The following is a 288,358-nucleotide window of genomic DNA, read 5'->3' on the forward strand; positions in this document are numbered from 1 at the left end:
AATTATGTGATGAAAAATAATAAAATACAAAGGCAAAAACAGCATATGTTTGCCTATGATTTTGATAATACAGTGAAGGAGAAGGTGGGAATTCCCTGATTTCATTCACTTGAGGAAATAAATACACATCCCACATCTCCTCTCCCAGACTCGAGTGACTCTGGATTCACTCCTACATGAGTGAGTCAGTGTGTGCCTTGCTGTACTGAAGTCTTGCCTGAAGATTGTACAATCCACAAAGCACAGCAGCCCCCAGTGATGACTCCATGGAATTCAATTAAGCAGGAGGGAGGATAGCTCCACTCGTTTCCCCCACACCTGCAACACCACGATTTACAACTCCTAACACCCCATCAATAAAACCTGCTGTTTCTGAGTGGCTCTTAGGAGTGTTTTCCGTGTGTATGTCCAGTGAAATATCCTCCTTATTTTAAGGACAAGGTATTTACTGGTCAGTGTGTTTCCTTTGCTTTCTGGGCAGAGGGGAAAATCAGTTCTCCTTGATTTTGTCTGCCATTCACTCCTGGACTTCAGAGTCTTTGTTCCACCTTTTAGAGAGATAGATAGATAGATAGACAGATGATAGATATAAATCCCGAGGCCCTGCTAGCCAGGTCAGCAACACTGCAGGGGTTGGAGTGTCCTTTTTCAATGAGGTCACACATCTCTGCTCCCCACTGCCCAGCACAGTCTCAGACCTTCACAGCTCAGGGCAGTGCATGTTGGTCATTGCTGTAGGGCTCCTGATCAATACCTCTCAGCCAGGGAGTGCTGCCCAGCCCAGCCCTGGGCTTGCTGCTGCAGTTTGGGAGCTCAGCACACCCCTGCCAGCCCCATGGGGCTGTGTGGGCAGCTCTGCTCTGCTGCAGTGATGGGGCAGGAGAAACCAGGGAGGAGGACAGCTAAGCTGAGTGGAAAAAAAATCGTGTCTTTTCACCTAGGATGGGGAAAAAGAGAGAAAGCAATGGTGTGTGGATGCAAAAAAGGTCTGCAGCTGCTAGTGAATCACTCCATGGTGGTGCCTGCAGCAGGGCATCCCCTGCCTCGTTGTGCTGGAGATGTGTAGCAGGCACAGTGCCTGGAGTGCTGCACAAAGCACAAGTGCTTCCAAACCCACATGCAGCCAGCAAGAGCTGCCTGCACCCCTTGCCCAGCAGCTGCTGCAGAGCTGCTGGGATGTTCCATGCAGTCACTTTTGCTCCAGGGTGCCCTGAGTGAAGGACAGCTACCAGCTTAGTTCAGGGTGGAGCTGAAGCATTGACTCCCTGCTGGATGGGATCCTCAGCAGGACCCAGCTGGGCTCAGCCCAGGCACCTTGGGCACTTCACTGCTGTGACCCATTTTGGCTGCCCCTGGGCACACGTGTGCAGTCAGGCTGAAAACCAATAAATCTTCCTCTTCTTGACTCAGGCTCACCGGGAATTTGTTTCGGCTCTGAGCAAGCGTATCAACTTGCTAGAAAGTGCCATAAATCTGTGCAAGAAAAATGGGCCTGCTGAGACCAACTAAGGTGTAACATTTCCATACATGAGCCCCATAAGCTGATAATGCTGCTCACCAGCTGAGGAATATGACTGCAGCAAATAAGTGGTTGCTCACAGTGCCAAAAACTTGGTATAAAATCACCTGTGGTTAAGGGAAGGATGAAAGTTAAGGAAATCTTGGGAGTTACAGAAGTGAACAGTGGGACTTATGAGGTGCTCTTTCAGCCTAACACCTAAACCCCTACTTCTTGCCAACTCACGGCTCATATTAGTCAGCTTGGCAATTGTTTAGCAGGTGTAAAGACTTCCTTTTGTTGTTATCTGAGCATTACAATGGATATGCCATTTATTTAATAGCTGGCACATGCTTTTAAAAAGCTGAGTCCAAGCAAGCTCTCTGTATTTGCTGACATAAGCAACACATGGCTTGTAATACTTTCCTCTCTCACACTCTCTCTCTCACAGCCCTCTATACACATGTACACAGATACAGGGAAAGAAAAAACAACAGAACAGTATTTTATTGTCTTTCATGCTGAATGGAAGAAGTGGTTTTTTCCTCAAAAAGGTCTCCAGGAATAACAGCATCCTCACACTAACCCATTGGTTTGTCTAAATTTGCAGCAAGTATTAAAAAAATAAAGAGAGAATTATGTACATATATTGCTATAACAGGAAACCAAGACATTATTTTAATTCACTTGGCATTCCTGTATTTGTTTCCTTCACACATGCTCTACTTGATGACCCAAAGCAACAACACAGAGTGCCGTTTTTCAGGCATAATCTCTTTCAGACCATTAACAACCATACTAAATAAAATGAGGGTCTTTAAGAACACATTATTATATAAAGGACAAGTTTAGCAAATCCATCAGTTAGACCTCCATGAGGCTGTGAAGGTGGTTTGGTCCCTGACACACATGAACTTCCCACTTCTTCATGCCTGTGTGCTGTAAAGCTGCTGCCAGCATTCCCAGCCACTTTCCCAGCCACTGCAGCTCACTGCCACCACTCTGCTGTGTGCAAGGGAGAGAGAGCCATGGCCCTGCTCACCCCCAAAGCTGTGCTTTCACCTCAGCAAGGTGAAAGTCCTTCTCTTCAGGCTTGGAGGCACCAGCAAACTGCTGAGCAGCTGACCTGGGAGGCAGTGTAGTCCAGCTGGGGAGCACAGCAGTCAGGGACCACAGCTGGAGCACAGCAGGTCAGGCCTTGTGTGGTCATTCAGGGACAAAAGAGGCAGAGTGGAACCCCAAAGTGTTTGGGGGAACAGAATTCAAGTGTCATCTGTGTAGAGAGATTTACACAAGGGTGTTTTTATGCACTGGGGGTGTAGTGACATAGTGTGAGGTTAGAGCAATTTCAGACCAGGTACCTTGTCCCAAAATAAGACTGAAACTGCTCAATTAAAGCTGTTCAAACTCCTTGAAGTTCAGTTTGAACTAAAAATGCCCTTCCTGATAGCCTATGGCGGGCTAGTACTCAATCAAAAATACCATCATGAGAGGATTTTTGTTTCTGCATCAGGGTAATTTTTAGTTGTGCCTCATTCACCAGACAAATGGGTTTATTCTAACACTGATGTAGGAGATGCTTCTTTTTGCACAGAAGATTAATGGCAGTTGCCAACATAATTCCCTGCTGCATCCCACAGTGAATGTTTAGATAAAGGCTGCAACCAGCTGCAGATGATAAGACATGAAACTACTGGGGTTTTTCCTACCAACCACTAATATGTGATTAGAAATTAGAAAATATTAGGCATGTTAGAATAAATGCTGGGTACATGAATACATACCAGGATGCACACAGACAGAGGCATGAAACACAAGACTTCCTCATGTGTGTGTGTGAACATTCATGCTCTCATTCACATCCCCAGACATGCTCACACAAGCCCTTTGCTGTGCTGAGCCTGTGAACCATTCCATTACAAAAAAGAACCAGAATCAGTTGTGTCCAAATAGATAAAGCTTGACAATGTGCATTAATTCAGCTTTATGTTAAATTATAACAGCCTGTGTTTTGCAGCAGCAGAGCAGTATTTTATGAAGCAGTTGCTGAAGTTTCTTCAGGAATTTTGATTCCTAAGGAAGTGGCTGTAAGCACATTGGCTCAATCTTAACGTCTGCTTTTGTTTTTCTTCTGAAACACCTGGCAGAGCTGGCATGGCCTTCCAGCCTTGGCAGAAGATAATAAAGGCATCAAGCCTATAACTTAGCTTCTTTCATCTTTTCTCCCCCCACTTTTTTTTTTAACCTCACTGATAAGCTCAAAGCCTTTCTTCAGCAAGACCTTGCAGGCAGACAAACACTGCTAAGTCTTTCAATTAATTACGTGAATGTGTTTTTTCTACCTGTTTTTGTCAGCTTCCTCTCCTACATAAGGAAAAATTGTAAGTCAAAACAGCAAATGGAGGGAAAAGACCATTTGCATCTCTAGGTCTTTTAGCTGCAGGTACTCACATGGCACCCCAGAGCTTCCTATTTTCCTACTGCAAACCTGCAGTACTGTAGGCTTTTATCAGATGCTGTGAGCATGGTACATGGGGGTCTGTACCCCCCGCTTTTTTCAGTATATAAGGATTCCTTATAAAGTTTTCTAATCCTTAGGATACTCTATCTCTCCCAACAAAAATATGTTGACTTTATTTTGCAGTTACCCATTTGTTGCTTCTGATGTTGTGCCCTGGTGGCCCAAATCCCCTGCAGTGCTGGACAGCTGAAGGCAGCCCTGGCTGTACAGCTGCAGTCAGGCCCTTCCCTCTCCCACCCAGGCTGCCTGTCCTTGTCCCCATCCTCACTTCCATCCCCGTCCCACACTGTCCTCATGTGCAGCAGGATGGAATGCTGCCCCAGACCTCTCCCTGGCCCACAGCACCAACCCCACCTCCCACCAGCCTCACCCCTCGGTGACAAGGATGTCCCATTCCCACCCTGCTCTGGCACAGGCTGCTGCCAAAATCCCCCACAAATGAAGCCACCCCGAGCTCTCCAGCACGTGGCCAACACTGCAGGGCTTTGCATTCCACAGCCTCATTACCCCCTCTCCCTCGTGTTTTTAACAAACCCCATGAACAACATCTCACCACAAACCTGATCCAGGGATCCCTTCCAGTGCAATTCATTTGCTTAACACTCCGTGTTGCCTTTCCTCCTGCTGAGGTTTTTATTCCCCTCCACTAATTTCCCTACTGAGTCTCATTTTTTCGTGCTTCATTAACATTTTCCTTTGTGCCACTTCTAATACATAGCTTTACTTACAGAGCAGGCTCTGCCCCTCTGGCCCCCATCTCCATTCCTGCTGGGCTCTCCACTTGCTCTCCATACACTCAGGAACACACAGGCCTGGGGTCCTATTCCTCCCTCATAACCTTGGACTTGATTTTCTGTCTTGTCTTAATCTTAGTGTCTCTAACATTGAAGACTTTCAGTGAGACATTCCTTTTTTTTTTAAATGTACAGATGCAGGTGAATACAGTCTCTGTTGGAAGCTATGCTGTTTGATTGTTTAGGTGGTTTTTTTTCCTTTTTTTGTTTCTTTGAAGAGTTTGGGGGATTTATTTACTTTTTTTTTTTTATTTTTGAAGGACAGGGGTTGTCACCTTGCTTGCTTCTGGAATTTGTGTTGTCCCACACAGACAATAAGGCTGCATAACCCCCTGTGAACCGTGACTGCCAAAGGCAGCCCAAAGGACTCTGCCTCCAAAGGGGGCTGCAAACTGCATGGCTCGTGTCCTGTGAAGGCAATCCACTCAAGTGGCCTGCTTTATTTTTAAAGAGATAAACACACAAAGCCATTATCCAGTGTGCCTGTGGATATCTGCACCTCCCAGAACAGCTCGCTGCAGATCTAGCAGCCAAACCTGAAGTATGTTACTGAGGAAATCAGGCATTTTGCATTTTGCTGCTTACCCACACCCACCCCTCAGCACTGAGGGGCTTGGGGAGGTGTGGTCCCCAGCAGGCAGAGCTGGTGACAAGCCCAGCTGGATAAATGTCAGGTATCAGCAGCTCTCCACACTCAGGGTCCTGGGGATGGCAGTGGCTGCTGCTACAGGCACCAGAGCAGGCAATGATGATAATGCCAAGGCAGACTGAGGGGGAAAGGGCAACACAGGATATCTCCATCTCAATTCGAGTATGGCTCCAAATTAACTGCAGTGAGTAATTACCTGTGAAAAAGTAATAGCGATGGTTCTGTAGTTTAGAAGAAAACTGCTGTAGCAGTGGGCAGCAAGAGACACCTCTGATTTCTCCTGCCATAAAAGGGCATTTTTTTGCTTTTGTATGAGAAAAGAAATCACAGCCATGAAGTAGCTCACCTCAGTTATTGCTACGGCAGCTGTTTCATTATGGCATGCACTACTGGGTGTTGTATTTTCCAGACTGTTGACTGTTGTGCTCAGGTGGCCTTCCCACCCTTTCTCCCAGCCCCAACGGAAGGATCCCATTTCCATGGAAAAGGCGACATTTTCTCTGCTCCCTTGCACAGTTTTTCTCCAGCTAGGCTCTGTGTATGATCCCAGAACTTTGATCCTTGCCTAGCACCTGCAGAATAACTTTCCTGACTTCCATCGAATTTATACAAATTATTGGACCTTTTTCCTTTTGCCTTCAGTCACAAAGCTCTTTCTGGCAGAGCCAGCTGAGTGTGGCACAGCCTTCCAGCATCCACCAGAAGGAACAGAGCATTGGGATGCCTGTTGAGGCAGGGTTTTTACTGACAAAGACACTCATTGCCCTACAGCTTCCTGGCTGCCAAGACCAGGTGATAGGATTGCTGGTTGGGATCTTGCCTTTACTTCCCTTTCCTGCAGCTCCTTCTCTTGCCTGGGAGTTACCACTGTGACCTGGCTGCAGCTGCCACTCCCACAGTAAGGGCCATGCTTGTGCTTCACCCTCAGGAACCTCCATGACAGAATAGCCTTTTTGTTGGGTCAGAGCTGGCCAGGAGCCACCTCCTTCTTCCTCACCCTCTTTGCACTGATTTGAGTTATTTAAGAAAAGAGCAGCACAGAAGTGAGTCACCCCACAAGACCCTGTGGCCCAGTCGAGGCTCAGTGGAAAGGCCCTCACTTCCCTCGTTGTTCCCATATCATATCCCAGAGCCAAGATTTTGTACCTGCCCAGGGCTCTCCTGCCCTTTCCTGTAACATTATAAAGATGAGTCTGTGTGAGTTGATGGTGGGACCTTTACCCTCTGTGCAGTGTGAGGCTTCTGGCACTCAAAAACCTCACCCTTTCCTTCTGGGGAAGGAGTTTTAACCTAAGTTAATGATGCCACCTAAATGTGGCATTTCCAAAGTCTGGGCACCTCATTGTCTCACCTACAAAAGGAAGCCTATTGAAGTTAGTGTTCCTGGTCTTACTCCTTTCCCTTTTCCCTTCCCTGTTGCCTCCTCTGCCTTCACTCTGGAGCTGTGGGAACAGTGGTCCTGAGCTGGCAGCAGCAGCATCACCCACACCCCTGGCCCACACTGGCTTTCTTGGCACTGTCACAAGTGCATGACACCAAATCAGCTCAGCTCCATGAATTTCTTCTGCGAGGCACAAAGTGTCACCGTGATCAAGCTGTGCCTGTGCCAGGTCCCAGATGATGTCCCCAGAGCACACAGGCAGGCACAGGCTCCAGTCCAGTGCAGAGGAGTGGTGTCTGTACATCTGTCCTGGTGTCCTGCAGCTCCCATTTGCGATTCCATGTGGCTCTGACGAGCACTTTATGGACTGTCTGGGTGTAACAAACACTGAGCAAAGTGCTCAGTGCTGTGAACTGGCTGGTCACTTAAGAAGCCGTAAGATCTAGAGAGACAGAAAGCTGCATGCACTTTTTTGTGTCATTACTGCATAAGAAACTGAGAAATCCTGCGGGTTGGATCCATTATGTGCAGCACGTTATCCTGTGACATGGAGAATAGACACGGGATCATTCCCAAAATATCCTTCCCCACTGATAAATTGCAGCAAGCAGGTTGGAAGCGGTGCAGCGTGAAGGATAACCTACTTAGGATGAACACGTGCACGATGCTATCAGAAATATTGATGCAGTTACAGCCCTCATGACAGGTTTGAGGAAGGGGTTATATCAAATCACAATTTGCAGAAGCTCAAGGGAGACAGCAGCCTCGAAGCAAAGCCACCTCACATTTCCCCCAGGCTGGGGTTTCCCCTCAGCACCAGGATATTTGCTCACTGCAGTCTCCATCCTCCCATGTAGTGTGAATTAAGTATAGGAAAGAGAAAATAGGTGAATACCATTGTGTTCCAGCAGGTGCTGGAGGGGTGTGCCTGTGTGCCAGCACATTCTTAACTTTGGGAAGCCTCCTGCAGAGGTGCCTCCAAATTATCAGACATACCTCAGGGAGATGGCACAGAAGGGCTGGGGCCACTTCCTGAGAGGGATGAGAATTTGGGAATCCCTGGAGCCAGCTCAGGCATTTGCACTGAGGAATCTAAATCCATTCTCCCTGATGGTGGAAGTGGGGGATGAGGAGGACACACAGGGGCAGCAAAGTGACGAGAGGGCAACCCATCAGTTGAGGTGTTTTGGCTTACACGTGGCTCCAGGTGTTTCAGAAGACAATTCCGAGGTGGCACAGGCTGTGGGACACCTTGTTCAGCTGTGTACTTGCAGCAGAGGCCTCTTTAAGGCAGAAATAGTTTAATTTATGAAAGGCTCATGTGGAGCTTTCCTGGCTGAGGCAGGAGCACAAGGCAACTGATGTTTTCCAAGGCAGTCATCCATTAACAGGCGATTTCCCCATCCTTCCCTGAACTCTACAGCCCTCTGCTAAGCTCTGGTGCACATCATTTCTGTAAGCACAAACCAGCATTTTAATTTTAAGCACTTGACAGTGTCATGGGTTTCACTTCAGTTGTTCTTACAGGCGGCAAGACCCCAGGTTTTCTGCTGCACTCAGTAAAGGCAGCAAATAGCAACACAAGGAGCAAACTACTTGGAGCTTGACATTTCTCCTGTAATCTAAAGAAAAGAAGGAGAGAAAAGGAGAAAAGGGGTGGGGGGGGAGAGAGAGGGAGAAAGAGAGAAACTCTAAAACTGTAGGAGCTACCAAAATAGCCATAAAATATTTCTGTTCCCCCCAGTTAATATTTAATATGATGTGTAGGTAGGATGCTGTACCAGTCTGAAGTGTGAGTCCCTGACTGAGCACACTAAATTCAACTTTACCTGGCTAAATGCAGCCATAGATGACAATCAAACCTGCCTGCACACAGGGAATATTCTCTCTAGTCACAGCTAAGTAAACAACAAATCTTTCTCTCTTCTGCAGCCAGCCCAGTGCCTTTGCTCCCCTTTGGTGATTGCACTGCAGTCTGCAAAGCAGCTGGGGGCACAGATGTGTCTGCAAGCAGCAGGGGTTATATAGAAATACATATATCTAATCAAACTTTTATTAACCCATGGCCTTCCAGCCCAGAAAAGGCACGGTCGAAGCAGCCATGATTTGTAATGGCTTCAGTCTCCTGACTGAGTGGAAAATCATCTGCAAACTACTTCTGATTTTCTGTGAAGGGCTTCATTATGTGCCTGCCTTTTCCAGGAGCCCTTGGGCAGCTCTGAGGGCTGCTCATGGTTTGCTGACCTGCAGGGATGCCCAGGAGTGGCACTGAGACTGAGTGCCCAGGGCTGTGCAGCACCTTCACTGCCCACACATGGGCCCTCCAGCAGGGGAGGACAGTGCCACTCAGAGAGGGGTGACAAGAGGATGCTCCGGCTGGGAAGTCTTCATTTTGGGTTGTTTGTGTGGCTTTTTGTGCCGTTTCAGCTCAGCGAGGTGTCCAGCCATGGGGAGGGCAGCCCCTGACACCTTGCAGCCTGTGGCACCCTCACACCTTGTAATGGGAGTGTCCTCTCCCTGTCCTGTAATCAGGGCTTATTGCTCCTGCTGCCAGACTATGGAGAAAACTGAAATGGAGAAGCCTTTTCTTTCTTAAACAAGCAAGTAACAAGCAACTCTTTGCCCCAAATATTAGCCAGCTGGTCAAAAATCCTGAGACTTTCAGATTTCCAAAAAGTTTCTGTTCTTTATTCTTTAGTATTTCCCATAGGATCACCTAAAGCTGCCCCAACTGCTCCAACTCGTTTGCAAACTATTCCTCACTCACCCCATCCCAGCCTAGTCCCACCTGCTCTAGGGAATTCTTCTTATCCACCCCACAGATCCCTCTCTCTATCCTGGGGGTGTCCTTGCTCCAGACTTTCGTTCCCCTCTCCCAGCACCACAAGGTGCCATTGAGGTGCCACGGGGAGGGCAGGAGCCTCCTCAGCCTCTCCTGAGGGGCACAGCATGACATGGTAGCTCTGCTGCCAAAGGGATGGTGGCTTCCCTGCAGACAGCAGGGACAGGGGCAGATGGGAGCCACCATGGCCATGGCAGTAGGGGATAAAGGAAATGAGAACCGAAAGGACCACAGGAAGGTTTATTCCAGTGGGGCAGAAGTGGAGGGAAGGGCCAAGCACCTGGAGGCAGGAAAACATTCTCAGCCATCCTGCTCAGAGCAGTGAGAGCCTTGTCTGTGAGGCAGCAAAACCAGGATGAAGGGGTGGGAGAGAAAATGAAAGCTTAATTCAATTTCAGCCCTGCATAGAGGTGAGCTTGTGGCAGCTTATGGCACACTATTCCCTCAGGAGTGGTGGCACACAGAGGAGCAGAAACATTTCTGCCATGGTCTTTGCTCCAGCCTGGCACTCCCAGTCACTACTGCTTGCTGCCCGTTGTGCCACGCTCCTCCTGGCTGCCTGTCTTTTCCAGGTTTTTACCCTGCTCTCCCTCTCTGTGTGCCTTATCCCCCCTCCATCTATTTTGTCAGCAAAACTTCTGTTTCTTGGTCTCCATAAAGGTGCTGGGGGCTCTGTCCTCTCCCCTGCCACCTCCTCCTGTCCCCACACTCTTTCCTGGCACACTCTGTACCTGGAGAACAGCAATCCACCCACCGAGCCCTGCCAGCTCTCAGCCACGCTGTCCCCAACACCTACAGCTCTCAAGCCATGGGAAAGCAGCTCCTCCTCTGCTTTCCACCCCAGAAGCCCAACACAATGAGAGCTGCCACCCTGACCCAGGGGGTGGTGATGAGGCACCACTGGCACAGTGGGAAGGGATGGTGGGATGAGGGACTCTCTGGGCTGCTGGCCATGGGCTTTGAGGGCAGTGCAAGGTCCCACTGCCTCACGGGTCCTGGTGCAGCTCTTTCCCAGCAAGTGGTCCCTCTGGACCCACACAGGGTTGGATGAGCTGATCACAGCCTGTGCAGCTGCAAAAAGGAAGGGGCAGAAATGCCAGCCAGCATTTGCCTTCTCCAGGCAGGCAGGCAGAGCCCGGGTTGTTGGTGCACAGCAGGGGGATGTATCAAACACAAACGCTGTTCTATTACCGCTGGGGGAAGGTAAGCGCAAACAATCAGATGTCCTTTCCTATTTTCTGTGTCTCCCTCTGCGATGCTGATAGAGGGACTCCAAATGTTTCCAAGCAGGCAGTGCCTATCTGCAGCAGGCAGACAATTTCCAAATGTATTAGCGGCACAGAGTCAATAGAGAAATAGCAGTCCAGCATATCATCCAATTTTCAAATGTAAATAACTAGACCACTGTTAATTTGAGGGACTACAGCAGGGAATAAAATGAGCCCTGGAAAACACACACAGCAATGACCGCTGGTCGTAATCCATTACCTTCAGCCGTGCCTGTTATTTTTCCCCGCTGGCTGCTGTGCTGCAGGGCAGAGGAAAAGCAGTGGTCTGACATGTGAAGGGTGGGATGAGCCCCAACAGCCCCACCAGGAGACAGGGAGGGAGGGCAGGGTGCCAGCCATGCACAGAGCACTGCAGAGGGTCACTGGCAGAGCAGAGGGTCACTGGCAGCAAGGCTTGGCCCCTCTCTGGACACCCTTTGCCTCCCCTCCTCTGGCCTCACAAGCAGCAGCAGAGCACCACAGTGTCCCATCCCAAAAGCAGCACTGATAAGGCATTCTCTGCCAGAGAAAGGCATGAGATGAAGCATCTGCCTCCCTCCCCAGTGACTGCAAGGGGAAGGGAAAGAGCAAGGAGCCTTGAGGGGATCTTGGGAAGGAGGGAGAGGAGGGGGAGGAAAGATGCTTTTAGCAAAAAGCCTCTTGGGGTTTGCCAGTGTAACTGAGAGTAAAATTGTCCCCTTGTCTACACCACTATTCTATGACTGCTGAAGGGAGGCCCCTTAAATCCATCTCTGGTGGCACACACCAGCTTACAGTGAGCCCCCAGAGGAAGGAGTGTGCTTAGTGCAGCCAGGATGCAGTGCAGAGCTGGCTGGTGAAGCTGTCCTTGCCCTTGCTGGAATGCTGGGGGCCAAGAAAATGGTTCTGACACAAAGAGAGGCAGAGACAAAATGGGTCTGTTCAAAGGAGGAGACCAGTCAGACAGATGGTGTCTTGTGTAAATCTGCTGGTCTCCACTGAACACAGCAGGAATGGGCAGGTTTAGCTCAGTCCAGCAAGTTCATCCCAGGGCTCCCCGTCCTACTTTGTGCATTCCTTGCTCCCTTTCTGAACCAGCAGTGGACATTTCCATGGTGCCCACAGCAAGAGGGGCACTGGAGGTGCTGAACATCAGGTAGCCAGACTGGAAAGGTCACCATCTCACCTCTCACCATTAATAGGAAAACACTGAAAATTAAAGATGAACATCTGTTTCAAATGCCACTGCTCCCCAAGGCTCAGTGGAGGGATAGGACATTGCTGGGAAGGAGATGCTGGTTTGGGAGTCCAGTGGCAATGCCAGGAGGGCTGGCTGAGACCCTCCCAACATGACCCTCTGCAGCTGGGCTGTTGGGAAGGCTGGGTTTGCTTTTCTGCAAGAGCTGTGTCACAGCAGGTAGCACGGAGCCAGGGAGGGCCCAGGGCTCACAGGGCAATGCAGCAGCCTGCAGTGGTGAGACAACCTGTGGTGTGACAGGAGTGATGTAGCCAAGGTGATTCGATGTGAGTGGAGCAAGATTTGCAATCTCTCTCATTGCAGCAGCTGATCTGGTTGGAAACAACAGAGATTTCAGGCACACAGGACTTCTAGGCTTGTTTGCCTAAAAGCTAGTCTGTGCCATTGCATTGTTTATTTTTTCCACAGACCCATGAAAAATACACAGGAAACAAAAAGCAAAACATTGGACAGAAAGGATGGCTGCCCTGAGATTTCCCATAGGCTGAATGCTGGTGTGGAAGGGAGGTCTCATGTGCTCATGAGGTTTTGATGCTGAGCCCCCAAAATGCTGCTTCAGCCACTCCAGGGCTCTTCAGCAGCCTCAGCTGCTGCAGGGGTGCAAAACCATCAAGAAGCTGCAGACCTGGTGCAGAATGGCAGGAAAGCTGGGGAGGGGGATGGACCCCAGCCTGCTGCTCACTCAGAGAACAGATCTTTCTGAAGGGAAAAAAATTAAAACCAAACAAACAAAACAAAAAGAAGATCTGTGCCCAGACCTGGTAACTGTTAGGAGACTGCTTTTTTCCCAGATTTTAATGTCCTGTCTGGATCAGCTGGCGTTTGGCCCCGTGTGGCTCGACGTGAGTCAGGATGCTCTTTGCTGAGGGCCAGGCAAGACTGGCTGCTTTCTACAGTGCTGCACTACCTTGCAGCTACTGATTCACTGCAGTAGAAATGATAGATTGTTCTACCGGAGGAAGAGAAGGGGGAAAAAATTATGAAACCCACCGGTACTTAAAACAGTGGATGTGCTCCACCTGCTGTCCATTAACAACAGAGAGAGCAGGGATAAAAGGAGGTATCCTCACTGAGAGCTTCGTGCTGCTTTCCTCTCGACTTTTTACATTTGGAGGGGAGCCAGGGGAAAGAAGAAAGGAAAAATGGATGTGAAGAAGAAAGGAGAGTGAGAGAAGATGAGGGCTGCATGGCAGGAGAAAAAAAAAAATAAAAGAAGACAGAGCTCTTTGGATTTAAAAAGGAGATGCTTCAAGCATATGTAAGCTTGCAGCAAGCTTGGCCATGTAAAGTCATTTTGATTTATTTCAAAGCTCCCGAAGGAGGAGAGTTCTATGAATGCTACATCCTGCCCTGATTGATGACAGCGGGGTTTATACCTAAGACAGCCAAGGTCAGGTTCCCTTTGGCTGCTGCCACCTTCATCTCCAAGCCTTTGGGGCCAGGCAGGGCAGAGGGACAAAATTCCTGTGGCTCCTGCCTCCCTCTGTGTCCTCTGCACTCCCTCTCCCAATAACCAGAGCTGCCACTACTGCCACTGCTATGTGGAATGGAGATGTGCCTCTTGCTACTGGTCTTTTATGGGCAACTAAACCTTGCTTTTATTAATCACCTTTTCCATTCAGGTAACGGAAGCCTGTGAGCAGCTGCTGTCTACCCAGGATGTATCTCATTCCATAGGATCTTCAATCCTGACAATGTCTCCTGAGCAAGAGGGGAAGCAGGGACACAAAGCAAATTGAAGGCAACACATTCAGGAGTGTTCAGAGTCACCATGATGACTTAAAAGTAGATATGATGTAGACATTTAAGTGTCATTAAGCTGATTGAAAATTCAATTCTCAGCATGATCTTCTGGGGATTTCTTCAGTGTGAGAGCCTGGCCTGGGGTGTTTTGTCAAGTCCAGGGTGGAACTGCTGCTCAGACAGGGACAGGGAGGCAGGCCACTGCTTGTGCCTCCATCAGCCAAAGGGTTCATGCATAGGACAGAGTCAGGGGAGGAGAGGAAAAAGTAAACTGCAAACATCACTCAAAATTCAAAAGAAAAAAAAGTATTTGCAAAATAGGACTTCTGCAGTGCTCTGAGGTGTGAAAGAGATAATTTACTTACTGCTTGTTTTCTCATAAGAAAAAAAAAGCCACACTGAACCTTTGGAAGGTCTGTCATGAAGCAGAATTCTTTTGTGTGTGTCAAAATTTATATATCTTTACATATACACAGTACATATATACATGCATATACTCATATATATATACATATATAAATATAATGATGTCCCCACACAGGGGTCAGGGAGATAATTTCTGCCAAGATCTATTTTTTAAAGTGTTTAAGCACACAGCTGCAACACACATGGTCAGGTAGTCCTGCCCTTACACTGTCCAGTTGCATATTTCCTCTGCTATAGCATCATACAAATGAGAATATATGGCCCTGAGCTGGCTCTTTCTCTGCCCAAACAACTCTGAACATGGCTGGAGTAAGCACAAGTCTGTCTACATCCAGCCATATAGACCTGTCTGAAGCTGTGCCGATCCCTGCTGCCCTTGAAAGCCTTGTGCAAAAAACCTGCCCAAGACTGTGCAGGGTGTTTGTGACAGAGCAGTAACTAACCATAGGTTAATGCAATAACACTATCATTTAATATCTCTCAGGACACCATCTGAGTATATTTCAGACCTGTCCTGAATACAGATATTACCAGTGGGTTGTAATTTGTCTGTGCTTTGGCCTGAAGCTGCTTCTCTCTATTATTCTGGAAAATATTGCAGAAATTCATAAAAGCCACAGAAGAGTGGTAGGCTTATGAAGTGCACTCCTGTTACCATTTCCTTGTCCTCATTATTAAGCCACTCTACTTTTTCATCATTCTGTATCAGGTCTGTCTCCTGAAAAAAAGATGCTTCCTTTTTCACTTTGCAATGATATGAGCCTTTAATTCAACCCTGTCTGCTGGCTTTGACAGAGCTGCACTAATTTGTAATCAGATTGAGGCTGTGACACTGCTCAAGTGCACACAAAATATGAAGGATACAGGAGAAAGAAGGAGAAGCAGAGAGGGGGAGAGAGAGAGAGAGAAAGGGAAAGATTATGTGTGCAAAGTTGCTTTCTGATGTGACATTCAGCTCCATGCACAAAGGGACACAGAGGGGACCAGGGAAAGAGACTTGCTTGGGAAGTCACTGCTTCCAGCCAAAAAACTGCTCTGTTATACCTCAGCCTATTACCAAAAAAGGAGGTAGGGAGGCGAAACTGATGACAAGGTCAGCCAGGGAGGGGCACAGAGCTACCAGGGTCCAAGGGCACTGCTGAGGGCAGAGAGACGATGGAGAGGCAAGTGATGAAGCAAAGGAGGGATGTAAAACAATAATGTGGGGAAAAGAATGAAAACATCAAGGCAATGAAAAAGTACGGGAAGAAAAGAACAAGAATAGCACAGAGAAAGGAAGAGAAGGTGTCCTGACACCCTGTGGCACACCTGTGACAAGCAGGCAGGCAGGAGCAAGTGGCTGGAGGGACTCACTATGCCTGACGGAGCATGTGTGGGGCCAGGAGCTCCTGAAAATGAAGCTGCCACAGCCCAAGTTCATCCTTTTCCCTGTAATCTGTCAGGGCCCAAATAAAATTAGATACAGTTTCTGCTTTTGCTCCAGCACATTGTTCAGTTATAGCTTTCCCATCCCTCTTTATGGAGGCCAGGGATATCCCAGTCCCTGTGCTCCCCTAGGAGTCAGGAAGGTAGGAAGCCTAATAGGTGGCTATTCCAACCACTTCCAGCATGCCTGTTACTTCAGAGGGATTATCCTAAGTGCATTTAGCTTTATTCTCTCCTCACTTTACTGAAGGTGCACACTCTGGTGGCTTTTTTGCGGGACAAATCTCCAGGGCCTCTGGATGTCTATTTTCTTTCAACTGCTTTGAGGAGAAATACCTCCCTGTTCTGCCACACATGTGGGATGGCTGATTATATGGGAGTTACTATGCTCAGCAACCACACATGCTGTATTAAAATTGTAATCCAAGGGCACAGAGATTGAGTATTATGAACTATTAATGCCTCTTCCTCAAGGTTTTGGTCCAAAACTGTGATTTTAGTTATTTGTCACTTAAAGGACCTAAGCAGAAATAGAATTCAAAGCTATTGATTGCAAACACTTTTATCTACAAAGCCAATACAAAACACTGAGAAACAGTGGCCTGACTTGTGTTACAGCTTCTTCTCTTTTTATTCCTTCGTGAAGAGGTTTCCCCAGGGATTACACCTTTACGGTGCAGAACTCTGTTTTCCAGGTGAGCTAAAGCAGGAGGGATTTGAGGTTTGACAGTCTGTATCAAAGTCTTCCTCCAGTTTAGACAGCATGAGCAGAGCTTTGAAGGCTGTCAGCATCAGCCCAGCTCTGCTCCCATCACACCAGCAGATGCTCAGAGGGGATAGTCTTTCAGGAGGCACATGTGTACATGCATGTACAAACACACATGTGTACATGCATGTACAAACACACATGGGACCTCAGGGCACCTTCAGGCCCTACACTCTCCCCAGTTCTTGGCCTGAACCTCCTGGTCCCTCCATGAGGCAGATCCCCTGGTCTCTCCCTGGCTCCCAGAGCACTTGATTTACTCCTGGGCAGTCCAGGCTGTTGCTCACTGGTGACACAGGCTGACACATAAACACCTTCACACTCCCCTCTGGGTCCCACTCCAGCTGCTGCCACTGAGACATGCACATGCACAGGAAAATGGGCAGAAATGGTTTTTAATGAGAAAACAAGGGCAGACTGTGCTGGCCAGAGGTAGAGCAGAGCCAGACAAGTGCAGTGACCAGCAACTAATGTACACAACCACCCTCTTTTAACCTCTATTCCTCTTGTTTTCAAAAAAATGTCTTGATCCCTCCCCTTTACCATTTTGTGTTCCTTCCCCACTCTGAAACAGCCTGTAAGTCACACATAGTCCTAAACTGCTCTAGCCTGCACTCCATGAAATCCCATCCCCATGGAGGCTGTGATGGGGGGGAAAATCAAAGGCATCAGAGTACCTTTTGCTGACCCCATTACAATTCCCCCCTGACCGTGGGGCTGGTCACCTCCAGGGTCAGTCCTGGGAGGGGCAGGAGCAGGGCCATGTCCATTCCCCCAGCCTTGTGCCTCTGCTTCTCTTCCCTGGGTGGGAACACCAGGCCTTCCAACACCACCACACTGCTGTCCTTCATTCAGCATAACTCACCATTACCCAGCTGCTCTGAAGCTCATAGGAGATTTTGGAAATGCCATAAGCAATAAACATAATGGTGCTCTAATGGAAAGGAGGGTGATATGTGGAGGTGAAATGCCACCACCTTCAGCTTGTCAGGAAAATTAATCCACAAACACCAGAGGTTTATGTCCAAAAAGCAGACAGAAGAGTCCTGCAATGTCCTGCAGGCAGGCACACACACACCTGGGATGAGGGCAAGTATGGATTTCCAAAGCGAAAGAGAAGGGATGAAAGAGTTCTGAGGAGAGAGAATATAAGCAGAAGGCAGAGACAAGCTGGGAGATAAGCTGGCCTCGACCTGCTGCTCGCAGAAAGGAGGCAGAGGATGAGGACAGGGCAGAGAAAGGATGGTGGAACACTGAAGGAGCAGAACAAATCTTCTGACAAGGAGAACGACGTGGTCTGCAAGGCTAATTTCTCATCTGCAAATACATGGATACACGCAGTGAAGGAGAATGTGGAAAATAAGAAAGTGGAGAAAGAAATACATTTTAAATGAGTCAGTGCATTCAAACGTGAAAATGAGCCAGTGCAGAACTGAGAGGACCCGTGTCAAATAATCTGATTACACCAAAGTAAATTTTCCAGGATTCAGAGACAACTATAACTGTACCTTAAGAGGCATAACTTATGAAAACCTCAGTGTGACTCTGCTTGGCTAAGTGTGAAGTGAAAAGTAACCTTATTTTTGTAAGTCATTGTCTTGGTTCCAGCCAGGACAGGGTAGTTTTTGCAGTAGGCAGGAGGGGCAAGGCTGGATATAACAGAGGTTATTCTATATCACCTCATGTAATTTCAGGGAGAAAGGGAAGGGCATCTCTTTCGGGAAGAAGGGGTTCCTTCTGGTTGAGTAAGTGTGGTGGAGGGAGCTGTCAGGTAATGCCAGTCCTGAGCAACCATGTGTGAATTATTTGTCTATCTTGTGCACTTTGTTTTTAACATCATTGTTCTTACTGTTCTCTTTCTCATCCCATCACTGTTTTCAGTAAATTGTTCTTACCTCAACCCATGATTTTCACCATTTGTGCCTCCAGTTCTCCTCTCCAGCCCACCACAAAAGGAGGAGGGGGACTGAGGGAGTGGCACATGGCTTGGAGAGTCTCAGTGGATACCCTAAATTCAGGAGTACCATTCCTAAACCACAACAGTCATGTCGTTGGAAAATTCTCTGCAAGAGGTACAATATGACATCCACACTGCAGGGTTTGGTAGGAATAGCTGTAGAAATGCTCTGCCACAGCATCATCATTGAGGTGCTGAGATAATTTTAATTAGCAGCATGAAATACATTCGCGAGAGTCCTGCAATCGTGGAGTCACAGGATGGTTTGGGTCAGAAACCTTCAAAAAACCAGCTAGTTCCAACCCCTCTGCCATGGGCAGGGATGTCCTCAACCACATGAGATTGCTCAAAGCCCAATCTAACCTGGCCTCAAACACTTCCAGGGATTGGGGCATTGCTCTTTCTGCTCTGAAACCTCGCTTTGTTACCCACTTTAATCTTTGGCAGCTATTAAAATGAAGAGCTGGTAAATAACCATTCTCTGCACTTCATAGCCTCAGTTCCAGCATTTAGGCTTTTTAATCAGTAACATGAATTTTTTTAGCTCTTTGCATTTGTTTTCATTCTTCCAGCTGTACTCTTGAAAATAATTCTCTCTCATCTTACCCTTCAGATCTCACTAAAAAAAGGAGAGAAGCTCAACCTACGACTGAATAATTTTCATAATAAACAGACTTTGAGAGGTAAAAAGAAAAGCATGATAGACTAGAAGATGACTCTCCTGCTGAGAGAGAATTTAAGAGACCTATTAGAGAAATACTAACAGTTGTGTTACAAGAATACTACATTTTTAGGATAGACATTAAGAAGAGAACTAGACGCTAAAGGATCTGCATTAGAAATTTAGAGGAGTGCAAAAGAGCTTACATTCATAGAGAGAGATGTCAATAATTACAAGACTGATTTGTGTTAATTTCACCCCGAGAAGTGTAGGAAGAAAAATTAGATGCTAGTGTTTATAGTCTGCAAAAAGTGTCTGTGACTAGGCAAAACTGTCTGAAGCGACTAAGATTACACTAAAGGTTAATGGAAGAATAAAAAAATTTTAAAAGTAAGCAAAGAACCGCATTGCAATTTATCCTTAAAAACACTTCAGGAAAGGCTCTCGTAATGGTTCCAATTCCCACACTTCATTTCTCCTGGTGAGCTGTTTGGAGCCACAGCCTCACTCAGCATGATGTAAAGCCTCTCTCTGCATTCCACACTCAGCTCTGCCTGTGCCTGGCTCTTGGCACCACGACTCCTCCCCAAGCCTGTCCCAAGCTGGAGCTGCACTCACTGTTTCTCTAATCCATGCATTTACCTGCTGCTTCTTGCATCTTTGGAGATTTTCCAGTGTCTTTAGGTCTTTTTCTTTGACTGGCTTTGTCATAAAACCTGTTGTTAGGGTTTGCCCTGGAATGAGCCCATCAGTTTATCTGCAGTCTGAAAAAAGCATTGTCTTTTTGTCTTTGGCAAGTGCCACCCTAATTACCTGACACAGCTGACTCCTTTGGGTGCTTCTGGGAGTTCTAGAAATCACCTATGTATTTTGTCTTAATAATATTGTCCCAGCAATAAGTCCAGAACTCTTGAAAATTAATGAAAGGTTTAGAGAAGGATCATGGTCACTGCCTTCATGGTTCCACACCTGCAAACACAGAAATACCCCTGGTAACAGAGTGAAAATATGAGAGGCAGATGGGGTGACACTGGAAGGGTGTTAAGAGGTCTGGAGGGATGAAGCAGCTTATGGAAGAAGTGGGGTTTAGAATTAAATTGGAGAGGCTTTTTAAATAAAAATGGTGCTTGAGGAAAGGTTAGGCCTTACTGGAGAAGATTTCTGAGGTGAGAATATAGCAGAATAATTAGGCTCAAGTGAAGGGGAACATAATGAGAGTGGATGGTGAGAAGTGCCGTTTTGTGGCTGTGACTGAAGGAGTTAGTGTTACAGGAGGCTTTTGGCTATGGAAAAACCAGTCTCACAGATAAATTACACCCCCCTCCCCAGCACAGAGATGTGCTAATATGATTTTGTGGTTCAATAGTGTTCTCATACGGGCTGTAAAGCAATTGGTTCATAAATTAAGAAAAAATCACAAATTAAGAAAATGCAATTCACAAACAGTTTTTCTGAAGACAGGTGTCACTGACGCTTGATTTAGCTCTTTTGAACTGTATGTCCTCGAGCATCCTGAGCAGCCACCACCCCCACTGCCCCAGCAGGGCATTTTTTTCCATCCATAAAGGTTCAAAAGGCTCATTGGGGCAATCATTCAGGATTTCAGGGCATCTGAGGGCTCACCTGGGGCAGTGGCTCTGGCCTGAGACCTGGCAGAGCCTGAGCCAGAGTTCACAGGCTGTGCAGTGAAGGTGCACTGACTCCTGTGTGCCAAGCATCAGACTGGGCTCAGTGTGCTGAGTAGCATTTCAGGAAGCTCAGCAAAGCCCTGGTGTCCAGACCACACTGGATTTTACTGTGTATGCACTGTATAAGTATACACACAGAAGTTTTCTAGGATTTGCCTGTGGAAAATATAGAAATCCTCCTGCTGAAAGTAATTTTTTCTTGCACAAGCTGTTATGGTCTGGTTTTCTGTATATTAATTACATTTTAAGTGCATTTGCTGGAGCCTTGTTTCGCTGGGCTTACTAGGTTATTGCCAGGAAGATGCTTGTTACAGGCAATGGAATGTAAAAATTACTGAGGTCCAGAATATGGTTTTATTCATTTTTAGCATATGTATTGGCTAGATAATACAAAACCCCAGGGTTTAAGCAATTGCAGAGCTAATGTTTCTCAGGAATGGCCAAATCTCTTTGTGAAACTGCTGCAGATATGGAACTGTGCCGTTTGCCTTTGCCATTTTAGTACCTTCAGAACACAGAGACGTTTTCTGATTTCCCTTGTGTGCTTAGCTGATCCTCACCTGGGCTGGTGCTCACATGGTGACTGGGAGCAGATCCTTAGCCCTGCCAGAGCTGCAATGACACAGCTGCTGTGGGCCAGGCCACCCCTGCCAGCTGCTCTGCATTCTCTGGTAAACACCCAGCCAGGAGAAAAGGGCACTGCTGGAGAAGGTTGGAGGTACAGAGCTCCTTTTGAGACCTCACCCACATCAGCTGATGAAACACAGACAGAACTAAGTGGAGCCTTCTTACTGGGACATGTCATGGTGAAGACTAACAGTGGCTAATTGCATTTTCTAGTACTTTCTTGATGTATGTCAGATGTAGAGACAGAGATTGGTGTCATGCATTTGCTTGGAGAAAAATACTACATGACACTAAAGCAACATCATTTTCCAGTTCCCACTACTCAAGCTCACTGTTTCCTTCTACCGTTAGAACATAAGAGACACATGGTGTCTGCAGCACTGATTCTCCACATGTCCCTTCCAGAGGACACAGGACACAGCAAACCAGGTTCCCAAGCATGTAGGTTTAAAATCCAATAAGCTGAACCCAAAAAGGAAAAATATTGTTCATTCTGCCACACATTTCTACACATCTCTGTAAGCTGTTGCCCATATACATATATATTTTGGTGATGTCTGGTAGCTCTCAGAGGTTCCTAAGCAAGAACAGACAGTGCCATTTTTCTACTGGCAAATAATATGGCAGTTAATACCTAATGTTAATATGACAACTAATACTGGAGCAGGACTTTACTGCACACTGCTTGCTGAAAAATTTTGCTCAAGTAAGGAAAATAGTGACCGCAGGTTCAGACACACAAGAGGCAAACATTTACCCAGTTATGATACTGGTTTGACTTTTGTATCTCCTCCAGCTTTTGCTTTCTGTTGGCATCTCTGTTTGGGACTAAATGCCACTTACCCAAATCTGCAGAATGCTGCTCTGCTGACCTGTTATATGTGTTGTTATGTCACCACCTCTCTGTCGCTGTTGAGCAGCTAGCAGAGTAATGAATGCATCGGTTCTCAGTGGCAAGAAGGAATGACCTTTATTGTTTTGATTTCATCACATTTATAGAGTTCTCAAAAGTCACCCAGATTGGTCAGTCAGAAGCCTTCCCCCAGGCCTGATTGGCCAGGCCTGCACTGCCCAAGTTCTGGGACACTGTTCCAAAACATCCAAACTTTATCTTTATTTACAAAACACAAGAAAACCTCTCATGGGAAAAACTGTGCTAGCCACACCTCTCCATTTGCATTGCCCTTGTAACACTTCTAAAATGGTAATTTAATAAAAGAAGGTGATATGAATCATCAAGAAATAATTTGAATTATCATCTGTAGATAATTCATTATGCACACATTTCTTGTGAGATCCTTAAATCAGCAGGGTTTCTTAATCAGAGAGTTAAAAATTTTGTCCGTAACAGCTAGAGACTTGACCCATAAATCAGCAGCCAGGCCAACAGGTCCAATTCATGCTTCACATATTTTTCCCTGTGAGAAAGAGACACTTAATTACCACCAAGGTCACAGAAAAGGGGAAAAGCCCTGTAACACAGAGTTGGTTTTGACAGCACCAGTGCTGGCAGCATTTTCTGAGAGCAGAGTGATTTGCAAGCAGAAGACGAAAGCATGGCCAGCAACACTGCTGCAGTCCTGCTGTCCTGACAGGGAGCTCCAAACGAGTGCTGGTGCCACTGGAGTTAGCTCAATTCATCTTCCTCTGTCAGAGGTGGATAATATTTGCTCAAGAGAGACAGTCACGCTCCTTGTCCGATTTTACTAGCAAAAATAATTAGTTATTCTGACACAGCCTCCTTTTCTATTCTTCAGTGAAGAAAACACATGGTTTGCATCCTTCTCTTTGTGGGAGAGGAAGTGTTTATGCAGTTTATGGGAGGGATCAGGTCATGGCTTGACCATGGCACCCAGCTGTGATGCAGAGTGCCCCGGGGCTGGGCAGGAGCTCTGCAGGGACATGCTGCAGCCAGCCAGCACTGCTGAGGAAGGAGGATGGGATGGGAGAGCCTCAGCAGGACCCACAGCCCTTCTTGAAATGAATTCACCAAGGGGTGAAGCAGTCACCAGCAGGTCTATACACCTCTGCCAGTGCAGATGTCTTCTTCTGCCCCATTGAGATAGATGGGCCATGCAGAGGGGGGACCAGGACTGGCACAGCCAGGAGAAAATGCATTGAGCAAGGCTCTCTAAACTGCATTAGCCTATACTTTGATTTCATTCTCTTATTTTCATGAAATGGCATTGATTTAGCTAGCACATGAACCCCTGAAAATTTGAAAAGGAAGTCTAGGTTTGTAAATCCACACTTACCCAGCCAAATAACCACCCCGAGTCTCAGAAGTGCCAAGTTGCTGCCAGATTCCCCTGAGGTGAACAGCACTGAATATCTGGTGCCTCTGAATGCCAGGTGATAAATTTCAGAGTTTTGCAAACTCTGGGCCAAGGGTTTTGCTGATCAATAGTCATTGTTCACATATAATGATCTGTCTAAGAGCACCTGGTCTGGATGATGGATGCTTGTCTGATCCTGAAACATGTTTATTGGATTGGATTCAGCAAATCAAACCCAACTAATTAGTCCCATTAATACTTATTTGAACGAGATTTAGGGGTTAGGGCAGGGTTGCTTTTCACTTGCTTTTCTGTTTGCTCATTCTGGCAGTGCAGGTGATGAAGTTCATTAGGGTTGGGAAGTGCCTGAATTCTGGTCTAGCTTTAGTTAGCCAGTGCCTGAGCAAAGCAGACCCCTGAGGAGAGAGGAGGGAATCAGCCCTGCACTCCAGGAAAAGGGGATTTCTATAAAGAGTGATCCCGCTGAGATACCTTGGCAACTGCTGCATGCACTAGGAATCTCTGTGTCCAAAATTTTCAAGGGTGCAGCAGATTTGAGTGCTCTTGAACTGGAGGAGATGGTGTCTCCTTTCATGTTTTACACAATAAAGAAAATACTTTTGTTTGTCCACGAGGAACAATTATTATTATTTGTATTTATAGGAATCATAAAGTAAGCTCAGCTTGAAAATATGGCTGGTTTTTAAGCATGATCAGTTAAATACATTTTCACTGGTGACAAAGCTGTCATTAAAAATATTTGGGCTGTAGCACATGTGTAAAATCAGCCTATCCATGTAATTAACTACTCTTTTGTCTACAACTTGGGAGCCTGTTACAGGTGGTTTTCCAAGGTACCCTTGGATAACAGATTTTTTATAAAAGAGAGGGTGCAGCAGAGAAAAGGAGACAGCAAACTGGCTTTGCTCCAGCATCAGAATGAGGCAGGACCATGTTGCTATTTTAGTTTCTTCTTGGTTGCTATATGGTAATTTGATTGTGTTATTTAACTCCAGCATGCGATTTTGTCTATTCTTCCCAAATTCCAACATGGAAGACATAAAGAGGTGAGAGATTTATTTCAGGACTCAGTCAGTTTTGAACATGATGTATTCAGTAAATGAGTATATTCTTGGCCAGAAAGCAGCAATCACGTCAGCAGGTAAGATTCATCGCACTGTCAGATGATGGAGGGAAGATGTTTGATGTTTTTTAACGTGGGGACAAGTGGCTCCAGCATTCAGAGTGACAGAAGAAGGCATAAAGTTGTCAAGTTATCTTCCTTCCCGCTCTGGCTGCGGTCAGCGAGAAGCCTCCTGTCCAGAAGCGAGGGTTTGAAAGATTACATGCAGCACTGCAAACTGATGATGCCTGAATCTGAGCTCTTCCAGCTGAAGCAGCCACTTTGTACTAGCAAAGATGCATTTCTCGAAAAGACGCTGCTGTATTTCCTTTCCTTAGCTGGGAGACCGTATTAAATGTGCTATGGAGTGTCTTGCATTAGGTGAAATAGTAAAACATTTTTCTGCTCAAGTATTATCGTAGAATGGCTTGGGTTGGAAGGGACTTTAAATATCATCTAATTCCAACCAGATTGCTCAGAGCCCCATCCAACCCGGCCTTGAACACTCCCAGGGATGGGTCATCCACATCATGTTGATTCAAGTAATTCTTTCTAGGTCTGTTTGAATGGTAAAACCAGGTTAGCTTCGTTTGTTTGTGTTATTACTACGGATATATGTTTCCCTTCCGGCAAGACGCTGGAAATGCAGACAGCACTCCCTTACCTGCAAACTGCGGTACAACAGGGCAGCAGTGAAGCCCCAAAGCCCCAGTGTGAGAGAGGCTTTGCCTGAAGCAGTGGCGTCTCTCACTCACTCGGGAAGGGGTGATAATCGGCTGCTTGTCTGCCACAGGGAACATTTTCCACGCTCCTCCTTCTCTGGCCTTTTGCAGTAAATCTGTACATTTCCCGGTCCTGCCGAATGTGAACACTTCATCTAAACGCCCCAGGGGCATCGGCGAGCGCTGGGTACCCGGGTGCAGAAAGAGACAAATTCCACTGCCTTCGCTTATTTCGACTTGTTCCGGGCTGTCTGCAGTCCCAGAGAGGTGTGATGGTAAGCAGACCACAAAGTCAGCTGGTTTTTTTATGCAGCTTTTCAAACTAACATTTGAAGAAAAAGCAACACGAAATGCAATTTTAAGGGTAGAAATCAGATGCTTTTCCGACTGCTTAACTTATCTGAAGCAGAGGACTGTGAAATGAACAGCCGCAGGCGGGTTTGACCAAGAGGGCTCGGGAGCAGGAATGGGACTGTGTGACTGATTCCAGGAGAGAGGGACTCCCTCTCCCCTGCTGCCTTGTGTAAACCTGGAATTACTCCTTCTGCTCTCTAAAAGAACTGCCTTTCGGGAGTAAATAGCATTTGTCATTACCAGGAAGGGATGCTGACACTCCTTTTTTCTTAAGGCTGGCATCATTCATGTATGTGCAGCCGGGCTATCAGACCGAGCAGGCAGGCTAGCTTACAGAAGTAGAATCAGCACATTTGACTCAATAACATTTTTTATCATTAAATAAATAAGTCTGCTAAAAATTCCCACTTCAGCCATCAGCAAAATATTTTACCTACTAACAAACATCCACATCTCACTGCTGTGCAGCATTCAGAAAGCATTAAGTCGGGCTATTAGAATTCATTAAATTGACTCAAAAAGCACAATGGGCACATTATCACATAGGCACACGCACTTACACACGCGCATTGTTCTCTGCCCAGGGAACACTCCCTGTCACCTTTCTCAGCAGTCACGCACACCAGGAGCTCCTTTGATTTTAATGAACTCAAGATTTTCCCGTAACTACCCGTCTCCAGGGCTCTGAGAAAACAAATACCCAGGAACGTGGCTCATTTGGCTGCGTTGTCAGAGCCTGTATTGGCTATTTCACTCTCCCACAATACGCACTTAATAGCGTTGGAGAGCCTCTCCGCTATGTCGTGCACAGATCAAAAGAAGTTCAAAAGCCTTCCACAAGTTTCGAGGCTTATTCCTGCTGGTAATAACATCAATGATGAAATTGCAATTGTATTTGATGGGAACGACAGCAGGCACCTTGGGTCTCATCCTGGGAAGTACTGGGCTGCTGCAGCCCCCAGTAAATCCAAGGAGAGTAGTTCAGCAAAAACACATCTTATTTATTGTCAATATATTTACCAGGTAGTCCAATTAAACTTGACAGCCTGTTTATAGAGGTTTTCTGCCCAGTAGCAGCTGTACAGGTATGAGCCAACCAACTGTAACAGAGCAGCAAACTGAGCAAAAGGTGCTGGTGCTGCTCTCTTCATTTGAGCTGTGCATCGTTCACAAACATTGATACGAGTCAAATAAAGGTCACAGCACGTCTATGTCTAGCTTTAGGTGAAGGAACACCAAAGCCTTTTAATGCTGACAATGCTTCCCAAAATTTATTGTGACCTTCAATAACCTGAAAATATTCTGCACCATCATCATCTCAGGGTCAGCATATATTCATTATTCATTAGAAAAAGAAACTGCTGGGGTGACAGAAATCTGTGGTATAGATTAGCTGCTGAGATTTTTGATTTCCCAAATCATCTAACAGGAATGCAGCCAGGGATAAGGAGAGGATGGGGCAGAGAGCTTTGGCAATTATCTTGTCTGAGTTAATTATTCCTCAGCTTACAGTACACATGTGGCCATGAGTACTTCAATAACCAGTTGGCTCTCATTTTATGTATTCTCTCCTCCCCAGCACCTTGTCTTTGAGACCATGACCTGATCAGACAAGCTGTTCTGTCTCACCTCCTTGGATCATTCATTACTTCACTTAAGCCTTTAATTCTGACACCTCTTTGATACCTGAAAGCCCCCGAATGAGGTTTGTACCTGGCAAAGTGTCGAGTGGCTCTGGCACGGTGCTCAGCAAAGAGAGAAAGAAGGTTCCCCATGTAGAGGGGACTCCACACATCTCAGAGATGTGACCCAGAATGTGACCATTTCAATCCGTTCCTTTCTAATCCTTTTTTGTGCCTTCACCCAGCAAACAGTACCATGTTCTTGTTTCCATCACTTTCCTCTCTGTCATTTCCCCAGCATGTTTTATGTCTAGCCATTTGATTTTTAAATTCAGCAACTTGCCAATTACAGTGTCTGCTTGGTAAGATTTAGGTCTTGCCTACTTCATTATCTCACCAAAGCTGGGGCTCCTGGCAATGAATGTTAATTATACCAAAAGCAGTTGTTCATACTTACATACAATGTTCCTAGCTGCTTGATTGGGAGGTGGGACTATTTTTACTGTACATTTAAAATACATGCTTATGCTAAATCTATTTAAATCAAGCAGATCCTGATGTGAGATAAATTTTGAGGGTTCTGGGCTTAACCAGAGTGATCAGGGATCGTGTTGCTTCTGGAATGGCACAAAAACACATTTGAAATGTCCCGTTCAGTGTATTTTTTGTGGAACTTTTATTCTATTAACTTTGAAGTCTTCTTAGTTTGTGCCTTTGTGCTGGAGAATTAGTTAAATGCATCTCTCAATCGAGCTTTTTGGTTTCAAGCCCAATAAAGCCTATCTGCTTATTTGTTTATACAAATCACATTATGGATAATAAACATAAGAAAAAAAATACCAGCCAAGGGTGTACAGTGGGTATAAACAGTTAAATCACATCACTGGAAAGGTACACTGAGACAAATACAGAAAAGAGAGGAGTGAGAAGAGTGCAGCAGCATATTTTAAGAGAGGTAGCATGTAACTAGCAAATTAATGAACTCCAATTATATTCCACTTTCTTTACTTTCTGTGCTATATATTTTCTTGTTTAGCTCATTGCATAGTTCATACTGCACCACTGTTTTTTAATGAGTTGAGTGCCTTTTCAAAACACTTCTTTTCACTAGATTTGCTTTCTGGAGTAATTACTTAGCTGTCTGTTATTGTCCATGAATTCTGAAGTTATTTTGTCTTGGAATCAGTAAAATACAAAAGGAATTTACACTGCTGGAGTAAGCAGGTTAAGGAGAAGAACATAATCTTTTGATATATTTTACTGCAATGTAAAGATGGGTTCTTGAATATAAAACTAAATTTAACTCATAAAAACTGCAAAATAAGGTCTCATTAGAATTGAGTTCACCATAAACACAGTTTTAAGAGCATTCTTAAATGCTCTTAAAACTGAGACTTCAATTTCAAGAAGTCTGTGGATGCAATTTATCCAGCTCAGCCCTGTAATCAACCCCTCAGTAGAAACCAGGAACTGCAGGTGAAAGCCTTAAGATGTTGCATGGAGCCCAGCTGAAGTGCCCTGGAGGCAGACAGGGGAGGATGGACCTTGCCAGCTCTCAAACACACAGTGGCCTCTCCTGCCATCCCGAAGGAAAGCCTGGATCTCCTCTTGCTGTCACTGGCCTGATCCCCACTCAGGTGAATGCCCACTGCTGGTGACAGGCACTGCCACTGCTTCCCATGCCAGGAGTATGTCCTGCTGGGCATCAATGGACCCAGGGAAAAGTGAATCGAGTCATCCTCTGCAACAACACCTGCTTGCAGCTGCATTTTCAAATATGCTCAGGAATAGCCAGTAAGCAAAAGTAAACACACAGTACCTGGATGATTTCTAACAAATAAATGAGCTGCTTGAACATGTTTGAACACATAAGGGACTAATGAATCAGGTATCTGAAGTTCATGAGAGGGCTGACAGCACCTGCACAGGAGCACTCTGGTGGTGTGTGGTGCAGACACAGCCCAGGACTTTCCAAATGTGGAACTCCAGGCACAGCACACCCTGCACAGGGCTGACACATGCAGAGAGCCTCAGCTTGTCCAACAGGACACCAGGCTGCTGGATCCCAAGTGTGCCATTTGACCACCACCTCCTACATCCCGCTTATGAAGAGGTGTCTCCAGCAGAAAGCCAAGCTCTGTGCCCAAGGCTGAACAAAATGGAGCTGGGCTGTGAAGTGCTGGGATGAGAGACAAACCAGAGCAGTTGGGTGAAGCCAGCAGGGAGCAACCTCATCCTGCAGTGCCAATGCTGGATCAGAGTCCCTTGACTACCCTGAATGATCACTGCTGTCACTGCTCTGCCAGCACCCTTTGATGAGTGCAGCCACTGGGAGAGGCAAGTCCTGGAAGAGGACACCAAGATGACCTGCCCTTGGAAAAACTGAATTGAATGGAAGTTTTGCTCAGAAGCAAGGATCAAACTTACCTGGGCCAATGACCAGCTTTTGCTAGTGGTCCTTTGAAGATCTGTGAATTCAAAACAACAAGCAAAGCAGCTGATGAACATTCTGGACATGATTTTGACTTTACCCACACTATTTTCTATCCTGGCATATTTCTAACTCATATTACATTAAAGCTGTTTAGAGTTACGTTCATTATAGCGTCTTTCATTAGAATTTCTCTCTTGGGTATGGAGAGATAATCCACATGAATATTTTTTTCCCATTATGGGCCACATTATTAAGTCCATTATTGTATTTTAATTGGCGTTATTATAGCACATTAAGTACTTTGACATGGGTTAGAGATAGTTTGTTAATAACACTATTACTAAAATACTAAAAGCTGTGTTTCTATTCCGGTTGATGTTGAAGCTTTCAAAATTGTACTCATTCTGTCACATAACTTGGGAACACAAATCTGGCATTATCCTACTGTCCTTTATAGTGCTTCTAACTTCCCTAATAATCTGCTGTTTCAACAATGCCCCCATATATCACTGAACCAGCAGTGACACAGAGCAATATATCACGTCTGGTTACAGTCATTGGCTGTGTCAAACAAAGTTTTATCCTACCTAAAAAGTCTGAATTACTTCAGCTTTGCTATTTAAATGAATAATGATAGAGTAACTGTCAGGATATTTTTAGAATTTACTCTTGGCAAATTTTGGGGCTTACTTACAGTCTGTTGTGGTGTTTCTTTCCAGTATTTGTTTCTGATGCCTTTGTGGCTCCTACATCCTCTGCAGAACCATAAACACTTTTATCATCACCAAATCCTTTCCAGCAACACCCTACGTGACTTAACAGATTGAATTTGTCAGCTGCACTATTTCTGTTTCTATTAATCATGGACAAATTTGCAGTTTTCTGTGCCAGGATCCAGGTTAAACAGAATTAAAGAATAGCAAAAAGCACAAGCACCTCCCTTTTTAAAAAAAAAAAAACCCTGACAACTAAAGAAGCTGGTCTACAGTGAGACACAGTAAATGGGGAGCTTCTGAAGCTTCTGATTAATGTGTGGGCTGAGTGTTTTTCAGCATAAGATCTTACTTCAAAATACTTTGATGAAACATCTAGTAAGAAAAGTATAAAGTAAAAAAAGGTAATGAATTAAACTTCTATTAAATATTTATGCTGGGTCTCAAGCAGGCAGAGATTATATCTTTACTATCTGACACGGTAAGACATTCCCAGGCATTGCAACTTGAGCAGGTAGGCTTTTAAACTATGACAATGGCCTCTGGGACAATTTTGGTCTTGGGTAACCTGTACTCTCCATACTCCATATCCTCATGGCACAGCTCATATGTGACCACCCTGCTTTGGAGGCTAAGTCCAGCAGTGTGGGTGTAGCACTGTCAAATCACTGTGGTTCTCAGCACAATAAATTTATTTACAGGGATGTAGCCAGCTAGTCCCATTGAAATGATGGTCACTTTTGCTGGTCACTCTTCCAATGTTTTCTACAGAAGCCCAGAGACAACCTATTTTCCATCCAGAATGTGGAAAGACCATTCCCATCAGCTTCAGAGATTAATCAGGTCTTGTAGGCAGAAAGCTGCAGATAAGTAAAGCAACAAGGAATACCAATCTTTTTTCTCTATGAGACTACCAATCCAACAGTTCTATTCATGAAACACACACAGATCCCATAAGCTGCCAAAAGGTTGGAGAGGGCTGTCTGAACTGGATTACACCCCTCACCCAAAATGCTGCAAACCAGAGTGATGCAGCTCATTCTCAGCTCTGGAGTCAGTCAGGTCAAACAGAGCCCCTATAGCCAGGGACTGTTTTGTGACTACTCCTGGGGTAGGGTGGACATTGGGACTGCCCTTGCCTTGGGAGAAAGATAGCAAGCCAGTGGTGAAGGTTCATTTCATCATGGTATCCTGGGAATCTGCTGGGATTCTAGTTAGACAAGAAGAAAGTCTAATTCACACTGCTCTGGAAGCTTTCCTTCACTTCTTAAGGTATGTAGTGAATTTTCACTGTTTTTTGCTACATGGCAAGTTTGATATGCAATGACCACAGTGTATGTAAGCCATTAACTATGTGAAATAGATTAATTAAACTTGACATTTGTAGATGAAGCACATCAACAGCCACTTGGTTGAACAGTTTTATGGACTCTCTGTCACACACTTTTTCTAGGCATAGGTATTTCATCTAAATCTGTAAGGTAAATATCACTCTCTTGGGCCTTTTTTTTTTTTTTTTTGCCAGATGAGCATTTGTCCTGTTTTCCCATGTGAATTTTTTTCTTTTTTCTTATAATTTACTCTGTCAAGGGAAGACTGAGGGGTATGAAGGTAGCAGCCACTGTGATTACTGATGCCAGTTGGTTTGATTGCTTGGTTGTCTTTTTAACAAAAATAAAACTGACTTATAAACAACTCTCAAAAATCTTTTCTTGGCAATATGGTGTACAGTACTCAACAGCCCACAACTGCATTGTTGGCACCCACAGGCATTTATGGCAAGCAAGAAGCAGTCCTTCCTTCTTTACCCAGGTTTCATATTTTTGTGTGTGGAGGACAACTCCTTTTGACTTCTGGATAAATTCTGCATTCTGTATGCAGATATTTTGCTAATCCAGCTGCTTTCACTGCCCTGCAGAGAAATTTTTTTTTTGGATCATCATGATGACCTTCCCAACACCTTCAGAGCTTTTTTTTCCTACATTGCAGCACTGGACTCCAAAAGCTTCTCAGTTTTAATCCTTGTTCTGCTACAGGGGTCTTCTTAACTATCAGGAGGTCAATTAATACTCCAATGCTCCATTTCCCCACAAACATCAAGGGATATTGTGGCAATAATTGGAAGTTTTTGATAGAGCTCTCATTAGCAGCAGCTTCATTAAAATGTTATTTAAAAAAACCTCTCCAGCTGATATTAGCAAAAAGTATTTTATGCAGAGGAGACAACAGTTCTGAAAGAAAAAAAATCCAAATGTGCTAGGTGCAACTTCCACTCTCCTCTACGTGTAAAAGGCTGCTGTCTCTGTTTCAGTGCTCTGCTGACTTCCAAAAACTTTTTCTGTGACCCAAGGAAGCACCTGCTACTTTGTTGTAACAGTCATTGGGTTCTCCATTTTTTTAAAATATATTTTCACATATAAAATCCCCAGTCCCTGTTGCAATATGCATCCCTCCCCTGCTCCCTTCCTTTATCCACAGAGGGTGAATAACTATAATAAATACAGCCCTCCAGGACCTCTGGGATGCCTGCTGTGCTGGGAGAGACACGTGTGAGACACAGGGATCTCTGCTTCTTGCACAGCAGCTCAACACCAAGCTCTCAATGGATCTAACACAGGACACAGCAGTTAGAGGGACAGATTGCTAATGTCCCCTACAGCATGCACTGACTGCAAAACAGATACAGTGGTTGCAGAGAGCTGAAAGGAACTGAGGAAGGAAAGTATTGAAATCAGAAGAACTCTGCTTTTTCCAGTCTTTTCCATCGACTTGAGTAGTGCCATGTATAGCAATAGTACATAGTAAATCCCGGGGCAGAAATTTCAATGGCTGATGGAATCCTTGTCACGTCTGTGATGATCTTTAATACCCAAATTAATAGTTGGGAAGCATATTTTGGTCGACAGATACTTAAAAGCTGTCTCTCCCCAAAGAGGCATCCTGCCTCCTCTATGAGCTGATCCATTCCTGCTAATGGATTTGGCAAATGAGCCTTTATTTGCACCCCAAAAGGGCACTTTCACGGTCCTTCTAAAGACCCTGAAACTTGGTGCAACTTGCACATACTCATTTGTATTCCAAGTTTTTGGGATTAAGATCTCCACACCAGACCCATAGTATGAAAGGAGGCTGGCTTAAGGGATCATGAGCCAAAGAAAATGTTAAAAACAAACTGCTGCTTGTGTTGTTGTTTTGTGTGGGCTTCCTAAGGGTCACAGATGAAGGGGAGGATTAATTGTTAATTAATGCCCCTAATTGTGGAACTCTGGCACATTTGTACATTTAGTGTGATTTTGGGGTGTTCCATTCCAGTGTGCCTGAAGCTTCAATGCAAGATCCTCTCACTTTCACCATTCAAGGACTGCAATATTAGGTTATGACCTTATCAGCTTCAGGTTCATCATCCTCTTGAGAAAGGCAAAGAGCAATTCTATCACAAAGAATTGCTGAAAGAAACAAGAGGATCGCTGTGTGGAGCAGCGTGGGGCTGCCTGCACCCCAAGCAGTTCAGTGAGAGTTTTTAGGAGATGGCTGGGAGCTGGGGAAGAGAAGGCTCCAGAGAGTTCTCACAGTGGCCTTCCAGTACTTGAAAGGGGCTTATAAAAAATGGAGAGTGACTTTTTACATGGGTAGATAGTGATAGGACAAGGGGGAATGCTTTTAAACTAAAGGAGGAGAGATTTAGATTAGATGTTAGGAAGAAATTCTTTACTCAAAGAATTACCTTTACTCAAAGGGTAGTGAAGGATTGGAACTTCTCAGGTTGCCCAGAAAAGCTGTGGATGCCCCATCCCTGTAAGTGCTTAAGGCCAGGCTGGATGGGTCTCTGAGCAATCTGGTCAGTGGAAGGCCCATGGCAGGTGGCTTGGAATTGGATGATCTTTCAGGTCTCTTCCAACTCAAACCATGATTCTGTGGTTCTCTGATTCTCTTTTCTCTCCCCCCCAGTTGTTTATTATTCTCCCTGTTTCTGTGTTGGTGTGTCACACTGCCCTCCCAAGCAGTGTCAAGCTGGCCCACAAGTGTGACAGAGTGAAGGAGGAACAAGGAGCTGCAGCTGCACCAAAGGCAGCCCCACCACTGCCCCTTTTCACACTCAGTACAGAGCTCTTTTAATTGGAAAAGAAGACCTGAATGGACCTGATAACCTGCTTAGAGCCTACTTGTGAAAGGTACTGAGAGCTGACTCAAGACCCTCAAATATCTTCTTGTTCCCTGGGTTTTGACTGAGGCAGACTTTTAGGTACAATGTCCTGACAGAAGTCCGTCAGGCAGCCAAGGAACAAGAGGCACAAATATTATTTTCAGGTTGCAATCAGCTGCTAAATTTTGCCTCTGATAGCCAGGGGTTATCAGGGATATTGTTTTGAGCATTTTAAAGTGTTACCCATACCCCTTGCTGAACAGCTCACTCTTCTGCAGCACTGGACATGCATTGGAGCATCTATGGAGAAAAATCTGTGCTTTTTCTGCACAGCAGGAGAATATATTGGACTGTGAGGTGGTAGAATTAGATGAATGAAAGAAGAATAAAGTTTCCTAGATATTATATTTTAATATGTTTAAAAGTATTCTTAACCTGACAGTTCACAGTGTGCACAGAAGCAGCAGGAATAAATCCTAATATTTCTGATTTCTGTGCTGGTCAGGTTTCATGTTCATCAGCAGACAAGCTTTCCAGGCATTAGATCACCTGATCAGGATGGATCTTTACTAACCCTCCTGTTTATAAAGGGATCCTCCTTTCCTGACCTTCTGCTCTCTTCCCATGCAGAAATTAATTTAAAAGGCAAAATGGCCAGAATGCCCTTTTACTGTAACTGAATATGAACTTTCTTCAGACCACTTCCTTCAAAACTTCTTTAAAATCCTCTTATTCAGAGGAACCAATTTCTGAGGTCACATTGCCCTGACTTGTTTTGCTGTCCTGACCCAACCAAAGGGAGGATAAAATGAATTCCAGTATATTTATAGTACCTGTAGCAAATCTCACAGAACAACAACAAAAAAATTCTGACAAATATACATGCCATTCTGTCTTCTTGCTATGTTGAAATATGTAATGACAGCTGAAAGATATTCTCTGGCTGCTGCTCTGCTGAGCCTCTTGGCAGCTGGGGGTGGGAGGCACCAATAACAATCAGCACCTGATCACATGCAGCAGGACAGACCCAGCTCCCAATCACATGTGCCACTTTAACAGAGCAGTAAAAGACAGAAGCTCTAATCAGCTGGATTGGTGTATCTAGGCAGTCTTTTGAGGGATGCCAGAGGCTGATGGTGAGATCAGACAGCACTAATATCTGCACAGATGCCTGCAATTTCTGACAATACAGGCTCTGAAGGCATTGCTTTGGGACATCAGCATGAATGAATCTTGTGGGTAAGCAGGAAAATACAACAAGATGTTTAAGAGCCTCTTTTCCTGGAGATATGCAGCAGCCTCCCTTAGAGTAATCACTTTCCAAAATCAACTGGTAATAGCAGTTATTACATTTAGCTTTTGCTTTGTTTAAACCTCATCCTGGGAAAGAGTAAGAGGATTTGGATAAAATCCTAAACCTAATTAATCTCTCAGGTTTTTAATGTTTCCTAAATTTGACTTTATTTTTAGTGTATTTTACAGATGAGATTCTTTTATCTAGGGAAGCCAAGTTTACATTATTTTGCTATCCTAGTTGTATGGATTGCCAAGGCTGAATGAGGCAGTCCACAGGTCTGTAATGCCATTCAGTGGTTGCAGGTTTTACAGCTTTTACCCTGAAGCACATGTTAGTCATGGCATTTTACTACTCTAAAGAATCACACTTGGAATTGCCCAAAAGAGAGCACTTCTGACTTTAAGAAAAGGCTCTATAGCTATTCTCTCTGCCTTGGCTGTTTGCTGAATGGGTTCTTTTCTTACACACACAGTGAAGACAATGTTCAGCAGTTGGAGTAACTCACCATGCACCACATTTGGAGGTAATATTCACTAAATCCTGAAGTGAACAAATTCCCAGGTAAGGAATAGAGCATTTCTTAAACACCTACGTACACAAGGGTACTGATACTTTTTCAAAGATCTAAAACCAAGCCAAGACATAACAAGAAGGCAGCAAAACCATGGCAAAACACTTAAAATGCAGCAGCAAGAGCTCATGGCCCTGCTGACATCCCTATCTGTGTTGGTGACTGGTAATGCCAGTGAACATGTGGCTGCCTGACCTCCAGCAGGTTCATTAGCATATGCACATTCACACGTCTCATAACATTTTATCCTATTTAGTACAAATTGTCCTTCTGTTCCCTTGCACCCTTGTGTGCACAGAGGCATCACTGCAGAGCAGGCGAGAGGCAGGTCCAGAGCCTGTGCCAGCCATTTCTCTGCTGCTGGTGAGGAACAGGTAGAAAAAAATTGTAATATGCTGAAGGAAAGGAATAACTACGAGTACATGCACCATCACATTTTCTAGTAGCAAGAAGCCAATTGTTTTTCAGTTCATTTTCTAGTTGCTTACAGCAAACACAGCATCACGTGCACCCTCTTCTCCTCTGCTGCTAGTTAGAGCAGTGGAAGCCTTCAGGTGCTCTGCAGCGCCTTGCACTTGTCTTGATTAAGGGTTTACTCTCTCCATAGAGGGCCCATCACTAGCTCATTCAAAACAAGTTGTCTCAGACTTTAATTAATTTAATTGAATATATTTAATTTTACTGCCTCCTGTGATTCTTCAATCAAAAGATAGCTTTTCTGCTTTCTGAGGTGGTGAATAACTTTAAAATTATGGTTTAGGAAAAAAACCCATTAAACTTTCGTATTGCTTCATTGTGTTTTACTGAAAATCATAGAGATATGTTTCAGTCCTTCTAAGCTGGCCAGCTGCTGAACCAGTTCTGCAGACATTACATGTCTGTGCATACACTATCACAAGAATACATCAGCTGACACAGTTTTCATTAAGAAGTTTGAAAAGCTGTTGTTTTTTCTCTCTGCTTCCAAGAGAACTCAGATGAGCAGAAGCCAAGCAGTAAATCTCAAATAGGGCTTTGTCTAAAGAATCACAGTAACCTCTGTGCTAACAGCAGATACCTGATGGAGGTAGTTAATCCCCAGATGAGCCCAAATCAATAAGTCAAGGATGAGGCTTGTGAGCATCAACAGTCTCCTTCCACCAGTGGCTGCAGGACAGGAGGTAAGCTCCAAGCAGGGCTGGTCTGGAATGTGCTTCTTAAATCTCATCCTTATCTGTGCCTCTCTGCAGCAGGAACACTCGTGGCACCGACCAGTTAAAACAGAAAGCACAGAGAACAGAGTCTTTCCCAAAGCAATGGGTCTGCATCCTCCCTCACCAGCCCATGGCTATGGAAATTGTGGGAACTGTGACAATGTTTTTTCAGAAATGTTTTCCTACAGAACCAACACCAAATAAAAAATGTGTGCAATACTGTTTCCCACAAAACTTCCTTTGATTTCAATGGCCCCGGTTTGATGAGGTGCCTACCTATGCCCTTAATTTTGGCCTATTCTGTACCCTAGTAAAACAAATGGGAAGGGAATATTTCAGCCCCACAGAAATCAAACCTTTCCTAACCTTGCTCTGCAGATGATTGTGTTTGTGGGCAGTTTGAGTGGCCAGAGTCTGAGCACAAGGAAAGCACAGAGCACTTTCAGCTGGAGGCAACAGCTGAACAACACAGGGGCAGATGATGGGGTGCTGAATAATGTATGCTGAAAGAAGAATGGAAGTGAAATACTGGATGCTCAGCATTTATTTAAATGTTAACAAATCGTATTAAAAAGCATGCAAAGGATGTGGAAAAGATACGGAGAAAATATGAGTACACATTTTTATGTCCACATTACTGGCAACATTTCTTAGGCTATTTATACTGATGTTTAAGACTAAAACTCCTTGACATTACTTCAAACAAGCAGGCAGGCTAATCAAACTGACAACGGAGCTATAGCAGCAGTTTGCTAGGAAAAACCCCACTCATTATAGGTCTTTGTACAAACACAATCCAGTTATATGAACTTAATACAGGGAGAAAATCTTTAGAAAGAAACCATTTTAATCTGAAAAGCAATTGTGTCATGTAAGCCCCACTTACAAATGACTCTAAGTGCCCTTCTGTCAAGATTTATGTTTTCAAAGATTTTTAGTACTGTTAGATTTATTCTTCATACATGAGAGGGCACAAGCAGAAATCAGCCAAAGATCTTGCTGGTTGAAAAGGACAGCAGTTTTGATAAGGTTCAGTACAACTATAGCTGACACTGTTTTTCTGATAAGGCTTCTGTATGTGACCACTGTGAGCAGAACGAGGGGCTCAGCACCAGGCATTTAAAGGTTGCCATTCACCTGATGCTCACATGCACCAATCTGAGCATTGCTTTGCTGCCTCCCTTTCTGCAAGTATGTGATGATACACTAATTGGGGGAGGGATAACATCAAAATATGTGAGCTGCACATAAGAACTTGATGGTTAAAGCAACAAAATAGTGGTTTCCCTTTCCAACAGAGACACAAAAGTGCTTCTGTTGAACCACTGCAATATTGGAGGAGGTAAGAGCATGGCAGAGGTTCCATCCTTTTCCACATGGCAGCTCTGCAGCTGGTCTACTCAGCTGCTTTGAAATTAAGAAGGAACTTGTGGAAGGAGAATTGAGGGGGCACTGCAGTCACTTAGATTTAATCTGACTCTTGGTATGCAACAGGAGGATGTCAAGACAATAGATTTTTCTTTTTTTTTTTTTTCTAAAATTCGGGAAAACTGCCTTGGTTTCACATTTTTTCTTCTTCAGCCAAGCTCTTTACTGTGAGGTAAGAAGTCTACTTGACTCTGTGAATTGAAGGCTGGAATTTCTTTTTCTTTCTCAGTGCATGTCTCACCAGTTGCAAAGCCATGTGAAACCCCTTGCAGCCCCCCCAGGACTGACAGCAGGACTGACAGCAGCACGAGGAGTGCAGCACTGAACTCACAGGTGACTCTAAACTGTGACACACACAGCTGCCCAAGCAGCAGAACTATTGACATTGACAGGGAAACCTGTCAATAAAAATTCTTGGCAATTACGAATCTTGTGAATCTAGGCCCTGCTTACTCAACTTGTCCTTAAATCAAGTTTCAGATTGGAAAAAAGTGCCAAATGCTGTTACTTTTGTCATTTAACACATTGTGACTTAAGAACGTTGAAAAATCCCCAAGGCACATGTCATGCCAATTAGCTTGCTTTCAGTAGTTGAATACATCTGAATAATAAATTCAGTTACAACCTCTGTGTGTGTGTTGTGGAAATGGGATGACATGAGGCCATACTGATGTTTATTTATCTGAGGATATACACTTAATGTGAGTTTAAAAAAACCTTTTTCCACAGTGAAGGCCAGACGTATCCACTTCTTGCAGTGGCCTGAAGGAACTGGAAGTCTTTTACAGAGCTTAATTGGTTTGTGATAAACCCTTGTTCAAAACTCTGAGGTAGAAAAAACAGATGTGTTGTGCATTATAACATCTTCTTTCTAATTTGAATTAAACTCTGTTCCTTTATATTTTTTAGCTTCTACTTTTTTTTTGCTTTCACTGAAAAGCCATAGGAAAATCAAAAGAACCAGTCTTTAAAGAAGCTTATTCTTTATACTATTTATATTTGTTTATATTTATATTTAATTTATATTTATGTTTATACTACATGATACTCCTATACTATACAAATATATATATAAATATTTATATAACATTATATATTTATACTAATGTTAGTTGAAATCATTTTCTCTGCAGATAAATGAGTCCAACAACTGTATTCTCAGCTCAGGACAGAAAACAAATTCATTACATATGTCTACACAGTGAAAAGAAGAAATTTCTCCTGCTTTGTTTCCCCAATATTTGATTATTCTGAAGGCATGAAAATAAAACTTTGAGCACTGGACTCACAGACTAAGTAAACAAAGCATAGGGAAATCTTGAGTCGCTTACAGTTGTTGTGTTATAACCCCTCCTGACTGACCTGATCACTCTTTGTCATAACCTTATATTTAATTATGAGCCAAAATAATTATTTTGCACTAAGCATTGCATAAACTTCGTATTAATCAATTGAGGGCACTAGAAGCGATTCCTGTTGAATCCCTATTTATCAAGGTTACCGTAAATAAAAAGCAGGACACTTTAAAACGCTGGCTGAAATTAAGGCAGCCTGGAGGCAGCGCTGCTCTGCAGCTGTCCGTGCAGCCCTGCTGGTTTATGCCAGCTCTGAGGTGTCCCCTGGTGGTTATAACAGCAGCAGGAGCAGCCACTAACTGGCCAAATCTTCCCTGAGAGATTCGATCAAATGCCCCAAAATGCAGAAAACGGATCAGTTTAGATGTAGGTAAAACATAAGAGATTTTAATTAAACAACACCACCACCACCAAAAAAGCTTTGATATGATGAGGTTTTTTTCTTTCTTTGTTGCATGGGGAGTTGCTCACCCCTGTGGGTTTTCTGTGTCATCTAACACATCCCTTGCTATGTCAGGGACCTCGTGTGATAACCTCCTCTTTTTCTGAGCCACATTACACCTGCTTTGGTTAATTATGCTTCAATATAGCAACTACTGGCAAGTGCTGTGTGCCCTGCAGTGTTTAGGTGTTTGCAAACCCCATTCACATTACACAGTGAGCAGCCCCTGGAATGCTTTGCAGAGGTCATGATACTCCCTTCTGAATCTGCGTTCCTCAAAATATTTCCTTGTGAAAGATAAACTTTATGGTCTTGCCTTTAGGCACATCCTGTGCTTGTTCAAACATATACTTTTTACTACACTATTGATACTCAAAACAGTAAGAGCAAACATAATATAACCCGTAGTGTAGCAGAGAAATTGCAGGTCAGAGATGTGAAGCCCAGTCTCACTGATACTTATTACAGAGAAAATCTCTGTAGGGTGAACATTGTCCGGGCAGAAATAGGCAGAAAAGGAATATGGACAGAAGGATAGAATAAACCAGCATCTTAGGAATACTTGACAACGTGACCCTTGCTCTGTCTATTCTATTGACACTTGGTTCCTCACCTCTAAAGGAATATATGTATCCAAGGCTTGAGGGGATCATAGGATATAAAGTTTTGATTTGAGCTCACATGGTATGGCATGCAAGAGAAATAGAGCACTCAGGTCATCCATCTCAGATCAGTGCCAATAAAACTTTTATGTACTTTCTCTGAGGCTTACATGATGCTCTCATCTCAGTGCTGGTGGAGAACCATGTAGCATCAAGTGCCTACATCACACTGCCATGATTCTGTCTGTTTCAGTTGTTTTGGGTACTACTGCCCTGGAAGCCACAAAAAAGAGGTACCAAATCAAAATGCATGGAGCTATGAATGCTTTAAAGTTATTATTGAAGCAGTTTTTTTATCTCTCTGCCTAAAACCCAAATATTTTTATTTGTCCCAGCCATGCAAAATGCCAAAGTAGGGTCTCCAATAAAGGAAATCTCAGTAGTGGAAAGCAAAACATGCAGTGGTGCTTTGCTATCCTCTTGTGGGTGGCACTGGGACAGACTGACATTGAGGTGCAACCTTACCTCAGCCCACCTGCCAACCCATGGCACCAGCTCTGCCCTGCTGGTCACAGATGCCTGACCAGGAGCAAGGAGTCTGGGGAGGTCACAGACAGCAGTGTCCCTCTGATACCCTTGATTGTCAGGGCATAATCCTAACCACCCTTTACTAGCCTTAAAGGGATGGAAACAGTTTTTTTTGAGCATGAGAATGTACTGACTTTAACAGCTACACAGACATTTTTAGAATTAGAAATAAATGCTACATATTACATACAGAAACTGAAAATCTCTCTGTCCTGGTAGTTGGACTTCAAACCTTGTGCATTTTTAAACTTTTGAATAGTGCTTTTTTGAAATGTAGGGAAGGAAATTGATATGAGAGAAGAAAAAAAATGTAAAATCAGTAATGAAAAGAGGCTGTTTCAATGTGCTGAGTCCTTGAAAATTAGAGTTAATCCCAGAGAAAAGGAGTCACAGGTAAAGGGCAGATGTATAAATCATTAGCACATTAATCTATGCAATAACTTCATATTTACTGTAGCTGTCTGAGCAAGCTTAATTTATTCTCCTTGTGCTCACAGAATAACAACAGTTTTGGTCAGAGGTCTTTCTAATCAGTAATCTGCATTTGGTTTAACTCACTTATCCATAAAAACAATCCCTGACACAAAATGGCCAACCCCATTTCTCCTCCATTTTTAATACATTTTTTTCAAAGGAAACTTGTGTCTGAAAAGATCACCCAGCATGGATCCAAAAAATGGTAAATATTACTGAGTTGTCAGGCTTAACACCCTCATTTAGTCTTTCCCATTTCATTCTGCCCCACCTGTTTTCACTAGTGGTGTGATGAATAGGCCAACTGATTTTGGTTTTAGTACAAGTTCCTTGCAACTGCTGCTTTTAAGTATGAATTGGTCACCGAAACCCAAGGTCATCACTGTGCCTAGCAGTCCTTCCTCTAGCTAATGCTGCCAGACTTAAATGTCTTGTTTTCAGATGCATGTAGTAAGGTTTAGCATTTGCACCAAAAATTTCCAGACTCGAGGCTTGCTTTGAGTTGTCCTTATTGTTGATTTTAAGCTTAAGTCACTGTGATCCAGCTGTTTCAGGGAATTAAGGGAAAGTGTTGGTTGTAAAAAAATATGAGGTATGACAGAAAGGGTCATGCTGATGTCTGCAGCGTGTCCTGATCACTGTCGGGAAAATCTACCCACTCAAGTGTCGTAAGTGGTGAGCATTAAAAAAGCAGAGTTTGTTTATAGTTGATAAAGACTCATTAGGGGGATAACAGTGAATTTCCCAAACATGATTTAAACATTTCTGACCAGTCCATGACAGCACCTAATTAAACTTTTAAGAAGAGGAAGAAAGGAAGAAGGAAAGATAGGAAAACAGAGGCAGGGAAAAAAGATCTGGGTCACCACCCAGGGTTCCAGTGCCATCTCTTGTCCAGTTCCTCTGGATGGTACACACATAGCCCCCTTAGTTGTGATATTTATAGAACAGTCCTGCACATTTTGTTATTCTTGAACTTCCCAGAGGGGGATTTGGTGAATGGCACCTCAAACTACTGGACTATCCACTGATTCTAATGTCTTTCAGTTCATGACTCCTTTCACAAGAATGAACTTTCTAAAGACAGGGTGAGGATATTCTTTTTCAAGACCTGACATTTACTTTTCTCCTCTTCCAACACACTGAAGTAATCCCTCAGTGAAGATCACAACAATACACTACATGAAAACCCAGCACTTCCTGCCTCCTTCTTCATTTTCTAATTTGTTTTTGCACACACCAGAACTCAAAAAGGTCAGCTCATGAACACTGCACACTCCTTTTGCTGTTCAAAGCTAGGTGGGTTTGGAGTGCCGAGCACAGGCTGAAAATGGGTGAATGAGAGCAGCACTGCAGCAGTGACACCACTGCTGCATAGGGCATCTGGGAATTTGTCCCCTCTGGTGTCACCACAGCCCCACAGAGGCAGCCCATGCAGCCAGCTGGGGCTTTGGATGGAATTCAGATAGAGCTCATGTAGAACCAGAGAGTTTATGACCTTTGGAAGAAGGGACACTTGGGAAGACTACACAGCCTTTGTGGTGCTGGGCAGAGAGAAAATCAGAAGGGCCAATGGCTGACTGGAAGTTAATTTGGCCAATGCCCTGAAAAGACCATAAAAAGTTATGTTTCCATAACTACATTAGCAACAAAATGAGGCCTCAGGAGAACCTCCAGCCTTTACTGGATGGGGGAAAAGGGACAGTGACAAAGGAGGAAGAGGAAGACACTGAGGTACTTAATGTAAGGCCTGTTACACTACCCTGATTTCCCCCCAGGACAACATGACCCACTCAGCAGCTCAGAGAAAGGCTGAGAGCCTTGATTTCCTGGCATTTAGAAAAGTCTTTGACACTACTTCTCACAGCAACTTCCTGGAGAAACGGACTGCTCATGGTGTGTTCTTTGCAGGCTAAAAATCTGGCTGTGGGGCCAGGCCCAGGGAGTGGTGGGGAATGGAGTCACGTCGAGCTGGGGACAGGCACCAGGGATGTTCCCCAGGGCTCAGCACTGGGGCTAGTCCTGCTTTATAAGGAGCAACTGCGGGAGCATGAGGTATTTAATTTGGAGAGCAAGCTCAGGGGTGATCTCACTGCTCTGTACATCTTGCTGAGGAGGTGAGGTGGAGAGGGAGGTGCTGATTTTATTTCCTGCTAGGACCCAGTGATAGGATGCGTGGGAAACTCTACCAGTTCCTCTCAGCTGCTCCGTCCTTGTCACATTTGTCCCCTGCTCTGGCATGGGGTCCCTTCCAAGGGCTGTAGTGCTTCAGGACAAACCTGCTGCCACAGGGGCACTGCACAGGCCACACAGTCTTCAGGAAACATCCACGTGCTCCAGCATGTGAGCTCTGTGACAGCAGTGTGGATCCCTGCTCTGGTGCCTGGAGCACCTCCTTTTCCTCCTCCTCCTGTTCCCCATCATCCTCCTCCTGCTCTCAGGCAGCTCTTCGCCAGGGCTGTTCCTCACACTTTTTCCTTCCTCCCCTGTGCTGCATTTTCCCCCTTCTCACACAGACCTCCTCTGCAGCCCCACCGCTGCCAGGCCTGGACACCTGAGCCAAAGACACAGCTCTGCCTGTGCCAAGAGTGACTCCTCAGCTGCCTGGGAGACACAGGCAACACTCCCACTCTGCAAGAGGAGTGAAGGGAGAAAAGCAGGAGCTCTGTGTATGCAAGGCCATCTCCCAGTACCCATCAGACTGTGTCAAGAGGTGGCTGAGCCTCCAGCTGTGGGTCAGAAATAGGTGATGGGATGTTGTCCATAGACCTTCAGGAGTTCACTTTATATGACCACCCTCCTAAAAGGGACAGCCTGAAGGGAAACAGGAGAACCCATGATAGAACTGCTTTTTTCAGCAGCACCTGCTGGAGCATGTCCAGAGAAGGGCAACCAGGCTGGTGAAGGGTTTAGAACACAAGTCCTATGAGGAGCAGCTGAGGGAGCTGGGGTTGTTTAGCCTGGAGAAAAGGAGACTTAGGAGAGAACTTACCCACAACTCCCCGAAAGGAGGTTGTAGCCAAGTGGGAGTTGGTCTCTTCCCCCATGCAATCAGCGACAGGACAAGAGGACATATTCCTAAGCTGTGCCAGGGGAGGTTTAGGCTGGACATTAGGAGGAAGCTCTTCACAGAAAGAACTTCATTGGGCATTGGCATGGACTTCCCAGGGAGGATGTGGGGTCACCATCCCTGGAGGTGTTTAAGAAAAAACTGGATGTGGCATTTAGTGCTATGGTCTAGTCAAGAAGGTGGTATTGGTTGGACAACCTATGTCTTTGACTTCTGCTCTGTCAACAAGGAGTTAATTCTCTGCTATGTCTTAAGGAAAAACAGACAAATTAGAACGGAAGGTGGCTGGAAAGGGGAGCTCTGTAGAGATAGGGCAGTATTTTTCTCTGAGGCCAGGAAAGAAAGGGAAGCAGCAAAATAATTACTGTTATTGAAGAAGGTGCAGAAATGGTTACAGGAAGCAAAGGAGAAAAAAACAAAAATTGGAAGAAAAGGTAGAGATGATTCTTAAGCAGGCTGCTAATCCCCCAGCATTGTATAGATTAGAAAACTAATTACACCTCCTGAAGGAAATGGAAATACAGGGAGTGATCCTTATGATAAGGAACTAGGGGAAAATGATCCTTTATCTCTTTCAAATCCCCCCTGCCATGTGCATGAAGCCAGATCCACTACAAAATCTTGGGGTGGATGAGGACACCACACCCAGAAAATTACCCAATTTGATCAAATTCAGGTGGCTGATTTGCAAGAGCCCTAAGTCAGGCAGGACTGAAATCCAACAGATGGAATCCTACCAGTGCAGACATAATAATGGCCCATTCATTCAGATTCCAGTTGGTTCTTGTCAACAATTAATAAAATTTCTAACAGATACAGGAGAACAACATTCAATATTAATACAGCAGAATGTCAAGAAGTTGAATTTACAACCTGGATGGCAAAGAGTTAAAACCACTGGAGTAAATGGAGCAAATGTTACCTCCTGAACTTCGAGCTTATGGCTCCTGGGTGAGGGCAGATGTTGGCCACTCACTTTGCAATTAAAGATGACAGTGAAAACATTTTGGGTTTGGATGTTCTGAGGTTTGGAACCTGGTGTCTGCTGGACAGCAGCGTGTGGCCCTTCAGTTTGGTGTTAAGCCTAACCTGACCAGAAATCCAGAGGCTGCAGTGCACTTGCTCCATGCGGCGCCTGCACTCCCTGGTTCAAGGATTGCTGGTGTATCACAGTGCTGGATTTTGCTGTGCTGCAAGATAAAATTTCTGAAGCTGATTTGGCCCCACTGACAGCTGCAGTACCAACACAGCAAACCTAACAGCCACAACACGAGCAGCAGCATGCTGGGGCACAATTGGGGTGGTACCACACTGCAATACAAAATGTAAAAAATGCCCTGTCTCTGAGAATTCCACGTTAAATCTGAGATGGGAGACAGAAACAGTCACTAGAGGGAGACAGTGCAATTTCATAGAACAACAACTCCAGAAAACTTCAGTTGGAAAATTAATAAAAAGCCAGAAAATCTGTGCCTGTGGGTCTCATGGGTTAATTTGCTGGTATTACCTTGCCCAGTGAACTCAGAACTACAGGATCAACAGCAATATTTGCCAATGTTGGAAGAAGGTAGTAGATATTACAGAATAAAAAGAACTAGCCTGTCCATTTTTCTGTCATATGCAGTATTCACTTTTAAAATGCTTTTTCTGAGAAAAAAAGACTGTCATAGCCTTTGCACCTTTGTCTATCAGGTACAGTAGATACACAGATCATGTATCTATTGCATGACTAAAACCCCTTCCACCTCAAGTTTATTTTGCATTTTTAGCCTCTGAATGAATTACTTTTCATTTAACCATGAAGAAATTAAAGGGTGTGGTACACATTTTCCTAACCTCTACTGACTTCTGATCTACTTAGTAAATCACTAAGTACTTAGTGATTTACAAATTTATTTGAAAGTGACAGAGAAGCTTCTTCAGGAACAAAGCTTTGTGACCTATGAGGAATTACGGAAACATGACGAGGCAGTGATAGAAATACATTTATTATGGATTGGATTTAAAATACATTCAATTTTAAGTTTTAAGGTCAAAGCAGGAAAGTGTACAAATTCACAAACTGCAGTTGTTCCTTCTCTTCATTCTCACTTCTTCCCTGTAGTTCTGTGTTTCATCCCTTTTCCCATTCTTCTTTGCCCTGTGTTGCCTTGTTAGCATCATCAACGACCCAAGGTTTAGCTTTCTGCATGTGTCCAATTGGAGACTGATCAGATGATCTAATGAAAGATGGTAACAGAGGGGCAGCAAAAATTATGACCATTTCACAAATAGCTTCATTAACACTAAGACCTGGATAAAGCAAACTGCATGCTGGATTCTTTGCCAGGAGTACCTGGGTCAGTGAAGTCAACAGGTTTAACAGTAAACTCAGGAAATGCTGACAAAACACTGAGTGAGGATTGGCAGTAAAATACCAGTCCCTGATAGGGAGTGTAAAAGGATTGAAGATACTGCTGCCTCAGGGACCTCCTCACACTTCCCAAAGGTTTTTCCAATACAGAAAAGTCTTATTAGTTTAGCTGTGCTGAGTTAGCAATATTCTTCCAAGAGAGAATTGTTTATGCTAATCTAATCACCATTATTCATTCACAGCAGTATTTACACCAGGGGCCACCTAGCATGGCTATTTCAGTTTTTATAAAAATAATAGCTAAAAAGATACAAATCTGATTTTAGATGGTCCTAGAAGCATGCAAAATCAGCACTGGATGCAAAAGGTGCTAATTCAATGTAAGATACTTGTAAGATGTTTTACCAATATCTATCATGAGTGTCAGCAGTTATGGAGCAAATGCTGCCACCCAAGGCCTCCTTTCTATTTATCTTTCAGACCCTTTTGAGAAAAAACTAATGCATAATCAGCTTTGAACTAATTTGTGTTCTGTGACTTCAGGGGAAAAAATAATTCTATATGCTTCTCCTTCTGCCACTCATGACAGCACTGAGAATATCCTCCTTGCTAGCTCTACTTGCAGCTTCCAAGAGCTGCCCTCGAGTGTGACAAAGAATGTTTGTTGTTTTCTTTTACTAAAATCACAGGTTTACTTTTTTTGTTAAAACTAAGAAAAAAACCCCCAAAACTCTAATCCTCTCTTCAATCCTTGTATCTGCTTAAATCTTACTCAAATGACAAAGGTAATTACATAGATTACAGAGAGTGAAAACCGGTGTATTCATTTACTCGGGGCTGAAAATGAAGGGAATGAATATTCAAAGCAGTGTGATGTACCACTGTGTGAGAGAAAAACATATCAGCAAACTGAATTAACTGTTTATTGGCAGTATCTTTGAATTGGATCTGGTTTTTATGACTAATAATGTCACTTGTCACCTAGTTCTCAGTGATGTCAGCAATGAGATGGAAGAGTGAACTGCCAGCTCCTGCATTTCACAAGAAGCAAAATCCCACACAGAGCAGTCTCCCTCCTTCTAAATTCACAGGATCTGGACAGCTTCTGTAAGAACGAACAGTATTTCTTGTGGAAAACCCAGTTTCTGCGAAATTTGGTTTAGATGCACTTCTGCCTCACCCCAATCCTTAGACATTCTCAATATATTTTTAAAAAACCAAAGAAAAAACACAATTCAGAAACCCTAGAGTTGGCATGCCTTAGTGGATTTTTTTTTTCCTCCAAATCCTTGCCCCTTGTCACAATATTACACATTTTTCTTAGTTTGGGAGATTGCTGTGGTGCTGCCTTGGATGGAGAGGTGAATTCACCTGCCTGATCCAACACAAAGGGCATGAAGGCTCTATGATGATGGATGTGATTTTTAAAAGAAACAAGGTCAGCTAAGCCATGAGGGAGCTGTACACTCCTGAAGCAGTATGGATTGGAAAGCCTCTGCAAACAGATCTTTCTTGTCTCAGAGGAAGGATCTCTTGCTTTTTTTCTCCTTAAGCTCTGATTTGTGGTTTTGCTTGAGGGAAGAAGTGTAGAGCAGGCTGCTTGAATAATTTCAGCTAACTGGTTTCCATGTCTTTAGAGCTGTCTGAACAGGCTTCTGTGCCATTAACAGGACTCTGCCTGTATACGTTACACACCAAAAATTCTCCAAATGGGAAAGCAGATCAGATCTGGGTGAGAATTTGCATGAATTTCCTAAAGCAGATGAACTAGCTGTCCAGATTAGTGTGCAACCCACAGATTATTCCAGAAGCTGGACTCAGCTCCTATTTCCATCCCTTTAAAACCACTCTCTGAACGGGTCCTTCTCTGGTACAGAAATAAAATTTTACTCACAGAAATACTTTCAATGTTAATTTCAGAGTAACCTTGCTGGGTTTATGTACTTCTGACAGTTACATCAGACACTTCAAAATACTCAGGTAAGTTAATAAGTCAGATAAGTAGCGAGAAAAATGCATCATTTATTTATATTCACTTGCTACTCCCAACTTAATTCAAGGTTTCATCTACAGATAAAAACTACTGACCCTAATTTCATACCTTCTGTATGACACAGTAGATATTTGGAGAGATCATTAGGCTAACAATCTCTGTATCCCATGTTAATTCTATCTTTTTATTGTTTCTGAATGTCATTCATTTATTACTGTGGATACAATTTCTGAAAATGCATTAGTGTTGGAAACTCCTAGATTGCTGTAAATTAGGGAATAACCCTTTTATTTTCCAACAGATGTTATTTGAATGTCACTACAAACCTCTACATCCCTGTTGCAAACAGCAACATATATTTCTCCTTGTTATTTGAAGGCATTCATCCAAAATTCCTTGCCACCAAACATCAATTTGGTAAAAAAAAACTCCTGGTTTTCTTCTACCACAATGTTTTTTTCAGTCATTGTAATGGCTATTCATTTCCTTGCCATAATTAGCATTACATTAACATGGCCTCATATCCTCACTGCTAGTGCTCCAACTACCACATGCAGAATAGCTGCGCGCACCAACACTGCTTTGTTGGAAATTGTTGTGCTCGGAATTGCACTAGACCACTTCAAAGCTATTAAAATTAGGCATCAATCTAGCTTTTACCAGAAGTGTTTCTGAAGTGTTTCTTTTCCTAAAGTGTTTATTTTCTTTTCTCGTTCTTCCTGAAATTTAAAGCAATGAAGCAGCATCTGTGGCCATTTCTGCAGTTTCTGCTGCCCTCTGATGGGTGCAATGTTAGAGCAACTTTGGGAACTCACTGATTTTACTGTGTTGTGTTTGTTCAACGTGAGGGATTTAAACCTCTCTTTCTGCTCCTCAGGTGAATACTAAGCAAACACAAGAAAATACATGAGTTGCTGTTTCTGCCCTCTCTTTCTCAGGTGGTCATTTGTATTTGTGTAAAGGAAAGGAAAAAAAATTACAGCTACTTGTATCTTTAAGAGGAAAAAAAAGAAAAAATAAGGGATTTTAGGTTTCAGCTTTGGCATGGTTCTTATTCACACTTCAGATTGTGTGGCCTCTCTGAAATGAGTCTAAACATGGTGTACCATGAGATTAAACACTGTATGCTTGCTCTCCACTTGATCATAGAACAATTTACCAGTTTCAAGCTGTCCTCACTTGGTTTGAAGCCTCCCAAAGACACTCTTCTTGCCAGACCTTGTCAGATGGGTCTTGCTGCTGCTTTAAAGTCCTTGCTCCTCCTAACTGCATGTGTGTAGGAGCCAAACTCCTGTCTGCAATACCAGCCTTGCACCAAGTGTTGATCCACTGAAAGTACCTACTCCTGCCCAAATCTTCCCCTCTCCCTGAAAGGGCTGAGAACTCCACTCATGCCCCCTCCCACACCATGCTGGTAGTTAATGCTGGTAAAAACACACTTTTTTTTTTTTTTTAAAGGTACAGCCATTATGCTGCATCCTTGATCAAGTCATGTATGTAAACTTCATGAAGAGGCTGGGCTCCAAAACCAAAAAAAAGCTGTAACACTAGTGGCAAATTTCAAAAGCATCAGCAAAGACAACAGTACTTTAAACATGATCTTAATTTGTGACATGCCTTTGAAGCTATGCTACATGCTGAGAATGCTGACACCATATACGTGGCATGTTCTATGCCCTCATCTGCACTGCTCTGCATACAACATGAGCAGGCAATCTCACTCAAAACTGAAAGAATCCAAGCCAAAACCAAGTCAAATATATGTATTTACTCATATTGCTGATGGAAGTTATCAGGGTAAGAGAGTTTAGAACACCAAGATGTTTTCCTTCAAAATAAAAAAAACAAATTCCATTGGTTTATTTTTAATGTATTTTTGTTCTCTTGAAGGACTTCTAATAAGAATTTCCAGTGAAATCTCCTGTTTACTTGCATGTCACACATACAAAATTAAGTCAAAACTTCTCTCTGTGACTCATTACTGTAGCCAAGCCTTGGTTCTAATTCTGACAGGTACAGTACTTGCTACTGATAGCTCTTTTAGCCTATTTGGACTTTTGTTAAAGCCATTGGCAAGGATGCTATTTATTTAATTAATTTTCTAGAGACCACTTATATCTGCACAATTGTAATTACTCCAGTCTGGACAGAGCCTTTACCTGCAGAATGTACTAAAATTTTATTTCTGTCTGATAACTTTTCCTCATCCCAATCAGCTTCAGCTGGTAATCTGTATATAGCTCTTTACTGTGCTGATATTTCTTTTGGCTTTTTAAGTTCCATTGCTATGCTTGGGATGTGTTGAACGCTTCAAAATAAAATGGTCTGGTCACTAATGAACTACTTTAGAACTCAATGGATATATAAAGAGAAGACAGGATACAATTAAAGTCAGACAGGTATTAGTAAAAGTTTTTTGTTTTTCTTTAATTTCTACCCCTGAAAAATAGAATCTAGTCAAGAATATTTGTATAGCCCATGCAATCCCCTATGTTGCCCACACTTTGATGACAAAAAGAATCTCTATGTTCACAAAAGTGAAAAAAAACCCCAGATGAAGGCTTTTTGATTTGCAGTTAGAAACCTTACACTGTGAAGAGGTAAATGAAAAATGAAGTGAGCTACTTTCTATGTAGGAAGAAGATGAGATGGTGCCAGATGTGGAAAAATTATAGCAGAGTCCAGGTTTAACACCAGCAGGGCCAAATAAAGCAACTAAAAGCAACACCTTCATGACTTCTAGAAAACTTTAGAAATCAAAACCATACTAACCAGGTGAAGATCCTTCATAGCCTTCTGAAAATGGAGCAGCTACTGAAGGGCACAGTTACACAAACATAATCCTCTTTAAAAAGGCCTGGGGTGGAGCTATGAAATTATAGACCAGTTTGACCTTGATGGTAGGCAAGATCCTAAAGATATTAATAAGAGATGAGATCACAAGGAACACAGACCGGGAAAAGTGATTAATGGACATAATCTACTTGGATTTCAAAAAAGTATTTGACATAAAACTATGAAGTAGATTAATGTACAGTGGTAGCAATTATAACATAGGAGATGTCATCCTTGAGTGACTAACGAGAAGCACAGGTACTCCCATACCATCTGCAAATGCACTCTTGGAGGAACTGTGATAAAATGCCAGATTCATTTAACATACAGACCGCAGACTGAGGCTAATTTGCTGTTCTAAAGCTGCTGGTCTCTTAAAGATACAGAGGACACATTTTGCTCTCAGTTCCACTAGTGAAGTCAGCAGAATTGGTCTAGCTGGACAGTGACTGGAATCTACCCTCAGTCACTTCCCTTTGCTTCACAGGTGTGTTTCCTGTATTCTTTGGTCAGAACCACGTCTTGGTTTTTCCCCTGTCCTCCAGTATATTGAACACCTGTTTTGCTTGTAGTGTCTCATGAATACTAGTGTTTGCTAGCACAGATCTACCACAGTGGGTGCTGAAGGCTGTAGATATTCGGAAACTAGGTATCATAGTTTCCTGTCAAACTAAATTATTTTGATTTGTTGGTACTAGTTTGGGTTTACTGTAGTAAAGTATTTAGCTCCTCTTCCATAGCATTGAGCTCTTTGATGGTCACTTTTAGGAACCTGATTCGGTATCCTTTATTTACATAAATATAAATCCTGGGCAAACCAGAGAAAGCTGTTCCACTAAAATGAATAAAAAAACCTAGCACTGAAAGCTACTGAAAGTGTACTTTGGGCCAGGTTGTCTGAAAAGTCAATTGCATCAATTACAAGACAGAAATTGGCTTATGTAGCTTCTTTACTGCTGATCCCTTGTAATGCCAAAAGGAAGTTCCAACCATTTACAAGCTGACGTATATAAAATGTGAATCCACTGGGACGCTCTAAGTCTCCTTTGGAAATCCTGTCCCCATCAACAGCTCAGGCTAATATCAGCAGCTGCTGTGAGAGCTGCTCAGAACAGTCATTCCTTTTCCAAAGTGTAAAGTTGAAATGGCAAGATAAAGTTGCTGCTTACACTCGTGTTGTTGCTTCAGCCAGTTATATTTATCCCATTACTACTGGAGAGCTTGGCAGGTCGCTAAAGCATCGTGATAAACCAAAGTAAATGATAGCAGGGGAGCCAGCTCTGTTCCAGATTTGTCATGTGGATGTGATGCCATGTGCCGTGGACTGCAGTATCAATGAAAGGATCGGAAAGGAGTCAGCTGATCACTACAGATTCAGTCCCTAAAGTCCACTCCACATCCACAACTTCTCCCTAGGGCAAGAGGCAATCCTACTGTGTACTTCTGGAACTAGGAGGGACTGCTGGCAGGAACAGGCCCTGTTCAGAAGGGTGTGTGCCAAAGTGGCCACGGATCTCTAAGTTCAGCTGGGTAACTGAGAATGAAATTTGACTCAAATCTGCTGATAGCCATTCGTGTGCAAGTCACAGTGCCACTCAGATGCATTCTCTTGGAAATTTGGGTTATTTTGGTGGCAGTGATGTTGCATCAGAACATGGTCTGAATTTGGTATTGGACTCTTTTAGAAGTATTATCAGCACTTGAAAGTAAAAAAGTTCCAATACTCTCTCTACATCATAAATGTCACACAAACCATCCTATGATTTAGCAAAGTTGCACAGCCTGCGTTGGGAAATGAAGGCTTCAGCTATTTACATTTACCTTTTTGCTAATGATGCACTGTAAAAGAGCACTTTATATTTTTTTCTTTTCTATGTCTTCAGTCTCTATCAGAATAGCCATGAGCCATTATAAATCAAAAGAAGACAATCTAGTTGCCAAGAGACTTTTGGATATGACAAATTTAAAAAAAACCCAATCCTTGCTCCCTGCAAACATTTAAAATCTCTAAGAGAAGTGTCTCTCTCTCTATACTGGAGGTTGGTATTTCAGTCTTCCTTTTCAGTGGAAGCCTGGATAGTTTCTTGGTTACTGCTCCTCTCAATCCTCCTCAACATCTCCTTCATTGATACTTCAAGCTTTGGTCATTCTGATAAGGTGGATTAGAACTAAGATGGAAAGAAACACATGTGTGTAGGAACTAATGTGACAAAGGAACTTCGAAAATATATAATTATGATACTTCAGAAGGATCCATATGCTTCACTACATGATCTAAGGGAAGAGAAAACCAAATTCCTGTATTTTCTAATGCACAGACAAAATGATCACTGGACAACAAGATGGCACAACACTTATCAACTATGATACATCCCAGTACAGAAAAATCAAATAAAGCCAGAAGGAATAAGGTTTACTGAAATGATTCAGGAGTATCAAAGGCCTGGGGAATGCAGGAGCTGGCACAAAATATAAGACGTTTCTGGAGACTCATGGCTGAAACAAATTTGTTTTCCCATGCATTAATGGATTTTTGTTCTCTTTGGGCAACATAGTTCATCACAATGAGTTATCAAAAGTATAATCAAAAGCGATTTTTGACCCCATGACAAAAGCATTGTTCATTAGTGCCAAGCTCTGCTAAGCTTTATTTTTCTTACATGGATTCTGAATTTTATACTGTTATGACTTTAGACCCTTGAGGTTTGTGGCCTAGAGCAAGCAGACCCAATCTAGTCCAGAATTCAGGCAGCACAGCGACAACATGAAAATACTTCTGTCCAACTTATTCTCTGCTGGAGCCTCATGTCAGGCTAAATACAGAACATGCCTCATTGTTCTATATGACTTGAATTAGAATTGTTAACAAAACTGACATTCACTTAGGAAATATGTTCTTACTAAGAGTATTTTTGTTAAAACATTTAGACAGCAACAACATAGATACATTAGCATGAAATGCTTCTCACATGCATTCACCTTACAGTTTTATCAGAAAAAGGGTGCTAATCTCTAAACAGCTTACTGATAAAAGTTCTTTATTAAATAAAAGTTATCAAACTGAATCTTTTCATGTAACGCATTAGAATATAATGGTGCTCGTTACTTATAAGTTAATTCTGCTGAGCCAAACCTGCGCAGTTTCAGATTCATGCAGCACCCTGGCCATAAAATTACCTCAGCTTACCAGGGGTAGTGAGATGCTGAGCTTTTTCAGAGAACACAAAGAAGCCCTTCATGGGGAAACAGGAATGTCAATATCCTGAGCTTTCTGTAAAGCTGCGGAAAAAGGCACACATGGCTAACAGATCCCTCCATCTTCACGGATGCTTGCCTCCTTTTGCTAGGAAGTAATGACCATGGAATTGCTCCCTTTTGGTGTGCTATCTATAAATTGAGGGTTGTGTTGCTGCACTGGAGGTTTAGCCCTAAGGATAGTGTGTTTTCTAAGTCCTATGAGGGACTTCAGTGAGCAAAGGGTACTCCAAGCTGTGGTCTGCCTGAATCCGTCTGTTCAGCCTTGTGACTAATTGAGCATCTCACAAAATGAAGGAAACCAAGGGAAAGCGGTACCAACCAGGCATGCAAATTAAATTGTTACAAAGATATGTGTTGAACAACTTTAGATAAAATGAATTACATTACTATGAAAAATTACAGGCTGTACAATTACGGAGACTGAAGATACTTCTAATTACCCAGTGTTAATTATCTATTTAAAATACTTTGGGAAGGATGAATAAGAGATCTGTTCGGAAGTATATTTCTGCTGTTTATTGTTTAGGAAGCAATCACAGTATATGAGCTAAACTGTCTGCTTTAAATGAACACTTGGAGAACAAAAAAAAAAAGTTATTTTGGAAAGCAAATGTCTCAATAAAACTATTTAACTTTACTAGAAAAATCACAAGCAAGAAAAAAAATTAAACTTCCTCACAATTACTAAGCCAATTTCAGAATCTGGTGACATGTATTACAAATGCTCTGGTGTGGCTGATGCAGGTACTTTTCACCCTATTAAAGGAAAAACCACCCTGTGTATTCTTTTCTGCCAGCATTAAATGGCTATAAAATTCTTCTATTCCAACCCAGAGTTGGTTTTCCATACACACTTTGACCCTGCTCTTCCCTGTTACAAATGAGACGTGGTTCAAGGTAAAAAGTGCTGACATGCAATCTCATGTCAGTGCAGGGACATTTCTACAGCTGGAAGACAACAACGTGAACAAACCATAACATTTTTCTTAGGAATAACTGCAGAACAAGCAGAACTGGGATCTAACAAAACTTAGTGAGATGCTAAGGCCTCACAGAAACAAGCAGGAACAACAGTTTGTACAAGAGAGGGGATTTCTACACCATGGCAGTAGCTGTAACATAGAAAATGGTCCAAGATGAGAGATGAAGACGTAGCTCAGGCAAAGTCTACATTTTGGTGAAATTTAAATATATATACAAAAGGAATTAGACTAGACCTACCATCTCAATTTTAATTACAAAGCCCACCCTCTAAACACTGACCAAAACTGAGCTGAGAAAACCTTTATTTCAGTTACGACTCCAGGTTTCCACACTGTACACACAATGGCAAAAGAACTAGGATCCAAACAGAACTAATTATAGACTTTTCCTGTTCTCAGGCTATATGGAACCAAACTTCAAACAATTTAGCCTCTGGTAACCTTTACCTGGGAAGCAACTGCTGTTTTGGTCTATTAACAATCTTTAATGAGTGTATTGATCAGATTCTGGGTGGTCACTTGGGTTCAGGGGTATTAGACTGCCATAAGTAAAATCTAAGTAGGACTCTCAACTTACACTGACAACTGAGAGGGCTGAAATGGAAATACAAATTGACAGTACAAGTTTCTCTGATGTCTGCAGATCCTGTCATTAACAACCAAAACTCACACAGCAGTGAAAATTTGCACATGGTCATAACTCATGGCCAAAACAGCCCAGAAAAAAAAATACCTTCAGGAAGAAAGAAAACACGTGTTTAACTCTCTTTCAACTGAGTATGTCTTCCTCTTGATTCTCTTCTCAGATATTAAGGTTCTGAGTCTATGCACACCAGCTCAGTGGAAAATTTTCCAGCTGTGTTGGGTTTAAATGTGCTTCTTAAAAATCTAAAAATAAAACCAGCTGTGATGGTTTTAAGAGTTAATTTCTCTTAAATTACAATATTTTTTCTATAGTACACAATATAGAAATCCACAGTTACTTGAAAAATAACCAATGCTGGTCCAATTTGAATATTGTCCTAAAGCCTGCCTCATCCTTACACAAAACCAAACCAAAGAACAAAACACACAGCTTTTGCAAGTCCTTGCAAGCTTACTGACTTCAGTAACATTTTTATCTGAGTGAAGCTGCAGTGTTGACAGAATTCAATAGCACAGACTCACTCCTGGAACTACACCAGCTCCCTCTACGTACACCTTGGCAGACACATCCTCTGGCTGAAAGACTGCAATGAGATAGGAAATAGAAGCGGTACAACTCAGCCTCAGCCCCCCCTATGCTGATGGGATCCAGAAGATTTATGGTGTTGCTAAGAAAGGCGCAGGGCCAGGAGTCCTGCAAGCCCTCGCTCCGGGGATACTCGCGCAGTTTTGTCTGCGCTGCGGGTCTGGCTGCCTTCCCATGCAAACGATGATGAGGATTAGCTTCTGTGCCAAAGGAAGCACAGATAATTTTGCCTTGCCTTGAATGTTAACAAGTAGCAGACCCTGTGTGAGGGAGGTTTGAAAGGTAATTTTAAAAAGCAGCTGTTTCTTTGAACTTCTCTGTACTTTCTAATTACTGTAAAACGGAATGGCTTTCACTTGAAACCAGATGCAATACAAGCCTGGTGACTTTGGGTAACAGTTTTGGAGTGGAATCCTTGAGTCCAAGGATGAATAATACCATTCCAGCTATTATATTGCTGAAGGTACATTTTCAAAGGCATATGCAGACTCTGAAACAAAACATTTCCTTGGGGACAAGACAAACAAAAAAGTAACTTTTCAAACCTGCAGACCATTTAAAGCACAGTCTGCAATAGTAGTGCTGTCAGCTGCTGTCTGATGTGAAAAATGTCAAGAACATGCTTTGTGTTTTACTGCAATAAAGGATTGTGTGGCAACATAAATTAAACATACATGGTTATCTGTCTTTGGAAATGAGTAGCTACCTTGCTTCACATAAAATTGGAAGTGTGTGTGAAGAAAACAATTCTCGCTGAGGTTGAAAAGTACAATTTTTTTTTAGTCACACTATCATTAGTGAAAAGGGAAATATTTACCCTAATTTGTTTACTGCTTCACTTAGTTGCCTGATATTATTTGACTGAAATATGGAGTATTCACTTTCTTTTCTCCATTGATTTCATTGTAATAATGAAAATTTTCATGCTTTTTAACTTGCATTTACTGTGTTTACTATTGTGTTGGCACAGGTTTGACACAAAGGAAAATACATTGCTTGGAAAAGATGTTCCATCTCTGCGGTGGAAAGCTGCATGTCAGATTAAAGGCTTATTTAAAAGGTGTTACTTCCCTGAGGTATGTCTCTCTGAAAGGCAGCATTCATATTGTCTTTTTTCTTTTTTTTCTGGTTTTTTTTGTTGTTTCTGTTTTTATTTTTTTGTTTTTTGTTAGGTTTTTTTTGCCTCCCCCCTGTGAACTTTGGCTATCTTTTCAAACTACTAGCCTGAAGGAAACCACCCACCCTGATTTTGTCTGGTCATATAACTCAGGACAATTGCTGGAATTTTCTGTCCTTTCTTTTGCTTGCTCTTAATCCTGCAGTACCTGACAGAAGGTTAATCAGAACTCATTTTCATGCTCTGATAACCTGCGTAGAGAAAAATACACAAGGTTGTATTATAAGAGCCTTGAGTAGTACAGAACAAATGCATCAAAGCTATGCATTTTACAATAGTTGCCCAATTTTATAAAATTTTAAGTCTTCCACACAAAACCAGCAGCAGGAAATTCTTCCTTGTCTTCAGAAAATTTACTTCTATTCACTAAGGAGAAAATGGTGGAATAAATTTCAGGAGTGTATATTTTCAAAGAGAGCAGAAGGTGTTGAATCTTTATTATTAGTGTGTCAGGGAAAACCTTTCCGTAGACCATCTGGAATTTCCTAAAAAGGAAACATTAATCTAATTCTACCTGATGACAGCGGGATTTGTTTTTTTTTTTCATATGCTTTATATTAGGTCCTGTAACTGGAGAAAAAAAAAAAATCCGTTGATCACAAGAGAATCATAGGTACTTGATACTGTGCCTTAATACTTTAATGATTTTAAAGTTATTACCAAGGAATCCATTGGAGCTAGCAAAAGGACCTCAGCAAAAAGACAGCTGTAGCAAGATTTATTTTTTCTATCAGTTGTCTTCACATCCCACTTCAGTTAGGGTAAACCACACCAGAAGTGTTGGAAGTGCCTCCTACTGTTGACCCCAGCATCAGACAGAAAGAAGGGACAGTGCTTTTCAGCTGGCTGGAGACAAGAGAAGTCCCTTGCTTGGAAACTGGTGCACTCAGCGAGCAAGTTAACTAACAGCGCAAATGCCAATATGACCTGGTGTCACTTTGGAAATAGAAGCTGTGTGTCCCCAACTCTCCCATGAGAAATGTCTGCAAGTGACTCTGCAAAATCTTGTTGCTGCATGCACCAGTCTGTGGTGCCTGAGTTGCAGAATCACTGAGGGCATGTTGTGCACAGTCCTCCTGCACCACCAACACTGTCTGGTGCTCTGCCCTGGCTTTACATTATCCTCACACCTGTAAAATACTCACATATGGCTCAGGCTGCTGGGAGTTCAGCACTCTACTGGCTATTGTCCTGGGGTGAATTTGGAACAGGGAGTCACAGATGACTTCAGGGTTAAGTGTTAGCTTCTCAAGAATTAAGAGGAACTGTTTCAATAAAGTGTTGAAGCACAAGCAGTGTTTTAAAAAATGTCTTGGCCTCAATTCTCCCTGAAGTACCAGTGTTCTTCAACCACCTCACTCTTCTTCCAAAAGTGGTGCTGCTGAGCCACAGAGCTGCTCTGGATGTAAGGTGTTCTGCAGTACTGCAAGATGTCATGAGCTGCAGATCAACAGTCGAGACACTTTAAAATATTTAATTATAGGGCTCTACCTTAACACTTCCTTTTTAAGGTCCAAGAAGTTATGCTTTGCCCAGTGACTTGAGACAAAATTCTCCATTACTACTTGCCAACACATGTAGGTCATAAATTACATTAATCTCTGGCTACTCAGCCAGTCTGTACTATGATACCACTGCAGCCTCTATGCAGAAGCTTCTGCCACAAGAGCTGGCTCTGGTGTAGTGGGCACACTCACATTTACTTTTATCGAGCTAGAAAATGGAGTAATACAGACTCAACAGCACACACTTCATCACTGACTGTACAAACCTGCAGAAAACCACACATATATGCACATATTTTATATATATATATAAAATTTGTGAGCCTTCACTAGAACCTACAGTGCTATATTTATATGATTTTCATATTGCATGCTAGCTGGATTAAACTTGGTTTGGTTATGCCCCATCATTACTGAGTAAAGATATAGCAAGTCCTGGCTCAATAGACTGATGCTAAAAGTGTTTTCCACAACTTATGCTCTTACTGCTGCCCCAAAATATTTTAGAATGGCTGAAACTAAACTTTCCGTACCAAGCTATAAAATACAATCAAAAAAAATCACAGAATGAAATCTGTTGTATTTTATATAATAAATAGGAACCTTGCCCAAACCTCATGTAAGTACTTGGTTTTCATTCTTATCCTGCAGCACAGTTGCACCTTTGTGTGGTATTACAGAGTGTGGTTTGAAAATAATTTTCTATTATGCTTGTGCATCTTTCCAGGAATATAACAACAGAGAATAAAAGTAAGTATTTCCTTCACAGTCAAAACACACTGTTCCTTCCCTCTGGAACAACTCACAGGGCTGTAACACCCATTGTGTCTCTCTTGCTCAACAGATGAGTAGGAAAGCAAGAAAGAGTATAAAGATCACTTGATCCTTATGCAGTAATGCTTTCTCTACATTGCACAGAACTCTCCTGCATTCCCATAAGGATGAGTATTCAGTTTCTACAAACCAGGTTTTTCTGACCCAATCATTCTGATTGCTTTCACAAGCAACCATATCTGATGTGATGTGGTGATCTGCTCTCTGCCCCTATTCCTGTTCACAGGATTAGCTGGCACTGAGCAATGGCTGGGCCACTGACAGGATGTGATGATGAGTTTGGACAAGCAGTCAGTACAACTCAAAAGCACTACCTCCTTTTCAAATGTCACATTTCAGTGAAAAATCTGGGAAGTGGAAAAAACAGCCTGATGCTACTAGATCTCATTACAGGAATTGAGGCAAAAATGTTACTCTCGTCCTGAGGGAACTGCAAACCACCAAATCATCCTAAGTTAAGGAAATCACATGCAATCATGTATTATGATAATTTACAGAAGTATTTCTTTTATTCTCAAATATTTAAAAATCCTTAAAAGCAATTTTACAGATCACAGGCTCCCCAGTCTAGGTGCAGCCATGTAACAGAAATGGCACAAGGGACTCAAAGCAGGGGCATTGTGTGCACTGTGGAAGGACAGCCACACCTCAGATAAAAACAGGAGCTCGTTTTATGGAATACATTAGTCCCACACAATAGCACTGGCACAGGAGGAGCAAATGACATCATTCATTTAAATTCCTGCTACCACAGGGGAACCCTAGGTATTCAGAAACTACTTCTGACCAGAGTACCAAAACGAACAGGAATGAAAAACACCCCCAAGGGAATCAATTATATTTATATATATCATCCAAAAGAGAAACACAGTTTTCATGTCACTTCAGGAAAAAACAACAAATCACAAATTCCATTTGAATTATTATTAAAGCCTTTGAACCCTAACAACAGAAATGCATCCTCATAAAAAGCATACACACAAGGATGCCTTTTCACTTTGCTCACACTAGATATCCCATTCAAACATTGAGAAAACACTTATGCCACAATCCTTTATATGTTATGACTGATTTAATTCATCAGTCTTTCAGCACCAACTGAACAGCTCCAATGACAAGAACTATGCCAGGACTGCAGCTGTTTAGAAGCATATGCAAAGGAACATTTGAAACTTTTCATAAGTTTTTAAGCATGCTTATGAAGAACCTGCATTTCTGTAGAATTCTTCCAAGTCACAGACTAATCTGTAAAGCAGCAAACTTAATTACAGAAATTGCAAAATGAAAATAGGGACTGCAAGCCAATGGGAGCAGCTCTACTGCTCTTCCCAGTGTCTGCCTTGTTCTCCAGGTCAGACCATTCCCAAAGAGTAGCAGAGCTCTGTCCTGGCCTACTGGAGTCACTCACAGAACTTCAGAGCACAAAGGCACACTTTGAAAATGTTCTGGTACATAAACAGGTGTGACCACTTGTATGTCTGAAATGGAGAATAAGGGAGAAAGAGAAAAGAGAATAGTGAGAGATAATACCTTATCCTTTCTGGGACACACATGCACACTTAAACACACACCAACAGGAACCCCAAACTGTCAGGAGGCCCTTCTGTGGGTCCAACAATTCACAGTTTTAGATCTGCATTTCATAAGGCAGCAAAGATACCACCTTAAGATACAGCAATAATATTTTTGACTGCTCTTTGGAATATTTTCCATTTTCTCACAGGTTTATTTTGACTTCTCAGCTTCAGTATTGCTGTGTTTAGTAGTAAGTTCTAAGATATCTTCATTTTGAACTCAACTTCTTGATCCGTAATCCCTGTTAAAACAAACTTTTTATACTGCTCTCTCAGTGACACGGCTGACACCAAACTGAAATGGAAAAATAACCAGGGTATCTAGCAGAGTCCAATCAGCTTTGACAACAGCTTTGGAGACAGCTATAGCAAAAGGAAAAGTACAAAAGGTGATGTGTAATTCCAAAAAGTTTTGATTAAATTTGGAATCTAGTAGATGAAGTGTTCTCTAGAAATTGTTTTTTGGGCATAGAATTCACCTCAAGCTGAGGATAGGCCAAGGATACATTCTTTAAATGTAATGAAACACAGAGAAGTAAGGTGGACTTACAAACTAATGGCACAGAACTGGTTAAAGAATATGCAGGCAGAATTAAAATTATCATAGAAAGGATATGCTTCACTGTGAGCTCCAGTTCCAGAGGCTTCAACTTAAATAATCCTGTTTAGACCCTGAATTCTGCAACTTCTTGAACACAAGTAAACCACCACAGGGGTCAGCAGGATCTGACACTAACACAAAGTACTATCACAGACCTAGACATGACTGCTTAGGCTTTACCAAGGTAATTTCTTTCCATAAGGAAAATAGTATGAAAAAATGGTACCTTCTTACTCTAGGCACACATACTTGGTTTGTTTTTTGTTGTTATTGTTGTTTTGGGTTTTTTTGTTTGTTTGTTTTTGTTGTTGTTGTTGTTTTGGTTGTTTGGTTATTTTTGTTTGGTTTGGTTTTTTATAATAAAGTTAAATACTTGAAGTACTTTAGGACCAAAAAATATAACTTATTTTTTTGACTAGAACTGCCAAAGGGATGGATTCCATTCCCACGCAGTGGAACTGAATTCCCCTTTAGGCACCATCAAATAACTTTGTGTATTTCAGTGACAAAACACTGACCATGGAGTAACAGGGGGAAAGAACTCAGTCTGGCTTTTTAGATTCAAGATTCGGTTTCCGGTGCTCACATTGGAAAATTATGCTTTTGATTTGTAAATGGAACTAAGTGAGGATAGGAACTATTCAGACAGAAAACCTATGGAAGGGCCACTTCTTCAAGATGCTTTTCTGACTGCAATTCCTAGGCACAAACATGCATAAAATTTCTTTCTTCCAAAATAGGAAAATGGATCTTTTGGATTGTTGCTCATAAAGAGAAAAGGGGAGCAGAAATAACTACATTTTCGTTCTGCTTAAAAATTAATGTAGCACGGAATTTAAATCCAAACCTGAGGCCTGTCAAAGATGGGTAGTAGTACCACATGCATTAAATTTAAAAAAAATCACACAGAACCCAGGGGCATTTTCATCTAGAAGTTATTACAGAACTGGATTTAACAATGAATTCCATTTGACTTCAAATTCACTGTCTGAGCTGCAAGTATTGAGCTCTAGCTTTCAAATTCTTCACTGCATTTATTGCATTTTTTAAAATACAGGAAAAAATGGTGATGCATTTCAGAGTCCTGATACTCTGCTTCCCCCACAGCTGTCTAAGAACTGCCCTGATTACTCAGTGCCAGCTCTCCTTGTTTCCAGCTGCTAAATCCCATTAGAAGCAGCTAAAAATGCATTAAGTACTTTCCTAACATTACTTTTCTGTATAATCAATTTTTGTAGTTGTCATATGGGTAAGAGACAGAAAAGCTGGATCAGCAATAAAATTAACTGCATTCAGAGATGCGTTCAGCAAATCTTTGACTTCTGGGGTAATCAGGCACCTAATACCCATAAGGATTTTTTTTCTTAAATTCATGAGCACAGCCCTGGCTGTGCTATGATTAATTGTGAAGTTTCAAGACCGATTAATTTCCCAGTCTCACAATCCAGCTCTCAAGACTACAACTAGCTAAGGGTAGATGAAAAATCCTGAGTCTTTGCAATTTCTGTTAGAACAGTCCTGCTTTGAAATGGGATAAAAGTCAGGCAGCTGTTGGATTATAGTCCTCCATGACAGTCCATTGCAGAGGATTGTGGAGGAAAAGCATCATTTCCAAACAAAAACAAAGCACTGGCTGCTGCTGAAGTGAAATGCAGCCATAAAGCCCACTTGTATGAAGCTATAGTGGTTTGCCAGGACACACTGCAGCTGTAGTGCAAGGAGTTTACAGAGAGGCAGTGACAAAGTGACTCAGATGTTGATTTGAAAAATCTGGAAGGAACAATGACAGGATGAATTAAGACAGTAGCTGGCCAACACAAAAAATGCTGAAGAGGTCAGGGCCAGCATGTGTAAGCCAGGGCACAAAGACTCTCATGTGCATAACACCAAGAGCTGTAATAAGGGCTGTTTCTTACACTTTAAGTGACACTAGGTACAGCTATGGGAACTATTCATTGGCATCAACAGCACACACTCATATTTGGAAATTATGGATTTTTGCTGAGGAATATGCACTTTAGCATCTTGATAATAGTTCCAGGATAAGAATCAATCTCTTTTAGATGAAAGTATTGTTGCACCAGGATCCTGTTTACTTCCAGTTTTGCATCTTGCCTCTCCAGAAATGTTAGTCAGGCTTGGCGTCTTTCCGACGTAGGGATTAGAATACAGGAATTCCTTAATTAACTTCACACAACCTCTGACACAGGAGCCAAGACCTCTGCACATGGAAGATGACGTGGAGAGTCAGTAATGGCAATACAAGATGCACATCCCCCATGCACTTCCAGTTCTCTACCAGAGAGAGACAGAAGGTGGTTACAGAGCTCTGCATCTGCTCTCATTGCTACCAATGCAATGGTGTTTCTGTGGCTCTAAAACTGAGACAAGAAAGAAAAAAATTCCACACAAGACAGATGCTGCCTAAACAAAGAAAAAAAATCTAAACACATACACACAAAAATCCTGAAAAACACAAACTGTGGTCTTTATCATTTGGGAAAAGATGCTTTAGACCAGTTTACAGTGGCACACAAACCAAATGTAATCTCAAGGCCCAGTCTGTGGATGAAAAAGCAATGTACACCCACTAAACCATCTGCAAGGCTATGCCTCAACAGGAAGATTTCAGCCCCCATAGATGTCAATTAAAAGTTCACATTGGATCAATCCATATTAATCATAACAGCCCCAAGTCTGTCCTGAAAGCAGAGGAACAAAAATATTACTTGGACTGACACAGGATCACAAGACTTTTGGGTAGAAGCACAGCACATGGGCATTTTTGTGCTGATAGCTATCCTGTGCCATGTAAGAACACACACTGGAACAGACTGTCCAGAGAGGGCAGAGGGAGATACTCCAGGATTATTTGGACACAGTCCTGTGCCATGTGCTCTGGGTTGGCCCTGCATGGGCACAGAGCCTGGGCCAGACGACCCACTGTGGTTGCTTCCAACCGGACCCATCCTGTGATTCCGTGAACTGGGCCGCAACCATCGTGTCCACACACTTCATTGCTACTGCCAGTAGTCAGAAAACAACACCCTAGTTGCAGTCACCGCCCAACCACCCTCAGGCTTCCCTGGAGGGGGAAACCCGGGCCGAGGGTCGATAGCTCCCAAACGCCTCTGGCACCCAGCGCTGTGCCCCGCCCCGGCTCCGGGGAAGCTTCATTGAAAGGCGCTCAGTGACCCCCGCGGTGACAGGGCGGAGGAAGGACAGCAGGGAACCCCCGGCCCTGAGCCACCCACACGGACCCGAGCCACCCACACGGACCCCGAGCCACCCACACGGACCCTCAGCCACCCACACGGACCCTCAGCCACCCACACGGACCCCGAGCCGCCCCCTCACACTGGCCAGGCCCCGCCCCTCGCCCCGCCCGGCTCTGGCTCCGCCCCGTCCCGGCTGGCCACGCCCATGGACACGCCCCCGCCACGCCTTCCCCCCTCGTTGCCGCGCGCCTTCGAACCCCCCTCTTCCCCCCACTGCAGCCGCCGCCGCCAAGTCTCGCGAGAGCGGCGCGGTCCGGCGCGCGGGCCGCGCCATGTCGGATGCCGTTGGGCGCAGCCGGGGCCCCGCCCCGCCCGGCGGCCCCAGCGCCCCGCACTGAGCCCGGAAGCGCTTCCCGGCCGCGCTCCGGACCGCGTCCCGCTCCAGCCCGCGCTCCCCGCGCCCGGCCCGCCGGGACACGCGCCTCTCCGTGCCCCTGCCTCAGGAGGAGCGGGGGGGCCCCCGCAGCGGGGCCCGGGGCAGAGCCGAGGGGTGGGAATGCAGCCGCCGGAGCCGCAGCCGCAGCCGGAGCCGAGCCCCCAGCGCAGCACGGTGAGGGGGGGCGGCGCCGAGGGAGAGGCGCGGGGGGTGAATTGGGGGCGGGCAGGGCCGCCCCGCTGCCGGGGGTCGGTGAGGGAGGCTGGAGGGACACCCCCGGCTCCCCCCGTCCCGCCGGGCTGTGGGTGTCTCCTGCTCCCGGTGGGAGCGGGCTCAGCCGTCCCGGGGGACACAGCCGGGCTGCCCCGCGGAGCAGGGGCTGTCCTGCCCTGCGTGGGCCCGGGTGTGGTGCCGGGAGGCGGCTCGTGTTGATCCTGGCTCCTGTTTTGCTGCCGCACTCCCACGCACCGAGCAGGGAAAACTTTGGTCTTTGTTTTTGAAGCCCTTTGCGGAGCGGGGCGGGCGGGCTGCCCGGGGATCCCGTGCGGCTGTCCCCTCAGCGGGGGCTGTGCTGTCTGCTGGGCCACTGATGCTGCTCTCGCTGCGTAAGAATAAATTAATAAATTAGTAAAAAGCAAATGGATTCACAGGTAAACGCTGCCACTGGCCCTTGGACGTGACTGCAGCGCGATGCTGCTGCTACTGCTGCTGTGCCTTGGCGATAGAAATAGAAGGCCCCCAAAGGTAGCAAGGCCTTGGCTATGCTCTGTCCAGAATCTTGGCTTCAGGTCGGATTTGCGATCTTATCGACTGTATTGGCCCTGAGGAAGATTATCTCGAGTTTCATTTTAGTTGGGTTTTTTTAATATAGGTGGATATGGTGGATGGATGCAGCTCTTATTTATGGCTTGATACTGTTCAGTGTTACTGTAGGACTGTGCAGTCGCTGTGCTTTTCTCCCCTTGTTCAGACATAACTTGTAACATGATATTGGCCGTTGTTTCCCTGGCTTTGGCAAGGAGAAAACAAGGAGACGAAATGCAATTGCTTAGACGGTTTGGGAGTATCTGTACTTCAGGGTTTGGTTGAGATTCCCTGTATCCAAAAAAATGGAATGTCTCAGATATGCCACACTTGGAAAGCAATAGAAAAAGTTAAAGTAAGACACTGTGTTCAGGTAAACATGCATAAAACTGTCATGGAGGGTCTCAGTGCTAACTAGTTTGAAGATGCTATTCTTCTTCCATTCTAAATAAATATTTAGAGTGGTCGGGTTAACCTATCCAGCTGATGTGTCAATATGTGTTTTTTAATTTTAGTGCTGGCCTTTACTGTGACAAAATTTAGTAGTGTTTATGGGCTTTTGTTCTGTAGCAGGTCCACCTGACCACTAATGTTTCCAGAAGACTTAGTATAACAGAACTCCTAAAACTTACAGGTAAAGCTTGCATGGTCAAATGGCAGTTACTGTTCTGGTAACTTTAATTTTGTTTTCTGGATCTGTGAGAAAAGCAATACTTTCTTCTGCCCCTCCTTAAGTATATTTGCAGTTAACATATTTCATGTAAAAAGAAGAAATGTTAAATTCATTTCCTCTTTGTAGAGAGAGAGGAACAGGATTCTTAAAAATAAAGTGTTTCACAATATTTGTTAAAGCTTGCCCTTTGTCCTGCCTTGTGAATGGTGTGTGTTGATAGCAGCAATCTGAAGAGTGCCATAACAGTCTGTATTAATGTATATGTAGACTGTTTCAGTTCCATCCATTCAATCCATGAAATTGCCAACATACCAAATTTGGCACACATTAGTGAAGAATAATAAAGTTGGCATTTAAGCCTGCCTTTAACCTTGAATCATTTGGTTCAAAGACAGGTAGCTGGATAAGTGTGATGTATTCTTACTATGAATTTATACTTTTATGATGTAATTTTTTTCGGCTTGGGTCATAACCTTTACAGTCAGTGATTGTAGGTAAACGTAAAGAGGGTATTGTCAGATCTGTGTCTGTTCTTGTTTCCTGGATCTATTTGAGGCTCCTTTTTCTTTCCAAGAGTTTTCATCTTGAGGAAAACTTGATAAGTTGAATAGGTATTGTGAAAACATTATACTTTCAACCAGCTTTGGTGATGTCTGTGCTGGTGTCTCTCTGTTGAGTTGCAGAGTAAAAGGTAATCCTAATGAAGAAAGACTCCTTTTAAGTGATCCAAGAGAATACATTAATGTGATTCTATGGGTTATCTGGTAATAACTCACTTCTGTCCCTTCACAAGAATTAGTAGTGCTTAAATTAAGTTTTTGGTTGCACTGGTCTATAGACGCTTTCTCCTGACTTCAAACCTGTGATGATTCATTTTGTGTGTATTTGTAAGCAGCATAAGTAGCCTCAAAGTATGACCTGCCAAAAGTATTCTTGGTTAGGGCAAGAGTTGTGTGGGCATGTGCTGCAGTACATAATAAATAGGAAACCTAAGATGTTTTACTGAATTATTTTTCAAAGAGCTGTGTCTTCAGCTGGGAGGACTTTCAAATCCCTACTTTCACAGCTGCAATGTTTCAGCAAAATCACTAACACAAGCAAAAGCCTTTGATTTACTTTTTTGACACCAAAGGTATTTTAGTGATGATCAAGTCATTGAGTAAAAGATCAAATCTAGTAAGTTTTGGATAATGTCAAGTGTATCGTGTGTGCTTAGTCATCCAACTCAACTATGGTATGACACATTCTGCTCTGGGAGCATCTGTGATGCTGCTGTTCCCAGTGCTGAGAGCTGAAGTGGGTGCAGTGCCTGGTGTGTTTGTACCTGCATGTGCACACATAAGTGCAAGTAAAGTGTAACTACAGGTGTTTGAGGTGGAAGTTATTTCTCTTACCCTGGTATGGTTAAAAGGCAGGTGACAAATGGAGTGTTAAACTAAGAGAGGGTTCATACAGAGCCTGAAACATTATCATAAGCACCTTTTGGACTGCTTTTGACAGCAAGTGTTTTAGGGTACATGGTAGAAATATGTGTCTGTGACCTGTGGTTTTGCAGTATCTTTTCCTGTCCCTGTTACTGTCTTTACTCAAACAGAAAAATAAAGCTGAACTGAAAATTTTTGGTGTTACCTAGTGCAGTAAACTAGTATTAGGGATTTACTTTCAAATGCTTGCCAGTTTTCTATTATTGTTGGTTTTTTTTTCAAGTTGGAACTCTTTCCGTTTTCTATATGGTACAGATTTTCTGCAGACTTATTTCTCTATGGGCATAGTAGACTAAAATACTGTCTGGAGGGCAATATTGACTGTCTTGTTCTTGTGAGGGATTGAGAACAGTTTTGCAGAGGTTGAATGTGTGATGATGTCACGGTGCCAGTTCTCACGGGTGAAGCTCTCGCCGTAAATGGAAAGATGAGTTTGGAAATACTTGTTTAGACTTGCGTGTGCAAATGTTCGAGGTGTTGGTTGAAAACACTGCTGCAAAAGGTTCTTGTAGTCCACCAGACCTGCAAGTGTCAGTCAAAGTTGTCCTTTGAAAGGCTTTCAAATTGGGAATGTGCACAAAACACTTAGCAAATTGCTCTCTCCAGCTCCAGACAAATGGTGATATTATAGGTGGGTCTGTGGTACTGAATATCCATCCTAAGCATCTCCTATTCTGTGTGAGGAGGATGATTGGTCAGCAACTTCTGTGCTCTGTCAGTCAGTGTTTGAGGTGGCACTGTGGTATTGGTATCCAGGAGACTCACATGCACAACTTTAGAAAAAAACATCACTGAGGCATTTTTATTGACCTGGGAATCTGAAATACACATCACAAAATTCAGTATCTACTAAGGTGAGACAGTGCTACTGTATTACTGATACAGTTCAAGTTGTGTAGTAAGTTCTTATTGTTTGGTATTCTTCTTGTCCTTTTTTTCTTTTTGAAGATTAATTATGCTCAATAGATCACACTGTCTGTCTCAGCTGAATGTCAGAGAGGAAGTAACATTTACAGTATTCTTACACCGCATTGATTACTGTGTTGAATGTTTCTCCCTTTTCAAGGATTGTTTCACAGTAGCCAGCATAGCACTACAGTATAAAAGTGAAAAATGCCATCTCTGTTGAGGTTATATGCAGCTTTGTGTTTTCAAGAAGCCTTAGTTACTCAGTTCCTGGTGGGCTTTATTTTATTAATGGCCTGAATTCAAAGTGGTGGTATTTTAAAAGCATTGAATTACAGGTTTTGTCCCTATCTAGCTCTATTGCAAGGAAAATTACTTCTCCTTTTGCTCTTTTCAGAGAGTTGTATAAACTAGGGGGCTTTTAAAGCAAATAGCAAAGTCACAAATGAGAGAGAGAGACAGAGGTCATTCTGCTAGAGTCGTGTTGAGCAGCCTGGCTGTCACAGCTCAAGCACAGATGTTTTCCTACCTGCATGTGGGCTTGCTGGTGGATCATTAGGAGTGTTTTCTTGAGAATACCTTTTAGCAGATTCTGTTCAATCAGTCTTGTCCCACACTCACAATGAAATACTTTCTTTCAAATGAAATTGCATATCCATTAAAGTGTATATTAATTTGAAAAGTGGATCAATTTCTGTGAAATCATGTTTGATCTAGGGACAAATGGAGAGTTTTTAGAAAAAAAAAAACCGCTGTTATTATCAGTATTTGTCTTGGATGTTGTGGCAGGAAAAATCCTGAATGATTTAATAAACTGCATTCAGTATTGACTGTTTCTTACCAGATTTGGTAAAAAGATCTACAGCGGTGCTGGTGTTTTAATTGTTGCAGCTTTAAGCTTACATTTTTCCATTCCTTGGTTATATTCTAAGGTGATTTGCCCTCAAGTTTCATCTGTTTGAACAATTCTTCCTGGTTTACAGTATCACAGCTGCATTAGAAAATGGCTGGCAAAAGGCTGGGCTTGTTCTCTGTATGTTATTTGTCACATTGGTATAAATCCTTGAGTGTAATTCTTTGTGTTCAGTGGGGAGTTTGTATACTTTGGCTTGACTCAAGATGTGGGCATTTCTTCCTAGCACTTGAAAGAGCTACTGATTTGTTTTGTTCTTTCACGTTGGGCATAGCATCAATAATAGTTGATAAATAGGAGGTGGTTGGGTTTTGTTGGCTTTTTTTTTTTTTTTTACCTAGATGTTGTGCAAGTTAGGAAAGAAATACAGAACTTGGCTTTCATGTGTATGTTCTTGAACTTCAGCTTGCAGAAATAGTAAGCCAGGCACTAGGCTTTTGCAGAGCATTGCATTAAAGTGTATCTGCCTTTTTTTTCCTGAAGTTCTTAGGATTATCTTGAAGGAGTAGTAATTCTCACTGCCATCGTGCTAATGTTGGATCAGAAATGTGTTAATTTGGTACAATTTCACCCTATTGCATCATAAGTGCTCAAAAAAGTATGAACTGGTTAAATTTCTACTAGCAAGCACTACATCAAGTATCATCCTTGTTCTCACTGCTGATTGAATGTGTTAAAAACTTATTTTCTGGACATGCTACTGAAAAGTCACTGTATGTTCTTTCCTGGTAAAAATCAAGTTTTAGCTGCTGGGTGATGTGGTAGTATGCAAATGTGACTTTAGAAATTGCAGAGTAAGTGTTGTAGCTGAACTTTGAACACTTATAAAATTATATTTTAAAAATTACATCTCTCAGTACTTTTATTAAACCCGCATTAGAGTGCGTTTTTCAACTCATTAGTAAGTTTCAAATGGACAGCACAGGGGAACAGCTATTGTAGTCTTTTATCAGTGCTTTGTTTCCCGCTGTTTGGGCAGCATCCTGAAAATGTGGTTATAAAAGTTTGCCTGCTGTTCCAATTTCATGAGCATCAATGTTTTATACAGGTGTTTCACAACAAATCTCATTGTTGGTCTGAAAATGCTTCATGCATTTTGAGTTTAATAGCTTTTTGAATAATTGCTCAGGAATATGTTTGCAGTCTTGTACTTTTTCTTGCTCTTACACTGAAGCTGCTAGTCTTCAATGTGTACTGGTTTCAGTAGCTGGCAATGACAGTGAGATAATCATTCCTGTTCACATCTACTCCCTTCTGTGTTGGTTTGAGTTTATTGACACTTTCTGCAACAAGCATTTTTAAGTTACTGTTTTCTTGGAATATCCAGTTTAAAGGAAGAGAGGTCAGACAGGGTGAAGAGTTTCTACCACATCTGTTACAGCTGAATTAAGTTTATAAATGGCAGAATGTAGATCCTCTTAAATGAAACCTGCCTCTTTGCTTTTGAAGCCCAGCCTCTAGATGCAATAAATGCTTCTTTTGCTTTAAAGAAAGTTCCAAGTCAAGTAAATGTTCTACCTGCCAATCCTTTTCAAGATTTGGGAGTTGAGGTAAATGAGGCTGAAGGTAGCCTTAGGCCTAAGAGAGACCTGAGTAAGATCAGCTATTTTGGTCTGTCTTTAAAAATTAAGTTCTACTGTATTAAAGAAAAAGAGTCAAAAAAATCACCTTCATCTAGGACTAGGGGGTCTGTAAGAGGGACATGGCTTCTGTAGATGACAGCTTGAAGTTTTCCAAAGAGAGGAGAGAATCCTCTCAGCAGCTCTCTACAGCAGGTCTTGATGTTCTCAGTTCCATCAGCTGGGTGACACCTTTCAGTAGTAATGTGGACACTGAGGCATCTTCAGTGATCTCTGTTGTTGTTACTCATGGAGGCACTAGTACCAACAACACAGACGTTTCTGGTACTGTGATAAACAGTACTTCTATTTCTGGAGGAACACCCAGTCACATAAAAGCTGCTTTTCCTTAGCTGAGACATTTACTGTAAAAGTTGTAGCAAAAATTTATGGCGCTTCTCCTAAGAGCATATGTTACCCAAGATGTGATCAGGGCATGGAGGCTTGTGCTGTTTGGTTCTTATCTGTATCGTTCAGTTCTTGGGTTTTGTCTTCAGAAATCTTCAGAAGTCCCAGTGCAGTTTGTTCTCATGTCCATCTGTTACTGAGAGGTTGAAACACAGCATTAGTGGACTGCTGTCTCCAGTCTGATGGAGGATTCCCCTCCTGGAAACGCAGAGATTGAGGAAGAGCTCCTACTTCTCTTACCTTTCAAGAAATCCGTATCTTCTGAAAGAGGGATTCTGCTCACTTTGGTGGTTGGATGAGGCAGAGGAAACGTTTTATTGTTGTTCAGCGCTCACTGAAGCCACCATCCCTGTGAAATTGCAGTTCATGGACTTGATGGCTTGGAGAGCTAGCTGAAGGGGGACTGGTGTTGGGGAGCTGACAGGAAAAGATCAAAAGAAGTTTGACTCTCTTCTGTGAATTAAGTTTTAGAAAGACCCCACAAAAGCAAGCAATCCTTATGAGCTTTCCCCACCACCACAGAATCCTGTTAAAATCTGTACCATAGATCATTGTTTCATCCAGCTTCCTGTAAAGAAGTCTAAAGAATGACATTCTAAAGTCTCTAAATGTCTCTTGTTTTTTGAGAGTCTTGAAAGATAAGGCTTTTGTGAATACTTAGGGCTCTAGAAGAAGAGGGAAGAAAAAGGTTTAAGTGGTTTTCTGTGATTCATATGAGAAGAAAGTACTTATGACATTGACATTTTGGTATCTTTTGTTCCTATGTTTTGATTATGTGCTAGAACACAGATTCCAGAAAGAACAGAATGTGTCTTATGGGAGAAGTTGTGTCCTCATGATGGTAGCAAATTTCTGCTTTGGGGCTACTCAGAACAACTTTTCCTGATCATAATCATTGGATTACTCTATCCACTTGTCCATTCATGGAATATTGGAGTTTAAGCTTTGTTAATAGCCTCAGTCAGCCTTGGAGTAAGGACTATGGATATTTTGAATTAGTTCCTAAGTGCTGCTTTCTGAACTGAGCATGTTTGTATACTTTTTGCCACTGTTGTAGTGCCATCAGGAAAAATGGTTGATGGCCACATGCTTATGTAAGCTGCACTCATTTTTTAAGTGGAACTATTTATGGTACAGGCTGTTTAGTTGGTTCAGAAAATGAAAACTCTACATGCTTAAGGGGAATGCATTTAGACTTGCTTAGGGCTTTCTTTTGTCTGCTTTTCTGAGTTTGGTTTTGTTTTTTTGTTTTTTTCCACAATTGGTTTTATAGGGGAATGAGGGTGATGTTTGTTTTGTTTTCCCAGCAAGTATATGGTATACTTAGAGTTGTAGGGCAAGTTATTTCTGTATATATAGTAGAATTTATGAATTATGTAAGCATGTTACATAATAATAAATAATTTTTATTATACTATAATGAATGTCAATCAAGCAGAAAAACTTTGTCTGGGATTATTTGTTCAGGACTAGTGATGATCCCATATTATGTACCATGGGCATTTTAGTTGTTTGGTTACCTGATAGTATGTACAATATGACAGAATGCTACTAGAAGACTATCCAGTAGACAAGTACTCTACCAAAAAATTGGGGTTTTGTTGGTTTTTTGTTGGTTTTTTTTTAATATTCAGAAAGTATTGTGATTATTTCAATCATGCATTCTTAAAAAGCAGTAAAATAGCTGTATTGCATTGGTGTTCTTTAACAGTTAATGGTTTCACTAGCTATGGAAAAAAAAAGATTGCTTAAACATTAAATGAGTCTACTAAGGTGCAAACCTCAAGGTTGAATTATAGCAGGTTTTTATTACTCGTATGTTCAAGTACATCACATTTGTATTAGTTTTTTGAAATAGTCAAAGATGAGTAACTTCTGAGTATATTACTGTGATTGTAAATTTTTCTGCAGAATAACTTTCCATGAGGGATCTGTGAGGATTGCAAACTTGTCTTTAGATGTATGTTTTAATTCTTACATGACACTGGATTAAACTCATATCAGTTCTGTGTATCTCAAAATACTAACATTTTTCAATCACAATGTAAGTATTTTGTATAGTTTGCCCTGCTTTTTGGATTAGTTTGTCTGTTCTGTGGTTCGTTTTTGCTAATCCCTGAAATTCATAACTAATCTGGTTTGATGGCTGTGTTTTTCCTGTGGTCAAGGCTAAGAACTTTTCCCAATTCTTCCAAATCAAAAAGAAAATGAAGATTCAGGAAGGCAGATTTTCAGGAAGTTGAGAACAATCAACGCTTTTCCAAGGTTTAGTTTTCTGGCTTGCTTGAATATAGATCATTCAGATTTCACAGAGGTCCTGATTGTTCTGTCATTTAACCTGCAAAATAAGACTTCTGGAAATATTACATGTTTTCCTTCGCTGTCTAAATCCCTGGGTAAAGTGTGACCAGCTAGATATATTGGTTTCGACCAGAACTGTTGGTTGTGTAGTTCCTTGCAACTATGAGATTGCTGTGAGTATCAGAAGCAAATAATGCTAAATGGAATAAAAGAACTAAGACTTGGACTGGTTTCATAATGGAAAAGTCTAATTTTTAATACGTTTTTCTGCCTCACCTGAAGGGAGAGTCTGCTGTGAGATCCCATGGTGACATTTGGTCTCTCTCTCTGAGTTTTGTGTCTCACTATGACACAAATTATTGTGGGGTTTTGAGGTGAATCCACACGGAGTATTAGTATTTAGTGTTTATAAATCACAGTTTAGCTTTAGTAATGTCCACTTTGCCATTTGGTCTCTGGATTTGTGGTGGTGTGTTGGGAGGAGCAAGCATTCAAAGGAAAGGAGAAGCAACTTCTTTCTTCAGAATTGTTGTGTTTTCACTGGTTTAAAGTGATTATGAAACAGTCAGAAGAGACTTCCTTTGTGACAATTTTCTCTTGTGGAAGCACCTAGAGTGTGTACTATCACATGGCATTTTATGATGGTAAATACTTCCCTAGACAAAGATTTTGTTTATTCGCCCCCCAAACTTATTTCCTAAAGGGTTTTTAAATTTTTTTTTCAGAATTCAGCAACAATATCAAAACCAGCTCTCTTTTTCTGGGATTGCTGTTTCCTTGGTGTTTTCAGTTGTGACACTGTGTGCTGGACAAAAAAATGGATGGATTTGGATGTTCAGTATTGCTTTTCCCATGTAACTGTATTTCTGTGTCTCCACATAGAAGGGAGTTAGATTGCCCTGTGTTCTCAGTTCCAGTTTGTAAGAAGCTTGATACTTGGGTGAAGTATGTTTGTAATTTTTCATGTGTTTTTTTCCTTCTGTTAAATATTTTACACTTTGATGTTTTAAGATTTTTTTTTTTTCTGGAAATAGCATTCAATAGCATCTTAATCAACAGTTCTAATATTCCAGAATTCACTACTAAGTTGGCTTTCTACTGATTCCCAGACCAGTCTAGGGTGTATTTATTATATAGTCTTCACTAGAGAGATATGTTTGTTAATGCTGGTAATTTAAGAACTGACTTTAAAGTGTAAAATACATTTGGCAGTTCAGTTTTATTTAGGTAAAAGCAGTTGTATGAAAAATTTTGTAAATTAGGAACATTTTGGCTTCTAGTAATGAGATTTCATTTAAATATTTGGCTCTTATTTGAAAATAATAACTTGAATTTTTAAAGTTGCTTTTTGTAATAAATCGGGTTGAGAATTTTTAATAAAATTTAAGCGTGCTTATGATTCTTTCATGATATTGTTACTGAAAATTTACTTAGTGAATAATAAGTAGAAAGTCAATACTACAGTGTTTGAACCTGTGGCTTAGTTGTGTACCTGTTCTGGTTTTGGGTTTTTATATGTGTAGTTTCTATTTATTCTGGACTTGATTCAGTTGAAGTGAGCATGGATAACTACAGAAACAATGTCTTCACTCTCACACATACTTGGAAATGTGTTATTATAAAGGCAGTTTCTCATTAGACTGTTTTGTCTATGGACTGTGGTCACTTCATTACTTTTCAACTGTGTAGAATATTGCTCTTCACATCAAAGTGAATGATTGGGTGTGGAGATCTGACAAATAATCAAAGTAATAGAGATCGTGTATTTGAGGAAGTATGTAGAGAGTTAAATGTACATTTTCTTCTGCAAATGTTTAAATTTGTGTGAAACCTATTTTTAATCCATTTAAAAATTAGACAAAATATGTAATAAGATAATTGAATTAAGAGTAACTCCATAGGTAAAACTGTATAGGCAGTGATGGAGAATTAGTTTGTGTCAAGTATCCAAGGTCTTGTGTATTCCCTGAGTGGAGCCCAGTAACCCTTTTTGGCAGAAGCTGGCTAAAACAGAGAATCAGTAAGGCTCAAGAAGGGGTAGTTCTTTTGATTGTGGTTCTCAGGTAAATAGTGTTTTTTAAAAAAAGATTCTGTTGTTTTTTCAGCCAAGAAAATCCCCAAACTTTAAACAGTACTGAGTTTGGTTCACTGTAATGGAACTCTGGTGGTGTGAAATAGTGAAAATAAGCATCAATTATTTTTGTATTATCTGGGTTTTTTAAAAATGTGAATTACCTTTGCTTTTTTAAAGCTGATGCTGACTCAAAGAACAAGCTTCTCAGAGGTATCTAATTACTTAATTTGCATATTTCTCCAGCAGTTGGAAGGAACAGAGAGTCTGCATATGATTTATAGTCAGCCTTAACAGGTTTGTTATGCTATTGCTCAGCTCATCTGGCCATTCATGTGCTGAATGTGTAGCATTGCTTTCCATCCTAGGGGAGGAGTGACACAGAACTAAATAGAATAAGGTTTGTGCTTAAACAGCACAAAAAATGTCAAAGGTTTTCATCTCCTTCCTTCTCCTGCCTCTCCTTTAAAAGCAGAGGGAACCCAAAGCTTACACTTGAGTGTTGGTTGTGTAAATGCTTAGAGCTGTGAGTTTGTTTGCAGTAATGTTGTGAGAATTCTGAAGGAGTCACTGGGCTGTTTGGTGAAGCAGAGGGTGTGACTAGTTGTGCTATGATTTCGGAATCAAGGCATCAGATTACAATGTCATTATATATTTCTGCTTTCAACTTTTTTTTTCTAGTTCAGAAATGTACAGATCTCTCACTTTGTGCTCCTTTTTCCAGGGCAGGCACTGTGTGTCACTTACTGACCTCAGGAGAATACTCTGGTGGCAGTTGTGCTTCGCTGGCCAGAGGGAGACATCAAGTTATCTTAAACTTTAGATTTTTCTATGGTCTAACCTGCTGTTGTATATAAGACTGCATTGGATTTGTGGGAAGATATGACCTTGATTTCCCCCCACCCCGTGTTCTTAGTAAATGATGCCCTTCTATGACTCGAGAGAGTTAAACCAAAAGACTGGTTTGAAAAGGTTGAAATTTTTAGTTACTAAATTTAGAGCTGGGCATGCTCCATATTGTTGCTTTCTACAGAACATATGGACATTGCCACTACTTAACAGTAAAGAAATTGGGAGATTGGTTAAAGAACTGACTTTATACTACACCTCTTCCTTTGCTGCAGTATCTAAGCAAAGGAAACCACTGTGACAGGTGAAAGGCTTTTGCATTCTTGTAGTGTGTCTGAGACACTCAGATTGTTGGGTGGGTGTCAGTTCCAATCTTCTGTTCTGGTGGAGGTGAAGAGCCCTGAGCACAGCACAAATACCAGAGCAAGTTCAGTGCAGTGTAGAGAATGTTTCAACAGTTCTTTTGCTATTGCTTTACTGAGTTATCCACAAAACTCCATAAATCCTGTAAGAAGAGGTCTATTAAAGCAAAGAAGGACACAGATTTTGGAGGCTGCACCTACCTTGAGTTGTTGGACAATATCTTTTTGTTTTTGAGAAGTGAAACAATCCAAACCTCTTTTAGAGTAGAATGGGTTAGTAACTATTTTAAATTGAAGCTGCCTTTGAGCCCTAGTGGGTTTTTTTCTTCTTCTTCTAAAGCAGGATTATGAGGATAGCTTCCTAAAAGGGAAATGAAATCAGTGCAGTTTATCCTACCAATCTTAATGGAGTACAGTAAGGCAGATCAGTGAGGAAATGATTTGGCTTTAGAGAGATGCTGATTGCTTGAAGTGTTTAACATGCATATGTAACTTACATTTGGAAGGATATTTGTCACGTAGAATAAAAATAAGGTATTGTAAAAAGCTAAAATTGTGAATGGGGACTTCTGTGTGAAATGCTTTGAAAAGTCAAATACTACTTATTCCTGAAAGTTTCAGAAAATATGCCTCTTTTATTTTGTCTCATATTCAGATTTATACCATTCTTTTCTGTACCTGTACCTGATGAAAGCGACATTTACTTGTAACTTCACCATCAGCCAGCCATGCAGTGTCAGCTGTGGAAAGACTGCCTAGTAGTCAAGGACCTCTTTACTTTGTATACAAGGCTGATTCTATAAAGCCACACAGTTGATTAACATGTTTTTGCCAAAGCTTTGCAGTCACAGGCTCTGTGAAAGAGGCATCCAGCTCCATCATCACAAAATCAGTATTTTTATGCTCAGCTGTATGTAAAAAGTTACACGTGCTCCAGCCAAGAATTGCGTTAATCTCATCACTTGGATTTGAAATTTTCTGGCCTGGTGTCAGACCAACAAAAATAAACAAGTGTTATGACTGATGACCTGAATACTGCCAACCTGCCTTTGCAGACAGTGTCATTGCGTTGAGTAACTAAGGTGTCCAGAATGCAAACACAGCTTTGGTTAACCTATCAAAGTCATGACTTTAAGCCTTGGAGAGAGAGCTGAAGTGTGGTTTTTAGGAGGAGTTTGTACTGTAATGTAGCTATGGCTGACTTATGAGTGATTGTAGTTCATTAGCGTACCAATTTAATTTTAAATTGTTAGAAAAAATCAGTTTAAAATTGTCATCTGCCCAGAATGCACTGAAGAGCATGAAAGTTATCTGATAATATGAAGACTGCTGCATTATTAGAATAGAATATTCATTAGCTGTAAGTATTCATTTTTCAAATGTACAAACTTTGAATACTACATTGAGTTGGCAACAGAAGAATTTCCTGAGTAGCTATTAGGTTTTTAATTTAGGGAAAGCAATAGATACAAGAAATATAAATAATAAATAAAAATATGTTAACAGACATATATACCTATATGTATATACACATTAAATACAAATCTAGTGAAAGGTGTTCCTGCCTGTGGTGGTGTGTTTGGAATTAGGTGATCTTTAAAATCCCATGCCACCCAGCCCATTCTGTGGCTCTAAGCAGAAATTCATTTTGTTCATGAGAAGGTTTTGTGTAGATGGCTGCAATTTTCCTGCTGTTACCTGTAGTTTCTCGGGTGTTGAACCCAACTGGTTTGGAGCTCTCTGTGGGAAGAGGATACTCTAAAGCTTTTATTGAGTAAAGATATTGGATACTCTTCAAGGCCTTTGAAGCTGTACAAGAATTTTGGCAGGAATGCATCAATGCATTTTAGAACAAACAATTGTATTCATATTGTTGTCTTTCCATTATCTCTTTTGGCTTATCCTATTTCTGCCCCAAGATTATGGAACAAGTGAATCTGAAATACCGAGACTTCCATATAGAAATCTAATAGAGAATTGCTATTTAGGCAATTCCACAGACAGGATAGCGAAAGGTTTATCTGAGTGTTGATTGTTTAAACATTGCCTTACCTAGCAATGTTTCTTGCTGCACCAGTTGTGACATATGGAAAGAGAGGAAGCTCACGGCTTTCCTTTCACCAGACCTTTTTTTTTGTATCCCATTAGTATTTTTAAATAGAGAATGCTGAAGTCAATGTGGAATGAAAACATTTCAAAATGTGTGCATTGCGTAGTATCTAAGGCACATCTCTGCACAAAGTCAGATTGAGGCTGAGACAAAATAGTGTTAACAGAAGATTATTGTGGTCTTAAAAGAAAACAAATCATGTTACAGAAACAAAAATCTGATTTTAAGGCATTCTTCTCTCTCTGCCCCAAAAAGCAAAAGAATGTAAAAAGCATAATCTGTGTAAATACATATATATCTACATACACGTACATGTTTGTATGTATTTATGTTGTTGGCAGATATTTTTCTATTTTAAGTGTCTTCTGCTTTGCAAGGAAATTGGGCAGAGCAGTTCCTTAACTATGGCACATGGTCAAGCATCTGTAGATGTACACATGTGGTTATGGATAACCTCAATGTGTCAGTGTTATATTGTAATAAACATAAATAAATGTTAATATAATATGATGTGTAACCCCTTGATGTCTTGCAACACTCCCATGAGTGAGTATTCATGCACAGACTTGTCAGAAGATACCACAGAATCAGCAAGACCCATGTTACATTTCCTTAAGTTAACAAATTCTTCTGGAATGGTAGAAAAGACAGGCACTCTGCATAACTTGTTCATCTATTATAGCAATTATTCATGTCAAAGAAATTTACACAGGCAGGCCACCAAAGCTTAATTCAAAATTTTAAAAATGGAAGTTGATGTTTTCTGCAGTACTGAGTATGGTGCATATTTTTCTGTAATGTTGTTCTGTATTGACTCTTGTCTGTTCCTTGGGTTTTTTCTCTATCAGCTTTCTCCCTTTTTATGTTTCATTTTTTGTTCCTGTTTATATGTGCCTGTCCACTTCCCTCCTCAGTTTCATGTGTGAAGAATCATATCCTCCATCAATTTGTGGGGATCCTGAAAGGTGGTTCTGTCATCCCCTCACTCCACTTCTTAATCTAGGGTTTTTCTTTAGGTTTCAGATGGCTAAAGTGAGGAGAGGCTGGTGGTCATTAGGCCAGAGAGTGTTAAATGTTGTGCTTCCCAGTATCATTTTCTCCTTTCTCAAGTGGTTGTATTGGGTGTAAAAGATGTAGGGAATAAACTACAGTCTGCAACTGACGTTGCTTTTTGCAGAGCTGTCACTTCTATGGGCTGCTAATAAACTTACCCAGGTCACTTAACTTGAAACTAGTGGTAATTGCAGTCTCTTTTGTCTCTGCAGGAAAAGGAATACTTCTATGGATGTAAATATACTTTGTGGTCATTTTCTCAATGCCGAATAATGTGAATGTTTAAGACAAGATGTGTCACAGAAATTGTCTGCATCGTGTAAAGCTCTTCCAAATATGCATTTATCAACAAAATAGAAATCTGATTCAATCAGTGTATTGAATAGAGAGTATTTTCAAGGTTTCTCATTAAAAAAACTCATCAGACTTAACAAAGAAATTGTACTGGTCTGTTTATTTTAAACTGTTTGCAACACTGCTATGGTAAGCCATCACAGAAGTCTTATGGGTATGTCAGAAGCAGGAAACCTGATACTTAAACAGTTCATTTAGAACTTCTTTTTCTCTTCTCTCTGTCATAAGTATTAGAATTAAGCAACTATTCAAGTTTTAATTCAAATAGATGAAATTTTCCTTGGTAGCATAAACAATTAATTACGTTTTTTTTAAATTTCATGTTATTATAGCTCATCTTATTGCTGATTCACAGCTTGATTGACAAAAATAAGTGAATTTAAATGTTGTAGTTATTGCACAGCTTCAGCTCACTCTGAGAGGATGGCTGAGCTCTATTTGTAAATTTGTTCCATCCAAGTGAAAAACTGGTTAAAAATTCAAGTGGTGTAGCCCTGAATTTGTGAAGTACGGTAGTGTGCCTTTTATAGAAGTATCCACAGGCTCAGACAACTAATGTGATTGTGTAGCTTTTACTCTGTAAATGGAGCCTCTTTCAGATTTATTGATAGCAATTAATTTGTTTAGAGCAGACATTTGTAATAGGGAGAAGCCCAAGTCAAAGTGAAAAGGTAAAGAAAAGTGAGGGACACATTTAGGCTAATTTTGTGGCTAGCCTTTAGAATGTGTAACAGCTGATTTATGAGTGTAGGTAACACTGAAATTTTACAAGTTCTGTGTGAGTAATCCAACTTTGGTAGGTTGGTTGTTAATTTTTTATTTAAATTATTACTTCTGTCTTGAGACTTCCTGCAACTTCCGGCTTTAGTGAATTTTTACTGATCTGAACTCCTGCAAAAGTACATGCAGTATTTCACTTTGTAGAAGCGTCTTGTGGAAAGACTTGTCTTTTGACTGTTGTAAATATATCTTAGAACAAAGCCTGTTCTGAATGTTTTACAGGTGAATTCACTGCGTAGCAATGAATTTGTCATGTAGGAGTTGGAGTTAATGCTGAGAATCACTTACCTTGTGTAGGAGCTATCAAACATCTCAGGCTGGAACACTATTAAATTCCTGTTGAGCTGGCCAAGATTCAGACTGGTGCTCTGCAGATGACTCACTGTCTGTAGCAATATTTGGAGACATTGCTTCTTTGAGAAGTGTTAATTTCAAACTTCTGAGAAAGAAGCTCACTTTCTCAAACAAATTGTGTATGGAATGATAGTCTAGTATTTTTGTATTTTGTTAACACAGTTTCCCTCTAGGATAAACCTCAGCTTCTAGTAGTTGCTAAACTTGGAATTATGACTAGCAGACTGTACTTCAATGTAAAGATAAAGCTGAAGTTTACGATCCATGAATTTGCAGTAGACCTCTAGTGCTTTATAGTGTATAGACAGTGTCACATTTCCTTGTGTCCTTTCTGGTTCATTTTGATTCCCAAAATATCACAACCAAAAACTTTTTGCATCATCATAAAATTGCTTTTAGCAGGACCAGCTCAGAAGTTGATGAATTAGGAAATCTGACAGTGTATTGCTCCCTGCAGGATTTTTCCCAGCTTTATTTCACAAACGTTCAGTCAGAAATCATAGATCATGTGTCCTGTTAAGAAAGCCAGTTCATTGTTCTTGTAGCTTTGGGTACTATCATGATACATGGAGGTGGTAACCTCAGGATTATCTGTGAGCTCTACAAACTCGCATTTCCAGCTTCTAATTGTGCCTGGTGTTCTCCAGAGCCCTTCCGGAAGCTGCTACTCATGGCATAGTAGCATCACTCCTGAACTATCCCCCTGCCTTGGAAATGTACTCTTTTGTAACTTTGCTCTGTAGTAAGAGCTGCTTCTACTTGCTGACTGAAGTGAGAGAACCATAAATTCCTTCTGAACTATTTACTACTGTGTGATGCAGCCTCTCAGTGTATGAGAGACTTGGAGACTTCTTACTGTTTGTCATGACAGGGTGAGGAGCAATGGTTTTAAACTGAAAGACAGTAGGTTTAAATTGGACATAAGGAAGAAATTTCTGATGATGAGGGTGGTGAAATGCTGGAACAGTCTGCTCAGACAAGTGATGCCCCATCATTAGCAGTTGTTCTGGATCAGGCTGGACAGGGCTCTGAGCAACCTGTTCTAGTGCCACCTCAGCAGGGCTTTGGAGCTGGGATGATCTTTGAAGGTCCAGTCCCACCCAGACAGACCATGCTGTGACTTACTTGGTAGCGGAATTACTGGCCAGGAACCTCACAGCTACTTGCTAAAATGAGTATCATTGTTCCAGTTAAGTGGTCTTCTCATTATCATTCAGTTTTTACTATTTCCTGGTGCAATGTAGGTATTAAAGTAAATTCTACTTTGAGGAGATTTGACTTGTATACAGGGTAGAAATGAGTTTCACTCCTTTTGCTTCCAAAGCAATGGAATAAATAATGTATCTTATGTTTAGTTTGGAAAGAACTAGTTTTGGGTTCCTCATTGCGAGGACCTTGAGCTGCTGGAGCATGTCCAGAGAAGGGCAGTGGAGATGGTGAAGGGTCTGGAACACCCTGAGGAGCAGCTATGGGAGCCACGTTTAGCCTGGAGAAAAGGAGGCCCCAGGGGTGACCTTATTGCTCACTTCACCTACCTGAAGGGAGGTTGTAGCCAGGCGGTGTCAGTCTGTTCTCCCAGATAACTAGAGGTAGAACGAAGGGAAATGGCCTTGGGTTGTGCCAGGGGAGATTCAAGCTAAGTATTAGGAAAAGTTCTTCACTGAAAGAGTAATTGAACATTGAAACAGGTTGCCCAGGGAAAGGTGTAGTCACCATCCGTGAAAGTGTTCAGAAAATGAACAGACGTGGCTCTTGGTGATCTGGTTTAGTGGGCATGGTGGTATTCAGTCAGAGGTTGAGCTTGATCTTGGAGGTGTTTTCCAGCCTTAATGATTCTGTGATGTAGATGGAAGATGGAAAACAGTAAATGAATAACAGTAAACACTAGTTCATTTAGATGTTGATGGCTCCTAAGAATGGCAGTGTGTAATTAAAGGGAGAAAAGCAAAGCACACCCAAACCACACCAAACAACACAAAATGTGTGCCTAAGAGGGAATTGTGATTATGATTTTTAAAAAATTTTTGTAATGACCTGTGTAATTAACATGCTTGTTCACAGATTACAGATGAAACCTTGCCGTGCTTGAGTCGTGTTTCTAGGCAGTATCACTGTTCTGCCAAAAGTGGATTTCCTCTGTCCAGGTTTCTGTTAACTCACACTTGCATATTGCTTTTGTGTGATAAAGACATGCCACACCGTATCGCAATAATCCTTATTTATAGAATCTGTGGAAAGAGTTTCAAACATGGATAAAACTCATCACTGCTTAAATTGAAGCTACTGGTGGAAAAAAAAAACAAGTGAAGGAATGATTTTTGTTGCTCTACATTCCTTTTTCATCTGAGATGGTAGTATCCTAATGAAGCTGTCTTTAATGATTTACATTCCATTTCAGTACTCTGAGCTGTTCCAGGCCATCACATGACACATTTGGGTAACTGTTGTATGGATAAATGGACAGGGATATGGAGTTGTCAGGAGAGCTTGTGTAACTTTACTGTAAGAGATCAATTGGTCAACAGTGATAGCTTGTCAGCTTATCTTTAGTTTCACTCTGCTGTATACCGCTTTATTGTGCTTCTCATGGCCGTCCTACCATCCAGGGGGTTTATGAATCTGTTGATCTTTTACACAAGTGAATGACTGTTCATCAGTAGACAGCTTGCCAAGCCATGAAGCTGTGGTTTTACTGACATAGCCAGTCATTGAGAACAGTGGCAGCAGCATGCTGAGCTCAGCTTTAAACATTGACTGTTTTTATTTTGTTTTCTGGAACTTTATAAGTCTGTGTGAACTGAGAAAATGTCTTTAAGTTCCATTGTATCTTTCCTACTATGTGAAGCAATACAGTCCCAAAGCTGTGGGATGTCTCACCCTGTAAATAAAGAAAACATCTCCAACAAATGGGCATTCTGATTTCTGAGGTGGGAAAGTTGTGCTTAGCTATATGTAATACTAAATATTATTTTAGCTGGACTGTTGCAGGGAAAAAACAATCCTTGGGTTTTGTCATATTGTGTTTATACAGTGAGTGTGTGACTGAAGATGGTTGTGAGGAAAAATTGCTCTTGGCTCTAACAGTTTAGTTTCTCATATTTCTGAGATTTTAAGGTCTTCCAGCCAGCAAGTCTTTATGAAGGTGTCACATTACCATAAAATCATTTGCCTGCCTTTGCTGCAAGAGCAATGCAAAGTTTTAGCTGTATTGATGTGAGTATTTTGATATTTGCGGGATGAGTTAATTGTTTTTATTTATTTGAATGGTTAAGTAAATGCAAACTTAGTGTACAAATCTGTTCTCTTTCTTTTCAGGATTAAAATTAATAGATTGTGATGAGTCTAAACAATTACAGCCAGTGTAATGTTCTACTGCAGGCAGGCACCTTTGAATTTAAGGTAACAGTGATTCTAGAGGCTGCACAAGGATTAGAGGTGGGATTACATGATTGCATCTGCAGCCAGGTCATATGCTGGGCATGTTTACAAGGCTTTAATTGATGCCTATTAAATAATAGGTATGCGTGGGATGGGATGTTAAAAACAACATTTTTGCATAGTTAATCCTTTGTGTGAAGCGACTCAGTTTGAATCTTCATCTTCAAATGTCATGGTTCTATACAAACTTAGTTACAAAAATGTTGCTCTTCAACAGCTTTTCTGCTGTGTGTTTGCAGTCATTGTAGGAAGTACCACAATAATTATTCACCTTAACATCTACTTGAGTACTGAAATACTGAAGTGGAATTGGGGTGTGATGATGCAGTGATGTAGACTTTGGCTGAAATCATGTTTAATTGTTAAAACCACAGTGTTACCTAAAATGCCAAAGAGAGTCTAACAAAGTGCTTTCTAAATATGCCGGCTGAGCTAATTAGTCTTTTGTCTTCTCATGTGTTACTGTTGGCAAGCAGTGTATGGATGGTATCCTGGCCTTTGGAAACATGTAACCAATGTGTCAACGGAAATGTAGGGGATATAGTCATGCCAGTGATAAAGAGCTGCTGCCTGTAATCAGGTGGTGCCTCATAGTTTCCAGGAAGAGTTTTTGCGGAGAATAGTGTTAGTGTTGCATGGATGGTGGGCAACTGATGTGGAGTTTGAAGTGCAGTTTCAGTTCCAGCATGGCAGTAACTTCAGCTGACAGGCAGCTTTCCTGCAGTACCACAGCATGGTTTCTGTTTAACTCCAGTATTGATATCACTTGGTAAAATCCCCATCCTGATTTAGTGCTGTTTATACAAGAGCTGCTTTGGCTTTTGTTCCAAGTCTGCTTCAGATGAAGGTGTCTTTTTGCTATGGCTTTAATGGATCAGATAACTGACATGTGCTGAAAAGAGGGAGGTGGTCTTGGTCCGCTGTCCCTTTCCCCTTTTTACCCTTTCTTCTTCCTTTACACAGTGGTGTGATGTTCAGTGAATATGCACTGTGCAGAGAAGGCTTGTTAAACTAGTGAAAAGTGGTTTTGTTTTTAAATTGTTCTAATTGGTTGGGTTAGTATAGCTGACTTGACTGGGGTGGGAAGAAGGGTGGAGAAAGCTGTTCAGTTGTATGTGAGTTGTAACTACCAAGAAGGCCATGAGGGTGGTGAAGAATCTGGAGGAGTGGCTGAGGGCACTTGGCTTGCTTAGCTTGGAGGAGACTGAGGGGAGACCTCATTGTAGTTAAACGTCCTCTTGAGAGAAAGAGGAGGAGCAGACACTGATCTCTTCCCTGTGGTGACAGTGATAGGATCCAAGGGAATGGCCTGAAGCTGTGTCAGGAGAGGTTTACTGCTCAAGAAGTGTTTGGACAACCCTCTCAAGCACATGGTGTGGTTCTTGGGGCTGTCCTGTGCAGGGCAAGGAGCTGGACTTTGATACTCCTTGTGGGTTCTTTCTGACTCTAATATATTTATGATTCTGTAAGCTGATTTTTTTATTACTGTGTTCTGCCTCTTGGTTTTTTCCTCTTACACTGCAATGCCCAACTGTTATAAAGCTCTAAACAATTAACTTTAAATTGTTAAAGCCTAAGAAAGTGTCTTCCAGGTAACCTGTTTTCTGGAAATTCACTCAGGAATTATTTAATTGTTCCAAACATTATAATTGAATAAGTGCACATCAGTACATAATTTATACATTTTCAGTGAGTATTTATTGACATAATTTAGTTTTCAATCGGGTCTTATTCCTAATGATTTACATATCTTCATTTTAGTTGATGTAGTACTTAAAAAATGACAGTGGTAGAATAGAGTTCCTTCTGTACATATTTGAACACATCTATAGGGAGGATTAAGACTATAGTAATTCTGTTCCTTTGATTATTCTTTCAGTTCAATGATGGAACTGTTGGTTGTTTTCTTAACTTGTAAGATACACAAATGGCTTAAGGAAAAGATTAAATTTAAAGGTACTGTTTTCATGTACATATCATTTTGAGCACGTAAAAGGTGTGAAAAACAGATTATTGTACTTGTTTAAGACTTGAGTCATGGTTTGCATAATCCCTGAGATTCACTGAGTGGTTCCCGAGGTCGGCTCTTTGCATTAACACAGCAGGACCAATTCTGTGACAATATGCTGTGATTTTGCCATTAGAGCTATAGTTTGTGTTAATTTATTCCATCTTCATGAGATACTTTTCATCTAGAGTTTGGGTACCCTCAACTCGTTTCTGGAAGCTATAGATGAAGTGTCTTGTTTTCATTTTGACTTTGGGTTGGTTTTTGATGCATTGAACTTTTCAGTAATTACAAGGCTGGTCATGTAATGTTCCTCAGTGTGTCCCTTAGCCTGTGAATGCTGTGGAAGAAAGTCTTTGAAGGATTGCTTTCCTAGCCTGTTGTGGCTCAGCAGGAGTTCTTGTCTAAGCATCTTAGCTGTGTAGCCTTTGCTGTAAGCCCTTGGCTCTCTGAATAACTTGCTTCTCTGCCTGCCTTGTGCTGTGGAGCAACATGGGAAATGGGTATTGTATTCCAGCCAGTTCGTGCCTGCTTAGAGTGGAAAGTGTGCTGTCGGTTGTAGGCAGGTCAAGCAGAATAAGCAGAACAAAATGCTGGACAATAGGTAGGAAAAAAGGCTGGGCTCATAGATAATGACAATAGTGGATTTTGTGGTATTGGCTGGGGTAGCAAAACCCAGCAAATTTGCACAGTAGCTTAGCCATGTCATCCAAGGACTTCAGAATGATTGTGCATTTATTCATGGCTCCCAACAGTTATTTTGGGTTTCTTATAGACTTTTTAAGGCTATCTGTGTAACTGTAAAGGCTGGATGCTTCAACTCCTCAAAATGAAAATGGACATTTGTTACCCATTGTGTTTAGAAGTCCGATAAAATCATAATTGGCTAATTACTGCCTATTACTTTGTGTTACACCTCCACTCACCACACATATTCAGGAAGTGTTAGAAAACAACAAAAAATACCAAACTTATATTATTTTAAAACTGTTGTAAAAACACATTGCATGTATTGATGATGGATCTTTAGTCCATGTTACATTTACACAGCCAACTATGTTACATTTAAATTTTTATTTGGAGAGGGAAGTGATGCAAAGGCTCTTGCCTGTGCAAATGAAATTCTTATAATTATTAACTTCTGTTTCAGATGCTGTCATTTGTTACTCCTCAGAGTTTTTAACTACAGCTTATTCTGGTAGGGTACTCCTTCATTACTGCATTTCAGCCTCTGCCCCCTGGGAAAAGGAGAGTTGTCTAGAAACACACAGAGCTTGATTGCTGTCAGGTTTTCTATGAGTATTCTTGTGATGCTCTGCCTTTCAGAGTATGAAGTTTGTTCGTCATTTACAAAAAAAAAAGTTTTATAAAAGACCCCCAACCATGAGTCTTGATGGGAATTTTCAGCTGGCTCTTGCAGCTGGTGAAAGCTCCACTTCCTTTTAAAATGAAGCATTACTGCAGTGGACAGAAATGAATTGTCCACTGTATACAATGTAAGTTTATTGTGGTATTTCTTTAGTCAGAGCAAGATAATTCACATATCTCACTTTCTTTAAACTTGTCTCATTTATCTTAGAAAAGTGTGTGATGTGGCAGATGTCATACTGGAATATATGAGATGGGACAGAGAGGGATCCTTTCTGTGAGCACATGTGGCATTCAGTGAATGCTGATGGCAGCTGGGAGCTGTCCACATACAAAACCACCAGTTTGTGGTCTGGACTTGACTCCTGCTTTTTCTACCCCTAAAGCTTTTACCAAAGGGTTTTTTTTTCGTTGTTTGTTTTTTGTTTGGTTGGTTTTTTTTTACCCTAAACCTGACACTTTACTTTTCTTTGAAGATGTATTTTCTGCTTTCTTGCCTATGAGAACGAGACTTTTAGAGGCAAAAAATAGGGAACTTGGAATTTTGGTGCCTAGAGGTATATGTGTGTTTTCTGGTCTGTTGTGCTGCTGGAGACTGCTGCTGGAAGTTGAGCTAACAAATGAAAAGCTGACTGGAATACCTGGGCCATGTGCCACCCACAGTTGCACTGAGATTCAGATAAGCATGATTTAAACTTGGGACTTTGGGTAGCTAATACATTATTAAACAGCAGCTCTGTTGGTATCTGATTTGAGTTTCCTTTTTGAACACAGCACTGCATTCTCTGCAGTTAAGAATTCCACTGAGCAGTATTGTTGGAAAGGCTTTTGAAGCTTAACAGTGATAGATGTGTAATAGGGCTGTGTCATGCACCACCTCATGCAAAGTTTTTGTGAATCTTTACTTAGTGCTCAGCTGCCTTTTGGTTACTGCTGTGATCATGAGCCACCAGTGAAAAAAGTATTTGTTGACTCAGACAGTATCTGCCTTCCAGTAGTCTTTGGGTATTGAAGTTCAGGTAGAATCTTTTTGTTGTTGCATACAAGAATCCTGAAATGGAAAGAGATGGGGGGAGGTGTTTGTTTGGTTTGTTTTTTTGTCGCTCATCATGTTAGTATGAATATAACAGGTGCTTTACAAAAATCTTAAACAGGTTCTTATCATAATCCTGAAAAGAGCTTCTTAAATTCTGTTTAATTAATTTCTGTTTAATTTTTGCTCGATTTCACAAAAATTGCGTCTGACTTCTTGGATTTGTAGTGATGGGAAGACAAAAGGGTTTGAACCATATTAATAGAAGAGTATTTTTGGATAACTGTGCTACTTAGTTTTCCAGCCTGTTATTTCTAGCATGTTGTAAATAAGACATCTGTACTTTGCAATAACTTCAGACCTTCCTGCAAACTGTGCAGAATTTCACTGAGTAAATACGTAACTGTTCCATTTTATGCAGGTCACACTAATTAAAGTTATACCTACATGGTACCACAATGGGACTGAGTAAAGACCTGAGCTAGCACATTCCAGTGCAATGCCATATAGATATACCTGTGATATATTAAGTTTTTTGATATTATTTGAGACATGATTATTCCCACCCTTGTGTTTAAGCTATTGTCTCTCTTGATAGATAAAATGCAATACACTAGTTTTTATACACAAACAGCTTGGGAAGGATGAAAAGTTGTGATGGCTTAAAAGATAATTGTGTTTTCTTTCTTACAGAAGATGCCAGAAGCCTCAGAAGACCACAATCATTGGAAGGCCTGTTGACTTCCGTTTTCTGGTAATCTGGAACATCATCCATCTGGCATGGCGCAGGGCAGCCAACAGCTTGACGTGCAGGTACTCCATGATCTCCGGCAGCGTTTCCCTGAGATACCTGAAGGGGTGGTATCTCAGTGTATGCTTCAGGTATGGTAAAGAGTCTGTGTATTTTATTTTAGTATGAAATACAAGTTCAGTGTGAAACTCTTTTTAGTGGTACATGTGGAGCATAGATTTTCATGCTCCTGGTTTGATTTCAAAAAGTTGGAAAACTTCTCTACTTGCATTTCTGTCTTGTCTTTTAGGTACAGAAGTTTAGTCATTCTTCCCTTGGGTTTGTGGGGTTTTTTTGCACTGATGTTTTTTCACTGTCTGTGTGACCTGTGACTGTAGGCATAAGGGGACTAAAGAAAGTGGCTAATGGGATGTTAATTGATGATGGCTACATAAATAACATGCATGTACTGGAGGAGGTTTTCGTAAAAAGTTACTCATCCTTCCAAGATAAGGAGCTGGAGCTAGGAATCTGACAGTTTTCCGTATTCTTGGCATCTTTTTCCCGTGGCTTTCCAGAGGTTTAGTTTTACTTCTCTGTTTCCAGGTCAGGTGGTGGTTCTTCCCCCCACACTCCTTTTCCTTTCCATTTCATCCTTCCACCTTCATCTAAAATCAGAAATTGGAAGTGATAATAAGTTACCACATGTAATAAGTAGTGGTCATCTGGGAATACCTTCAGTTAATGGGAAGATTCAGGAATGGAATAGAAATATGCAAAGTCTGGTTTGGCCTTGTGTGGCCATGGCTGAGGCTGGAATGCTGTATTTGCATCCTGCCTGTCCCTGGCAGATGAGTAGGTTTACTTAGAATAGGGGTTGTAATTTCCACATTTTCTCTTCTAAACCACACAAATAAAAATTAATTGCTTTCAGACAAGTGTAAAGCAGGGGAAACCCTGCAATTTGAAGCTTTACTTGTCCTGATAGTCATCTCTTCTGTACTGCTAAGTTCATGATCCTTTTGATGACCTGTGTTTGTCATAAGACATTTTTAAACTGATAAAATGAAAGAATCCCTAATGCTGCAGAAGCATATGGTGTTCTGTATCTGTAATATGACATTCTGGATAGATAGTTAACTTCACGTAGGAAATACTTGTTATGTTTTTAAATGTAGATTTTGTTTCCAAACCCACTTTATAGTTAAAGATATGTGAGCTGGTTTTCAGTAACATTTTGCAATAAATACTTTAGATTGAAATCAGTTTGGAGTTTTATACCTGTCGAAAATTTGAAATGCCAAATATATTCCATACCCTGATAAAATCAGAACAGTGCCTGTCCTATATACATTCTCTTTACCTGCACATTGACCAAGTGACCTAAGGAAGCTGAAGTACTTTATGCAGTCCTGTTTAGATGGCAAGATGCTGATGGTAGTGGTTCACTTTTTTGAGATGGCTTGGCAGTGTAGTGTAATAACAACACTGGTTGTTATTACAAGGTCTGGATCCCACATGTTCTGGTCTTAAATTTTTAGTGATATGTCTGGATATTCCTACTGACCATTGAGGTCTAGAAGGTGAGCTCAGCATGAAGAGAGGTTGTCAGGGAGAAATATCCATAGAGTGAGAGCTGTTCCTATTTAAGAGCTGGACTCTTCTCTCATGATTAGTAGTGAGTCTTCATATGAGAAGATGCTGAATATGTGTGTACACATGATAGTGAAATCATATTAAATTTTGGGAAAGTCATCTTCCCTGTGGTATTAAGGCTGACTGGGTATTGGTCCATGAGAAAAGAAATGTAAAATGACTTTTCAGCCAATGGATAAGCTGTTCAAAATTGTATTGCAAGGCAATGTGTGTATTAATGTGCATACAAATTTATATAGTGATAGTGTTTAAAATAGATGGGCTGTCATTATTAATGTATATTCCTTAATGGTAATTTTAGCACACTGAGGAAGGCAGGGGTGTATGTGTATATATAAATATGTACACTAGTATTCTGGAAGGAGGTGTTCTCTGTCACAGAATGTACCAGTCTTGGGTCATATATAACAAGGTTAGGGTGCTAAGGGTCAGATTTAGTTGAACTTTAGGTGAAATTTGTTTTTTTTCAACTATTTTTTATATTAAAATCTGAACCACAGCTGATAAAGTGGGGTGAAAAGAAAAATCTACCATCTGGAATGCTTTCTAGTGATTTTACTCATTTGGAAAAGCTATCATTTGTGTTTTCTTTTAACAAGACTACATTAAGCTAAAATGAGTGGAGAGGGCAAGAAGGGAAAAGGAATTCCCCATTATATTTCTCATTTGATTCATAATTTATTGTCTGTATAGTTTCAGCTGCTAGCACCACAGAACAAATCAAACATTTAAAAGGGTTATTTGGTTTCTCACAGATGTATGAATAAACCTTTTTTAGCCTTAAGCTTGAAATTCTTAAAGGCAGTTAAAATTTTGTTGGAATTGTAACGTTCTTTATGGAATCCTCAGTACTTCTGGCAATACTTTGACTTAATTTTTAAGGTATTAAATACTGTTCTACCAATAAAAGCTTGTTTAAAATGTTAGGTTTTTAAACTTCCAGGTAAGGAGAAATACTCAGGTAGACAGTAAACTGAAAATGAAAGCACTCAGATAAACATTAAAATGTTATCTGCATTTTTGTTTTGCTTTTCCAGAGTTTGCAATTTTTGTCTTGTTTAATATGATTTGTTGTTGCTAGAAATGGTTAATAGTACAGACCTGTTCCTTGAAGAACATGTGAAGAGTTCTAACCATTGCTTTCCTAAAACTGGACTTGGGTTGTTTTTTTTTTTTTTTTTGTATGTCATAGTGTAACTAGTGTTACCCAGAGCATTTTGCCAGATGTGGTGTGAGCTATGTATTACTTACATAAAAGCAAGTAGCAAGTATTATCTTTATGTCAAAATACCTGTGTATGAAATGTTACCCCTCGTTGTGTCCAGGCTAGGCTTGGTTGTGGCCTCAGTTGATCGTTGAACACAAAGTGGTGGCTCTTTGCTGTGCTCTGTGGCAGTAATAGGTGTCTGTTTTACTCCTAGAACAACAACAACCTCGATGCCTGTTGTCGAGCCCTTGCACAGGAGAGCAACAAGTATTTGTATATGGAGTACCACAGCCCTGATGACACCAGAATGAATAGAAATAGCCTTTTGCACATTAATCTGGGTATTCATCCTCATACCAGCTATCATGCAGGGGATGGAGCTCAACTTAATGGTGGTCGTACACTGGTACACAGCTCAAGCGATGGACACATTGACCCGCAGCGCACGGCAGGTAAACAGCTGATTTGCTTAGTTCAAGAACCACATTCTGCTCCTGCCGTTGTGGCAGCTTCTCCTAGTTACAATCCATTTTTCATGAATGACCAGAATAGAAATGCAGCTACTCCTCCTCCACAGCCACCTCCACAGCCATCTTCCATACAACCAGGAATGAACACGTCTGCTATGCAAGGCCCTCCTCCCACGTATATGCACATACCTCGGTACAGTACAAATCCCATTACTGTTACAGTATCACAAAACCTCCCCTCTGGACAGAGTGTACCCAGAGCTCTACAAATTCTTCCACAGATTCCAAGCAATCTTTATGGGACTCCTGGCTCTATTTATATTAGGCAAACATCTCAAAGTTCTTCAGGACGACAGACTCCTCAGAATACACAGTGGCATTCATCGCCACAGGGCCCAGTTCCACATTATACTCCTCGTCCTTTACCTGTATATCCACATCAACAGAACTACCAACCTTCTCAGTATTCTCCAAAACAGCCCCAGATCCCTCAGTCGGCTTTTCGATCACCACCGGCGTCCCAGTGTCCCTCTCCCTTTGGCTCTCCTCAGCACCAAGTTCAACCTCCTCAGCTGAGTCATCAGAGTTCACATGTTTTCATGCCTCCTAGCCCTTCAACTGTCCCACCCCATCCATATCAGCAAGCATCCCAGACTTTTCAAAAGCAAGGTGGTCACTCTGTATCGTACCTTCCTCCTTTTGCTGGACCTAGTTTATCCAAAGGTTCCATGAATAAAATAGAAATTACAGTTGAGCCACCGCAGAGACCTGGGACTGCAATGAACAGAAGCCCTTCACCAATAAGTAATCAACCATCTCAACGAAACCAGCACCCGCTGTATGCACCCACTACTCCTCCTTCAAGCTCTCCATCCAGAGGTATGTCGGGACAACCCAAACCTCCATTTAGTGTTAATCCAGTATATATTACCTACACTCAACCAACTGGACCTGCAGGTGCACCAACACAGTCTCCTCGGGTAATGGTATCTCAGCCAAACCCAACCATTTTTAAAATCACAGTAGGTCGAGCACCGACTGAGAATCTTTTAAATTTAGTGGACCAAGAAGAGCGTTCTGCAGCACCAGAACCTATTCAGCCTATTTCTGTAATCCCAGGATCTGGAGGAGAAAAAGGAAGCCATAAGTATCAGAGAAGTTCTAGTTCTGGATCAGACGACTATGCTTACACTCAAGGTAAATGTTTCACCCTGCAAATTGTGGTGTAAGATGCATTTTCAGCTTGATTTTGATACTAAGTAAGTGAGAATTTTTGAACCTGTACAGAGAAAAATATAAACTGTGTCAAAAACCATATCAGATTTTTTTCTGGGTTTTTTGGTGGTTTTTTTTTTTTAATACTGCCAAATTTCAGTCTAATTACATAAAGAATTTCTGAGGGTCTTAACGTTTCTATGCTTTTGATGTTAGGGTACATCCTTGAAATACTGAGGTTAATAATAATAAGTAATTTGTTCATACACTGAGTGTCAGTTTTGTAAATTCTGCATTGAAGAACTGGGTCATAAATTTACATGTGGATTTTTATAATTTTTTTGTATTTGTTCTGTGTTCAAGTGTTTTAGAACACCTGAAGCACTGGCTTCTGCGTTTGGATTAGATTGAAGAACATTAGGTGAAAGAGGAGAGAAAGATGAGAATGCAGTTTAAAAAGCTATGTTAATATAAATGTTTTTTAAAGATAATAGTTATTTTGAAGAACTGCTTTTCTTGGAGTCATCTGCTGACTCCATGTTCATAGATTTGAAACATTTAAAATTGAGCAAGTGAATCAGTCTGCAAGCATTCAAACCAGTCATTTGAATAGTGACGGAATGATAACCTGCAACAGGTATTTTCTGGATTTGTGTTTGGAAAAAAGAATCTATTCCTCTGTTCCTTCTAGCCTTTTTTTAACTTCAGAGAGCTGAAGTGAGAGCTTATAACGCTTCCCTGTAGCTCTTGATTTCTTATGTCAATTACTGCCTTTTGAGCTTTTCTGGCTCACCAACAAAGCTGGTTTGTATCTGGTGGACCCAATCAGAAATTCTGTGGACCCAATTCTTTGGTAAGAATGAATGCCAGCAGGTCTGTAACTCTGAGACCTTGTGCTTTGTTAGGTAGTGTAACTATTACAGCTTCAGTAAAGATTGTAATTTTTGTGAAAAAAATACAAGTAGCTTCACATAGCCGTGAAAAACATACTCTGAAATGTAAAACCTAGTTTTGCCTTTGTGTCTTCCCCTAGATTTGTGTATCTGAAAAGCAAACCAAATGGAACTAATTAGTATATGCTTTTTGGGGTTTTTGCATTTGTAGCAATACCTACCAGACATTTTTTATTGCTGCACTCTGAACTCTTGATAGAAATAAATTGTAGAACAAACATTTTATTCTTTACTACCACAAAGGAGTCCTAGAAAAGAGCATACTTAACAGTTTAATTTAGGGAATAAGTTTATATAATTTTCTCTTGAATGTGAACCGTTGTAAAAAGTTTTGCCAGAAATTCATTCTGATGTCTGTACTTTGACTGCTTCTTTGAAATATGAGTCATGTTTGATAAGTTGTACCAGAGTACAATGTGAAGCTATGAAATGTAGTCACACCGTGTTAAGTTGGAGGAATCACACAAAGACAAGGTTTGGTAACAATAGTGGAAAATCATTCAGTCTGGTATCTGTACTTTTTTTCTTAATTCTGCTTGCATGACTTATGCTACTTGAAAAAGTACAGAACAGTTTTGTTCAATAATACTGGTGCCTGTAGTATAAAAACACCTGATGTTATTCTTGGCTAGGCTTTTTTGGTGTTTATTCTTTGGCCATGAATTGGTGAATCCATACAAAATCCAAATTACAGTGCTACGTTTTTGTGCAGAATACTGATATCTGCTTCTGACAGGTTGGGATGTTTTTGTGCTTTTACAGTAAGTTGTCATGTTGTTGGTTATTTTTCTAACCCTTCCTAGCTCATTGTGAATATTCTTGGATATTATGTGCTTTTCTTTTGCCTTTGCTGGATGGGGTGAAGTAAAGGGCAAGAGTTCTGGCTGGGGCTTTTCATGAAGTACCATTTTGAATGTTCTACAGTGTCCTTATTTTGAACAGTTTGCTGCAACATTGTTCTGTGAGCAGCATGTTTATCTGTATACCCACATCAAACGTCTTATTTTTCTGTCCTAGCAGACTTCAGTCAGGTAAAACCAGCCTGATCAGAAAGGATTAAGCATCACACTGACTTGGCCAGTTTTGCATCATGATGAAATACTGAGAAATTATCTTCTTGAGGAAACTGAATATTATCTTGTGGGTAGTCAAAATACTTATCCTTAGTTTTCTGGGAGCACAACATCAGCTTGTGACTGAGAGTCATAAATTTCAGTACCATGATGAAAATGAGGAAATGACTAGCAGCAGAGAGAGGTGGGAGAAATTGATCTGTCTTAGAATTAAGAGTCTGAAGCACCTGAGCTGACCTGCCTTTTTATTTTCTGGATTCTCTGGTTTATTTAGGTGAAGTTCTGTAGTTTTGCCTTTGAACACTGGGGAATTTACAGTATTGAGGATTACAGTATTCCCAGAAAAGCTAAGACTACTTAAAAGTTATACCACAATTTGTAATAGTCGTGAAAAAAACTCAGGATTGACATTTGGCTAATGGCTCAAGGCTGGTGTATCAGCTTCTGTTGAGCAGCAGGTATATGAAGTGTGTATTACCTTCCAATCTTAGCTCTGGTATTTTTTTTCTGTCAGTAGGGTATTAGTATAACTAGGTTGCTGTTTCATCCTGAGAAGCTGTCTCCTTGTACAGGTGCCTTTGTATTTTTGAGACGAGAAAGACCAAATGCAAAAAAAGAAGCATTGACCAAAATGGTGATAACAACTTCAAGTTACTGTCTAAAAATGTGGTTTTATTCTGGAAGAACTTTGTTCTAAATTGTAGTTCATTTGGCATGGAAGCATCTTCACACTGATATTTGGCTGCATGTCTATGATAATTTTTTTTTCCAGAAAGGTCACTCGTGAATCTTACGCATAAGTTAAGAATTCAGTGTTCCAGGTTTTTATATGTTAGTAACTATTTCTTCTGTGTAAAACATTAGCCTTGCTGTTACATCAACGAGCAAGGATGGAGAGATTAGCAAAGGAGCTGAAGCTTGAGAAAGAAGAGCTTGAACGCCTGAAAACTGAAGTCAACGGTATGGAGCATGATCTGATGCAGAGGCGGCTTCGAAGAGTCAGCTGTACAACTGCAATTCCAACAGTAAGCAATTTGTTAGTATTTTAATTCAACATACACATTTATTTTTTGTGTTCTAATGAAACTAAAGTAGTGTTCAAAAATACTTTTTGACTATAAAACCTTCAGTCTTTGGAGACGATTTATTTTAAGTATTTGACTTGTCATAAGCTAATTCTTTTAATTTATGAAATGGATATGTGTCCAGTTTTCTTACTGTTTCCCACAAAACTTCAGAAAGTTGTATGCATGTACTCTTGTGGACCACAGAACTGAATATAATTGCTTTCCTAACAACCAATTAAAGTATGTCCAAGTCTATTCAATAAGCCTGAGCTGTACAGAGTTAGGTGTTCATGCAGGAAGGTTTCACTTTTGTTTTTAAAAATATGCTTTGTTGTTTGAGTAGTTGCTTCTCATAGACAGTATTTCTAATTTGGTATGTGCAGGATGCGCCAAATAACTTTTCAGTGACAGTGTTGGCTGGAATAGTTGGAACTTTCCTATTTTCCTTGTTGATTCTTCTTATCTGTGTGACTTCCACCTGCAAGTGACTCTAGCACAAACATATGTGTAGCTCTGATAAGGGAAGTCATCTGGCTGAAAAGTAGCTTCTACTGTGTGCAGTTGTTAAGCAAATCAGCTCAGACTTACAGGCTGTGTTGACACAAACAATGCACACAGGCATAGGCTGGAAGGCACAGAGGGGCTGTTGGCTGCTTAGCTACCATGGCTGCTGTGTGTCTCACCTGTCTCAGGGCAGCATTTGGCAAGGATATACCTGGGAGAAGTACAGGGGCACTGAGTATGCCAGGATGAGGTTAGGAAAGCCAGAGACTGACTGGAGTTGAATCTGGCATAGGATTTCAGAAGAAAGGCTTCTGTTGCTGCCTAGGTGACAGCAGGGAAGACAAGTGAAAATGTGGGCTCAGCATAGTGGGGTGCCTGGTTATGTAGGACATGGAAAAGGCTTGAGATATCGAGTGACTTTTTGCTTCAGTCTTTACAGCCCTTCAGGAATGCCAGGTCCTAGAGACCCTGGGAAAAGTGTGAAGCAAGGAAGGTATACCTTTAGTGGAAGAGAATCAGGTCAGGGAATGCTTAAGTAGAGCAGACATACACGAGGTCATAATCCTGGATGAGATGCACCTATGAGTGCTCAGGAAGCTGGCAGGTGTCATTGCAAGGCCGCTCCAGATAATCTTGGGTTGATTAATGGCATTTGGGAAAGTGCCCAAAGACCAGAGGAGAGCAAGTATCACTGCTGTCTTCAAGAAGAGGAGGACTCAGGGACCTACAGGCTGCTCAGCTTCACCTTGATCTTTGGGAAAGTGATTGAGCAGCTAATGCTGCAGAGCATTTCCAGGCACATGAAGGACAAGAAAGTGGTCAGCAGTAGTCACATGGATTCACCAAGAGGAAGTCAAGCATGACCAATTTGGTAAACTTCTAGGATGCAAAGTCTGTCCTGGTAACCTAGATAGACAGTGGTTATTGTCTGTCTGGACTTTGGCAAGGCTTTCAACTTTGTGTCCCATGAGGTCTTCATACAGAAGCTGATGAAGTAGGGGCTGGATCACCCCTGAGGTTCATTGAAAACTGGATTAACAGCCGGCCAAAAGTGTGGCAATCAGTGGCACAAAGTCTGGTTGGAGGCTTGGCCCAGAGGTTGGAGGAGTTGGACCAGATGACATCCAGAGGTTCCTTGCAACCTCATATTCTGTGATTTTGTGACTGTGATGGTGGAATGTGTCCTGGGATAAAATGTGTTAGTGATTGATGCTGCTAGCACTGAGAAAGCTTTGCATTCCAGTAACTTAGGGTTTCTTAATGATATGCAAATATATGCACTTAACTGATTATTCTGTTAAGAAATGCAATCATTATTCATCATTGAACAATTTAAATGCACTGGGCTAGAAGGTGTGGCTTTTTGGATCTTCTTGGGTTGATGCAAATGAATTCACTTTTGACCTCATTCAGTTATAATCAAGTAACAGTTAATGTGGGCTGCAGCTTATATTCTATTTTCTGATCATCTTGATGCAAACTCAGGTAGCAAGTCATCCATTTATACAGAATTTAATAATGTCTGTGGTTTTATAAACTTGAGCTCAGGTATGTCTTCTTACTAATGAATTTTAGTATTAAGTAACTTGTTTGTTTGTTTTCCTCCTCACATGCCAATAGAAGAATGTTTTCTGGGGGCAATTGAGTAGGGATAATGGGCCAGACAATTTGGCTTCTTTCAGTGCATTATCTATACCCAGTTTTTAATAAAGCTGTTAACAAAGATACAGCAATGTTATTTCCATTTCAAATAAGAAGCTGACTTTCCCACAATTACTCTTTGGGTTGTTTCTTTCTAGCCTGAGGAAATGACCAGATTGAGAAGCCTCAACAGACAACTCCAGATAAATGTTGACTGTACACTGAAAGAAGTTGATCTCCTTCAATCTAGAGGTATTGAATTGATGCTTTTTAAAAAACATAATTCGGATATGGTCATGAATGTTCATCTGCTGGAGGGTAGGAAGGCTCTGCAGAGGGATCTGGACAGCTTGGATCAATGGGATGAGGTCAATTGTATGAGGTTCAACAAGGCCAGGTGCTGGGTCCTGCACTTGAGTCATAACAACCCCAGGCAGAGCTACAGGCTGGGAGAAGAGTGTCTGGAAAGCTGCCCAGAGGAAGAGGAGCTGGGGGTGCTGGTCAACAGCAGCTGAACATGAGCCAGGTGTGCCCAGGGGGTCAGGAAGGCCAATGGCACCTGGCCTGGGTCAGCAATAGTGTGGCAGCAGGACCAGGGCAGTGACTGTCCCTCTGTGCTCAGCCCTGGTGAGGCCACAGCTCAAATCCTGTTGGATTTTGGGCCTCTCACTACAAAAAAAGCATTGAGGTGCTGGAACATGTCCAGAGAAGGGCAGTGGAACTGGGGAAGGGTCTGGAGCACGAATCCAATGAGGAGCAGCTGAGGGAGCTGGGGGTGTTTAACCTAAAGAAAAGGAGGCTCAGGGGGGACCTTACTGCTCTCTACAGTAACATAAAAGGAAGCTATGGTGAGGTGGAGTCTCTTCTCCCAGGTAACAAGTGACACATGAGAGGAAACAGCCTCAAGTTGCGCCAGGGCAGGTTTAGATTGGATGTTAGGGAAAGTGCCTTCAGGGAAAGAGTTGTCAAGCATTGAAACAGGCTCCCTAGGGCCTCCCTAGGGAGTTGCCACCCCTGGAGGTATTTAAAAACCCTGTGGATGTGGCACCTGGGGGCATGGGTTAGTGATTGTCTTGGCAATGCTGGGGTAATGGTTGGACTCAAGGATCTTGGAGGTCTTTTCCAACCTAAAGCATCCTATTATTCTAATATGGCTTATGCTTAAATGTGAATATTTGGAGTTTTTAAAGTTCAATTTGTATTAGCAGTGACAACTTACCTCTAATTTTCAGCTGCAACCTAATTAACTTCTGTTGGCCAAGTTAAAATCCATTAGCAAGATACTGGTGACATAAAATGACTTTAAAAGCATATTAAAAAAGAAAAAAAAGACTCCTTTTTGAATATGCTTTACTTAAAATTTTAACTTTTTGCTGACAAAGGCTGTGGCCTAGAATACAGACCTGAACTATGGGTTGCAACCAAGAGGTTGGCAAACAGAAATCTGCTTGGGTCTTTAAAAATCTTTTTTGCAACAGAAACTTGTCTTAAATAGAATCAAATAGATTAGGATATGCACAGTCCTCCTTTTTTATCAAGGTGCTATCCTGTAGAAAGACTTACATTTTACATGTTTTCAGAGCAATACAAAATGTTGAGCTGGAGTTGATTTTTCAGTATGGGATTACCCTGCTAAAAATTATTATGATTGACAGAAAACTAAAAATATGTGACAAAACTTGTGAAAAAGCTAAGATACATTGTCATCATAAAAAGATGTATAAAATAAGCCTCTAGATGTTCATATCACTGGCACAGGCATTTAAATAACCTTCAAATTACACTTATGTTTCTTTTCTGACAGGAAACTTTGATCCAAAAGCCGCATGTAACTTCTATGATAACATAGAGCCTGGTCCTGTTGTGCCACCAAAGCCATATAAAAAAGGTAGGTCAACAAACAGGCATCGTGACCTAACTTGCATTGAGTGAGTTTGTTTTCTTTTTTAAAAATCCCTATGGGGACAGGAAGCAACTCTACTTAACTTTTCTCTATATATAATTCAAACCAGAACATTTTTATATAAGTGCAGTAGTCCTGGCTACAACTTGTTTTCCTCAGACAGATTGTTGCAAATGAATGTCTGTTAATACCTTGATTCGAAATAGTTTTTCCCTATTAGAAAAAGAGCTGGAATAGCCAGTGTGGGATCCTATGTTCTGATATAGAAAAAACAGCAGCCTTTCCCTGAAAATGTTATGTGTGATAAGATCTATAATATTGTGTCTCCTCTTGCTGTAACTAGAATGTATTGCACTTTAATGGAAAAGAAGTAGCTCTTCTGAATCAGTAATCATACAGTCTCCCTGACAGTCCAAAGTTTGTAAATAAGTTCTGGTTGTTGATAAGCATTCCACGGAGGTGTCTGTAGGTGAATTTTTAATTCATTTTAAGAAATCTTCCCCCTCTTTTGAAGCAAGTATTTTACCCCTCAGTTTAATGAAATTGTTACTGTGTGGAAATTTAAAAGAAAGAGAAGGCCCAGAACTGCTGCTTGTGGCTCAAAGAGAAGATAATACTGGGATGGGTTCCCTGCATTTAGGTTGTAGCTTCCAGGAAAGCAGTAGTATCAGGTGAGCCATGGTGAGAAAGCAAATGCTTGTGGTTATGTAAATTGAAGTGATCATGTGGTTGAGTTAAGGAGCTCTTGCTTTGTGATGTTTGAAGACATTCTCTTGATTGCGCTACCATATTTGATTTATTATTTCAAAGAAAAGTTATGTGCAAAACTCGAATGAAATAAGTTATTTTGTTTGGCAGTTAGAAAGGTAGTGCCTTGTAAGGATTTGTACAACCAGTTTTCCAGATTTTGTTTGCCAGCTTATTAGAGATCAGTTCTAGGGCTGGTGTGCTGTATTCAGAGCTTGAATTTTTACATGGACGCATCAAAATTTTATTTTTTCTTAAACAATAAATATTCTTTAATATTCAGCTGTTGAAAGTGTGGGCAGCCAGACGGCTGTGGGCAGACAAGGGTGTGCTCTGTGCTGCCATCTGGCCAGTCAGTGGAACGCAGTCAAGTGCCCACACTGCCCGGCTTACAGGAATTTGTTGAGGTCAAGCACTGCTAAATGTGACTGTGCAGCTTCTGGGCTGGAGAGTGTTTGCATCTAAGCAAAGAGCTAGCTTTTATTTCCTTTGTTTGTCTCTGAAGACTTAAGTACTCTTTGCACTAAGGTCATCAGCAGTCTACTGCATTTCCTAGCAGGTAGGGCAGCAGCTGCAAGTTACTTTGTGTGCAATTACAAATTGCAGGCCTTTGTTAGACATGAGTTCACAGATGTTTGTTTAGCAGATGGGTATCTTTACCTTCTAGGTATGTGTTAATGTTAATAAATATTGACATTTTGGAGCATGTTGTGTTCCCACATCCTGGGAGTATTCCTCACTTCCAGTAGATAACCTGAGGTCTTTTGGTGGTGTCAAGAGACATGGAAAACTGAGTGTTTCTGTGGGTTAAGACCTAATGTGTGATTTACATACATGCTGATTTTATGAATGAAAACAGACTTAAATGCTGCTTCACATACATATATCCCAGCTTCAAAGGCATGAGGAAGAATTATCTTGTTTTGAAATAGACCTTTCATTTTATTTTTATGTTGAATTCTTTTTCAGCTTGAATAAATGCTAGGAAAATGTCTTTTGTCAGACTTTTTGAAGGAACTAAGTTAGAAGTAGTTTTCCCCTTCAGGTAAAGCAGGGTTATTGTAGTTTAAAATTTGGAAAGAGACTGCTGTGTGTCAGCCTGTGAAATCTTTCTTTAACAGGATGGTGCTGCAGTGCCAGTAAGAAACTTGTATGTTTTAAGCTATTAAGCCTTTAGTGGTGTCAGTGACCTAACAGTTGAGAGTGCTCTTCTTGGTTTTAAGGTGTTATGGTTAAGTGACTCTTTACAGAAGTGAAATACTTGAAATATTCAGATTTCACAAACTAAACTAGAAGTGCTTTGGGAAAAGGTTTCCATGTTCATTTTAAGACAGACTGTTTAATTAGGTGACCACCCAGTACTGTGATCTTGGCTATTATCCTCTTCTGAAGTAAGATGTTTTCTTTTGGCTTTTCTTTAGAGCATCAAAACAGCTCCAAACAGACTCCACGGACTCAGCCAAGAGATGAAGACTTTGAAGGGGCCCCATGGAATTGTGGTAGCTGCACCTTTCTAAATCACCCAGCACTAAATCGCTGTGAACAGTGTGAAATGCCACGATACACCTGAAATTCAGGAAGGGGCTGCGTTGGGTTGAACACAGGCTCTCAAGCCAACAGCTGTAAGAGAAGGAAACATGGGGAACCTTTCAGTCCATCTGCCCGGCCTTTGCCAGTCAACAATCATCATATTGCAAGGGGTGGGAGTAACGTGTTAGGATGTTTCTGCTTCTGCTGCACTAGAAGATAAATTAAGGGTTAAATTCCTTCCCATTGCAATGAGCAAAGCAGAAAACGAAACCTGGAAATGTAAAAGGATTAATTTTGAGAAGAATGTATGCAGGAAAGCAAATAACTACTGGTGTTTATTCCTGTGGTTATAGTTACTGCTTAGTGGCTCTAAAAAAAAAAACCAACCCAAAACTACTGCTTTTTAAAAGAAAATTATAGGACTCTTAGTAATGGTGTGAAGTGTTACACTTAACCAGAAAAACTGAAGAGCCAGAGCTGACTTAACCTGGCCACAGCTAGCTGGAAAACAAAGGCTCCCTGTGCTTCTAGATTGTAAGCTACTGAAAAAGAAGACAGGTAAAAGCAATGATAAATTTTGCAATGTATAAAAAAAAAAGGAGAAGGGTATTTGTAATTGCTGCTTTTTTTCAGGGTAACTTATGTCTACAAAAAATTGCTGTTTGAAATAGTAACCTGAGGTGACTAAATGAGGAACTGTGTGAGTGTTACAGAGAGTGTAATCAGAGGTAATTTTTTACAATCCCGTTTGCTTGTACAGTGCTCACCTGGCTGTGTCAACACTGGTAATAAACCGAGAATGAATTCTACCACGTTGCGGATGAAAATCCTGCTGCATGCTTTCATTGGGCCGTCGTGTTTCCAAGCTCAAAGGATGCTTTTCTGTACAACCTTCTGAGCCTGTGCTGTGCAGCAGCACACTGATACATGCCCAACACAGGCTACTCCAAATTCCATTTGGAAGACTTGGGCTCAGCCATGGTTGTGTTTGAGAAGAGTTTGTACCCAGTTCCTTAGGCCTTTTCAGCTTCCAATTTGTGAAGAATTCATGATGTTTACAGCACAGAAGGTACTTTGTGCCCCAGATCAAAGTTAGCTGAAAAATAATTAATCAGCTCTTCAGTAAAGGTTTATTTGCACATTATTAATAAACCAGCCTGTACAAAATAGCAGATGCCAGATTCTGAAAAATCACACACTGCATTCTTTCTATTTTGGTCAGGAAATATTTGTCATAGGTTAAAGAACACAAGACTTGCAATTGAAAATCCTACTGGTACTTTTCTGCCTATGATACACTGTATTCTAAAGGTGATTTTCAATCTGTCTGAATGCTTCAGGCTGCTGGAATAAAGCACTCGATACTTGTGAGATCAGACTTGGGTTTGGGCAGCTGAATGATTCTGTGACACAGCTGTGCGACTGAGTAGGGTATTCCTGAGTACTGGTCAGAGGCTGGTACAGTGCATTTGAGTTTTTATGGTATAACTTCATCACAATTCAGAGATGCAGCCAAGCACTTCAGCTGAGTTATGGTAATTGACTTTGAAAAGCAAAATTTGCTAGTTAACTTTACTGTGAGAGTTTTAAACTACTTCATTTGAAGCTGTTCTTAGCTCATGGCAGCCACATCCATATTGTCAATTACCACAGTTCACTTGATGTGTGATAACATGTTAAGCTGTGGTAGAACAATCATATGTCTGAATCCTTATTTAAAATAAAGCATCATTTGCAAGGGGTGGGTGGAGAAAAACTCATCATGAATGCATTGCTCAATCTGGTGTCTTCTCTCCCCACAGTTTATAAAGACAACAGTAAGAACCAAACTGTTGATCTCAGATGAGGAACCAATATTTTATCTGGCATTTTTCAATATGTTCTTGCACTAACTAAATCTTCAAGATAATTTTAAATAAGCTAAGAGATCTCCAGCAATCAGCGTGCACCACTGATGAGCAAAACAAAGTCAAAGGCATCAGAGATAGTGTTCTTTCCTTCCTAATGATTTATACTGTTGTGAGAAGAGCTCATCACATGTGAAAAGTGGTAAAAAAGTTACTGTCAACTACTGTCAACTGAAATTAAAAGGCAGATATTAATTTTGTGCATGTCAGTGGGCAGTTAGACAAAACTGAGAACGAGAAAACAGATGAGCAGAAACATTGCTGTTATCAGCTGTTTAATGAATGACTCCAAACAATACCTGTAACTTCATGACTTTTCTATCCTGATGCCTTTGCCATTGTATTATTTCAATTTTCTGTTCATTTGTACTTCTGGTGAAGTTCTAGAAGCATTTGTTTTTGCTGGAATTACCAAAAGATAGCAACTGAAGTGACAGTAAATGAGAGTAGGGGTGTCATGCAAAAATACAGTTGTGCCATTTATCAGACAGAATAGATGCTACTTTTGAAGGACGGGGTGGAAATATACATTCAGTCAAAAAATGCCCTGAACTGCAATAACCATTCATGGAGACTTGCAAATCTTAGTCCCAGCTTCACCAGAGGAAGAAAAGGAGGGCTGCCACCACAGCAAGATACTTTTTGGGATAGTGAGTGAGCGCCGCCAAATTAAAAAATAAGTCCTTTGTACCAATGATTTTCCTTGGTTTTTTCTATTACTCTCATTTGTTGCTTGTACAAACGAACAAAACCACTGCACCCTTCTGTTGTATTCTTTTGCTTGTAAATGCCCATACTCAAACATTCATAGTAAAGACTCGACATGGTGCTTGAATATTTCTAGTTTGTTAGAATGTAATTGTATTTTGAATTGTTGGAAGATCCATTTTCCTTCTGAAAATAGGTGATGCCATTCAAACCCCAACTGAATTGTAGATTATACCAAAAAGATTGGTTTATGGAGTATTTATTGAATGCACATAAAACCCTAATGTCAGCTGGCATACAAAATGCACTGTATTGTATAAAACTTGTGTGTGTGTGAGAGAATGGTGGGATGCTGATGCTGTTGTGTTGAGTTAATGCACTACTTGTGTTTTCTTTTTTCCTTAATGACTGAGCTTTCCCTCAGACGTGCTACTAGATTGGTAGGGTTTGTAACTGACTTGGACATTCAGTTATTCAAAATGATCTCACTGTTCATTGAAATTTTATAAAGCTTATTTTATATTTACTGTGCTATTAAGATGAATTCCCTTTAATTATAGGATACTACTGTAGTTCTTTAAAAGTTTATTTAGAGTGGGGCTTGTTGAAAATTATTCAGAACATAGTAAACCAAAAGAAATCCTGAACTTTGGATCTACTTTTAATTTGATGTAATTATTAGTCTCATTTGGGTGAAGAGGAAAGGGGTGGGAAGTCAAGCAAAAGGAAGTACTTTGTAAAATGTAGTCTTAGATCAGATTGAATTGTGTATCTGTGTGTCTGTGGTATGTGTGTGTTTCCCTTGAAAAACGGGAGGTGTGGTGAAAAGGTGTAATAATTCTTAAAAGAGCTGGTCTCAGTACTTTCTGATTATGATATGCTACTGAATCACTTTTTTTTTAAAGAAACCCAACTTTTCTCTCAGTTACTTTATCTCTCCCAGCTATACATCTTTCACTTCAGTTTCTAAATACTTCTGCATTTAATATTGATTGTAAAATCCCTTGAAACGGAAATAGAAATACTTGAGTTGAAATGGGGACAAAATAAAACCAATAAAGAATGTTTTAAAAAAGAATGTGAGAATATTAAATATATTAAAAACAAGCTTGTCATCAGGATGATAGTTCTTTTTTTTAAAATCCAGTGTGTACCCCAGAATGTGAACATGACTATCCTGATGAGAAGTGGATGGTTGGACATAAACAATTCAACAGCCAATTTGGTACCACAGAATTGATGTGCTCTGTTCTGCAGTGACTCCAAATCCCACAAGGAAGGAAGACATGCACAGATATCACATCTCACAGTCAGTTCTGTCTCTATGTGCAGCTGCATTTGTTTTCGTTTCAAAATGTCAATCTTATATGGACCCAGACATGACTGATTTTTGCCACATTTCTTCAGTTGGGGCTTTCATTGTTGTTTATGTCCATAAATGCAAATATTTTTCTTGGAATAATCAGAAATCAATGGAGTTAATGCAATATTATAATCCTGGATTTCCAGTACCTTTGAAATCAATTTTAAAAAACTGTGTTCTTGAAACTTATTTATTTATGGTGGCACCAGTGTATCTAATCCATACTTCCTGCTGTGTGAAACCCTGTTAAATTTTTTCATTAAAAAAAGAAGACACGATCTTGTTTAATCCTGTATATATGGTGTCTACATTCTAGATTTGTGTATGCTGTGAATGAACTTATTACTAAGAGATGAAATTGTATAAAAGCATTCAGAGGCTATGCATGCATGGTACCTCCAGAAAGTGCATACTCCAAGTTGCAGATTCCTGCAAAAATAAATTAATAAAACTAAGCAAACATCACATCCTGCATTTGTTCTTGTATGTAGTAGGAAGCATTTTAAAAGTACTATAAAAAGCTTTTTTTGGCCTTCATAGCCTGGTTGTTTCTGGTCTCCCACTTGAACCTATAGCTATAACAAGTTTGTTTCAGGACTTTTGGCATTCTCATTTTGGTGATCATTAGGCATTTGCTGAATGTTGAACTGGGGTCCAAATCCTGTTCCCATGGATGTGGATAAACAGGAGTCCCGTTTAGACAATGTGCAGCTTCTGGTGCAGAAACAGGACACAGCATGTTCAGAGTGTGAAGTTGACCTTGGCACTGCTGCCTTACTTTGAATGGAAGGTTGTTACTGAAGTAGCTTTATCTGCTGTGGCACCTCTGGGCTGGAGCCTGGATGTTGGGCATCCCTGCTTATCAGCAGTGCAGAGAATGTGGATCACAGAAGTCCCTCTCCTGCTTTAGCCTCTCGGAAAGGCACTGCTCTGGGAGAGGGTGGAGAGTTGGAAACGCACAAATCCACTTGCAGACACTTTCTCAGGCTGTGTTCTCCATCACCTCGCTGGCATCAGCTCTCCACAACTGAAACCTCGAGAGCTCTGGAGCTGAGTCCTGGCTGGGTTCTGTCACACACAGCTCTGCTCCTTCAGCGCCTTCCTGGCTGACAGACCTGCTGCAGCTCCAGGCAGTACACATGGGTAAGAATTTCATTTTGCATTCCTTTTGCTAAGTTGAAATTATCACAGTTTCAGGAGAAGTTTGTATTTTAATTAAGCATTTGATTTTTTTTCACTTCAGAAGTCATCGCAGTTTAAACTCATTTGATTTAAAAAAAAACATACAAGAGTTAAAAGTATCTGTAAAGGATATTGTGCTAATGGAGACCACGCAGAGCCAGAAGACACTATAACATTTTTTTGTTGTTTCCCTGAAGTCATGAGGAGGACAATCTGCCTGAATTGCATAAAATTTGTTGATTTATTCCTCAGAATTACTTGGTTTTGACAGCAGTGAGCCATGTCTTTAAACCTGTTGCTCTTTGAGAGTTGGTCTGTCTTGTGGTCTGGTAAGTATTCCTGAAATTTAGTGCTGCTGCTTCTAGTCAGGATAGTTTATGGTGTGACAGGTAAGTGCTGTGTGTTCTTTATTGCACCATCTCTGGTTATAAATGCACTTTTTGGAAGGAGGTGATTGGTACCTGATTTTGTCTGAACAGCTGGACTCAAAGTGTTCTGTACTCAGTGGGTTCCCTGATTTTTTGTGGAAATCTTGTGAAGTTGTTCAAGAAGGGCCGTTGTTAATTTTTAGCTAGAGGGTCTGTTTTTGTGATGTGTTCTAGTTTGACAGTAAAACCAGGCCAGACCTATAAAACCCTCTTTTAGGAGTGCAATTCTGCTTCAGAAAATATTCTGTCTCACTAGAAAACAATAATATATTGAGTAAAGAAAAAAAACAAAACAACTGTGCAGGTAATTTCTTTCCAGATAGACAAGACTTACAACCTTGCACGTATTTCCTGCTTTTGCAAGTTCCATTTTGAAGATAAAAATTAATTGTCCCTTTTTCTATCTTGAAGTTAATAAAAGCTCTCTTGCAAGGTTTTCTTGAAAATGAAGTCAATACAGTTCTGTTACTGCTTTAGGAAAAAAAAAGCAGAAAGCCTGGGAATGAAAGATGTGCAACACAGTTTGCTGTTGACTAAAGGCTTCTTATTTTTTTGCAAGTGTTTTAGGAAAAGAAGTTTAGGCTTGTGGGGGATGATTTTCTTTTTAGGAAAAATACGGAATACTTTAGGAAAAAAAGTGCTAAGTGGGGGAGGTTTTCATTGTTTTGAATGTGATATTCTGATTCCAGACTGGTACAGCCCAACAGTGTGTTGTACAGTTGATGCCAAATTCTGTCATTGGTTGCAATGATGGAATAGTCACAGCTCAAATATTCATCCCAAACTCTCAGTGGCTCTGCTGGATTGTTCTAAAGTGTTGTGAACCAGTCTCACACATTCCAGGCTTGGGGGATTACATTTCATTTCACCTGAAATGATTACTCTCTACTTTTGAGCTATGCAGTTAAATCTAATGACTTTGTAAAGCAGAAGTTGCTTTTGGCAATACCCTGTGTGCTGGAGAGTGTCTGGTGTGTTTTCCCGCAGTCCAGATCCATGTGATCCACATGGAGGAGCCCTCTGACCCCACAAAGACAGGGACAGTGACAGTAAAATAGACTTTCTAGGCAGATGATGGGAGTAAGCAGGGTCTGAGAAAACTTTGCAGAGAAGGACTTGTGCCTTGACAGCTTGTGAATCCTTCCTTCTAATTAGGTTTCTGTATATGCCTTGCTTTGCTTTGTGGTGAAAGCTGTGGTGGTGAAGAGCCTTTGGCTGTCTTTCATCACTGCACACCCTGAAGCCTCTTGGCTTGGTTGCTGTTCCAGGTAACTGATTTTAAATTTCTCCCAGCCCCTGTTTGTCTCAAAACTGATTGTTCATAAGCCAAACAGACATCATTTTTTCTTTTTTTCTTTTTTTGACTGGTAATGCTGTATGAGCATGAAGCTGTTACTGATCATCATCCTTCAGCCTTTGAAAATTTCAAAGCTGCAGTGAGTAGTTAACAAGCTGTGTGTACATTCACACTCTTCCTCACAACACTGACACCTCAGGTCAGTGATGTATCACACAGAAAGAACTAGATAAGTACTTTATGGATCAATAAAGCAAATCTTAAAAAAAAAAATAGGTGTCATTTTGAAACTTACTGCAGGCTTTACTGTTCTTTTCAATGAAACTGAGAAGCAGACTGGCTGCCTTGATCCTGGTGCCCTTTTAAGAAACTCAAGCCAGTGCTGGTAGTAACAATTGTTATCTCCAGTAAAACAACTACTGCCAGCAAAATTTACATACCTTGTGTTGCACACTGAAGTGAGATATTTGAAATAGGTTTGTTTTTTAAATTTTTAAGTTGGACTTAGCTTTTTATTTAATCAATCATTTGATAAGTGATTTGCATGCACAACATTGATCTAGTAGTCTGTGTATCACAGTAAAACTGAGGCCCACCATTCAAGACAGTGATAGCAAAATCCCTTTTTTTTACCACTACAGCACTATTTCACTTGCCTTACAAAATACCACATTTAAAGATGCCCTTTGAATGTTCTGTCATGTTTTCCTGGTTGCTTGCCTCTCACTGCTAATCCAAGATGAAGTATATCCTACTTTGGTCAAGGAGGCTCCCTGCATATTTAATGGCAGCTTGAGGCTGAGGTTCTCTTATGGGTAGCAAAATTTTTCCAAATTACCAACAGTTCTTGGTGTGAATGTTTAGCTAGGGAGCATCACCTTCTCTCCAGCAACACTTCTGTAAATGGAATAGATGCTTAGAAGTGAAAAAATCCAAATAGATGAACCATGAACATTTAAAGTCAACTCTACGTGCTTAACAGCTGTGTGCAGTCAGAATATATAATGAAAAATAACCGTTATTGAAACATTCTGAGATGTTTCTTGATCTGGAATAGCAGTTGATGGAATTTATCCCAGTGCAAAAGCCACTGTTCATGTAGAACTTCAAATTCTCTCTGAATTTAATACTAGAAAAGAATGAGTTAACTGTATCAATGTGCTTTCTTGCTTGGCTCTTCCTTAGGCTGCTAGTTAATTAATTTTGGATTTTTCCCTTTCAGTGAGGCTGAGGTGCAAAGCCCTAGCAATTCTGATATCTGTCGTGGTGTCTGTTGTTTTCTAATAAATTAATAGTAGGAATTCAGTTCTCTCTCGTGAGAGGCTGACTACTTCAAATCCAGCTGTATTCTTGATGTGCAGGGCTGAGAAGCTGTGGTCACTCTGCCTTTTTGTCTTTCTGACCTGCCTGGATCAATGGTAATGCTGAGACTCACTGCAGTCACCCAGTTCATCGATCTCTGAGCACTGCCCTGGCCTGGTGCCCTCTCCAAATAAACTCTCCCTCACTGGGAATGAAGTGGAATGCCAGGGAATCCTCGCTGGATATGTGTTTGTGTGTCTGTGCTCCCAGCTGTCCAGGAGGATCCTGGGAGGCTCATACTGATGGCAGCAGAGTAATAGCAGAGTGTTATGCTAAATATGGCTACACTGCTTAAGTATTCTGGTTGTGACTCGAATCATCTGTGCACCAGGGAGGGAAATACAGATGTTTTCATGAGCTATAAAAACCACCAAGTGCGTGGAATTCCCACTTGGCTTTAAAAATGAAAGCGAGTTCATTACAGCAATAAATGCAGAGTGTGTAAATGTTTCCCAGTAGCTTTCAAAGCTGTTCCTTAAAACTGGAAGTGAAAGATAACCACTTCGCTCTTTTTCTAGCTTGCAAATTCTGACATCAAAACAGTTCTAGAAAATAAACTATTTTGAAAGAAATTCTCTGCCCTGACAAATGAGGACCTGTTCCATATCCAGAGGAATAACTTACTGTCTTCCAAAGATAAATTTTGTCTTGTCTGGGTTTTTCTAACTTCTGCAGATGTTCAGATTGTTACAAGGTTGTGCTCTTTTTCACATTTTTCCACCTGCCTTTGCCAGTTGCAGGCAAAGGCCTCTCTGGGCTCCTGCAGGTCACTGCCTTGTGACACAGACGTGTTATGTAGATGTGTTTGATACACCTGCCATGCCACTTTCTTATGGGAAGAGGTTGATGCTTGTGCTGTTCCATTAGGATTCAGAAATCCCAGCACCCTCAAACATGGGCTCCTCTCATGGTCTTGGTCACCTCAGAGCATCTGCTTCTCTGTCTCTGATTTTGGGGCAGCCAATCTGAATTACCCCTTTTGAAACAGCGCAGATTAAGAGTTGACTGGCAGAATTTGTGAGGAACGACAGCCAGTTGCTATTTTCATTATAATATTCATTATGCAGGTGTGAGAAGAGTGAGGTCATAGTGAGCATGTGTGCCTTTATTGTCACTGTGGCAACAGTGCCCTTATTGCCCTCTAACTCTTCCCAAAAGCAATGAAAAAAGATCAGATAAAACACTGATAAGTGGGTACTTTCAATATTATTTTGTAATGAATAAATAGCAATTAAACAGTCCAATTTCCTCTTTTCTTTCCTGCCTGAGGGGGTGCACAGCACAATGCAGTTGATTAGCTCAGGGATTTTTCTCAGGAATGCACCTACATAAACCTTCTACCAAGATGTAGTATGTTCAGTGTGTCACCATTTCAAATACCAGGAATGAAGAGTCTGCAGCAGATTAAGCCCCTTCGTGTGCTGTAGGGAGAGATATAATCTAGACTAAGGCTTTAAATGTCACACCTTCAGCAAAAACCTTATTGCTTTTTTTTCTTTTTCCTTTTTGATTTTTTTTTTTTAATAAAGGTAAGACTGCCTGATGTGCTGCACTAACTCTGAAAGGTGCATGAGTACCACTAAATCCATATGATTTAGTTTTGCTCATCAGCTTTGACAGGAGAAGATGCTGGTAAAACCCAATATTCCTTTAAAATGAACTTCTTAGTCTTCAGGTCACATTTATTCCCATACTGCAGTAGGATTTCTGACAGGTTAATCTCAAAGCCCTTTTCTAAGATTTCAGCCATTCCCTGCAAAGAACAACTATTACTTGAGACCTGAACCAGTGTCCTGTTCCTCCCAGGATGAGAAATGGGAGGAGGAGGAGGCAAGAGCTCCATCTCTGTGGGCATGGGAGCAGTTAAAACCTGCTCTGCATCCATCAGTTTTATCATCCCTGACAGATTTTGAAATCAAAACCAATATGAACTACTCTCAGTTTACATTGGTGTGATGCACAGGCCTCTCCTAGGTAATTTTTTCTATTGTTTCTCACCTTCCAATTTACAGAGTTTTGCATTTGCTGTGGTGTTGTTCCACTGCACTTGAATCACTTATTTAGCAAAGAAAAGTGACAAAGGGAGTATCTGTGACATGAACCACAAGCTGGGTACTCATATCTGTTCTGGTTTTCTTCTCATCTGATAGAAACATATTGATAGTTTTACCTGGTGTTTACCTGCCCTGCTAGCAGGATGTTTGGAAGTGTAGGTGTGTGTGTACCCAAATATAAAATAATCCAGGTTGCTGGTAGCTTGTAGCTGGTCCCATAGGGGCTGATCACTTGCATACATTGAATTGGCCACTTCAGAGCTGCCCAGGTTAAAGCACCTTGTTTTGGGCATTGTCCAAATGCCTCTGAAACACTGACAGCCCTGGGGGATCCACCACCTCTCTCCAGGAAGCCTGTCCCAGGTTTTGAACACCCTTTCAGTAAAGAAATGCCTCCTAATACCCAGTCAAAACATCCCCTGGTACAGTTGTGAACTATTTCCACTGACATGTCAGTGTCCACAGTGAGCTGCAGGACCTAAGTAACTATTACTAAAAGATTTCTTGAGTTGGAAAGGGTTTGCAAGAGTCCAGAGATCTACATGGATAAAGTAATTTAAAGGAATTGAAGCTATTGAAGCCCCAGAGATGAAATCACACAATCTGCTCTGCAGCATCCCCCCAGCTTCTGAAGGTGTCTAAAACCAATCAGCATTTCTACCTGTGCCCAGACACTTTATCCTACATCCTAAAAACCAGAATGGCTTGGAAAATAAGTTAAAAGGTGGTATGAAGTGCCTAGAGAAACCTGATGAGCAGTTGATCATTGCAATGTTTGTGTAACAGCCTAAAAGTCAGGTAAAAGAGGATACAGCAACTGCACTCCTTAAATTCTTGTGCAGTTCTAACTGCAGAGAAACCAACATTTTGCCTTCTGGGAACTGACTTCTGGTGTTTATTCTCTCTAGTGTTTGTGTTCTCAGCATCTGAGACTGCAGTGGGCATCAATCTGTGAGCCACACCTGGGCAATGCTAAGGCAGTTGCCAACATTTGCTTGTAACGCCAAGCCTGCCACTCAGCTAAGGCTTTCCATTCCAAATCCTGACCAAACCAGACATTACAAGATTCAATTTCTGGAATATGACATTCTGCATCTTGATCATTGCATGGAATAAATTTAGATTCACAGACATCGGAGGGATGGGGCTCTCAGGGTGATGTCTTGTCTTTCTAGGGGCTTAGTGGTGAGTTTGACTGAGCTTCATGAAGATCCACATGCCACAGCCCCTGTGCTGAGCAAATCTGCTGATATCATCAGTCCTTTGCTAGATGCAGTGAAATCACCAAGCACAAACATGCTCAGCATCCTTCCCTGGAGGTCAGTGCTGTGCTGCTGCATCTCTTGGTAAAGCTGAGATAAGCCATAAGCCAAAGGAATGCTTGGAAAACTTTTCCTTCTCTTTATCCCAACCAGACTCATCAAACAGCTCCATTAATCCTGAGCTGGGATAATGAGATTTTTTTGAGTTACTTTCCTTACAAAACAAGTGAAGGAAGCTATTTTTGAGCAGTTGAGCAGCTGACCTTCAAGAGGGCAGCATTGAAGCCAACACTTTCCCACAATATCCTCTGCCAGCAGCAGAGTTCCTGGAAGGGGAACAAACACTGGAACCACGGGAACAAGCACTGCACTGGCCCAGTGTCACACACCAGGAGCTGAACCTGAGCCTGTCACACTCCAGGTGTCACCCCCATGATGACATTGGGCACCCTGCCAGAAAACACCTTCACTGCTTTCCAGATCAGTCCCATAAAGCAAAATACTGTACAATCTTCATCTCAGAACGAGTTATTGGGCAGCTGCTGAAGGAAATAATTGTGAACAAGTCATAGTTCATGTTCATAAAAACACTTGCATCAACTTCTAGATGCTATTAGAAAAATCTGCTTTAATGAACGCCAATATAATGTGTATTAACTACTTTATAGAGTTACAGAATCATAGAATATCCTGAGTTGGAAGGGACAGACCCACAAGGATCACTGAAGTACAACTCCTTATGATTTGCATGTGTTAACTGATTAAATAAAAGGTTCAATAGAGGTTATACAAGCCTTAAAAATTAGGGAAAACGTCCTTTGCTACATCAAAATAACAAACAAACAGAGATTAACAGTATTAATGTACTGAGGTAAAAAAAATTGTAACCTTCCCTATGGACAGATAAAAAATGCCTTGCTGGTTGTGGACAGACAAAATATGTATTATGTGGTCCTTACCAGTTTCCATGAAATTAAAATAGGTAAATGGAAAGTCTTAATAAATACAGAAGAGCAAGGTAAAAGATGTTTGCCTTCAGTCCATTCAAACTGAGTTTTCCCCACACTGGATAAGCATCAACTCAGCCAAAAACAACTGTGGAGTTGCTGGAACTGACCCTGGGTAAAGCAGCCCCAACTGAACTATTACTTTATTAGTGCATGAATTTATGCTCACAAGAAATCATGTCTGCAGCATCAAGCCTGCAGTGGCATTTTTCACACTGAAACAGAGCCTCCTGCACAAAATTGATTTCAGTAAAAATTCTCAGGGTAAGGCACAAGACGGTTTCAAAACCAAGCTACAGAGGGAAATAAAAAATCTGCCTTCCTCCAAAACTTCTGCAAGAATCCAGTTTGCCACAGGTATGACCTCTGTATTACTCAGAGGTAATGCTTTACCCCAAATTAGAGCCTCGGGCTAAATAAAACAGCAATCTCACTTTAATAGTATTTTGTTTCATGTTATCTGAAGATATCAGAATTTAGGATATTCATGTAATTCTGCCTGAAAAAGCTTAGATCTGCATAACACAAGCAAAACATTTACTGAGAGCTGCCCAGTGTTGATTTGGATGTGTGACAACTCTTAACATACTTTACAGGAATATATGAGAATGCAATAAGCACAGTATCCAGCATTCAGTGTTCTGTGTGCATTCCTGGAATATCTGAGCTGTTGCAGTTACAAAGATTACAACACAGAGTAAAAAGGTATTAGCCTGGAACATGCAGGTCTTTTTATTTATAGAAGCCAATTTTACTTGACAGGAAAGTATTGAATAAATCAGCTCCAATATTATTGCAAGTTATGATTTTCAGCACTAAAGCACCTTTGCAATAATGGAAAATCACAGAAGAGTATTAATGGAAAAAGTCTCTGGTGCATGTTCTTAGTTTTCTTTTCAATAAGAAAAAGGTTTTTGTCCACATCTTCTTACAGGTTTCAGTGCTTCCTTTTCAATCTATTTGTCACTTGTTTTGACAGCTTGGACTGTGTACATTAAGGAAGGCAGCAAAGCTTGGTGTCAAAACACAGAGGTTATTTTGTCTTGTAAACATAATGACAAGACATTTAGAGCAAGGCTGAGTATCATCAAAGTAAATAGCAAATACCTACAAGTCCATTTATTCTCCCTTTCTTCTTGACAGGAATAATTACTGTTTAAAGCCCTCTACCTGAAGAGCTATAATCTTTAGAAAAGATCAACAGTAATAATCACATCTTTCAAAATTGAGAAGGAATGAAATTGTACAAATTATATTTTCCCCACTTTGTCTAGCAAAAGCTGTCAATCATGTAAGATGCAGCAAACAGTTGTTTGATTAAAAGAGCAAAAGAAGCATTTTTTTCACAAAGAGAAAAAAATCTTCTGAGCAGATTATATGTAAATTACAGACATTAGACACTGGAAGAATATAAAAGATGCTGGGGCTGAGTTTCAGGTTCACTGTAACTCTCTTTTACTGCAGCTCACAGAATTATTAAAGCAGACACTCAGCACAAAACCCTTGTCAAAAATTCCCTATCTGCAGGGAAAGTTTGAATTTTTTTTTTTTAAAGAAAGCCTGAGCACCCCATCTATTAACTGGGGCACCAAAACCTGAAATAAAACAACTGAATGAATTATAGATACCATGCTATTTTTAACATCCCAATCATTTTCACGTGCTAAAAGGAACCAATGGGGACAGGGTTTTGGGAGGTTGGGGCTTTTTTTTTTTAATTTTCTTTTTTCTGATCTTCACAACTCCCCAAAATAAGAGAGAATTAATTTAGCCAGTTTAGTCTTTCTTTATTCACAGGATCCAGGTGGAGCCACTTGCTGGAGGCTCACCAGGAACAGCCAAGCAGAGTTAGGTGTCAGTCCTTCCCAGCACAGTCCCCTTAATCTCGTTCACAGAGTCAGCATCTCTAAGAAATTTATTGTGAACTGTCAAGGTTTTAATTTATCATTCCCTAAACAATTCCTGGTTTTTGCCCCAACACAATCATTTAATCTCTGTTGAGGGAAAAGGGTTATCTGGAGCAGTTTATCATGATGTCAGAAAGCTATTAGGGCAAAAACTGAAATGAAGTTGTAGAGCGTAACGAGATAGAAGGCTTAATTTGGGGATTTCCTTGTTCTTTATGTCCTACTGTATGTTTAATATTCAAACGCAATATTGTCTTCCTCATGAAGCAATAGAAGAATAAGGGCTAAGAAAAGTTCTCATAACACAGAGAGGGCACTAAAACGAGATACTGAAAGAGAAAAAGGGACAGAGATTTTTCTTTCTTTTTTTAAAGAATTTAAATTTGAACTGTAATTAAACAGAGGGCTGGCTGGCAAACTAATACAGATAAGTTGTAATATAAACATTACACAACAGGAATTTTGGCTACTGCTGCTACAACAGAGCTGGACACTGTCCTTAGGCTGGAGGTTCATGTGGGAAACCCAGGAGTGGACAGTCCAAGCCCTGAGAACACACAAAAATGCAGAGGTGGTCAGGTTTCCTCAGGGGAGGGGCAAATTTTTAGCCATTGAGATGGTATTTGTTTTCTTTTACAGAGTCTCTGGTTAGTCCAGAGTTTATTTATACAAAGTCCAACATGTAAATGCCATGGGTTTTACATAAAATTGTAATAAAGATGGTCACAAATCTGCTAATGGTGCAGTGCTGGGTAATGATTAACTGAAAAGCCAAAGTAAATTAATGAATTATTTGTTAGGATAGAAAATTAATCTTCTTTTCAAACATAAAGGATGATGTATGAACCCTCACAGACAGCAATAGAAGCATCAGGCTTGTTGTCTGACAGCCAGGACTGTTCTCCCTTACATACTACGTGGAACTAATGATTTTCCAAAAATAAATAGACACTGTGATCTTGAGTGAAAAACATGTAGCTTTTGAAGGTGATAAAAGTCCTCAGCTTTTCTCAGGGCTCTTCTATCTAATTCAGTAATGACCTGCTAGTGCCTTTGAAAGGATAAATATAACATTAAAATCAATACTGAGATACAGAAAATTTTGGTACCTTTCCCATTATTGATTAAACTCCTTTTAGAATTTAAGGTAATGAAACATTTATTACTTTTGTTGGAAAATACACCAGTTTAAAATTTTTTTATAACTTCAGTCAAAAGGTTTTGTTTGTCTTTACCCTGGAAAAGGAATTTTAAACTTTCTTTCCAGGGCATTGTTCTGCCAGGTGAGGTCTGATGAGCTAAACATATCAAAAGACTGGGAGTAACCCAAAAGATAAAGAGCTATCAGCAGAACATCAGCGGGACATCAGTGACTATCTAAAAACATCTACCCCAGACATCACCTCCAGCAAGGGTGAAAGATATCTGGTCCAGAAAGGATAGATAGTAAAACTGGACAATGAAAAAAACTAATTAACATCAGAGCTATGTATAATTACCATCAGAGCTATGTATTTTGACTGTATAAAGTATCTATAGAATCTAGTAAAAGCCATGTGTCATGGAATGACTGTCTCTGCACACCCGGGCTATGTGTGGATGAGATGATTTCTGTGGTACATCCTGGCCAGAACAACATGCAGAGAATAAAGTAGTGCCTTGGCTCTCTAACATTAAAAATGTTGTTGGAGGGTTTTTGTTTTTCTCATCTTTTCGGTGACACTTTTTCAAACTTTTTTTTCCAAATTCTTGCTCCAGTTTTGCCATCCTGTCCTTACATTTACTGGTTTCACTTTGCTTCAATCACTGTGCATTTCGAAGAACCAGTGATGTGAGATACACACCGAGATTTCCCCTACTATTTGATCTGTCTATTTTACCAGGTCTCCTGAAAGGATTGAAGAGGTTGCTGGACTGGATCTGCATATTTATTGTTCTCCTTCATCAAGGAACTCAGACCTTCTGTCCCTCCTGGGGAGAAGGACTAAGTATGCAAATTGTTCAAAGCTGATTTTTTATTCTGGAAACACGCACCTACTTCTTTCTCACTGAAGCTGATGATAAAGTTAAAATACAGTTAAAATCCTTTTCTGAATGAAGACATTTTCCTGGATCAGAGCTATTACATCCAGCACTTTGTCCTGGGTATTGGTTTTGATTTTTTTTCCATTTACCTGTCCTTAAAGAAAAAATGCACTGTCAGGAGAAACTAAAATCCTTTCCTGTCCTCCAGCTAAAAGATGGGAAAGGCACAAGGGGAAATACAACAAAAGTGATGATTAGACATATTTTGATTTACAGATACTTATTTATCTTAAATCATTATGTAAATGAAATTGTAAATAAAGTGGTGATAAACTATTCCTTTACACTTTCTTTATGAGGTTCTTAAGCTATCAAATGGCATCAATAATTTATTCAGGTGCAAAATCAAATTTCAAACAGAGATGCAGTAGCAGATACCAACAAATGGATGCCTTTTGTTTAAACTCCAGCTGCATTCCATAGAAAGGATTCAGCCACGTTTCAGTACTGGGTGAAAGGAGCTTATAAATTTAGAAAACCAGAAAAAATTATAAAGGAAAGCTTTGATGTATCTTGTAAGATTTAAAGTCGTGGAATCATAGAATGGTTTAGGTTGGAAGTGGCATAAGATATCATCCATTTCCACCCACCCTGCCATGGGCAGGGATGCCACTCACTAGGACCAGATTGCTCAGAGCTCCATCCAGCCTGGCCTTGGACATTTTCAGGGCACCCACAGTGTTGGAAAATACACCAGTTTAAAAACTTTGTATAACTTCAGTCAAAGGTTTTCTTTGTCTTTACCCCGGGAAAAAGAGTTTTAAGTTTCTTTCCAGGGCATTGTTCTACCGGGTGAGGTCTGATGAGCTAAACATCTCAAAAGACTGGGAGTAACCCAAAAGATAAAGAGCTATCAGCAGAACATCAGCAGGACATCAGTGGCTATCTAAAAACATTTACCCCAGATGTCACCTCCAGCAAGGGTGAAGACATCTGGTCTGAAAGGACTGTTTGGAAAATTGAAGAATGAAAAATCTAATTAACATCAGAGGCGAGGAGATTCAGATCCAAAGGAAAACTGAATACTGGGGGTTTGTTCAACTTTGTGACAATGAACACAGACCCAATACATTTCTGTGTATTTTGACTGTATAAAATATCTGAAAAATCTAGTACAGACCATGTGTCATGGGAGGATTCTCTCTGCACACCCGGGCTATGTGTGGATGAAATAATTTCTGTGATACATCCTGGGCAGAACAACATCCTGGCCAGAGAATAAAGTAGTGCCTTGACTAACATTAAAAATGTTGTTGGAGGGTTTTTGTTTTTCCTGCAGTTTCAGTGGCAGCAGCTTTCTGAGCAATCTGTGCCAGTGTCCCAACACCCTCACAATAAAGAATTTCTTCTTAACATCTGATCTAAACCTCCTTTTCTTCACTTTAAAACCATTGCCCCTTGTTCTGTCATTATGTCCCCATAAAAAGTTCCATCCCCTCCTTTTTGTAAGTGCCCTGAAGACACTGAAATGCCACACTGAAGTATCCCTGATCCTTCTCTGCTCCAGGCTGAAAAGCCAATAACTTTCCTCCTCTTAAGGTAAAAGTCCTTCCAAGTTGCATTTACTAAGAACACAACAAGCAAAAATTTTCCCCGTGCAAGTTAATATAATAGAAATATTGTCCAAAGAAAGCAGAATTTGTAGCATTGTTTGAAGCTCTTGCTTGGGCAGGAGCAGGGCAAATCCTGTGTGCACCACTGTTGTGGGAGCTCCATGTCAGGCAGAAAGGGCGACTGGAGTGAGGGATTGACAGTTTCTTCATCATTTCAGCCATCAAACCATCATCATTATCCCCCAGCAGCCCTCAACTCTGCTCTGCCAACACCCCTGAAGCAAATGGTGAAATGGGGTGTAAGTGATACCCTCACAGCCTGCCTTCCTCAGCCTGGTGAAGCTGTGGCTTGGCTGGACACAGCTGCCAGGCAGTGGGAAGTGTCACCAGGGCCAGCCCTGCTCAGCAGCTCCCCAGGTCTGGGCAGCCCAGGGGTGACCCCAGTGCGGGGCAAAGCCCACACAGCAGATCTTGTGTGCATTGCCACTGCTCAGGGTTTTCTGCCAACAGAGCTGCTAAAGCCTCCATTGGGTAGTCTTGTCACTTCTATTTCCACTCTTTGCACTTAATTTATTTTTTCGTGTGCTGGGTTACAACGTGGGGTGTAACAAAACTATAACTTCCACCCCCACTGCATTATTCCTGATAAACTCTTTATGGGAATCATTTGCAGCACCTCCCAGGGCACAGCTGAGCCGCCAGGCTGCAGTCTCATGTTGATAAGGGAAAGAGGCAAACCCTGCGGCAGGGCAGTGCTGCTTTGTCCTCACAAACTGACTCAGCTGTGATAGCCACACCCAGCCCGAGGGGTCATCTCTGCCAATGGGCCATCACGGCTCAATGGCCCCAGTGGGCAGCTCTAACGACCTCGGCCATCGGGGACTCCCCAAAATATCCTGTGACTTATAGGATTACATCATCCCATTGTGAAATTCACTACCTTGGGGGTGGTACTTAACACTCGTGCCTGAATCTGACCATATATAAGATGGGCATCTTGAGGACTTGAAACACCACCACTGGACTGATCCAGAGGAGGAACAGACCTTCCACAGGAGTCACTGTTTTCAACAAGAGCACAACCATCACTTCAACAGGACTGCAGCCACCACCCTGACCACCATTTCTCCTGCTGGTTTACTTTCAAACGAGCCAAGCCAGAGGGAAAAGGAAACAAAGCCACAGGCACTGCATCCACACAAACCATCGCTGAGCCAGGACAGCCTAAGCTGGCAGCAGTAACCCTGCTCAGGAAAGGAAACCCAAGAGCAGATCGGTGCAGACAGTGCCTGAGGAGGAGGAGGCAGAGGGAGGCACATTGTCCCACGGAAAGGAGCTGAGTTAGGAGCTGCACTCAGGGCTGTCCAGCACCCACCATGGCCAACCTCACGGTGAAGGATGCGCTCAGCATCCACAGCACCAACCCGCAGCATCTGCTGGAGGAGATCATCCGCAGGAGAATCCACCAGTGCAGGTACTGGAAGGAGGAGTGTTTTGGCCTCACAGCTGAGAGGGTGGTGGACAAGGCTGTGGAGCTGCAGTATGTGGGGGGTGTCTACGGAGGGACCATTAAACCCACACCCTTCTTGTGCCTGACGCTGAAGATGCTGCAGATCCAGCCTGAGAAGGACATCATTGTGGAGTTCATCAAGAGCGAGCACTTCAAGTACGTCCGAATGCTTGGAGCAATGTACATGAGACTGACAGGCACTGCCCTCAACTGCTACAAGTACCTGGAACCACTGTACAATGACTATCAGAAAATAACATTTCAGAACAGAAATGGGGAGTTTGAGCTGATGCACGTGGATGAATTTATTGATGAGCTACTCCACAAGGAACGTGTATGTGATATCATCCTGCCTCGGCTGCAGAAACGGTGCCTTCTGGAAGGAGCTGAGCAGCTCGAGCCTCGTGTCAGTGCTCTGCAAGAAGACGTGGATGATGTGGAATCTAGTGAGGAGGGGGAAGATGAGAAGCTGGAACAAATCCTGTCTCCTGACCACCGCAGGAGAGGGTGCAGAGACCAGGATAAACCCCTCAGATCTGCGGTGGTGCAGGACAGGGGGAGCTGGAGCAGCTCTGCTGGAAGGCACAGCCACTCTCCAAAGAGAAGAAACACCTCACTGTGCAGGAAGAGGCATCGCAGCAAAAGCCCAGGAGGACACCAGAGCAGGTCCTGGCAGAGGTGGCACAGATCAAGGTCTAAATCTCCAAGGCATCGCCATAGTCCCAGACACTGAACGCATTCCAAACCACCTTTAAGGCATTTGGGGGAGGGACACCTTCAAAAATTGAGAGCTGCATTTAGCAAAGGCCGCCTGGTTGGTCAACACCTGAGGCTCCATCAGCTGAGCTGGTTCTATCCAGTCAGAATCCTTGGACACCACAGATGGAGATAAAATCAGTGTGGTACACATGGGAGGTACATTAGGAAAGACTGTTTGGATTAGTCCAACCTCAGGCAAAGGCAAAGACAGATCCAGAGAAGGAACAGACCTTCCACAGGAGTCACTGCTTTCAACAAGACAGCAACCATCAATTCAACAGGACTGCAACCATTGCTAAATTGGGCTACAACCACCACCCTCACCCTGGCTAACAGGGTGCCAGGCTGTGCTCTGACTTGGTGGGTGTAAGCCAGTTTTTCTGTATCATTGCATTTACTGTAAAATTTCTATTAAATTGTAACTCCAGCCTGGAATCTCTCTCGAGGTATTTGTTTGGGGTTCATTTTTCCCACTGGTTTGCTTCAAACCAGCACATTTAGTTATGGGAAGGAGAAAACAGAGGACATTGGGCACTACCAAACTGCTCCTAATTCTGAGGAAAATGAGGAGAAAACATCCTGTCTTCTCTTGGTCCCAATTCATAGTCTTGGCAACAACTGGGGTAAACATTTATTTAGATATAACCATAGCCCAGTCAACAGTCAGACACATGCCCACATTCCCAAACTTCTGCACTTATTCCCACTTTCTCCAATGAAGTTTCAGTGTTTGAAAAGGAGCAAAGAAGTTATTCAGAAGTAAATTCAGTTATTCACGAGCAAAGACAACCTGAGCAAACCCCAAAGCCTTTTAGAGACCAAATCAACAGCCCACTACAAAATATTTATCCTGAAGGAGCTATGTAAACATTACTTGGGTGATTTTAAATGGCTATTCAGGGCTTGGAATAGAAATGTTCTCAGCAATTTTTTTTTTCTTGCCAGCAATTAAATTCTGGGGTTTTAACTGCCTTTGGGGTATTTAACACAAGCTCTGCTCATTAGCAGCATCAGGAACAGCAGGAAGAGAATGAAGGTTATTTTGGAACTAAAATGATCTCATATGGAAAAGCACACTGGCTCAAACCTTAATCTGGAGCTCATAGCTCATCACAGTTAATAGGTAATAGATGTGTGACAGAATATAAATAATACAAGTCCCACCATGCAGTCTGGAAAGCACAATAATTGCAAGGATTTTACATATTTATCCACCTACTCACATCTTGATTTTAGAATAATTTGTGAACTTCTTGCATTCTAATAATAAACTGCTGTATTCAATTTTCTGTGCCCGCACCAGGAAAAAAAAAAATTCAAACTACAATTTTTCAATGATTCATTGTGCTACAGACCAAATCCTAAAAAGCAGAAAATACCATTTAATTTTAAAAAGGGAGTTGAAAATAAAAAACAGCTATTTGACATATTACAACTGTATGAGGCACTCTAAGTGTAAGATTCTCTTTCAACACTTCACAAAGGGAAGAAATGGAAAAATAATTAACTTCAAGCAGAATAATCCTGATGTACTCATGCTACTCTACATCACAGAGAAAAAGAAAACACATAAAGAGAAGATAATCCCTTGAAACCCAACAGATCTTCTATCTAAGAAATGTCTCCCAAAGGCCAATTAGAGGACATAATCATGCTGCCAAGTCCAACAACTCAAACACTACATGATTTGAAAAACAGATTTATTTTTATCTTCTCCTTGAATCTTGAGAAGAGGTTAAAACTAGATGCCTTAAAATATGTATATATATACATAACCATACCTGCAACTGATATTTTAATCCAGAACTCTAAGCACTGAGAAACTTTTATTGAAATAATTAATTCAAGTTAACAATGGCAATCCCATTAGGTGAAAGAGGGATCCCTAGGGAGGCAGAAAGTGGAAAACCAAAAAATCAATAGCTAGGAAACCAGTGGGAGTCCTCTGGAGGAAGGGAATAAACCCTTTGTCCCGCCTGTGCTCCTTAGGATATGCACTTACCTCATTTGGGAAAAGCACCATCCCTGGGGCAGGGTGAGGCTTACATCACTTTCCTCACCAATTAAAAGGTTGGCAGTCACAGAGGAGCTGGTGGCAGTGAAAAACACTCACCCCTACCCCTCTGGGATGAGCAATTTATTCATTAAGAACTTTACCTTCCACCACAGAACCACAGCTGTATCACTGAAACCTGTTTGGGGCACAGCTGTAAATAATTAAATGCCACAGGCTGTAACTCATTTATTGATCATCCAGGAGTGCCACCAGGGCTTCTGCTAATGCATAAAACAAGGAGCAGCAGGGTCTCCTATTGCCTCAGGAACAAGCAGTAATCAGGAGAAAAGCATGTATGGGGTGAAGGAGTATGGGAGAACAGGGAAGTTCATCTTTAATATAACACTGGGAACAGGACTATCCAGATACCACTGGATCCTGAGCATAGGAGGGAACAAATAGAGACAGGCTAATAATTCTTCTGTTTTGTAACCTTTTCCAGATGTAATCTCAATTATGGCACTTTGACTCAAGCTAATGCTGCAAAATCTGCTCTTCATCTATTGGACTGCCCCAAAGAAATTCCTCTTTGCTTGACAACTCCTTCCTGGGGAGAGCAGCAAGCAGCAGCTGCTGCAAAAAGCAGAGCCTTTCTTATTTTTCAGAAACCAACAACATTTCTCTACCTGCAAAGACAACCACAAACATACACCACATCAGCAGTGTTTTAAGCTTAATAAATATGTACATCAGAGTCTTGCTCAGCTGGCAGCCTTTGTGCTTCCTGGGGCAGTGCCAGACCACTCCTGCCACCTTAGGCCAAGGGGTGACACCTGCACAGTGACCACTGGGATTTAGTTTGGGTCAAGGCCAGAGTGCACCTGCAGAAAAACAAGTCTTCCGTGAAGTTTTAATGTGCTTGGCCATTACCTCCTTGTAGGCACCCTAAAAATCAGGTTATTTTGCAAATTGTCAGCTTGGATGTGGCAGAGCCAGGCCAGCACACAGTCTGCTTTCTGCTCCAGCTGTGACTTTGGGGCAGAGCAAGGGGAGAACAAGAGCTCTCCAGAGCAGGATGAGCAGAGGAATGAAGTCATCATCATGGAGAGAAGTCATGTATGGGAAAAGAGGGAACAAAATAAAAAGTGTCTGTCCTTCTGATATCAAAGTTACAGGTTCACCTGTGGAGGAGCCAGGAGTGAGGGGGTTTGAGCACATGTGATGTAGAAGAGCTTCTCTCACATTTTTGTGAGGTGGTTCAGATAGCAGAAAGGAACATAACCCAGAGGAAAAGAAAATCTGTTGAATATCATGCACCAGTGCCTTGCTTGACAAGATATAGAATGAAACCTCCAAAAATCCACCTTCATTTTGGCAGAAAGCTGTAATTGGGAGTCAGTTAAGTGAGAACAAGGAAAACAAAGCTATGGCTCTGAAAAGGAGGCAGAAGGGAGGAGGAAGTGAAATGGAAGTGATGAAAGCACCACCTCCACTCTCAGTCGATTAATGATGCCCAGCTGTTTTTCACCGCTGAGAATATTACTTTCCTCCCTCTGAAACTTAAGCTAATGCATTCTATTAAACAGGAAAGAATTTGAAGTGACTAATATCCACTCTTGTGCAGAGAGGTTTGGGCATGGTGTTTTCATCCTTCTCCTTCCTACTCTATCAGCAAAGCAGCAGAGAAAGCCATATTGAGTAGCTTTACAAAATTAATTCAATTTACACACTGGCATTTTCATTAAAATCCTTTTGCCAAAATTTAATTATAAGAGTTGGTGGTTTCCTTTTACATACTGAAGTAAATTTTAATTAAAACTTGTGTAGTGCTTTAAGTCCACTTCCTTTACACAATTTATTTGATAAATTTGATGAACCTGAGCAACTGCAGCACGCTGGATTTTTAAATTGGTTTTGGTTTTGTTAAAGACCCTGGCAGGTTTCTAAATGTCAGCTGGGCAAAACTGACATGATGATGTGAATGGGTGAGTGGGAGCTGCCTGTGGCTGTCATGCTGGTTAAGGACTTGTTTTTTGATCAGACTACACGGATGTGTTTAAGTCCTGCTGTGTGAGAGTGACAGCCCTGAGCAAAAGAATCCTGGTGTGACCCCAGGGGAATTATTCAGTCCTATTGCAAGCACAGAGCCTTGCTTCCTTTGAAGGTCCAAAATCATTCCTCCAAGTCCCTGAAATCCACCCCAAAGTGTTACTGAAATTGCGGGAAAAACAAAAACCCTCCAACAACATTTTTAATATTTACAGAGTCAAGTACTTTAGTCTCTGGCCAGGATGTTGTTCTGGCCAGGATGTACCACAGAAATCATCTCATCCACACATAGCCCAGGTGTGCAGAGAGAATCGTTCCATGACACATGGCCTGTAGTACATTTTTCAGATATTTTATACAGTCAAAATACATAGCAATGTATTGGGTCAGTGTTCATTTGTCCAGAGTTGAACAAACCCCCAGTATTCAGTTTCCCATTGGATCTGAATCTCCTCACCTCTGATGTTAATTAGGTCTTCTTTCTTATTTCTCTTTTCCCAGGCTAGGTGTCTCCTACTAGTCAGGATTGTTGTTAAGAGTTGATAGTCTGCTAATGACCAATTATAGCCTTTTATCTTTTGGGTTACTCCCAGTCTGTTGATATGTTTAGTTCATCAGACCTCACCTGGCAGAACAATGCCCTGGAAAGAAACCTAAAATTCCTTTTCTTGGTGTAAAGACAAACAAAACCTTTGACTGAAGTTATACAAAGTTTTTAAACTGGTGCATTTTCCAACAAAAGCACCAGCTTGTGCTGCACATTGGGCACGAGTTTAGAGTCAGCTGCTGCTCACACTGCTGTTAGTCTTATTTTGAGTCATTTAAACAAGGTGTGCCTGTTTCAAAACAGTCAGTGAATGAAGAAAAATGAGGGAAGGAAGGTGACTGAATGATTCCAGGTTGTTGGCTGACTGTCCCAGCCACAGGTTACTGACAGAAAGCCAGTGATGTTTGCCCACCTGCTGACAGTGGTGTTAAACACTCCTCCAGAACCATCCAACAAGGACCTACACAGGCACTAAGTGTCATCTCACCACACATCCTCGTGCCCAAAAAGATGGCCCAGATTTAATTGGCAGCAAGAATCTGCTTGGGTGTGTGATGCACGAGAGGGTAGGAGAGCAAGACTCAGTGTGCTGCCTGTGCATGGCTGGTTTTGTGAATAAACAAAGGGCTTCTGCTTGTCAAACTGCCAAGTGAGTGCCCTTAATTATAAACAAATTGAGCTTTCTTGAGAAATTAACACAGTCAACAAGTGTCTTTTCTTAATTTGTAAACAGATGGTACTTTTCAGCAAAGGCAAAATGAGATTAAGAAAGCTCCTCTGTTCAGAAAATGCAATTTGTGCTTTAAACTTTCAATCAGTCAAAAGCTTCAGATTCAGAGCAGAACTTACCAGAACCATGTAGACATGTTTTGTTTTGTTTTGTTTTGTTTTGTTTAGTTTATATTGTAGTTGTTTATAAATTGCACAATCATTTACTATTTCAAGTCACTTGTGGCATTAGCTTGATGTTAACCCAGGTGGCATTAGCAAATGATGAAAATGTCAAAGAAGCAAAACAAATGTATTCTTGTTGAAAATGAACATAAATAACATAATGACTATCTGTGCAAATGGCTTTTGTGCATGAAATTCGCATTGCTAAATGATGACCCCCACATATGGGGCCAGTTTCTCAGCTGATCAAACAGTAATTTCATATTTACAGTCAGGACCACATTTCCTTAACATCTGCTCTGGTAAGAAAATGACAGTGGTGACAAATCTACTTTTTGTTCTTTGGAAAATTTCCACCATGTGGTACACTACTCAAGCTCGATGTAAGGACAAAGGGGACTGAGGAATTGATCAATCTCACCTGTGCACACACCCAAATGAAGTGATTCTGTCACTGGGGGTTTTTGTAAACTCCTACCATTAATTGTTTTCTTGCACGATTTGGAAGTTTGTCTTCACTGAAGAAAGATTACTTTTGAATAGATGTATTTATTCTAATTTGTTTAAATTAGAAGCATTATGTGACTTGCTCTGAAAAACGAGCAGTTGAAATTGCTCTGATAACAGCCTGGTTTATCTCAGGCCCAAGATGCCAAGGTGAGCTCTGCAAAATCCTCTCTTAGTGCAGAGAAACAAGACAGCAGCAGAGCAATTCTGCTGTGCTAATACAGAGGTTTTAGGTCAGTCCCCACCCAAATGCCCACAGAGCCAGTGAGAGCACAGCAGTGCATTAGGTGTGGTGTGTGCAGCCACCAAGCCATCAGCTCAGCACAGAATCCTCCTGGCCATGAGCAGCACAGCTCTGCTAGCCAGGGGTCACAGTGGCTTCAGCACTGAGCCTGGCAATGAGAGGGAGCATTTGAGTTTATACAAATGCAGTGTATCAAACACTCTTTTTTCTCTCCCAAATGCTGTTTTCCAGCAGCAGTACTCTGCTCTTGACATGATGTGAGATAGACCTGCCAAAACCCCTGTGAGGCACTACCCTGAACCCCAACAAACTCTCAGTGTGTGGACTTTGGCAGAACTCTTATTCAGCTTATCCCTCTGGGTAGTGTTTCTTTTGGGCTGGATATACATGGCCATCCATCAAGAGAAGGGATACACTACAAAGGTGGATAAAGGAGTGCATGGTCTCAAAATGTGCTTTGAAAGTAGGATGTTACCTGGCATTTGCATGTGATCTATATGCCCTAAGACTGCCACACAGTAGCAGGGTGAGGGGAGAAACCCCAGCTCCTCATTCCAGTTCTGAAACAGGAATGCTTTTACTGACACCAAATCCAGACAGAGTGATGGAGTAGATAAGCAAACCCAAAATAATAAACCAGCAACTGCTCCCAGCCTTCTGAACACATCTGTGTTGTTTACAGTGCCAGAAGAGAGCAAGAGAGAGGTACCTTGGAGGTGTCTGTGCAAAGGTTGTACCTCAGTGTAATTTCAATCCCCTGTTTTATACCCTACAAAACCTCTAACTTCAAAATAAAGAGAAACAGGAGATCCATGGATCTTACTTACATCCATTTCCTTCACTATGGAACATCAGTAATTTCAAAGTTAAGGCAATGTCCAAAATGAAATACCCATTGAGAGAAAGAAATTACTAATTATACTTTAATGGATATGGTCTGTTAGGTCTGTGAATAACCTTGGTGCTGGAACTTCCTGACTTCTAGGTGAAAATTCATAATATTAACAATCTTAAGGGAATATCTGTAAACAAGAATTACCACACCTCATTTTTTTAACATTTTATTGTGAAAGAGCTCACTGCCTTTCCTCAGAAGTGTTCAGTACCACACATTTAGTGCAAACTAGTTTGGCAGTACTGATCTACAGAGTGTAAGTGAGCTGCCTGCATGCTGATGCTATCTTTGTTTCTATTGTAAGGTAGTACAGCTGTGACTCATGTTTCTGCATAAATATTTAAATTATGATTTCAACATTTTCATTTTGACACTACTGTGCCAAATGCTGCTGTGATAGTTTCAACAGATTTTGAAAAGCAAGGGAGACTAACTGATTGGGTTTTTTAATGAAGCTGTAATGAACTCTTCCAACAATTTCAGATATATCAAGGATATTCTGTAAACCTGTGTTATCCTACTGTTATGACCTTTACCCATCCTGTTGCTTGTTATATTGATCTACTATTGCATTACATTGCGCTCTGGACTGCTAAAATTCAGGAGTGTTTTTTTCTACCTTTCCTAAGTGCTTACCTCACACACTGAATAATAAAACCCTACCTGCATATTCCAATGTACAGTGTAGCTCATTTGAACATCAGCTGTGACTCAGTATTTCACATCCTCATGAATAAGCAAATAACCTATTTCAAGATTAGCAAATAAAATCTTTCAGCACAATTATGTTTCATTTAATTTAATCATTAATTACATTAACATGAACTGTGCTTAGCATTGCTTAACGTTACTTAACATTTCAGAGTTTGGCAAACCCTGCCTTGTGTGCACTTGTTTGTTGGTGTGATATCAGCAGTCAAATGAAGTCTGATAACAGCCAAAAAAAGATGGCATGGTCTGAAATGTGTCGCTGGGTATGGCAGCCCCTGGCTTGAGCTAGAAGTTCATCAGTGAGCTGAAATCCAAAGCAAGACAAGGTGCAATTTGTTTTCTTCAAGGTTTATGTATTTGTCACAGGATAGAGGCATCATGTTGCACTTGAAGAGGTTTGAACCTTTTAGAAGACTTGAGTCCACATAAGAATAGCTTGTGTTGGTGAGACAAACCTATTTCCTGGTGGAGAGGCTTAATAATACAGGTTTTGAAGTTTAGCTGAGAACAATATTACAGTTATCATCTTGTATTTTGCTTCACAGTGAAGACACACTTCTTGCACATTCTAGATTCCCCCCTTTTCATCTTTTTCCTTAAAAAAACTCCCAAAACTTGGACAATATCTGTTGCCTCCAGTATTTCCACTGTAAGAGTTCTAAAAGCATTTTACTTTGTTAAAGCACTTTCTTCTGCTGAAGAGTCAGTTCTTCAGAATTGTACAACTCAAGAATCAATTGCCCTTGAAAAATCAAGGTTGACAGGCTGCACATTCATTTCCTGAAAATGCTGTCCACAGAAGACTTGGGGTTAGATTCTAGTTACAAGCTGATAGAGATTGAAGCAGTTTACATAGTTGTTCAAGTAACCTTCCTTCATATTGGGTTAGCACTCAGCTTTACTGTTTGTGGAAGAAAGTGATTTTAATACCGAAACATCATGCAGGGAAAGGCATTAATATTTGTGTTATGTATCCTCTCAACTGACTCCATGGTGTTGGACAGAGAGCAGTAATACAGAAGGGATTTCTGTGCTCATAAAAGCTGAAGGCAAAGAGTTCATGAATCTGTATCAAACAATAAGCTCTGTGGCAATTTTTTAGCAATGGGTCCACCTGCAAGAAAACCTGTGCAAGAAGGAGGGATAGAACTGAAAACTTAGCAAAAATAAGTAGTTGAAATTATATACCCCGAACTCCTGAGGCTGTTGATGAAGTAGCAAAGGAAATGTGGGTCCTGCTGAGTATGCTAACTCACCCTGCTGCCAAAACAAACAGAATACAACTGCAACTGGCTTTAGTGGTGGGAGGGAAAACACTTGTTCTAGACAGTGACAACTGATGGCCAGTGCCATCCTGTCTGTTTTCTCATTGCACAAGACCTAGGAAGTGTGTCGGGTAATCAGGAACTAGAGCTGCTGGAGCCTTCAGGTGTTGGAGTGCCCCATCCCTGCAGAAATGAAAAGGAACAGTGCAGGAGATCCTTCCAGACGTACTTTGAAGGATACTCAGAGAAGGAACCCCCAAATGAGGAACCCGTAGATATAAAGGAAAAAAACCACTACAGAAAAAAATTAATTACTTCCAGACTGATGTATTCCCATTACAAAAACTTAAGGAAGCCATGCTTTTAGGTTTTACTAACTGCAATTTATCTGTGATGTCATTGGAAACACATTATCCCATGCTTGCCTTTTATACTCCTTTGAACAACCTGGTGGTGTAATTCCCTAGGAAAAATAGGGTGTTAGATTAAAGTAATTGCAAATCTGGAAAAGAGTAATTTTACTTAAATTCCCACTGCAACTTCTTAAAAGAATGTCTCTCAGGACTAAACCAGGAGAGCTAACCAGCTCACATAGTAGGGCTGACTCTTCCAAAGCAAACACATACACAGGGGAACACAGTAATGCTGCCAGCTGAAGAATGTTGAAACACCACAGTGGGTGACAGCTGGTTCACACAAACTGAACTGGTTTTGTCCATATAAACCAGCATGAACTTTTCCCCAGTCTTTGTTCTGAGCTGGTTGAAGCCTTCAGCCTGTGCTGGGGATGAGCTGTGGCTGATCTAACCAGCCCCACATATGGACCAAGGCAGGAGAGCACCTCCGGCTGGGCCAACCCCCTGCTCAGAGCAGGGTCAGTGAGGTTAGGGCCATTTTCCATCAGACTTTGAGTATCTTGGAAGATGGAGATCCCACCCTTCTGAGCAACCTGCTCTCTTGTGTGACCACCCTCAGAGTAAAATATTTTCTTTTCTTTGAATGAGATTTCCTGTGCTAATTTGTGCCCTTTGTCTCTTGTTCTGTCAGCGGGCACCACTGAGAAGCATCTGGTTTTTAGTCCCTGTGTCAGGAATTTATATCTGAGCTCTCTCCAAGTTGAGTATGCCCAGGTGTCTGAACTTCTCACACATGCCAAATGCTTTAACACTTCATCTGTGTTTGTGGCCTGTCACAGGTCCCTCTGGTATGTGTGTGTCTCTCATCTGGGCAGTCTCAGAGCAGGATGCAGCGCTCCATGGAATGCTTTGGGCTGGAAGAGACCTTAAAGATGATGTAGTTCCAGCCACTCTGCCATGGGCAGGGACACTTTCCACTAGACTGAGCTGCTCAAAGCCCCATCCAACCTGGCATTGAACATTTCCAGGGGTAGCACATCCACAGCTACCCACAGCAGGTGTGCCTGTCCAGGGCTGAGTGAAGGATCACCTCCCCTGGCCTGCTGCTGATGCCCTGCCAGGACAAGTCTGAGGTGCTGTTTGCCTTCTTTGTTGTAGCTACTGCAAACTAGGGTTCAACTTGGTGTCCACCAGGACCCTCCTGTACCTTTTCTGCAAAACTGCTTCCCAGCAGCGTGGTCCTGGCCTGTCCCAGTGCAGGGGTTTGCCCCTGCCAGGGGTGGGACTTGGCACTTCCCCTCACAGAACTTCATCAGGCCCCTGCCAGCCCATTTCTCAGCCTGTTGAGATCCCTCAGGACACCACTGGTCCCTCTGGACAAATTATTCCATTAATGTTCTTGTGCCACTTCCCAGCTTTCAAGGACTGCTACCCATTTACTTGTCTTTATTTCCACAATTGATGAGCACTACTTCTATATATTCCAGTAATACATATACAATATATATAGTAATTAGGAAAACATATATGTACATATAGCAATCATACTGGTTCCAGGCTAGAGCTCATAATGAGACAGCATTCCAATAGCTGATACAGATCTAGGACTCTTTAGAGGGAAAGATTAGAGCTTGGATGCTGACACAGATATTAAGAAGCTTGCTTATATTGCATAGAGTTCCAGTAACAGACATTGTGTTAGCTTTTGCTGAAAAAAAAATCTATAAACTTCTGAAACTAATTAAATTATATAAAATTCTAATCTCATAATATTCCAGCTTGATGAGTCATGAAATGTGAGTACACTCTTGTGCAGGGCAGCTAAGGGCAAGGCTGCAATTCTGCCGTGGAAAGGAAGACACTGGAATCTCAGGAGCAGAGAGAGAGAACCCTGATATTGAGTAATAAGGTGTTACCTCAGGTTGGTGTGCTGATGTGAAATTTAAATGTATTTTTGTTTCCAGGGTGCGTGTCTGTGTTTTGTTTCTGACTCACACAACAGATTTTGAAAAAGGACACTAAGAATTTGTAAAGTCTACATCTGAAGGCTCTATCCTGGGATAATCATGGAGCACTAGATGTGTAGAAGGCAGTGGGAAGCCACAAAGACACAGAATAAGAATCCAACAGATGCACTCCTTAAAAGCACCCATCAGATACACCCCATGCTCCTTTCTTAAAATAACAGAAAGACCACCTGCTCCCGACTACCATCCCCAGCAACTATTTAATGAACACTTGTTCACTATTTCATGAACATTTCTCCCCACAGCTCACAAAGGCTTTTGAATCAGTAGCAATTGCCAGACCATGTTATAAGACCAAAACCTGTTTGGTGTATTAGCCCCACCCCACCTTTCCATCACATCCATACTATGACCATGATCCTTCCTGTTGTTTTACTTGTATTTTCCTGCGTTTTCCTGAACATGGAGAGCCTTGAGGAAGTGTGATTTCTAATTCAGTTCTTGTATCACTGAAGCAGAATGCAGTACTGCATGTATTTCATCTGTACATCTGAGCAACTTAAAGCACATATCTCTGAGAGAGGCTGCTCTACTGCTTTATTTGCATCAGTGTACACTCATGCCTCATGTAAAAACATTAATGACAATGTGTCCGAAAGATGATGTGCAAGAATAAACCGACACCTTACATCAATTCATTTATGGTACTTTAATACCAAGTTAATGCATTTCTCAATTAAGAATTTAAAAACTGGTAATTCATAGAAAAAAAAATAAATCACAGCTTCACAAAAAGCTAACTTTAACAGTTTGTCCCCTCCCCGCCAACAAGCAGTTTACAATATATTTCAACTATGTTGGTAGAAAGTTAACAGTGATGTGAAACTCTTAAAAAACATTCGCAACAGCAATTAAAAATAAAATAATGATTCTTACTCAGTGAAAAATTAATAGGAATTGTGTTTCCCAGTAAAAGGTAAGTCAAAAAAGCAGCAAAAAATCCCTCTCTTACTTGTTAGGTACGAGCTTTCCCCCTGCCACACTTCTCATGGGCAAAGGCAACCACTTCAGCATTATTCATTCCCAGGTTCAGCACTTCAGTGGTTTTGGCAAGACTCAAAAGTCATACTCTGAAGTCTAGAGTTCGAGGTGTGTGCTGCCCCTGCTCCCTGTGCTCCACAGGCTGCTCCACTCCTCTTCCTCGGGGTACAGTGGGATCAGAAACAGCTCAGAGTAAAGTTAAGGAGTATGAAAATTTTTCTATAGGATCATATTCTTTTTTCACTCTTCACCTCTCTGATGCAAACTGGAAACACCAGAAATTTTGGCTGTCACACTTCACATGTGAGTATTTACAGGAGAGACAGGATTTGAATGATGCCATTTATATTTTCACCTGTGTACAAAATCCATTCTCTCTGCTGAAGTTATACATGCAACCACAGGACAAGAAATGTTCCTTTTCTAAGTTAAAAGTCACATTTTCAAAAGTCATTGCACTTGACAATAAAAAGGCAATTAATATGCATTTGATATTAAATATATTGTACAGACCTGAACCTCTGTGCAATTCATTGCTTCGGACATATATAACATCTTTTTAAAAACTAAGCCTCTAATTATAGTTTAACAAAGAAAAATTTTGTTAAAGACAAAAATCTTTAAGAACAAATGCACACAAAAACCCGCTCCCTTTAACTCCTAGTGCATTTAAACACATCATTGAAATTCTTCATGTTGTTCCTACACTTAACCTCGCTGCCATTCTGTTCTGATCTAACGACACTGTACAAGAACACCTTTTCCTTGACCTAACCAATAAGGCTGGCATTTGGGATGCTGTTGGTTCCAACAGGAAAGCTGAAGTTAAGATGATTACCTCATTCCTTTCATGTGGAAAACAAAAGGTTTCAAAGTAGATGTGACTCAGCTGTCACCATTGTCTGTAAATTCCAGTGGCCCATTTCAGGTGCCAAGTACTTACTCTACTAGCCAGGCTTTTGGACTGTTCCAGCATATTTTGCAACAACGTGCTGTTAAAACTATGGACATGGAAACTGAAAGGGAGATTTTGGTCCCTGAGATATACTTAATGAAATTAAGAACTAAAGCACTGATATTTAGCTTGGAGTGGACCCTCTTTCAGGAAAACTAAATTAGCTTCAACTTTCTAAAGTTTAACAAAGTGTCACTTAAGCAGGATGAGACTATATGGAGTTCTAGTCAAGAAAAGTACACTGTACAGAGTAGTTTGAAGTGTTATCAGTTGCTGAGGACCAAGCAGCTGTCCTTTCAATAGCATGCTGCATCAAACTTGTCTTTCTAAGCTAACATGAAACCACAAGATGAAACATGGCCTTAACCAAAACACTATTTTCTCTCATCTCTTTAGAGGTACAACTACAGTACTTGGTGTCATAAATACTTATGATGAGCCAAGTGACTACATGTGCCAGAAGCCAAACCCAACTTTCTAACTTTGCAACCAAACATTTCAGCAATACTCTGTGGACACTAGCAGCAAACTCCTCGTTGCCAAACCAGTGGCAATGTGTGCTACTGGTAATCCATCCTGGGCTAGTGTTTAAAAGGCTTGTACCATGGAAGGTGTTTCAGACCAGTGGCAACTACAGTAAAATGTCTTTGGCAACCATTGACATACGAAAAGTAATTCACAGCAGCTGGAAGAATTGTAAGATGTTCACAAAGTTCCGTAGTGCATCATTAACTTTCTGAAGTGTGTTGCATGAAGTACCAAACTCCTGAAAAGGACAGCTAAACATCTGCCATCATTACCTTAGAGATTGCAGGTTCTTCTCATATCACTTTCTCAAACAAAGCTAGGGTTGTGAAATTTTAGAGGATGATGTGAGATAGTCCACACAAAGGCTTCCAGTGCATTTGGAGTTGATTTGGGTAAGAGAACAGAGTAACGAAGGGCTGAAGACTGAATTTTCAATGCACCACCTGGAAGTTACTCAGGGACTGGTGACAGATGGATTCACGGACAGATTGAACCACAAAAGTAGCATAATCACATTGGTGGTGGAATCTCTTCAGACAACAAAAACCGAAACAAAAAAAATCAGCTGCATCCAGCGAGTCCACTAAGTAGTCTCATTTACCTTGAATAAGAAAATGTGCGCATTAGGAACACAGAACTTATTCTAAAACATTAGCAACACTCTATAACACAGCTGAGCTATAAGAGGACTTCAGCAAAACCAGTTTTTGTTTTCAACTGCTGCTATTGTAAAGTAGATGTCTTGTGACACAAGGTAACTCAGCTCTTAAGTGTGTAGAATATGCAGAGACCACACTGTTAAGATGGGTAAATTTTTAACAAGTAGAAAAATTGAAGGAAAATAATTTAAGCTTGTTTTCTTCTGAATATGAGCTCAGCTTTCAGAAATTTGAGAAATATTATTGTAACTATCTTGCAAACTGCATAGTGATCTCTCTACATAAATCAGTATGCAATTTGGAAGTAACTACCAAAACACGAAAAACTAAAAAGGCAAAACAGAATCATAAAAAGACACCACAGGGTATTTAAGCAGGGAGAATATAGTTTTGCTACCAGCACTGATGTCTCATTCTGTGAGAATAAAGTCAAAGAACTTTATGCTCCAGATGTCCCATAAGACTCCATTTATATAGCCAATCCCCACTATACCTCACTTGAGAGAATGCCAAGTTAAGCCCACAAAGGCATTTATTTCAATTTGAGTCTAATAAAATACAGGATAATTTTCACTTAACTCCTATCCACCCCTGCATAAAAAAACCCTAACCTCCCCCCCCCCCTCAAAAAAGGTACAGCTCTGGAATATATTGAAATCTCTCTGATGTCCACTTCCAAAACGAGTGTGAGAAACGTAAAAAAAATCTTAGCATAAGGACTCCAGTTGCTATACACAACTTGCTTCAATAGTGATATAAAACAAAATACCATCAATTTCTCTCCAGGAGAGAAGAATGAAGATCATAATATAAGGTACAGATAACTGACCTGATTTTGAATAAATTATGAAACGATATCATTACATAGAGTATTGTTTTTCAAATTCAGTCATCAGGTGCCACATGAAAAGGCAGCTTAGCAATTCTGTAAATGGTGTTTTGCTACGTTAGGGTTCTCTATTCTGGCACAGCAGATTTTTCCTTCACATTTCAGTAGCTGTAAAATCATGGCCCTGCCCTGGAGAGACGTGTTCAACATCAGCACTGTTGCTATGCAAGACTTACTGCTGTTTCAGCACATGAAGGATGAATTCAATCCTCCCTAAATTCAATCCTCAAAAAACTACACTGATGACTGTGTTGGAGTTATAGTGTTTCACTAAAAGATAAAATGTAACAAATTAATTAAATAGACTTTCTGTACTGAATTAGAAGGAAAACCTGGTCAGCAAGTTCTGACTTTTAAAAACAAAAGGATATTTACCAGAGCAAGTATCCAAGGGGGAAGCAGCCCTGCTCCAGTTCACAATGGATGTTCTACATATCATGTTCTACACTAACACACAGCAGGGCAAAACTACAACCTGCATGTAACATCACTGTTGATGTTCCTTTTCAGACTTAATAATTTTTAAAACAAAGACCAGGAAATTTTTTGCAACTTTTCCTCTCCCTAGCTTACCATGTAAATAATAATCCAATATATTAATATACAAAGTAGTTATATTGGTATGTATAAAAACTATACACACATGGTAACAGTAACCATATCAATAGCCACTGTTACCTGAAAACAAGGTCAAAAATGGGTTCTAAAGGCCACAGTGAATTGAGATGACTATGTTTCCTACTTGTGAGTCAGAAAGGCACTGACAAGCTCAAGGAAGGGAGAAAAAGAAATATTTTCTTATGAGTTCCAGCAGTGCAAGTTTAATATGCAAGTTACTGATTAGTTGTTTTTAAAAAGCAGTCCCAGAATTTAAGTTGCTTATCTGCTCATTTATCATTGATTTTCTGTATTATTTTAGGTATCTTCCATGTGGTGAAGAACCTGACCTGGAATTTATATTCATGTTACTTTGTTTAGCTTGTTAAAAATTTACCCACTTTTTCACAGCTGGTTTTGTTTTATTCTTTGTGATATAGATTTTTGTCACTCACAGATACATTCCAGAGTTAGTAAATCATCGTCAATCCATTTGTTCAGTTTGATTTTTGCTTAGCATTTGTTTAGTTAGATTTTAGTTCTCCTGCAAGCTGCAACCATCTCTTCCATGCAAGGAAAATTACAATTGAATAGTTAATTCAGGCTGAATGAGTAGAAACAAAATACAAACACATCATCACAGGAGCATGCTAGAGTCCTCAACTGTCTGTTTAATTAACACCCCCTGCCTATCCCTCTAAAACCAAAACAAAGAAAGAAAACTAAACAACCCCAAACAGCTTACTAAGCAGCAACAATGCCTATACTGTAAAATACTTTCTTTGGAATGAAATTCTGCAACAACAAGGAATAAATGACACCACCAAATAAACTTCCTTTTCTTACCATAAGAGTATCTTAATGAAATGTCTTACTTCAGGCATAAATAACTAACACTGTCATCTATCTTAAGAATTTTCTTTTAAAATAAATCATATATTATATTAACAGGTTGAAGATGCATCTTCATTGCATATGCACACAATCCCTTTCCAGTTTTGCAGCTAAGCCTTTTAGGGTCTCTTCTTTTCAGACAAAATTAATTCACTTATTCATCAAGAATAAATTACAAGAAGAATGTTTTATAGATTTAGTAGGTGAAGATTTCCAGCAATAAAATAGTTTCAAGGGGTCCAGAAAAATCAAAGAGATGCATGAAGCCTTTCAGGGACAGAAGAAAAACTTTTCATTTAATTTAAACAAGATCCTCAAGATAATTAAAAACAGTGCAAGAAGAAATACAGGGTAAAGGATGAAATCTTCTAACTGCAAGGCACACTGTAAAGCAGGCAATGCATAACTCTACTAGGCTGCTCCAAGCTGTATCCCTTTTATAAACTGTGTGCAATCTGCACAGAGAGACAAAAGGAGGGGACAGTCCCAGGTTTCATGTGCATTTAACAACTACAAATTAAATGACACATGAGGATGGATTTGAGATGACATTCCCTTGGTTCCCTTAGGTACATTATGCCTGATTCACATCCTCGAACATTTGTGTGCATGAACAACAAAAAGCATCAGTCATTTTTGCTAGAAACAGACAGATGGCATACAAAAAACCCCAAAACTTAAAATAGTGCAGATAGCTTTTAAAGTGATCTAGTTCAAATAGTAACTAACCTGAGTGGTACTTTGCTCCGATTAATAATAGCATGCTACTCATAATAAAAATACCCAAAGGCATACTAGAGAAGATACTACTGTCACCTGATGACATCCAGGGGATGGTGTTTCCAGTCAAGCAAATCAAAAGAGAAATATATATATAAATTGCAATATATGTGTTAAATATATATGAAAAGCAAAAAGTAACAAACATAGTGACATTTGCAGAAAAATTAAAAAAAAAATTTATGCATAAACTCCATAACAATTCAAAACAGGTTCTCAATGTAAGAGTTCAAATCCAAATTCCACTGTCAACACTATCAAGGTTGAGCCCATATCTAGTATTCTCCAATCCTAACCTACCCCTATCAGGCAGAACAAAGTTTCAAAACAAGAACTAAGGAAAATAACATTTTCTGCCCAGCTGTTAGGCCTGATAATCACTAAAGTAAATTTTGATAAACATGTCTCTTTTCATATGAACTGGAGAGAAAAAAAGTCTGGTTTTATTTTCTGCAAGGCAGAATTTTTTATCCTTCAAAAGGAAATAAAGATATATAGGTAATATAAGCATCCTATTAGATGTAAGGGTACTAAATCATAAAGGTCAATACTGAAGTGAATCATAACGCTCATGCTAAGTTACCTGCTTCCCCTCCCAAAAGCCTTGGCAGAATTGTTTGTAGACCACAGTGTTAAATAAAATACTTAAACCAACATATAGGATGGCAAAAAAAAAATTTTAGCTTTCAAGAATAATGTGACTTCATGCAACTTGAGGGCCCCAACTGTGGATTTTGGATTGCAGGGGGAGTTTACATTTTGAGGATTCTTTACTTAATACTTTTCATTCTAGCAGTTTTTCCAATAAAATGGAAATTAAATTAAGATAAAGCCCATAAATGATGTGTTATAGGATTATTCAGAACTAAAAACTCATCCCAAAATAGTGCTAAAATAAAAATTCAAATTATAGACCACAGAAGACTGCAGGTTTAATTTAATTCAAATGTGACAGATGAGAAAGTCCTGTACTTCAGAAGGAAGACCTTGTTCAGTCCCTCAAAAGGGTTTTCATGTTCTCAGTGTGTGAACAATGTTCTTTACTTTATGATAACCTCTTGCTCTTACCCCTTATGGGTCAAATAGATTTTGATGTGGGTATCAATCTCTCCTTCCTATACAGCGATTAATGAAGGCAAGATACAGCAAGAAAAGAAATCACAGGATGGAATTTTCTCCTTTGCAGCATGAAGTTATGGCACAAGAAAGTTTACAAAATCTCTGCACTCTTAGAACTGTGCTGTATCTCGTCTTGTAGGTGAGACTTTTTTTTGTCAACGAGTGCCATTCTGCAAAACTGGCAGTTGTTCTATATTACTTGTGCCTTACTTTCAGGAGGAAGACCTAGCTTATCCATTTTCTTGCTTTGTTTCCACAGTGGATTTAGGTAATGATCTTTAAATCACCTTAATAGTCCAGAGATGGTAAGAACAGAAAAGGTCAACAAAAGCAAGATGAGCTGCCTGGGCTAACTGGCTAATTAATAATACTTGACCTGCATTAATTTTTGGTTTACCATTTGCAGGACTATCTGATGTCTCCCATTCCATAGATCTCTTCACAGCTTTCTTCCATCTGGCATAGCGATATTCACTTTCTGAAATTAAGAAATCAGCAAACAGAAAAGCCTCTCAATGCATAGGAACACAACTACAAGTGCTTAAGAACCAGATACTGCAATATGAGTTTTTCACTCTTTTGCACAGAATCATTTGCTTTGACAGAGAAAGCAATATAAAATCCTTTTTTGAATACAAAGAAGCTCCACCCCAAACCCCACAGTTATGCATAGTAAGAAGAAATAAAATAAATTTTCTTCATGTTCACAAATAAAAAGATTTACAGGCAGGACAAACTGAAGCAATTGGTATTTATGTAGAAACCCTTCCAACACTGTCTTGAAGTAGGGATTTTAGTAGTAATTATAATCAAAATGGTAAGACAAAATTATGTACCAAAAATGAGGAAATAATTGAAAAGACAAAAAAGCATTAATCTTGTACAGGGATTAATTATGTCAAGTACATACTTTCCATCTCTACAAGCACTTAAAAACTGATGAGAAAGCCAGCTAGCTAAAATGCAATAATTAATGTAGGCTTTTTGAAGCCAAAAGAAGAGTATCTGAAACCAGTCCTTTCAACATCTGTTAAAAAATAAGTTTGCAACTCAGATAACATGAAAAGGTTTTACCGTCTGGGTTGATCTGTGGTTCAAATCGTTCACATGTCACTGCTGTCAAATCTCCAGGATTCAAACTCCAAACTCCAACTCCTTCTGCAGCTCCTGCTGCCATAGCAGCTCCTAAAGCTGTTGTTTCAGGCATTGATGGCTTTACTGAAGCAAACCACATAGAAGACCATAGTGATTTTTAATGGAAGTCACCTTGATGACATCAGAACTAAAGATTACATACCTACCAAGATACAACAAGAAAGCAAGCCATCCAGTTTGCTCTCAACAGCCATTACAAACCAATGTTGTTTTTTGTCATTAAAAATAAAATGGGAGCTGTAAAATCATCTTACCTACTGGAATACAGAGAATATCTGATTGGAGTTGCATGAGGATTTTGTTATTGGTCATTCCTCCATCTACTTGTAGCTGATTTAGTGGAATCCCACAGTCTTGGTTCATGGCATCTAGAATCTTAAATAGGAGTAATACACATTACAATTTAATTGTGTAGAAATGCTCTGATGCCCTCTGTGATTCCCTCTGAGTGAAAAAAAAAGCATTTGCTGAAGAGGGTTAAGTAGATCATTCCTCTACCTTATATATTAAAAGGCAAACCAGATGTAACGAGAACACAGTTTTATTTAATATACACCACACACATTCTATTCATTACAGAAATCCTAGTGCAGATCTTTCTCCTCAGATGCTCTATATGTAGCCTATGTGCTGCTTATGTGGCCTGAGAAGAATTTTAAGAAAAGCTGATGAGAACATTTATCAGAGCTAATAAAGGAAGCAACAGTAATAAATGGAGTCCTTCAGCTATTCACCCTTTGTCTAGATACTTTGTCTAATTTGATGGATTAAAGAATTGAAGAATTAAAACATTTGAACTGGCAATCTGAAAGACACTTCAATAGGAACTTAGGAATGTTGAATTATTTTGAAAGAGCAGCCTCTTCAAATATTTTCAATTAGTTGTTGAAAACTGAGAATTTTATATCAAACAAGATAGCAAAAATAAATTGTTAATGCAATTTTTGGTAAAATTATGTTTTCTTCTTTTGGGCACAATCTCTAGCTGAAAAGTGTTGAAGTGTTTGTAAGGGATAACTAACAAAGATGGAGTATTTAAATCACTGATACCTCCCAATATGCTTTCTAGAGATTTTTCCTAAAAACATAAGACTTGCCTCAAACCATAGTTACCAGTAACACCATGGCGTTGCCCTACAAGCACCATTAAATACAGAACAGTGGTTTTTGTAGGGTTTTGTAAAAGCAGTCTGTTAAATGTCTCATTTACATTTTGTAAGGTTAGTGCATGATTTTTTTTGACAAGTTAGGCATCAACAAGTGCAGAATGATTTTCTCTCTGTAATTTTTTGGTGTATTTAAATTTAAAAAAAAAGAAGTATGTTTTTCTCAGCTTTAAATGACAAAGCAACACAGACCACAAAAAAAGTCCAAAACTACAATGCATTCTGCCCTGTTCTGTAGCAGCTCCCAGTAATACAATCCTTACCAGGAAAGGTTAACATGCTATTTAAAAAAACAAACAAAAAAAAAAAAGTAGGCTTGCAAAATAGTGAAAACTGTATGGAGATCAACTATCCAGGAGATTTTCCCCATTTCCAGAAAGTAAGCCAGCAAAATCCCTTACCAGAAAAATCTTTAAAGGAACTAAAGGAACTGCCCAGGATAAATAAAAGTTAAAAATTACAGGGTCAGAAGAGTAGGGACAGTTTTCTTGGTGGCAGCATCTGCCCATGGGCCTGCACTGTTCAATGCACTAGAAATAAATTGGAAAACAGGATTCAAAGCACAGTAGCAAAGTTTGCTGGCAGTACTATACTAGTACTTATTTCCTTCACATATATCATTTTACATTTGTCTAAGGTGATATTATCTGCCTTTTTTACCATTCAGAACTTCAGCACCATTGGAGGCTCTGGGTTTGCTTACTGCTGTGTAAGAATATGTTGGATCAGCATGCACTCAGGAGAGATTAAAAAAATGAAAAGAATGCTAGAAACTAGGAAGGGATGAAGGAACAAAACAAATCATGATCATGCTGCTGCTATCTCTATTGTATGGAGGTTGGATGAAGAGCAAGGATCCAAGTATGCAAATTTTGCCTGATGACAGCATTGTACAGCTCTTAGAACTGAAAAATTGCTTATTTTTCCAAAATGCCTTCTGGAAGAAAGGAAAGGTAACAAGTGTCATCTGTTTGCATAAGGAAGAAGCTTTTTGGATAACAAGGCACTCAGGAGTGAATGTCACAATAAAACAGGCAAGAACTCCAATGAATGTGATGTTTGAGGCTTTTCCTGAAGACTTCCATTTTCACTGGAATTAAAAGTACTTAGTTTTTGACAAAGCAGAACTAATCTTTTATCTTCAGAAAAATTACATATATTTAACCTATGTCATTAGGACTCAGTTCATTTAAGAGTGTCCAGTGCCTGATCAGGCACTCCTGTCATTGTGATAAAAGCACATTGACTAAAGTGTGGGGAAGTGTTAGATCTGTTCAGTGAACTTCACCCTCACTCAGTCTGACAGCTTTATTCCCCTCTCTCCTACTCCCAGCCACATGCCCTGTCTCACATTCTGACATTGGCTGTACTCCTCTGTGAGGCAGCTGAGGTCATTAATCCAGCAGAAAAATAGCCCAGCAAAAAAAGGGATAATTTTCTGCTGGAAAGTTCACTGAGCTGTCACATGAAAGGGAATGGATGGGAGGATGGACAAGGAAAGAGGAGCAGACAACAAATCAGTTCAGTTGCCTGTAACTTTACCCTGACTTCTAGTACAAGAATTAGAATGCTACTTCCAATTTCCTTCACAGCCTTCTGAGGACTCAGAGGCTGTCAGCACAGCTTCAGAAGCAGAAGTCTGGGTGAAATTTCTGTCAGTCTTTTTCCATGAGTACTTTATTCTATGTCACTATGGCAAGAGTACACTGCTTTCCTCATCTTACCTAGTTTGATCTGGGTGTTATTTTAAAAATCAGTATGTTTAAATAACAGCAGTTAAATTCATGTAATCAAATTCAGGCTTGACTGTTATCCTGCGAGGTCTAGGGATTTAATTTCCTCCTGTATTTGCACAGAACCCAGGGATTGCAAACACAGGGAGGAGGAGGAGTAGATGGTGATATGAAGATTCAGTGCTCATGCTGATATCAACCCCTTTGATTTGGTTGGGGGATTCATTTCCTCTGTGGAAAGCTGGCTGTTACTGAATGCCAGCAAAGGCAGTGAAGGATGTAATGAGCAGGAAGGGAATCCAGATTTCCTTTGGTATGTTTGCTGCTGTCTTGCTTTAACTCATTTTTGTTAACTCATGTCCTTGTTTTACTTATCTCTTGTGTACGAAAAGCAACATAATCCATCTCTGTCACAGCAGACAATATAAAATTTAGTCTCCTACACTAATGAAACTTTGTAGTTATGTCACTGGCCCGGTCCTTTTAATGACTCTGTATTCTGCCTCTCAAAATATTCACAAAATATGTTCACCTTATTTTACATGCTGATAAAAAGCAGCACTACCACTCCAAAAAACATACCACTCAGTTTTAGCAAAGTCCACAGGAGTAATTTTTCAACATTAGCAACAAGACAAGAATAGCATCCAAATACAATATAAAGCATATGATTAATCTTCATTAAATCCTTTAAATCCCCTCTTTTCCTGAGGAGCTACAGTTCCTGTTCTCACACTCATTTACAAAGAATTTAGGACCCAATTTGCCTTTACCTCTCGTGTTTGAAAGCAGACTGCTTCTAGTGCAGCGAAGGCGATGTGGTTTTTGTTTGTAAACTGAGTAAGGCCACAGATGATACTGTTGAAGAGAGAAAAACCCAAACAATTAGGACACTCTTCTTTATCAGACATACACCTATTCTTCACACGTAGGTCTTCTAATTCAAATCTCATTCAGTTCCACTGTATGAAGACTACTTTTTAATATTAAAAACTTGTTATTCTTTAATCTAAATGCTCTCATTTTCCTGACAAGTAGATTTCCGGGTCTAATCAATACAGTTGCCATAATTTTTTTTTTTCTAATCTGCATGCAGATGGGTCAGTACTGTGCTCTAAATGCTTTAGATTGGTTTCAGATCTAGTCTGATCACTAGTTGCTTCTGAACCTTCAATGAGATTTTTGGATATGGAATTTATGGTACATCTAACCTGGAGTACACTGAATTCTGCCAATGTACTCTGAACTGCAGAGCAAATAATCATCCTTTATTCTATTTCAACATCTGAGGAACAGCAGGGTGTTACACAGAAATACTGCTAATATTCAGTGCTGGATACATGCAAGTTCAAAGACATTAAAGGATATTTTGTTGTTACCATTCCAAAGATCAGCTTTTAACCCTTAAAAAGTTAAGAACTGTGATTTGAAAACCTGTAAAAACATTTAAATCAGAGATTTTACTTTTTCCTTACATACAAGAAACATCTGAATTCTAAAGATGCAACTTGCTTGAAACCTTGGGAACTAGACATTCTTTGAGACTTCTTTCCCACTTTAGGAAAGTTATTTTGTATTTAAATTTGTTATGCTTCTGGGAATCACAGAAACATTTGTGATTCCAACAACAGTAGGCAAGTTCACAATAGCAGAAAAGACAAATGAAAACCTACTGTTTGAACTACTACCAGGTGGTTGAGTCTGAACTACCAGGAAAGGGACTGGAAAAATGGAGTAGAAAAGACTTTTCAATAAACTGGAAAGAAAGCTGTATATAAGGGGAAGAAGACAAAGTGGGAAGGAATTAAGTAGCCTGAAACTGAACTCAAAACCACTAATCAGCACTAAATTCTTCCTTTACTGCTCTTCTTGCCTGACAGTTCACAGGAATGCAGACCTCTTCTTTTACTTTAGTGAGATGAAAATCCTTTCAAAACTAGCAATTGTTTTCCCTGCCCTGCTCCCCCCCACTTTTTTTTTTTTTTTTTGAGGATGGTGACACAGAGGGGAGAGCAGGATGAATATCTGTTCTAGCTAATCACTCCTCCCAGCAGCAGTTGCTGTTTTGAACAGGTTAAATACAAAACAGAAACACAGTAACTCATGAAGATACCACAGAGAATGATGTATCCAGACACATCAAGGCAACAACAAGGACAATTTCACATACCTGGAAGGAATGGTATTTGTAAAATGATCAAACCCCCCTGCAAATGCATTTTTTAGTCAGATCCTTACCCCCTTGCACTGGGTTCCCAGTATGGTGCATACAGTCCTGAAAATGCTGGCACAAAGTAGCAGCCATAAGAAGTCCCCACATCTGCAGCCAGTTTTTCTAATGCACACACAAAACAGGCTTTACTTAGCTTTTCACAATTGTACCAAATACACTTAATTACAGCACTTAAAAGTGTTATTAGTTAAATAAGAAAAATATTCAGGATATTTTAGGTAGCTACAAAAATAATCCAGCCATATGCACAACTAGAAAATACAACTTATGCTGGCACTCTGCTCCTTGTTAACCAGTTTTCCTTTAGCAACACTATGAATGGAAGATGGAGCATAGGGAGTTGAGGGAAATGTAAAATGAAAAATCAAAACTGAAACCCAACATTGTGTACTCAATATTCTGACCTAGATTTTGTGAGGTTTTCAAAGGTTATGTATCCTGTGGATAAAGAATGCAACCTTCAAAGCAGTTCAAAAGGTCACACTTTACTTACGTTTAAGTCAAGGCAAGTAAGTGAAACTGGATCAAGACCAAAGGGAGTTAAGAACTAAATTCCCATTAATTTCAAATGGATTTAGAGCTCCAAATTGTCAGCTTATGTATGATGACAAGGCCAGCTACAAGGAAATCTGAAGTTTTCTGATATGAGAAAAATAACTGTGGATATATGAACTCCTCAATACTGAAATATTTGTAATTAAAAATTACATTAAGACATATAGAATTACAAAATGAACAGCTCTTTCCTATATCAAGAAAGCAGAGCATTTTCTTTCTGCTGTTGCAAATTTCTTCTGTTTGCATTGATCAGAGGAGCACAGCAGAAGAGAAAAGAAGCAGGAAAAACATCTTCCAAAAGTCTTTATAAATTATACTTTCATACAGACTCCAATTTAAAAATGGAGTGAAGGCAGAAGGAAGGACAAGTTCACTGAAACACAACGGATGATGAATCCCTATGTGACTTTAACAACACTGACAAGGTTGAAGGTCTTGAAACTCAAACCTTCCAAAGGTCTTGTCAAACCTGTGAAGAGGCACTGTAGTGTCTCAACTGGCTAATTTATGTGACAGTAGTTTATATTCTTCTGTATGATCTTCAAAATGTTCTTACAGAAAAAAAACAACTGATGCTTTAAGTTTTTGCTAAATCTTTGAAGTTTTATGTGAAATTTTAATTCTAAATGTTCTCACCTTTGAATAAGATATCAATTTTTATTAAAAATATGTAATTAATGTATTTTTAATCCTAAATCTCATTAAATCAGTCACTTTCAAACTTTTGCTCTTGCATGCTTCTGACATTTTTTCTTCTTCCAAATTTTTATATGTTCCTAGTTTTTATGCTATAAACCAGCTTGTTTCAGTTAATCTCAATCAGAAAACATCAGCTATACAAATGCTAAAGGATTACTGCATTCTTAGCCAAAACAGATTATCTTCCTCAACATCTCCTTTGAAAAGCAATGTTGCAAGCTGAGATTCTTAACTCAACGAATATGAAGCCTTCTGCATAAATATTTGCATATGCATGGTCTCAGATTCTCACGTTTCTGACAAGAATATGTAGGTTTAGGATCAAACATAGAGACTTAAATACTCTTGGCTCTGGAAAATTCAACACTGTATAAAACCAGAAGATACTCTGTAAGTATAGTATCCTCCTGAATATCTCCTCACTAGGGAAACTACTAAAAAGTGCAGATTGTAAAAGAGAAAAGCTGATGAAGGGTCTCCAAGACTGTGTTGACAGGCTCTATGAAATACATGTATAAATAACAGTGGGCTCATGGATGTAAAATAAACTTTTGTTGTGTGGAAACACATATGGACCCTCCGGCTTTTCTTTACTTAAATATTTTGAGCTTTCATTCACCGATTGAGACATTGTGACATTGGTAAACTTAAAAAACTGAACAACTCCATACTCACCAACCTCCTGTGAACTCTTAGCGATACCCAGATTGTCCCTCAGCCAACGAACAACAGCACCAGCTATTGCAACAGAGCCCTGAAGGAAACAAAGTCACTACAGTTGGAGATAACAACTGGTAGCTTTGTGCTCCTTCTCAAAAGACTGGGGAGGAGGGGTAGCTGTGGCCTCCAACTGCAGGTTTACAGTCAGATTGAAGCACAGTGTCAGAATGCTCACAACTGAACCACAAAGTTTCTTGGCATCTGGAGACCGCATGGAAAAAGGACAACCTGTTACATGGATTCCATGTAGAAAAGGTGCATATTGTCTGCTTTTTTCCATGAGGGGGAGTTACAATGACATTTCCTAAGCAGTCTTCTTGTCTTTCTAATTTACGTCTTCTGAATATATGAGATCCAGTAGCCTCAGACTTCTTTTACTGACACATTAATGTTTTCATGTTTTGTTTCAAAAAAACAAGACTAATTATGTCTAGTCCAAATACCAACATCCAGACAGACAGAAAATTCAGGTACTTCTGCATTTGCCAGCAGAATTGCTCTGTTGCCTTGGCAAACAGCCCTGAATGGCTTCATCACATCACAGATGGATGCCATGGCTCCCATCTAAACCCAAAGCCAAGCCTACTAGACTAAGCTTCAAGTAAAACAGGAGCAGCATTATGTTTTCATTCAAAGCCACTGCTAGAAGGGGCAGGGGTGTTTTCTAAGCATCTGGCTATTACAGCTACAAGATACCAATTTGATTAAAGGAAAAGGCTGAATCCACATCTTTTGCCCCTCTGGAAAGTCTCTCAACCAGCAGATTGTAGATGATTCCAGCAGGGATACAGGACAAAGCACACTTAACAGCTTCTGTTGAAGCTGTGATTTCAGACAATATCATTAAAGACTTGGAGGTGAAGGAGAAGAAAAGTGCAGGTGTTTCAGCATGCAGGAATACAAATCACTCTCAAGACAGTTTCAGTTCTTGCTTTAAGAATATGGGTTAAAAATAAAACAAACTGCTCACACACCCACACAAAATAAAAATCCCAAAGCTTGCCAGGTCATGGCAAATGCAAGATTTACTTTCCTTAGGGAAAGAAAAGGGAATGCATGCAGCTTCCCACATCGTAGTAAAGTACCATAAGCCACAAACTATTCTTGCAGTAAAGAAAATCATGTGTTGTCTTTGTTTCACATGGAAAACACAGTCTCTCTACAAAAGCTCAATATCAGCATTCAGTGTATGTGTTTTGAGAATAATTATTATAACACTTAGCACATCAAGCAGCACAGATGCAAAAATAACCATGTTGGTGTTCCCAACAAAGCTTTGGTGCCACAGAGGTGCTCAGCTTATCTGTGCTTCAGAAGAAGAGCTTTAGAACAACGAACCCCAAAGTTTAAATATAAATACCATTTTCTATAGAATTTGGATGCCCTCAGACTTGTTTGGAGAACTGAGAAACTGAATTCAGTAAGTAGACACCTGAGTCAAACAGGTAAAAAAAGCTAAATTATTAGAGGATTTTGTCCCAGAAATTTGATTCAGATTTTCAAAGGTTAGAAGTAAAATCCATTAGAATGAAATAAAAAACATTTAGCTATGACTTTCATTATGAGGTAATAACTGAAACACTAGTACTTCCCCCTCTTTTTTAAAACCTAATTCAGTATAAAAAATTTATGTTTTATTTATTTATCACATGTATTAATGATTTGAGAGACTGTGTAACAAAAAAATGTTTTAGCCATCTTGCTCTGAAAATACAAATGATGCACTGAAGAAATATTTTTTATTAGATTACATGATATGGATTGGAGATAGGGCTAACCAGAACCACACAGAAGCCTTCAGGCACATAAGCATAACACAGAGCTATTTTCATTTCCGCACAGCTGAAGATACCAAAAAATTACCAGATAACAGAAGTAAACAAGAACATGTATCATTACAAAAAGGAAGAAACTACTAAACTTACCTCTAGTGCATAAAAAACAGGTTTGTCTCTGCCCATTTTGTAAGCTATTGTGGTTATAAGACCATGCTCAGAAAACACAGACTAAAAGGGGAGAGAGGAAAGAAAAGGTAAAGTATGAACAGAGGCGGATAATCTTTACATAAAAACATACAAATTGTAATAAACAAGAGATCAAACCTTCAAATGAAATATGCAAAGTTTAAATGAAGTAAATTATCAGTTACCCTGAATAAACACCTAAGATAGAACACTCAGATTGCTTGTGAAAATTCTTGTTTCCACAAGCTGCTGAAGATCTTTCTAGCCTCCTTATAGAAAAAAAAAATGGGGGTCTTTAGGGGGAGATGTAAATGAGAAGGAAGACAGAGTTTTGTGCTATCTATTCAACTCCAACTACAAAGAAATAATGAGAGAAAATAAAGGGAAGAAATAAAATAGCCAAGACAAGGAAAAAAAAGCACAGGGTTAAGTAACACAACACTCAATCCTGTCTGGGTAACAGGATATACACATATACAAGGGAAGAGCAAGAAACTTGTTAAGTAAAGTTCTGTTTGGAAACTTTAAGGAGGTAGGAAACAAAGCCTTGCAGAAACACCTTGAAAAAATTACTATTTTTATTCTTTCAGATTTCAGTATGTGCTTTTCCTTACATCTGGCGATATAATTGTTGTTAATAAGTCCAAGAATGGCTAACATACAATTGTATATAAGAACTCATATATTGCAAAAAAAAATAAAAAAGCAAACAACTCAAAAATGCAACTGACCTTCTGACCTGTATTGCACAGCAAGAAACAACCTGTTCCGTACCTAGCATGAAAGCAAAGCAAAGTTAAAACCAGGATGTTTAAAGAATAACCTCTTACTGCAATCCATGAGTCCCCTGTGGAGAAGCAACACACTACATTTTGACCCTTGAAGGTTATGTTATCATTAACTGATGATAAAACTATCCTCAAAAAGTTGATTTTTAATGCAGCTTGAAGCTGAAAATCTAAGTCACATGTCTCTCTCTCTGACTATTTCTTGTCTAACACTTGATCAAGGAGCAGATACACCAGAAAACTAAGTGTAAATTCCTCTTTGGTGGCAGTGTTTACCAACGTCAATTTAAGCTGATTATGAGAGCGACTTTATAAAATCAACATTTCACAATACTAAAAGGGAAATTTTAAGAAATTTTGTCCTTGTCATAAACAAGAAGGTTTTCTTTAAACATATACTGTTCAAACATTTCTAAAATTGGCATGTTTCCCATTTGAAGACCACATCACATGTGTGTGCATACACATGCATACAAGGACACAGTTTAATAGGAGTACAAAATGCTACAAACCACTCCATCTCACTCTAAGAAATTATTCTAGGGAAAAATACTCCTTACCTTTTTTAAACCCTCAAAATTAATAGCTTAAGTAAGTACTAAGATAGCCTTCAGTTATATTTGGAGAGAGAAATAGTAAAGCAATAACAGAAATGAGTTAAAACAAGATAGACTAATGTGTAACCATACCTGTGAGTGTCCCATACTGTGTATGTCCCTACATGCTTAGTTAAGCATCTGGTTGTAAATGGAACAGTAAATGATTTCAGCAGAGAGCTTTTCTTCCAATGATTGTTTGACTATACCAGTTGCCTGATTTAACTGATCAGCTATTTTAAACAAGGGATGCTAAGAGGCTGAGAAACAGGAAAAAGCAAAGGTAAAATTCTCCACTCTGAGCTAGACACAGAAGCAAAACTAAGCGCTGCAATGCACTGAAATGAACCTTTCCTATCTAGCAATGCTGTGTCATTCAATTCTATGCAATCTAACTCACAGGCCTGTATTTGTTTAACTTTAGGCCACAATTTAAATGACACTGCAACTGTTTTAATTTGTGTTTTGAAAAATATTAAAATGAAAAACCTCCTGTCACATAGAGATATTTTCCTTACAGTGACTGTGTTCCAAAATATACCTCACAAGCCATGTAACTTTAATATCTTCTATATAAGAGTCAAGACACAGCTTACTTTGTGAGTAAACACAGTCAAAAGGTAGATCTGTAATTACACGTTAACTAAAAAGCATTTGGCAGCAGCTTGAAAGAGAAAATAATACTAAATTCAAAACAGAGCAGTGTGTTTATCTTACAACTTTCCTAATAACTTACGTGTTTTTTGCTTGTCCATCCTGAAAACACATTTGCCCAACAAGAGCAGCATGCTGGTCACCCAAGCACTGAAAGTGAGAGATTTTTTCCTTTAGCAAATGTCCTCACATGAAATACATATTGGACTATAACTCTAATCTATTAGTAGCACACAGGTAATTGAAAGTGAGGAAAAACCAACAGAGAAAATCCATGCTTTTTATTACTCTTCTCTTTGTAAAGCTGCAAATGAAATGTGTTGTGCTACCTATGGTGAACAATTTAAAAAAATAAGAATTAAAATTTACTAACTTTATACATGTTATGGGAAAAGATGAGAATCTACCCAGCATTTCTGGATTATGTATATACCTCTTTTATATACATGAAGCAGAGCTTGCTTCCACTTTGTAATGCTACTCATTTACTTAGAGATCCCAAGTTTCCAACAGCCCTACACAAATGTATAAAAGCTCTCATTTGTATTTCCATAGCCAGACTTTAATAAATGATGGATCAAGACAATTAGTAATTAATCTTCAAAAGTCTGCTTCATGTTTAACCTGACGTAAAAACCCAAAAACTTCATTCATAGAGGGAATTCACTTATCTTTAAAGCTTTCCCTTGTGAAGCTATGTTCATGCAGTTCCAGGTTGTCATGCCAGAATCTAAGCTGAAGTATAACTTACCCCAGAAATTGGTACACCTGTCAAAGCTCCAGATTTCTGTTTTGCAAAAAGAGAAAGAAAAACTCTGAGTTAGCTTTTCATGACTACAATTAAAGGCAATGAAAAATAAGCAAAAGTTCTAATGCTCAAAGGAAGACAAAGAAGGGTTATGTAAGCAACATGGTTCAGTTCAAGTGTACACTCTGTTTCAGCTTAACACAGCTTGTGTCTAAACTACTAAGAAATGGAGAGCAGGAAATTTTACAAATATACTTTATGTGACCTCAGAAGTTCTTAGCATAAATTTTCTTGAAATAATACTATACAGAAAATCAGTTTCAGTGTAATCTGTGCAGTAAGTGCCAAGCATAAAATGCAAAAGTGCAAAATGGTAAAGTGACTAGGAAAAAAAGCATGACTTTGGTGATATCCTAAGCAAAGACAGATGCCTGCTGCATTTTAAGTCTTATATAGACTTCCAAACATTACCAGAGTTTTCCAGTTACATTTGTGTTGCAGAATAATAAAATCATTTAAATTGGAAAAGACCTCAAGGATCATCAAGTCCAACTGCTAACCCAACTGTTAAGTCCACCGCTAACCCACATCCCTAGGTGCCATATCTATGCATCTTTTAAGTACCTCCAGGGATGGTGACTCCACCACTTCTCTGGGCAGCTTTTTCCACTGCTTGACTACCTGTGAAAGCTCTTGTTTTATCACTTGTTACCTGGGAGAGGAGACCAACCCCCACCTGGCTACAACCTTTCAGGTAGTTGTAGAGAGTGGTAAGGGCTCCTCTGAACCTCCTTCAGGCTAAACACCCCCAGCTCCCTCAGCTGCTCCTCATTGGATTTGTGCTCCAGACCTTTCACCAGCTCAGTTGCTCCAGCCCCTCAGTGCCCTTCTTGTAGTGAGAGGCCCAAAATCCAACAGAATTTTGAGCTGTGGCCTCACCAGAGCCGAGGAGACAGAAGGACAATCCCTGCCCTGGTCCTGCTGCCACACTATTGCTGACCCAGGCCAGGTGCCATTGGACTTCCTGACTCCCTGGGCACAGCTGGCTCATGTTCAGCTGCTGTTGACCAGCACCCCCAGCTCCTTTTGCTCTGGGCAGCTTTCCAGACACTCTTCTCCCAGCCTGTAGCTCTGCCTGGGGTTGTTGTGACCCAAGTACAGAAGTCAGCACTTTGCCTTGTTGAAACCCAGTTGGTCTCAGGCCATTGATCCAGCCTGTCCAGATCCCTCTGCAGAGCTTGCCTATCCTCCAGCAGATCAACACTTCTGCCCAACTCAGTGTCATGCGCAAATTTAGTGAGGTTATCCTGAAAATTTTGTTTAATTATTTAACTATTTCCTGACAATTTCTACTTCTTTCTTTAAATTGTTCCTTTGTGCAATTGTGAAAATGCATTTTCAGTAAAGCCATGCAAGTGTATTTCCAATCTGAATTTTTCTTTAATTCTCCTTTTAATTAACTGAATTTAAGATTACTGTGTTTATAAATGCAGTAAAAAACTGAGCATGAATCTGATGTTTAGCTACCATAGAATTATTAGACAGAATGGACTGCTTTTCTCTTTTATAAGATGATATAGCTAATATTTATTAGCCAGTCACTGTATTTATTAGCTCACTAGAAAAAGAAATATTCAGCAGTGTGGAACTTTAGACAAACATATTCATTGAGATCACATTTTAGAAATAATTTTGGCATGAACTCTAATTGTATTATCTCAGATTTGGAAATACACAGCAAATTTATTGGTCTAGAAAGTGCACTTTTACCAATCCTTAAACCAATGAAAATGCACAGCATCTGAGCAGAATGGGTAAGATATAGGTGGTCAGCCTAATGTAAGCCTCTACTCACCAGGCTAGGACAGATTTTCTACAGCCAGCAAAAGGAAGAAAAAGAAAAAAAATGGAAAGAAAGGGGAAGAGAAACAGAAGTTCACATTTAAAGTGATGAGCAATTCTGTTCTGGTGGTCAGGCAGTATCTTTTTCTATTTACCTTGCTCATTCAGCTTAATACAACTCACTCTCATCTGACCTTCACATAAATAGAAGTCAGCAATGACTTCTAGTGGCATTTCCATTAACACATTAGCAAAAATATTTACATTTCGGAGAAGTTAGAGTTATATTAAAAAAAACCCCACATTGTAACTTGTCTTCATTACAAAATGCATGTTTTCTTATTTAACAATAGCTCAAACTACCAGGAAAAAGAGTGCAAAATCACAACATCTAGTTTATCCAGTCTTGAAGTTCATTAGTTAGATGCCACTGTATCAGAAGAGTTGGTGCTGCAACAAAATAATCAAATACTCAACTTCATGTAATATTATAAAACAGTACATAACAGTATACTAATCATAAATCAAAAAATACTGGTCCAGAAAAAGCCATTAGTCCTAATCTATGTAATCTGTCAAATCCATATGGATACAGTCACACTTTTACAAGATTAATTTCACACAAATGATGGAAAACATACCATCAGGCCATAAATCTCCGAGGAGCTTCGTACGTTTGGAAGTATTTCCATAGGAATATCAAAGAACCTGAACACAACAAAAATAATTTATTTTATATAGTCAGTGCTAAATCAGAAAGCATTTTGCATTTATTTTCTTAAATAAATTTAAGCTATAAAGAACAGAAACCATAAAAGGAACTTTAATTTTTAAGTTTTATTCTATAGCTATGTGTTTTTCCATGTGTTACAGTACATGACACTGAATTTTGGAGTAAAACAATATATTTCAGTTTTTGAGGACGTATGCAACTCTTTTATATGGAAATTTATTCCTCTTCCAACAATATCTTAATAAAACACATGTTAATAAATTCAAATTTAAAATAAAGACACTATCATTCTAGCTGCCTTACAAATTTAATAAAGAAACTATTAAATTACAATATTCTGCATTGAAAGGGACCCACAAGGATCACTGAGTCCAGCCCTTAAGTGAATGGCCCATACAGGGATTAAACACACAACCTGGGCAGTATCAACATCGTGGTCTAACCAACTGAGCTAAATTGTTTCCATAAACCAGGCCTCTACCTACAGAAAGATTCTGCTGCTTTTAGTTCATCCAGACCATTGTAAATTGGACATTTGGAGAACAACGAATCTTAGTCACTAATGTCAACAGCAAACAGAATGGTAACTGCTGATCTTAGTTTAAGTAAGAGATTCTTACCATTAAATGAGGTAGAAACTATTTAAGTAACACCATTACTGAAAAACTGAGCTTACTTGCAGAGGTCAGGATCCCATTCCAAGGAATGAATGTTGAACAACATTGTTCTACTGGCATTGGTGACATCTGTACAGTGAATGCCTCCATCCTTTCCACCTGTCAAACTCTGAACAAATAAATAACAGCATTTGTCAAGGAGAGATATTGGTTTACTTCAAGAAATTACAAAAAATTTTTCAAAATCACAATGTTTTCAGCTTGGGACTGGGAACTCTGGTATTTCTGCAACAACTAAAGAGGCAGACCTAATACACCTTTCTATACTCCAAGATTTTTTTAAGTGTGTGAGCAAAATTTTACAGCAACTTATAATAGTAAACTACTCATAAGCATCTAGAAAAAGATATAGTGGTAAAGGGACAGTAAAAGTTCATCTTGCAAGGAACTTTAATGGAATTTCTTTAGTGGCTTGTATTGAGATCATTGTGTCATCAGTGGGCATCATGTATCACATGCATGGGGATTTGCATGATATGGAAATTAATTTTAAAAAGAGTGATAATAAACTCATGAATACATACCCATATAAGCCATGAATCAACAGTCCCAAACATAGCTCTTTTTTCCTCAACTGCTTTCCTAATCTCTTCCACATTATCCAAAAGCCACCGAAGTTTCACTGCACTAAAATAAGTGCTAAGTGGAAGACCAGTCTTAAACTGTAAAATTAAAAAGAAATCATTTAAACACTATGCAAGTATCTTTCTTTTCCATAAACAGTGTAGTTATATATAAAAATGGTGATAGTAAGGCAAAAAAAAAACAAAGATACAAAACTCAGAGAGAGTACACAAACTTGTTATTTAAATAAGTACTAAGCATACAACACGCAAGTCTGAAAACATCAAAAACAAATGACAAGTGCAATAATGGACAAAGATCAAAGCTGATCAGAATGCAGTTCAAAGATCATTTACGTGAAAAAGTTGTTTGCAGAAGCTCTGTCTTATCTAGGATATCTCCATATGACTAGACAATAAGTAACAACAACAAAAATGACCAGCATGACACAGGAAAGATAAGATTTGTGCTGTACTAGAACTTAAAAATCAAGTAAGTTTATACACTTTTTGACATACACTTCCTGCCTACAGGAAAACATATAATATAAAAAATACATAATATTTATACAATCAGTAAAGGACAATATTAATTAATTTTTTTGGCAAGCATTGAGTTTCCAAACTGTCATATATATGCTCATAAAAAAGGAATAAATTTGCTCTTTTTGAACGATTTTCCTAGTTCTCAGATTGTCTGCAATTAATTTCAATATTAAGGCATGAGAATGGATAATACATTCCACACCAGTAAATTATTCCCCAAACAGTTTTTTTTCTATTTGAACTTAATTTTTGTGTGTAATGTTTACTTAATATTGGCCAGATAGCACAAGATGTGTTAAACATTTATTTTAAGGAAATTAAAATTTTTCTACTCTCAGATTGGTGTCTTATGTACATTTTTTATTATTTGACAAGCTATGAAGGGACTAGAAGTTACAACTGACTTTGTTTTGGGGAATTTTAAGCACATATATCCAAAACATTATACATTGCAGCAGCTACCATCTAAATGTTCTGGAATATCTCTTACCTTAGAAAAAGTTTTGTTTCTTCCTGGAATTCTTTTAAGAAGACGTTCAACTGTTGACTGGGTTCTCAGATCAAGCCACACTAAAAACATGAATAAAATTAACTGATCAAGTGATTTAATACACAAAAAGTGACATGTTCAGGCTGCTTCTATGAAACCACAGCTCTTGCCAGTAAATTCCTGTCTATTTTTATCTTTTCATGTAGCTGAAAGAATATTGTACTGTGGTTGTATTTTAAATGCACTGTTGTAAAAATTAAAAATGGTTAGATAAACTGATTTTAAATGCACTGTTGTAAAAATTAAAAATGGTTAGATAAACTGATTTGATTTAGAAGAACAAATGATTTGAGAAATCAAACAGCATTTTCCCCATAATAGGATATATACTTTATCAAAATATAAGCAAGTGACTAATGCTACTTTGCAGCAGATGACTGTGACTAAACTAAGAGGTTAAAACAAATAGCAGGTTGATTATTTACTATTTCTATGTAAACTTTCAAGTAAAAGACTATGTTGGAGTTATCAAGGTATAGCTGGGCTTAAGATAAAGTTAACTACATATATTTGGCTACAGAAGAGGCCTGGTTTTTCAGTCATACTATGCCAAACTACAGCTGGCACTTGATATGACCTAAAAAAACAATTCTAGACAATTACCATTTTTCAGCTGACAAAATCTGAAAAGCTAAGGTAAGTTAAAAATAAAACTGAGTATATAAGTATTCATTAAGTCATCAATAAGTATTCATTAAACATAATTAACATGATTTTCCCTTAAAGTTAAATCAACAGCATCCTGACAATTTCAAAGGAAGTGAGTGGGTGCAAGTCAGAGCATTTTGTACCAGAAACCCCTCAGGAACATTGGTTTTTTTTTTGGCTTTTTTTTTTTTTTAATCAATAAAGTTATTTACTAAGTAATAGTTTTTATTGAATAGGCTTTTTTTGAACTGCACTGGTATACAAACACACATCTTATGACACAGATATCAAAAAATACAAGAAATTCCTAGGCTAGGCCACAATCAGATCTGCACAGAAAACTACAAAAGCATTTTTTCCACAAGATGCTAACGATATTACATATTTAGAAAGTATAATAGTTACCAATAGCATTATAAAGAGGTTCTCCAGTTGTCTTGTCCCAAACCACTGTTGTTTCTCTCTGATTGGTGACTCCAATGGCTTCAGGACAAAATAGAAAGTATCCTTTTCAGAAGGTTTGTTTTCCCCTTTTGGTGGGGGTGAGGGAGGGAATGGAGATGTGGAGAGGAGGGAGGAACAGGTAAGGAGAAGAGGAAAGTAAATGGGAAATAAAAAGCTTCCAACTTTTTCAAAGTATAATCTAGAAATATTACTTCTAATAACTCATCTTTTGCTGATTAACCTATATGCTCTAAACCTCTTTCTTTATTGGCCACAAACTGAGACAGCAACAACACTGACAGGGAAACCAGCTTTCCTGAATTAAAGTCCTAAATTAAATTTCACAATTTCTTCATCATTTGTCTCTGTGATTTTATAAGATTAGGTTAAGTCTACTTCATAGATTCTCCATTGATAATATACACAAGTGACTTATTTTCTCATTATTCCTCCCCAGAAAACTGCTTTCAAATGCAATTTAACATTTTATTTGAGGCTGGCACATGCTACCACCTTTCTATTTATTAACTTAAAAACTAGAGTATCTGAATTGCTCAACCATGAGCATGTTAAAGCCCTCAGTTACCCATAAGTACCTCTTATGTTACTGATGCTTATGTTCAGTTGTTTCATTTTCTCACAGGTCCTTTCCACACATTCATAGACAGAGTTTAATATTTCCTTTGGATCTTGTTCCACCCATCTTTAACAAACAGTAAACACCAGTTATAAAAAATTACATTAAAAAAAGAATTCTAGTCTGAAAAACAAGCTGAGCATTTTAATACAATTATAGCTAGAAAACACGTTTTACATATCTACAAAAAGTATAAAGAATTTCAAACCCTTTTTAAACTGTAAGCTGTATTTTTACAAAAAAAAAAACAAACCAAAACAAACCTGCAGAAAACAAAGGATTTTGTTTTATTATATACAGAGAGTATTGGCAGCAAATGATAGGTCAGTTAGGAACAAACAAAACAAACGAAACCTCAGAGAAGAAACTATGATATTTCCATAGAACAAGGTGAAGATTATTATTCAACTGCAAAAATTACCAGCTTTATCACCTTAAATGAGATGTTAAGTCTCATTTAAACTTTAGTTTTAAACTTCAGAGTTTAGATAGTAAATATGTAAATGAGTGATCAGAGAAAAACACTAAGTACTTTTAGCTTCCGTAACTCAGGGCACATTCTGGACACCCAGTGGGAGCTATTTTATACCATTTGATCTACCCAGTCTTTTATAGCAGATACTGTGCTACTAAGAATTATTAATCAATTTCAGTTTGGATGACTCAGTTAAAACTACATAAGCTCTACCAAAATGTACACAAATGAAAAAACAAAAAAAATCATACCCTTCTCTAGGGAATTTTTGCTGTATTTCAACTTGATGGTGACTCAAGAGCTCTGCTGTTTTTGCATTAAAAACCTGCAAATAAATTACACAGTGGAATTTTCTATGAACACAGAAGTTTAAACAACAATAACTAACATTTAGTCTTTTGAACAAATACAGTGCTGTGACAATGGATAGTAATTTTCTATCATCAATCCCAATATCTATATAACCAGAGTGCAGATATACGCATTTTTAAAATTAAGATAGGCAAAGAATATTTTAGTAAACTTTGCTGTCAATCTGTCAACTTTAACTGCTTCTTTAAACTTGATGAGTTGGGAAAGAACCAGATTTTTTCTTGTGGAAGTTATAGAAGTTAAATTCCTGATGCATTTTAGAGTATCTCTCAGTAAAATACCCACTGTTGTTGATAACATTTCTTCAGCTCCTGCTCTGCCACTCTAGTTCTGTGTGTTTTCTTGGGTTAGCTCACTTTTAGGAAGAGTGCAAATCTGTGACAAATCATTGAAGAACAAGAAAGTACCTAAGCAAAACCCATTTTGTTTCAAAACAAACTACAAGTGCAGAGCCCATGAACAACCTGACAAGAAAAGAATGTCACTGCAGCAACACATTACAAAAGAGAAGAACATGAAGAAAAATAACTCAAATTTGGATATACTACAATAAAAACCAGCAGAGTAGAGAATCACGAGGACTGTGTTAATGGGTGTTCTTAAGGAATCACAAGTTAGAAGTTCTGCCTTGCAGTAGAAGCTCATGGAGAATGCATAACAACCCTCATTAACCACCAGTGGCCTGTTCCCAAAAGGACTCTCTGCTGAGGCCAAGCTAAGGGACACCCAGTGAAACATTCAACTGAAGTTCACAATGAGCAAACCAGAGTGCCCAGCTGGGCAGTGCTGGCATTCCTGAGGGAACAGCTCTTCCTCCCCAGCACCATGCAGAATCTTTTGTGTGAAGAATATTCTGGCACCTAGAAAGGAAAATCTAACAGCAGGTTCAAGTGAATTGCAGAACATGTCAGTAGGACACCATCCTACCTTTTTATGGCAAGCAGAGGTGAGACAGATTTAGAAACCACTCTCACATTCAAGAAATAAAATTCAGTTATACCCATCCACCCGCTAGGATACAACTGAATCTTGTCCATATTTCCTTGTTAATGCTTTCTTCTCATTCCACAAATTTTAGGACTTTCTGTTAAAGCTTTTAATCCATAAACTCTTGGTATCATTTAGACAGTACACTTTACTCTGAAACTATTAGAACAATTCTGGCAAAAAGGACATGAAGTTCTGATTCTCTGGTTTCTTTGGAACCCTAAAGTATCTTTAGAGTGAAACTTCGACGTTTAGAAACATTGTACTTGTATATATAGAATCACAGAATAATTCAGGCTGAAAGGAACCTTGAGAGATCTCTAGTACAATCTCCTGCTTGAAGCAGGATCAGCAATGAGATTAGATCAGGTTGCTCAAGAACTTTTCTAGGCAGGTCTTGAAAACCTCCAAAGATGAAAACAGTACAAGCTCCGGAAAACACTGAAAGCTCCACTGCCCAGAAAAGAAGAATTAAAAAGGTACATTATTGTTCTTTTCTGCTATCAGTTGGAAAGATTACATAGAAAGAGCACTGCTGAATTCTTTTTACTATATTTACTTATCTGTGTTTCATCTACCAGCTCAGGCTTGACATGAATCCATCCTAATAAAAGTGAAAGCTCTGTCAGTACTACACATTTGGAAGGAACTTGCATGGGATATGGGTCTTAAAATGCTACACAACATAGTTACTAGGAGGTTGTTTTGCATGTATGCAGCAAGTTTTACTTGAAACTGCCTTTCTGCCAAAAGTATATTCATATTTACTAGGGTTTCAGAATAAAGACAGAATGATACAAGACTTTTTATTTAACCTGTATGTATGTATCGGACATATTAACAACGTTAAATAGCATATGGTAATCATTCACCATCAATCATTCAGTATTTCTTGAAAGAGAAGGTAATGCAAAGGATTCCCACTGGTAGCAGGAAGAACAGATTCAACTAGACAGTCATTGAGTGAACATGGAGTGTGTGACTTACAGACAGTGGTAAATTGTGACAGCAATACATTTTCAACAGAAGCAATAACACTATATATGCAACGATTTTTTCATGCCCATAGAGAATAACTAGGCAAACAAACCTGCAAGCTTCTGACATTCTCAACAAAAGCAGCAGGCACTCCCTGTTATTCAGGGCAAGGGATTAAAAAGTTTGACTGGGAGCAATACCTGTTTGAGGTCAGGTTGGACAGGGCTCTGTGCACACTGATCTAGGGGAAACTGCCCCTGCCCATGGTGGGGGTCAAACTAGGTAATCTTTGAGGTCCCTTCTGACTCAAATCATTCTATGACTCTAGGATTCTATACTGATAAACATGATTCTGATATATGAAAAATGCCAAATATGAAAGTCTCCGAATTTAAACCTACAAAATGATAAATAAAGTAGGGAATAAATAGAAGAAATGGGACCTCAAAGCCTTCCTTTCCCACTCCTTCCAAAAAACCACTACTGCTGAAAAAACACCCCTATATAGTCCCTGTTTTTCTCTGACAGTGATGAGATAGAAAAATAAATAAGTACAAATAACATAGATAAGGCCAATATATCCCTTTTGAAACAGGTTTGAAGTGTATTTCTGTAGTTTGCTCAGCCTAAAGGCTTTCAATGCTTTCATATTTGTTAAGAACTGATTCCAGTTTATGTTACTGATCTCTCAGTTGTTGTGTGTGGAGGGAAAGCCAAAGTCAGTTTTGCCCTAATTTTATCAGGAGAACTCATGAAGAATTGTCTAGGCTATTTGGACATGTACAGCTGTCTTGAACAGAGATGAAAGTGAAAGCCACCAGATAATGTACTGAGTTCTCTAGTGAGAGATTAAAGAAAAGGAATAATAACATCCTCCCTCTACTCCTAACAAAGAATTAAAGCTTGAGCCTTGAGTCTCAGGACTGGAGAGAAGAAAGACCTACATAGCCATGCTATATGTGAACATGCAGAGAAGCACTAGGGATGATCACTGAAATCAAGCTTTTTATATAATAAAAGCTTTGATATACTACATCGCATCACATGAAGGGGTGCAGTTACATATTATTACATATTATTTTGTATTGCTTTCATGTTTTTTTATCTCAGTGGAAGAGAGTTCATATCAATCAGTTGCAACAATGTTCAAGGAGTGAACAGAAATATGAGGTTCATGGAAGTGATGCAAGAAGCTGCACAGCTGAAAAGACAATAATGAAACCAGATTTTAGAAGTAACCTTTTAAATCTCTCAAGCTTTGTCACGTAACTCTGCCTGCAGAAAAGCTATTCCTGTTATTCTATGCTGTATCTTCATGAACATCTGTAAAGCTGGAACAGTCAGCAAACAAGCTCAAGAGATGGAATTCTGAAATTGCATTGAAATCAGCCCAGCTGGGGTAAGGACAACAGGCAAACAATAATTCCCTCTTTAGCCCTTAACTAAGAGTAGCAGACAGTCGGAATTTATGAATAAGTACAGTTTAACAAGTGTCCTAGAAATTATCTTTCTTGGAAGGCTCGTGATGAACAGACCTCCCTCCACCATCTAGGAGGTGCTTACAATTATGGGATTTAAAAGCAAAATCACACTGCATTTGAAGTGACAAGTGCTAGGGAAAAACTATTTACATATTTTTTAACCCTTCTTGCTAGCTTACAATCAAGTTTTTCCTCTTTCCCAAAAGGTCATGTTACTTCAATAGAGGAGTAAAATGGATTCTCCTCTGAAGAGAAAGCTCAATGGGTATGAGCATGTATTACAACTCTTTCTGTTCCTGGATAAAATGATAGAAACACTGTTCAGCAAATATCTTTCAAGAGATCAAACAATGGTTCAGCTGGCCATTAGCTCCTGATCCTAAGACCTTTCACAAAAGAAGTTATAGTGTAATTTTTTTATGATTCTTGAATAATATGAAATGGAACATGAGAGATGAAAGTATTTATTGAAAATATTCAATGAAACATCTTGGCTAGAATTCAGTCATCTGGGTACACTTGCTTAGCTTACCCAGCTTATTTTCCTGCTCGACATCTTTGAGGAAATGAGCTTTAAACAATTGCACTGGTACTTGAAGCACTGTGCTCTCCCTGGTAACTCTGAATCTGTTATGCAGGTTCAACCCAACTTAACAAAAAAATTGCAATCTCAAGAATAATTACAATTCATTTTTGTACAAGTAGCAAATAAAAGTTAAGATCCAAAATAGGGTTCATGGAGTATAAAGCTACAGTACATACTACCACTGTATGTGTGCTGTGTGAGAGGCAAGGCTAGATAAGGAGTGACAGTAACAGAAATGCACCTGAGTTCTGGTGCTTCTTTAGCCTCCTCATTCACACAAGGAGGAGACTTAAAACTCGTATCTGTGCACAGGATCATTTACTCTCAATCTCAGGAGCTCACCTAGCTGAATTCGCTGCTCAGGTAAAGCTAAATTTAAGACCAGGTTGATCAGGGCCTTTTCTAGTCAGGCACTGAGTATCTGCAAGGATGGAAATTCCACACACTCTCAGCCCCTGATTCGAAGCTTCTTGCAGTGAAACATTGTTTCTTTACATTTATTTGAAATTTCACTTGTTGCAACTTGTGCTCACTGCTCACTGTCTTTTTCCGGGCACGTCGGAGAAAAAGCTGGTTCTATGTTCTCCACAAACTGTGGTTAGATAGCTGAGGACACCCCTTAGCCTCTTTGTGAAGAAAGAACCTCTGATCTCCTAAATCCCTCTTCCATGGCCTTGAGCTCAACGCAGGAACCATTCAGCAACCCCCTGGCTAGATGAATTCCAGTTCTTCAGACTCTCTCATTCTCAGTGGGATCCAACATCAGACACAGTGCTCCAGACGCTGCCTCCTAAGAGCTACACAGATGGCAACAACGACTTTCTGCACTTGGCTCAATGTGCACTACCACAAGGATGAGCTGTTCACATATATCCAACTCGCTGTCCAGAAGGAGTCTGTGTCTTTTTTCACTAAGCAGCTTCTTAGCATTGTGTCCCAAATGCTAAACTTTGTTTAACTTTATGAATATTCTAGCAGGCCCCTTCTCTGGCTGGAATTCCACTCAACTGGTCACCCCCATCTGAGAGAACATTTCAACCTATTCCCGTGGCTGTTGATGAAAATACTATGGGGTATCAGCCCTCACTACTGACTACTGTGGAACACCATTGCTAAATCTGCCACCTGTAATCGTAAATTTACACTCTGAACTGCTGACACTACCCTGTGGCCCCACTGGACCAGCCAAAAACAAGTTTTTCACCCAAAACTCTTTAACCTATCAAAATCCTAGGTCTTCCACTTTAAAAAAATCAGATAACAGTTGCACTAAACTACTGAATACACAAGTGCAAAGTAGGCAGCAATTTGATTTTGACTTGTGACTTGATGAACACAAAAATTGTTGGAAGCACTGTATTTAAAAAAATATAGAGAGATCAGTGAGAAATGTAACCAAAATACCTAACAGTAAAAGACCAAAAGGTAATAAGAGAGCCAAGGAAACAATTTGGGCACAAACAACAATACATTACATTCTGGCTTAAATTATTTCAAGGCAAAATCTCTCTCCTAACTCTAGCAATCCCCTTCCAGCACAGAATTCTCCAGACATGTGTTGCTATCTGAATGACTGATGAGAGCTGTAGAAGATCTCTGCACATTTTGTCCTTTCCTTTCTCTTCTCCCCAATATTCTGATTTAACTCAGTGATCATGTATCTTATTTGCTCAAACCCATGTAGCTTTATTATCATAATGATATGATCACACTGCTAAGTTTAAGATAATGCTGAGTTTTGACATGAATCGAGAGAAATTGAGATGGATACAAGAAGAATCAAAGAGTGACAGACACAATACACTTCTTGAAAAAATTAGGAAGCATCTGAATCCTCATGTAGACAGGCAAAATCTCCCTGATTGCATTAAAGCCATTGATGTATGTGTGTAGTGTAAGAAATTCCTTCTAAGAGGAACTTGTGAAAATACTTGCAAAAAGAGTTTAAGCTTTACTTCTACTAGTGTTATCCTTTTAGGATAAGAAAAAAGTTAATTTGGCATATACAAAAAAGCAGATAGAATTTATTTTCATGTGCTACAGGGAACTTCTTCAAGCTCGTTCCCAAAAAGGACTCCTGACTGACATCCAAGACAGCCTACTGGTGTCATTTGTCAGTTTGGAGTTTCTCTCCACCCCCAGATCTGTGTTTTCTCATTTGACAATCCCATGAAGGTCATGATATTGAGTAATAATGGTAACATAGGTCAAGAAGATACTATACTCTCCTGCTTCATGAAGGAACATTTCACATGGGGGAAGAATTAAAAAAAAAAAAAAAAAAGCAAAAAAAAAGCAAGGGCAAACTAAAACAGTCATCTTCCCAATTAATACTTTGTGCAGTTGACAACACTTTATATCGAGTAATTATTTCATTTCCATGGAGGAAATTGTCACTGGGATTTATTTAAGTCAAACTACCATGAACTAACTGACTGGGGGAGAGTACACGTGTAGTGATTTGCAATCAAGAAGTATCTATAGTAAGTTTCACACATAACGACATTAGTTACAGTCTATTGCATAATATAGAAATAACTAGATCCCTCAACTAAAGAGCCATGTATATGATTAATATATTAATCCTCTCAGCCTTCAACTTATCTTCCTCTAGTGTTTAAACAAATCAGTGTTTCACAAGGTGTGCAGGTTCAGCCACCTGAATACCTACAGCGCACAGGATGCACTGACATTAGGGCTGGAACTGCAGCAGTCGCTCCAGCAGGCCCCGGGTAGGTTTTAGCGGGGAACACAGCGGAGTTATCGCATTGTTTGAACACCAGCTAATCACAGCCACCCAACTCGCGCGGATCTATTGCCCCAGTCCCCGAGAACCTTGTCCATTTGATTCCACCCGGGGCGAGACACCCGACAGATTGAACCCCCGACAGATTGAAAACGCAGCGCGCTCTCAGCAGCGGCATCTCGCAGCCCCTGCAGCAGCAGCAAGCGCCGCTGCTCTCAGGCTCGCCCCGGCACCTCTCCCCGCGCCGCGCGGGAACGCCACCGAGGGACAGCGGCGGGTCCGGCACCCGGGCCGAGCGCCGCCGCCACGCCGGGAAACAGGAGGCGGCAGCCGGGACAGCTCAGCCCGGCCCCGCGGGCCCGTTCCGCTGCCCTTCCCCAAGGGCACGGCAGAGGCCCCCGCCGGGATGCAGGGGAGCGAAGGCGCAGAAGCCGCGGCTCCCCTCAGGCCGCGGGGGCTCCGCCTGCCCGCGGTGCCGCCCCGATGGCCGCGCTGTGCTCACCAGGAAGCGGGTGGAGCTGGTGCCCTGATCGATGGCTCCCACCAGCGGCCCCAGCGCCGTGCGCTCGGTCGCGGCCATGGGCGCTCAGCTCCCGCTCCGCTCGCTCCCGGTAACGGCCGCGCCGGCGCCGCGCGGGCAGCTCGCGGCCGGCGGCGCGTGGCTGCCGGGGTGAAGCCGGCAGGGGGGCGGGGCGGGGGGCGCTGCCCCGCGCATTGTCAGCCCGCAGCCAATCGGCGCCCGGGGCGCGGCGGGGGGCGGAGCTTCGGGGGCGGGGCCGGGCTCGCGCGAGGGGGCGCGAGGGGGGTGTGTCACGTGACGCGAGCGCGCGGCACGCCCCTCTCTTGCCCCGCCCGCCCCAGCGCCCCTGAGGCGGCGGCGAGGCGGCTAGGCGGCGGCGGGACGGGCGGGCGGGAAAGCTGAGGCGGCCCTGAGGGGAGCTCCGGCCATTCCCTCAGGGGAGCCCCGGTCACTCCCGCGGGAGCGCCGGACCGGGTCCCGGGAGCCCTCCTGGGGTCACTCGTGCCTTGATGCGGCGTTCCACGGAGCGAAATGCATTTCGCTCGTGTTCGGGGAGAGCGGGAAGGAACCCCTCGCTCTCTGAGGTGGTATCCCGCTGGGGCGGTGCCAAGCTGGGCTGTCGGGCAGGAAATCTTACGTTCAGAGCGAATACTGCCAAGGAACTCTGCAAGGCTGAGTGAGCATGGGTGACCGAGATATACATATTTGTGATACAGCCCCAAAGCGGCTTGTTTCATGTTTTAAAGCTTTATCGTCACGCAGAAATATTAATTTGCTTTAAAAAAATGGAATCTCGGTCTTCCTTCCTTACTGCTTGTTGGCGACTCGTACTTCAAGAAAAACCGCTGGTGTGGCAAGAGCCGGGATGGAATTGCAAAAGCCAGCAATGCTGACTGAAGCACCTGAAAAGTTACAGTGGCACACGGTGCCTGTAAATCAGCCCACAGACACCAGTAAATCAGCCCCTACACACACCGAATAAATCAAGTTGCCTTTGCCATGACTCCACTTTATTGGTAGTTGTCCAAACTCCGGGGGTTTTGCCGCAATTGCTCCCCGATATGCAAAATCTCATTGCTGCCACTTGGGAATGCTTTGCAAGATATCTTACCCAGCTCTCCCGTCGTTTCCTCTTTTTGTTTGTTAGTGCTTCAGCTGGCACCGAGGAGCCTTGGATGGGGCGGGAACAGCACTTACTGCTGATGTGTAATAGCAGGGGATTTCACTGCAGTCTGTAACTACAGCATCTGAAACGAGACACAGTTTCGTGGGGAGATCCACATTTTCAAAACTGAGAGTAGTGAAACACTTGGCAAATATTGTCAAAGATTCTCTATTATTCTCAAATTTTATAGCCAAGACTGGTATTTTTTTTCTTTTAATCTAGCTATAGTTAAGAGATCAGCTTGCTCAGGAACATGCTGCAACCCTTAGAGAAGTATCCACAGAGTTTGCACTAGAAGGTCATAATGATCCCTACTGGCTTTGTCAGAGATCCTCTCTCTACTTCTCTACTTCAGTTATCACAGGGAGCTTCTACTCTAAAGCCACGGCCAACAACTTCGGTTCTTTAGGAAAATTTATGCAAGGCTACAGCATCTCCATGTAGATTAGGAATTCAAGGAATTAATCCCATGGAATCTTAGTTAAATCTGAATTAATCAGTATAATACCTGGGAAAAGTGTGGGTTTTGTGTTAGTTCTTTTGTCTCTTAAAAGCTGCAGTATTGTGTTCTGAGTGTATTTTTAACTCAGGATAAGATTTTCAACAAAGTGACTATTTTCAACAAAGTTTGAGGTCTTTCTAGATCTAAGAAGGAAAGAAGAAATATCATGACAGATATACATGCAAAACATGAAATATACTGCACTGACGAGGATCACTGAGTTACAGAAATTCTTTAGGAGGTGCAGAACTGCTATTTCCTTAGGTGTTCTTTAGCAACACCTGTGAGTATTGATAGACCAGGAACCGGAGGGGTGACACAGTAACCTATGATATTTCCTTAACCTTCACCAGACACGCAAGACAGGCAGAAAGGGGAAATAATTTAGTCCGAAACTAGAAAATACAGAGTCAGGGAGAATAGTTTATTCTTCCTAGCTCATTCAACAGTGTGCTATCCCTTCCTTCACACTCCTAGTCAGTGTTTGAATAGAACATTTTTCTCCTGTGGTATTTATTATGCAATACTATTTGCAGAGTAGGGATAGAGGGTGCTGTCCCAGGGAAACCTGCAGGGGAAGGAAGGGTGGAGCTCTGGCTGTACCTTTACAGTAAAATGGTGTGAGGCCACACTCGGCTGAGACAGTTTTAAAGGAATTAGCTTCCTTTAAAGGAAGGAGCATGGATATCTGTGTGGACTAATTTCTTCTGCTTCTGGCTCAGATCTCACTGAGGCAAGTCTACACGATGCAGCTGAAGTTGTTAGCTGTTCTAGTCTCCTGCTGAAGGACTTGCAAAATGGAAAAAAAAAGAAAATAAATCTCGAGTGCTAGTTGAGAGCCTTGTGTGTATTATTCATGACAGAAGGAGACATTTTGGAATTTAGATATACTTACTATATACTATATACTTACTGTAACAGTTTCCAGCCTGGTGGAAATAATGGAGGTTCCCATTGATTTTGGAGGACTTCATTATCAGAAAGTTGAATTCAGTTCCTCAAAATGTTACATTTATAAAGTTAGAGATTGTTTTCTACTGCCCATGCAATGCGGATTCCTGTAAATGATGATATTGTTCCCCATGCAGCTTTTTGACCTCTTGTTCTGTAAACTGAACTCAAAGAGAAGGTTTTTCCACCTCTGAATACAGCCCCACTGCTTTTTTTTTTTTAAATACATTTTAAAGGTAGTGAAAACATTGGAAAACATTCATTACCCACATAAATATTTGCAGTGCATTTTTCAGAGCCAACATAATTTAGTTGCTAAATAACTAGTTTCAATAACACATAAACCTGTTTGTTTGCCTTTGGTTTGGGTTTTTTAGTTTCAGTTTGATTTTTCTCTTTAATCTCAGCAGAGTGAAGGGAAGTTGGCAATTACATTCTGCTCTTTCTGGCTGATTCTTCTTTACTGACCTCAAGTTAAGGACAAAATGTGACCGTGTCAGGCTACTCCAGGCATGTGATACTGAATTAAAGAGTGAATGCCAGAGGTCCACGTCTTTCCTTCTGCCTCTTAGTGACAGAGAGGGCTCTGCCATCAAATCCTGCTCTTCCTCAGAGACGTTGGATCCTTGGGCTCCCCCAGGAGGAACAGAAAGCACGTATTAGGAATTAGTGTGGAACAGGTGTAGCTGCAGAGTGTACAGTGCACCAGGGTAACGAGTCACGCTGCTGCATGCACCCTTTTGCCTACTGGGAAGATGAGTGGTATGTGTGAGGGTGCCTGTGCCTGCACAAGTGCATAAGCTCTGTCTGTCTGGTGCAGGGAGCCAGCAAGAGCAGGTCATGACCTTGGCTGCCTGTGCCCTCAGATTTTATAGATCATCTGCAGCACTCCTTTCCATTGATCCCAAGGAGGTTCTCCTTGGGCCATTGCAGTGAGCCATTCTATGTTCTGTCTCCTGTGTGTGTTTTGGAAGGTGTCCACATGCAGTAATCTGTCACCATTTGGCAAGAGCAGTTTTATTGTGAAGCCATGACTGGAGTGATGCAATCAATGTCTTGCAGGATATGTTTTACTTCTGACCTGATATTAGACAATAGTTTCCCTGAATGACATTTTATATTTAGAATCACTCTCACAGTGTTCAAACTCTGTGTAAATGTTGCTGCAGTTGCTGTCTTTCTGGTGGACAAAAATAAAGTTTAGATAAATATACATTTTGCAGACAGCTAGTGCTAAGTCCTTTGAAAAACAGTTATTTAGCCACTAAGTCTTTACTTGAGTCATAGAATCACACAATGGCTTAGGTTGGAAGGGATGTCAAAGATCATCTAGTGACAACTCCCCTGCCAGTGAACAGGAACACCTTTCACTAGACCAGGTTGCCCAAAGCCCTATTATTCAAATCAAAATGGGGACAGCAGAAAAAAGAGAAACCACAAGAATTTTGTATAGATAAAACTAAATGTTCTTGGGAGTTAAAATGAATAATTTAGAGAAATAGAAATATTCATTAGGGGTATAATATACTCTGTGCTTCAAAATCCTTAACTGAGGTATTTGGTCTTTCAACTTTCATAAAAAAATTATGGTAATTTATGGCAAAATGTACTCTACATTGAGTAAAATGTACTCTACATTGTACTCTACATTGAAATCATACACTACATTGAAGTGACCTATTAAAAATGAGTTAGCTTTCAACTTTTTTCCTAACAACTGTATTTTGCCAGCTTTTTTTTAAATTTTATTTTATCGAATGAGTTAAGCTAATTAGTGCTCCGTAAGCTGATGATCTGGCCAGTTCTCATGGGCTCATTCTGTTCTTTACTTTAGCCTTCTAGTTAGCAGAGGCAAGGCAATTACTGCCCATGCAGAGCATCTTTTCCCATGCACTTTTTTTTCTGCACTGAATAGTGGGTATTTCCAAAAAGAAGCTTATGTGAAATTGCTATGTATGATAATAGGATTAGAAAAATGTGACTTTCTCTAAATACTGATAGTTGCCTCTAAATCATAGTTGGGGGTTGAAAATTTAGTGATGTACACTCCAGGCTCTGGTTTTCATATGTGGTGAAGATATTAAAACCAAGAAGTGGCAGTGGAACTACATGAAGACCTTGAGACTGTTGGTACACTGGGTTTAAATTCTGTTAATCCTGCACTAGTCTGAGCTCTTACATAATGTAGAAGAATTAAAACAAAGGAAGAGAATATAGTTTCAAGTGGGAGGTGCCATATGTCCACAGGGAGAACAGAAGGATAGTTTTTATTAAAGCATACTATCAAATATATATTCTACTAATGAAAATGCATACTTGGTAAAGAAAATACATACCGTCTTTTCCAATTTCTGTTTCAGTTTGCTGAATTACTGTGCAACAACCTCAGATAGGCATTGAGAATTCAGTACTGATTATTAGCAGTGATTTAGTAACTTACTCTAGGTAATTAGGTGACCTCAGGAAATGTTCATTTGTTTATGAACTTCAAAGGGGTTTTATGTATTATCTCTAGAAAACCTCTTGTGAAAATGTAATGCCTCTAGCATTTTTTTACAGATATGGAGGAAGGCCCAGAGCAGCTAAATTACAGGCCAATGGTCACGTAGCAAGTGCTTAGCAGAACACAGGTAAAGCATGACTTTCTCTGAGGTCCAAAGGCATTGCTTTCCTTGGCCACTGCCTTTCTCAGGAATCAGTAACTGCATTCCTGTTGCCCTCAGAGGGGACAGGACTGAATAAACTGGTATTAACTGGCAGAGGCAGGATCCCACAGGGTAAGGGGATCTAGCCTCACGCAGATCCTAAAAGGTGATGGTTTTACTACTACCATCCTGATCCTGGCCATGCAGTTTCTAATTGTTGTGCAAGGGGTCTTGTTTTTATTGGATCCTTTCTTGAGTCTTCTGAGCTCATTAATATGGCAGAAAACATACCCAGACAAAATAAAAGCAGATTGTTCTCTGCCAAGAAGCTGGATTGACTCACTTGCTGTAAATGAGTGCCAGAGCTGGTGGAAAAGCAGAGCTTTTCCAGAGCAAGGGGCATGGGAAAGGTGAAGAATAAGTAGGAAATGATGTGGAGGAGACTGGGGACAGCATGAAATATTCAGCAGCTGCAACCTCTTAGATTGCCTCAGCTGCTGACAGACCTTCAGACTCTATATCATCAAATCCAATGTTAGCCATCTGTTAGGAAGTTCTGGAGTTGCTAATGGCTGCATTAGTATCATGAAGACTATTATCATGTGTGCTTTTGAGAACAGCTTCAATCCATTGCTGTTTGCAATTTTACACCACAAAACTACTGTATCTCTGATATAACTAATGGGAGAGCTCAGCTACACTGAGGTCTTCGGAGATTCTTTATACTCTGGTTATACCATATGGCAAAATGGTGTTAGTTTTCCCCCAGATGGAATTCTGGGGTATTCATAGATAAGGTACAGAGAGCCTCTGAGAGAGATATGTTTGCTTGGCCCTCGAAGAGAAAGCCTAGGGGACATCTTACTGCTGCCTATAATTTTACCTAGAGAGAGAGTATAGAGGAGATATATCCATTTCTTGGAATGTCCGTGAGGTTTTTTTTGTATGTAAATCACCCACTTTTTTATGCATTTGTTGTTAATGCTGTTGTTGTTACTGTTCATTTTCTTATCTCATTGCTGTTTCCAGCAAACCATTCTTATGTCAACCTGTGATCTCTGCCTTTTTTCTCTCTCACTGGAGTGGGGAAGGAGATGTCTTGTGGTTTTCTTTTTAGTGGGAATATTGAATTGAGGAATAGTATTCCTAACCCGTGACAGATGAAAAATACTGGGGGTCACTGAAATGAATACCCGTCTTGCCAAGCTTCATAAAAGCTGCCTTGCTGTGTTTGTATTGAGGATTGTATTGGATTTGAAATGAATCTGGAAGATATCACACGTATTTCTTTCTGTGGTTACCAAAGCAGAACCTCAAAGCTGTACTCATGTAGAAATAAAGTAAGCACCCTGCTCTACAAAGAGAAGAAACTCCCAGACATAATCCGCCAAAATAAACTCCAAGAAAAACACAGAGAAGAATATAACTAAGCTATCAATGAAACTGCCCAAGAGAAAAAGGCTCTTCAGCAGTGGAGGATAACTGAATTTGTGAGGTAAACTCTAAAATATCCTGAGGAAAGCATGAGAAAGCCATGGCATATCTAGTAGATATCATTAAGGCAAAAAGCCCAGTCACCCAAAGAGAAAGTGGATATGCAGACTGATCTTCAAAGACTGAATCTGAAATTTTGATGATTTATTGTATACTTTCTGAGCATCAGCTGAGACCACATATTTTAAGCAACACTTAGGAAAGCTGATCTAAAGAATGCACTTTTCCAGCACATCAATGGAGGAGCATGACACACAAAAAGAAGAAAACTGCTTGTCTGAAACAGTGATCAGTTCAGCTCTTCTTGCTCCAGTCCTGGAAGGTGAGGATGAATTGCTCACCATACTGTCCTGACTCAGCACAGACACCAGGCCTGTGTCAGCCCTGGAAACCCAGGGCAGTGCTGGGGTTAACACCTGGCTCTGTCAGAGCCAGCTGGCTTGCAGCCAAACCTGCTGGGCAGGAGGTGCAGAGGTGAAGATAAGGGGTGTCTCTTCCTGGGTTGACCGTAAGGTGACATTTAGGTAGGAAGCACTGTAGGCAAACAGAGTGGTCAGGTTTGCATTCTGGACTCTAAAGCACAGACACTTGTGCAGCAGGAGGTATTGGTCACAGGCTTGTATTTGCAACCTGAAGAGGGCTCCACCTCTGCTATCACTTATGGCTATTTCAGTAGGTTACTGTGGAGTTCTATACACGGTCAAATTATGTGAAATTTATGCACTGGCTGAATAGTTTCCCAATAGTAGGTTCCTGTTTTTCTTTAATATACCTCAAAACACAGTTTCCTGCTCGGGTTTCCCGATGTGAGTTCCTGATAACTGCGGCACACTGCAGTTGTGTTGTTGTCCCCTCATATTCCAGGGCCTTTGATGTTTCAACTACCTATCAGTGGTTTATTAACAGAAAGTACGTCTATATTCATATTGCAGATCCTTGTTATCAACTTCTAATTGCAGAAATGCTCTTGGCCCATTATCAGAACAGCTTACTCACAGCATTCGGTTCTCTCTGGGTTACAGGAGCAGAAGTTCCTTAGGGGCAGAGTTAGAGCTGGGGTGGAAACTGTTCCAGCTGCCTCCTTTCTGAGTCATCTCTGTGAGTACATTAACTTCTAGAAGCTGCATTGATTCCTCTATGCAGTTTAATAAGATTCTAATGACTACAAAAGAATGATTTGTCCATGTATACTCCTTATTGAGGATACTAGGACAAAAGATAATAGGGGCATAGATAAAATCATATGGCTACACATTCAGGTGATGAACATCTGTGTAGCAGCAGGGGTAAAATTCATCCACTTATTGCAGGAGTAGAAAAATTACATTTCTTATGACATAAGTTTCCTGTTATTGCAAGATAAATTTGTATCTGGCTGTTCATTCTGTATGAAATTATGTTTTTGGTATAATAATACAAAGAAATTAAATTACTAACTTTAGCCTATTTTATACATTTGTTTCTACAGGGAGTCAGCCTGAGGCAACACACTGCTCAGTGTTTCATATGCTATGTGTGTAGTTTATTCTTTCTGTTCTATGGAGAAATAATTATCTGGCTAACAAGCCAGACACTGTGCAGTGAGTGCACCGCAGCTAAATGTTTCAAAAATACTTTAGGAAAATTCTTGCTCCCCCTGCAGTCAAAGGAAGCTTTTGCAGAGAATTTAAGAAATCAAGAAGATGTGAATTTCTCCTGTGGATGCCCTAAAGTATTCTCAATGTGTGCATGTGTTGGATTTGTTTTGTCACTGCTTACTTAAGAAAGAAACAAGATTAAAATTTTAAGATAAAAAGGAATGTCCTTCTGTTATCTTTGCTTACTGTTTTATTTGCTGTACTTTTGTAAACAAGATGACAAGAGTGAGTGAACAGAAATGACCTATGCCCATGGTGTATTTTGTACAGACTTTTCAGATGGTGGAGCATGTAAGTCTGTTAAAACAGAAGAGAACTGAGTGTATTAGAAATCTTGGAGGCATGTGAAATGTAGAGAAATATGGTTCTATTAATTCACAATAAAAACATGATGTGAACTTTGAAAATAAATTGAATAATTATAATTAATATGCATGAATATAATACATATGATTACAATAAATAATTATACATGGAACAATTATAATTAATATACATGTACACTAAATAATTATAATAAATATACATGCATGTAATACACATGATTGAGTAAATGTCTTCTTCTATATATATGCAACAAAAACATGGACAAAGTTTGGTATAATATAATAAATATAATATAATATAATATAATATATATAATATAATATAAATATATATAATATATATAATATAATATTTCCAGATATTGTATTAAAATAGCATCACAATATATATCAAATAACATAAAGTAGTTAGTGGCTTTCTAATAGTTCAATGCCATTATTTTCATAAAATAATTTAGGTTGGGAGGGAATTTAGAAAGTGACCCCATCACCTTCTTATAATGTTGAAAACAACATCTTTTTTTGCTTAGACATTCAGTTATTCTATGCCTTAAGTTATCAGAGGACAGCACATCCAAACAAAAGAATTTTTTCTGTATCTTCTTCAAAAAGACTGATTCTTATTTTCCTTTTGCCTCTTCCTCTTTAAAATTTTGTAATAACTAGAAGCCTGATATAAAACACAGAGCTCTTCTGTGGCTGAAATGCTTTTTTCCTTATACACGTCAGCAGAAGGTTTAACTTTTTTATAATTTTGACAACTGAGACTGTGTATGTAAAACAGGTGGTCCCAGCTAACAAAGCACATTTCTCCTGAGAACTTTGTGGGCAGGAGGGGGAGGATTTAAGAACAGCACACTATCTTTTGGCTATGCAAAAAGCCCTAATCGGGTAAACTTTAAAAAACCAGCGTCCCTAATAAATCTGGTATGTAATCACTCACTGAGGAAGAGGCTGCTGTGGAAGAAAGGTGAGAAGATACTTTCCTTGAATGTGGCATGGCCTTCTACACGTGGAGCAGCTGCTGTGTGGATACTGTACTTGTTACACTGTTGCTCTGCCTCTCATTTCTTGGTTCAAGTTCACAGGCTGTCTTGATTATAACAAATTTCACCCGTTGTGGGAAGTTCATTCTGCACTTTCATGAGCAATGCTCAGTTCATTTACCTCAGAAGGCAAAGAATGAGGAACTGGGCTGTGTTCTGCCACAGAAGCAGTTCACAGGTGGAGTGTCCATTTCTTTGCAAATCTTATAAATTACGTTTTATCTCATTAATTCAAATCTTAAGGGGCCCAGACATGTTCCTTCTCATCTTTGTGCCTTTAAACATGCATCATGTCACCTGGAGCAGGTCAGTCCAATAATATTCTGTTGTTGTAGCCTGAGGGATAGAGAATCAAAGAAGAAAAGAAGTAGAAGGATAACTTTTCAGTCTGGAGATAAAAGAGCTTCTCAATTCCCAGATGGTTTTGTAAGAATTCATTTTTTTAGAGAACAGAACAAAGCTCCTTCCCTCCTGCCCTGCAAAGTTACCAACTGTTCCTCATGTCAGAGTGATGTTTATTGCATTAAGAAACATTCCACCATATAAGAGGTGTGTCCAACCTCCCAATCGTAAGTAATCCAATTTAACACTTAAAACAGCAAAAGAGGTAACTTTGCATCTCCTATCCTCCCCTGCCCTCCATAGCTGCCAGGGTTGAGTCAGGGTACTGGTAGTTAGTCCTTTTTCCTGTGCTGCTCTAAGACCTGTGGAGTTAATGGGAAGTGCCCATCCTTTGCTGTGCAGAGCTGGTCAGACCTGCTCAGTTCATCCCAGAGGTCACATTGCTTGGCAACAAAGCCAGCAACAGAATGGCTAAAGTTGTTTCTTCTCTGTCCTCTCCTTAACCACAACTGAAAGGCAGCCTCTGCTCTTCAACAGAGTTTGTGCTTCATACTAAAGATACAGCTGGGTCTGTGGAGAAGCTGTGGGATGTGACTGGGGAGATATGGAGATATGGTCCCTTCCCAGTCTTCTCTTTAGAGTGACTTAGCTGATTAAAACACTTCAGTAAGAAAATAGTCCAACCCTTCAGGATAGTCATCAGAAACCAGGACCAGTGACCTTAGCAGTCGTACTTCAGAGCTCCTCAAGGCTACCAGAGAACATTATCAATAACATGCCCACTTTTCTCTGCAGCCTGTGGCTGCTAAACAACCTGCTTTAAGGACTGCAAGAAGCCTTGACCCTGATTTTTGCTGAGGCATAATAGTTGGGGTTCAAAGTACTGTCCTAGTAAAAGGCTGGATACCAACTTCCGTGAAAATTGATTGCATCACACGTGGGTGAGTCAGGGATGTTGTGAAATGTTTCCCAGTTACTGCTAATAGTAAATCTATAGCAGAATGTGAATTATGCTAAGCACTCCTTATCATGGCATCTGGTACATGGAATTTCTTTACAAACCTCTTCTATTACTTTATTCTGCCCTGTCTGTCTTAGTATGAATGGTTCCTGAGTTTGATGATGATACAGATATCTGTAGGGTCACTATAATTTTTAAGCTACAATTTCTGTGTTGTAAATAATGATGTTTGTACAGCTTGATGTGATGTGAGATTTAAAAATAAATGGCACAATACTAAACATCTCTAATTTCTGATTATTTATCTATTTCTTCCCTAATAAATAGCTTTACCAAGCCATTAAAGATGCCAACTCCCTAATACAAAATAAAAGATAAGCAATTTAAAGAAAAAGAAATGGGAAATAACCAACTTTACCTAACATCACAGTCCTACATTTTTTTCAACATTTCTATAATGCCCAGAAAGATACAAACATTTTTTAATACTGATATAGGAGTCATCCACAAACTTTAGGTTTCCTGCCTCTTACGGGTTTTCAGAAATGAGATTTTCTTGTTTCTCTGAAAGTGTTATGTAAACTCATGCTTGCTATTAAGTGATTTTACCAGTTGAGAAAATTAGTCATGTAGTATTCACAGTTCTCATTCAGAAACAGAGGATTTGGCTGTGTTGCCAATATAGCCCCAAATACCAAATTTCAAAAGTTGCTTTAAGGACAAAAATCTTTCTTTACCTTTAGTCTCCATTTTCCTTCTTTGTGGTTCTTCTGCTACCTCTTTGTCTAGTTTTATATCCAGCTTTTGTCTATTGTGTCATTGTGCTTACAGTTACACATATTTGTGTATTTCATTATATTCACACATCAATGCTCTTATGCTGCAGTAGCAACAAACATTTGCAGAGAAATATTTGTTGACTGTTGTACCCAATGCTGTATTTTCTACCTCCTTCCTATTTAAGATCACAGACCAGCTGAGGCAGGAAGGCACCTGTGTAGATTCTCTGGTCCAAATATCTGCTCAAAGGCAAGTCTGTGAAAGCATGCTGTCAGGATGGTGTCCATTTGGTTTTGAGTATCTTCAAGGCTGGAGCAGAGTGAAAGGATCAGCTCTCTCAAACTGGAGACAATGCTCTGCTTAATGTAGCACAAGATAATATTGGCCTTCTTTCTACAATGACTCACTGCTGGCTCGTAATTTAAATTTTTAAATTTAAAACGCTCTATCTTGTTTTTAAATCTTTGTATTGTTTCTGTGCCAGTCTTCCTGAATATGTTTATTTATCTTCAGTAAATTCCTCAAGTACCGCATCAAACATACACTATTCATTAACCCACTGTGTTCCATCCTAAAGTAAATGTGCTTGTTTTCTTCAGAAACCACACTGGATCCATTTTTCTGAAATTGTTTTCCTCTTATTTATGTGACTAAATAACCTTTTACTACGAGTCTTCCTTGCAAAATCTTGGTTTCAGCCTCCATCTGAAAAGCTTCCCTGATTCTCCATGACTGTGTAATTGCTCAATTTCATGTTTTTCTGCCCCTTTTCAGCAACCACCTCTTTCAAAAAAAATCAGCTCAGCTTTCAATCTGCTTTTCAGAAAGTTTTCCAGGACAACAGTCCTCCCTCTCACTCCCTTTGCCAGGTCTCATGCCCCTGTGTAATATTTAGCAGCAGCAAAGTGTTCTGAGCATCATTTCTTAGCAGATGGAACCACTGATTTGTCTACACTTCTTCCAGACCCTCACATTTTCTGTTTTTCCTGTTTTTCTTTACTCATGGCATGGTTGTCCAGGATTACCTAACTCAAAAAAGCCCCGTGGGCAATGATGGCTTTTGGTTTGTATGGACCAAAATGCAGGGGGGTTTTCTGTTATTATTTTGTTAGAAGTACTCAGCAGATCAATTGCTTATTCTGTTGCTGCTTTCAGACACAATTTTCAAATGAATGTTACTGACACAGAATTTGAAATAGCTGTAAAAGCTGACTGCTGGAAAGATGAAAGAGTAAGAAAATGAGTGATGTAGAAATCAAATTAAGAGCCACTACTTGAGAAAAAAAGGCATGAAATTCACTCCATTATCACAGGATGGCTCTACCTAAAAATTACAGACATGTGCAAAATACATGTAAAGTAACCAGACTTCTGTAATACTTCTAGGATTTCTGCAATTTTTTGTGGTATTTTGATACACTAACAAAAAAAACCAAAAAACAGCAAACCCTTCCTAGTAGCCTGACTGCCTTCAATTTTATTTTTACACAGAGGTATAGCAAAAAAACTAAAAAAGAAAGCCCTCATCTATTGCTCAGTCCTGCTTTACAGATAAAAGCTCTTTGCCTGATGGTAAAGCCTCACCACTACTGAGTAGCTGTGACTGAACCAGGAAGTACATTAGCAGCCTGACTCATGATTTATTTTTAACAAAGACCCAACGCAAGCATTGTATCATATGTATCATATGACAGGATTTTATGCAGGTAGGCAGTCTTTCAGACAATCTTTATTGCTCTTGGAAATGACATTTGAAACTTTTATAATATCATTAGCCAATTCTTCCTTTGGAACATCCTGTTTTACCCTAGAGGGGATGTGTAGCCACAGTGGGAATTTGGCAGAAAGCCAGGAAGAAAACTGCAAATATTGTACTGCACTCGTCCTGCAGAGATGAATAGTTTTCCTTGTTCTCAAGGTGCAGCCAGGTGAAAGAACAAGCTCCTCCTCTTATCAGCTGGGATTTGCTGAGGCTTAGAGTTTATTAGATCTGCTGAGAAGGGAATCATGGGCTCACCAAGAGGCAAAAAGATTCTTGTTAAAAGAAAGTCAAGCTCTGTCAAAATTGGTATAAATACTTCAGCTCTGCTGCCCTCTTCCTAGGATGGTGTGGGCTGCTGGAATCTCTGCTTTAGACACTTCATTTGCAAAAAGACTCCTTCTATAAAAGGTGGAAGCAGCAAAAATATTTCCTTCCCAACCTACTGGTCAGTCTTATCAGTAATTCAGTGGTACTCCTTTCTACCTGATAGGCAGAATGCAATTAGCTTCTACTTAATTAAGTGAGCATGTGTGAGTAATCATTTCAGACCTGGGAAGCCAAGAATGCAGTGTAACATCCCAGTGGGATTCCTATGGTAGGAAGTGATCTGACATAGTTAGGAACTCAAGCCCTTTTTTATTCTGCAGAAGATGCTTTGAATTCAGGGATCTGGGGTTTTACTTATTTGCTACCCGAAACACTAATTTTGATCGCTCTTATTTGCTATGCACACTCAGGTTTAAATATTTTTTTTACATTGCTGAAATTAGTTATGCAAATTTCAAGAATTTAATGAAGTTTTTGATGTATGAAAACCATTAAATAAATCTAAAACGAAGATAAACCACTAAACCTTCAGTGTACATGTACATATTTTGAAAATTTAAATACTTACAGAGGAATAATACATCTTGAGAGAAAATCACAAAGCCCCCCACCCAAAAAAAAAAAAAAAAGCTAAACTTCCTCTGTAAAACTCAATTTTTAAAGGAATGGTGAGGCCTACCACAACACAGATCTGTGAAAGGCTCAGAACTGATGTCTGCATCCTGGGAAGCCTAAAAAATTACCCCAGAAGACTGTCTAAAAAGATCTGGAAGGTGAAAATACGAGAGTTATAGGTGCTGATAAAGCATTTTGCTGAGCTGGGTGGTGAGGTGGGGAAGAATATGCTTCATTGCTTGAGAAGTAGCTGTGGTTTGCATTCTCCCCAGCGTGCTGAGAGTCAGGCTTCTCTCTGCTGCTGACTGAAATGCATGATACCCTGGGGTATTTCAGTCAGCAGCGCAGAGCAGGCTGTGCACAGTGTCTGTGGTGTGCATCAGGATTTCAGTAAATAAATTTCTAGGTATCTGCACATTGTAGACCACCTTTAATGCATGTTGTTATTTGAGGGTGCTAAGAAGTAGGTGGCATTTACATATTCTTGGTTGTTTGTTTTAAAACCATCCATTTCTAAAGTATCACAGTACTAGTTAGAACAAAAAAAAAAAACAACAAAAAAAGAGAAGTTTTTGGCTTCTGACCAGACACTGACAATAGAAAGAGGGCAGCTTGCCACTCATGATTCACTCTCTGCAGTGCTTAAAGGTTTATGTGCCCATGTGTGGTTGTGCATGGAAAGCTCAGGATAGTCTCTGCCATCAGTGGGATCACTTGTACAATAAGGTATTTTGTTCAGGATACATCAGTGCATTATTTATGACCTTTAGAAAAAAAGGATATGGGTGGAACAGTTTGACCACTAAAGATAAATAAAGGGTTATGAATGAAGAGAGGCTGAGACTAATGGGAAAGACTTCTGAACTGTGACAAGATCAATCTCCTAGTTAATGTAAATTAGTGAGAAAAGAACATGAACAGAAAAGACTTCACTAATTGGCTACTCGCTACTAGAAAAGAGTAATGCTGGGAATGTAATGTAGAACAGCTTCAATATGCTATGTCCAATACTGTCATCTCTTCCCAAAGCAAACTCCCCTTGACCTTGGAGGTTTTATCACAGGGTGTAATGGCCTTGCTTATAATATTCTCATATCAAAGGCCTTGCTTTTTTTTCCTTAATTTTCACACAGATTGAACCTGCAGAGATGACTGTATACAATTAAATAATTATGTGATCCATAAAAGAGAAAAGAAATTTAACAGAGGAATAAATTGTATATTTAATGGACTGGAAGGAGCATGGAAAGCAGCAAATGTTCCCTATTATTACCCTATTTGTACTTGAAGTGCAAATACCTCTGTAGTTAACTGAAAGATTTAAAGGCCACTTTTGTGTGATGAAATGCCTGCTTCATTTTGAAGTATTGTGCTCTGGGTGCAGAATTGATGGATATAACCACATGGAAGGTGGTTCTGATTTCCTGGAGTTAAGGCTCTTGGGCCCCAAGGACAGGCAGACTTCTCATTGCTGCATGGGCAATCACTGGCCGTGGGCAGCTGGAAACAGCAAATAGAGGTGGACACCAAAACTCCCTCTGGAGTGGCAGGGCTCTCAGTGCATCCATGGTCTTTTTTTCCTCTCTGGAAGTGCATGGCTAAGAGAACGATGTCACAACCACCTTTTTTCCACATAACAGGTGAAGGGCTGGAGTGATTAATCCAGAAGGCTCCCTTTAACCTGAGAGATCTCAAAACCAGGCTTGTCTGGCACTCATTTAGAGCATTTTACCTAGGAAATTCTACTTATCTATTTTCTACTACCAGCAGTGAAGGAAGAGGAAAGAAAGCTGTGTATGACGGAGGTTCTTCCCTGTTTAAAGATTGCTGGTTTACTCAAACAATTGATTATTCTGGTGTAATTAATGCATTGGAAACTGAGTTTTCATCTCTAGTCAAGTTAAACTTCCACATATACAAGGAAGCTTGAAATATATCTGATTTTACTGCTGTAAGGCATATAAATCATTCATGATCATTTTTTTATGATGAAATACTAGATAACACACTTATCTCCTTCCCATAAAATCCTGCCTTCCAAAGATCAACAGGTTTAAAAATATCCCCTTTGTCCTATTGCACAAAGTAATTATAAACTAGGTAGCAACCTTAAGGTGATATCTTTAACCTTTTTAATTTCAAAATTCCTGGTAAAAGGAATAGACATACCAAATAAGAATAGAGCTAAAATTGTTTGATAACAAGAGTTTAAAAATGTGCAAAAGCTTAATGTGTACATGCCTGCTTGACAATATGTGCAGGAAAATTGATTTATTTTATGCACTTATTTGTACTATTAAGATTAATAAAAAGCTATGGAGTATTGTCCCATCAAAAGATCTCCATTTAGCATTTCAAGAATACAAACATTTTGGCTGCAAATGACAGGCAGCTGTCTTTGCATTGTTTGACCAAACAGGCCCAGGTTAAGCAGAGGCCAACCAATGCACAGTGAGGGCAAACAACTGGCATATTTGCCTTGAAGATAAACTCTTGAGCTGAAATAAAAAGCTAAGGATCAAAATTACTTAGGATCAAAATTAATGCAATTTCCTCAAGGAAATTTCCTGGGAGTAGAATAATGTGGTGGAGAAGGAAAGAAGGCAATTTACTTGAAATGTTTTTCTTTTCTCTTTCGGGGATAGGGATACACAATCTTGATGCATTGGCATTGCTGTAGTGAATTACACTGACAAAAATAATTGGCATGGTCTCAGACAATCTGAATTACATTTACAGATGAAGAAACTGACTGAAACTCTCCCTGAGGTGGTAAAGCTTTCCCTCTTCTCTCCCATCTATCCGGTGGGCATGGGATGCACAGTGCACAAGGGGGTCTTTGCAAAATGGTCAGGTGCTGCTATGTTGTATCATCTCCCAGCTCATTCAGCTCTGAATCTGGCCCTCAGAATGCTACATTCAGAGCAGTTTATACGCCACACAGCAAAAAATCATATAGGACAGTGCTTGTTAGCTGAGGATGACTTCCAATATCAGGAGTGAATGTGGAAAAGGTCACTAGAATAAATGGGTGTCCCTAAAGCCTAGACTGTCAGGATGCTGATGTGTTATTTCTGTGACAAGAAATTAGCTTTACATCTGACTTCCATAGGTACACAAAGCTACTGTGCAGAAATGTAGACAGTGTTTGAGTTCCTCTAGAGAACTGAAAACATTCCATGTGCATGACAAAAAAAGGGCCACTTATTTCATCCAAATCTAGGTGCCTGAAGGTATGTCTTAAATCCATACTTAGGTAAATCTATGAAAGTAGATTGATTTTACAGTGCTTCTGGGTAGCTGTGCTGTTATGGCAGTGGAAGCACTTTTTCTTTAAAATACCTGTCCATATGTTTCTTCCTGGCTTTGCATGGATTTAGATTATTAAAAAATATTTTGAAAATGCTCTGAGGACCTTTACAGAAATGCTTTTTTATACTAACAAAGTTTTTTTCCCAACAGTCTAACTAGAAATATTGAGCTTCTGTGAATATAGAGCTTTCTGGATCTGCAGAAGAGATAAAACCTCACAGACATTTATGTCTTACTCCACTCAATACATTTCATCTGGGCAAAGAAACATGGAAAAAAAGCATTGGACCGGTATAAATTTGACAAGGCCTGAGATTGGTCCATGGTACAAATGAGAGATCAGAGAAAAAATTACAATAATGTAATGTTTAATGTTAAGCATAAAAGAGTTGATCTGTTACGACAGTAAATTTGTTTCCAGAGGGAGCACTTTTACAGCAAAGGTATCTGATGAGACTTGCACTAAACTGCCAGTGTTGTCCAGTTTTTGTGCTGTTTAGGTACTGTTGATCCTAGAATGGCATATGACTGGGTAAAAGATTACTTATAAAATTTTTGCATTAACTACCTATGGATGTGTAGATAGGGCCAGACTGACACATATACTTTTTCCATGCCTGTGCTTAAGAAGATTTTGGAAAAAGCTTTGATATTAGTCCCAATCATATATTGCATCATAGTGAATATTTAGGAAAATGATGTTAATAGAAGTACTGTTTCTAGCTGGCAGATTTGGAGGCTTCTGAGCAAAACACATGGTATGAAATGAGGAAGTAAAAATTCACTGAGAATTAAAATATATTTCTGATATATTTTTTCTTATTATTTCAATGTATGGATGCCTAATGATGCCTTTTAAAGCAAATTCTGTATGTCCTACTGGGGTCAATCCAAATGGCCCAGTTATGTGTTTCTGCCTTGGCACCTCAGTCTTCCAGCCTGTTTGGCATGACAGTCTTGACATGTCAGGATATCTCACTGTGTCAGCTAAAAGGAGAGTGATGGATACTGCCTGAAATGGTATTCACTGTAAGCTGCCAACCCATGAACAGTTTCTCTAAGACTGTTCTGGGTGTTTGACTCACCAGGGCTTTTTTTTCTTACAACAGTCCATCTGCCTAGACTGAGGGTGTTGCAATCAGCTATTTTAACAGAACACAGTTTCACAAGGGAGTTTCATTTAGACATAAAAGAGGAAGCAAGTTCAGTGTGTTGCAGTTCAGTCAGTTATAAAACCCCCTCATCTCCTAAGGGACTCTCTTTCTATACTTCTTTCCTATAGAGGATTTGAAGTAAAACCGATGTTATCTTAGAAGTGTAATTAAAAAGGAAATAAAAACAGGACGTTGCATTTTGGGGTAGGACAGGCTCACAGGAAGCTTCACACTAGTTAGAAGACATCAATTTTTCTGTACCTGGTCAGCTGCCGTATCTTTGGAGGTAAGAACTAAAATATACTGCACATTGCATAAAAGTATGAAAATATTGCTCTTACTTATCAAAGTGGCTTGGTTCAGTTTGTGTGGAGCCACAGCTGGTAGCTGGATAAAATGAAGATGCACTTTTTCTGTTTTGAATGCAAATGTGTTTGCAGAGTCTCAGCTGCTGTTCACAAGCAGTTTGTGCTGCCTTAAGAAGTGAGGAGAACATTTCTAAGGTGCCATCTTCACAACCTTCATCACCAACTGTGGTTGCAATGTGACTTCAAAATGAAAACAGATAAGATTTTTCCTCTGATATTTCTAAAGACTTTCATAAAATCAGACTAAACATATTTTTCAGAATATTTTTAAAGTGAGTCTTACTAGCTGTGTTGCTTTTATCATAATTAAAATATTGTTATTGAACTTTCTGTGCATGCTATTGCACTACCTGAGTAATGTCCTCCATGTCGAGTACTCTATTTGTAGATGATAAATAAAAATAGGCACCAAAATAGATGAATATGGGCATAATATTTTAAAAGAAGTTCATAAAAATAAAGATGATACTTCTCTGAAAACACGTTGATGTTAAAAATTGTAAACAAAGAAACTTTATCATTGTGTTTTCCCAATTCTTAGTGAATTTCCTGGTTTTCCACAAATTCACAGCTTGACATGGGTGTACATGCACAACATGCATCCTCTCCGCTTTTTCTTATACTCTACAGCAAATGTGGCAAACATTTCAATGCTTTTTTGTGGACCATTTCCCTCACTCCTTCTGGGAAACACCTTCAGCCTTTTCTGTCTTTTTTGTGTTACCATTTATTCTTTTTAGTTCTAGAAAGTGTATTCTCTTTTGTAAGAGAGCACGTTAATTTATTGCTCCTTTACCTCAAATGCTTAGATACAAAATACTGCAGTCCATGTAGTTCAGTCATAATGACTAACACCTTTTTAAAATAAACACAGATACCCAGAGACAAGAAATGATTTCCACCTGAGGAAGAAAATTATAAAAGCACAGAGCAGAAATATCATGTAGTCAAGTCTTCCTCATGAATATGGAGCCTGATTCTTTCCTGCCTCAGATTTCATGTTGTTGCATAGAGCTCTGGATACGACATTTAAAATGCTATTGAACCAGATTGAAGGGGTCTTAAACCAACTGTGTATAGGCATAAATGATAAAGAAAAGTATGGGAAATGATGAACCAAGCTTGGTCTGTATGAAGTTTCAAGGAACTCAAACTGATAAAACAAACTTGGATGTGAAATTATTTGAACACTCAAGAAGGGATATTTGCCATCATACAGTTTTCATTGTATTCTTTTGGAAGTGTGTCCCCTCAAACTCAACTTAAAGATACAAAAGCACTCCAAAATACTCTGACAATGTAGTTTTTTTTGAATAAAAGAAAGCGAATGCTTCTGAGACTCACTTCAGCATGATCAAAAGCATGAGACTTACTTTAGCATGATTTTTAGCATGATCAAAAATAGGTATGCACTTGCATAACAAGAGCATTCAACAGTATAGTAGGCTTCTTGGGGAAGATGTCTCTCCTCTCTTGCTTCCTTTAGTCTGTCCTTCCAGGAGATTCCCTCATACTCTTCATGTACAGGATTATTATTCTTTCAAACCTACTTGTTCCCCTCCAAACAGCCCACATTTGCCCACGGGAGAGGTACTCTGAACTTTTCTGCATTTCTTCAACTTTTGACATGTGAGTAAAGATGAGCAGGACTTATGTTTTCTCCTGTGGGAAGACGAAAAGATCAGAGTGAAGAGAGCTAATGGTGACTGCTGAAAGAGCCTCATGGTGCAGCTCTGCAGGCTCCAGATCTTCCAGAGCAGCAGCAGGAGCAGCAGCAGAGAGAGGAAGTGACATATGTAGCGGGCAGCATTCGGATGCTTGTGCCAAACCACCTCCTGGCTATTCATCTTCTTCTCTGCTGTGGGCAAAGTGAGCCACTCCTACATCAAACAGCAGCCACTGCTATTGTAGAATCATAGCCAGAGAGCAGCATAAGTCAGAAAGGACCTCAACAAATCATCTGGTCCAAACTGCATGGAAATGGAAGCCTAGGTGAGATAATGTAGGACCTTGTTCAATCCCATCTTGAAAACATCCAGTGAAGGGGGCTCCACCATGTCTCTGAGGAGGTTGTTCCAGTCCTTGATTGTTCTCACTGTTAAAAATATTGCCTTTTCATGTTGATATGAAACCTGTTCCCTCTTATCCCTGGGAACATTCAAAAAACATGTGGCAACTGGAGACACAGTTTAGCAGTGAACATGCTGGCGCTGGGTTAAGGATTTCACTTAATGATCTCAGAGGCCTTTTCCAACCTAAATAATTCCGTGATTCTATTCCAAAGCAACTTGTTCTCACTGCCACTTGATTTCTCCATGCAGTGGCTTGTGAAGAGAAAGCCTCTGTCTTTGCAGCTGCAAATACCAGAATACTATAAGCTGTGCCCTTGCCCCAGTCTTCTTTTCTCCAGGGAGAAGAGTCCTAACTCCTTCCAACTTTCCTCACAAAGCAGCTTTTCCAGCCCTTTGATCATCTCCTTGGCCCTCCACTGGATTCTCTCCAGTCTGTCCACATATTTTTTTAACTTTTGGCCACCAGAACTGGATGCTCCAGAGGCAGCCTCACAAATGCTGAGTGGGATGATCCCATCTCTATCTCAGCCAGCCATGCCCCTGTGGATACAGCTCAGGATCTGATTCTCTTTGTTGCTGCAGCACATCACTGCTGACTCACGGCCAGCCTATTGTCCACCATGGTCCCCAGGTCCCTCTCAGCAAGGCTCCCCATGCAAACAGGTCCTGTGCTGGGCTCTTTGGTTTTGTCATCCCAGTGCAGGACCTGCCTCTTGCCTTCGTTAAACCTGACATTGTTGTGGCTGGCCCACTTTCCAGCCTGTGCAGGTCTCCCTGTAAGATGTGTCCATCTCACCACACAGTTTGGTGTCATTAGCTTTACCCAAGCCGAATGAGGTTCAGATACCAGAGATCTGTAGATTTCAGGCATCAAGGAGAGGCTCTACTTAGCCATGTGCACAGCTTGTTATACTACCATCTTCACTGTCCTGGTTTCCCCATGCTGGCTGTGCTGAGGCTCCCTGGGAGCTGTTTCACACCAGCCCCAGGGCAAGGTGAGATATGGGTTCTGCAATACATGTAAGCTTGCTCTACAGACTATTCTGCTTGCCAGGACTCTTGCAGGTGTGTCTGGCAATCTGAAGTGAATCACACACATCTGTCTGTATGTCCACAGCCTGGGAATATGTCTCTTAAAATAGGGAAAAAATACTATAGATATATCTGTAAGATTTGAGTTCCCTTGAAACAGGGAGACTCTCATCTGGGATCCCATCTAGTAAATCAGCTAGAACTCAGGGCATACCCTGTGATAAAACTCAAGCTCCAATCCCCAGCAGCACAACTTTAATGCCATTCAGAGCCCTGCTCAGGGATCTGAAAGTCACACATATTCAACACAGACTTGTCTCTTCTACAAGTTTCCATCCCCTCCTTTTGCAATGCAGAATGTCCCCTTCCCCACTGAGCTGTGACCCCAGCTGGCACCATGTCCTTTCTGTTCTCTCTTGCAACTTTTCATCTTGCTCAGGTTTTTGAACAGGACACAATTTATCATATCTCTTTGTGTACACTCCTCAGGCTTTCCGTAAGTGTTTTGCTTATCTTGAGCCAAGAACTCCCATTCTGTTTTTCTGATCTTGGACTGTAATCTGAGGTCTTTATGCAAACAGTGGCACTGTATATGAGTATTATAACATAGCAAATTTGCTGCCACATGCTGGTTATGCCCCTGGATTCTCCATGTGACTTTAAACATTCATCGTGCCTTCTGGCTTTTTTTCTGCTGAAGAACTGAACAAAAGCTTAGGGCAAGACATGTGAGTTTTTAAGATCATCTGACAGCAATAAAGACTATGTCAGATATAAAAGACAACTTAAACCAGACAGTCTTCTCCCTCTATCTCCACTTGGCTTAGACAGAGTGTAGTCAGTGCTCATTGCCAGGGTAGTAGCTACACAAGGAAAAATCTCTTTGTTCACCTCACATATAAAATGTGTCAGATCAGAGTTGTAAAAGGGACTGATTTTCCTTGTGTAACAAAAAGTTACACAATTATTTTCATGCAGAGGAAAATGAAATCTGGGTTTAAGGAGCATGCAACCCAAATATTGAAAGACATTAGATATAATCTATGCGTTCTTGGAATCCTGGTGTATGTGTGTATGTGTGTCTGTGGCACAGAGAGGGGATTAAGAGAAGAGGCACAAGAAAGCAGAAATAATGAAAACTGCAATCCTTATCAGATTAAAAATGCAAAAATTAAAGTTGATACAGTTGCATGACTGTTGGAGTGATGGGATAATAACTTGACAGAGGTACATATTATATTAAGTACCAGGACAAAAGACACCACTGACACATGCACCTTCCTTTTGCATTCATGCTCTCAACACTGCCTATCAAAACTTCAGTCAGAGTTCCTTAGAACTGGGAATAGCCAGAATAGTGTGGCAGACTTTGCCAGCTTCAGAGGGTAAGCTTGCAACCCATTCAGCAGAGCACACAACTCTGAGCACTATGAGACCCTAATATTTTTGAATTTGCCAGTCCTTTTGTTCCCTGTCCTGTCTCAGACAGTGTTCTCCAACACTCTTAAAATAAGCATAGCAGAATGCAGTGCAAAGAAATGAAACCAACAGTTTCATTTCCCTCATGTAGCATCTTATGGCAGAAACAACTCACATCTGGGGAGCAGGAAAGACCGAAGTGTCACATGCTACCTGAACAGAACTGCCTTTGCCTGTGTTGGTTGAGCAGTGGACAGGCCAGATGTTAGATTTCCACTCATTTCTCAGAATCCACATTAAAAATAACATACAAATAAATGCATAACAGTTCCAGATTCAAGCTAGCCACAGTTAGTGGTGACTTTGCAATAAAGACATCTGGGCCATGGAGGGCTGGGGGAAGGGAACAGCCTTTGCAAAAGTGGGGAACAGAAGCAAAAGAGAGAGTTGATAACCTGAGCAGCTCTAGCATTTTTTAAAGATTTCTGTGGGGACACTTTAATCACAGCTTCAATTTAAAGCAAGACAACAGCAGCATACTGCAAATACTGTCAAGTCTCAAACATGATTTTTTTCCCTTTTGTGTAAATAGGTCACTTTTAATTAAATGTTTCTGCCCGTGGGAAATCACACACAACTAGCAGCAGCAAAGAGAATCCAGGGTCACCAAGGCAAGTGTTTGGACACATCTAATTCCCATTAATATTTCTGCCTGAAGGAAGGTTATTTTCCCTTCAACCTTCTTCTTCATGATGTAGAAGTGATTCCTTCCCCTCAAGGACAGTCTTTTCTCACACTATCTCGTTCCTAATGTCTGTGCAAAGTTTATTTATGCTTAGACAGGATTTAGCCAACAATTATTAGTGCAGCATTTTGCACTAGCAATTGTGACACATGAAAAGTTTACTAAGAAACAAGAGTCCCTTCATTCTTGGAAAAGACCATTTGTACTACATAAATAATTTTAATTTTAATTTTATTTTTAATTTTAATTTTATTTTAAATTTATTTTAATTTTAATTTATTTTTACTTTAAATCTACCTTCTCTTTGCTAGACCAACCAATTTCTTTAGAACAGCTTTCCCATTGATTGTATCCTTGACATCTGTTGAAAAAAATAGACAGAGGTGGACTTCAAACAATTTTTGTGGCAGTGGAGCTGCTAAAGCTTGGGCAGAACATTTACTGATGTGCAAATGCATGTGTGTCCTTACTAGCAAATCCTGTCTTTAATTACTAACATGTCTGCACAGCTTTTGGGTCTGAGCTGCCTGCTTAGAGAGTCGGGAGAGTTAATGACTGCTGGAACCTGATTGTGCCTTTGCAGAAATGCAGTGAAAACTGATTCCAGAGCTGTGGTACGACTAATCCCACAGTGAAAGAAAGAGCTGGAGTACTTCTGAAATGTGCACTTTCCTATGCATTGCACTGAAATCTGTCTCTTCAAAAGTACCCTGCAGACATCTACATCTCAGATCTAGTTTAAGATCCTTTTATAGCAACCAGAGAGTGATAAGCAAATCTAGGGCACAATTCATCTCACTTTGATTTAGATGTCTGAACCAGGCCAGATGAATCATGCCTCCAAAAAGTTTTGCTTTTTCCACTGACATTTTCGTGTTTAAAAGTTAGAGACAATTAATTCCCTCCTGATTGCAATACAGAAGTGCAAAGTGCAAATTTAACCATCTGAGATTTTTTAATGAAAAAGGAACCACACCTACAGATGTTGATTAGTCTGGAACAGAAGGGGTGATACTCTCAATATGAATCTCAAATTGTCGTAGTTCAGAGGCAGCTGACAAACCACACACAACAAAATTTGCTTCAAAACATATGAGAAAAAGGGGGAAACCCCTGGCTTCTTAATGAATTCCAGGGCGAAGTTAATTTTATTTAAGTGTAAGCTATTACAGCAGATATTCCCCAACAAAAGTCTTCTTGTCCCTCTCTCCACAACTCACTTGCCATTGGAAGCATTGCATGTGCTATACATTATGTACATACAATATGCTTTGATGAGATTCAGCACAACAGGGAGATTGGCTGATCACTTAATTCACTGACTCAAGTCCTCTAATAAGACTGAGATATTCCTTTTCCTGTCCAAATTGGAGACATCTCTTTGCAGCTAGTAACAAACTAGTGAGTGTAATCACAGCTCAGAGAATTTAAAATGAACTTTTTGTAATTACCTTGTTCTTATAATTTTTCTGTCTGCTGGTGGTTCCTTTCTTTCAGAGAAGGATGTTGTCGGAAGGTTACCTTCATAGAATCGCCTACCTTTGTGAAGAACTGAACCCTGTGCTCTACAAGACTTTGCCTGATGAAGGGGTCTATGAAATGAGGTCCATTAACTGCACTTCCACAGGTGAAGCACAAGGGAAAAGCCTCCTTCAGAGATGCAGATCTGCTGGCAAGGGCATTTCATCAGTCTACTCTAGAGGTAGCAAGCACAGCAGAAGGCAGAAAGACAATCTCCCACAGCCTGTCCAGCACCCAACACCCACAGGGCAGCCACCTCCAGCTACACATGCCTGTGAAGAGCTGACAAAAAAAGTCACCTACCTGGTTCCACCTTCCTGCAAGAGCATTTGCAAGAACTACAACGATTTGCATATAGCTGGGGACTACGTGGTGCCAATTAGCTCTGTCACGACAGATTTTGCTTGTGACAGTGGCATAGGTCCCTTCTTGGAGTCCTCAGAGATCCCCCCTGCCATGGAGTCTGTGAAGGCTCCCCCTCCCAGCAGCACCATCCGCAGGCCAGTCCAAGGCCACTCCTCGTGCTGGAAGCTGGCGAGTTTGGGGCCAAACCTGCAGCCCCTCTCCGACTCTGCCCTCAATGACTACCTGGAGCAGAAGCTGGTGGAACTGTACAAGCAGTACATCATGGACAGCACAGCAAACAGGGCATCCCCCACCCAGATCCTGGCCTCGGAGCTAATCATGACTAACGTGGATCAAATCAGCATGCAGATATCACGGGAAAGGAACATGGAGACTGGCAAGGCCAAAGACATTGTCATTAGCCGCTTCTTACAAATTGCCAGCGAGAAGATTTCCTCAGAAATGAGCACACCTACTCTGCATATTTCTCAATATAGTCATATTAACGCTTAGTGTTTGAGTGTCAGAAAGTTTGTATAGTCTTCAAAGTCAGGTTTTAGTTTAAGATACCTTCTGCTTAATAGAAATGCATTTACCTTCCACCACTTAAATAAAACCTTTCGGTACATATTAAATAAGTAAAACTACCCGTACTTCTGTGCTGTGCAGCTCCTATTGTGGACCAGTAAGTTTTTATTTCCTTTAAGTGTTTTTTGTGAACCTCAGACATTAAAAAAGTTTCACAGAAAAATGACTAAGAGCAGGTGAAACTCTTCCAGGTGCTCAGGTATTCACTTTCTTCCTCACATACTTGAACCATTTCAAATTTCCTCTGGCATCTGCCATCCTACCTCTGGGTCTGTGCTTGTGCAGGCTTACACTCATGCAAGGACAAGCACAGTGATGGCACAGCCCCAGAAATACAGAATTTAGGATGTCATCTAATTCACCTCTCTGCTTTACTTAATAAAGGCTTAGTAAGGGCTTTACTTAGGACATCCTTCCCAGAAGGTTTTATATGTTGTTCTTAAAGATATTAAGGGATAGATACTTTACAGTTCTTTCTATGCTAACCTTAATTACTGAATTGGTGTCTTCCTGTTCAAGAGTTACCACCCCTTTTTGTGAAACACAAGCTCTCTTTCCAAACCGATATATCCTCAGGATTGTGTGTGTAAACCTCTGTGGTTTGCACTGACTTGAACCCTCACAAGGATCTCTGGAGATCTGTGATCACAGACAGGTGATCAAAACCACCTTTGCCAGCTACTCACACACCTGGCGCCGTGGAGGAGTCTTGTGGGGACAGCAGTAGTAATAAAGGGAGAAGAGGAAGGAGAATTCACCTGTGTTAAGAGAGTTACATGTCAAAGAAAAAGGGCTACTCCATAATCCATTGGATTAATGTGAACAGTGCCCTGGAATGCAGAAGAAAAACTGAAATGGAGTGCTCGACAGTGCACTTCTTTAGTTAGGATTGTTGTATCATAGGCCAAAGTCATTTGAACTTGTATTTCTCATTGAAGGCCCTATTTTGAAAAATTTCACCAAGTCTTAAAAAGGAAGAAAAAAACAATAAACAGAGCTGCCTCATGGCAAGGGTTCCACCTACTCTGAGCGTAGATAATGTATAATGTATTGACAATGCCAATCCATCATTGGTTGAAGTTCTACCTATCAATATTACATAAATACTAATTTATAGTAAATATTCATAAAATGATTTCATGTTATTATTTCCACAGTGTTGCTTTGTCTTTTGTGTGCTTTTTCTTTTTTTCTAATTTATTTATTCTTTTTATATAAGGCAGCTTTTTATGTAAATTTCAAAACCAAATGTAGTGTGATAAACATGTCAGTTTATTCTATTGCTGCTGTCCTTCCAGAGATTACTCTAGGTAGAGTTCAGTATATTTTCCTGCCTATGCAGGTATACAAAAAAAAGTTGCCATGAGAATCTTTGATGCTTGAATCCGGAGGCTGTACCTCTGTTGCCAAGACAGCCTACCCAAATACTATTATTCAGCAATTTGAGACAGATAATTTCCGGCCTGCAATATTTCTAGACTGTCATCAAATTCTATTTACAAATACAAAAAGTGTTATTTTTAGGGGAGAATAACAATCATGATAATGCACAGGCACACACATACATTCTGCATGCAAAATCCATTACCAACAACCTGGAAAATGACTTGCAGAGGAGAGCAAAAGCAAGGAAATGTAACAGTTTTTATACCCTGCAGATACAGATTCAGGCTTTTCAAAACACGGGGCTTTTGTTCATGCCTATTGACATTCACATCACTGAGTTTTAGTAGCAAAAGATGTAGTGGAAAGCAACTTGCAGAGTTGAATGCGTAAATCAATACCCTTGCTGAAAGATCTGACTCCTCCATCAGAGAACACAATCGATTCTTAAACTCAACTCTCTTCAGTCCACAGACCTCGTTCTGTGCAAACAAAACAGCATTTTATGGTCTTTGACTCAGAAGTCCCAGTCTTCATTTCCCCCCAGACGCGTGGGCAGCACCTGGTCACCACGTCCCCTTTCTCAGAACCGACACAGGAAACAGGGAGGGTGGCTGAGATCAGGGGCCAAGAGCTCTGCCAGAACCCTTCTGGAAACCTCCCACACCTGCTGTGCCAGGGGCTGCAGCCAGAGCCAGGGACAGTGCTCAGAGAGCAGCACTGGAGAGCAGCAAATCTTAAATGTGCAAAACCATGCATATGAGGGGCATGTTTGATGCTTATCAATCAACTCCAAACCATTCCATTCTCAGGCAGCTTTCTTCCAAGCAAATCACTTTCTGCATCATACTGACTTTCACATACAGGTCTTATTTCCTATTGTCAGACTGACATTATTAATTTTATTTTATTTTATTTTATTTTATGAAAAGGTCATAATCATTGCAGAAGCTGTTTTATTCTGGAAAGACAGCATCAACCACTTCTTCCCCACATATGGTTATTTTCTTTTCTATGCCTAAATATAAATGCCCATTTCACTTTGGAGCCCTGTAGTGTGCCTGTTTCTCACATGAATTGCATACCAACCACATCCCATTATCTGAAGTAGCTCCTGGATTTCAGGCAGTTTCTACATAAACAACTATTTCTTACTTTCCACTATACTCAGATGAAAGTGCTTTTATATCTCTGTCCTTCTTCCATTTAAGACTAATCTTGCTCTGCCCAGGTGCCTCTCTAGGTGTGCCTGTTTCCTGCTGAAAGCACTTGGATAGCAATTAGGCTGCTATTACCATGACTCAGGCTGTTATCTAAAGCGATTATCATATTATCTCTCCTTCTCTCTCTTCCTCCCACCCCCTACCCTCCTCTTCTGCCTCAGGGTCAAATGTTTAAAGAGAGAGATCCCAATTTTTCATACACCCCTTAAATAACTACTTTTTAGTCAGGGTCACATCATTTCATGACATGAGCTTGTCAAAATGCTGGTAGGAGCCCTGGTGTCTGGGGAGTGTGTGCTGCAGAGGAGAGTTTGAATTCTGCCCTCACTATACCTCCTAACAATATGGCTATTCTAGTACGACTAACATAATTTAGGAAGGCAAAGAAAATTGTAATGAATATTTCAGTAACTGTTTGGTTGATATTTTGACCAACTGTCAGACACTGCTTTCAGAAGGATAGTTTATATCCACCTTCACCATACTCCAGCAGCTTCCTTAGGCATTTTTTGCAGAACACATTACTCATTGCGGACAACATGATTATAGCAGCTAGGAATTTTATTGTTTATAGATGGTGTGATTGTGCCTCCAAGAGTCTGATCCCATCACTGTGGCAGATGCACATTACCTGTGGACTCCAGGAACGCTGGATGAGCAGTGTGACAAGAAAAATCCTTGGCAGTGGGAGAAAAGAGAGGGAAAAGGAGTTTGTCAAGTTTGTTTTTTTTCTGAACCTGTAGGTCCTGTCTTTGGGCTTAATCCCTTTGCTGGCTCTGATTTCTTGTCTGTGCCAAGAAACACTGGAGGGAAGAAAAAAGGGATATGAAGTGCAGGCTGGGCTTGAGCTGAATGTGAAAGTGAGCATTTCATGCTCTGGTTGATGGGTTCAGATGAAGGCAAAAAGCTAAGTATCTAAAACTGAAATAAATGACATTTTACAGTGCTGACTCCAGCCAGGCATATTGCTGGTGTTTCCCCTTGGGGAAGCTGGGACCTCCCAGCACCCCAAGGTTCATCTCATTCCCCTTCTACTGTGCTTTTGAAGATTGAACAATGGGGATTTATTTAGGGCTATACCGTCACTGAGCTTCTTCCTTCCATGGGTTTCTCTCTGAGATAGGACCTGCTAAGGTGTAACCATCTGCCAGTATAAACAGCTTGGGCAGGAGGGGGTAAAAGGGACTGCAGGTTTTGTTACCTTGATTATCAAAATTGCTGTAACATATCTTACTGGTATGGACAGTCTGGACTGGGAGGCATCCCTTGTTCTCCCAGATTCAGGACGGGTGATTATCAATTTAGGAAGATCAATCACCATGTTACAGTGGCATCTCTCTGCAGATTTTGAACCAATATTGAGATATGAAAGGACTGCTGCACTTTGGATAACCAGTGAAGTTCCTGACTTGCCACACACCTCGTTAAATTCAAGCTGTGTGTCTAGGACAGCTGGTGTGTGTCTGCTTGGCACCTCTCTGCTCACAGTCACCCCATCTCCGACAGATTCACACCACTGCTGTGGGCAGTGCTCAGAAGGGACATGAATTTCTCCATCTGCATTAATTACACAGAGTGTGAGCACAACAGGCAGCTTAAATCAATGTATTGGCATCCAAATGGACAGGGCTGGCCTCTGGTTGGTGGAGCTGTGTCAGCTAACATGGACTGAGACCCAGTCCCCAGTCTGTGTTGTGCTAGGTAAAACCATCACTGTCGTCAAAGAGCATTTGCAGTTTAGAAATATGTAGCAAAAAATGACTAACAAGTAAAGGAACAGAAGTTTAGGTCAAACCAGAATTACTCTGTGCACTGCAGCATTACTTCTGCTTCTGCTGGACTGGGAAGAGCTGGCTTACTGTCTCTGAGGCATTTCTGCTGACAGGATTAGGATGGCTTTTTGGAACATTAGGCAGGCTGTCTAAGGGCTGAAGGGAAAAATGTTCCCGAGGCTCATTCTCAGACTTTCTTACATCTCTTTCAGGGCAAATGTTGAATGAACAACCTTGCTCAAAGTGGAAATCCCCTCTAGGAGTACTAAAAGTGCCTCATTTTGAGTTAACATCTGGTTGTTACTCAACTCTGTGCTGCTGTTCTTCCCAATGTCACACTCCTGCTTTATCTTTCCACAAAGCTGGTGACTGAGGGTTCCTGTATTTCTGCCATGTCAAAACCTCCAGGACTGCCCCAGTATTTCCCTCCATCCTCCTGCCATGCAACCCCATGTTTGGTGGTTGTCCTAGGTTGCAATATTGATGTAGTTAAGTATTCTATTACCACCAGCTGTGGGCCATTAGCTGCTATCACCCACTCCGGATGACAGGCAATGGGCCATCCGTTAGCTATTATCACTTGCTAACGACCCACCCCGCATGACAGGCAATGGGCCATAAGGGACCCACCGTGTGACTCATGGACTTATCTCATCCCATTGTGAGATGCTCTGCCGAGGAGGGAGGAGCCAGGTGTTCCCACCTGGATATAACCTGGCCTTGGAACTGCCTGAGTTAGCCCTGTCTACTGGGTTCCCAGAGGACCAGAGCTACTACTGGATCTTCAGCTGGAGACTAGACCTTCACAGGATCACCACTTCAACTGGACTACTTCAGTCGGACTGCTACTACCACCCTAACAGGGTGTTAGGTTGTATCTGACTTTGTCAGTGCTTTTCCTTGTATTATTTCACTTATTTTTAATTTCAATCTTGACTTGTGATCTCCCACTGGTTTGTTTTCAAACCAAGACAGTGGTTTTGCAGGCCTGTGCTCTCTCACCTTCCCTTGCCCCTAAAAACCCCTCTCATGGGTGATCATCCTGGCTCCCCTGGCATCCAGAAAAACCAGTGTGATGGAAGAGTCAGATACTGAACATCTGGAGGGAACACTGGCAAAGGGAGAGGATGATGAGGAGGCTTAAGGGCTAGTGATGGCCTTAGCTCCTGTGGGAGAAACGAAGACCCTGTGGAGGTGGAGGAAGACCCTGCAGAGCAGAGTTTGTGAAACCTACTGGGAGATGGTGAGGGGCTGAGGAAAGAGGTTTCACAATTTTCCCAGTGGAGACAAGCCTGAGGGATGGCAGCATTTCCAGCCACTCCCTGGATGCAAGGAGAGCCTCTGTATTTAAAAGACAGCAATCTCTCCAGCTCCACCCATGGCATTTTTCAAGCGTGAAGAGTTGGAGAATCTGACATGGGGTTTTGTTCCTTCCCTCTGCAGCCACACTTGGGCAGGAGACACAAGGGGCCTCTGGCCACAGCAATGCCCTATCAGCTATGCTGGACTGACATGTTCCAGCCTCTGCTCCTGCTCCTGGGGGTGACAATGGGGCAGGAGGAGCTGCTGATGCTGCTGGAGCAGTCACCATCCAGACCCTCCACAAGCTTCCTCCAGACTCCCACCCTGGCTTACTCAGCTCTGACCACCAGGTATTTTCCTCCTTTCATGAGCTTCGCTTGCTAAACACAAAGTGGGATAGGAGACCTCTCTTAAGAATAAGCAATATGAATGGGAAAGACAGAGGTGACAGAGCCAGCCATGCAGTGCCTTTTTTTTACAGATTAATTTTTCTGTAACCAGAGTTAGAACAATAAGAATAAAATCATAGTTGGCAGAGCTGACTTTGGTATTTTCATTGTTGCTGTTGTCCAGTGTTCATCCTTGCACACAATCTCCCTTGCCTGAAAATGGATCCTGTTTGGAGGGTAGGGGTGGAACAGGAAAAAACGCAAACAACCAGAAATAATTTGATCAGTACCATTTTTACAGAGGTGACAAATTCCAATGCATTTCTACCTAGAAACCATATCAAAAGAAAGACAGAAAGAGCTTAACAAGAGTGGGCTCACCAATTTCAGGAAAGAGCATTTTTAAGCCAATTAATCTCAAGGTTTAATTGACCTATTTAGGAAAACTGGCTGAAGTGTCACTTCAGAAGCCCAGTGCTTGACTAAAATACATTCAAGGCCATGAAAGTGCGCAATTCAAATTGCTATTAAGACATTCAATTTCATATTAAGCTTCACAGTTCATAACAAACAGATGTGAGACTTGGATTGGGTGTAATGATAGAGAGATAAATATTATTAGTAGAAAAAGGAATTCGTTAATTATTTTTAATTCACAGAACTAATTTTTGCTTCAAACTATATTCTTCAAAGCTATAGCATCAAATTTACAGTTTTAATTCCAATGAGGTTACCAGCTCTTTGTATCCATTTGCTTTATCATCTTCCCTTTGCAACTTTGGTCTGTGAGCACTTAAATTAATTTAACTTCCTCTGGTCTTATTATTTTCTTCTTCTGTTACTTTGCCCTTTGGATACATCCCTTTGGTCCAGGCAACTTGTATCGTGTTCTCCTTTGGCATAAGGATGTCACAGGTATGTCACGCAACTGAATCAAAGGTGATATACAGAGCAGCCCTAAGGCAGCTTTTTTCCGCCTTCATCCTACTTTTAACTCAGGCCTTGACCAGCTTAACTTAGATAAGAAGCTAGAGGTTTAGTCATTGGAAAAACTATTAAAATGAATTGAGTAGAACATCGTAAGCTTCTTAAAACAAGTATGGTAAAGTGTCTTATTTTCTGCTTGCCTATGGCATATTGCAAAAAAATTTCCAGACTGAGCATAGAATCCAGAGCATCCCTGTGGAAAACAGAAGGTCTATTAGTAAATATACTTTTGAAAACTGGAGCAAAGCAGAATGGTGTCTGATAGAATCACATTCATTAAATCAATTAGAAATCATTAAAATAATAGATTCATTCTTTTGTAAAATAGTATATTACCTTTCAGTCAGGAACATGATCATTTACTAATTATTTCATCATATTTCTAGGGTACTTTTGTAAAAATCAATTAATCTGATGTCAGCTGTCATTACATACACTATAAAGGTTATTGAACCACTGATGTATAGAAATATGCAACTGAAGATCAAAGGCAGTTGTAAGAAGATCAAGCAGTTTGAGATTGCATTTCATTTGCATGCCAGTTGTCATGTACCATGAAATGAAGTTCACCAGTGACCTGTTTCCTTATTCTGCTCACAAATGAAAAACAGCATATGGGAAAAATCCATGAATCATAATCTTTTATCTAATGAAGTCATACAGCCTCTGATCCCTGACTAATGGATGTGATTGACATATTTAAAAAAACAGTAAAGCAAAAGAAGAAGGGGAAAAAAAGTGTGATCTTTCAAATACAAATTTAAAAATAATATTTAAAAGACAGGTTTTGGTACAGACAAATTAAATAGCACTTTTCTTTGCAAGTCATGACCTCAGCAGACTGAGTCATGAAACAAAGTATTACTCAGTTTAAGTAAGAGCATCAGATGCAAGCCTTTAATGCAAAGAAAGAAAATTTCTCCAAAATACATGAACAGTAATGTTGGTGATGTGACTTTAACTGGGACAGAAGCTTTGTGTTGGATGTGCCAACTTAGATTGAAAATTTCCCTGTGAGACATTCAAATCTCATAATCTTGGAGGTAGTGTGTTTCCATGCACCATTTGTTATTATTTTTTTTTCTTTTGATAGATGGAATAGGTTTATGCTGTGAGGAGATGTAACACTGTATGTTTATTCATGTTCAATCATCTGAAGGCAGGATGGCAGTGGAGGAATGAAGAGAGAAGAATGATGTGCTCAAAACAAGGAAATAGTAAAACAGTCTGCAAAAGTGTAGGGAAGACATGACTGAATTTGTTATGGATGTTGCAGTGCTTGAGAAAGCAGAAGCTGAGAACTTGGACAAGAGGCATCTGTGCCTGTCCAGTGATGGACACCAGTTGTAATTGTCATGAAGAACAAACTGAAGGTAAAAGGACAACTGGAAGAGGTAGTTATTGTAAAACCAAATAGAATTAGAGGATTTTTTTAAACTGTTGTTTAGACAGAATAGAAGAGAACATCTTTGTACCGTGAGGGTAAAGATGCAAAAGAATTCAGGAGAAATGCAAAAGAAATTATACTGGGGGCGTGAAGCCATGGAGACAAACAGAGGAGATCAAATTTAAAAAGGAGGGAGAAATTGCACAAGAAAAATGAGGGCATGAAAAGGTTAAGTTTCATGGAATCGCAAGGTTAAAATGTAATTTTAATTTGGCATGCTCAACAGTTCTTTTATCAAGAAAAATAATGAAGGGCGAAATAGGAAAATGTGTTATGTCAAATAAAAGATGTGAAAGGATCTAAGGCTGTGGTCAACTGAGTTACAAAAGTAGAGTCATTTGTATAGGAAGACTTAGAAATCATGGCTGAAACAGGGAAAATCAACAATTATGCTCATAGGGGAAAGGAAGGAGGATAGGAAAGAGATATCTTGAGATGAAAAAATGTCATTGAAATGGAAGAATTAGGTGGCCATAGGAAAGTTTTTGGTACTGTTGGCTGGGGACTAGTGGGAAAGAAGCACAGTAAATGACAATACTGGTAAAACACAAAGAGTGAGAGATCAGAAAGGGCCAGTGTTGGGTGAAAACAGCCCTGGAGACCTGCCTGAGGCCACCGAGTGTGTGGTGAAATGTACAGCAAAGGGGTTGTGTGAACACCTACCATGGGAACAGAGACTGGAGAGAAAAAAAGAGAAACTAGAATGAAATTAGGGAAAAAGACTCATGGGTTCAGATCACAGGAATTAGAAGGCATGAGGAGAGAAGACCTTAAAAAACTGCATTTAGATGAGAAGAAAGAGTGCAAAGAGAGAGAATGGAAGTGTTGACTAAGAGAGATACCTGAGACTCCCAGGAAGTGCTTTGATCAAGGATGCACAATGTCAATTTGCAAGGAAAGGCAGCTACTTGAGTATCATTTTTAAAGATGTAATTCGTTAAGAAAACTAAGAGCTGAAGGAGATGTCTAGAGGCTCCAGCTGCATACTAACTTTCATAAATGGAGTGGTTACTCCAGAAACAATAAGAAAACAGAGGGAAATAGAAATGAAGAAATGTAATTGTTCTGATGTGACTTGTCATTCTGTATATACAGATTCCAATTTTTGGCTAAAGTGCAGATTGCTACCTTTCAGCATTTCCTCTAGAGATTTTCCAGCTGTGAATTTGGAATATCAGAGAGACTTACAGCAAGTAAAGACGTCATGATAATTTGCCAAGATCCTCTGGAGCTATCTAGGACAAGAAGAGATACTTTCAATTTTATATTAGTGCTCCAATTTCAGTTTACAGAGTGAATTATTAATAAGAAGAAAGGAATGCACTTGAGAAGTATTACTAGCGTTATGCAGAGAAAACTTTACATTATTGGATAGAGATTTTTTTGTAATATTTAAATGGATTTTTGGATCTGAGCAATGGTTAAGTGTGCCTAGCCCCTAGAGTGGGCTTTCAGCTTCCCCTTGGACAGGAAAAGCTGGCAGCTTTTCCACTGGCTTTGTCTTGCTGTTGAGGATGAAGATGGAGAGGAGAAATAGCTGGTCATTTCTTATTCCTCACTCACACTTAAAGGAGAACAGTCATAATACAGGAAAGCTTTTCCTGGGCAGAATGCCCTGGAGACTGGTTTTAACCACTTGGAATTATTTAAGTCTCTTTTACGTGTTCTACACACTATGCCTGGCTTCTCTGCTTCTTAGTTATCTCCCTCTGGTCTCAGTGACCTGATGTGTCCCACATGAGCACAGCTGTAGCATTGTTTGCATCTGCTGTAGTGGGAGCCAGAAAAACAAATGCGTTTGAAAATCAGGCCTCTAGATTTCAGCTGACTGGGGCAGTGGCACATGGAGAAGCAAACAAACAAAAAAGCTTCAGAGCAGCTTGTTCTGATTAAAGGCATGTGCCACAGAGACCCTGGCATTCAATTTTGTGGAACCCAATCTAGCATGCACATGGTCCTTAGCCTACTGTGACTGAGCAATGTTTTGCAGCCTTTGAAGGAACAGATTTATTCAAAGCATAGATTTTGTATTTGTCTTCATTTCTACATTAGTGACAGCTGCAGCAAAGCAGTCTGAAGGCAATGAAATGAAAACCACTGTGTCTGGATCCATTTGCAAAGGGAACACTTCAATCTGCTTTTAAGGCAGAGAAAACTGTAGACTCTTTGTGTTCTTTCATTGTGCAGACTGAGGGATGACCTAACTGAATTTTGAGATTTCACAGCACTTGATAAATGAAGATCAGTACCTTTGACTGAAAGAAGGGCCATAAATTTGGTGTTCCTTGTATGGCAAGCCTTGTAAGGGTAACAGATATTCTGCTGCTTAATTCTGAATTTTAATAAAACCAGGAGCCATGGTTGCTGCCTACCTTGGCAAACACCTTATTGATACTGAAGAAAGAAAACAAGATAATTTATTGACTTTCACCTGTGATCTCTAAGGGAAAAGAATGGCTATGCAGCTCTGTAGGCAGAAAGCATGCCGAAATTACTGTTTTACTTTTTTTCCAACTTGATCTGAATTTGTAGCTGAATGCATTTTTATATAAGCTGCATACTGTGACCAATATTTTGAAGCCATATTTAATACTGCTCCTTTTCTGTGTCTTGACTAAGTCTTAATTTTGAAGTCTTCCTGATGCACATTATTAGAACTAATTTGAATCTGTTTTTTTATCCTTGTTCAGCTTGTCTGTAAATTAGTAGAAGAAAGGCCTAATACATCTAGCAGGACATATTTTGATGAATGTAAAATGTCATCTGGAAAGCTTCTTATTTCTTCAAAGTGGAATTAGCTGTTCAAAAGTACTCTCCAGAAATGGAAAACCTATTAGAGTGGCTATAGAAAGAAGAAGAAACTTGGACTGATCCACTGCACCTTGGGAAATAAAAAGACTTTGGATCACTGAACTGTCATCTCTTAATTGTATACTCCTCTTCCAGAACTCTCTATAAAGAAAAGAATAGATAACTCCTCATTAAAAGTAATTATTACAGACATATTAATTAGTTTTTTCATACAAGTAGAATACTAGTTGGTATGGGAATACAAAAGGACTTTGACAGCCTTCCATTCTGCTAGGCAGTTCTTCAGAAGTGTATTGCAGGATGGAAAAGGACATAATTTAAATTATCTGACCTCCATACTTTTTTTCTGGCTTTCATTAAATTTAATTGCAAGTGCAGTTTTGTTCTATAAGAAACAAAAAGGGACAGCAATTTAAAGAAAAAAATCATTATAAGGTGAAGATTGTGAGTAGACAGTAACCACTAAGCATTTTCTTGTGTCTAACCACAGGAGCTAAAACAGGTTCAAACCCTCAAATTAAAGTAAAAGCGAGTGGTATTTAAGTCATGCCAAGGAAACACAGTTAGGAAAAAAACCTTAAAAAGTTGCCATCAGAACCTCTCCACATGTAGATTAAGCAAAAAGTCTTTTCTTGAACTTTTCAGTCTTACGTATTGAATTTATCTTCCATTTTTAGGAGGGAAAATATAGACTTTGCCATTATTTACAACAACATTTACAATTTAAAATTTATCTGGACTAATTGTGAAGCTGATATGCAAAGGATGCTTGAAAACAAGACAGGTATTTTATTTATGATTTTTTATTCACAGGTGAGTGTGTACAATAAAGTGTGTGCATACTTTTGCGTAGCTTTTGATTCAGACTCAGGTGAATTTTGAAACAAATATTGCAAGCTAAATGAGAGACAGGATCTGAACTTTATATCTACTTCAAGTGTAAAAACAAAGAATAAAATAACCTGTGAAGATTATACCTTCATATTGTATTAATTGAGTAAAGGGTTGTTGGAGAAGAGCAGACACATTTTCTATGACAGTATTCAGTATCTGAACAGTAAAAAGTATTCCATAATCACTTTAAATAATTACCTGGGCAATTTTTGTTCCTGTTTATGCTTGCAGAAGATGCAGCGAGAATAATGTTATTTTCTTGCATTTATTCCATTGAAATAATATCTTAATGATTTCCTACTGGCATTTTATTCCATTGTGAATCGACTGAGCAGCTCAGTGTGAGTTGTCAGCTGAAATTCAAGCTGTGCCTCTTGATTAACCATATCAATGGAGTCAGGGAGCATTGATTTCTTGTCTTGATTGGAGGCTTTCCATAATCTACCAGGACATCAAAGCACTCAGAAATATGCAACAGCTGGGTTGGATTATGCATGGTTAGAAGATCTCAGACCTGTCCTGGCCACACCAGCCTTATGTGCAGCACCTTTCCTAGAAAGAAACGAATTAGAGTAAAAATTTAGTGGTTGGATGCAGCATTTAGGTTTAAATTTTCCCCTGACCCCTCCATGCAAAGTAAAGGAATTTCTATAGCAGTGTCTGGGCTGCTCTGGGAGCAGAGGCTTCTACTTGGGGCTCTCCAGCTTCAACAGCAGCTTAAACTACATGAATGTGGTTAAATTATCCAGTGTATGGGGTTTGTAAAACTCTCCTAAGCAGTGTCTCATCCAGTCACTGATCTCTTCTCTCTGGTGACCAATTTCAGGATGTCATTTATTCAACCTCTGCTGCTTCCTTTTCGTTACATTTGGTGTCACTGTAGAGCAAATTTTCACTTGTTATACAGCTACTCCACCTGTGAGTAAAAAAAAATCCTAAATTTGGGTCAAAAAAGCTAGCTTCGAGTCAAGTGTTGATTCAGTATGCACATTGTTGCAATCATAGAGATATCACTGCTGTTCTGACTGAGCTAAATCTAAATAACAATCACTAAAAGACATGCAAAAACAAACCAGACAAAGTTATTTATCTTTTCCATTCTATGAATGATTGAAGAACTAGTGAACATTTAGTCTGTGAAAGACTGAGGGTTGAGCAAAGCAATACGAGAAGTCTTTCCACCAGAGTATTTAAAACAGTCTTTTTAAATTCAGTTTTGGGGGATTTCTATACTTGATCTTTTCACTTTTGGGCTTGGTGAACATGTTGGGCAAAAGATTAATATTTAGAAGAAGCAGTGGTTTTTGTCTACTTTTCAGAAATGGAAAAATATATTTAAGAGATTTTAGCATTAATACATGCAACAGCCACAATTGAATTGAAGAACCAAATGACTCATTCTGAGGAAATATGTAAATAATCTTCCTCACATAAACAGTCTGATTTAATATTGTGGTTATATTTAGGGTAGTGAAATTATATCTCAATGCATAGATAAAAATGTCTGAGTGCATGATTCAAGCAATTTGGTTTTGAATTCTTTTTATAAGGTTTAGGCCATATTACATTTAGGAACATGTTAGCTAAATTGACCTGTGCAAAGGTAATGTTAGTCCAAAGCTCCTGTAATTGAAACACATTGCACAACAGGGTTTTAAAGAAGGAATATTTCTTGGCTTGGACATGTCCTGGGTATAAGATTCAATTCAGAGCAATTTCCTTTGAGAGCTTTAATCTCAGATCACAGTTTTAAAACAAACCTCTTGTCCGCCCTAAAATTATCCTCTTTTCTTACACACAAGTTTGTAAACGACAGTAGTGCAACGTGCTACGATTTATTTATTTATTTTTTATTAAATATAAATAAATATAAATATAAATATAAATATTTATTTATATCCAGGTTTGACTGAGGCTGAAAATAGTTTGAAAATGGGCAGTGGATGCTTGAAATGACCCGAGAGCTAGAGCCATGGGAACGCATAGAACACATATTAACCTCTGGTGTGGTAAGACAAGAATTGGAGCCAGCTAATTGAAAAAAGCAAATTTTTTTTATTATATTATTTTTTGTAGAAAGATCATGAAGGAAAGATTGAAACTGGATGTGACCATACTCAGAGTTTTCTTATCTGAGTCTGCAGAGAGTCTGAAACAACAACTTTGAGCAAAGAAGCCAAGCATAAGCCATTTTCAAAAGTTTTAGATATGTAGAGCAGACAAAGAGATGAAGAAAGAGCCCAGCAAAACTCCTCTATTGCTGTTTCCAGCCTGGGGAAAGCAGTCCTTCCCCTGCTTCCTTACTGCAGAAGCTACTAGGGGCTCAGAGGGCACCTCCCTCAGCTGCCCTGGCCCACATTTAAATGCCTTCATCCACATACCCACTTCCATTTCTCACTGGTTTCACCTCAGCAAGGGCCAAGTGAGTCATAATGTTTGGTGTTTCACCACCAGCAGAAGTGTTTGAGCAGCACAGGCTCAGTGGGCAGGCTGGAGTGGCAGGCAAGGCACAAACAGGAATGACTGGTTGAATGCAAGGGTGTGGAAATGGAGGCACAAAAAAAGGTGCTCATTATATTTTGAACAATATCTCTGCTTCACTTCGAGATAGGAAATCTGATCCTGTGCCAGCTGGTTACCTGTCAGACACTAGCTCAACCATGGAGAGATTTTGGAGCTTTTCCTGTGGCTGCATTTTGATGGGAGGGATTCTAAGCCTAGGAGCCCTTAATTCTAGTTCAAATATTAGCGCCAGGCAGCCCATGGTGAGCAAAGATTTCAATATTTTTTTGTTAAGATCCCACATGTGGCAGGGGCTGTAGCAAATGAAGTGTAAGAGGTTGGAGAAAAAGTGCATCATCATCTTGACATGCAGCTCTGTGTTGCTTATGTTAAAATGCCATCACTTCTCAAAGGGGTTTTACTAGGCAGACAGATTTTGGAGGCTTTCTGAGGTTTCACTGATGTCTGAAGCTTTTAGTCTCCAGGTATTTCCAAACCAGACCTCCCTGAACCCCTGGTTTATGTGGTAGAGCAATGCTGTCCTGAGGATTGAAGTGGCTGCAAATCAGAAGATTAATAACCCAAGGAAGCAAAAAGTCAGAGGAAACAGAAGGATTTGGGTATTTTTCAGAAATAGGGAATATAAATATATTTAAGGGATTTTAGAAGATTCAGGATTTTATTTTCCACTTTTATGTTTAAGGTGGTAAAACATTAAAAATGCCACAGGTGTAGTTCACAACAAGGCCAAAGGAGGTTAAATCAATCTCCAAACTCATGATAAGGATGGTTAATTCTCATTTGTGAGCTGTGAAAGTGTCAGTCTTTATTAATTCCTAGAACTTTACAAACAGAAGGTAAGAACAAAGGAAGAAAGCAACGCTTATTTGTTGGTTTTTTTTCTGATGTAAAAATTAATGTTCATCAACTCACTTTAATGACTCAATGAGACAGCAAGCAAGTAAGAGCATCTCATTTGTTCTGCACATCAGGACATAAATATTCTATCTCCATGACACTGTAATAAAAAGTAAAAAAGCACATCCCTTTTTTTTGGAGTAGCCTGGATATTTTACCATGCATAAGCATAATAACAGTTATTTTCTGTCATTTTCCAGCATTTTTATGCTCCCTTAAAAACAGGCATACAGCCAGTTGAGTTCCCTCATCTCTACCGAAAGTGCAAACCCAGAAATAGTCCCATAAGTCAGTGACCCAAGTAAACTGAGTGAATACAGAACACACATAACAGGATGCTACAAAATGACAATAAAGCACATGTATAATGATCAGGGGAAAACTCTCTTGCCTGTGAGCTTTGTAGCACTGCTGGATCAAGAAATATTCCAGCACCCAGGCTAGCTGGGACTCAGGTGGGACAAGAGGTATAAATAAGTGGTGAGGAGAGGACTGGCTGTCATGAACTTGCCCTTGGCTGTTCTGCAGCTCCAGGAGAGCTGGCAAACATGGGTGTGAGTGAGGGCTGGTTTAGTCTCTGTCTGCAGAGCAAGTTTACAGGGACTGAAGAGGGGAGATGTAAATTGTGACATCTTTGCCCCACTGAGCAGCAGTACCACTCCCATCAGACAAGGGATCTCCCAGAGGCTCTTGGCTTACTGGCCCCATGCTGCTGCTGATGAGGAGGCTGCTGTCAGGCTGTGATGTCTGAAGGATGGCAGATGCAGCTGAGCACATGCCAAGGCCTGAACTGCAGTCCTGAGCACAGCACGAGGGTGGATTTTTGGTTTAATGTGTGTCAGAGAAGCTCTGTGATTTTTTGGATGTGCACTGCCTACAGCAGCAATTGCTTAATGCACCATTAGATCTCACAATAATTGGTGAGTACAGGCTCCTTTTCAAAAGGAGAAGTGATTTCCACGTTTTGTGTAAGTGCACTATTAGTCATGTGCCATTGCTGATATATTTGACTTATTTGTTGTCTAATGTTTGAGGTGAATACTATTTAAGATTTATTTTGTAATCTACACTATGCCAAAGTAAAATATATAGTTTGTTGCCATCAGGTTGGAAAAAAATTACCTCTTGATGCAAAAAAGGTGTCAAGATTTGAAACTCCCCAGTGACAAATGACAGAGGAAGCAAATATACCTTGTTCCTGTATATCACTTCTTTAATGATGATGATGGTGTGCTTTTTATATAACATTGTGGGTTTCATTCTTGTCCTCAGAATACCCTTGGAACTGAGGAGTGCTGTCCCAGCAATGTTATTATGCTGACAAAAAAGATTTTAATTTTTAGACTGTTATATATGAATGCAGGCATAATGTTTTAGTTGCATAATGTAATACCAGGAATAGCTCACCAGGCATCTTAATCACATCATAATTCACTCAAAATCCCAATAAATTGCAGTATACCTTGTCTAAATGGAGGTCAGAGAAGACACTGGTAAGGTCAGTAATCAGTGCTGGTACTGAAAGCTGGCACTTGGTAGATGGCAAAATAACTGTGAAATGTATAAAATTTGAAATGTTTTACTTGAGCAGCTGCTACAATCTTGGGGTCTATTTCAGTTTGTAGGAACTCTCATCCACTTACAGTCATTAATGCTTTCTGATTTGAACAGATCCACAAATTAAAGGAAGGGGTGCCTTCAAATCATTAGCTCTCCAGTCTTCTGGAGTTAATAGAGTTGATTTAAAATCACTATTATCAAACCTTCTAAACTCTGGTAAGAACTCTAAAATGACATTGCACCACATTTGTTCCATTCAGTTATGCCCATTTAAAATAATTACAATAGAAATTCCTCCTTGCTGAGAAAACTCTGGACAGCTGGAGGTTTCCCTTTAACCTGCATGAAAGGAACAGGCATCACATCTTTCTTGTTAGCAATTCTGCACAACATTTCTCCTGCCAGCCAGTGCAATTTAAATCACCTGGTTGCCTGAAGGAAGGTCAGGGACATTAAAAAGATGAACAATTACTCGGAGTGTTTTTTAACAACAAGAATATATTGGATAAGTGAAAACATTTTTTATTCGCTGCAAAAATAATTACAGAACTATCTTGGAAATTCACTATATTCCTGAATAACAAGCATCTAAATTATTCCCATCATTAAAAGGATGCTTTCAAACGATGTAAACATCAAGAACAATTTCAGATTAAAGATCTAAGCAAAAACTTGTAGCTGAAAACTTAGCTCATCAATAATTCAAAGTAGTTCTGGGAAATGTAATCTATTTCCTGGCAATGCTTTATCTAAACCTGTGGCTGTGTGGGTTTGATTGCTCTTCTGTGCCACAAGGTGTCATTGTTTTACCATCATCAGCTTTAAAAATCCACACTAGAGGAAAATCTGCAAAAATTTCTTCGTCTGGCATTTTAAGAACTTGGAAACAGCACAGATAATTGTCTAGGTTTTAGTTGCTTGAGAAGTGTAGAAAATAGCAACCTGTCGAAGACTAAATCAGAAAGATCTCTTTGACACCTACTAATGTACCAGCAGGCCTTCAAGGTCTTCAGGCGTGGTTGTTTTTCCCTTCCTTGTGTAGAGACATTTTGTGTGGCCGTTTGATCCCCTTCCCTCGACAGCAGGTAAGGAATTTGAGTTCTGTTTTGATGGCTCAGAGGTTGACACGTGCCAATTGGGCAAACCCATGTTTCTGTGCCCCTCAGGAGAAGGTCAGGGTCACTTCCTCTGCATTTCTTAACTGGTTGCTTGCCCTGGGAAGGCTGCCTGGCTGCTTGCTTGAGCATGGAATGATTTGGGTTGGAAGGGACCTTTTAAGGTCATCCAGTCCAACCCCTCTGCCATGGGCAGGGACATGGGGACACTGGGCAGGCTGCTCAGAGCCCCACCCAACCTAGCCTCGAGTGTTTCCAGGGATGGGGCTTCTACTATTCATGGCAACCTGTTTCAATGCCTCATTACCCTCATTGTGAAAAATATCTTCCTGACATTTCATCTAAACCTGTCCTCTTTCCATTTAAAGCCATTCCCCCTTGTCCTATCCCTGCAGTCCTTGTAAAAAGCCCCTCTTTGTCTCTCTTGTAGCCCCCTTAGGCTCTGGAAGGGACTCTGAGGTCTCTCTGGAGCCTTGTCCTCTCCAGGCTGAACAGCCCCAGCTCTCTCAGCCTGTGCAGCTGTGCTGATATTACCAAAGCAGAGCTCTGTGTGACTCTGAGCCTCTCACACAGGCAGCAGGTAGGACCCTGGAAAGAAGAAATTCTATTATTTAGCACATACAGGAGGAGAATGGACCCGAGCATTATCACTAGTAAACCACAGGAATATTTATGCATTCAGGAGATTTTCCAGACAGACACCTAGTTGCCAAAACATGGCTAAATTTGTCAGGGAAAGCCTGGGGGAAAGCAGGTATCCATCACTTTTACAGGGCTTGTCTGGTGCAGTGCTGGGAGTTGGCTGCTCAGCCAGGATTTCTCTGCTCTGAATGGGGACCACGTAGGGAGCTGCTCAGCCACTGAGCTTTTTGCTCTGTGCTCAAGGCAGCCAGAAACACAATTTCCAATGAGGACAGGATGCAAAAACCTTGCTAAAAGCTAGGTGGTGAGAGAGAGGGAAAAGGAGGGAGTAAGATGAGCTGGCTGAAAAATACAGGAGGAGAGACATCCACATGCAGGACTGGAAGAAGTGCTGGGAAAGAGGATGTAACTTGGAATTTTTTGTCCAGGTGCTTATGGCCTTGGGGAGGACATTTGAGGTTCCTACCTTAGGATGGTTTAGTAGGAAGCATTGATGTGTTAATAGGAACCTATTGGTGTTTTACACAGGCATTCAATATTGAGACCAAAGACTGTGAGTTAAGAAGGCCAGATACAGCCATCCTATGTGTATCCATAATTTATAAATCTAGCAACACACTGCTGAAATAAAAGAAATATAAAATACTATAAAATATAAAATATAATAAAATAAACCAGATATCATAGGCAATAAATCATACTGCTGTCAGCTGAAAATAGATGTTAAAAGTGACGGGTATATCTTTCATTTTGTAATTGGTCTTGGAAATCTCAGTGGACCTTCCAAAACTTCAAAACCACTGGAAATGTTTCTTCATCCTGGGGTGAAGATGACTGACAGAAAGGCATGTGAAAAGTTTGCTGGAAATTGCTGTCTAAATCATTACCTTTTCTGTGCACAAAGAGTGACACTCTGAAGAGTGTTGAAATGTGGAAAAGAGGGGATTTATCCACAGGATTTTTCTGGATTTCAGAAAGACATTGGGCTGTATAATTGCCTCAGTCAGTTTGCCATAGGGAGAGGAAAATATGGCTCTGTTGCACCAACTTTTCTTCTGAACTTTATCACTGATTAGTTAGAGATACATTTTTTGAGCAGCCAGATACGTAATTCAGTATTGATGTTAAAGTTGGCAGTAAAAAAGCACACATCATTCTCTCTGGGCCTCCTGCTTTTTTTTTTTTTTCTTACAAGTGAATGCACCAAACATATATTTTTGTCTTTGGTTTACAAAACAAGGCACACTTTTTGTGCAATATCTGTTACCAGGAGCTCATGCAGATGTGGTCATGCAGCCTTTGTTGGCAGCAGAGGTGAGCAGTGTGACATCCACTGCTCTGAGTGATGCTGTCCCTCTTGGCCCTGCTTCCAGTAGGTACTTCACCCTGCTTTTATTCCTGCTTTCATTAGGTTTCCCTAGCCAACATATGCATGCTTTTAAGTATCTAAACTGAAAATCAGTCTTCACAGAACCAGTGTTAAATCTTTTATTGGCAGCCAGAGCTTGACTTGTGTCACTGAGAGAGAAGGTCTTTATGATCTTTATGGGGAACGCCTTTAGGACTTTTATGCACTGTGTAAAACCTTTCCCCAGGCTGCCAGGGGTACCTGTCACCTTTGCTAATGATTCTGCAAATGTCACTGTGTTAATGATCTCTTTTCAGCTCAAACTGCAAGCCATGGATGTCTATTTCTCTGGAGAGAGATAACTTGTGTATAAACTGCACCTCGAACCAAATGGAAAATAATAAATAGCAATAACATTTCTGATGGAAAATGCTTTCACAGAAGGGCTCAAAATGTCACGTAACAGTTACAAAGATAATGTTTCATCTATTATAAAAAACTCCCAACAAACCAGGAGCTTTTCCTGTGTGCTTTATTTGTGGATCCTAGGAAGTGGTAAGGCTTCAGCCTTCTCTTTTCCTCCTTGTGCAGATGCAGCAGCAGCAGAGGCTCTGGTCACTGCTTGCAGCTGTGGCTGTGATGGCACTTGGGGATTCCTGGAGCTGAACCACAGTCTGCTGCTGCCCAAAGGTCTCTCAGCTCTGCTATTTTTCCTCTGCTCCCCTGAGAAGAGCAGCTCAAGTGCCCCAGTGCTGCTTGAGCCTCACTGAAAACATTTCTCTGCCCTCCAGAGCATCAAGGCAAAGAAATGCCTTGAGTCCTGTCAGGGCTTGACAAGACTCATTTCAGAAAAGCTTTTTGCATTTGCCAGATTTGCAGCAGCTGATCTGGAGCTGCCCATGAAGGCACAGCTTGGTCCCTGAACACCTTCCAGGCAGGGTGTTACCATGTACCCTGTCTGTGTGTCACCATGTACCCTGTCTGTGTGTCCTTCTTCATGCACAGTGGGGTATATGGCAGATTCACTGAGAACACTCAAGCTGTCATGCATCAAAGAAAAGGACAGAAAATAAAAGTATTTCTCTTTTCAGAATCCTTCCAGGTTAAACAGGCTTCCCCCACCAACCCCCCAGTAAAAACACTCAGTGCTTGGTCAGATATTGCTCCTGAAATTTGTGTCCATGTAGAATAACCACTGACCACATCAAAGGCTCATGTGAGTCATGGTGACATGATAGCAGAAATATCAAGGCAGTCAGACTGCCCAAGTCTGGTACTCCCTTTGTCTCATCATGCAAAACATTAGAACAGAGCTGTGAGGATGCCAAATGTAGAAACAGGTAAAATCAAAATTGTCTTCAACATGGGGAAGAGAAAATCAGTGAGATTGGAGGGGATAGTCCTTACAGCCAAGTTTTGCACTCACCAGGTTTAACCTGCATGTTCAGCTCCAAACCAGACTGTATTGATTAACTGGACAGGTAAGTCAAGTGCATGATTTTCCACTGTGGAAAAATAAAGAGAAAATGATGTGGTCCCTTAGAACATCTTGTCACAGTATAAAGAGGTACTGAAGACTGCATAAGGAACAGGTTTCTAGTGACCAAATTATTTTTTGTTCTTTCCCACCGTCATTATGTTAATCAAGACATACAGGTGCTCATCTACCAATGTCTCATTAATGTTCAAAGACACTTAACTCCTATTTTTACCTTTGAAATTCTCCCCTCATGGTACCAAATGCGTTTCCAGCAGTTGTCATGCTCAGCGTTTATCACATACCCAGTAATCCTTATCTTCTGCAGCTTCTGTGCTGACAAACATTAGCTCTATATTTCAAAAAAATTAATAACCACAGGGACACATTTCAGCTTAGCAGAAGCTCAGGATTGTCTTGGTTTCCCACAGCAACCATCAGGAATACTAGAAGAAAATAGGTCAAATGGAAACATTATTCTATATTCTCTGACAAAATTAGAGACAGAGTTATCACAGTGTTATTTCTGAAAGCTGGTTGCACAATTGTTAAGATGGGATGTGCATTATGCAGCAATTCCTCTAAATTATTCTAATTAGAAAAAAATTATACTGTAGGAATGTTTGACCCATTTTGGATAGAGAGCAAAATTAATGGGTCAAAGAAAAGCAACACTTTGACCTCTGTGTGGCATTTTAGTGATACATTTTCTAGAAACTTATGCACAGAGCTAATTCTGTTTTTCCTGTGTGGGACGTTGTTATAATGATTATAAATTTGACACCTACAACAATCTATAGTGCAGATAACAGCAAAATATTGATCTAGGACCACGGGGAATTTAATTTTAGGCTACCTTTCTTTCATAGTTTCCTTGGTTAGTAACGTGAATATATCATCATTTTCTCTTGCTTTTCTTGCTGCTATTTATTATTTCATCCCAGAAGCATTTGGATGAATCTGTAATGCTCTAGAGAATTACTGTATAGACTACAGAGGGCAGAGAACACTTTTTAAGATCGTTATGATCCTCCCACAAAGACAATTTGTTCTTTGCTAAGGATAAGCTAAATATGTTAGTGAATCTCTAAGAAAGTGTGAAGCAATACAAACAGGGTTTAAATAGATCACATACTTTTGTAGAAAATAAAGTAGGATTAAATTTAGAAATACTTTGTTTAATAAATAGAGACAAAATCCTAATTTTTCAATCAAGTGGATCAAGTTTGAGAAAATATATGTTTTTAACATTGTCACCTTATTTTGAATAGGAATTGATTACAATGAGGAGAGTAAATGTTCGTCTTGATAAGCAGACAAATTGAATTTCAGAACCTGGGTGTTATCTTTATAAGCTCAGGAGAGCAAAAAACTTCTCTCAATATAATATATTGCTTTAGTTTTCCTCAAAACACTTTACTGGAGAACAGAATTCTGTATTCATTGGACTGAATAGTGTGAAATGTTGAAGAATGCTAGGGGGGTTTTGTTTATTTGTTTGTGGGTTTTTGCTTATTTTTTTGGCTTTCACTCAAGTCTGTCATTTCCATTTACATGCATTATGGAACCAAGCTAGAAATTACCTCTTTCTTCTGCTGTTTCTGTTCAAAATTGCTGCACGATGAAATGTGCCACTGAAATTTTTAATTTGTTCATTTGGGTTTGGTAAATACTATCTCCATCCTTGTACTTTTCTGTCCTCTGATCACAAATGTTAATTACTTTCTACAGAGTTATTCCTCTTCCCCTTTGGCTTAAAACCTATTTCCCACCAGGGAGCAGTCTGGACTGAGTCCTCTCTCATGGCACTGAGTAACTTGTGCCACAGCTTGTCCCTCCATCTCTGGGACCTGCTCAGCCTCCATCCCAACTCCACAGAAACATGGAACAGCTCTGAGTGGAGGTGAGTGAAACTTCTCACTTCCCACAGACTCTCATGTGCACTGTCATATCCTTTATCACAAACAGGAGTCTTTGTGCTGATCCATGTCTTACAGGCATATGGATTTGAGATTGTTTTCTATGCATAATTTAATACAAAGAGCACAATATTCTGCTTTTACAAATAAACAGGAAAGAAATTAAGCATTAGATACCAGCTGTTGAGCTTACTGTCAGCTATTTTGGAGCAAACTGTGACTAAATCTATGTAAAAAGGGGACTTGTGTAATAGAATTTACTTTATTCTGCATTATAATGCAAATCTCTATGTCCTTTTACTCCAGCCGCAGTATTTTATACCAAAATAGCTGATGATGCAAACCAGATTTCACTACTGCTGAGACCTTGCTCTATGACATTTATTCCATTCATTTGGGGAAAAAAGCCCACAATTTCCTTCCAAATATCTCCCCCAAAAGCTTTCAAGAGATAGGCATTTTCCCCCTGCTTTATTCTAATGTAAACTTGAACCCATAAAGTTTCATCAGAAGAGCATAAATCTTTCCCCTCCAGAAGTTATCTGCCATGTTTCTTCTTATCCTTTGGATGACTGCAGTGATTTTTATGCTGTGCTGTCAGGAGTGTAATGTTAAGTGCTTCATTAATGATGATTTGTGCCATTGAAAAGTTTAAAATGGGCAGATCGTGGCAAGGACCTGACATTATTTATTTTCGCTCTTTGTATTAAACTCTGCAAAGAACGTTTTAAGAGCAGTTTTGCTTCTACTTGGGGATGCCATAAGCAATATTTCATATGCCATTGCCTCAGAGACAGCATTAACCAGGACAACAATAATAATGGCTGCACACATTGCTAATAAATATTTGCATTTATTTGTAATAAAAGGGATACATTTCACTGTGTGAAAGGAAGGAGATAAGTAGGGAGATGCTTGTCTGCATTTGGAATAAATGATAATTCCTGAAATTTTCTGCTTGAAGGGTTAAGAAGTAATAATTGTATCTCAAGGACCCAGGCTCTGCAGAGTGTTGTACAGCAGTGCAGCTGAGAGCAAATAAATGCAAGAAAACTGAAAGACCTTTTTAACATTTTACTGTCTATTTGAATGTTAACTTTTTTTTTTCCCTTTCCCACGCTATATTAGAATATAACAGGAAACAGAGGCTCATTTGCTAAGCAAAATTCATTTTTGCTAAGACCACAGCACAGGGTGATATAATATGGTTTCTTTGCTTAACTACAATTTTTGCAAGATGTTGAAAAAACATTAATTTGAAACAAATCTGGAGGAAATGTAATTTTTTTGTCTATTTGATATATAAATGGACATTTTACTACAGCTGAAATTTCACATGATCTCATTTAAACACCAGGCACAGGGAATGCCAAATGGTAGGTAATTTCATTTGTGTGTTTTAGCTCACTAGGACTGTATTTCTCTAGGCAGACTGGAGTTTAAGAATGTACATTAGGAAACTGAGGAGAATTACTCCTGAAGATTTGGAGCCCTTGTCTGTGGACTCCAAGGTGGTTTTCAGAAGCAAATAACAAGAATTAGCTGCCTTTCATAGTAAAAAAAAAAAAAAAGGTTAAAAGTACAGTGTCCCAAAAATCAGTTTTAGGAGCAGTATTAATAAGTTTGTAGGACACAAAAGGTCAAGCACAGTATTAAAGGGCTCTGAATTAAACACCCTAGAGAAATGAAATTGTTAATAAAGACACTTAGAACCTCTTTTTGATTAGTGTTTCTTGGAACTTCGAAGAGACCAGATTGCCTATGCAATGTAAAATGTCACTGGAAAAATATTCATTTAATCAGCATGGATTAAAATATATGAATCTTTGCCTAGTTCAACTCAGCTGCAATAATTTTCCAGCACACATCTGTAGCAGTCAGACATCAGCCTAGCTGAGTCTGTGCTTCATAGTTAGATCATTCTTTGGTGTTGTACTGGAGAAATCCAGAAATTAGTTTTGTAGTGTGAAATTTTGCAGGAATTACAATTCCCACAACAGAAATGAAAACCCAGATTAGATGTTAGGGGCCCTCACCAATTTCAGTGACCAGACTGCTACTGATTTCAATTTGTTTAGGGAAAAAACCCCACACAAATGGGTTTATGACACAGGAATTATTTAGTACAGATCATATTTAATTTTACACTTGATCAACAAGCATAGTTTAATTCAATGGTAACGAAACAGAGCCAACAAGGAGGTTCTTGCCACATGGGGAGGAGGTGATCCCATGAGGAGAGGAGTCACCAGGATGGAAGAGGAAGGAGGGAAGTCTAGCTGGAAGAGCATGCCAGCGCTGGTGCCTGCTGGGATCCCTCACATCTACCACACTTCTCCTGACAAGAAATAGATCAAGTTCTCACTCTCTCTGCAAGATGCAGCAACCTTGACATGCTGCTGCTCTGTGGGATGATGTGAAAGACAATAAAAGAAAGGAATGCATTGGGTCTAACTGGCAGAGGAAAAGAAATAACAAAGAAGCAAAGCAATTTTTGTGAACTAAATCTTGTTAGGGTGCAGCCTCACCTTAAGAGTGGTCCAAGTTGTGCAATTCCCAACAAATCAAATTGACCTGAAGTATTGCTATTTATGCCCAGGATTATGATGACCTCACATCAGCAACAATTTGTGGTGATGTTAACAATGCAAGAACTGATACTCAGAAAATCCCAAAACATTTAAAACAACACAGATGTCATGAATCTACTCCCAGTTAGCTCTACGAGACATAAGCAAGCTCAGTGATCAGTTTCAAAAAGTTTTATAAATCCTATATTCATCCGTTTGCCTTCTGAATAACAAAACTGCCTTGTGGGTTCATTTTCCCCTCCCATTTTCTCCAGCTAAAAGCAGCAGTTTGAGAAGCTCATTTCCATTACAGATGCTGTATGTGCATAAAAGGAGAGTGCCTGTGGAGAAAGCTCCCTTTTAGACGTGCTCCCTGTGGAGTGCATGTTTTATCAAAACCCATTTCTGATAAAACATGCTATTTGAGCTATTTTTCAGTTGTAAAGAATCTCATGCAAAATTGCTTCAATTGGGCCACAGTGTGCAAGACTTGGTGTGTGAATTGAGGCTACAGCAGTGCTGGGTAAGAGCACAGGGTCCAATCAGGACACTGTAAATCACAAATACAGCTACGAGGAATTTTTCAAATTAATACATAACTCTCTTGAAATCTATCTATAGACAAATCAAAATAATTTGTCAATATACACTGTTTCATAAGTAGTTCAGCCTTCCACTCCTGCTCTTCTCCCCAAGTGGAAATGGAATTTTTTTTAGACCAAGTTTTACCTGGTTCATCCACCATAAACCTGTACCTGTTTGCAGATTTCAGATTGACCAGCCTGTGGAAATATCAATTGTTATATTTTCACATATAACATAACATAACATATAACATAACGTTAGGGAGCTAGGTAGATAAGGAAAAGGCTTTAAAGGGCCACTTTGAAAAAAGGTTGAAGTAAATATCCAGTTCATGTGGAGTGTCTGAGGCTCCATTCACAGAGACAAGTGGATGTCTATCCCAAAGGAGACATTTCAGGGACAGTTAATGCCTCATCACCTTTGTCTTCAGAAACTCAACTCAACTTATAAGCAATTAATCCTGTGGAAGCCAAAATTCATTAGTTCCAGTCCTCATGACAGTGTAATCTAAACAAAACCTCCTGACCTTTCTGACAAGTGATTGTAGAATCATAGAATGGTTTGGTTTGGAGAAGACTTTGAAGATCATCTGCTTCCAACCCCCTGCCATGGACAGGGACTCCTTCCACTAGACCAGACCCAAGGCTCCATGTAACCTGGCCTGGAACACTTCCAGGGATGGAGCATCCACAGCTTCCATGGGCAACCTGTGCCAGTGCCTCACTGCCCTGACTGTAAAGAATTTCTTCCTAATATGTGATTTAGATCTACTCTTCTTCTGATTAAGACCATTCCCCCTTGTCCTATCACTCCATGCCCTTGTAAAAAGTCCCTCTCTCTCTCTCTTTTAGGCTCCCTTTAGGCTCTGGAAGCTGCTCTAAGGTCTCCCTGGAGCCTTCTCTTCTCCAGGATAAACAACTCCAGCTCTCTCAGTCCATCTTCACAGGAGAGGTGCTCCAGCCCTCTGGTCATCTTCATGGCCATTCTCTGGGCTTGCTCCAAGGGGTCCATGTTCTTCCTGTGCTGGGATCCTAGAGCTGGATGGATTACTCCAGGAGGTCTCCCCAGAGCAGAGGGGTTGAATCACTTCCCTCAACCTGCTGTCCACTGCTCATGGAACGCAGCTCAGGATACAATTTCCTTTCTGGGCTGTGAGCACACGTTGTTGGGTCATGTTGAGCTTCTTTTGAACCTTTGTCACCTTCATGCAGGCAGCAATTATCAATCTTAAAAATAATTAGAGTTCTTTGTCCTTATCAATGATAGTGACATTACTCCAGTGTCCCACCACTCTGGACAAGTGGGAAGAAAGCAAGCAGCAGCCAAGTAAGGCAGAAAAATTTGGAAGTAATAATGAAAATATAAGAGGTTGCTGGTGGGGAAGGGAGGGAGAAATGTTGTGCTGATCTGAGAGGAAGAACTCGAAGAAAGTGAAAATGCTGCTAAAGCATGACAGCACTAATGGTCAGCAAATGTAGGTTTTGGTGCTTCTTCTATAAAAGGAGAAATTTTGGGAGCTGATCTTTATCTCACAAAGTTGTTTAAGGGGACAAGGCAATAAAAGAAGGAAAAGCAGTGTGTTGTGCTGCTGCCTAAACTGGGTATGTATTTTTTCCCCCTTTAATTAAGACAGGGTATTTTTGAATTTTCATGTCCTAATATGGGAATGTCATGGTTCTCTGGGAAATCTGTGAAATATGAGTTTGTTAAGATCTGTGATGATTTTGATAGATAGACTGAAACATTTTCGGTCATACATTAAAGAGAAGGAAGTTTATTAAAGGAATTTTTCTTCCAACTTTTTTATTTAGTCAACATAAATTCAGTGGGTTTTGGCACTTTGAATAAAAAAGCCTTATACTGTGTGAATCAAACGCATGTCCTCATTCAGACACTGAGGGTTTTTCTTATGAAAAAAATCTATATTCATGAAGTCTGAATATTTTTGCATACTTTGACTACAGAAAATGCAGAACATCATATAGGTGCAGTATATCAATATGCCAATTCATGAAATGCCCACAAGTCTACTTTGGCATTTTAGTTTGAACCAGTATTGAATTTTTATCTCTGCTTACTGCATCTCTCACCAGAGATTTGTCTTGGAGGGTGCAAATCAAATTCCTTGATGAACATCTCCCAGGCATTTCCCAGGCTTGGCTCTGCATGCCCAGCCTGGTCCTGCTTGGCCTCTGTGCCACAGTGAGACCACAGTGGACATTTGGACCCACAGCCAGGGGCTGAGCTAAGATGAACCTCTGCAGCTCCCTGGGCTGGACAGGGATCAGGGTGGTTGGATGTTTTATCCTAGTAGAGACTGCCTGTCCAGAAGTGTAGCCACAGCTGGAGAGAAAAAACTGCCCCTGTACGTGGAGACTCAGAGGATGAGTTATTTGGGGTTTGTTTTTTATTTCTCCCCAGAGCCCATGTGTCAGTCTGCATGGTGTCTGTCTGACAAATATAAAGCTTTGCTCCTGCTGCTTTTCAGAAGTCACATCTGCCTCAGAAAAATGGGATGTCTTTCCTGAATGTACATTAACCATTCCTACAAACTCTCCTTTAAATTCAAGTTAAACAGATAATGCATGAGAAGCCATAAGTTACTGGTAATATGTACAAGGATGTTGTACCTTCTTCAAGGCAATCACAAAATTAAGGAAAAACACAACAAGGAATAAAGAGAAGGTCCCAGTTTATTAAAGCAATATTTTCTTTTTTTTCACTAAAAAAATATCTTCCTTCTCAGGTGTAAGGCCTCATTCCAAGGGCTTTATTTTTAATGAAAAGAAACCACCTTGAAAAAACTCACAGTAGTATATAACCACACTAGACAGACAGCTTTGTTAAATGATTTTTCCCTTCATAGATTTCTCAGGCATCTTAGCCTGTGTGTGTGAGCAATACAGCACACACAAGAAACAATTTCATTCTGGACACAGAAGAGGTTGGAACACATATCATCACCATATAGACATTTGCACTCACTAATAAATGTATAGGTATACTACATGCACAGAAAAATAATTTTAAGCTTCTGCCTTTTGCCATTCTGGTGTGTGTACAGCTATAGGAGTATCAGTATCTATATCATTTTGCCCATCTATATTTCTTTCTGTGATTGATAAATAATTAGTGGTGTAGCTATAAAGCTTATGTATTTCTAGCCAATGACACCTTCAAGGTCCCTCTGCTGCCTACTGCTTGACCTTGGTTTAAAAGCACACAGAATGGAAACCTTGAAACCAAGATCAGCAGGATTCATTCTGACAGAAAACAGATGCAGCACAATGGAGAAAAATACACATTTAATTTTAATCCTTCTTTTTTTTTTAACAGCCTGACTATTACCAGTTCTTAAAAAAAATCCTAAGGTACAGACTGTCCTTCGCACAAGTATCATACATTTTAATACTCCAATTAGGTTTTGATTGGGTAGCACTGCAACTAGAATAACTAGCAATGTCTACATTATTCCTCCCTTTGGACAGGGCAGCAGGAGAGCACTGTGGAAGTGACATAACAAAGGGCTGTGGCCTTAGGATGAGACTTCTTAATGGAAGATTCCTGACTTCATAGAAGTGCAATAAGAGGCATTTTATTTCATAATATTTGGACAGGAAGGTTACAAGACTGCAATATAGATAGACGACACAGAGTGCTGTGACCTTAAAGATACTGCTTTTGTCTTACATTACTTTTCAAATTTATGTTCTGTCTCAAGCCACCTAATCTTAGGTAGGGCTTAATAGGCTTCTCGTTTTCTGAGAGGGAATGAAAACAATTGTCTTTACAAAGTGGGGAATGGTATTTGAGATCATGTCACATGTCACTGGTGCAGGTCCATATGAAATGGACAAACCCATGCCTGGCTCTCGAGCTGCAGTTATTCATGGGAAATGATCACTGAATAGAAGTCTGCCTGGTCTTCCCACTGTGTGCTCTTGCCACTTCATTATTCAGTGCTTTTATAGAGAACAAAATATAAAACTTTGCTGATATTGGTTGTCAATTTGATGGTTTTATTAGGAAGAAAAGATAAACTTTGACATTGTGATAAACAATGTCAAAAAAAATGAAAGGGTGCTTAAATAATGGAAAGAGGCAGATCATGTATCCTAGATTGCTCAAGCTGTTGGTGACCAAACAGTTAGCAGTTAGTACTGCTAACGCATGGGAAAAAAGAATATAGGACAATAAGGTTGCTCTGGAAAGGGGCAACACTTAAAAAAAAATTAACTTAGAATAATGGTTAAAAGGACTGGCATTATATTTGAATGGAAAAAGGGAGACATTGTAAAAGGATAGAAAAAGATACTTATAATGGTATCTGTAGGAACAACGCTGGCAGGCAGTGTTCATATCCTGAGTCCATTCTTCATCAGAGTATGTGCATATGGTTTGTAAAGACAGGAAGGTCTTGAAGACCTTTCTAGTGGTGTGTGTAATTTAAAGGATCACAGTGTGAATGTCTGATTTTTGGATGCACATGAAAATTAACTACATTCCACAAATGCTTGAAGGCCCAATGCAACCATAACTCCTGAGCCTACTTTGACACAGCAAAGTGGCTAACAAATTGGAAAAATTGGAGGAATGAATTGTTGTGACAATTGAATCTTTCTTTCTGTCATGCCACAAGACATTTCTGCACCAGAAAGGACTATTCCTTTCTTTTTCATGAGGATTATAAAATCCAGTAACCCATGACTCAGACTTTCTCAATTTGTGAACATAGAACCATTTTTCAGTGCACATGCACAGAGTTTTAATAGTTTCACACAGATGGTTAAAGAATTTCTGAAATGCTTCCATTCTGTAAATTACACAAAAGCAGCAAACAGACTTCCAGAGGTTTCTTCATCATGCATAGGGTATCACACCATCCTCTTTTCTGTAATGAGCATCTTTATGGGCCTGGCACCACCAATGTGGGCTCTTCCCAAGCCCTTCTCCAATGCTTCTGTTTATCCAATCCAGTTCTACTCTGATGATTACAAGACTCTTAAGCCCTATAATTAAGCCCTGAAAATGCAGGAATTTCCTGATGTTTCAGGATTCCTTGTGTTTTCAGATATCACCATGCCATGGCTGGTCTCAGAGTTCAGCACAGAACAAACTTCTCTTTTTTTACTTCTAATAGGGGATTTATTCTCCACGTCTTTAGGGATCACTGCCCTCAGGTGTAGCCAGAGAATCTTTGTCATGCTGATTTAGTAAGCTCTTTTTCATCTTTGCTTCCATTTCTGTGTGCACACATAGTCACCATACATTCATTCCCATAACCTGGATACTTCAAAAGCTCAAAAGAGTTTGATTGTAAAACTAAGTAAAATATAGGGAAGAAAGTGCTTTATTTATTCTGGGAATGCAATTATGTATAGCTGAATAGGAGACTTTGCTGTATAACTACACACAGCTTTTTTTTCCCCTTTTCTATTTTCTTCTTCATAAAATTGAACTTTTCAGTGGGAAAAAGTGCTGATAATAATGAGAGCTCTAAGCACAAAATGTCTGATAATGAGAAGAGAAATGAGAAGAGAAGCAAGAGGGAGAGAAGAATAAAGACACTGAAAGAAAGGTGGAAAAAAATCCTGGAAACCTGCACACAGGCCTGGGAGCATATTATTGAATCTGAACTACAAACTGTATTTATGTAATTTTATCAATTGCACCTAATTACAGGAGTGAATGCTGGAAGAGATATAAAATACTTCATTAAATTGTCATGCTTAGTATTTTTCCCTTCTTATTTATTTTTATTATTAAAGACTTTAAATTAACTTTTAGTATAGACCATTTATTCTATAAAACATAAATGCCCTATAACACATTTTTGAAGCCAAAACGAGCTCCTAACCTGAGAGATGAGTAAGAGGAGCCTGAGGTATTTTTATCAAAGCAACCTAAGGAATGGTGCATTGCAGACCTCAGCTAAGATAGTGCAATTAAAGGGAAAGTTGATCACAGGGGGAGAAGGACAAATATCAACACTTATTTTGTCAATTAGACTTCTAAATTATTGTGTGGGATTCACAGTTATGGGGAAAGGCGAAAGCAAGAGACTTTGTAATGCAAGAACAAATATCTCTTGGGGGATTCCTTGCTGATCCTCTGACCAGTTTTCCACCATTAGGTTGGTGGAACAAAGCCTGGGGACCTCAGTGGCTGTTGTCACACTGGGTAGGATGAGTCATTGCTTCTGACTGTGCCAAACCATTAATTGGGTAGCATGGGATGTATTTCACTCCTCAAAACAGTGAAATAATTTAGAGATGATGATTTGGGGTTTTTTACATGAACTGACCTTCACATGCTTATGCACTTGGCAAAACCTTTCTTTTATATTTCAGTTTTAGAATGTTTCTTTGAGCTGCTTGATCACAAGTAGGAATTTCTCATTGGAACCTTCTTCTGTTGTTTTTGAAGAACTGCTCGTGAATGGGGCAGGAGTCATCTTCTTATCTTTTGAAGTGGTGTATCTCACGGAGTTGGGTTCAGGTTTAAATTAACCTAAAGCTCATGCAGGCAAACACAAAGCAGTGACAACTCTGTGAATAAAGACAACTCAATAAATAAAAATAGGGTAACTATTCATACACTCTGAAATGTATACTGATCACGGAGAAATAAGAAATGGACTTCAGAATATTGAAATACATAGGAGACACTGTCTTAATTAGATTTCTGTATCAATTTAGAGCTTAGAAGAACATCAAAAGCTTGATTCAAAAGGAAAAAAAAACAAGACCTCTGATTTTCTAAGTAACAGATGACAGTTTAATTTTACTGTCATCTTCTAGATTGTAATTTGGCAACAGGGTTTTTCTTCTATTTTAAATGAGGTTCTATAATAAGTCCTACATTACACTGAAATAAATAAGTGTTTAACCTTGGCTTTGTTCAAGTCTTAGGCCAGAAATTGATTTTTTAAAATTAGTTATTTTGAAATTAATATATCCAAGCTACTGTTTAAACATTAAAACTCTCTTTCCTTCCAAAACAATGTGATTTATGTAATACCTGAAAATATGGAGCAGAGCATGAGGCTTCTGCTTACGAGCTGAGTTAAGCAGTTCAGCAAGTTAGACTTCAAGCATTTATATATTTTTAAGAAATTAACAACTCCAAACTACAATTCCTGTTCAATATATATATATATATGGACTTGGCCATATTTTTTAACTGACAGTTCAGGCAGCTGCCTCACTTGTCAGTGCTCACCTCCAGCCAGGTAACAGAATGACCTGGATCTGAGAATCCATAGTTAACCATAGCATTACATGAATTCTACATTTAGACAATAATCATAAGTCACTGTGGGCAGCCCATTTTCAGGAGGTGACTGCCTTGCTCTCCAGACTGAAATCTCTATTCTCTCAGCCTTGTGACTCATAATGCACCTTTAGTCATATTTTAACCTTCAGCATTGCACCCTCTGTCACACTTTGTTGTTTAATACATGCTGTTGAGAGCAGCAACATCACCAGATAAACCTCAGTGACTTCTGCATGAGAAACAAGTTCACTCGCCTTTTTAATAAGAGCTCCCTTTAATTTGAATGCTTAATATGAATTTTTCCCTTTGATATGAATGTTGAATTCATGCCCTTGACATACTGCTCGATAATAAGAATAACAATACTGTCTGTATACAAAAGGGTAAAATGGGATATTTTTTTGCCATATTATAAAACCACGTTGGTTCTCTAGGTTTCATCTCATTAGACTTTAATACTTATTTTTCTTTTTTTTTTTTCAAAGTCAATTGAGCTATAAAACACAATACATTTGTTAATATATCAGGAATGGCTTGAAATTCTTTGTATTCAGAGACACCTTGCCTACCTTTGTGTATTTTATACAGAATTTAGTGAAATACTGGTAGCTGTGGAGTGGTGAAGGAGTCACAAAATGCAGTTGGTGTCTCAAATGTAGCAGTAATTTATTCTATGGCTTTACAGACCATATGGATCTAGAAAACTAAATTATACGGCAAAAAAAATGTCCTATGTTATTTCAAAAACAAGAAGCTATCAAGGAATATGATATGGAGTTTCTAGTCCTCACCAGTCAAACATTACATTAATAAAAAGATAATGGGATTTTACCTTATATAATCTTTAAAGACAATTTTTTTCATTTTGTCTTTCAGTTGTTTTCACCCCTTGCTCAGTGTTTACCTCAAGTGTAATTCCACTCAGATTTCAGAACATGCTTATAGGGATTTAGGGACCTCAGCTGGAAAACCTTTTCTTTTATGGAGAGGGGTGTGGAAATTTATGGAAGCAAAAAGATCTCACTGAGGTGATTAGCTTTACTTGTATCCCAGTGAGACACAGGGGGAGAGTGTGAGTGGGATAGTTCAGAGACTGATGTCTGCAGCTGTGGCCAATGAAAAGCATCATTAAATTTTGTCTGGCTGTTGCTTCATTAGCAGTTAGCACTTGCTGTGGCCTTATTTTCACACCACAACAATGGGAGCATGGCCAAACCTCTGCAGAAGTGGGCTGTATGTGGGACAAGGACCACAGTGATTCCCCTTGGGTCACCAGGCAGCAGCAGCTCCCTGAGCTGCATTTGTTTGCACTGCTGTCTCCTGCAACTCCAAATGAGAGGATCCTGAGCAAAAGAGTGGTGGAGATGAAGAATTTATTTCCTGCTAACTCATTCAAGCTGCATCTTAAAGCAAAATCCCTAGCCACCAGAGTGAAACCCAAGTGGCTGGCAAACACTGCTCCTTCCCTGTTAACATGGGCTACACCACCACTGCATGTGCCCAAACTGAGTCACTTAAAACCTTCCCAGTAGCCCTTCAATTAACCAGAAGATTTGGGAATAGCTTTCTAAGCTTTAATCTGCTTGCTTTCATCTTTTTCCTGCCGCTTTGATGGATTGCCCAGACAGGATAATCAAGTGGCAAGACAAATCCTTTCAGAGGTGGGAAAGTATCGAGTTCACAGTGCAGAAAATGCATGTCCTCCAGTGATGGAGTCTAAATTTTAATTTAGCAACTCTTATTTGTGGGAAAGTGTAAAAGGCTGTCACATTTCATCCAGTCTACTAGATGTATTTAAATTAGCATTCTAATTTGGATCTGGAGTAAACTCTTGAACTGAACTCGAACAGAGCAAGCAGCTCTCATTGATGCTGCAAGAGAGCTCTTGTGCAGCTTAGGTCTGTTTATGTATAGTATGAATATATAGAGGCACCTCAGCTGGAGCTGCTTCTGTCAAAGGCAGACTTTGGTAAGACAGAGAAAATCCTGAAGCAAAGGGAAAAGTCAAGATTCCTGCGTGGGGAAAATAAATCTGCTTTGCTTTCCACATTGGGAAGCAGCAGGGGGACAGAAGGACCTGTGCAATATTCTGGTTGGGTCCAAAAACTGCACACAGGCACCAACAAAAGGTTCACTGCTAGTGCCAAGAGTAGCTTCTATTTTCTTATAAACCTTGGGAGTCTCCTGTGTGAAACCTGAGCTAGTTCTAGAGAGCCTTTTAAAATTTTTTTTAAATCTTGGACCAAAATATTGTAAAGAAATTTACAGCAGAAACTACAGAAATATCACCTTCCTCTGAGCATGTTTAATGAAGCAAATGGCTACTCTATGCAAGAAATTTATTTACATGTGTCCTGAGAAGGTAGTAACAAAGTCAGCCTGCATATCTTGAGCCTTCAAGGAAGAGATTGTGCAAAGTGTTTCCAACTCCTCTTTAGACTCACAAGATGTGAGGCCTCAGCACCTTTTTGAAGTACTGTACAGCAGACTTCTGGTGATTAAATACAAATGTGTAAAGTAACTCTAAAATGCTTTCCAAAATCTACTTTTGTAAGCTTAATATTCAAGGCTGAAAAGAACTTTATTTATTTAAACCTGAAATTCATCAAGGCAATAAATAGTAAAGCAAACAGTAAACATTAAATGAAGTTATAATAAATGTTACTTTATTCAAAGTTTTATATTGGAAAAAAGCAACAATCTCCTCAAGTGGACTTGCAAGTATTGCAAAATATAATATGAGGATCTTGCAGATATACTGCTTTTCCACAAGTCCCCCTAAATGGAGAAAAGAAGGTAGAAATGAAGAGTCCTGTCCTCTCTGCTATTGTTAAACAGAGACAGATGACAAATGATATTGAACTGGATAATAAATAATACTCTCTGTAATTGTAAAAATATCCACTACAATGTCATGAGATATTGTAGCTTTAATAAAGAATTACATGAAAATAAAAACTTCTTTTCTTATAATTCTGTGGGATTTTTCTAAAAAGTGAAAGTATTTTGTTACTATTTAATACAGTTCAGTGAAAAGTTATTCTTCCTTAATAAAAGTTTCAGGGGATTTATAGCTATCCAAACATTAATCTTTCATATGATGCATCATTAGCAGAACTAAAAATTCTCATATTCTACAAGGCTTTGGAGCACAGCTCTGGAATACCCAGAGGACACTTCCCAGCTGCAGAAAGTGAGCAGCTGGTTTCATGGTTTCAGACAGATCCCATCTCTATTATTCAAAAGGTTGCTCTCTGGAACAGAAATTCCCTCCTTTCTGGTGAAGTGGATAACACTCACTTCAAACCCATACTTATGTAGTTTGCTGGACCAAGACTGTTGCTGGAGCTCTTGATTTGCAGCAAAAAATTATTTTTCAGAAGCACATGGAGATTCAGGTAGTGGTGCCAGTGAAATAGTACTGACTTTGTAGCAGCTATATTCATTTTTAAAAAAGTGCTGCTAAATTATTTTGTGATTTTGAAAAAAAAAATCAAGAGGCTTCCCCCAAGAGCCTTTTTCTCAGTAACCCCAAGTACTGTGATTCGAAATAAGGCTTCAATAATGTACCCAGCACAGAAAATTCTGAGTATTCCACTGGACATTAATAAAAGAACTAAAAGGCTCCTCTTAATTTGATTTTTAAAGACATGAAGAACATTCAGTGTTTATGAGGCTGAAGAAAAACTTGTGAAGGAAAATGCTTACTATGTGACTGTCTTTTTATAGCTGGAATAACCTCCTGACTCTTGAATAATTTCTCACACATCACCCTGCTCATGACAGAGGAGACAGGAAGGAGAAGGAACTAGCTGATTCCTTTCTTTCTCTAGAACTGTCTCACTGCACAATCCTAAAATAAACTAAGAAGCAAGGGACCTCTGAAGGCCACCTGGCTCAGGCTCCTGATCAAAGCAAACTGATTTTGGTGTCAGACAAGGCTGCCCAGGCTTTGTCCACCCACCAAGGGCACCTGGCTACCAGCAGCACCAGAAAGGGGTGACCACTTGGCCTCTCCTAGCCATAGCCCCAGGCTGTGGCTGAAGAACCCTCTCAGAAAATGTATAACCCCTTTGCCTCAGAGGATTGGAGAAGTTTGAGTTCACTTCTCCATCCCTAACAGCTCCATATAGGATATTTCAAATGTCTGTCTCTTCTGGCCATGTGAAACAGAGGTTTGGAGCTCCCCATCCTCTTCCCTTCTGACTCAGTGAGGATGCTGTCCTGCCATTGCACACAGACTCATTATTGCAAGCTCAGGCAGCACAGTTTGAAGAGGTAAAAATTGCAATCTCCAACACAAGTCATGTCAGCAGGACATCCCAGGGAGTTAAACTTCTACTGCCAAAAAAGCATTTCAAAAATACACCTTCTTTCCCTCAAAATTCATGGCTTTACTGTGCTGCTTTTCTAACAAGAACAACCACAGACCTACCAATATAACTGCAGCTTCTTTCTGCCAGGGAAAGCAGACCCTAAAATAACTCCTCTTAGATAAACAAGACAATTTCTTCTACAAAAATAATGCCTACACCAAAAATTACACGGATGTAACTGTACAGATGGAGCACTAAGGTTCCTCAAGATTGATTCTTCCCTACACATTTATGTCTAGCTGCCTGAAGTTAGATCTCTCAATCTATTTTCCGGCACACAGACAAGCGATCTGATTTTCATGAGTGTTCAGCACTCCACAGATTCCCAGAAAACAGTTTACTTTTTAGTCTCTGATGCCACTTTTAGAAACACTGAAACACAGACAAATCTGGGTTGAAGGGTTTCCTCCAACTATTTACATATTGTAATTTTTATTTCTGGTCGTCTTCCCTAAAAATAGAACAAATGCTACCAATTTAATTAATTCTAATTCCCTAAATTAAAAAAAAGTGCCTTGCTTAAACAGCATCTCACATTATGACTCTTCACTAGCCTCTGGGAAATGGTACAAGCAAAATGACATTCCTATCCCATGTGATATATGATTCCTCCAAGGAAGGAAAGTCAAGACCACAGATAACACATTCTCTGTTTCTAGTTTTTATAGACATTATTTAGCACTGCATACCAGTTGTTGTTCAAGTATTTATAAACGTCTTCATCAACCTTTAAGGCAGAATGTTCTGAAATGAAAAATATGATTTCTATGGTTAGGTAATGGAGAAAAAACTAGCAATCACAGAAGAAAAATGGAATTTCAGGATTGTTGGTTGTTAATTAACTAGAACACACATGTGTGCACACTCTCTCTCAGGAAGCACAGCCCAGGAGGTGTGGGATGTGCTGCCTTTTGGCTTCTTTCCTGCTGTGGGGCTCCAGTCAGATCCTGCAGGTACCTGCAGTGGGAAGGGAATTTCAGACTCTTTTCTCAGTGGAGCAAAGGGTGATTGATATGGCTGAGATCACCAATTTGCTCTTCACTTGCTAATGTGACAATGTTAATACACAGTGCCCTTCATTTAGAATTTCTGGCACCATCACAGCCCAGTACTAATAAAATATGGAGCAGTGCACTGTGGATTGTTACTGCACAGAGATTTTTGGAATGGCACATCCATATTTTTTTATATCATTTTACTTGCTGCTATTTGAACACAATGAGGAAGTGTGCCTGTCTATTCTAGTTAGCATTTGCTGTAGGGTTTTTTAAAGTGATTTCTGACCTTGTAAAAGTTGTTTGGTGTCCTTGAGCTTAGCTTTAATCTTAAATAAAAGCACAAGAAATGCCATGTTTTCAAAGACACAGCTGAAAAGCCATTGACAACAAATATTTGTAATATTTTTATTCCACTTTACTAAACTCTTCCGCTTGTTAGGAGCTCTGATTCAACCAAGTTAACAAGGTTATCAGATTATATGTCTATTGTCTTGTTGTGACTTCCCTGGCTGAGTTCCTGCAGCAAACAATGCAGGAGAGATGCTTTGTTCAGGCAGCAGGATGGAGGGAGCAGGAAGGAGGAGTGGGGTGGGGATGGAGGTCAGGGAGCTGCCAAGGTCCCTGCGGCAGCAGAATCACCACCTGCGGTCAGCATTAATCAGCCTCTGGCTCCAGGGGCTCCCCGAGGGTCTGTGGCAGCAGAGATTCACCTCTGGGAATCTGCAAAGCATCCTCACATGAGAGCAGGGATGCAAGCAGGCAGAATGCTGCAGATATTAGTTATCCAACTGACTCACGCCAAAGGCCTTGGAAAAGAGGCAATTAAAATAATTTTAGGGGATTAAATCTATGCATTAGCTTAAAAATAGATCTCCACTCACCTCAATCTATGCTAGAGTGCCCAAGTTATAAGAGCAACAGTTTAAATTACCACTAAAAAAGCGAGATCATTGCATGCTCCCTTTTCTCTCTCCTGTGTAAATGCCAGGTGCATTTAGCTTTCCTCTAAGCACTGTCATAAATTTGCTGTCTCCCTACTGGCATAATTAATATATGCAACTGTTGCTATCTAAAGAACAGAGGGTGCCAGGGCAGCAGCTGCACAGTTGGAGAACTAGCATTAGCATCATGCCAGTTGGCTGGCAATTCTAATCACTTTTGTGCTGTCATGATCCTTTGAGAAGCAGAAAAAATATTAGCTCCTTCTACAGTATCAGTTGGTAAAATGGAAAGTAACAGGAGTACCTCATGTGGCTACTGGAGGATTTACAGCAGAGTTCAGTATTCAGTTTTTTTCTGGAATGGTACATATGAAAGTACAGAAGACATCATGGAAACCTTTGATACTCTTGTCTCTTCTCTTTCCTGCTCCCAGCAACTTTCAAGCAGTTAATATGACTGTTTATACTCTTGCCAATAAGTAGTGATTGGTTGAAGACACCAGTGGATCCCTTGAAATATTTTAGAGGTTTTATTCAACACCTGTAAAGATTAAAATCTGAAGTGTTTCTTTGAACTTTTAATGACTGAGCCATGAGAAAAATCGGTCTGCTCAGTTCTCCACTGACAAGTTGTGGCCAGCACCTTGTTTCTGGACAGGATGGTTTAAAAATTGTATTAAAATATGATCTCAGCTATAACATATTCAAACTGCTGCTGCCAGTGTGAAAACATCACACTGCCCAGGGCCAAGAGCACCGTAACTCAAACTGTGTGTGAAGCCACCACCTCCAGCAGTGCCTTAGCAGGTGTGAGCACAGCCAGACCCCAGCACCTTCTCCATAAAGGTGTGTGCCTCCAGCTGTGTCTCCAGCACTTTGCCCTCCCCCTGCCTCCCTTATTTCTCCTCCTGTGGCTGCCACTGGCCCTTGCAGAGCTGACCCATCCCCATGTGCTCCTTGGCTCTTCTTACCACTTTCTCACACACGTGCTGACTGCCCATGAGTTACCAGCATGTTTCCTCACTCTGCTCATTCTCTAAATCATCTCTATGTCTTTTGTAAATGCTTTTTCCAGGGGTTGATGCCTCACTTTAAGCTTGTGGCTGCTGAAGTCTTCACATGCACTGTGGGTTCCTTACCATTTAAATTCAATTGTATGCCTCAGACCCCACTTGGTCTCTCATGTCACTGTAGCTCTTGGCTTCACTTAGAAAAAAAAAAATCCCAAACCCAACCCAATAAAAAAACCCTTATGTTTTGTTTCAGTGGGGTGCCTTCAGAAGGATGTAACCTGGGAGGGACAGGGAGTGTGGAGCAGCCCTGCTGCCTGCAGCTCTCTGTGTGTGCCAATGCATCTCAGAGCTGTTCTCACAGCATCCAAACTCACAACCACCAGAGATTTACCAAAATAAAGCACTCAATTACCTTCAAAACTAGGCACAGACTGGGGAACTCAACATCCTTTGCCCTCCTCTGTTTTGTGGTGATGTTGGAGGCCTAAAGTGGAGAGAAGCTAAGAGAAAGGATGGAGCATTCCTGCTCGTCCCCTTCTCTTCCCATGCAGCTGCTCTGAAACAGTTCATGTCCTCATCAATGTGTGCCCCTTGTTAGGACAAAAGCTTCTCCAGTTAGTATAAAAAAAAAGCCTATTGTAAAATGCTAATGAGGGCACTTCCAGACTGCTTTTTTTTTGGGTAGCAAAGTTTTCACACTGTGTGTGTGTACCATGAACAAGAAGAGCTTTATAATTTCAAAGATATCCTTGGCTCCAGACAAAGCCTTGCTGGGTCACATTCATTTCAGGCCACTGCAGTAAGGTATTTAACTGAAGCTGTTTGATGTTGCTTGCTTCCTAGCACTTCAAAATCTCCTTTACTTTCAGGTCAAATACAAACAGGTCTTGTATTGCTTGTTACAACTAAGCATATGTTACTAGAATCCATAGTGAGTCAAATGTGACTCTTTCAAAGGGAAATGTCAGAGGATCCAGAAGGGTTTTTTGTATGTATTTTTCTTCTAAATGCTGGTTTTTGTCAGAACTTCACTCTTGGCAATTTTCTTTGTGCCAGTAAAGTTTCAATGATTAGAGCTGAAAACAACTCACATGGGGACTTCACTAAAATGTCTTATCCCTGTAGGAGCAGGTAACCAGGTCCAGTCTTTGTGGCTCAGCAGTGATCTACACAAAGGGCACCAGATGCTTCAGCAGAGCCTTGGAGTCTCCAGATCCTTTGAGGATTTTATTTCAAAACACTGTTGTGAGAGGAACATTTCAGTAGCAGAGACCCAGGTGACTAATTCAACACTGTGACCTACAGAGACGTCTCAGTCTTCTGGATTCCAGATCCTGAAATCCCTCTTGAAGAACTGCGCTTCTAACCTTTCAAATTAAACACTGTGGCATCCCCTATAACCCCTGAGACAAGCTTCCCCTCAAAAAAACCCAAAACCCAAGCCAACCCAAAACAAAACCCTAAAGAACAAAAAACCACAAACCCAAACTCTGCAAAACAGAGAGAAAGAGAGGGAGAATGAGAGAAAATACTGTTTCACATGGGGAAGTCCTGGCTAGCACCAATCCATCAAAAATGTTCTGGGGACAATAGTGGGGGACAAATTCAGTGTGAGTGAGGAATGTCATGTTTTGGAAAAAGCATACCAGAAATTAGGTATAATAAACAGGGCTGTTGTTTTTAAGACTTGTCAAAGACTGTTCCATGTTTGCTCCACATAGTGGAGACTTGGCTGTATCCAGCTCTGGACACTATGCTCCAAGTAGAGAGAACATGCACCAAAGGGTAACAAGATGATCAAAGTGATTCTTACATTCCTGGTACGATAAAACACACCAAGTGTGTGTATTCTACATTCTGGAAACAAGCCACGAGCTTAAATTTTCATTAAAAAAAGATTAAAGGACAGGAGGGAGAATTGTGTACCAATACAAAGCACATTGTCTTGGGAAGTTGAGGGAATTCTATCCAGGTAGCTTTTTAAGAACAACATAAACTAGACACAGCTCGGGTAGAAATTTTATATACAGCTTTGGTTTCCTCAGGCAGAGGAGGAAATCTGTTTAATTCCCATTTTAACTAAGAGTTTTACTCACCAAACTTACAGGCAAAAGGGAACAAGTCATGTTTTGTGAAGTTTGCTTCACATGCTCATCTGAGTCTGGAAAGGGAGACAGCTGGGACTTTGCTGAAGAGAATTTTCAGTTTTCAGCTAGACACTGTCCAACCCAGGGGTATTTTAGCACACCCTGAAGTAGTTTCCATGTTCCTGTGAATAAGTATTCATGAAAGCTCATAAGTTTAGGTGTTCTCAGAGGTGAGCCAAAAGCAAACAGGAATTTTGGAGGTATGAACTTTGAATGTGGTTACTTAGCAGCATTTTGGTCACTGTGAATCTGTTAGAGCAAAGCCTTTCCTGGAAAGATGATGGGCAAGAAGGAAGATCCAGGGAATGACAGGCTACTCAGCTTAACCTCGACCCCTGGAGTACCAATATTTTTGGGAGTCACTTCCAGCCACATGAAACATGAAGATGGATTTGCTAAGGACAGATTATGACTGACTAACCTGATTCCTCTGAGGGGCTGACTGGCAGCGTGGATGAGGAGTGGATGATTACCTTGCCCTTAGCAAGACCTTTGTCAGGGTCTCCTAGAGTATCCTTAATCTGCTGAGTTATAGATTGGATGGAGAGTTAAAAATTGTCTGGAATGTTGGGGTAAAACAGGGATGACCAGCAGTACAAAGTCCAACCAATAGCAGGGTTGTAGCTGTGACCCTTGAGGTTTATAATCTCCATCCTTGCAGAGATTTAGAAACACAACAGGATACAGCCCAGAGTTACCTACTAACCAGACCTCCTTCAAGCTGAGGGTTGGGCCAGATGGCCTCTAGTGGTCCTTTCCAGCCCACAGGGTCTTATGAAAAATACTGGGCTTAGAGAGTGTACTTAATGCAGTGGGTTGTTTTGTAATCAGAAAGAGTAAAGGGCAGTTTATAGCTGTGTAATCCCTCTATTTGAATGAAAACTAAATTTAAATGAAAACTAAATTGCCAGGCTATTGGGGATTAAGATGCTTTTCCAGTGTTGAGACTGTGGTGTTGTGTAAGTGAGCAGAGAATCTCCAGTAAATCCTGGTGGTGCATCAATCCTCCTGGCAGCTCACCCTTCTATCTGCTCCCTACCTGTTTGCCTGGGAGGTATGAGAAGAGAGAGAGAAGAGATCTCTTTGAAAGTAAAGGTTTTCCTCTGAGTTTGATTATCTGTGCTTGAATTTCTCAGCCTTTTCTATCCTGGGAGCATGTTGGTGTGCATCCTGTTTTGCAGGAGGCAGTATTTGCCTGCTAAATGTGAATCTCTCCCCTGCTTTCCTTCCATTATGGATCCAGGAATGCACAAGTTTATCATTTATTTAATGCTATTACATATGTTTCACAACAAAGTCTGGCAGACTTGTCACAGCTAAACTACCATTCTTCAGGATTCAGCAACAATGAAGTGTATCTTGTACTTGAAAGAAGTTTTAATTTGAGCCACAAATTCTTTTGTGCCTGACTTGTCAGCAGTGTGTAGTGTGGTAAGGGTGTCTGGGAGTGAATCACTTTCCAATCCAAGCTCTACGTCTTCAAGGTCTGTTGAAATTATGTATAGAACATCCTTTAGGCATGTCAAGTCTCCTGCTAAAATATCAATGGACAATTCCACACCAGGCAATATTGCTGAGTTGGTGTTTTATTTGAAGTTTATGCCTATTAGCCAGAAAATAATCTTTTTTTAAAAAGTTTTTGAAGGATGAAAACTGAGTCATTTGTGACTGGACACAGATGACATTCCATAACCTGAGCAGACAAGGTAACTCTTCATGTACATACTCTAGAGCCCAGCAAAATCTCAGCTGGGATAACCAAACCTTTAGGACTCAACACATGCAGGACTTATTAGGACTAATTAGATTAGGACTAATCTAAGAGACTCAGGCAAGTTCTCAGATCCTGACATGTATTAATTCAAAACTCAAACCAAATGAAAAAATACTCATCCTTCATGAGCTAGACTTTGGTACATTTTTTAAATTCTCCAGCATAGTTTCCTAGCAAAACATAGCTTTTGTGAGTTTGACATCTGTCTGTTAGTCCCCCTTAAACATTTTTTGAATGTTGGACAATCCCAATAACAGTGACAGACATATCATGGCCTCAGAGATGTTGGGTTTATGTCTCTGGCCCACATGTGTTATAATTCCAAGCTGTTTTTTCTGATTGCTCTCATGCAGGATGTACTTCCTGGGCCAAGAAATGCAAGAGCACAAAATCCATGAGACATGACATTTGAAAAACACCCCCAACATGTTCCCCATGTTATTCTGTATTTCATGCACACACACACAAACACAAATTTTAGTTTTTTCTCAGTGTCCAGTGAAATTTAAAATACAAGATTTAGTCATTAGTGTTCCTGTTTTTAGAAAAGAGTTGCTGTTGGAATTAGATACTGATAAATATAATAATTAAATGCTATAAAAATTCTGCAAAACTCTGGGTAATGTCTCTATTGTCAGATCTCCCCTTCTAATTTCTCTCTTTTCTACTTCAATTGCAATCTTTACAAGAAAGGAACTCTCTCAAAATACATTTTTGTAAAACCCTTGCCAGCTTGGTCCTCTGGGCATGAAAATAATAATGGAAAAACTCTAGTAATAATATTTTTGTCAGACTATTATGCGGGAAAACCCATAAATCCCTTATAGATGTAGGATTAATGTTCTGTTAGGATGGTAGACTCAAAGCTCTGTCTTGTGTCTGCCTGGCTCTCTTGAGTAACATGCTTGCCCTGCTGAACGCAAGAATACTTTTGTAAAATGAACAAAACAGAAATCTTAATTTAAAACTCAGGAAAAAAAAGTTTTTATTCCATCCATTACTCTCCCATCTTATTACAAGTCAAGTCCTCAGGAAAGCCAAAATAAATCTAGGTAGTCCAGATTGTTTTGCTTAGTGCTATTACAAAACATAAAAAATGTAGAAAAGAAGAAACTGAAGGAGAAAATAATTTAATGGGGATAATCACTTAGAGATCAAAGTGTTTTAATGAACATTTTTAAACCCCTTAAGTAACTACCTGTAAAAGAGGCTTGGTTTTTGTGAGAATTATGAATTTCAATAATAGAAATGTCATAGATTTTACCCAATCATCTTGTGGTGGGTTTTTTTGTTTGTTTGTTTGATTCTTTTTGTTTTGTTTTGTGGTTTGTTTGGGTTTTTTGGTTGTTTTGTTTTGTTTTGGTTGGTTGGTTGGTTTTTGTTTTTTGTTTGTTTTTAGAAATAAATAGCTCTTTGCCTGAAAACTCTTTGGGATGAGAATTCTCTTAGGGTCCAGTGTTTGCAGAGCCTAGCATTAGACAGGACAAATAATCATAATTTATGCAGTTATAAATAAGAGTGGTTGATGGGTCATCATGTCCCAGAAACATTTTCCTTACCAGTGCTGATTTGAAGCATTTTTGGCATTTCATTATTACTTTTTTTTCTGATTTTCTTGTAAGTCATTTGCCTGGGAAAGATTTCTTGAGGGGATTAGGCAGTAGGCTTGACTGCTAGGCACTAGGAATGGCTTCTTTTTCTCATCAGGGATATAAAGAAACAGGCCATCATGATTTCATATAATCTCAGTTTTTTGGGAGCAGAACTTGGAAGTGCAATATTCAGGTGAGCTTCCATGGCAAGCTGTGAAATGAAAAACCTGTGTTCTTTCACTCTCTCAAGTGCCTGAGGTATTATATAAGTTCTCTAACTCTGTGTAAGGTATTAAGGAATCTTTTGTTTTTGTGATGAATTAGATATAGTACCCATGTATACCTTCTGACTTTGGCCCTTTTTCTTTGGAATTTGACAAGCTGAACCAACCTGAAGTTGTTTAACTTCATCCCTTTTGCCTCCCATGGAAATCTTTAACATGCTTCAATGTAGTTTTGGATTTGAAGGTCTTTCCTGGAGCCTTCTGAAAAGTCTGTGAAGTGACCCCCTGACTTCAAGGTATGTACAACAGAAACAAGAACAAGAAAGAGCCCAAGGAAGAGAACAGTTTTATATCTGTCTCCTTCCCTGCAGCACAGCCAGGCAAAGGGTGGAGGATGTGAGCACATTCCAAAGGTGCTGAGCATGCCTGTGATGTCCCTGTGCCAGTGGGATGTGTTTTCCTGAGATACCTCGCTGTGGGTCACTCTGCTCTGCTGTACCCTCACAGACACGTGCTGTCCCCTCTGGATACACTCTGTAACTTCCTATCTCGTCCTTTCTCACCCTGATTGCACTGCTGGCCAGGACAGGCAGGTGGGAGGATAAGTGCAGTTAGATAGTAACAAATTGTACTTTCTAATTTTTCACTGTGCCCAGGCTTTCTCTGGTGATGGAAATATGGTGATGAATTAAAGCTGGGACTTGTTTTGTTTTGTTTAGGTTTTTTTGGTTTTCTTGTTTGTTTGGTTTTGGTGTTTTTTTTTTTTTTCCTTTTGCTTGTCTATTTTTGTCTTTTTTATGGAGAGGTATAGTCAGAGATGGAATTGAAACTCATCTCTTCCAAGGCCCAACACTCCTAATTTTTGTGCATGTTTGAAATCAAAGCTGTACCTGAGAATGATAAAGAATTCAAATTGCCCAAATAATCAAATTAATAAAATCCTTAAGCTGAAACTATGTAAACTATTGACACTGGAAATATTGGAGCTGGGGTGACAAAAGCTGTCTTATAATATCTGAGGACCTTGATCCCATGCTGAAATCCATCAGATTGCAACTTGAAATTGAGATTCACATTTGGCTGCTTGGATTTATCTTACAATTTCCGTGAGTAGAAGTTTCAAACAGAAAAATATTACTTAGCTCTTTACACCACAAGTTTCTTTAGCTTCTTGTTTATTATAAACTGAAGTCCAACAAGGATTTTGTGAGCTGCAAAGAAGTCCTAGGTCTTACAATTCCATCCTGAACAGAAGCACACAAAGACTATTGGTATTTTTCATGTCCATAGTTGCACACCTTACGGCAGGTTAATGGCAGCTTCTGGGCGTCTTGGTACTGGAAGAGAAATGACATTGAAGTTGGATTGTCCTTCCTTTCCTTAAAAAACCCCCAATTTATTTATTTATTTACCTTGAAATTCCTTCAGAATAACATTTGCTTTTGTTTAAACTGTGAGTAAAATGTTAAAGGTTAATGCACTATTAGCCCATTCTACCACTCACACTAGGCCTTTCAGTTTTCATTATCTTCCACTTCTTACAAGATTAAGCAGAAGAGAATTAATAGAAATACCAAAGCTGAATAGATAACAGTGTTAATCCACTGATTTTTTGCTTGCTCTGCTTCACAGTTTCTACTCTACTTAGGAGAAGACAAAAATTCACACAGATACAAATGTTTAAGGCATTGAGCTGTCCTGTGATTTGGAGTGTCATTCAGTTGCTTGCTTTGAAACACACTTCCATGACCTGAGGTTCTTGTAAAATGAAAATAATAGCACTCTGTAGCTCCTAGAATGTTGTGAGAATCAATATATTAAATATTTTGAGATGTTTCGAATGGATGGGGATCAGATGGGTAATCAAGGTAAACCGTCAGGAGATTTGATATCTCTTTTTCTGAGGAGGGGATTACTTCAGGAAACCTTAGTTTCGCAGTTTTAAGTTCTTGTAAAGAAATTGGGAGCAAAAATTATATGAAAAAACAACAGTTATAAGTTTTCAAACCTGTAGAAAAACAACCTTTTCCCCCCTTGTTGATATAAAGTGTGAAAGAGGGCTCTATTGCAATGTAAAAATAATTATCAAGATTTTCTGAGTGCTTAATACAATTTCATGTTTCTCAAGCAAGTTTTTCTGTAACACCACAAGTAATTTAAAATGTATTTAGACTTATGTCCAGATACACCCTAGGCTGGATGAATTTGAAGATTGGAATACAAAGGTCATCTTACTTGTTCCTTCAAGCACTAAACAGCAAAGTTTGGAAGATCACATGAGACTAACAAGCAGCAGATTCCATAAAACTGAGAGCTCAGTGCAAAAGCTTAAAAAAAATCACACAGTATACAGAAGAACCACAATTTGTTCACAGACAATTTCATTTGAGACAGTCCTGTTAGTCCTTGTAATTGATTCAGTAATGGCCTCACCATGTTTCTCATTGGGAAAAATAATAAGCTTGTTTTCATGGTATCTAGGTGAACAAGGTCAAACTGAAGCATGGAATAAGATAATACCAATCCTAGTGTAAATATGAGAACACTTTAGAGGCTAGCCAAAATACTGTGATGACTTTTCCAAAATGCACCTCTCCTATGAGAGGTTTGAATGGTGTTCCTCTGCTGTCTTTAAAAGTATGTGTTATCCACAATAAACCCCCAAAACTGTCCATAATAAAATGAAGAAGTTGTAGGTCCAAGAATAATCAATATTTTTGGTTTCAGCCATCAAACCTAGCTGCACTTTCTTGCAAAGGAGAAGTGATATTTATTTCAAACCCTTTGAATTCTTTACTAAGCAATGAGGCTCATACAGTTGTAGGGTGTGCCTACTGCTCCTAACAAGGAAAATAAGAAAGAAGATGGTGTTTCCTAAAATTTACTGTGGAGTACTGCCATCTCTTAGGATGGCAGCTGAGGGACAGGAACTGCAAAGCAAGGCAGGACTCAGCTCTCCCCATCCTCACCAGTGCCGGCTCAGCCCACAGTGAGATTCAGGTGAAGGTCCAATGCTTTGTTCTGTAATGCCACTACTATTAGCTCAGAATATATCACAGTGAAAAGACTGACTTTTTGGATCATGGCACTTATTTTATTCTCTGAATTATTAAGATGAATAGTTACTGTAATTGCCATCTCAGCTATGCCTATTGCAGTTGCTGTCCTTTGTATGCTGGAACCTTTAAAAAGTCTAAGCCATTTACCTCAAGTACATTCTATTTTTGGTTTGTTACCTTGTGTTTTCATAAAGGGCCCTCTTGTCCTTCAAAACAGGAAGGCTTGGTTGCCCCTCTCTGTTTTCCTCATTCTGTTGTATAACTGGCCCATATTTTTTCTAATTACTCTTTTAAGTCTTGTTTTAAATGGGAAAACATGCCCCCTTCATTTCTGCTAATTTCTGTTAATTTCTGTTCATCATCATTACATAGTTTCTTTTTTTTTTTTCACTTAGTATCCTTAGGCTTGCACCCGAATTCACTTTCTTTGTAGATGTCTATATACCCTCATATGTCAATTTATAATGACATTCAGTTCAGTGGCCAATTTTGTCTAAATTTGTCAGGGGACAGACATCTCAAAGACAATTAGCTTGCTATGAATAACTTTTAAAGAAGTGCTAAGAGAAGGCAGCAATGTGACCTCACTTTAGCAGACATCAGAGAATTCACACCTGACAGGACCTGAGGGTGCTCCTGGGGAAAGTCTCATTCCAAGGAGCTCTGATGCCCCTGGCACACAGCTACCAGGACATCCTGGAAGAACCTGTTTAATGGGGGCCTAGTAGAGAAAAGAAGAGAAATTGAAGAGCTGCCAGCATATACTGGGAAAATAATTTCATTTTCCCTCTTCTTTACTTTAAATTGGTTTTGAGATTTTGTGCAGGAAGGAGCTAAACCCACCTATCACCCTGTTCCTCGGAGTTCCTTCAGTCTAACAAGATGCTGAGCTGTACCAGTGCCCCAGGAGCAGACAGTGAACCCAGAGCAGCTCTCAGGGCACTGGGTGGCTCTCAGCCCTGCACAGGAATGATGAGGCTGTGAGTAATTCCCTGTTTTTCCATGTTCATGCCAGAATCAGAACCTGCTCACAGTCACAAACCCCCACAGCTGCCTGGGGCAGTGTCAGTGAGCAGGAGTACTGAGCTGTGAGCTCAGGGTGTGTTTAGTGTGTGCCAGAAGGTGTTAAACCCTAGCAATGAGCACTACCTCATAAGCATATGTTTATTTTAGACCACACCAGGTCACATTTTCATTTTCACACTCAATATATCCTCTTCTGTTAATCCTGCAATAATAATATTAGTTCTCTTTTGTATGTTCAGAAGAGCAAAAAGTGTTTGAATTGGAAATTTATATTGTTCAATTGGAGTCAAACTGGAAATAGTAGGGGAGGTCAGAGAGGATGATAATGGTCTCTGTGTTGCCTATATGCATCCTTAGGGAATATTTTGCATTTTCTTTTTTTTCCACCTTTAGTCTGTTATTACTACTATGAAATTTCAGCTTAGGGAATATGCATGATCATTCCTAGTACTGCTAAATTCTTCTTTGTGCTAACGTCCTACAAGAGATGACTCCAGTGAAAAATAATTCAAGGACAGGGCCTGTGAAACTGAATAATCCTCACTCCTGTGAGCAGTGTCAGGGAAGAGCTTTTTACTCATGGCTGACTATTCAAGTACTACTTGCTTTGTATAAAAAGAAATTATTTTGTTTGCTTACTCTTCTTCACACAAAACCCATTCTAACTGCACGTGCTGGTTGATAAGTAATTTGATGCTTATTGAGAGAGGCTGAACCCCACAACAGCAGCTGATCAGTGTAAAAAAGATTATATTTTCATACAATTGGAAAAAAAATGTTGCCTTCCCCTTGAAACACACAAACAGCTTTCACCATTCCAGTCACTAATACTCATAAAGTGATGTTATCAGTTACTAAGGTAACATGGATCAAGAAACATATTTTCTTATCTTTCAAGGCCAGAAGGTTTTATCACAGTTAGGAGAAAATGTTACATTTACCTAAACTTTCTGCTGTAACAGAAAAAAATCTGAATTGTGTTTGGATTGTTTACTCTTAGGTATACAAAACAATGCATCTTTAATTTTAATGACATCAGCTGTGGTGTCAGCTTTAGTATGCACTGCATTTAAAACTTTTCCACCCATTTTTATATCTATCTATATCTATATCTATATCTATCTATTTATATTTATAACTGATTTTTATTTAACATTAAACATCTTTTAAAAACACATAATTCTCATGTTCATTTGATTCCTATAGTGTAAAATTTGCCAGATGGGCCCCTCCTCAAATGCCAAGGGATCTTTAGGATTGGTCTGGCAGCTCCTATAAATGGATAGGGTAGAGCTGCCAGTCACAGCACCAATTTACCCTTTGTGCTGATGATCTGCTGTCTGCAGGGGCTCTGCTGAAATCCCAAAGTCAGTCTAACCAGCCTGATTAAACAGGCAAGACTTGCCATTCTAGGAAAAACAAAGGTCAGATTTGACTTCTTTAGAAGTAGAATTGAAACAATTTTCAATGTAATTTTTTATTTTGACAATTCCAATAAATGTCTTACCTCGCTCACAGAGATGCTTCTGGAGCCACACACCCTTGAAGAACCATTAGAATGACTAAACCCATCTAAGTACCCTGTAAATCTTCCTAACAGGAAGTAACATTCACAGCAATAAATATAATTTTTGTGTTAACATCTTTACTGGGGTAAAAAAAAAAAAAAAATCAAAGGCCCTGTCTTTGAAAAATAAGATTAGGATCATAGTTGCAACTGAAGTAATACTTTCACAATTAGAGAAGTTTGAATCTAGGGTTCTTTTCTATAAGTCAAACAATTTAAGTGATTCTTCCTAATCTCCACAGAATTTAGTAGGATCACATACAAAATTGATCATACAGCAAAGCTTTCTTTGCACCTGTTGCCATAAGTTGACATTATTTAAGGCAGTTTTGTAGAGACAAATGCCCTGCTGCTGCAATGTCAGAGCTGTCCTAAAGCCAGCTAGTTGATTCCAATTCAGGAAATCCTTTATAGTATAGAGTTCTGAATACAGAATTAAATATTAGATTTTTCAGTTTTAGTACAGAAGTCCAGGAGGGAAAAAAGCATTCTATTATACCTATATTAAAATACTTTTACAGATGTTGTGAAGATTTATTGCTTGGGTCTTAGAAGAATGCCTTTAAACAGGGCTGGAGGGCAGCTCTGCCACCAGAGCACTGCCTACCATGTATAGAACTCCTGAATCCAGGTAAGTTTAAACAAAAAAGAAATCACATGTGTATGTGTTTCAATGGGGAGTTATCCAAATTGGCTTAGTATGAAGGCAGGAGATCACATTTTTCAAGGTTTCTTTGTACATGGCACACTTTGCTGTCCAGAGGTTAGAGCAGAGGTCGTCCTGATAGTGCTGTCTTTGGCTTCAGGTGTTCCTTTACTCTGGATAAAAAAATCTGGAAAGAGGTTATATTTCTCCATTATGTACTCATCCTTCTCCCTGGCAGGACTTGAGCAACACAGGGGAAAACAAAGAGGAAGCAGTTTCTCATTTTGCAGTAATTTGATTTTTACAAACAGCAGAATCTGACATTTAGAGTAAGGAACACCGAAAAGGTGTGCTAGCATGATTCTTTCTTTCTATTTTGTCTTTTGCCAGAAAACACTAGGAAAGTGCTTCTTGGCTGATGATATTGCTCATCAATTGCTATTGAAAGTCTGATCAGGTGGTGAAGATACCCTTCAGCCTGCAAGAAGGATTACAGTGACAATGACTGCTTTTGGGACACAAAGTAAAATTAACTTCTAGGTTATCCCCGTCAAGGACCATTAAGTCCTGAACTATGAGGGACACTGTGAACAAGTCATATTTTAACCTCCTGTGAGCACAAAAGCAGGCAGGTTCTTCTCCTCCCCCAACAAATCTGACCTTCGCTGAAATTTATGTGAAAATGAAAAAATAAAGGAAAGCTGTAGCCCTGCCAGACTCTGATGATGTGACTAATTTTAATTACTGGTATTTGGAAATTAAATGGCCTGAGTTTCATACGGTAGTTTGTTGCAGGAAGAATGATTTAAGCAAGCTCCAGAGTTGCAGCACCTTTTACAGCAGGTGTGAAACAAGGCATTCATTTTTCTTTTAACAGTGTCCTTGTAAGCATAATAACAATTAGGAAGCCAGGGCTTCACATCAGAATCTCCTGTGCGCTCTGACATTACCTCCTTGGGCTACTTCATCACTTCTAATTTTCTCAACAAGTTCCTCAAATAAGAGCTTTGATAAAATGACATTGAACAACATTAGACGTGGACAATTTCCCTAAAAGCAAAACATCGCAGAGACACACACAGCCAGAACACAGACACTGCTAAAAGAAGCTTCTTAATTAACTGAACTTCTTCTCTTTTGAGTGCTTTCCCCTTGTCAGCTTCATTAAGGCAGAATATCCACTGCACCCAAGCAGTGATTCTTCATTCTGTGTATGGAATTGTTGAGGGAACCAGAGCTGTCTTAGGAGAGCAGTGGTGTATTTCCTTTCTATGGCATTTTTTTTACATAGTATTCATCCAGCAGAAAAAGAGAAAGCATCAGAGGACTGTATATTAACAATCGTAAGACTACCAACTACTTCTTATATATATTATATATTTAGTCCATCTTTAAAAAGCATAAATCAGCATCAAAAGATACATGAGTTTGCAGTGCTATCTCAAACAGAGATGGTGGACTCTCTTGAAAAGAACTTTTCAATACTGTTCACTGTTCCTGATAATTTTTTTTCAAAAATATAAATTCACAATTTTGAGAATAAGTAAATGAGGCACAGCTTTCAGATTTTGGAGGAGTGGGGCTTAAAATGTTTATTAATTTGTAATTCTTAAGTTTACCCAAGATCCTGGAATAATCTTAAATATTTTTAAATATGTTTTTACTATATTTTACAGTGATATTTTGGAATATGATGGTAATTATTTTGACTACTTTTATTACTGAGGAATTTCTACTATTTTTATTAATGAGGAAAATGCACCAATTCAGACTTTTTAGCACATCTTATTGTCAGCTTTTGAAAGTGTAGTCTATACATCATCCAACAAGAGTAGGGAATAACCAAGGTGTTTAAATCTGAACTTTACAAAGAGAGGTAATGAAATAATTTCAGGAAGATGTCATTAGAATGTACTAATCTGTATGTTCTTAAACTTACATTTTGCACACCTGTTAGGAATCATTTATTACATGAAAACATTTATGAAAAATCAAGCACATTTTACCATCAGTACATAATTATTTAACAATAAAGAAGAATCTTTCATCCTCAGTTCCATACATACTAACATGTCTTTTCTTTAAATGTTCTTCAACACCCTTCAGACATTTTAAGTTACATTCTAAATAAAATTTTATGAGGTTAATACCAGCTCAAATATAAGCCAAGGAATAATAAGCATATAACTTCAACAGACTGAAGAATCTTGAAGAATCTTCCTTTAAGATAGTTTTTGTCCACATATTTTTAAAAATACAGTGCCTGGCTGAGATCTGTACTGTCTTCCCTGGTGTTTCTTCATAGTTAGCAAAATTTCTACCCTTATTGTTCCTTTGGGAGATCCTCCTCATAATACAACTATTTGAAGGTTGATACTGCAGGAATACATTTAAAATGTTAGTGCTCTAGTTCCAATAGCTTTGGTATAGAATGCTTTGGAACTGAAACATACTGTGCCATATCTCAGTTAGGGAGCTATCCTGTAAGCCTATACCCAAATTCTAAGAAAATCCAGAATTATTGATGGTCTTGTTCAACAGAGCAAAGAATGTCTGAAAAACAAATTACCCAGGGAGGATATGCAGAATGTACAGATTAAGGGAAGGTGCAAACAGCTGTGCTCTGCAATGAGCAAAGTACATGGTACACTTTTAAAGGGGGGGGGATCAATGTCAAATGGTCACAAACATATAAACTGCCATTGTTTGCTGAAGTATTCCTGTCTGATAATATTTAAAAAAAAATGGAAGTGAAGATTATAATAGGAAAATATAGGAAAGAGATGGATATTGCAGCACTGTTTGCAACTACTTTAGCACTGCAACTTAAATTATACTAAAACATTACCTTATTTTCAGTGAAGTAAAAGCATGGAAATGGAGAACCAAAAATATGTCACTATAGTTTCTAAAGGAGAAAAGACCTCTGCTTCTCTGTAGAGGGGTTATTTGCACTGTTATAGCTACATCCTTATTTCCATTCTTGCATTTTTAGAGGGCTTTTCCTGGCCTACAGAATAAGTGTTTGGGAAGGCTAGCAGATAAGCACACAGGAGTACACAAACAAAATGAGGTGAGGGTGTTATTTGGTAGATCTTATATTGGTTTAATGGCTCCCAACTCTCAGTGAGCACCTGGTCTGCTCCCCATCACTGCTGGGCTTGGGTGAAAAAAGCAAAGGGTATTATTTCATAATCCCTTGGGATGGAGATGGATGAAAAGCTTAATTTCCTTTATACAAAGGGCAGTTTAATCATTATTCTGATGACTCTAGTTTGACAGCTACATGCTTCATTGATTTATAATTTACTTGTATTCTTTAGCAGAAAGAAGTTGATACTCAATTTTGAGCTGAGTCTATAGTTTGGAAAAAGAGCACTAAGTCTGATGATTTTGCTGAGATCAAGATTCATTAGTGTCAGGCCTTGTGATGCACACACCTGTCCTCTAAGGCTGTAACTCTGCTCTCAAATCAAATTACTGCATAATTCACAAAAAGCCACTAATACAAGAATCAAAGGAGAAGATTTCTCCTTTGGTGACATACAAATTAAGGTATCCTATTAAAAATCATACTATCATATATCCTAGCAATGGGCATGTCCAAACGCTGATAAATTTATCTTTTTCCACATTTTCTGTTGGCTTTTAAGAAATGCCTAATTCAGTTCTTGTAATGTAAATTGTACCAGGAAGAAAAAGTAGGTTAGAGGACCAGCCTGTGTTTATTGACAGTGCTGTGATGAGCTATAGCCTGTCAATGCCAGGTGCATACTTATACGGCTATTCTGATGACATGCACATGAAAAGAATGATTTTGCACATGAGATAATCACCTTGAATTATTCAAAGTGAAGCTTCTCCCTTCTATATCTATCATATATTACTGCTGGGTCAGATAAGTCAGTGTTAGATAGTGGTGACATATTTCAGTCCAAAGTGGGCTTTTAAAGATGAATTATGGACTCCTAAAAATAAAATAGGAGTTTATCATGGGACCTTCAAGTACAGAATCACTAGTAAGCATAATTAATACTGAGCTCAAAAATGGGCAATCTGCTGCAGTCCTCCACTGCAGAAGGAACATTACATGAATTAGAATGCCTCATGTAATGAAGAGAAAGATCTATTATCATCATAAACTTTCTGCTTCCATTATCTTCACCTCCAAATCTGTATTAACCACCATAGTGGTGTCTATGGAAGGAGTATGATAATTCCACACATGGTTGTCTCAGGAATTCTGAAATGAATACAACTTGTGCCAAAGTTACAATGCATAGTGAGACACCAGAATTTATTTAGCAGCCAAAAAAAGAAACAAGTATCAGAAACTGATGAAAAGGTAACATCAAGGATGAAATTTGGATAATTCTACCTGTGCTATATCTTTATGAAGGAATAAAATAAGACTGGCCTTGCCACTTAAGCTACAAGGACCCTGATTAGGCAAGCTGAGAGCAGGTAACAGGAGAAGTGCTCTTAAGATCAGCCTGAATCATAGCTCTTTGTAAAAAGTCCTTTTAACAAGGATTTATAAAAGAGGAGCATATTTTGTTTAGCAAAAATGGAACACAAAGTCAAACCTACCCTGATCCTCCTCTCTGGATTCCTGAACAGTGGATTCCACTTATATTTGACTCATCGAAACACAGTTCTGACTTTTTCCACACACTCTGCACTATTCTTGTTCTCATATTTATAGACCTATGTGTACTGTCACATATATTACTCACAAAAGACAGAGGCAACATTTTGCTGTATTTATGAAGAAACAGAAGCACAGCTCAAGTTTGCTGCTGATTTCATTTAAGTCAGGTGTAGATCTTTATTACCATTCACAAATATCAGCAGAGGTTGATACTTGAAAATATCACTGAAATATCTGTGTAAAGTGGGAACATTTTTCTTTGAAAAGTAACGTTCATATAATATAAAATAATTATTTTTAAACATGTCTACATATTTTTCATGTTTTTTTTAAATTCTCTTTAAAAAGGAAGCATGGGGAGAAGGGGTAGTAAATTTCACTATTTGGAAAAAAAGATGACAAAAAAAGTTTTTTTTTTTATAGATCCCCATCAGCCTCTTCTTACATCTTCTGCAATCTCCACATTACATGGAGCATGTGGTGTAGCTGTCCCTCATTTTCAAATATTTATCTGTTTTAAGTGTCCTTCAAAATTTTTTTCAGTTTATATTTTCCCCAGCCACAAAACAACAGGATTCTCTCATGTGTTTCAAAAATAGTTATCTATTGTAATATAACTGCAGAAAATTTCCTTATTTCATTACAGCTACAATAACATTGTGACTACAAAATTGCAAACATGGAAGTAAAAGAATATGCATAAGGAAGAAAGAATGTCAAACAAGTATCTGATTTTTTATATTTATGATATATGGTTGGCAGGAAGTGCTAATGCTTATTTGTTTTCCCTGCCATCCCAGCTGGTTTTAGTAAAAAAAAAAGTTTTCTTTAATGCTATGCCTTGCTTTTATTCATCATGGCTGTAACAGTGCTACTACATTTTAAATATAGCTTTCACATTGGCTGAGCTTCATTTAATTGCTGATTTCTCTATTCTCACTTTCTTACTGTGCTAGAGAAGGGTCAAGTAAAGAATGGAGAACACACCCAGTTTTGCAGGGGCTAGGGAAGGACTCAAAGTGAATTCTTACAATAGGGGAGATATAGGGGCTTTAACCTAGACATTTCAGGGGCTGTGTATCTCTGTCCTAGCAGAAAGTTCTTCCTTTAAAGACCCACCTGTGCAAAGCCCCTAAAAACTCAAACTCAGTGATGAACCTAATTTGGGCAGGAGATTGGAGCAGATGTGCTTAAGGCTCCATCCAAACCGAGTGGTGTTTGAGTCAGGGACAGTGTGCAGCTCTGGAGTGGGAGCTGGGCAGCACCAGTGGGCCAGGCCAGGCTGGACAGGCTCTGCACACTGGTCTGTCCCAGCAGGTGAAGTCCTGTCCTCACCACAATTAACAAGAAGACAGTGAGGTTCCCAATATTGCTAGAAAGGACACTGTTATAGCAGAGGAAATTGAGTATTCTAGATGCACTGTAAATGTGCAAGGCATTTGACCTATAGAAGCGACAGAATACACAATTTTCCATGTAAACACACATATTTCATATGATCTTGGAGAGATTCTGCCTTTTGCTTCCTGTCTCCTTAAGTCTGAGAGGCTCTGGACTGACAGACCACCCTCTGCATCACTGGCACACAACTCCTTGGTGCAGATGGGCTCATGTGTATTCCTTCTCCATGGACACAGCTGTAGACCATTGTGTTAGTTTGAAAACAAACCAGTGGGAGATTGCAAGTCAGGATTATAAATTTGATAGGAAAATTAAAACTAAGTGCAATAATACAAGGAAAAACACTGACAAAGTCAGACACAACCTGACACCCTGTTTGTCAGGGTGGTGGTAGCAGTCTAACTGAAGTAGTTAGGTTGAAGCCATGATCCTGTGAAAGGTCTGGTCTCCAGCTGAAGGTCCAGTGGTAGCTCTTGTTCTCTGGGAATACAGTAGACAGGGCTGACTTGTGCAGTTCCCAGGCCAGGTTATATCCAGGTGGGAATGCTTGGCTCCTCCCTCCTGGGTGGAGCATCTCACAATGGGATGAGATAATTCCATGAGTCATGGGGTTGGTTTTTGATGACCCATTGTCTGCTATCAGGGGTGAGTCATAGCAGGAGAAAACAACCTGTGCCCCACAGCTGGTGGTAATGGAATACTAAATACATCTATATTGTAACCTAGGACAACCATTTTTCTATTATTACTGTTTTTTCCACTTTTTTCACTGTGTTGGAACTACTGGTATTCTTTCATTTCCTGCCATGTTTTTATTTCTTGTCATGTTTTTCAACTTCTGGATCTAACCCATTCTCCCTTCCACCAGCTGATATGTTAGTTAGCAATAACTTTCTGTGTATACTTCCCCCCTCAAAATATTTTACTATTTTGTAGTAGCTTTTTTAAGCTTTCTTCCAAGGATTTTATCTTTTTTTTTCAAGCTTTTCTCAGTACTTTTGCAACCACACCCAGATGTCACAAAGCCAGTTATGTATAAGGGTTGCAAATGTGAGGAGGTGTTTAGCTCATCACCTTCTGAAAGCACATCCCCACCTGTGGGAAGAGATTGTGTTGGCCATACATGGCTGCAATACTGCTCAAATTTTATCATATCTCAGGTAAGACACTGTAGGCCACAGCCTTGACTAGAAAATTCATAATGAAATGTGATGGAGGAGATGGAGAACCCTGTCATCCTTGCATTCCATATTACACATTGTCATCCTGTCAAGTCAAATCTGATATAAATGAATCACATTAATCAGAAAAGGTGAATTTCTATTTGACAAGCTAAAGGACCATAACATCTTCAATTAGACTAGCTTCCTAAAATTAACTACTGACACAAGCAAGTATACATGGCCAATTTGCCTGCCTGAAACTGAAAATCAAGTAAGACATATTAGACAATAGATAGTCCCACAGTGAATGCAAGGCTGTAGCTCACCCAATGGGCCACCCTGACGTCACATGAAACCAAATTTAATTCAGCTGTATATCCAGTTTGGGGTCATCTGTTGGTGGCTGATTTACAGTATGTATTTTAACCTTAAATGGTTTTCACTCTTCATCAATGTTTCAGTTCTTTGGTTAGAAAAGAGGGTAGAAGCTGAGGTCCATCTTTCAGATGTATTCTTAAATCCTGTGCTGCCCTGAGATCCCAGCTGTGGAACAATGATAACAGGCTGGATAGATCTTTTATTTTTGTTGGTTCAGTGCACAGTAGAAACTTATTTTCTACAAGTTTATTAGGATGAAATAAAGGGAGGAAAGACAAATAGGGAGAAGATACTTCAGAAACATGGGCAAGGCCATATCAGTGTTTAGACAATCATTAGCCAATTACAGACTTTGAGATGTGCAAATCTTCTCGAGGCTAAGTTAGCTCTTGCTATCTGTATGGCAGAAAGAAATTAAACACATACTAGAGTCTTAGCAAAGGTTATCAGATATTTCTAACTTTCTTCACAGGGAATCAGAGCTCAATTCAGATAGGAGATTAATTGCTTTTCTTAGCAGTTGCCTTCTGAATCTTCAGAAAATTAAATAAAATATATAAAGATAAAGTCTCTAAAATTTCCATGTTTTAAAAAGTCTATCTTCCTTCCAAAAAGATCAGGACTATAATAATTATAGAAATAATAATTAGCAATTACAAACTAAATAATAATCCAGCACTCACAATCTTAATTTCCTCTAGGCTTGTGCAGCCGTGACTGTGCAATTGACTCAGAAAGTTCTGTAACACACTTAAGCAAATATCTGCTTTCTCACTTTTCTAGTTCTCTTTCTTGTTAGGCTTCTTTTCCCTCTCTTTTGCATATTGCTTGTGACTTGCTGTTTTTCACTTCTCTTTCCTTCTGAGAGTAAATTCCTTCTAGCCGCTACATTCACTTTTATCTAACATGGGCTACTTCCATTTCCAGTAACAACTCAAAGTCCTTGATTATCACAAACTTCAGTTAGTCTGGCAGCTTAATCACTTCTAGAGAAATTCAATTCCAATGGAGAAGAATAGGCAGAATAAAGACATATGGATTTAGAGACCTGAGTGGAACATGATCATCATGTAGTTTGACCTGCTGCAAAATGTAAAATGTTTTCTACTGATTGCAGCATCTTCATCAAGTTTTAAATCTCTTGCTCTAGTGATTTGTTGTAGAGTGAAGAGTTTTTTTTCTTGTTAGCTTTTCTAATGTGTCACCTTTTTCCTGTGTGAATCTTATCTTTAAAAGGGAAGTTGATAATTATCAGAACTTGTCCTGTGACATTTACAGAATGGTCCTGCTAATATATTAGGAAACAAGAATGGCCACAGGCAAAGATTAAATACTTTGGGCATAAGGTGAACAGGCAAAACATTGTTTACCTTATTGTAACTGGACAAGGACAAAGGAGAACAGATGAGTCCAGAGACAGAATTTCAATACATGATGAGACAGTATTTGTTAATTGGGCAGATGGACACTCCTCCCAAATGTCTGGCTGCATCTGCCATATGACAGAAATGCAGGGATTTTGGACACAGAACTGGGTAGAAGACAAGGAAGTAACTTCATATGCCAGAGATAATGCCTTAAGCCACCTCTGTCCCCTTCAATACAATACTGAAGGGACAGCTGATGAACAGAGCATTAGACCAGCTGTTTGACAGCTCTTCTGGAGGACTTTATCCATCCTGCATGCTGCAGACCAGTTTGCAGAACTGCTTCAGGGCTCAGCCCCATGAGTGGCTGACAGTAGCTCATCAGGAAATCTTCCAGACTGAATTCATAGTTCTTATCCTAGCTCAGCAGTCTAGGATGAGATGCATGATGGCAAAGGGTGCCTCTGCCCTTCACTGGCTCTCTGAAGGGAGCCTAAATTTGATTATGTCTGCCTTTGGTTTGACATGAATTTTACCTTATGAGGTGTGAGCTCAGCCTAAGTATCAAGGTTTGCCCTGAATAAAGGAAGGACATCATGCAGGAACACTGACAGAGATGATGAGCAGTAATATAATAAGAAGCTACAACTTGACTTTCAGGTCTTTACAAAATGGAGTTCTGAGTTCTTACAACCCTTTGAGAATAAACTGGAACTTTTTCTGTTGTGTCATCTTTGCTTTGAGAGCAGAAATTGTTTATGGATAGCACTTTCAGCCATAATTCATGCAAACACTGTACTGGCACTATAGATAATGAAGACCTTCAAAACTATATTTGTGATCTAAAACCAGAAAAAGGCTTTTAATAACAATGTCTTTTATCCTTTTCTTGGCACAGGTATGCAATATCTTTGGAAAGCTCCAGAAAATCCCACAACTACAGGAACAGTTTGTCCCAGATTGGATCCCACAGTTAAATCACTTAATGAGCTTCAGGAGAGACTAAAAACCTCACTGGAAGTTTGCTTTAATCACAATTAATACTTTTTTCCCAGGTACTTGACTGGGAAAGAAAGATAAGTTGCATACATAAAAAATTAATGCTATCAAAGTTTTCTGAAAATGGGATATTTGGTAATGTAAAAAGGATGCCTTCCAAGTTTTCTTACACCCTGCACAAAGCCATTTTATATTTCATTAAGGGATTGTTTGTCAAAATGAAGTTTCTAGTTTTGATTTGTATATTTCTTAGACTGATAGTGCAATTAAAATTATATTAAGAAAATGAAGGGTTTACATGAATCAGAGCCAAATGTTTTTTGGGGCTCAGTGGTTTGATTGCTATTTTACATAGAAAGGAGAAGATACTCTCTATACAATCAATCATGCTATTATTAGCATGGATCATTAAAATGTGCATATCTTCATTCCCCAGAATTTTTTGATAAAAGGAGATAATTCTTTGTCACATATGTTCTCTGGCTTTAATCACAAAGTTCCAAAAATTAATGTTTTCAATGGAAAAAAATGAAAATCAAATAAGACATTAAAAATAACATTTTAAGTAATTTTCTTTTTTCCACTTAGGTACTGACTGTGCCCTAGATTTTCACAGCTGTATTGAATATCCCTCACCTAAAGAGGGAAACACCTAAGGAGAGCACTGGGCAGGCCCCCAGATCAGCATTAGGAATTAGGAAACCTAATTAGGAATTCAATTAGGAAACCTACAATTTAATTCCTTTAATTCAAATCCATTACCACTGTGTCTATCTGAGGATCTTAATTTCTTGCACTTGGAATGTATTGCCAATGTCCTCATGGATTAAATAAAGAAAAAAAAAAGATTGAAAACCCAAAAAAGTAAATTAGCAGCAGCCACCAATACGAAAATAAACTGTCACACAAACAAAGCAATTAAAAATAGGCATAAAAATCTGTCCAAAGTCACCTGGCATCTGTCAAAGAAACCTGGAACTCCTCATACTGATGAAAGGTTTCAAAGTGAACTTCACAGACTGGATGCATCTCAGCCACTGATAATGCAGAAAAGATCCTGGGCATGTTTGCTGAATAAACATCACATGAAAAATCACAGAAAACCTTGATTTGACTTATGCAAACATATTTATTTAGTTCACCTCACCCAGGGATTTTCCATAGTAGATTTGACAGGAGGCAGATTAATTTAATGAATTTTCCATCCATTTACTACGTGATTATTAAAGGCAAATGAATGTTTCATTTTGTCAGTCTGTGTACTTCAGGTAATAACATTGCACAAAACCTGTCAGCTTCACTTAGAATATAATCTTAAATTCATAGGAGAACAAATAATGGACAAAAGGTGTAGGTAGCAAGTAAAAACTTTTTTTGCAACTGATGATTTGTTTGTCTTAGGCACTGCAACTTCTCTAACCTCTTCACCCTCCAAAAATCCATATATTCTTTGGTCTAGCCTCAGTTTTCTCTTGCTGTCTTTCAGAACAGAGGGCTGCTCAATAACATCCCTCCACAGGATGCCAGCCCTTCCTGCAGCTGCCCTGCTGCTTGCTCAGACTGTGGTTTCACTCACCTTTAAAATGTCTAATAAAAACATTCTTGTTCCTCCCAGGCTACAGGAGGAGAAGCCAAGCAATGCTGATTTTGATCTTCACTATTTTGAGTGAATTCTTGCAAAATGCAGAGCTGCTGAAGCTCAACTTCTACTTCCACTTTGATAAAGGGACTAAGTCAGTGATCTTTCCTTATGGCAAGGCTCATATTAAGAATCATAAGAGAGGTTTTTATATGAAAGAATTTTATTTACTTAGAGATTAATGGGAAATTTATTGGTAGCTGTTCTCTTTATTCTCTCTAGTGGAATGTCTATACAAATAGTTTTGAAGCTGATAGAATTTATTCAGTCTTGCAAAAGCAAAACAATGAAGCCAAATCACTTGGTTAGAACATACCCTTTCTTCTGACCACAGCATGTTAGAAAATAGTAAATACATGTAGTTTTATTTCTCCTTCCTCCGCCTTCTCATCATCATATTCTGAGCAAGCTATTTTTATCAGCTGCTGAGGAATCTGGCACAGAAGCATGTTGATCTGAGAGAACACTGGATGGGAGAGGAAATGACAAAAGTTTAATGGTCTTATGAAGACTGCTGCAGTGTGTGTGAAGAAAACATGGTGTTATGAGACTCTGGAAATGCTGCTCTTTGCACGTAGGTTCTGTGTTGGTAATTTTGAAAGCTTCAAAATACATATATATATGTATTTCATATATATATTTTAAGAAAATTTAATCTTTGATAAAATACTTCGGACCTACTGATGAGGATGGATAGAGAATGTTGAGAGAATGTTGAGAGAAGCTTGGAAAAAAAGAGCAATAGTGATCAGGTGATATATGGACCAGCAAGAATTTTAAAGTCTCTATGTAGTATGTAAAATGCTGGTTTGCTATTTCTATCCAATACCATAATTCTGTGTGAAAATTCACAGCAAAGCTTTTTCAATAACCAGATTTGTGTTTCACAGAAAATCTATTCTGAAATGCAACCTTAGCTGTAGAATCACAGACCCTTTTGATATCTCCATATCTTTGCCAGTCATCCTCCTCAGTAAATTGAAGGACATCCACTCAATCCCTTTATTTTAAATAGGATGATATATCATTTCTTTTTTCCACCCTTTGCAGAGGTTTGGTCCAGCAGAGGCTCAGTTGCCTTCTCACTGAAGTTACAGAAAGAAATTTAAGAAAAACTTTTTTTAGAGACTCAGACATTGTTTTTATTTCACACTGATTACTGAAACTGTGTTCAGCATTCATTTTCAAAGACCAAACAGGATACTCACAATCTTTTTATGTTTTTTCATCTTGTTTCTTGTATCTTTAATTAAAAAAAACCCCAAAAATAGCATAAACCCCTCCTTCAGAAATCACTAGATTTTAACTGACATTTTACTTCCCCCACCATCACTGGGTCTGACCCTGACAATAAAATTTATACCATGTTGAGAAAATAAGCGCTTTAGCATTGTGATATTGCAGTGTAAAGAAAAGGTTCTAACTTGTTTGTAAACTGATGCACTTCCACTGAAATAATGAAAAAATGTTAGCTTCCTGTTGATTATTAAGAATTTTCAAAAGAAGCCAATTTAGAATGAAATGACATTAGATACATAATTGGAAAAAAAATGAGGTACTATTTCTTTCAAATAAATATAATTGCCTGTCCTTAAAATAGAAGGCAATCAACTTTTATATGTACAACAGCAGAAAAAGACATATTTTTAAGGTCATTAACAATGAGCAGTACGTGATATAAGACAAACTAATCAGGCTGGCACCATGACACTAATACAACCCTGGAAAACAGCATTTGTTGACATTATATATACAAATAACATAAGGAGGAACAGCTGACTTTTGAAGGACTGTGCTACTTGCAGAAATAGCTCATCAGTGCACACTTCTTGAAAGATAAGAACATACAACCTCACAGAAATCACAGGACCTATATTTGATTAAGGCCTAGGCAAAGCAAAGGCCTTAATTTTGTTATTTACTCAGTGAAAGAAAATAAATTGCTGCAACATAATCCCATTGACAAAACCTGCACAGGTGCATGAACCATCAACAACATAAGCAGTTACAGCACCGAAATAAATAAGCATTCGGACATTGAAAAACAGAGACTAGTCATTTTGATTTTACTATTAAACTGCCACACTCTTATGCCAAACACCCACTGGGTTAACAAGTATTTATTTCTGTTTGTATCACAGGTGTGTAGCACAGACAGCAGCAGGTGAGGCCATTTTTACTGGATGTGTGCTGAAATAACCAGCATTTCCACATTAGAGTTTCTAGAGTCAATGATCCAAACCTGCTTGGCAGCACAAAATTTTCTTAAGTTATGTGGGACTTGGACAATGTAAGACAGCTCTGTGAGTTTATGTAGAAAAGTACTTTAAAGTCAATAAATTTTGACTATAATCCATACAGAGATGTGGGGGAGACAGAGATGTATGAAATATTTGCTAGTCCTTTATCAACTGTTACTCCACCTGCATTTTAACTTGTATCTCTAAGGGGAAAAACAATAATTAGGCAATCACCCTAATTATTGCTCACCAGTCAGCGTAGCTGCTCCCCCTCTCAGTAACTTTAATTCAGAAAAGCACCACATTCCTATTATAAGTGAAATAATTTGAAGCAGTGGGAAGAAACTCTATTAATGGTTATGCTTCAGAGAAAGGCTAATTAACACATTTCTGTCCTTTGAGATATCAGAAGAGTCTGCAGTGGTACTTGCTCCTGAGACCCAAAGGCAGACCTGGTTTTATTTTTAGCTGGAACTGAGAACCCTGCGTGGGATTCATGCCTGTGCCACAAACAGGAAGCATTTGAACATTCCTGGGGGTTTTGCTTTTCTGAACATTTGAGAAATGCCTCACTCTGATAATCCTGGAAATGCCTTTGCAGCATCAGGATGTTCTCTGAGAAACTTTTCGGGCAGCCTGGGAAGAAGTCATCCAGATTTTCCTTTTGCAAGACAGACCAAGTATGATCTGAACCCACTTCTAAATGCAGTAATTCAACAATTCCCAATAACAGAAATTCCAGAATTATAGCCACAGTATGAGGAAAGCTAAGAGGAGACACTGCCATCATCCCCAGAAGTATAAGATGATTGGAGTATCACTTTGTGAACTCCATCATCACAGATCCCTGGAACACATTTGCACTGCACAGCACCTGCACAAAGGTCATGCGTGGACTTCAAAGCTTTCTTCAGTATAGAATTCTTGTTTGAATCCTTGACCACAATTAAAATATTTCTTGCCTTCAGTAAAAAGATGAAGGCTCTTGACAAAATTTCACTGTTCTCTTTTCAAAGACTTTTGGAAGGGATTAACATTAGGTTTGGTAATATAAAAAGTAAAAAAAAAAAATCAATGGAAGCCCATCAGATTTTGGATAAATGGTGGGAAAATCAGAAAGTCAGCTGTGAGGGATTCTTCAAAAGCCTCATGAGCCAGTAAGTCCCATCACAAAGGCAAATATCCTACAAACAGCAAATTCTAAGAATAATCATATCAAATTACAGAATTTGCTGTGAATCCAATATTTGTATTCTTTCATTTCCTTGCACTACTTAATTTTTAGTTCCTGGATAGTTCAAGAAAGCTAAATACTTCTGTATTTTCCACACCATGAAGGGCTTTTGGAACACTATCCACCTGTTCACCATACAGTAAAGTATAGCAGCTAAGAGAAAAGATTTTACTTAAATAGAAGTTGGGAGTTGGTGTTGTATCCATCAGAAATATCTATATCATCAATAAGAAATATAAAAAGATGAATAGGACAGCTGGGAATGCATGAGAACATGTACAGTGTTGGATATCAAAAGCTTCAAAGAAGTAACAGTGTGGGTAGTGTAAGGGTGACTTTGAGAGTTAACTTTCTTTTTAACTTATTTTAAAATTAGGATCTGTTAGAGTGAATCATGGAAAAGTTTCTAATGGCTCACAAGTTTAACTGAATTACTTTAATGTGCTGCAATATCAATTATTTACTCTTTTGTGATTTATTTCACTTAAGAAGCCTTTATAAAGAAGCTGTTAGTGTCTGTTGATCAATCATTGGAGGAATAAAATAATTTAGGGAGAGAATCCATTTAGAGGAAATACTAAGTGACTTTAAAATCTGTGCTTCAGGCTTTTAAGTCTCTCTTGAATTTTGAACACAGCTAGAGCTGCAACTGCTTTCCCCTGCAGAGCTGAATCTAAACTTGCATTCTACCAAAAAATAAGAGAAAAGCATGAAAATGAAATTTAGGAAAAATAAGGCAAATTTTAAGGCAGGTTACAAGATATTATATAAATAAAGGACACCTGAAAAAGATTAATTCTCATGTTAGGGGAAAGAATTTTACTTGCAGAAGATCAATTTTGTTTAAGATAATCCAAATTAGAATATATCTATTTTTTTTCACTAACATCAAGATAGAGTGCATTTACTATTATCTTGTTACTGTGTTTAGTTGAGTCTGCCAGAAGAAAAGAGCATTTCAAAGTTATTTTTATAGAACAGACATTCTCAATGGACAGACATTCTCAGGACAAAGGAACTGGGACATAAGTTGATGAGCTGATGAAATCAGTTATTAGATCTAAATAAAGGAAATTCTGTAGGTGTGGATTTATCTTTGAAAGACCCTCTCATGAAAGGGGTACTGAAAACAATCCACATGGTGTCCTTTCAGGAAGGAGGATTTAAAATATTTACAGGATTTTCTACCATTAAACATTGAGTTCTTTTTCCATCTGGTGAGATGCAGCTTGGCTTTAGTGGAGAACTGTTCTGTGTTTGATTTTGTCATGAGGATCTCAAGCATTGCTCAGGTACTCTGGAATGTGTGCCTGCAGTGGTGATAATTTGTCCCAGCCTTTGGTTCAAAATCTTGCTCAAGAGAAAGTAAGTTTTTTAAACACACATTGAGGAAATATGTAATAAACTGTGCATGATGATGGTTGTTACTAAAAAATGTGCATGCAGGGAAAGAAGAAGTGCCCTTCTATGACTGTCTCTTTCCTCTAACAGCTTTATTCTTTCTGAAACAAAAATATCAGAGAAAGAAAAGAATTCCTGGTTTCTGCCTGCATCTATGCTTTTCCTATTCATTCTGTTCCTGAAGCCTGGCCTGGTCACATAAAAATGCTCCTTTTTTGAAAAGCTGTCTCCTACTGTTGATTCATCTCACAGGAATCCAGTTTATTCTCTTTTTCTCTCTGAGTTCTCTATGTAATAGAGTTCCAAGAGCATCCTCCACACTGAGCAATTGTAGTTGTTGAAATGTATCCTTAACCTTCCTTCCCTCAGAAGAATTTTGTCTCTCATTTGCCTCTTACTGGGATTTGCTACAACAATTTCATGGGGGATAGATGGACAACTTTATGTAAAGTGGGAGGGGAATCCCATTGTAGCCACATTAGCAAGTCCTGCAGTGCAGCACAGTGGAGTCAGTGTGCAGAACAAAACGGTGCTGAGGGCTCAACAGGGATGCTGCCTGCATTCCAGGGGTTTCCTTTGGGTTAACTCCACTCTGGTCAGTTGAACTGATCCCACTGGCAATTGGAGAGCATCAGGTACATTTCTGGGGATAATATCCCAGACTAGCTTCACCCAGAAGAATCTAGTTTGTGCAATCCAAAACAACTCTGCAATGCAAACAGAGTCTGTGGGGATATTGAGCTGAACTAAAGTACTGACTGGACTGCTGTATTAAGTTTCCTTTTCCCCCACAATTCTTTATTCTTCTGAACTGGATGTGAAGCAAACTCTCTGTGATAAATAAGTAGAGTCTTCCTATCAGCAATAGCACCTGTGATGGTGGAAGGTGCAGCTGAGGTAATATTTTTAGCTCTACTATATTTTTCTTCTCTTGATTTTCTGCTTAATATTTGCAGAAGCACACAATACAGCACTGTCTTGAGTATTTTTCAAAAAAGTGTCACACAAAGACACACATCACAAGACTAGAAGAAAACAGCTAAATCATTGTGAAAGAATGTGCACAGGAAAGCCAAATATATTTCAAATTCCATCTTTAAATTTGACATTTATTATGCCTGCATACTATTTGGGATGTTTCTGAGCTATTAGGGATGGCTTGTTCATTGGTATTAGAGAACAAGCTCTTTCTTAAAAAATGTGATCAATAAATTGAACTGGCAGAGCTGTCTAAGTTAAAAAGAAAGGAGACTAGGGAATGCATAACTGTCACCAAAAAAAGCTGGGAAGGGATGAAATAGGATCAGCTATTAAATGGAGCAAGTTTTTTAAAGAAGGTAAGCAAGCCAAAGATAGTAAACATTTATTCATAGCATCCTGGACAAGGTAAATGAACCAAAATTTGCATTTTAGCTGATGTACTTGGTATGAAGAAAATAGAAAAGTGAGAGTACAAGATGAAAATTGTGACTGAGAAGTTCCAGAAAATAAGTACATCAATTAATATATGGACAAAGGTGATTTTTAAAGTAAAAATTTGTAGACATGTAGGAAAACATATTCCCTTCAAAAAGAGACTGATCTGTAACTTCAGAGAAGGGCCTTGAAGCTGTCCCTTGCACGGGTTTGCTCTTCCTAATGAAGCTACTGCTTTTACTTTTTATTTCACCTGCAATCAAGCACCAATGAACCCAGCAGGGAAAATTACAAAAGAAAATCCCAAAATACACTAGAAATAAAGTGGCCATTTTAATCTCAAGTCACTGCAAGCAACTGTGAAAACACCAATCAATTAAAAATGAATGTGATTACTTTTTCCCCTGCTTAAATATCACTAGCTTTATTGCAATGTCACAATTTTTTCTTACTGATAATGCAATTTATTTGAAAACAGCTTTGTAGAAAAAAATATCTAAGTTGAAACAGTTAGGAAAAATAACACATCATGAGGCTGTACTGCAGTAAATTACTTTGTCCTGGATATCAAATTCACCTCTTGCTCCCTCCAAAAAAAATGGACATTCAGTGCAAGGCCTCCTCTGGATCATATAGAAAGTGTCAGCAGAGACACATTATTGAATGCATGTGTGACATTAAACCTGTATGAAGCCACTATCTCTTAACAATTCAGGAGATTTGGTACTTCTCTCATGATATCCCTATGCTCCCTTACCTTTCCCATTTAAAATCCATGGTTTCCAAGCAAAAATTTAGCATACAAAAATTACACAGTATCATGGTTTAAACATGTAAGAGACAATTCAGCTTTCAAACTTTCAAAAACTTCCTTAAAACCTTACACATTTGTTTGCTGCTGCTCCTTTTTTGTGTGCACAGACAGGCTGAGATCTGCACACTGTGGCAGCCTGTGCTAAAAAGGGATTCAAAACACAGGCTTTGGAAAAGGAAAAAATCAGATTCACAATGCAGCAGTCCACAGGCACTTCTCAAACGATAAAAAGTCTAAATTGGCAATAAGTTTTCACGAGAAAGATGAGGTCAGCTTGCCCTTGTGTGCTGTTGAAAGCCCTCAGTCATATAAAGCTGAGGACACTCTAATAGGTTGAACTTGTTGGTTGAAAAACTTTCTCCCTCAGTGGATCCAAATTAAGATTTTCCTGACCTTGACAGAAAGAAGCAATTAACTTGGAGTTTTCACTCATCTACAGCCAACTTAAGGTTGGTCAGGCATGCTGTTATAGTATCTTTGTGAGGCAATCATAGCAAAAATAACTCCTGAAGAAAAAAATACTGAATGCTAGGAAACTGCCTGTGTGATTCCAAGACCTAGCCCTTCCCAGAATTACTTTTTTTTTGTCTGCATACAATTTTACAATTAAAACCAAATATTCTGCAACTCCATTTAGCCCAAATAATATCAAGTTATTTTATGTATAAAAATTTGTACTGTAAGAGCCCTAAAGAAATTAAGATTTCTTATTCCTAATATTTAATCATAATTACTTTGAAATGGAGCAAATTATCTAACCACATGCAATAAAGAAATTAGTAAACATACTTCTAATCTACAAAAGATGGGCTATTTACTAATTTAATCAACTAAAAAGTTATAAAATAATAATAAAAATAATTTCCCTCAGCAGTTTGTAGACATTTTCATTAGCATAGACCTTAAACCATATGTTCCTATCTGAGGAAAATTGTGGTCACACTCTTCAGAAATTCTAGAACACAGGAGAATGAAGGGCTATGTACACATATGCTCTTCTGAAATAACTATTAGAGGGTAAAGGCAGTGTGAGATGAAGTTTAGCGCTCAGCCCAAATGCATATATAAAGGGATCTCGTGAAGCTCTCCATTTCCAGCTACATTCAGAAACTTCTAAACCTCTTGGCACATTATCTTTTATGTATATCTATCTCAAAATATGAACTCAACCTAGACTTGCTTGTAATGCTTAAAAGGAAAGATTAATGAAAACCAAATGTTTGTAAAGATCACCAACTGAATTTTCCATAATTAATATGTCTTCTTCTTTAGCCATTAGTGCACAGTTTGGGATCACAGTTCCAGTTAGAAACCCACCATGAAAATCATTAATTTCAGCCTTCAGACTAAGTCCCAGCTGCAAACAAACTATATCAGTCTGAAACATTTGACAAAATGGTCATTTCTAATGTCAACAAAGTAAAAAACACCTTGCAAGGGTTGCATTTTCTTACTTCCCTCCTTCCTTCTTTCTAGTGGGGGTAATTTCTCACCCATGCTGACAGACTAGCATGTTCTTAGTAGTAAGAGATAGCATGTTAGTAGTAAGAGATGATTCTTCAACACTGTTTGAGAATCCTTAATCAAGAACAAAGAATAAAACCTGTGAGTCCTGTTTGGAGTGTACTCTACAAAGACATACTTTTATATTTTGAAGTCCATACCTGAAATGGTATCACAGGAAGATGTAAATAGTTGCCCTTTTATGCTCTTTTAAAATACAATGGAAGTCCTTATCCTATTTGGGATTATTTTGGGTACCAAAATAACACACTCTGAAATAAATTTGGAAATACTATTTTTCTCTGCAGTGTGGCAATATTTTGGTTTAAATGTTTTTTAAATCTGGTCTTTGCATGGAACACCTGTTGAAGATGTTGTGGTACCAGCAGAGCCCTATAATATTACAAGCACTTGCATTTTATACACCACCACAACTTTCTTATTGCCAACACTAACATCTCTGATCTTCTTGCAACTGTTTTTTTAAAAGATGCTGTCCCTGCAAAATGTGAGGAAAAACAAACAGACCTGCCAGAAGATGGACTCTGCATAGCAGCTATAAAGCTTTGGCATGCTTAGGGAACTGCTCTGAAAACAAAAAGGAAAACATACATGTTACAAAAACCATAATGTTTAGACATCAAAATTGTTGACTGATGCTTACTAAAAGGCAGAGGAATACTTCAAAGTTTGTTTTAGTCACTTTCATGAGCCATCACTCTTTTCTATATCAGAAGCTGGATGTGAAAGTAGCACCAGAGCCAAATATTGTGTGATTAGGTTCTTTTAGATATTCCATGCACGGAAAGTGTAATATTTAACATCAAATGTACATATTTGAAGGTTATGTCACATAGGATTTCTGATTTACCAGAGTGATACACAGTATATTGCACAGCACAATACAAATGTAAGTTGCACTTAGCCAAATTCATGTATTGGAACTGCAATATGGAGCTCAATCACAATACTAGTGTGACTTCCATCACTGGCCTTTAGAATATGCTCACCATCATGAAACTGGGCTCCCCAGTCACCAGGAAATTGTAGATGGCTTCAAGCCACCTCAAGCCTGTTGCTCTCTTTGAGATTCTTTAGTTAGCTTTTCAGTTTTTGTTCTCTGTGTTGGGGGAGGTCAGTATTCATTCCTCCCTGTGTTGATCTGCCCAACTCGGGGAGACATTCCCACTCTTCTAATGAACTCAGTTCTATGAACTAATTAGTTCTAATGAACTAATGAGACAATTACAATGCCTGTTGATCCTCTCATCTGTTGATAGCTGTTTACCTGAAACAAAGGCTACCCCCTGGTCCCCTTGGTGCTTAGCCAACCTCTATATAACAGCTTTGCTCAGTGAAACCCTGCATTTTTCCCAAGGTTCATGGAAACATTTCCTTGCCCATCTCCTCTGCACCTTCTTCCATTGTGGGGGTCTATTGGTCAGTCTCAATTAATCTTAATTTACAGACTTAGAAAAGCATCAAGGAGAGTAAATTCAAATACAACTGGAAAACATGAAACAGAAAAGAAACTAAAGAAAGAGAACAGTATGAATATAAATACAATAAATCTGGATTTCAGCTGTGCTCTGAGGTGCTGTAGAGCAGCAACCAGTTCTGGTGGGTAGAAGCCCCCCTTGCCAGGCACACAACCCATGCCCTGCACCACCTCCTTGCCTTGCAGCTTGTGGAGCCATCAAGTATTTATATAAACCTCCCTGAATAAGTGTTTTTCTGCCATGAATAAACATTGCTTCCAAAACATACCTCTGCAGCAGGAAGATATTTAGTCCCCTTTCACAGGCTGGAAATTGGAGTCTGAGACAGACTGTCTTATCCAAGGTCAGTCTCAGTATCTGCTGTCTGAGCTGGGAAATGAGCACAGACCTGCACCAGTACTCTGCCAACATCCCATCTAATTCTATCATTATGTTTATATTGAATATGACCTTAATTTAGACTTGCTATCAGCTTAAAATAAGCTGCTGCTTGCAAGCCTCCTTGCAAGCTTGTAAGGAGTTAACACAGCGAGGCTAAAACTTTCAGTAAATACGATTTATTTTAATTACAGCCTACAACAGTATGATATTTTTTCCTCCAAACAACAAGGGCATGAGTCTCAATACAATAACTTTTTCAAATGATTAATGAGGAAAGTAGGTCAATATCAAGGTTTAAATGGTACAGCAACACAAAGTTAATCAAAGCTAATATTTAATTCACCAGGAGAATAATCCTATTTTGTTATGTTCCAGACTGCATTTTTAAATATACTACTACTATGGAAATAGAATTTCTTTTCAATTCTTCACAATTCTAACATGAGCTCTGTAAGGTCACATTTTCCATTGCTGTTAAAGCACATAATATCACAGGGTCCATTTTCTTATAGCACAGTAAAATATGCTAGATCTAAAATTCAAAATTAATAGTGCCATATTTGTATTATTAAGCCAACTGTGTGGACCTTTATGATCAAGGCAACAGTTAGAACACTTTCAGTTCGTATATCCATAATTTTAATTTTATTTGCATGAAAAAAAAATCAGAAATAAAAATAGCCAAAACCTCTTACACGGTACTCTAGGATGGTGATTAGCTAGAGAACCATTAACACATGGAAGAAATAATTTAGCATCTAATGGTAAGCAGAAGGATGAAACAGGTGGTAAACAGAAATAAATAAAGGTACTGTTAAGAGAGCACAAGAGGCAAATTAAATTAACATATTATTGTGAGCTTCTTGAATTGCTTCATTGCACTGCCAGCATTTTTGTTAAACAATGTCTTTTTCTTCCTCTCTGAGGAACATTATATTTCTATTGTCCTTGGTATCTCTTCAAATTTTGTAATTATGAAATAATTTCAGAAGAGTGTTTCTAGTGAAAAGAACACTTGGCTTGTCACTGTTCTTTGCTTCCCAAATAATATGCAACATGTTTTTAAAGGTCACAGATAGAACTTTTAGTAAACAAGCTATTCTTTTTCTCCTAACTTAGGTGTACCAAGTCGTAAACATTTTTGGTTTTCATTTTTGTTTACCTGGCACAAAGCCCAAACTCTGAGATAGAAGCAGAGCAGTCCTGCTTATGTTTTTGAGCTGCCTATAACCAGTTTAAAGCTCAGAAAAATAAACTCAAGAAAGTTTCGACACAATCACTAAGTCAAGGAAAGCAAGGAAATTGATAAATAAGCCAGTACAGGATACCTTTTTTCATTACTGAGAAAAACAAATCACAGTATTACAGACCAAGTTCTAGTCTCTGTTGCCTCTGCATGTTATGGTGATGTAGCTAATGAAAGCCATAGGAACTTAGGAGCTGCAATGCACAATATCCAAGTGAAGCTCTGTTCATGCTAATGGAGCTCAGGGTAGCCCAGGACACCTTTAACAGATGCAATAAACTCCTCTGGACAGCAGCCTGCACTTCTACAGCTATGTGAATTACCACGTGAATTCATAACATATTAGAAATTATCAGTATAATTTGTCAAACATAAAATGCCTCTGCTTTGAATGATTTCTTTTTCATTAAAGAAAACGTATCAGAGTATTGTGTACATTAAATCCCTGGATATTTGCTCTTTTCCCTTGGCAGCACAGCACAGCACAGTGTGAGTACATGGACAAAGTGTTGTGTGGTGTTTGAGACTGACAGCTACATGCCATAAACAGCAGTCTGAAAACAGCATTGATCATGTGCTGACACCTTGTCTTGTTGGGGTAATTTAGAGCAATAACACATTTTCCTTCACCTTACCTGTGTCTGTGCTCTGTGGTGCAATTCTCAAGCACTGTGTTTCCATTGTCCAGTGACCATCACAGAAGAGGATATAGAGAAAGGTGAATTTCAAGTATGCAGAGCCGAAAAATTCACTTGAAGAGCTGCGTCGTCAATGAATGTAGTGCAATAGACATGAGTCAACAAGGATGTCGTGCAGGGTAATCAGAAAAAAATAGTGATTCTATGCACAGTTCATGCAGTATCAATGGACAAAAAATAGGAGAAGTGGCTCTAACATGCAATAATAATAGTTTACTTGCCTACTCTGTTTCTTAAATACAGATCCTGATCTGGTTGATAAAGTTGGTAATGCCATTATAAAGCAGATACAGTTTTAACTAACAGATATTATTTTCCAAAATCAAGACAGGCTGTAATCTTAGCAGTGCAGGATTTGGCATGCTTAAGACTTTAATGACCTAATCTGAAACAGTATTTGTGAATACATAGAGGTCCATGCTGAATATTTTTTCTAAATATTGCTAGACTCATCACTTAGACCACAAGCTTCCTACTGCATTTTACAAAGCACATTATTCTCCTGTGAATCTGCTGCAGCTTTCATTGGGGTATGGACAAATTCTTCTCCACAAATGAAATTTCAACAGATAACTTACAGTAGATGAGCAAAACTGGGTGTTTAGGAAAGGTGCAAAGTCATCTAGAGCTGTGTATATGCCAGCACCATGCAGGTTGGTAGTGTTGTTTTTGCACTTATGTGCATAGAATTTGCCCTTCCTTTGCTGATGTTTTGAGAAAAGTCTCACAGGCTTGGACTAAAAGCAAGAGAAAGCCAGCACAGTTTCATCATGTGCTGCTGATAAGAATGTCTGAACTATTACAGTCCATTTGGGAATGTCCTTGGAGTTTTAACTTAAGCTTCTCTAGGGGGAAGAGAAGTCCTAATAGATCATTCTTCTAATAGTGATGATAACAAATAGAACTGATATCAGTCAGCTGTTGTATATCAGGAAAAATTGCCTCCTGTTTATTTTAAAATGACACAGTCAAACCACATCTGCACTGCCTTATCACACATTTTCTGGACAAAAGGCATGTCCTGCTCGCTATTTAGTACGGGGATAATAATAAAAATAAAAAATATAGTCAGTAGAAAATGGGCACTAGAAGCCTTGCTGAAATAACATGTGTTTATTCATAGTCTCTCTACCTGTGACAACACTTGAGGTGTTTGAGACAGTGGGTGAAACAAACACAGCAGTCCTGCTTCACCAGTGATGCATCACACAGTCTGTATTTCTGTTTATCCAGTAGTGACAGGAACACATTACTGCCTACTGCCTGAAAAATGGCCCAGGTGTTTTTGTTTGCTGATGAAATTTTTATTTGAGGAATAAAAACCTCCCAAACTTCTCCATGTTGTGGTAAGACAAATTGCTTTGAGATAGCTTGAGTTAGGCCTGGCTGGACACAGCCTCGTGTCACAGAAGTACAGGGAAGGGCAAAGAAACCAAATATGATTAGCTCTGTAACTTATCAGCATTCTTGGATTTTTTCATACAAAACATGCTGTAGTGTTTCTTTGGTCCAAATTCTAAGTAACAGAGAGGTCCAACGTCGTAATGATTATGCAAATTTTGACAGAATGCTTCGTCTGCATTCTTCTGCTAGAGCTCCTTTTGCTCAAAGATCCTCTTTATGCCATTCCCATCCATTCCCACTACATGAAGCTAGGGCAGAAAGGCACAAATAAGGCAGATTTTATTTCACTGGAAATGGCTGACAGCAGAAGTGCAGCCAAGGAGGTAGGAATAAACCAAGCCAAGTATCCAAATCTATTTGAGTAATATGGCTTGAATCTAGGTATTTCGGGACTAAATTGCAAGGTTATAATGAAGAGATGAACTGATAGGGAGAGGTTTAACTTAATTAGGAGTCAAAAAGGCACATTCTCCAACATTCAAATATTTCAAATATTATGCTCAGGGCAGATTTCTTGAATGAATGCAAAATAATCAGATTTTTTAAATTTAGAGCACTGAGCTTAAAGTTAAAGACTGGGAGAACTCTCCATAGGTTTAGGTCTTCTAGTGATGCTGTTAACAACCATGGTAAACCACAGGACATGAAATGGAAAAGTCGGGACTAACTCAACCCTGGAAAGGTAGGTTGCAATTTATAGGAACACTGGTCAAGCTTTTGCTCCCCCTGGTTATAGACTGAGAACTACAAAGACTTGCTTACCTATGACCACTTCATAATATATATAATCTGGATAAGGGAATAAAAAAATCACCAAAGGTAGAGGATTTAGTAGAAACTAACTCAGAACCATAAAATGTATTAGTCATAGAAGACTTTAGCAGCTATTGAGGGAAACGGATGGCTGGATGATCAATGGTTCTCAGAGTAAAAAAAAATGAGCTAGATGGCAAATCAAGGTGTTCAAAACCTCTCAGAACAACTTTTTGATAAACTATTAATCTGAATCACACTGTGGGCCACGAGTTGTGTTTCAGTCAATCATGTTATCCTGATATTTTTCCCATCCCTTCTTAAAAGAATATTTTCTTGGACTTTTGTTTTTTTGTTTTGTGTTTATTGTGTTGTTTTGTTTTTTTTTCCTTTTTCCCTTACCTAGTAAATTTTTGAAACAATGGGTTTAATTTAGTGATCTCAATTTTTTAAGCAAAAGATTTAGAGCATCCTCAGACTGGTAAACTGAACATTGAGCTACAAGGTTCAAGAAATTTGCCTGTTCATTTTCAAAAATATTGCCAAATGGATTTGTATCCTTATTATACAATTGTGTGCTCAAAATGAAAATGAAAACTAAAGCTGGCAGAAAAGGCTACATGAAAGTCTGTCAATCTGATTGTGAATCAAATGAATTTGTGTTGCTCTGTGATGGTCTCTCTAGCTGATGAGAATATTTTAAGGAAGCAATCAACTTTTCAGCAGTCATCAGATCTTGAAATTTTCAATTCATTAATCCAGGCATGGTCTTTTTGAGAAGGAGCTGCATTGTTTCAGAATGAGTAAAGCACATCCATATGGTAATGTGTATGAATACATCTTTCTGAAGCAAATTTAATATAATCCCTGGTATATAAATTGCTATACATTTATTGCTATCTAAATTTATGGAAATAGCTTATTTTCTCTTGACAAAAACAAAGAAAAGTAAGAAATCTGGTTTGTTTCTTGAACTGGATTTTCTTCATTGTCGTGGAGTTACACACTGAATTCTCAACACCAGAATAAAGGGCTAGGAGTGTAGGATCCTATGACCATAAAACTATTTAAATTAGAGCAAAACTGCACTATTTTGCTGAAAAAAGTCAACAAAAGTATTCAGTCAGAATCGCCTACTTAAGGGTGAATTTAATGGAAATAAAAAATTGCAAACCTTTTTCTTACTATATACTTTTTAATTTTAAAAAATCACATTATTTTTGCATACAATTAAGTATCAAATAAAGCTTCCAATATTAGCAAACAATCTCACCTAGTGGGAAACTGCAGATGTGCTTTGACTCTACACATTTTACTTGGCCTATTTATTTTTAGCAGTCAAATCTAGGATAACAGCATGCAAATTGTGTGTATAAAATTGGAGTCTCACAATTTTGGCTCTTTCTTCCAGATAGTGTCCTTGAGGATATTAATCATATTCTTAATTTCATCATAATGATAGGTTTCAACATAGGAAAATTATCTTCTCTGTCGCTTGATCTTCTTCCTGTTTGTTCTTATTTAACTTCAGCAATTTATCACAAAGGACTAAAACACCACTCTGATGGCTTTAGAGATTATGAAAGAACAGACCCTCCTATTCAGCTTTTCTAAGCATTTTTTCTTCTCCCCAACCCCATTCTCCAGAAGCAGTGAATGTTTTCAAGAAATGTGGCACAGATGTGTATCAGTATCTTCTATGTTTTGGAAAAAACTGCTATGGATATGACTGGATCCTGAATTTAGGGGATTGTAGGGGATGAGTACAACAGCATTTTCAGAGAAAAACTTGAGCTTTAGAGAATGAACAACTGCATAAAACCACCACACAAGGAAAAAAAGATTAATGAAAGTGAAATGGGAAATTTTGCAGAATTGATTCTGCCCTGGAGTATTCACTGGGTAGAAAGGGCACTGGCACATCATCAGTGATGGACAAATAGACAAATGTTCCCAGTGTTGGTACTAGAACTGCTGACTACTCCCTTTCATGTGAGCTTCCACTGTTTCTCTAAAAGTGGCACTTTGACCCAGAACATTTAACAGCCAGCATGATTCAGACCTTTGTGAGTACTGCTCACATTTCTCAGGGCTTCACTGGTGAGGAAATTGGCTGACATCTCTTTCAGCTGATTAGAGAACCAAGTTTCCAGTTTGGCTTTGTACGTTCAACAAAATGAACACACTGTATTGAATATGGCCTGCAGTATTTTAAAATTAAGGTGTATGCTAGGCCTGGTGTGGAAGGGAGGATAAATTGGGGAATCTATAATATGTGGGATGAACCTAGGCCTTGTTGAAGCCAGGGGAAAATTTACTGCTGGCTTAAACAAACTGGTAGATTTGCTTCACAATCCTGTTTTTGACTTAATAATCTCAGGCAAATTTCTCACATCTTTGTTGCTTGTCCTCTCTGGTTTTGATCCTCTTCAGCCAATTGTGATAATCCCTGTGCCAAACTGTTGAGAGTCTCTGATTAGTCAGATATCCTAAGCACAATGGCACATTTATAGAAGTCTTTAGTTACCATCATCTCTCATAAATGGCAATATAAAAGCAGACTGTATCAAGAAATCCATGAGCACTCCTTATTTTCACTGGGGCCAGCAGCACAATTGTTGGGGGTAATCATGAGCACTCACACATGAACCCTCTGTGCAGAATCTTTTGATGGTTACAGACAACAGCAAACACCTAACGCAGGGCACTGAAGTGCTCAGAGACACATGGCATTGAAAATAGAGTATTGATACAAAGTACCTACAAACCAGACAGGGTGAGAGAATTTAGAATAGGCTCTCTCACTGCATTCTCTTCCTTGCACTTGTAGCAGAGATTACAGATGGTATGTCTGTTTCTGTGCCACAAAGCTACTGCATGACAACAATTACCCAGAGCAGGGCAATTTGCTACTTGAAATATGTCCTTTAACTTTCCTTAATTGTCAGACTTTAACAGTTATTTTAATTCTGTTGCGTTTAAGGTCCAGCTTTATGATGATATAATTTATTTTGGACATTATTGGTGACATTGCTCTGCCTGTCAATGGAAACATGAAAGAATATCATCATAATGAATATCCATGAGCTCACATAAATCACTCAAAATACTTCAGATATGTACAGAGATTTTCCATTGACCCTGTAAGGACTTTATTAAAACTGTTTCTAAATGAGCTGTGTCAGCGACAGAGACATGAAATGATGGTGCTTCAGCAACATCACCTCAGCTTTTAAATATTTTGGGAAAACATTGTTAATTTTCTTTTAGTAGTGTATCATCCTTCCCAAATTACAGTCTCAGAAATCAGCACAGGCTCCATATGCTGGGAACACATGAGATTTCCTTTTTCTGTTGCTTCATAACATCAGGGAGTAATAGTTATCACTTGGAACAAATCAAAGTTATTAAGAGTATATCTACTCATCAAAATGAGGTGTGAAGCCACTGCAGGTTTAATTTAACCATTAGAGTGAAGGTGATATAGCCGACAGCCTAGAGAACTTGGATGGTGACTGTCATTTCCATCACATCATTGCTACTCCTTCTAGTCTTAATAACACTATCCTTGTTTAATTTTGTGGGATGGAAAATGCTTAGAGGACTTTTTTTGAACAGTCCAAGTGTATTAGTTCGAAAACAAACCAGTGGGAGATTGCAAGTCAGTATTAAAATTTAATAGGGAAATTAAAAATAAGTTCAATAATACAAGGAAAACCACTGACAAAGTCAGATACAACCTGACACCCTGTTAGGGTGATAGTAGCAGTCCCACTGAAGTAGGCCAGTCAAAGCAGTGATCCTGTGGAAGGTCTAATCTCCACCTGAAGATCCAGTGGTAGCTCTTGTCCTCTAAGCATCCAGCAGACAGGGCAAACTTGGGCAGTTCTAAAGCCAGGTTATATCCAGTGGGAATGCTTGGCTCCTCCCTCCTGGGTGGAGCATCTCACAATAGGATGAAATAATTCCATGAGTCATGCAGTGTGTTCTTGATGATCCATTGTCTGTTATCAGGGGTGAGTTACAGCAGGAGATAACAGCTAATGCCCCACAGCTGGTGGTAATAGAATACTAAATACATCTATATTGTAACATAGGACACCAAGGCACCACAATTTTACTTAGGCCCTATGTAAAAAAAACCACTGGTGTAATTCCAGTGTTCAGAGAAGAATTCCAGGAGTTCGATATCTACTGTGGCAGTGGATCTGACTCTTTATATCCTTTGGAAAACAAGACCTTGGAAAAAAACCTCACTCAGCCAGTTTCTCTTACAAAAACATGACTTTTCTCTCTCTTTTCCACATTTTTAACTTTAGTCTGCTTCCAAGTTAAGCCCTCCTTTGTCACCAGGAATGACTGTCAAAATTCAGGCTGTCTATGACAGAAATTTTAAAAGACCTGAACTGTCAAGGGATTTGGAAGTGGAGGGGAAGGAGGCTGATGGGAGCAAAAGGGAACATCTGGGATTTGTGTGTGTAAAGCACTAACCCTTGTCAAGTCTGGTAAAGGAAAACACCAAAGTTTGCTTTAGGAGAAGTAAAAAGAAGCTACAAAATATTAGATTAAGTTTTCTTTGCTTTATGGGGGAATTACTATTGTAAGAATAGAACATAGTTAATAAAATTAAAAAGTTGTGCTTCAACTCAAAACCAAACATGACTGTTTTACCCAAACTAGCCCTCTTAATTGGTGAAAGTTTTAAATATTAACATCTGCAATCAGCAATGGCTTCAATTCTAAGAACTACTGCAGTTCTGAGATTAAAAGGACAAGGTAATGTGATTTACTGTTTACAAGATGTGATTTACTGTTCTACAGGTGTACAGAGAAAACTTGACTGTGAAATAGTGGAAGATTTAAATTGACTATGTTCTTGGATGTAAGAAAGAGATAAAGAAGTGTCAATGATGACATTGCGGGCTTTTTTCTTACTTCTGAAGTAGATCCTCAGCATGTCTCATACTAGTAAGCAAAATAAATGACAAAAGTATGAAAGAAGGAATTTGCAATATGCCTCTTCTAAGGAACACAAATTTTCAGAGACAAACCTAGAAAGATGCTTTGATATGATAGAGGAAGTAGTGAAATAGCAAAATAATTACATTCTGGTGAAATTTCACTAAAAAAGATCTATGTGAGGTATGGTTTGTGCAAGAATAAAGGGAAATGTATTTATCAATCTTTCCTATTTCTGTGGGAGCAACTATCTTAATTCTGTCTATTCTTAAAAGGTCTCCACCCCCTGCAAGCTTTCTGCATTTTCAGTTCTGTTTCATTTTCCTTTCTTTATTTCTCATCACTTCAAAATTTTCTTCTTCCAGTTTTCTAAGCTAAAGTTTTCCTCTACATGCTCATTGTCTATGTCACATCTTATGGCTACTCTGTTACCATCCAGTTTGCCTCCTTTATTACTTGATTAGTATTCAAGGCAGGACAACATAAACATTATTAAATTGATTGCCTATTACATCCTTATTGAACAATTAATGCTGAAATAGCATATAATCCTTGATTTGTGTGAGTTTTTCAGTGACATTTATGCTATTGATTTCAGTGCTCCTGCCCCAGTATTTAGAAGTTTCAGAATGTTTCAAGAATTGGAGCTAAAAGTGTAACGCTTACCACTCAAATCTGTAGACATGAGAAGAACCAGAAGTTTCAAACTCTCACAATGTTTTCTTTTTCTTTTTTTTTTTTCATAATAAAATATTGTGTGCATCTTTCTACCACAGCGCATTACACAAAACTTTTCAATGATGATGAGCCTAAATAAATTTTCTAATAAATAAATAAAGCCTAGATAAATTTTTATAGTGGTGCACTATAATATTCAATTCTGTCTGGGTCCAGCCAAAAATAACCACTCAGATACAGCCTTCTTTAGAATTCTGGTGTTTTTGTAAATGACATGACATACCATTTAAAATGTCAACATGGTGCAATACCAATAGAGGACTTAACAAATGTAAAGTGTTAAAAAAATGTAAAATGTAGAAGGCACTAAACACGCTTACTGAGTAAAATATTTCCATCTCTAACTCAACGGATATGTAGGCATTCATGGATGAAGATGAGCATCAAGGAGAAGCAATTGAAGGTGAGAAAAGTCCTCCCCTTGGATTGCTGGACCTGTTCATGTGGAACACATCATAATGAAGCCAAATGCAGAATTGAAACAAGAAAGACATCCTACCTCTGCTAATAAACAGCTCTCTTTTTGAAGGAAGATCAGAAAACTATGCAGGAAGTTACAGCAGAGAAGTCTAACATAAGTTTCCAGTGCAATTTGCAATTATGACTCAAAAAGACTAATGATTCTTTAATGGAGGAGCCTAGAGTAATGAATGAGAGTTGGGGAGTTACTCTGTCTCTCTCTGGCACTGGTGAGAACAGCACAACAGAACCCTCTGTGAAGTTCTGATGCCCACACTTGGAAGGCTTTAAAAACTGGCAAAAGTGTTGCAGAGGGCACAATGCATATCAAAGAAACAGGTCGTACTAGAAAAAAGACCTTCAAAGTTTTAGCTCAAAAGCTGTTTATAAGATAAAATATGTTTTACTCATTAAAAAGAGGGTGAGTACTAACAGGGATTACTCCTGTGTTTTTAAATTGAGAAAGGTGTATCAGGAGCCTAGAAGTTACAAACTGAATCTGGACAACAGTAACACAGTGCTAATTCTATGCAGTCAGGGTGATAAAAACCTGGACAAACAACCAAGTCACTGGTGGGCTTTAATGTCTTGGACCGAATTTGCAGACTGAGATTGAATGGTTTCCTGCTGAGGCACAGAGATGAGCAGGAGATGTACTTCAGTCACAACAGCTCTGTGTTTAACTGTGCCCTCAGGAAGTCACAAAGGGGAGTTGATGCTCCCCCTCAGCCTCAGAGTCTGAGTCGAAGACCAGCCAAGGATGTTGTCTGGCTGCAGCCTGGATAGATTAAGATGTTAACTCTTCCCACGGCACTTGGGGCTATCAACGACTGCGAGTGCACTGAATGTACCAACAGAGCTGCTGGGACACTCCC

General features: G+C 39.9%; 3 protein-coding genes, 2 long non-coding RNA genes and 1 pseudogene across 14 annotated transcripts in view; 4 read left to right on the plus strand and 2 right to left on the minus strand.

Annotated features, from left to right (window-relative positions):
• The first annotated feature begins 35,916 nt into the window (after positions 1–35,916).
• Positions 35,917–40,810, plus strand: LOC146444180 (uncharacterized). Of its 2 annotated transcripts, XR_014853440.1 has the most exons (4): positions 35,917–36,110; positions 36,641–36,729; positions 39,590–39,693; positions 40,494–40,810. It is a non-coding gene; the product is annotated as an uncharacterized LOC146444180 (long non-coding RNA). The 2 variants fall into 2 exon arrangements; XR_014853347.1 differs by lacking the exon at positions 40,494–40,810 and having other exon boundaries at positions 39,590–40,095.
• Positions 40,811–67,753: 26,943 nt separating this feature from the next.
• Positions 67,754–111,916, plus strand: TAB3 (TGF-beta activated kinase 1 (MAP3K7) binding protein 3). 5 transcript variants are annotated; one of them, XM_085049882.1, is made up of 8 exons: positions 67,757–68,063; positions 93,471–93,659; positions 96,585–97,719; positions 97,864–98,037; positions 100,946–101,106; positions 103,452–103,545; positions 105,098–105,181; positions 107,365–111,916. In XM_085049882.1, the coding sequence occupies exons 2-8, from the start codon at positions 93,558–93,560 to the stop codon at positions 107,511–107,513; spliced, it is 1,899 nt and encodes a 632-aa protein (XP_084906008.1). In that variant the 5' UTR covers positions 67,757–68,063; positions 93,471–93,557; the 3' UTR covers positions 107,514–111,916. The 5 variants fall into 5 exon arrangements, 4 of the variants coding, with proteins under 4 accessions (XP_084906008.1, XP_084906015.1, XP_084905994.1 ...); XM_085049889.1 differs by having other exon boundaries at positions 97,900–98,037; XM_085049868.1 differs by having other exon boundaries at positions 96,585–98,037.
• An 8,835-nt stretch (positions 111,917–120,751) lies between these two features.
• GK (glycerol kinase) lies at positions 120,752–174,693 on the minus strand. Of its 5 annotated transcripts, XM_085049964.1 has the most exons (22): positions 174,532–174,673; positions 168,798–168,842; positions 167,131–167,204; positions 166,364–166,470; positions 165,729–165,806; positions 164,616–164,695; positions 163,541–163,678; positions 163,016–163,125; positions 162,248–162,314; positions 161,620–161,637; positions 159,768–159,803; positions 159,099–159,166; positions 157,710–157,752; positions 156,940–157,020; positions 154,970–155,048; positions 153,043–153,139; positions 151,578–151,662; positions 148,160–148,280; positions 147,825–147,968; positions 147,148–147,228; positions 145,581–145,667; positions 139,979–142,413 (listed from the first exon to the last, which is right to left on the minus strand). In XM_085049964.1, exons 4-22 carry the CDS (start codon positions 166,398–166,400, stop codon positions 142,406–142,408), a joined length of 1,458 nt encoding a protein of 485 aa, XP_084906090.1. In that variant the 5' UTR covers positions 166,401–166,470; positions 167,131–167,204; positions 168,798–168,842; positions 174,532–174,673; the 3' UTR covers positions 139,979–142,405. The 5 variants fall into 5 exon arrangements, with proteins under 5 accessions (XP_084906072.1, XP_084906090.1, XP_084906058.1 ...); XM_085049932.1 differs by lacking the exon at positions 168,798–168,842 and having other exon boundaries at positions 174,532–174,693; XM_085049946.1 differs by lacking the exons at positions 139,979–142,413; positions 145,581–145,667; positions 168,798–168,842 and adding an exon at positions 120,752–122,497 and having other exon boundaries at positions 174,532–174,693.
• LOC146444183 (pre-mRNA-splicing factor 38A pseudogene) lies at positions 126,110–128,284 on the plus strand (annotated as a pseudogene).
• Positions 174,694–193,616: 18,923 nt separating the features above from the next.
• On the plus strand, positions 193,617–201,717 carry TASL (TLR adaptor interacting with endolysosomal SLC15A4). The gene is made up of 2 exons (XM_085049891.1): positions 193,617–193,854; positions 200,702–201,717. Exon 2 carries the CDS (start codon positions 200,708–200,710, stop codon positions 201,581–201,583), a length of 876 nt encoding a protein of 291 aa, XP_084906017.1. The 5' UTR covers positions 193,617–193,854; positions 200,702–200,707; the 3' UTR covers positions 201,584–201,717.
• Positions 201,718–282,828: 81,111 nt separating this feature from the next.
• Positions 282,829–288,358, minus strand: part of LOC146444185 (uncharacterized) — a 9,865-nt gene continuing 4,335 nt past the window's right edge. The window contains exons 2-3 of the long non-coding RNA XR_014853533.1: positions 287,345–287,459; positions 282,829–284,366 (exon numbers count right to left, since the gene is read on the minus strand). This is a non-coding gene — a long non-coding RNA (uncharacterized LOC146444185). The remainder of the gene's footprint in view (positions 284,367–287,344; positions 287,460–288,358) is intronic.

Source organism: Lichenostomus cassidix, chromosome 1, assembly GCF_008360975.1.
Source record: "Lichenostomus cassidix isolate B80296 chromosome 1, HeHo_3.0, whole genome shotgun sequence".
NCBI lineage: Eukaryota > Metazoa > Chordata > Aves > Passeriformes > Meliphagidae > Lichenostomus > Lichenostomus cassidix.

Coding starts and splice junctions, on each gene's coding strand:
- TAB3 (XM_085049868.1), top strand. CDS start 93,558: ATGGCGCAGGGCAGCCAACAGCTTGACGTGCAGGTACTCCATGATCTC. Junction 103,546..105,097: donor TGATCTCCTTCAATCTAGAG/GTATTGAATTGA, acceptor CTTTTCTGACAG/GAAACTTTGATCCAAAAGCC. Junction 105,182..107,364: donor ACCAAAGCCATATAAAAAAG/GTAGGTCAACAA, acceptor GCTTTTCTTTAG/AGCATCAAAACAGCTCCAAA.
- GK (XM_085049932.1), bottom strand. CDS start 174,609: ATGGCCGCGACCGAGCGCACGGCGCTGGGGCCGCTGGTGGGAGCCATC. Junction 163,679..164,615: donor GAAACAAAACTTTTTCTAAG/GTAAGAGATATT, acceptor TTAATTTTACAG/TTTAAGACTGGTCTTCCACT. Junction 157,753..159,098: donor GATGGACAAGCAAAAAACAC/GTAAGTTATTAG, acceptor CTTTCATGCTAG/GTACGGAACAGGTTGTTTCT.
- TASL (XM_085049891.1), top strand. CDS start 200,708: ATGTTGTCGGAAGGTTACCTTCATAGAATCGCCTACCTTTGTGAAGAA.